Here is a 220,284-nt window from a genome sequence, read left to right on the forward strand (position 1 = left end):
TAAATAACAGAATTGTGCCAAGTATGTAGTGTAATGTTGCGAGACGTGCAACTGGATGGAGACCAGTGACGTGAATTCACCATCAGTTAATTGATGAGAATAAATAAATGATGTTTTTTCTCTTAAGTTCCAGACGCTATTTGTCTAAGTGTTTTGGTTAAACATTTAACAAGAGAGGCGATTGAGAGCCATGCTTTCAGTTCAGGTCATTTCAGACGAGGTGAAGGCTGCATTAAGCTTATCCGAAGTGTTTCAATTACCATGGAAGAAGATGGCATGCTTTTTACTGCTAAATGTGAGTATGGTCTCCATTTGTATTGTGTAGAAACGTCATAAGAAACATTTCTTTTGCAAAATTTTGTTTTTTTGCACTTTGTAAAGAAACGGGTACATGTTATTGATATTCTTGTTTATTTTGCCAAAGGTGTTGGTTCGCAAGGTCAGCTCTATGATGTATCTGTAGTTCTCAGTCAGAAAGGTACGAAAACAAACGGGAATTTATAGCAAACAGATTTTCAGGTGAAATTCCATAATTTTATGATTATCTTACAGGCCAATTTTTTGTAAATTGTATCAACTTGACCCAGCATTACTTATAACTTAGTACCAGTTGTAATTACGCACCACGAATCCCAGGTGTTAAATACTTCACAGTTCAGTACTAATTACAATTATTGCATGGGGAAAATAACCATTGATTCTGCTGTAATCATGTACTTATTCTACCGGCAGGTCTTGTACGAGCTGGCTGTTCTTGTGCTGATCCCGCAAGTAAGCTGGGAAGATGTAAACATGGAGTTGGGTTATTACTTTGGTGCAAGAATGAGAAAAACGTATGTTCTCTCCAACTTATACAATGTGGTTTCCTAAGTGTCATTGTATTTGAGTTTTGTGGTTCTGTTCTGTTTAGAACGTTCTGGTTGTTGTTGATGCTGCTATTGTTGTTGTTGTTGCATATATCGACATTGGCAACAGAACTTTCTAACAGACCCTAACAGAAAATGGAATGAAACGAATTGTGAACGAACGAATTTTATTTATTTATTTATTTATTTTTTTTTTTTTGGGGGGGGGGGGAGGCTAGGGAAAGTCGTACAGCAAGTGATAATATTTGTTCTATTGAACTAGAAACCTTTTTCAGCTATTGCGGGTTTTTATGTTAGCATGAATAGTTTTATAATTATTTCCAGATAACTTAGAGATAATATTAAAACGTGAAGCGTTTTGTCATTGCAGATGAAAGAAATTAACAAGCCCATACCATCAACCAACGCAGAACATGTGATTGTAAAAACAGCAGCAAAACCAAAGGTAACAACGTCTGTAAATCCAAGTCAAAGGAGCCAGTGAGTGGCTCGCACAGTGGTCACCATCGAGTGGCACTTTCTCTATTCTTGTATTAGAATCTCTTGCAGGCTATATATATTTCGTTTATTTTCACCTTAGGAAGCCATGTGTGGTGTATCTGCTGACATCAACGAAGAGGAAGTTCCTTCGCAGCTGGGGAAGAACAAATCGTTGCCGAAATGGATTTCATCTCTTGCACAGGTAGAACCTGCTGTGTTATGGCCAAGTTACGTTACCTGACGCTGTAAATCACTGCTTTATAATGAACTGCTGTGTTATGGCCAAGCTATGTTACCTGACGGTGTAACTCACTGCTTTATAATGCTCATGTTCACCCTTCCGTTTTGCTATAGTCCACTTCACACGATGACGATCGAGGAAAGAGGACAAAAGCTGAAGATTCATCTACCAAACTACGCCAGAAAAGGTACCAAAAAATCTTACCAATGAATGTCTTACATGTCAACGTGATGAAGTGAATAATTCCCATGTATTACAGGTTTAAAACGAAAAAGGGCGCTGAAAGCACGATTTATTGTTTGAGCCCTGAAGAACTGCTTCAAACAGCTCAGGAAATCCTTGAAGAGGTGAGTACATGGCTTGCGTGACATTTAGTTGTGCGTGCGAAATGTTGGGCAACATCCTAATGTCACGCTTACTGGTTTTTTTTTCGTCATGTTCACTTTCTGTAATAGAATCGTTGCTCCTGGAGTGGCGAAGATGTCGACAAACCACAGAAAGCTGATTACAGAAGACAGTCAAAAGATCGTAGTCAGCTGGAGCACAGGGCTAAACAGAGTTTACACATAATGAAGGAGCCTCATAAAGTAGGCTGTAACAGGTACAGGAAAGTAAATGAACAGCGACTTTTTTCCGAATCGTTTAAGTTTAAACTGCTGATACAGAATCGTTTTACTGGCATAGATTATTCTCCACCATAAAAATAATTTGGTTTGCTCCAACTATCCTTCCAAGACGTATGGAGGTGAAAAGAATAAAGAAAGTCGTCTACTTGGGATGTTGTCCCGTTATACCACCTAATTGTCGAAACTAGGGGCAGTCATGGCCCAGTGGTGAGCGTGTCCCCCCCCCCATCATTGTGGCCCGGATTCAATTCCCGAATTCGTTCTTGTTCCGAGAGTTTTTCTTCGGGTTCTCCGGTTTACTTTCCTCCACAAAACCAACACATCTAAATTCCAATTCGATATAGAAACAGTGGACGAAGAGCCACTCGGGGGATATGCCACTGCAAATTGTATTCAAATTCTTTATTCAAATTCATATTTATCTGACATTGAAAGGGGTGTATGGCAAGCAGTAAGGAGTATTCATATTTGAAGCTTGTAAATTTTCTTTTGAGTTAGTTTGCTTACACTTAAACACGTGCGTTTGTTCACTTTTAACTCGATTTGTAATGAAGTTAGGAGTAAGGATTATTTCTAAAATGAGTTAGTACGAATTTCTAAAACAGTTATTTTTTTTTGTATTTCCTGTAGAGAAAACCTCGACTCTCCTGTAAACACTGATGTTCTGAACAAGGAAATGATTGTCAAAGAAAGCTGTCGGGACACTCTGTCGAACCGTCCAGATAAGGGTTCACTGAGTAGAATAATCCCTGAAACTGTTGCCACATTAGAATGTCACTCTAAAGAAACTAGCCCAAGTGTCCATGAACCACTATCACAAATGGAAGAAGAACGTCAAGAGCTAACTAACAACGAAAAACATGGAACAGCAGTGAGAACATCAATACTAGACGAATTTATTTAATAAATACTTTAATTGTACAGATTGCGTAATCAGTAGCACATCATTCAGTTTAAGTCCTCCTACTCTTACAATTTATTGGTCTTTCTGATTAACAAAAGAAGAAAAAAGAAACCGGATGAAGTATTTGATCATAAGTTAATTCCTAAGGCGACGTCACTAAGTTCGAAGCGGCCAGGGTTGGTGATTAAATGTTGTTCGTCTAAAATCCTTCATGTTCTTTTGAAATTGTGTGTCATTTTGCATTTGGTTTGGAAATCTTCTCCTTTATTGTGGCATACACATCCTGTGCGGGCCCCGCTCTCTGCACGTTGTCCCTGATGCGATGAATGTCATTTCCCAGGGGTCTGTACAGTGCTACTACTATGACGTACTTGCCGCTGGGGCTTGGTGCTGCACCCATTCCTAACTGAGTCGTGTCTTTCCAAACCATCTGTGTAAAGTGCTTCACTTTATCGTTCAGCTCTGGATAAGAGAAACTGAAGGACTTCTTCTCACTGTACCATATGGTTGTCGCCTTCAGAGGCGCTCTCGGTAAGTCGTGCCAGATCTGAGCGATATTCTCACCGACCGGCTCGCCTTGGAAGGTGGAAGGATCGCTGGCTACAGATTCCGCTGTCCGTTGTGCATGTTCAGCTAGGGTTGCATTCCACTGAAGAGGTAACACGTGATGCATCGCTCTCAGTTTGTTATGAGCCACGAGGGCTTCTTGGAATACTGCATCTGTGTTGATAGACAAGAGTAACGCAGTTTGTTTTAGTGGTGTTACATCTGGGCTTCATAATTCAAAGAAATTGAGATACTCCCTTACGATTAACCTTTATAACCCCAATTACAGCATACGAGTTTTCAACTACCGTAAACAAATTAAACGTTTAAATCCCACAATTAAGAACTCAAAACCTCGTGATCCTCTAAACCGCCACCTAATACTTACTACTACTGCTGCTGCTCCTGTTACTTGGGGGGATTGTCGTGGCTGTGGTGGTGGTCTTATTGTGAAGAATTCCAGTTCCACTGGTATTTTTGGGCCTATCTTCGTGTTTAAAGACAGCAACAGTTTTATTCTGAGGAGACTGGATGTTTCTGTTGTCATCGTGTCTCTTCTGCTGATCTACTTTTTCCTCGGCGATGTAAATCTCGAGGGTTTTACGTGAAGCGGCTTTTGGTCGGTATCATGCACATGCAGGGGAAAAGAAATTGTAGTATTTGCTTGTGTGTCTCTAAAAATGGAAATGTCTACTGTTTTTACTCGATGAACATCAAGGCATTTTGTGAACTTTTCTCTTCGTTGCGAACATATCAGAATCTTAAGAAGCAGGCACCGAGTACTTAACACACATGGAATTCTCTAAAAAACAATGTCTGGCGTGGCTGCGATTCAACCCTTTACCTGCCCTGATCATTTATTACCAAAGTAGCCCAGGTTGAATGTAAATATTTGGCTCACTGAGCTTAAGATCTCCCCGTCCTACCTTACCAACTCAGTATAGTAGCACCTAGTATCACGCATAAAAAGGAGCATTTAGAAGATGGAATACGGCAATACGTTTTTCATTGCCTTAAAATAGCTTTAAACTATTTAAAACTGGAGGCTCTCTGTGCGTGAATAAAACTCTAATTTTATCTTTACTTGCTGTGTACAGTTTAGTTACAGAACTATCGTTGCATTTGTCTAATTGACGAGAAAAGGGTGTATTTACGCAGCGGCGACTGTTAACTCACCTTCTGCAATTGACTCATCTGATCCGTACGCCGTTTGCTTGTCGTCCACGGACTCGGCCAGTAAGCCTTTATTCTTAAGCTTGTTTAACTCTTTTCCAAAAATGTGCCCACCTGCAAGAATCCAGTTAGCAGTTGCAGGGTGAATTATTTCTGGTTGTAGATAAACAAAAGCTGTAACTGAAAAATTACTCGAAGAATAGAACTTTAGAATGGAATGGAATGAAGAGTAGCAACTGTGTTATCCCATTTATAAATTTAATATGTCAAACTTAGTGAAACCCACCTTGTGATCTGGCATCTTGGATGTCATATTTGTCGTCATCATGTGATTTGTATGGCCGCACAGTATCTAGTATCTCTTCCTTATTCCTCTCTCTGCCCGTTACTTCACTTAACACATCTGTAGCAGGAGCCGTATCGCTTACTTCTTCCTCGTATGCACGTGTTTCATCGGTACCATCTATAAGCACAAAAAATGCATGTTTTTCCGTTATTCAATGGACGTTCTCTGAGGAACATTGACACAAACAGCTTATCAACAGCACATTGTCTTGCAATTGGTCTGAGCAGGTTCATTTAAAATATTCTGGGTACCAGGCAAAAGAAAAGTTAGGATTATCTAAGGATTAACTAAAGCTCATTGTAGGACTATTATCAGAAACCCATAACACTTTATTGGTTTCTGCTATTTAACTACATCCTATCACTGGCAGGCTCGCTGTAGCCCAGTTTGAAATTGGATTTCTCCCTCCCATCTTCCTGACACTCCTAACGCGAATTTTACGTGTAAAATACATAGTGTATGAAAAAAAGAAGTTGAAAAGGAAAGGGGAACGTGCTAAAGACTTGGTAAGAAAGTCTTAACAATACTTTTCAGAATCGCTATCAGTAAAAATCAAGTCGACAAAGTGCATATACCTTCCACAAGCGGTCGTTGAACTTCAACTCTTCCATTACTTCGTCCAAACAGCTGGCTCACAGACTGAGGTTTTTTAGTTAAAACAACACCAGTATTAATCAGAACATCCGAACTCTTCTTTGTCGCGTTTGCAATGAGTACTTGATTTGTGGTAATAGTGTTGTTTGTGCCCACTTCTGCATAGTTACCAAAATAAACGTGAGAAAATCACATTGAATTTCGACGCATTCTAAGATATACAGAAGAAGTACACAAAATTATCCACTGAACTGAACGTTTCACCGTGAAATGCAGCATGTGACTTAACGAGACTTCACCCTTTGCGTTTCATGATCGTTTTGTAAAAACATCTTTATTCCACTGAAGCAATGACCACGACAACAGAGGTACCGAGACATTTGTTTCCTTTGAAAGAAATGAGAAAAGACTCACCTTTTGCTTGAATCAGGACAGGTATAAGCAGCAAGAGACTCACGCGTTTTAAACTAAGATGATTCAAATCCATTGCTTTATCCTCTCAACCGAGGAACCTGAAAATGGGACCTTTCATTATATAGATTTCGTCATACAATTTAACCTAATTTTTTTAACAATGTTTTATGAGTCTCGTGGAACGTATTATAGATTTGATACCGGTATTGGAAGAAAGTGACGAATTATTGCCTTACGGCTTACTGTCGATAAAGAGCTGTTGCTATTAGAAGTCAGTTAATCGGTTGAACAATGTGAAGCTGTTGCTTTTTATTGTACGTTTAGTAAATTGGTGTTTGTTGCTAAACAGTTGAGAAGTAAACAAACAGTATACAAATATTACCTTGTCTTCTTCAGTCATCATATCTCCATTTTATTCTACACTAACTGTTCGATCAAGAATCCAAGTTGCATTACATCATCTCACCCTCTACCGCCATCGAAGGACAGCATGTCAAATGGCATATGAGCAAGTTGGTAGCCAGTAAAGTATCGATTTGGTGACCTCTTGGTTTGGTGTTATTCACGAGAAAGCCAACAGCAGGTAGTGATTCACAGATGAGCGATTATTTAAGTTACTTTATGAGCAACATCAGAAATTACTTAAGATACTATTTAAGCTTACTAGAAGAATTGTCTTACACTATAAATGTCTCACCTGAATTGTTAAGAGAGTTCTGTTTGTTTTTTTAAGCCGTACCTTATGTTCAAATGCGTGCTCGATTAACTCGGTATCGATGTGTTCTTTAAAAGAAAAAGGTATCATGCATTTTCGTCAGCTGGAATTCTCGTGTTTCATTTCGCAAGCAAACACGATTTGTTTTGAAGGGTTGTCGAAAATACCTCCATTACATTATTGTAGTACCACCCAGTTGTGTTAGTTTTCGACAGGCCGTTTGATGTGTAACTCCGCCTTCCTTGTCGCGACACAGGTGGTCTCTGCGTTGAATACTCTTCCCGTCACTGCATTTGCTCAGCTTTTGCCGCGTTTGTTTTTTAAAGGCATTTGAACTGTCTCTTAGAATTATACAGACACGGCAAGCGAGGAAAATACTTATTTCGTTAATATTCAATGCGTCTGGTTTGAGCTAAAACCCACCTGTTGATACAGAGACTCGTTGTTAACTACTGATTTTGTCCGACTAGCAGTTACAATTCAACTTATTCTATATTAGAACGCGAGTTTCATCAAAGAAGTGCTCGTTTCCAGTTCAGTATCGAAAGTTATACCCATCGTTAGAAAAGTCATCTTGCATGATACGAAATCGGAAATGTCTATCACGGTTCACTTGTTAATCGGGCGTGGCCGATTTATAGTTTACCCTTTGGTCGTCCTAGAGCGTAGTCTCCTGGCGCGGCCAAAAAGACGGGGATAGCTTGGGGTTGCTACAAAACCGCTACGGGTGACGCATACCGCAATGGTTTTCATTTTAGTTTTGACAGGAAATCGTTGCAGGCACACTTGGTCGACTTTTGGGTTAATGTGTAATCAGGTTGTGTTTTTTTGCTTCGGCGGAAGGACAGAGAAAAAAGCTTACGGGGCAAAGTACAGTATGGGGCCCAGTTCTCGGCCACTTTTGACGTAAACTTGTATTTCTTACCTCAGAAGAACCGCAGGAACTTGAAATTGCTCCCAGAGCTAGCTACATTATTCAGCTTTTTGGTGTAAAGCTATCGACCGATCAAAAATTAATTTGCCCGAGCAATAATAAAAATAAAAGCTCCATTTGTGGGCCCAGTTCTCGGCCACCTTGGCCCAGTTCTCGGTCACTTTTGACGTAAACTTGTATTTCTTACCTCAGAAGAACCGCAGGAACTTGAAATTTCTCCCAGAGCTAGCTACATTATTCAGCTTTTTGGTGTAAAGCTATCGACCGGTCAAAAATTAATTTGCCCGAGCAATAATAAAAATAAAAGCTCCATTTGTGGGCCCAGTTCTCGGCCACCTTGGCCCAGTTCTCGGCCACTTTTGACGTAAACTTGTATTTCTTACCTCAGAAGAACCGCAGGAACTTGAAATTTCTCCCAGAGCTAGCTACATTATTCAGCTTTTTGGTGTAAAGCTATCGACCGGTCAAAAATTAATTTGCCCGAGCAATAATAAAAATAAAAGCTCCATTTGTGGGCCCAGTTCTCGGCCACCTTGGCCCAGTTCTCGGCCACTAAAAAGCTTGTGCGTAATTATCTGTAAAAAAATGCTCAATTAATTTTCACAGTCATAAAATCACTCTGTAAACCTATTTATACTATATCGATCCCAAATTATTTTTATGATGCTTTGTTTTACTTTAGAAAAGAAGGATTTTAACTTGCCTAGTTGCCTATGTGCAGGTTCTGGCAAAACCGCATTGTGTGACCCGTGCATTTAGATGGTTTATCTTGCAGTGAAAAGGTCTTGAAAGATTTAGGCGTTGTAGAAATAATAGACAAGACAAGAGTCAGCTCAAAACTTAGAGATAAGATTGAACTTTATTTTTAAAACATTTATTTCTTTCATTCTGGCAGCAGCAGATGAAATTATATTAAAAACCAAGCGCTAAGCTGTGATAGCGAACAGGGTGGCCGAGAACTGGCAAATACGCAAACGTCGCAAGAAAAAATTTCGAAGTAAATTAAGACCAAAAAATACAACGGTTCAACGAAAAGTTAACTAAAGCAGAAAGCTGAATTATTCTACGTTTCACATGCCAAAAATTAGCTCGTATGGTGGGGGCTTTTGGATAAAATACGAATTTAACTACATCCATGAATTTTAAGGAGCCGTAAACAAACAAATTTTTCGGGAATGCAAATTCACCTACCTCCGCGTAAACTTGACGTGTGAGCTTTCTATATCGAATTGAACGATCAAACTCAAGATACTTAAAGCACATGAATCAGTCTATCGTTTGAAGGAAATACCTTTTTCTTTTGATTCAGCTGGAGTGTGAAAAAACGCGTTAAACACAAAGTGGCCGAGAACTGGACCTGGCCGAGAACTGGACCCGGCCGAGAACTGGGCCCCAAACTGTACTGATATTCACCATTGTGAAATTGCACTTACTTTGACAAGTTAAAGTTATTTTTGTAAATGAAAAAGGTAACGTCATTGATGTCACGCAGTGTTTTTTTTTAGCAAACTAGATGGTTTGCTGGTTTCTGACTATGAATGGGGGTGTGATCTTGCGGTATATTTTTTGAGCCTGACTCCGCCGTAAAACGTTTTTTTTATTTAGCAAGAACTGTGTCGATTTTCATTTCTGAACAATTGGTCGTCAAGTCGTTAGTCACAAAGAGTAGAATGTTTGTACAGCATGTTTTGGAATTATTTTAGATTTTGTTAGTAAGACGCTTCTGAAGACCTGAGCAAAACATTGGGAATGTACAGTATTAATAGGAACTTGAATGGAATTTTTCACAAGTTGGATAAAGGTATCAACTGAAAAAATGGAATTCAAAATGAGAACTTGGATTTTGTTGTAATTAAATTTTATCGCGGATTGGATGCATAATATCACGGCTTTGAAAGTCTTCAAATAATTAGAAAGGTTCCTTTTGATCTTATTGTTATTTTCATGTATTGATTATTCGAAAGTGGTTTTCGTTGATACGAAAAAAAAACGGGTTTTCACTGAATTGCTTGAAGTATTTTTAGACGTGATAATATTGGCTTAATCAAATTACATTGTGCACGAAATATTTGTTATTCTTTTGTCTTGAAACTTTGAGGAAATTGAAATTTTTGTTTGACAGTAGTGTATGAAAGGCATTTTATAGAACTGAATAAAAAATAAGAAACATTGATAAAGGTTATTTCAAAGATTTATTTTGCCTGATTTTGAAGGGTTTCAGGAGTTTTAAAGAGTGCTGGTAAACGGCTGTATGTTGTTTGTGATTACGGATCTTATTTAGTTTCGAACGCTCTAATTTTTGAAAGGTTAAAACAGGTTAAAACCGGGCGGTTTCATGAGTTTTTTGGGTAGAAAGGTACGGTGGTGGTCAAAAAAAAAAATGTTTAGAAAGGAATGACTGTAGTAGCACGTAAGTCGGAGGTTTGCGTGAGTCACGGGGTATAGTATGCGTGAGCTGGATTTCCGGCGTCATAACGGCATGTTTTGTTTACTGAAAGATACACTCGACGTTTAGTTAGCTTAGTCGGCTTGGGAAACTATTTTAAAAATGAATGTTGTAATAGTTAATTAATAGTAATCTAGAATTAACCCACTCTCGATTGGAGTCTGTTCTGGATTCGCGCTACCTTTTCGCCGCGAAGGAATTTTGTAAAATTTCGCTAGTGGAAAGAGGGTACTGTAAGAACAGTATCAATAACTCAAAAGGAGGAACTTCTTTGTAGCTCTGAATTAAGACGTATGATAAAATTTTAGAATAAGAAACTTTCGATATATGGTTTTCATATTGTTTTTGTCAATTTCCTTTTGTGGCAGATTTTTTGAGAATCAGCTTTTCTTTCGTGTGATGACAGACACAGGACAGAACGAGAGGTGGATGAGAAAGATGCCGAAGATGAATAGGCACCGAAAAACGACAAGAACCGTCAAGGACTTATCTTTAGAGGGCGGGGAGTTTTGGCATACTGTATTTCGAGGACTGGACTGGACTAGTAAAACGCGGACTAGTAAAACGCGGACTTGTAAAACGCGGACTAGTATAACGCGGACTAGTAAAACGCGGACTAGTAAAACGCGGACTCAGGTAAAACGCGGACTTGTAAAAGGCGGACTAGTAAAACGCGGACTAGTAAAACGCGGACTTGTAAAACGAGGACTAGTAAAACGCGGACTTGTAAAACGCGGACTTGTAAAACAAGGGCTTGTTAAGCACGGACTTGTAGAACGCGGACTTGTAAAACAAGCGCTTGTAAATCGGATAAAACTAAACGGTTTAGCGAGCGAAACAATTTGTGTTTGAAGCTCTTGTGTGTTTCTTCGACGGCATATTTCTAGCTTTTTTGAGCACTCTATGGTCTGTTTTAGCGTGGAGATGTTTTTGCAGTATAGCACATGTTCGTTCTGCAAACCCCTACTAAAACAACGGGATTGATGCTATGAGTTGTGTGCATATGTTTCTTTCTTTCCACTACTTGACGTCTGTTGAGTGCAGTCGTTTGTATTGCTCGCACGAGGTAGAACGGGGCCCGTCCAGAAATCAACAGTCAATCGTAAATAAAGGTGACGGGCCTACACGACTCCTACGTTCGTGACATTAGAATATTTGCCGTTAAATGTTTAAATTCGGTCTTTCGACCTTATTTGCTTCTGACTTCTTTCTGAGGGTACTGTTTTAATTTGGGGGCAGTATGTGGTAAATAAAGGTGACGGGCCTACACGACTCCTACGTTCGTGACATTAGAACATTTGCCGTTATATGTTCAAATTCGGTCTTTCGACCTTATTTGCTTCTGACTTCTTTCGGAGGTTACTGTTTTTTTGAGACATTATGTATTGAAGAGAGCCGTAAGATGATTGTGGCCAAGGAATTCGAAGTGTCTAGAGGCGTTTTACAAGTCCGCGTTTTACTAGTCCGCGTTTTACTAGTCCAGTCCAGTGCACAAGTTAAAGACACATCAAGACCACCCCACTGTGAATTGCCATAGCACAGACAAAATTATAGTCAATATCTTATGTGTTTTTAAGAGAATTACATAAGAACCAAGGCATGTCTTGTCTTGCTTTACATTGACATGCAATAATTTGGAAATACTAAGCTCGTAACAGTTTAAGACAGAATCCATCAGGAATTTGAGTAACATTAATTTTAGTTACGCAAAAATTGAGCACCAGAATAATTTAAATCCTTGTGTTCTTTCGTACCTTGTTAAAGGCTTGACATGTGATAACACCAGCATAACACCAACAACAGTTCTCTATCAGTGGGGATTGAAGAAAAAAATGGAAACATCATCACACAGTTGACCCCCATGCAAAAACACTCCAAGATGTCACGGGACTGTTTGGTGTCCGTCTGCCAATTTCTAACTTCAAATTCCAATGTTAAATTCACATTAAATTTTCAATATTTCTTAGTTGTCTAAATTTTACTAATTCTTTTAAAAAAACTATCACCTGCCAAACATCCCCAAAAATCACTCAAAAAATTACAAAATACCGCAATACATAGATACATGGGATGAGCGAAGTTTCCTTGGATTCCTTGAAACACCAACAAGATATTTCCGTTTAAGGTGGCTGATAATGGGTTTCAGTATTTCCCAGTCCTTATACTTTGGTTCAGGACTAAAAGCCTTCATCAATTGCTATTACAGTAATGGTATGAAACAAATGTTCAATCATTCATCAACAAGTTGTGATCATTTTCTCGACAATAGTAGTTCCCCGGTAAACAGTTGTAGTACTGTCCCATCAAAGTGCAATGCCTGGAAAATACCGAAAAGCACACGACCTTCAGGTGAAACCGCACCTTACAGTATTACCAATACACTGCACTTTGCTAAGTCTTAAAACTTTACATTGTCTAGTCGTCTACTTCAATCGTTTATTTGTATTTTGTGAGATACATTTATAAATTGAAACCATCATGTCATTAAGTAATAATGCAATCTCGACAACGTTCTAGATATTATATTATGCACACTAATACAGCTCATGCAAGCCCTGTGACTTACACAAACACAGTCGGACTGAGTGCTACTTAAGTAACTGCTTCGTGGTTTCTGCTGTACTGAACCCTGCCTTTCAAGGCAAAGCGCCCGATTTTAAGCTTCTCAAGCTTCTCAATGTTCTTGTTTTATACTTTAAAGTTGACCGCAGGTATGCTCTTAAACTGAGGTCTTTAGGCGTTTTCCTTTACAAAAATTGGACAAAAACTTGGGACAATCGCCTCTTTACTTGCATTTAAAAGCATGGACCTCTTAACGTATTGAACTGCTTGAAGTCAACCATAATTAGAAACCCGTTGGAGTATAAATGAGAAAAGGTTTGGAAGTCATTTCTCCACAGTGCTCTTCAATAGAGTGGCTGGCCTGAAGGGGTAAAAATGGGAACTGGATTTGGGCAAATTTTCACTGAGAAAATGAGATCTTGGTCACAGGGACTGGGAACCACAGTATATAAATTTCTTTTTATTACATGCTTCTTGCGGTTTGTTTGTACCGCTCAGTATATGTGTCGATGTTTGTTCTAGTCAAATTTCCCGTCAATTGCAACGATTACCGTTCAATGCATGAGATGAAATGCTTATGCAAAATACCAAAACCAAATGTGTTATTTTAGCTCTCATCTTCAAAGAGCTTCGAGTATTTTTTTTATTAACGCGCAACTCAGGCTCCGTAACCGCGCATGCACGATTGTTAGCTTTGTCGCCATTGAAATGTGAACATTTCTCAAATACCTTCCAATCGTTTTGACGGACACCCGCGCATGCAAAAAGCCCATATCGTTTCGTTAAAATTTACTCGAATAACAGGGACACCCCGTCAATTCGAATACTTAGTATGGTTGCTACTTGATCGCTCTGGCGTCCTTATTAACGGTTTTCGACTGTATCTTCCGAATGGTGTTCTATTTGCGGCTTCTTCCGTTAGTAGTGTTTTTCAAGCTCTACAAATTTTGTATTCGTAACATTGAAATAATAACAATAGTTAGGTCATTTGACTTTTGCAAGACGTTTTCTTCTAAATGTTGCATACAGATCATGCTTGAGTCCAGGTCGAAGAATGTTTTGCCTTAAATGGCCCTCGCTAGAAATCGGTGGATCGTAAAGAGCGACCACAAAAGCGTACTCTCCACTGGCGCTTTTTGCTACAGCTAGTCCCATTTTCCTCGTTCCTTTCCACACAATTTGCACAAAATGTCGCGTTTTATCGTTTATTTTTGGATACGAAAAACTGTACGACTGAATTTCGCTGTACCACTTCTCTATCGCCTTTTTTGCTGTACTTTCACCAGTATACAGTGTTTGAGCAACACTCTCTCCTTGGGGTTCTCGAAGGTCGTCCAAAGTAAGAAAATCCTTTGCCGCCAGACTTTGAGCAATCTTCTGAGCCTTTCTTGCTAAGGGAGCTGACCACGACAGCGGTGGTGAGAAATGTCTGGCTCTGAGCTTGTTATGCTCTTCCAACGATTCCCTTGCCACTTCATCTGACATAACATGGGAATAAAGAAAAGGTGCGAGTAAGTACATGTATACCTAGATTTAGTATCACGAGTCGTAATTCTGGGACATCAAGGATTTGTGATATACCTGCACAAACAGGTTTCCGGCAGCTTTTTGTCTGAACCAAATCTTTTTGAGAGCATGTGGTCACGAGACAGATGCGCGCCCTTACGGAGGAACCTTTTCCACAAGTCACTGAGCATGAGGACCAGTCATTCCATTCACTGAACGTACCATCTGAAGATCAAAATTGCAAGTGAATTACACACTAATTACCATAACTGCCAGTATATTCATAAAAAAGAGTTGAAAATCGTGGTCGGCGGCATTCCGCTTTCGAGTGATAAAGAGCAATTTTCAGCAACAAACAGTAAATACGAAATAAAATTCACTGCAAAACAAAACTATCCTTTTGTCTGAGTACGTTAGATTAAAGCAATCGGTTGCAAGTTTTCTTTTATTACCAAGCTAATTCAAGTAATAAGTAAGTAGTATATTTTGCTTATGGAACTAGGACAATCTTTTTTGTTTAAAAAAGCGATATTTTCTGTTACATACGTTCATATTTGCTTCATTTACTTGTGTTGATCTTGTTACTATTGCTGCATAAGCTAACAAATACTGTAAGATATACCATCGAATTTTTAAAGCAGCAAAAAAAAAAAACATTGGCCTGTGCTTTGGTGTATGCTAAAATAAGATATCGAGCCCCTTACCTTTTACACCGGGAATGTCATCATTTTGTTCCTGAGGCGTTGGATGTAATGGATAATAGTAAAGATTCTTCAGTGAAACACTTGTTGGTGTGAATCTTGAGGATCTCGTTGGAACAGATTTTGGGGTCCCAGTTCCTCTCAAATATGATATAATGTTTTCTATTTTTGTAAGGTCTGCTAGGGAGTAAATACTCGATAAAGGATCGTTGCTTTGTTGGTTTCTTCGAAAACCAGTTGACGTTGGCTTTTTATTATGATTTTTGTAGTTATGTGCCTGGCCGTTATGAAGCATCTTTATTTTCTGGCTAAGCTTTGGTTTCTCGATGGCAGCAGACAGTTTTGTGTCAGGCTTCTGTTCCCGAGCGTCTTTTACATTTTGCCGCATTAACTTCTTTCCGTTGGTGCCGCGTGATATAAGCTTGTCTTCAGGGAAAAGAGTTTCTTCACCTGTGTTTTTTGATGTGCCTTTTCCAATTTCGTCGAAAACTTTGGAAACAGTAACTGGCACTCTTTCTGTGCCAGAATCTGAATGCTGAGTAACTTTTGTTTCGCCATTGCCATGTTTGTTGACTCCTTCGACTTTAGAGGATGCGATCGTGATTATTGCATCGTTAACAACTCCATCAGTGGGGACGTGGTTTTCATTTTCATTTTTAAAATTAATTGTTGTCCCTTGCACTGTCCCTTGTACTCTTCCATGCACTGTTTTACTGTTGTCGAGCACTTCCTTTTCATTAGAAGAAATAGTTTGCGTATCTTTAGCCTTATTGAAAATTCTTTCATCCTGACTTTTGTCGATGTTCTTCAGGTCATTTGTTAAACTGTCAGTTTTTTGGTTTACATGTTTATTTCCAGTGTTATGTGTTTTATCGTTTTTCAGTTCCTTCAATTTTTCTTTAGTATTTGCAGGATTAGTTTTGCTGCTGACAATTTCTGGATCAGGACTATTGATACTTTTGGAATTCGACTTCTCCTTGTCGTTGTCTTCAGCCTCATCCGCCATGTCGTTTTGTGCAAACTTGTTGTCTAGTTTGTCAAAAACTGTACCACTACCATCGGAATACACCTCATTATTAATGTCAGTATCTGAATTCTCAGTATCAGATTGATCATTTGTATGAGTGCTTTCGCCACCCTTCCATTCAACATTTCTTCCACGATCAGAGTTTTTGCCTTTTAACATTGAATTGTTGTCTTCACCGTTGGAGTCTAATTCTTCCTCGCGATCTTCCGGGTCTTCATATTTTCTTCCGAGGGTTTCGAAGTCACTGCTCTGGTCATCAAAGTTTCCCAGATTATCAGTATCATCGATATTCTCGTAGTTATCAGTCTTTGCGAAGTTTTCTAGTTCTTTGTATAATTTTGCATCTTGACTTTGAATTCGTTTGTTAAGATTCTTCATGGAAGATACTCGAGGTCTCTGTTCATCATAATCTTGAGTGTCTTTATCATATTCGTTGTACGATCTATCAGTGGTGCCGTCATCAACGCCGTCACTAATACTCTCCCACGATTTTTGCCGTTGACCTATATTATCATTATCAGAGTAGTCGGAATCTTGGAAGTCGTCATATTTGTCTCCCCATTTTGTTGTCTTAGCAAGGCGCGTGTTGCTTTCAGCGTTGATGTGATTCGATATGTCATCTTCATCTTGATTATAGTCTTGGACAGAATGCAAGTTACTGCCATGCCCAAACGGGGTGCTGTCCTCTATTGACGAGTCGTGATGTCTTTTACTGCCTTCATTTCTGTGATGGAAATTAGTTTGGGCTTTTTCTTCAGTTTCATCTTGATTTTCTTTATAGGTGGAGTAACTGTTTTGGCTGAAACTTTCTTTATCTCCTAACACACTGCTGTCCTCAAACGACTTCACGTTAAAGTCGTTAGGATCTTTCATAAGCCAGTCAATTGCTTCTTGATTCCCTTTAAAGTCTGCTTTGGTTTCCACGTTATATTCCGGCATGTCCCGTAAACCATACCCACCATCTTTCTGATTGCTATCGGAAACTGATATCTGGTCGATTCCATTTTTGTACTTTTCGCCTTCATACGGATCGTCTTCTGTATCCAGGGAAACATCTAATGGATGAAAGTCTTCAATTCCATTTTCCTGAAGCATCACTAAAGAGAGAACAAAGATGACTTAAGTTTTCATCAAGTTTTCAAACTTTTAGTATCCCTGAAAGAAAACACCTATTGCATGTTTCATGATTTGTTAGCTAACTCGTTCTGTCCTGAATACGTTTGTTTAAAGAGAAGTTCTAACTGTATTTCTCGATAAACGTACAGCAATAGAAACGGTTATCCGACGGTTTTTTGGACTGCTGAACTAACAGCCGATCAGTTACCGTTACTTACTTCCCTCATCTCTACTGTCTTCAAGCAGTTTTGGTTTCACAAACGCATTCAAGTTGTCAAGGTCATGCGGAGCTACGCGACTGTCAAGGATCACCAGATCTACATGCAACACAACACGCAAGATAAAACAAATATCACGACAAATTAAGACAGAAACGTATTGAAAATTTCCAACCAGTCCCTAATCCAAACACCTGTTTAAAATAAGATAACTATAACATGCATCATGTCTCCACCTTTTTGACGTGCAGTTACCTTGTAATGGTTTTCCCTTATGAATCACTTCTATCTTTTTCCTGCCGATTTTTACACCTGGAGAAATAAAGCTACTAAAGGAAAGAACTTTACTAATAATTGTGATCCCATTCCAGCTATTCGGTATAGTACACTGTATTATAAGGTTTTAAGCTAGGTGTGATATTCAAATGATCCTCACCCTTACTACAGTTTTGTCCGATGAAGTGTAATAACATGACGAAGACTGTTACGCGAGCCATTCCAGACATTCTGCTTTCATGAATTGAAATAAAACAGCCGGAGAGAATGGTGTTAGTGTACTCTGTATGCAGCCAAGCCGTGTAAAATGAAAGTATTAAAGTGCTGACGCACAACATGTAGCAAGCAGGGACGAAATCAAAACATGAAACACACAAGGAAATGTGACGGGGACATGTTGCAGCGAACCGTGCAGCACACACGAGGGGACGTTTTCATTACAACACGTCCTGCTACATTTTCTCGTGTGCCCATGTTGTGATTATTTCTCTGTAGCATGCCCCTTCGGTGCAAAATGAATCAAACCGATAATTCTCAAACTTGGACAGAATGTAGGTCTAGTGTAACTGTTACTAAAAAATACTTTACTGGTTGAACTTAAAAGTTTAACCAGCAAGCAATCGGTGACGATTACGGTTTGACCGTCTTCGTAGCCGTTTTCTTTACAGGAAAGTCTGTTTTAAGGTATTTTTTATATCAACAGTTCCACTAGACCTACATTCTGGTCAAGTTTAAGAATTTTCGATTTGTTACATTTAGTACACCCTAGGCGATATTTCCACACGAAGGGATATGTTGAAGAGACATTAAACACAACATGGGCACAGGCGATATTTGCTGAGGGTACTCCACGATCTCTTAACTACTAATTGGTTATTTATCTTTCAAAATCCAGGGCTTGACTGATCGGTCCATGAACAATAAAAAAGCGCATATGAAGGTCTGTCTTCATTATTCACGTAAACTAGTTTTAGAAGTACATTCAGCGGTGACAAAAAGGTGGCGTCTCATTAAAAAAGTTTTAACATTCTTATTCAGGGTGGACTCAGTGATTGAAACTGAAGTGGTTCAAGATGAAGGATTACCGACTAAGATTACCGACTAGCAATATGCAAATTAAAGAACGGTTTTATTCAAAGGAGTTGTAAATGAAGCCTGGAGACATTACTTGGTTTTTTTTTTAATAGCTTCACCACTGCTCGTTTGTTATTATTATTATCACGGGCATATTTACTAGTATCTCAATCCCGATCTCAATATAGACCCACCCCTTCATACACCCATAATCAGATGCCACGTTTGTTTAGATATACTTCACTAAATATGTCGGTAAACTGTCATATTTTGAAGATAGTAGTCTTCAGCCAAGTTAAATTGGTAGGATTCTAATGTCCGGCGGAATGAACAAACATTTTTACCCAGCATTTTCAAAGATAAAAAGGTTAAATTATCAAACATTGTTCATCGTAAAATATGAACCAGATCGGGCAACGTGTATTTCGATGAAACGTTTTGCATGATAAACAATGTTTGGTCGTTTAGACAAGTACATGGGTTTCTTAATATTTTACTTACCTTTAAGTCTATAAAATAATTTCCTATCCCATATTCGATGGCTTCGTGGAAAAGGTTCTCGCCTGAAATTGATACGCTAATTAATAGTTGACAAACTTCGTCAGCAGCTAAAGGTTCATATTCATTTCTTGTAGATGAAGTTTGTGTTTAAAATAACCAGTGTGAATGTTGCTGTCCCTTCGATTTCCTGCCGCTAAATTCTACAGCGAATATAGCCGATCAGATTTCAAAAGATATGAATTCCATCTACATTTGCTTAATCACCTGACTGTGACGATTCTTTAGCGGGTTATCGATTGATTCAGTTACAACGCATGATTTACTCGGTAAGATGTGAATAAAAGAGACAAGACTGATAGAGATCTGCCAGCTTTGTATCGAATAAGCTTTTCGACTGGTTAGGACGGAACGATACGAAACAAACGTATCACATTTTATTTTACCTGTTTAAGGCCAAATAGAGTATTTTGTGCAAAACGTCTACAGAGAAAAACCATTTTTAATTCCACTTTCTTAAAACTCCTCCTCCACCTTTTTTTTTTTCCCCCTTTTAAAGCGAAAAATGGATCAAACTATCCACAGAATTGAAAACGCCTGGCTGATTTTTAAAGCTCTGTTGGGATTCCTTTATACTTTTTTCAAAATCATTTTAGTTTGCACATAGATAACTATGGTTTGCAACATGGAAATTTCATCCATAAATCAAAGAGACCTTTTCTATATTCTTTGCCGTTTTACAACGTCTGTTGATAGAATTAATGAATCCACTCTTTCGAGGTCAGTCCAGCGTTCTCCAGGTTCTTTACTATGTGTTTACAGTGACTATTTGCCGCGCGGAGCGTTTTTTCGACTTTTTTTGCTTGTTTACAAGCAAAAAGTAGGAGAATAGCGTTTACATGGGCTAAAATCTGAACCGGAAGGGATCGCATTCTTGTTAACTCTCAAGGGACTGTTTTAATTTCTCAAGGGAATAATTTCCGCTGTGGGTGATCAAAGCGCGTGACTTGTAAAGTGTCACTCTATAGTTGTGCGTCAGCACTTCGTTCTTGTAGAAAAAACGTGACTTGTCAATTTACAAACGTTATATAAGAATCAAAAACGTGAGTAGCCCAAATCTTACGTCACATAACCAATTAAGAATGTAAGGGGTTCAGCGCTCGAAGGCAGCGAAGTTTAAAACGATTAAGAACGCAATTTTTACTAGTACAAGTCTTTAGGCGCTAATATTAATTTAACCTAAAACGATTAACAACGCAAATTTGTACTCGTACAAGTCTTTCACACACTAAAACGTTGCTAATAGTTAACCAAAGGGAACTCATTTCGTGATAATTGATTATTTCTGCTGAGTTGCACAATTTAGAATTGCAACATCATCTAGCGAAGCGCACTATTACTAAAAATAGATTTCGCCACATGATTCCCCCCCCCCCCCCCCCCCCCGCGTGAGTCGGAAAAGGCAAAGGCTTTGTATGGAGGGGACGCATCCTTGACAAGAAAAAAAGGGCGAGAAAGGCACAATTTGAGGCCGAGATTCTCGAAAGGCTCGAAAAATGATAGATTCCAAACATTTTTGCTTTAGTAATTGAAAAACAGATTGAAGGTATCCAAAAAATGGCCCAAAATTGAATTTATTAGTCGAAGATCCGGCAATGACACCTTGATTCCCACTGCAAAATTATTCAGGCTGCCGAGAAATTTAAGCGGCGGATAGCGAATTACTATCGAATTATATAATTGCGAAGGATAGCACTTGTATGTTTGCTTCATTTAGGCCCCGGAAAGATCTCGGTTGCAAGAAATTCAGAATTCTTCCCGAATTTGACGGCACTGATCGCCGGCCATCCGATCTGTTTCGACACATGATAGATAGAGGGCAAAAATATTATGCTATTCAAACGCCTTTCTAATGGAATTGACGGCGGGTTTGATTTTAATAAAGCTGTTATTTATCCCCATTACTATTACAGACTGCAGCTACAGCTGCCGAGCTCGATCAGTGTATATTAAATAGTATTTGCCGCGACAATTGTGTAACGAAATTGACCTCTTTAAATATTCGGGTAAAGCAAGGGGACCGATCGGACGAGCGTTTCTTTGTGTAATTTTGTGGTGGCATAAATCTGAGGTTAGCTCTGTTGTGTTGCAAAATGTGCCACTAAGAACAGTGTAAACGTTTTGCATTTCTCATAAAAATAAATGTTTTCTTTCAGCAAATCCCGGCAGCAAATCGGGCCTTTATAATCCATTCAATAACTGAGAGTAAAACATTTTACACATTTATTGAATAATCGCTCTGTTTGACAAACCTTTTGTTTCAAACCACGGTTTGAGCTTTCTACGTTGCACAGGTAAGGCTTTCCGAATTCCGAGCCAATCTGGCCATGTTTTTGTGAAACAATCGCTAAATATGCCTCCAAAGTGGCCGCCAACCATACATTGCTCTTACAGAGAGCGGTTTGTTTGTCCGAATTTTATCTGACTCACACCGGAGGTCAAATTCTGTGACGTCATTAGTGGGCTTCGCTAATTGCAACATCATTAAATGTGTTAAGTGATATTTATAAGTGTTTTTGTAGCCTGTTGTGAAATTACTTCCGGTGGAAACAGTAAAAGTTAAACTTTTCTTCTGTTCAGAAGTTAATACATCGCCATTAGAAAAATAAACAGCAACTGTTTTGCTGGAAATGTAGTCGTTAGAAATGGCATGTGTAGCCGTAAGGTAAAGAATAACGCGAGGAGAAGCGGCTTTTGGTAATATCCAAACGAAAATTTACTTCTCAATGTGGGGTTAAGATTGCGTGACGAGACAAAAGGTAACTCTGTCGTGCGTAACCTAACCTGCGATCAGGCGTTATTTTTCTGCATTAAGCAGAGTAGAAGCCGACTCGAAAGGAAACAACTATTTCGATTAAACATGTTAAAGGCAAACGTCAAAGTTTACCTTTTTTAACCAAGCCAAAGTATATGAGTCGCAAAGCACCCAGCCGTCGCGACTGACAAATACAGCATTTACTCCGCGAAAATAAAAAAAAAAATGCTTGAACTGAAAGACGTTTGAATTCTTCCATGATATGTTCGAACAACAATGCCCAGGACAAAGCTTCTACTCATACTAACTTCATGCAAAAAAAGTCGATATCTCGAAGAGATCTTTGATTGAACTCCATGAGCTTATATTACACGGTGACTTTGGATGTAATGATCAATTGCCGTTCGTTATAAGAAATAAGGTTGCGATTAAATGAAAGCAAGTTTAATTTAGGGTCAGGACTTCGTAACAAATGTAGTTCATTAATGGTCCCGCCCCAGACAGTCGATGCTGATAGCACATAATTTAATATAACTGGAACAAATGGCTTCGATTTTGTGAGCAATACGGCAAAACAGTATCGTTGTTTGAAGACATACAATGCAGACCGACTGTTACGAAGTCTACAGTGATCGAAGAATTTATAGCCTTCAGAACAGGCGGTCTTTTTGCGCGACCCGCAAGATAAATCGCCTGTTCTGCAGGCTAAAGAATTTACTACCCAACCGACGAAACCTCCCTTTTAAGTTCTTCGTCGTAAAGTTCGGAGTTCCATAAAAAATGCCCAGAGAAATCAAAATACTTCATTAATTGTGAAATTTATATCTCAAAGTACTCATTGAGAAGTACATGCTTAAAGTAAGATGCCAACATGGCAATGGTCGCATTTCTTTAAAAAAAGTTTTAAGGAGCCTTGGAAGACTTCGTTCGGATCGCCAGAACTTGGTCAGCCCAATGCATAAGGGATCGACAATCACTGTCTCTTGAAGGTTGAAAAAGCAGGCCAACTACTTTTTTTTAAAATGTGGTAGCCAACTGCTCTTCAAAATTCAGTTATACTGGAGTAAGGTGTTTCTGCTACGGATCTTAATTTCACTACTTTTGTCCATCATCTGTCAATTGATAAAGATTTTCCAGTTATTAAATTCGGTGGACTCGCTCATTACAGAATGTTCATTTTTATTAGCTTTTGATATTATCACACAGCCACTATGCAAAAGTACTTCCTGTCCTGAAAAGGAGGCTGCCTAGTGGAAGTGTCAGCCATCTCAGCGAAGAATACGGCTAACACTTCAGACTAGGAGGCTGCGCAGAGCTCATGATCACAGTATTAGAAGTCATAAATAGGTACGTCATAGTACATGAGCTTAGCCCTCTAAATTCGTCTCCACTTTGGATAGGTTGACTTAGACCTTGTTCATTTACACTCTAAACAACCCATTTATCACTTCCAGCATTACGTAAAAAAAGATAAAAGTCTCGGTGAAAAAGAAATATTTAGCTTTATATTGCTGTTACAAATAAATCAAACGATCTATTTAATGTGTTGCGAAAAGGGAAGACAAACTGATAGGGGACGAATCATTCCCGAGATATCAACTCTTTCGACAGTAATTGTAGTATAACATGTGGAAAACAACCCCGATATAACGAAACCTCGTTATAAGACACATTTTGCCAGTCCATTGACCCTTCATCATCGCAGTTCCACTGTATTCGGCAGAATATGAAAACTAATACAACTTGACGTAACACTAAGTCGTAGTTGTCAATGCACAAATTTTTTTGCGTCATTTTTTGGAATAGCCAGAGATATTATAAAACATTTACAAAATAAAATGCATATCAAGGCTAATAGTAATGCTAATCACTAACACACTTCCAGTTTCTCTCTGAGATTTCACTGGTATTCCAGTGTTTGTCGGCGTTAAACTCTTCTTTGGCGAAAATGAGCCGAAGGCAGTAAACCTCTTTACATAATCTTATCTGTTCTTAGTTATTTTTCACTTTGTGGTTTAGGCAGATGAACGTTAGTTATCTGTTCGTCCCTTGTGTTTCCAGGAGGATCATAAAGCGCTACCACAAATGTATGTTTTCCGTCGGTAGTTTTAGCTTCTCCAATTCCGAGCCGTTTTGAGCTCTTCCATATGAGCTGCGTGAAGTGCTTGGTGGAGCTGTCGATTATTGGATCATCGAAGTTGTAACTCTTGACCTCACTGTACCAGTCAGCGGTTGCCTTCTCGGCTGCGATGTCAAAACTGTGCCACAGTCGAGCAACGTTTATACCTGAATGTTCCTCTTTTAAATCTGACAAGCGGATAGAATTGTCGGCCAGTTTCTTTGCTATTGTTTGCGCCTTGGCAGCCAATCGCTGAGACCACTTCAATGGAGGACTTTTATGCCACATTCTGAATTTGTTGTGCAAACGAAGACCTGCTCTTCCCAGTTGTTCTGAAGAAAAGACAGGAAGCAAAATTAATAGAATGATGGCTAACGTTCATACCAAAGCACGTATTCAACTTTGAAAACAATTAATCGTGTAGCTTCCACAGGCCGAAACAGCAGTGTTGTAACGCCAAATGACACGGCTCCCAATACATGGTCTATTTCAGGATAGCCACCATGTTTGCTTTCTCGGCATAATAAAAATCGGGAAATTTGCGAGTGGGGTAAACAAGCTTAACCCGATAAATTTCAGCTGATTATAATGTCTGATGTCTGATAATTTTTTTATAGCCAGGCTTTGGTTTCTGTATTGTGGTGAAAATGTTCTAAGTTTTAGGCCCTCAACTATGATTTTGGCGCAGATACTACATTTTTTAGGACCAGCCGATTTCTTCGAGAAACGGCTTCATTTCAGTGTTTGCCCCCTGGCAGACAACGTGGCTAACCTGCATTATAATAATTATAATACAAAAACCATCATGGCGGTAAATATGGTGTAATGCCCCCATAAGTGTCATATTGATTTGAGTGACAAAGCAATCCCACACAAGTTTTAACCGGAGGGGGTCACTTTTCCCAAAAAAATTCTGGAAAGAAACTTGTCTAAAAAAATCCTGCACGCGGTTATGCCTATAAAACAATTCGTTCAACGGAAGAAAAATACTGCAGACAATAAGGTCTTTAGAAAAAAAATCCTGCACCGAAAATTTATTTATCCCCTCCGGTTATTTTCTAATGGTCCGCCTCAAAACTACCACATTTTGGTAAGTCTTACCAGGACATGGCTGCATGAAACAAGCTTTGCTCTCAGTCCTATATCCCCTACACTGTGTTCCCTCGCACAACTGAGCTCTGGCTTGAATACCTTGACCACAAGTCACTGAACATGGGGACCAAGAATTCCGCTTTTCTGGGAATTTGAAGAAATGAATAGCATATCCCTTGTAGTAAATCAAACAAACTTCGCAGTGTGTTACCAATTTAAGAAATTTATCATGACCAAACAATTAGGCTAAAAAGCTGTTGCTTAAATGGTCAACATTCTGGGAAAATCACTAAGATACACAAACATATCTCATGTCTTTGTTACGTCATTATTGTTTTTACGAAACGTAAAGACGTAAAGTTCTCCATTAAGTTCTACGTTAACTCGCCACTTGCAACGTTACGAAACGATGTATTGATTGTTTATTCAACGGAACGTTCAAGAAACACTTTGGGGCTAGGGCTTCGACGCCACCCTTACGCATGGCATGTGATAAAAATAACGTATGTGACCTTCTGGATGGTTGTAAACTTTTACGGTTTCATCGATATAAATAACAAGAACATAAATTGTGCTCAGCTGCCGCATAACACTTGAAATATTGCGATGTAACATAAGATTAAAACTCAGTGAAGTGTGCATGTACTGTTTCACTAGGATATAAAAGCGTCTATTCCATATACATGACGGATTTTTCTAAGTGGGGAGTACGGTATGCACTTATCGATGATCAAGACTAAAGTTGGAAGTTGCACAATACTGACTCACCATAACAGAATACTACAATACTAACCATTACTTCCATCAGTAGATGTCCTAACTTGGTCGTGAACTGGGCCAAAACTTAGTCTTGCCCTGTTTTCGGGAGAATCCTCGATAAACTTTGAAGGCCTCAGAAAGCTCTTCAAGGACAACAACTTGTTCTTTTCCACACTCCCTCTCAGCCTTAAACTAGGAGGAAATATTTCCGATGGTGGTGACTGCCCTACTCCGGCAAACGAGACTGGATTTAGTTCGTTGTATTTGGTTGGAGATATGTTTGGACTCCTTTGAAGATCTTTGAAATTGCGACCTTTTGTTGGCGATAGAACCTTATGAGCGTTTTGAAGAATTTGATTTGCTTCACTATGGTCCACATCGTTTTCTTGATTTAACTTGGTATTCGTTTTTCCCAAGATCTGCCAGCTGAGCATTTCGTTGTTTAAGTTTTCGCCATGACCTTCAATCATATTTCCTTTCTTAGCAAATTCCTGCGTTGGAGCTGTCTGGCTTGCCCAAAGATAACGGTTCATTTGTTCGACATCTGTAACCATCTGAGGCTTAGAGTTGCTATTTTCCTTTGTATTTTGAGAAGCTTCACTAACGACTTTGTTGGTGTCTGTATTCATTAACGTGACATTACCTGGTATCTTAAGTACAAGCGATCCGTCATTACTTGTGCCAGCCTTGAAACTAACTGGTTTTCCAGCACCAGAAATTTTGAGTGTAACATAGTTATCCTTTCCAGCACCTTCCTCTTTCGAGTGAATTAGATTATTCAACAATGGTCTGTCGGCGCCGGGAGATTCTTGGACAGTTGGTGACTGGGTTTTAAACATGAGAGATGGTGTAAGTGGATCCCCTTGAAAAACATGTCCCTGGATACGAGGATTTGCTGGTTGTGCTACTTGTTCGGTTCCAAAACCGAGTATATCTTTAGAGGATATCTTCCCTGAAGTTAAAACTTTCCCTTGGGAAGGCAACGTAGGAAATTGACGGTTGATTGCATAAGGTTTTGTTGCCATCGTTGTTGTCTCTTGAGTTTGAAAAGGTGATATCGTTGTTTTCATTCTATCTGTCAACAAACTGTTAATACCCATATTTTTGTTTTCTAGATTCCCTTCCATCAGTTTATTGAGAAATTCCTGCTTTAGATTATCCTCACTCACATGTTCAGAATCATTTTGGTGTTTCAACAAGTCAAGGACGACTTTTTTCCCAATAGAAGAAAAAAGATCCGTCTTTTCTGAAGATAAGTGATGTGGCTCTTCTTGATAGTTATTACCTCCCTGGAACAGTTCTTTATCTAAAGTATCAAGTCCTTGATAGTTATTTTTAGGTATTTCAAACGGATTGCTTCCATAATTAGGGTGATCATATGATGAAACTTTGTCATAACCTGATTCCTGGTTTTTAGGCATTTCAAACGGATTGCTTAAATAAGAAGCGTGATAATCTGATGAATCTTTGTCAAATCCTGATTCCTTGTAGCTGTATTCAGGCAAAGGATTGTCCTTGTACATGTCACTGAGTTTTCCCACATTAGCTGCTTGCGGTTGATCTTGCTCTATCTGGCTAATTTGGCTATAGAAGTCTTTATCCATCCCTCCATTGCGAAGTGTACCTGCAAATGGTTTACAAAGGGAAACTATAAATTATGTTTATGGTTTAGAATATTTTAAACCACTTTGACTATTTGTTATCATTGTAAGGAACAAAGGGAAATATAAGTTAAACTGGTTTGTAAAATTTCCAGCTAAGAAAAAAGCTCAACCTTCTGCTATTTTAGTAATATAGAATAGCAGGACTTAGCGACTAAGCTTTGTCTATCCGTATGGGTTGGGTGAGAGTGGGAGTACAAAATATGTTGTTTTTTTAACATGTGGTACTCGACTCAATTCACGGGTCTTTTCAACTGTTACTTCAGCGTGCATTTTTGTTATCGACACATGCACGTGCAGAAGTAAAGTTGTTGCTTACTCATATCTTCTGTTTTCCCCATTTCATCTCTTGTTACCTTCTCAACGAAGTTCCTACTTTCCCTACTAACATCTGGAGGAGAAGAAATCAACATTACCCACAGGAATGAAATGTTTCCACAGAATAACACACGTTTTGAACAGATGGATCATTAAGAGTTACAAGAGAGCTGTTGTTCCTTGGTATTAAACTACACCTCACAGGCATAATGGGCAGTAAGTACTGACCAAGCTTAGCTTGTTCGGTCAAGATGGCGGGGTATTGGCCTCGTTCTTTTTTTTTTTTTTTTTGCATGTTAATGGACTGAGACGAAGTCGAGGTCCATTAAAATGCAAAAAAAAATCGGGGTCAATACCCCGCCATCTTGACCGAACAAGCTTGGTCAATAAAGGATTTATTATATGTTTTGTTTTAAGAGCACTGAAAAGAAAGCCAGTTGCATGCACAATCAATGTCGCGCGTTTCTTTATCCTGACTGGGCCAACTGAAAGTGACTGAGCGACTGTTAAATTCTTGAATGAATCGAGTCGAAGTAAAACAATGCAACAACAGAACAAAATCACTCTTTTTAGCCCTCAAAAGGGTCTTAAAATGGCTTATATTTGCTAATTGACGTTAAGTTTGAAGTCTTGAAACAGGAACCGAAGCCTCTAACGCTGACGTTGAACAACGATCGGTCGAATATCAATATCAATGATGTACAAAAGTTCAAGCTTTTCCCGTGAAGTGTTAATTCTCAAATGTTCTCAACAATCGCAATTTCAATACTCAGCTCGTGTCAAGGCAGGTTTCCGCCACAAAAGCGCCAAAAGTGCGCAAATACTCTGCAAAACGTCCAATAATCGAAGGCGGCCAAATGGCAGTGTCTGGTTTGCCTTACCGTCTGCTTTCTTATCGTTCTTGAAGAACTTATACAGCCGACAAGTTTACGGAGTTCTTTTTCCTTTAGATATCTCACTGACTTCTGTATCTTTTCCGCCAAACAAAACCGCTACCACGTCTTCAAGTCGCTTTGCATTTAATTTGTATTAGCCGGTTTTTATCGAAAATAAAATTCACGAAACTCGTTAACATTTGTTGTTTGATTTGTTTGTTTTCATTCCCATGAAAAACCTTTTTCTTTGTTAACGGACTCCCTATCGCCAGAAACAGACAGAAAATCTTTGTGCTGTTATAAAATATAGTTTCATAGCGGTAAATTTACGACGACAAGCTTTTTGGAGTAGCCTCAGAAAAAGATTTCTCGCTTGCGGGAACACAACGAGCGATCCTAAGCGGTCAAGATGGCCCCATCTTGACCTCTCGGGAAGGCAATCAGAGCATAAGATTTGTTTCATCTTGAACGCTCACAGAGCCAGTCATATAATAATGTGATTACCCCAACTACAAAACACGGACCCTGGCCAGGCACGAGCTCAGACCACATCATCCTATTTCTGAGACCATTTGGCCCCGCACCTACCAAACTTAAAATAAGTACATCAAAACACAATGAAACATCTCGGCAAATGATCTCAGCTTTCAATGCTCGTCGAGAATTTTAGGGTATTCCTGGTTCTTCCCTGTGACAACATTTTCGGTTCTTTGAAAATCAAGAAGGTAAAAAAATTTAAGAAAGTGGGTTATAAACAATACATTTCTACTACTCTTCCTTGGCTTTTCCAAAAACTTTAAGTAATGTTAATCGAATTTCCTTGCTCACTCACTGTTGCTTCCTGAATTCTGACGGGAAGGATCAAATGGGTCAGCTCCATCAATCTTGGAGGTTATTCCATGCGAAGAGTCATCATGGTTCCCTTCAACTTCTGGTTAAAGATAGTGCAACGAGCTCATGAGTAATGTAAGTGCTTAAAGAAAACTGAACGTTGTCTGTCTACAGTGCTTGGTGATCAATAGCCAAGTCATGAATATACTTGTGAGAAAATTGCTTTTCTGAAGTATTGAAAATGGGGGTCAGGGGGGTAATTAATTGTAAATTGAAAGTATGGAGGGAAACTACAGGTAAAAGAGGAGGTCTTTAAATGGCGCGTATCCACCAACAGAATGGATTTGTTAGCCTACAGTTTTAATGTCTTGATAGACATTTTAGATACACGTGACAGAGGAGTAATTACCTTTGTCGAATTGTGTCACCACATGCTGGTCAATTGGAGACAGCTGTCCAGAATACACCAGGGCACTGTTTGTCAAACGTTGTTCGTCTATAAAAAAACTAACGATTAATCTCAAACGAACATTAGTAGAAACTCAGCCGTGTTTACCCGAAATCTGCAAATCTGATTGGTTCTCCCATTGTTTACTATTTAAATTTGCTCATAGAAAACGAGGGCTCGCAGTCTAATTGTTAATTATTTGTGCAAAGAAAAGCTGGCTAACTTCCTTTTACAACACGGTCGCATAGTAAAAGAACTGTTCCGGGTGAGATGAACGACATCATCATACTCCAGGCCCGTCTTCTTGTAATTTGGAGTGCAAAGCCGGCCATTGCGGGCAAGGTGTAGAGATACTCCAGTTTTTGTAAGTTGCACGATCAGCTGCTGGATAAACGTATACAAATCCTTGAAAAGGAGATAGTTATCATTTTACCTTGAATAGCTGGCAGTTGTTGGAGAAAGTTAACATCACTTTTTCTTGAGCCGCTCGCATCTAAAGACATGATCACATAACAAAAGATGCATATTGATTTGAAAGGCTAGCACTGATATAAAAAAGTTAAAGAATATTTCATGACACTCTGATGTATCGTCACTTACCTGCATTCCTTATCGTTAAAATATCCTCAGGTTTTATTCCAATGAGGGCGGATCGTGCTGTTTTCTCGTCTGAAAGAGCTTTCTTATACTGTTTGCTTCCGGATATCTTTTCCAGAGACCCTACAATAATATTTGGTAATCTGTTTTTAAAGTCGTTCTTATTTCTTGTCGAATAAAGAAGAGTTTGAGTTGTTTGAATTGTTACTCACCCTTAGTCCAGAACAACAATACGCATATAAACAGCTGGGCTCGTTTTATCTGCATCATTTTCTCAGCTTCTTAGTATTTCTTGCCACCAAAAACATGGCTGTAATTTCCTGTTTCAACGGTAAACAAGCATTTAATTCAACAATACAAAGCATAATAAAGTAATTGGAGTGTGTTATTTGTCAAGGTATCAGCTAGGAGCTTGAAATTTAATTTACAAACATGTCACTGTTTAAAATAATAAAGCCACAGTTGTACGCTACATCTGAGTCCGAGAGCGTGGAACATGGGTGTATGACCCGCATTAACTGACCACCGACCTATCTCTGCCCCAGGGTTACAAGGTAACCTAAAAAGAATGGTAGTAACCGGTTCAACTCAGTCAATCTCAAACGTAAATTTAATTTTTGTTCAACAAATTTCGTCCATTGAAGACTACTTTTACACTCGTTTTTGCTACACAATTACAATAAATGCAGTTATTTTATTATGAATGACCACGGAATACCGCTTCCTTGACTTTAAGATTCAAGATTACTAATTTCTACCCGAGGGTCGAGCTTAAAAATAATTGATTAGCCTGGTTCTTCCTTGACGAACTTTTTTATAAGACCCGTAAGTCTTTTCGTATTTCTATTTGGGCAAGTAGCAGATCCAGCAATCTCTTTCACAATGTGATATGCCACAGGTCAGGCCACAATGCAAGTAGTAAATGGCAGTATTAGGTTTCTTGGCAATTCGTCGAAATTTACGCGCAACACAGAAGTTTACATGAAGAACGCTGCACTAAACTTACCGTTTACATTTCAGGTTTATTTCTGGCAGACGGTACATTTATGTTTTTCCCATCCTGAGAAGAATCCATGTTCGCCAAAAAAAAAGTGTAAATTAATAATGAAATGCATCTTAAACAGGTGCTCTACTCATGACATAATTACGTGTCAAGAACAGCACGGTTCGAAGTTTGAATAAAGAGACTCACTGGTGTATCAAGGGTTCACTAATCATCTTGTGTTGATCGTTTTAAGCTTTTGACCTGGAAAGGGGAGAAACGTTGGGAAAAATACTTTTTATTGCAGACAAATAGAAACTGAGCCACAATGAAATGGCTAGCGCAAATCCACAAAAAAGTTTGAAGTTCAAAGTATGCTGGTACATCCAATTGTTGTACTATACAAAAGGTTCGTAAAGGTCTATTTTTTATATTATCTCACTTTACCGCAAGACGTCATTGATATTTACAGTGTCGCGAACAGATGCAAGATACCATTCCAGTGGGGTGGGGCTAACTACGATGCGATTAGGACGGTGAAACTGACATTTCGGATTATATTCAAATACCTAAGGGGAAAACACTCATTTCACTAGAACACTTTTAATGACAAGCTATGACAATTTGTCACGTCTGAGACGAATCAGTGAAATCAATGGTTTGCGCGATAACTTATCTACTGCACTCCAATTTACACATTATTACGATTCGAGGATGTTCATTTTAATTCAGCTAACATAAAGTTGGGCATTTCAAAGACAACTAACTCAAATGAAAAAAGGTTATTTTATTATCCAATCACAAATATATATTTTAAGTTTGCATCAGTGAACTCAAACAAAATTCGTTGATCTGTCATCAGGAGTCATAGGCAACCTATACGTTTACTCTTTCTCTTTATCAAGAAAGAGGAAAAGGAGTTTATTACCATACTCAATAAAAACGTTTCATCAATAAGGTCTGTCAACCAAACGTAGAATTTTGTTGCAGCTGTGTCCTCTTAAATATTGTGGCATAAACGTCCTGTGTCATTGTTCCTTTATTAATAACATTTTCTCTCAAAAATTTCCGATCATTACCAGGTGGTTTATACAAGGCCACCACATACAAATCATTTGTAGCGACATCCTTGGCGCAACCCATGCCGATTTCTTTCGTTCCTTTCCAAACCATTTGGGTAAACGCGTCCGTCTGCGGTGTAACTCGAGGATACGAATAACTATAATTCCGTGATTCGCTGTACCAGATATCAGCTGCTACTGATCCAGCATCGTTGAATGGAACACCAGTTATCTTTGCGACATTTTCTCCACAACCCATGGAAGTCGCCACTTCTGATCGTTCCACGACTCCCCTCATGGCCATATCATATGCCAGTTTTTCTGCTTGAGTGGCAAGTTCATCTGACCAACGAAGATTAGCGGAATGATGTTCTTGGCGATAGTGATTATGAGCTTGAAGGCCCTTCTCAGCAAACGTCTCAAGATCTACAAAAACGGTCAACAATATGTTAAAAAGTAAACAAACTTACCTCGAAAAACGAACAGAAAAAACCCAACAACCCAAGAGACAAAAACTACACAAAGCACACTAAACACGCTACAACCACTTAAGTATTAAGTAGAAAACAGGAGTTTTTACTGCATTTAAACTTTTTAATTAAGCTTGATTAGTTCAAACTGCACAACATTATCGTTCATATGTTTGTACACTACCAACCACATACAAAATTCTTTAGAAAGTCAAAAGTGAGTAAATAGCGCGGAAAAACAAACGTTACCTTCCTTGATGTGCTGTACCGTGCTTGATTCTTGCCTGTCTCTTGGTGATCCGAGCTGTGTTGCAGACTCAAAAAGTACATTGTCTGATGGACCAAGTGGTTTTGTTGGGGAATTTGATTTAGTAATTGGCTCAGACGGCGACATTTCCAAGTCTTTTAATGGGTTAAAGAGTGCATTTGTATGAACATGCACAAGAGGTTCTTCTTGTCCAGCCGCTCTGGTAAAAGCAGACAATTCGCCCAAGCGTGGTTTGCCTTGGACTTTATTGTCTTGCAGAAATGGAGTCTTTTTGTACGACTGAACGTAACTTACGGGCGTTGGGTCATTTCGTATACCTCTTACACTTCCAGTGTTTGTGCTTTGAGCGCGTTGAAGGCTTGGGAGTTGATTTCCAATAACTGAGCCTAAATCTGTTGGATATCCTATTAACTGCTTTCCCTGAAGACCTTTAATACTAGATTGCACCGCCTGTAATAACTTTTTAACTGCTTCTGCGAATGCGGCTGTGTTTTGTGTGGTGGACTGTAGTTTTGCCGCTGGCTTTCTATTCACATGGTAACTGTCTGGTTGTTTTACAGCACTTCCCTTTAAGGAGGGTAAAATCCTTACGCTATACCCAACCCTAGTAGTTGGTTGCACTTTAAAGTTGCTCGGAAAGCTTCGTGTTTCATTACCAACTGTGCCTCTCAAAGGGCCCTCAATACCTCCTATACCCGACACTGGTTGAGCATCGTTAAGTTTTCCCAAAGTGTCCACAATACCTGTATGTTCATTCACCGACTTGGCTTGCCTGTTTTCATCTGTTCCTTCTTCTTCGAGCGGTTCGTCAGACAAGTCTTTCGGAGGAACAATTTCTTCTCCTGTTTTAGGAATTTTCAATAGAACCCATGATTTTCGATTCCCTTGGACGTCAACCACCTTCTTAGTAGGCCAAACAATGTTGGGCGCCATTGAAGACGGCACTTCCTTGGCAAGTTTGGGATCTTGATGTATTTTTTGCAAATAATGTTTCAATTCTTCTTTAGCCATAGACTTGATAAGATCGCTGACGGCTTTTGCCAGTGCAAACGTAAACGACTTCTTGTGATGTTTCTTGGACCTTATAACTGACTCTACCTTATCGAACTGTTTTCTTTGAGCTGGAAGTGCCGTACTTAAACTTGAAACAGTTGGATTATAGCGAAACAAAGGTTTATATGTGGGTTTCGTAACAAGGGGAGCCTTATGTCCAAACAACAGTCTTAATATCGAGATTCCTAGCTGTGTTGGGTTAATAAGTTCAGTATGAATAGTCGACTTTCGTTCGCCAGTCTGACTCTCTTGAGCTGACGATACGTTTAAAAGGCGTAATATGTTACTTCCAAGACCTGATGGCAGCCCAGACGAGGAAACAGAGTTAACTGAATTAGAACTGACAGTCGCGTGTTTTTCATTCGCACTATTGTCGCTGTCAAGAAGCACTTTGGCTAGAGACAAAGCATTAGAATCTTTTACAAAATGGTTTCTTTCGTCCAGTAACAGACCAACTGCAGTTAGGAGAGTGCGCGAAATAGGAGGAGAATGCTCAGGAAGTGATTTATCACGTGCAGATGAAGGCTGTGCTATTGCTGTTCTTTTGTGGGCTCTTTCTGATACACGCAATGCTTTTATTACATGCCTCGTTTTTATTTTCCCAGCTTTTCCTTTTTTGTGGACATGCTTTGCGATTTTGTGCCTTTTACCCTTTGCCGTCATTGTAGATTTTTTCAATCCTTGAATGTCAGAAGACAAAGCCAGCTCTTTAACCAAGACTTCATCTTGTGCCTTTTCATCTTTGTTATCAGCTTGAAATAGCGCCCTTTTTATTTGCACTGTATCTTTATTCTCCATTCCGATCGAAGTTTTCCATGATTCTCGATGCTTAGCTGGTGTCTGTCTAACAGATACCGAGCTCTTTTCCGCCCAGGACACATGGTGTTGGGGGCTCTTCTCCTGGTTTAGTCCTAAATGAAAAAAAACACAAAAAAATTTGTTTCTGGTCTATTTGATTGGTGTTGAAATAGTACATTAATGACTAAATTTCTTTTAGACTTGATTTACTCGCTGACTTGTCTAAGTTATGATTCTATTCAAACTTTATATTATTTTTTCTTGCGGAATCTTACCTAATATCAACACATTATGCGCCAAGGGTATGATAAGCGCAAGGGCCAAAATTTTCACACTCATTTGTTCATCGGACTTGGAAGGCTGCAAGGCAACAATGAAATTATGCTTACCTGTAAAAAATTGTCAATAAACAAGACATTGAAATGAAAACGAACTTTGACAAATCTCAGTTAGAGGCCTAAAGACTATTTTATAACAACGAATTCATCAATTTTGTTTAGGTAAGTCTTCTGATACAAACATTTTGTCATGTTTTATTTTATCTTAATACAGGTCGTACTGTGTAAATTAAGAGTGTAACAACGGAAACATTGCCTTTCGTCTAGACCGTTGCGGTTTCATCCCTACTTCCCTTAAAATGGAATACAAGCACAACTAAGTAAAAGTTAGGTAACCGTCAGAAAAAGTAAACAGCGCATTCGTCACTTTTAAACGGTCTATATATTTGAACTGAGAACTTTATTTGTACTTTAAAAATGGGGTAAAAAGAGGTGATACCATGAAAGCCCATTTCCTTAGTGGAGTTTTGATATTATTTTAAGTTTTGTCTGAGATCAAAACAACAGTATCAGCCAACTAAGCAGATAACCTACCTGTTCCTATTCATAATTATTCATGTTCGTGTCCGTGAATCTTTCCTCGTAATATTTCCAAAATAGACGAAATCAGCAAGTCAAAAGCTAGCGTTTGGTCAAGCCATGTCCTTTGTATTGATCGTTTTTAGCCAAAGCAGACGACTGACCATTTCACGAAAAGTAGGCAAAAATAAACATTGACTCAGTTCTTCCGCTTAAGGAAGAATGAAATAATGCGATTGGCTGGTCGATCCAGATGGTAAGAGTGAGACTGGTGTCGGTTTTGTTTTGACGATCTCTCCTCGCTGCTAATTGATGAGAGAATCAACCTGTCACTGGACTGGACGCTTCACTGGTTCTGTCATCCAAGAATGAAAATTGCAATATGGTCTCTCCTTGTCAAGTGTTATATTTGCTTATCAATTCAAGTGGGGCACGTTTTTTTTTACATTTCCACCAGCCAAACGCGATGGCGCGTGGCATCAGCTCCGTTTTTCCAGTGAAAATCTTCTCCCCTCTTTATCTGGCTCATCTAATCACTAGCTAATTTATTTTTATTAAAAGAAGAGAAACAAGTGACGTAAGAGTTAACATATCTTCGCCTGTGCAACGCTATAATAACAAAAGTATTGTGAAAGTGTAGTGCAAATGATACTGCGATAAAACCAAACGAAGAAGCGTTCTCAATAAGAGATGTCAACAGGACACCCTAAACGCTATAAATAAACATATAAAAATATGGCTTTTGTCGAAACGATTTAATTTAGTGCCCTCCTTCCAATACTGAAGCGTCCCCCTTTCAAATGAGAGTCCCCATTCCAGTGTGTTAATAAGCAGCCCCTATTATATGTTGTCAGATAGGCGTCCATGTTACGTAACCGCTTTTTACCAATGTGCGCCCTTATGCTGTTGCAGTTTCGTCCAGGAATGCAAAAACGTTTGAATTTCGATGTGTACGTGAGCAGAGCATTGAGATAAGTTATTGTTCATCTTACAAAGTCTAAGTTTCTTATTGATACAAAAGACAATGAAACTCTTAACGGATCGAATATCGTAAAATTCCGGTTATAATCCCTGGGCTTATACAACTTCGCAAGGGGTTTTGTGTGGACTTTTAAGCGGAGGGGCTTATTTCCAGGGGTGGGCTTATAAGTTTGGGACAGAAAGAAGGTTTCGAAACGAGCCAGAGGAGTGTTGATCGAACATACGTTTTTAAGTTAAAAATGCCCACCCCAATAAAGCAACTATTCTTGCCCTGTTTAGTACTGTCGTCTGGCAGAGGGGGGCTTATATCCTGGGTTGGGGGGGGGGGGGTATAATCGGATGTGTTTTTTTGTGTCCAGGTAGATGGGCCAATCACCGGAGGGGCTTATAAGCGGGGGGCTTGTAACCGGAATTTTTCTTTAAACTTATAATTGTCCCTCAGATTGCTGAACACTCACTTTGTTGTAACTTTGTTACTGGTCTGTTACCATTCTCTAGGAACTGTCGTTTGAACTAATATGTGTTATTTATGCAGCTCGGAGTTTTTTCGGAGGTGTTATTGAAAAGTTTACAACGGTTGAAGCCACCACAATAAAAAGTTTTCTTTGAGTTTACAAGAGTCTCGCATCAACTTTGCAAAATTGTGGGGTCATTTGATGTTGATCGAAATGATTTCATGCGCGTTTTATCAAAATCCGAAAAACTGTCCGAGTCTCAAGGAGAGGGAAGAGATTTCTTGGCGTTTTGCCACGTTCGCATTTGCTGGAAATCAAGACTAGTGACAACACCAGTTTTAAAACGTACCTGGTGCGATTTTCGAGATAATAACCCATTAACGTTTCTTACAAATAATATTATGGCCAAAGCTTGTAACAGTAAAACGTGCAGTGAATGGTTAACCTTTCTGCGTCGTGATCCAAATGCCCGAGAGTATGCTATTGTCTCATTGCATACACTTCCACTGTTCTGCTGCAAACTTTTCAAGTCTCGACTGCTGCGCCAGTTTAGTCTCGCGAAGGAGTTTAATATTTTTAACATGTATAGGTCATGTTACACAAGAAATTGTCCTTTAAAATTTCAACTCGATGATGGCGACTGAAAAACATTGCAAGTTTTAGACCTGCTGAGCCTTAAGCCCCAAGTAACCTGCACACCATTAAACAACCCAAGGCAGATGGTAGTGACAGATCAACTGCAGAAATTTCTGCAGAAGTCACAGAGCCCCATCCCAGTTCAGAGTCACCATCTGAGAGTCTGAAACGTCCCGTAACGGCCAAACAAGACTACCCAAGAGACTGGACCTTTGAGACTCATTGGTGACTGTTATCTGAAATTGCTTGTTCGTATTGCTGCTGTGGATAAGCAAATTGGTGAACAAGTAATAAGCAAGTGTTTGTCGCACCAACTCCATTGGAAGTTACTCCAGAAGGGCCAAGCGTTGTCACTGTCGCAATTAAGAGAAATTGACCTTTCTATGGAAGAATCTGAGAAACAGGCACGTTCAATCGAAGGAGCAAGTGGTGAGGTTCAAAACACTCTTTCTAGAATAACTCGCGTTCGCGTTCTTCGACAAATAAAACTTGAATGCTTTCTCTAACTAATATAAAGAGTCAAAAAGGAAATTTTGAAAATTTTGACCCGATTTTGTTAACAGTAACCATAAAGCCTGGAGAGATGGGATACAAAGAAGCGTGGGAGAGGCTACATAGTGAATATGGCCAGAATAAACTTGTGATAAACGCTCATGAGGACGAAATCGCACACCTTCCCGTGTTGAGAGGAACCAACTACGCAAAGATACAAGAGCTTTACGAAAACGAAAGCAAAAAGTTCGATGCCTTGCTAATGCTTGGGGAAGCTGACATGCTGCAGGGTTTCGCCATGTCAACCCTAAACAACTCCCACATGTAAAACCGGATCTTGTGCGTACGGATGACAACTGGGAGGAGTGGGGCATGGTAGCATTCATCGACGGCTTGAAGAAGTGCCTGGAAAGACACAAAACAGAAGAGCGACCTGGAAATTTTTGCAAACTGCCTGCCGATCCGTACAAATCTCTAGGGGATCGTGACAAAAACGAGAAGCACTGATTTACAAAGGAAGGCGGAGGAAAGGACTCAGTCAATTCACAAAGAAGCAAAGGAACGCCTGTGTGCATGTATTGCAACAAAGGATTATAAGAGCGACAGTTGTACGACCTTGAGCACCTTGGAGACTCGCAGGAAGTTCTTTTTCGATGAACAATTATGTTACAACTATGGAAAACCTGGCCACCCAGTAGTCAAGTGTCGAAGACATAGTTGCTACAAGTTTAATGGAAGGCATCACACCAGCATCTGTGACAAGGAGAACTCCACGGTACTCTCTGTGAAGAAGAACTGGCATTTACTTTGACACTACTTGGACACAGGTTAACTCCTAACCGTCATGGAACTCGTCAAATGATCACGCTGAACGGGACAAAACAACAGTCCATGCCAGTCTTTCCTATCACCATGGATTCTTTGGATGGGAAAACAAGAGAGAGAATCGAAGTCACTGGAAGCAAAATGCCGGAATTCGCAACCACGAGACCGCCAAACATGAATGATCTGAAACTCAAATATGAACGTGCTCGAGATAGGACGTTCTATGTGAAACTTGGTGACGAATAGAAGATTGATGTCATCTAGGAGACAGCATCTACTGCAAAATCAAGACCAAGGAAATTTACGTGTGTACGTGTAGAAAGGGAAGCCAGGAGAGCCTGTTGCGGAAGGCACAACCTTCGGCTGGGTTATTCATGTGCGCGATGATCACGTCACTGACAAGTGCATATTTGAGAGAGAGATGGAAATAGTTTTCATAGATGCAGATGATGTTAATGAAGATAACTTCATTAATGATAATGATGCTCCGGCTGATCTCCTTGCAGCGGCAGTGAGTAACATGTTTGCTCCTCTGCAGCAGTCGCGGTAATTCAACAAGGAACCATGAACATGAAGGGTCTCCTAGCATCAAAGTCAAGAATTTCCAACCGGAACACATCAATTGCAAGACTAGAGTTGATAAGCAGTCACATGGCAGCAAACCTAGCAAAGAATCTTTGTCAAGCACTGAAGGGATGGCCAATAAGATCAGTTACAATTTGAATGGATAGCATGGTTGCGCTGCACTGGATCTCGAATCCCGGGAAGTCACGGAAAGTCTTCGTCGCTAACAAAGTCAGTAAGATTGCTCAAGTATCAGGAGAAGTCGGCATTCAATGGTAGTACTGCCCTTCTGAGATGAACTTGGCTAATTTAGAAAGCAGAGCCTCCCTTTTATAAGATGGAATGCAGTGAGTGGTATACAGGACCGCAGTGGTTGCTCAACAAAGAAGACTGGCCTGAACAACCAAAATTAACATGCGGTGGAAAGGCTCATGTAGAAGAGCATCCCAAAAAAGAGATCATGCTTTTCTCTGCGGAGAGAAAACCAGATAAGTGGGATAACTTGCTAGAACAGAAACCGTACTAGAACACTCTCAGAATCACCGCATGGCGGGTTCTAAGATTTGTTCAAAACAGCTAAGCCAGAAGGAGAGGAACATGGCCCCTTGAGTACGGAAGAAATCATGAAGGCCAGGGATCACTGGGTGAGAAAAGAGCAGGAGAAGACCCCGAAGGATTTAGAGAAATCAGGGTGGAAACTCGTCAATAAGGGACCATTCATTTTTTAGAAGGGAGGGAGGGCCGGAGGAATCCCAGTGTGTATTCAGTTTAAACTTTTTGGCCCTCCCCTTGTACTAGAGTAAAAAAAGGAAGGCCCTTCCCTAAAGTGCAATATTAAATTTTGCGACCCCCCCCCCCCCACACACACACACACACATGCACCTAACAAAAAAGTCACATCAAACCTCCCATTCTGTCCCAAGCCTGCTATAACATGGAGCTCTGACAGCATATGTACCTACAATATGTTTATGTACTTTGTCTATGTTTCTCTTAAACGTAACTCATATTTTCCAGTTTCCTATACTTCTACCATCATTCTTTGCTTCATCTCACTCTGAGTCATCTTCAGAGTCATTTCCAAATGCAAAAAGTATTTCATCCTCACTGGACCCTGTATCATCTTCTGACTGTGAATCAGAGTCCGAACTACTCATTTGAGATCTGCTTGCATGAACTGCAATGTCAGTCTGAGAAGCATTTCTCAAAATTTGCTGACAAATCTGTTGGCTGGTGATGTAAGGGTTTATCAGAGAATATTGCAAAGTTAACTGAACTTAAGGATGATGTTAACAAGCTCAAAGATGAACTACAAGACTTTGACGGAAGTCTGTTTGATAAAACTGGTAGAAAACTCTGCCCTGGGAAGTCAATCTACATGACTTTCATGTAGCTACAATTGAAAAATTAAACACCATGTCAAGGGAGCTTTCTTCATTTATTACTAGTCTCAGTGAAAGGGATCAAGAGGTAAAGAACACATTCAAGGGTCTACTGGTACATCAAAATCCAGAAAGCATAAGCAAAATGACAGGAAAGCAAGAGGCCGAAGGAAGGGAATCAGATTAGAAAATGGTAGGAAGGCAGTTTTTCAAAAGATAGCACCAGATGTTGGCACAGAAGAGGTTATGGGTCTTACTACTTTGAAGGTAGATAAGGGAGATCTGATCATTGAGGAATTAGAGGGATTAGCAAAGAGAGAGGTAAAGATTTTGTCAGACATCCTGGAAGCAGAGGTTCATTTTATAACAGATGAGGCTAGAAAGTTCATTTTAGATTACTAACCTGTCAGAGAAGATGTTGAAAGTGATCAAGTTCTGATAGTGGAGATGATAGGGATGGCAGTGGCAAAGCCATTTCTATACAGTTATAGTTACAGTTACCAGTTGTGATTTATATATATAGATTACTTCATAGAAAGTGCGCCGACGGATATCAGAGGAAATTGGGAAAACGCGAGTGAGCGAGCGAAATAAAGTTCAAAAAATCTTACACTTTTGCTTTTGTTTATTTTACGAGAACAACCTATTTCGCCGATTTCCAGTTTACCTTGACAACAGCGCAGTTAACGGCGGAGAAAACAAAGCTGCAAATGCACATAGCTTTACAAGCGATTCACTATTCAAAATACTGTAAAAAGAAAATCTGCGACACCCCTAGAACTTTTTAAATCACACTGCGTACATTTACGCTACTACGCACGAGGAATGCCACTACTGGCGAACATGGCGATAAAGTGGCAACACAGCAATAAACAATATTACCACGTATCCAGATTAAAAATGAGTTTACTTAACCAAGACGATCCCAAAAGTGCTGACTAGAAAGTCCGTTTTTCCATATCTTTCCGCTTTCCACGACACTTCGCCTTCGCCCCTCATTTTTCACTGCTTTTTTAGTTAGCGTTTTTTGGCTCATTTCCATGTTCTAAAAGGCAACTAAGGAAAAAGTGAGCCATCTGCCTGGGAGCTGCCGCCGCTCCAACCTCGTGGAAACATGATGGCGATGTTAGCACCCTAGATGCTATTGTTTCACAGTGAAGAAAGACGGAAGTGAGGACGTATCGCCAAGTGAAAAAGAATTCTTTTGCAGGGCAAACTCGCTATATATATGATAAATAACTATATATTCTAGTTTGATGCTTATTGTTTGTTTGATTCTTCCAGTTTATATTGGAGAGTATTTTTAAATTTGAATTTGTACACTACTTGTAACTGGTGTAATTTTATTGTTTATGCAACAGTAGAACTGTTTCATAACAATGTTCTTATTTTGTTGAAAGAACATATTTAATAATCAAAGAAAAATATAAAGAACAATTTTTGTAAGTACTTTATAACATATAAACATGTTTTATTTTGGTCTAAGTTGATATTTATTGAAAATAAAAGATTTTGATCTGGATTAAAATAGAGTGTTTTTCTACGCGACCCCCCTTTTCAAAAACGAAAATAACGATGACCTTCCCCTTTTGCCACAGTAAAAAATTTGTGACCCCCCCCCCCAATATTCCTCCGGCCCTCCCCCCCCTTCTAAAAAATGAATGGTCCCTAATGAGAAGACGAACATCATTGAGTGTGTTGGCAGGATACAGAATTACAGACCTATTTATCTCGAAAAGGACATATTCGTTCAGAAGTTTGTCAGACATGTACACAAACAGATAATGCAGCTAGCAATAAGGGAACTGTGGTGGATACCGAAACTGGGATCCTTGGTTAAGAGAACGATACGTGATTGCAATGTTTGCAAGGTGTTTGCTGCGAAGCCGTTTCAGGGTGCAGCCACCGCCCCACTACCAAGATACCGCACCAAAGTAAGCAGACCCTTTCAGCACACGGGGATTGATTTTGCCTGACTGCTCGTCTACAAAAAGAGCAAGAATGAGGAAAGAAAGGCATACATAGTCATATTAACTTGTGCAGTTCTACGAGCAGTGTACCTTGAAGTAACGAAGTCCCAGACGGCCGAAGAATTCCAAAGGAAACTGAACGTGTTTATCACTCGGAAGACGAGGCCACAACAGATAGTATTCGACAGTGCAGCCGTATTCAAGACGACTGCACATTGGATCCGGAAGATACACAGAAGTGAGCAGTTGCAATATTTCCTTGCTGCTCAAGAAATACAGTGGAAGTTCAACTTAGCCAAGTCGCCATGGTGGGGAGGTATGTACAAGGGACTCCTCAAAGATGTCAAGAAGACCTTGTACAAAACATTGGAGAAAACGAATCTTGCATTTGATCAGCTTGAGGCGGTAATCATGGACATAGAGAGGCACATGAACAATCGTCCACTGACGTACGTTGAAAGTGGAAGTGGGGAGGATCAAATTTTATCACCAAACCTTGTCATGTGGGGTCAAGGTGCGTACATTCTGGAAGACATCGAAGTTGAAGACGAAGAGCTAACCAGATTTCAGAGACGACTTCATAATGCTAAGCAACATGCGTGGACTCGGTGACAAAGGGAATACCTTCATAGCCTCATGGAGAGTCATGGAGTAAAGCGACTTGACACACAACCATCAAAAGTCGGAGAAATAGTGCTCATTCTAGGAGAAGACAAAAACTGAGGACGCTGGAAGAAGGGGAAGATGATTCGAATCGTGAGAGGAGCAGATGGCGTGGCAAGGTGTGATTCTACTACAAAAGGGGAAGCAATTAGAGAGGCCAATACAGTGTGTGCCCTATGGAGATTAGAAGCGTGGAAGACAAGCCAAAACAAGGCACTAACCCAGAGAGAATTGAGCTGATCAGAGAAAGGAGACAAGCAGTTGTGAATGCAGCATCTCGTTTTAAGGACATATTTAGGGACAATGATTGACGCTTAAGGAATTACGGTGTGGTAAAAATTGTCAAACAATTTTTAGGGGAGCGGGACTGGAAATTGCGTGACTGTGTTAAATCGGACGTGACATTGCGAAAGCGTAAGATTGACAGTTGTAATCGGAGAATCTTATAATCGGAGCTTTGAAAGAAAACGTAGCAAGCACCAGGTTTTTGAACAAGGGGAACGAGGTGTAAAAACAATAGGCGAGTGAAGAAATAAACCTGGATTTGTCATGTATAAGCTGAGTAAGTTTAGTGTTCCCCAACATTTCGGTACATATCCCCTCGCCATCTGGGGAGTTCTAAATCTTTTGGCCGGCACTGCTAACATAATCTGTGCTGGGTGCAACTGCAAACACGTGTCTTGTGTGCGACTCCACGCAAACAGAGCACCTTGTTTCATCGTTGTTGATCTTTTCCTGGAAAGAAATCCTTCTCAAGCTGACAGCTTTCTACTCTTGCGGCAGTTACTCTTGCGGCAGTTAGTGGCTGACCTGGTATCTTAAAGAAACTCCAATTTTCTCTTTGTTCAAGTTTACACTGTAGCCATATCTGCTTGAAGTCTGATCTCTCACATGCCATTTTGACACCCGGTGTATAGAAATGTACTCTGACCACAGCCTGGTAACTCTCTCAAACAGATTCCATCATGCCAAGCAGCAAATAAAAGACCTCATGTCATTCACAGCTGTGGATTCCGGTGATGACCTGAATTGCCCTGCCACAAATACTTTTTTCAACCTAAGGCCACAATTAGCGACAAAAGTCATTGAGACAGTTGTTGTAATGAATGCTAAATTTAACATTTTTTCCATTTTTAACTCGGAAAATTCCGCGTTTTGGTGAGAGGGCCGATTTCTCTCCTTCCCTCCTTCCCTCGATTCCTGTAAACATTTTAATTGAATTAATTTATATCAAATTGAATTAATCAATTAATCATGTGAAGCGGGGGGTTGGCTAAAATACAAGCTTTATCTGTGTTACTTTATATAAAGTACACAAAGGCCATATATTTGTTTCTGAAAACCCAATGTTCTTCTTGTGGTATGCATTCTTCCAGGCGTCGACCCAAGCACACGGAATTTTGTGCTGAACGCATGCGCATATATGAAGTACACAAAGACTATATATTTTCACCAAATCTTACTGAGGACTGGTTAAAACTCAACAGAATTGGGGGTTCGATTTATCGCCAGGTTTTTCTGAAAAAATTAGATGGTACTAGAAAAGAGTTCAATTTGAATGAAATATTTATCTATAAGCTGAGCGGTCATCAACAAACGAAAATTAACAAGCGTTTGTATTTATTCTTGGTCATTACCTTTTATTTTAGTGGCGGCTCCTAATGACGCAACGTTAGGAATGAAGTTATTATTCGTCTTTTCTTCGCTATTTAGGCTGGAACTCTTCCTCCATCGGTTCGCTCTGGAATATTATTTGTTTTGTCGGCGTACGTGATCGTCTTTTGAACTGACGAGGGCATTCAAAATCCCGCATGTCTTAAACAATTTCCTCGTAATCTCTTCTACAATAATTATTTCTGCCTGAGACTGTTTCTGTTCCTTTCCTTCTGTTCCTTTCTTTAAGTTTAGTTAATTTTGCAGAATCACTGCTAACGTGACTTTTCAAGAGAAGAAGGGTCAAGAAGGAATCGATCTATTTGACTTGTTGTCGCGACACCAAAAACTGGCCAATCAGAAGCGGTCGTTCCCACGCGCTTCAGACGACGTTCGAATAGTATCCCATGGTGCAATTCTCCGCGCACTTCACGCAATATCGAAGTTATGGCGGATTCCACCGTAAAATAACGCCGCTTTCTCTACGGCATATTTCGTATTTTTTTCCAGTCAAAAGCAAGAAAATTGCATTATTTTGTTGTTTGTCATACTTTCATTGATTTGCAATTGTCCTATGACCGTGGTTTGTTAAAAAACGTCCTTTATTTTTATTATTTTGATTAGCTTTCCTTCACAAAGTGTTCACTGACCCGCGACGAGGTCATAAATATTCACGATTCTTCAGATTATAAGCAGGTTTCTACTAAATATGGGTCTCACGCTAGCATAATGAAGGCCGTATTATTCTACTTGCAAAGAAGTACCCAGAAGTACCCGCATCTTAATGACTTTTTCAGCGATCAAAGATGACTGAAATTTCGATCGAAAACCAGCGCCGCGTGCTGCGAAGCGTGTGTGATGTCTGTTTCAGGCAACAATCGCTGGGCTCTTTCGTGAGCTTTGTCATCATTGCCATTTATATTAATTTACATTCAAAATGACTAATTTCGAAAGTAATTTTATAACTGTACTCTTCAAATAAGTGAAATGCTTACAACTGGTGAAAAATAACCGTAATAATAAGCTCAAATATGTATTCACAGATTATGTAAACAACGCCGAACGAGCCCGCCGACTGCGAAGCGGACAGACTAGAGATCGATAGAGATGTAAGAAGAAATGTAAGAAAACCGATTCAGATAAGCACAGGACTTCTTTATTAACACTCCAGCAACAAATAGTTCATCTATAGCCGAATTTTTTTACTGTCACAGGAACGAAAGCTCTTCGACGTTAGTCCAATTGTTCGATATTAAACACTAACATGTATTTCTCTGTATACTAGCGAAACACAGGTAAATCCCTTCAATGTGACACTAAAATTCTCCTTTGAAACGCAGTGAACGTAGAATAAGTCGTTTTCCTCGAAAGCAGCAGCTTTTGAATCAAAACTAGTCCGGAAACACGCCATGGCGAACGCTTCTTCTCGCTTCGCGAGAGCTGAACAATACTAATTAGGTCACGTACGCAGTGATAATATAAGATGAAACGAAATGCATCATGGGATACTATTCGAACGTCGTCTGCACGCGCTTGGTAAACATTGTAACACGATCTGACAGAAATCGGCTGCATGTAATAGTTTTGTTCAAAAGCGAAAACTTATAATACCACGACTTCTCTGCTAAAGGAAACCACTTCAGAAGAGTTTGATTGGATTGATTGGTAACAGCACATGTTTCGTTTTGATGACATTTAAAGTTCACCCGCTTGATCTGCTCGATCTTTTCGCTGGCAATTTGGCGAATTGCGACAAACTGAAGATTCACTGAATCATCAGGAATCATCCCGTATTCTCTGGCGATTTTGCTGTTGTTCTGAACTGTCTCTACCTCGGCAACAACTTTCAATTCGAAGGTTTAGTTGTTTGAAAACCAGTACCTTTTGGCATGATGATCGATAACTGCTTAATTCTTCAGAAGAATGCGTTGTCATGATATATGTGTTACGTCACTCGTTATCACGTGTTCGTTCAATAAACATGGCATGGTGTCAGAAGTGGTAGATTCAAACACAGTTTAAACTACAAAAACCTAGCTCAAAATGAGTGTATTCAAGCCGCCCTCAACGCTAAGTCTAGAGGGAAATGTTGCAGAAAACTGGCGTAAGTGGAAACAGCGATTTCAACTGTACATGGAAGCTTCAGGATCAATAAAGAAACCCGAGAAACAACGAGTCGCCATATTTCTTCATCTCGTGGGAGAAGAAGCACTTGGGATTTACAACACATTTTCATTATCAACCGATGAGCAAAAGCTCGACGTCCTATTCCAGAAATTTGAGGACTATTGTAATCCGAGGCGGAATATCACATTTGAACGGCACACATTCTTCACCTGTGTCCAGAAACCGACCGAAGGCATCGACCAGTATGTAACCGAGCTGCGCAACAAAGCAAGCACGTGCGAATTTGGCGTACTGTGTGAAAGCTTAATTCGAGATAGAATCGTCTGTGGAATACTTTGCGACACTACGAGAGAAAAGTTATTGCAAGAAAACGATTTAAGTCTTCAGAAAGCCATTGATATGTGCAGAGCGTCGGAGTTTTCCAAACGCCAAACGAAATCGATAACCGAAGAATCAAAGAGTGTAGATTATGTAGATAAGTAAGCTACACCGAGTGGTAAATTCCCGCCAAAGGACGGAAAGGATAAAAATGACCAGTCGAAGACAAAAAATGGAATCCAAAAGGCACGCAAGCGATGTGAAACACTTCATGCACCGAGAAAATGTCCAGCTTATGGAAAAATCTGTCTCAAATGCAAGAATCGAAACCACTTCGCATCTCAGTGTCTCACGAAGAATGTTCATTTAGTGGAAAGCGATCAAGCCGCTCAACCTATTGTCGAAGACGAGCAGTTAGAAGAGTTATTCATCGGTCAAGTCCAGAAAGATGACCATGGGCAAGAATGGAAAGCATCTCTTCAAGTGAACAACAACATGGTAGAGTTTAAATTGGATACTGGAGCACAAGCAAATGTAATTCCATCGGATGTATTCAACTCGCTCAAAGAAACACCGCAGCTGAAGACAACTAAAGCAAAACTCACTGGCTTCAGTGGATCTGTAATACCTGTGCTAGGAGTGGCCAGAATGATTTGTAAGTACAAAGACAAACAGATTGATTCTGATTGCTTTGTTGTTGAAGCTGAAGATCAACCCCCCCTCTACTCGGATTAAGAGCATGTCAGGAACTGAGCTTAATTAAGTTTGTCAGAACTGTCGACACAGCTGATGTCAATACTGAGAGTTCTATCCATGATGAATTTAATGACCTATTTGAAGGCCTTGGAGAGCTTGAAGGGGAACACCATATTGAAATTAATTCAGACGTTAAGCCTGTCATTCACCCCCCCCCCCCCCTAGAAAGGTTCCATTCACCCTTCTACCCAAGCTAAAGCACGAATTAGAACGAATGGAACAGTTGGGTGCCATAGAGAAAGTTGATCAGCCAACAGAATGGGTTAACTCCATTGCTCCATTGTGATAGTGGAAAAGCCAGATGGAAATCTGAGAATATGTCTTTATCCAAAAGAATTGAACTGAGCAGTGAAGAGAGAAAACTGGTGCAAAAGTATTCAGCAAATTAGATGCCAAAGATGGCTTCTGGCATGTTAAGCTAGACCACCCTAGTTCCCTTCTCACAACCTTTAACACACCATTTGGACGTTTCAAGTTTAATCGCTTACCATTTGGCCTGAATTCCTCGAATGAAGTATTTCAGAAGAAAATGCAGTTTGTCTTTGAAGGAATTGAAGGAGCAGAAGTTATCTATGATGATCTTCTTGTATGGGGCAAAGATGAAGAGTGCCACGACAACGCACTCAGAGATGTGCTTGAGAGAGCCCGTGAGAAAGGTGTTAAGCTGAAGAAACGAAAAGTGTGAAATTAAGATTCCCGAAGTTGTGTACATTGGTGACAAGATTACCAAAGATGGAATCAAACCTGATGAATCAAAGATTGAGGCAATCCGTAACTTGCCATCCCCGCAAAACAAGAAGGATGTGGAGCGCCTGCTAGGCATGGTAACTTACCTAAGCAAGTTCATCCCAAACATGAGTGCCTTAACTGAGCCGCTAAGAGCCCTACTCAAGCAAGAGGTACAATGGCACTGGGAGGAGCAGCAAGAAAAAGCTCTTAATGAAATTAAGAAGGTCCTAACCTCAAAACCAGTACTGAGCTACTATGATGTAAACAAGCCTGTGAAGCTTTCAGTAGATGCATCCCAATCAGGACTTGGAGCTATGTTACTTCAAGATAATCAGCCTGTGGCATATGCATCAAAATCCCTGACTGGCTGAATGGCAAAGAAATAGAAGTAGAATCTGATCACATGCCACTTGAAGCAATATTTGCCAAACGAATTGCCAAAGCACCACCCAGAATACAACGCCTATTGCTTCGATTGCAGCACTACCACCTAAACGTGAAGTACGTTCCAGGAAAACTGATGTTCATCGCTGATGCGCTATCCAGAGCCCACCTGGAGACCACTAACACTAATCAATGGATACCTGATGCTGAAACTGAAATGCAAATCCATCTCCTGGTAGCTAACCTCCCAATTTCAGAGCAGAAACTGAAAGAGTTTCAAGAAGCAACAAAGGAAGATCAATCTCTTCAGACAGTTGCACAGCTGACCAAACAAGGATGGCCTGACCACAAGAATAAAGTTCCTGCTGATGCAAAACCATACTGGAGTTTCAAAGAAGAAATTCATGAAGCTGATGGAATTCTCTTCAAAAGTCACAAGATGATTGTTCCTGAACGACTGAGACCCGAAATGCTTAAAAGAATTCACGAAAGCCACCTTGGAATTGAGAAGAGCAAGCGAAGAGCCCGTGACATCCTTTACTGGCCGAACATGAATGCACAGATTACAGATGTGATTGCAAATTGCAGTTCATGCCTAAAGCATAGAAAGAACAATACCAAAGAGCCACTGATACAGCATGAAGTTCCAGATAGGCCCTGGCAAAAGATCGCCTGCGATCTATTCACCCTTGGTGGAAAGGACTATCTTCTGACTGTCGACTATTACTCAAAATGGGTAGAAATTGGCTTGCTGCGCGACAGCACTGTAAGTTCTGAAGTCATCAGCCAACTTAAATCCACCTTTGCACGCTATGGGATACCTGATGAGGTCATTTCCGACAACGGCCCCCAGTTCTCAAGCCGGAAATTTAAACAGTTTGCAGATTCATGGGAATTTAAACACACACACAAGCAAGTGGACAAGTAGAAAAAGCCGTTGGAACAGCCAAATCTGTACTAAAGAAAGCTAATGAAGATGGTACCGACCCATACATTGCCTAACTGGAAAACAGAAATACTCCAATCGCTGGACTGAGCTACTCTCCAGCTCACATTTTCCTTAACAGAAGGCTGAAAACCAAACTTCCAACTGCTACACAGTTGCTGAATGAAAGAATCCCAACTGATGTTAAGTCCCAGCTCTTAGCTCAACAGAAATCACAGAAGCTGTACTTTGACAGAGGAGCAAAGTCACTACCTCCTGTCACAACTGGTGACACTGTTCAAATGAAAGCAAAGAATGGCTGGAAACCTGCTACGGTACAAAACTGGCTCACACCCCTCGATCAGTAATTGTGAACAGCAATGGAACTCTCTACAGACGAAACAGGAGAGACATCATCAAGACACCGGAATTCACAAGTCCGAAAGGTGACAGAGGGAACACGCAGAGCAGAGGAAGTGACAGAACCATCATCAAGACACCTGAAGTAGTCAGAACAAGATATGGTCGTACTATTCGAGCACCAAGACAAGATGACTTTATATACTATTAGTTTTTGTATATTGCATGTTGCTATGCTGAGTTACTGAGTTGTTGTTATCAGCTGAGAACACTTGTTTTTAAATGACTTTTGACATAAGGTCTTGGACAATGAACTGTGGACAATGTTGATATTTTAATAGCATGTTTATTACTCCTCATACATGTATTTGCTTAAAGGGGAGATGTCATGATATATGTGTTACGTCACTCGTAATCACGTGTTCTTTCAATAAACATGGCATGCGTGATTGTTTGAGATGGGATTCTGAACTCAGGTGAATGTTTTGTCACGCTTGTGTACGGTTCTATTAATAAATTCATTCTTTATCAGTAATTTGTTGTTTTTCAATTACATAGTTGTGATTTAACGAATATGTCGATTCGCTGCACGTGGATTGTTTTATATATAGTTTGAAGGAAAAATTGGGTCTCGGCTTATAGCCGAGTGATTTAGGTTTATTTTTTGTCAGAGTCTAACTGGTTCCAAAAACTAAAAGTCTAGGGTCTCGGCTTATAGCCTAATAAATACGGTACATGCATGCTTAGCTACCAGCCGAAATATTGTATTAATGTCAGTTTTCTTAGAATAGACCAAAACTTAATTTTTCTAATGATATTATTATTTTGCCTAACCTTCAAAAAGCAAAAAGGAAAAATAAAAAGAAAGAAAACAATTTGCAACCGATGGGAACTCTATCACTTGGCCTTTCGGCCTGCTCTCGATGAGCATCTAGATGACAATGAAACTAAGTGAAGTGAACTGAATTGTGGAAAGTTTAACAGGATTTGGTTTAGCAAATCTCTATTTGTCAGTTTGTTGTTTTCGATTCTTGTTTCATAATAAATTTTCCGAGTTTAGTGGCTCATAGCCACTTTGAATAGTTATTCCACTTAAAAATCCGTTTTAACTTACGAACCACTTCCCCTCCCCTTTTTCAATAGCGACCTTTAGATCCGACGACGACGGACTTCTGTGACGGCAAGCAGAAATGACATTACTCCTTGAATAACTTCCGGTCGCCGTTGGCGTGACGTTTCCCGGTGTAGCAGCCTTGTCCTGCGACTTGAAGGAGGCCATTGTGCCGTTGCGTCTAAAACCTGAGTAAATTATATAAAATAATACCATATACACTTATGTTGAGCTAAATTTGTTCGAAATGTTGACATTTCCAAGTGGTTGAAATATTAAGGAGGCTCAAAAGTATTTCATATACAGTAAAACACTGCATATAAGAACGTAGGTTTTAGAAACTTGTTAGTGTGATATCCCTTGTGACTTACACGAAGTAAGAGAGGCCCGCAACCCTAATCTTGACAGTGACCAGCGGATTGCGTTTTACGCGTGGAAGTTGAACATTTTTTTCTTCCACTAAGAACGATCGGAATGCGAAAAATGTGTCAATCACGACAGTTTGTCGTAACACCGGAAGAGAAAAATCTGTTCTCCAAGAACGATTGTCACATAAGATCTAGGCTCCTGTCACATGGAAGATTGCAAACATTACAATTTGCAGACTTGTATTACAGGTGTTGCTTTTGAGAAAATTTGCTCTGATTGTATCACACATAAACCACGGCAAAGCGAATGATTCCAACAACGGTTATTCTCGAGAAATTCGTTATAACACTGACAACATAGCGAGTTTATCGACCGAGGAAAATCACATCTCAATTCACACCGCGTGCTCGTCTACACTTCAAAAAACTGTCAATCAAAAAACAACTCTGACTGGTTTGCGGCCAGTTCGAGGCAACTAAGCGTGACGCGTTACTCGGAATAATTGTCTTTTGTCTAGTGATTTATCATTAATTGCGCCACGTTAATAAAAGGCGAGCACAACATAGCGAGTTTACCGACTGAGAAAAATCACATCTCAATTCACACCACGTGCTCGATTACGCTTCCCAAAACGATAAAAACATGCATTCCTTGCTTAATGCGTTACTCGGAATAATTGTCTTTTGTCCATTTTATCATTTATGTGGTAGGTGTTGGGGGGGTTTTTTTTGGGGGTTTATCGACACATCCATCTAAAATTACGCACTCTCGTACCAGTACCTTTTCTAAGTGCGTCAAGGCCCGCACTTTCTAACCTGTGGTTACCACTAGTTGGATGATATATCTAGTGTCTCATACACGAAGCCGCGTCAGAATAAACCACATGCTTTCGGAGTGTACATTGGTGAGTGGCGACAAGGAGAAAAATAAGAGGAAATAATGCCTGGAGGCGAAACAGCAGCAACAACCGCAAAAAGTGGAGAAGCACAAGCGATTCGAGTCGTCACAGAGACAAGAAACCTTCGTACACAGCCATTTGTCATTTCCAATGAACAGCGTCGGTTAAGCATGGGAAGAATGGCTGGAGGGAATCGAGCGAGAATTCCGATACTTCAGAATTACGGAGGCCATCGATAAGAAGGATGCAATAATTATTTACGGCGGGAAAGAGATAGCCCGACTAGAAAAGACTCTACTGGATCCAGAGGTGGGAGATGTGTACTGGAAGTTGTGTACTTAGCTGAATGACCACTTTACTCCAAAGAAGAATAAGCATAACAAAGTTATTAAAAGGTTTGTCTCTGACTTAAAAAGCTTAACGTTGTATAACAACGTTAAAAGCTAAAACAAGACGTTTCGACCCGAAAATCTTCGGTCTTCATCGGTTTTTTAAAGGTCTTAAAAGCCGTAACGGCTTTATTTAACGGTTCACATATTTGGGCGTGCTACGAGGACAAAACGTCAACAAAAGATCGCTGCGCGAGATCTGAATAAGAATAAGCATCATTAGGTCGTAGAGTATGATCGTCCGGGTGAGAGTAGTTCTGAGAAGAACTGTTGTTGGTGACTGACGTTTCGACAACCTGAGTGGAAGTCATATTCAGAGTCAAGTAAAAAGTTGTTGTCAGTCGATGATGTTATAAGTCTGGTCCGTTGATGTTGATTGGTCAGTTCAGCCGTGATGTTATTGGCTGTAAGACTCTTGCAGAGTTTGTCGACAGTAATTGGTCAGTTTCGATCCGTCTGTTGTTAGTCAAATTAAGTCGTTCTGTTCTGTCTATTGTTAGTCAATTTAGTCGTTCTGTTGGCGGTCCGTTTGTCGGTTCTGTTTAAGTCGTGAATAAGTCGTTTGTAAGGTGCCGGTAGCTGTTGACATCTGTTTATGGGCGTTTGTTCTACGTTTGTGTACCAGCTTTCCAGAGTCAGTCGTTGAAAATAGTTAGTACTGTAGGTTAAGCATTTAGCAGAGTCCCAGTCGATTTTGTGGTTAGGCCGCTCTGGTTACGCTACGTTGACGATACTTTTACCGCGGCTTCCTCAAAATCCATGTCATCCTCGTCCATGTAGCGACGTAGAGTTGCCATGACCTCTTTGTGTATATGATCAGATTTGAGACGACGAATCCACTTTAGATAATGCAAATACAAGCCTCGTAACTTTTTTCTATATGAAGGTAATAGAAAATTAGAGGCCTTGGCCACGTTTTTAGACGACCCCTCTTCCTGGTATCTTTCTACTTGTTCATCATAATTTGAACTCAGATCATCTATAACTTCTAGACGCAGCTTTTTGCAAGGTATTTCGTCATTTTCTTCGTCACTTTCAATGCTGGATTCATCATCATCACCATCATCCTCTTCCACATCTTCATCCTCCTCTTCTTGTTCGTCTTCGCTGTGGTCATATTCTTCTTCCTCTGTCCCCACATCATCAAAAACGTCTGGCGAATATTTTATCCATTGAATTCTGATTAGTGTTTACCTCGAAGCGTTTCAAGCAACCTTTCTTCTCGTGGCGATTTCTGGTGTAACTTCGGCTAAATGATTTGTGACAAAATTGACAAAAATAACCCATACGCTAAGCACACTCGTCAAATGAATCGTCCGTCTTAAAATGAGCACGTTGGTTTGTTGCGATCTCACTTATAGATGTGAGTGACTCATTTTGGTTTGAGTTACTCATGCTCATTTGTAAGGGAAATTAACCATAAAGTGGATATAAAATCTACCGAAAAATTGACATGTCGCATTACTTGCATCTCAGCGATGGAAAGAGTAAAGGCAGAAAGCGTATCTTCAACGGCATCCTCACCCGATATCCCCAACTTGGGAAAAGCTGACGACAACAGAGAACACGTGATTGAAAGCATACCAAGCGAAAACCCTGTACTTATTGAAGAAACGGTTCAGACTGATACAACTACTAGAAGAAACACCAAGTTAAAAGCTAGAAAGGCTCAATCAACACTCAAAAGAAAGAAAGAAAAGATCACAAAGAATAAAAGCTTAGGCAGTCTTGCCAAGAACACCACCCTGGCAACCATATTCTCAAGAATTCCATTGGCTACATTGATAGAGATGGCTCACGAAAGATCAAGATGAGGCAATCAGAGAGAAACCGGCATTGTTACCTCAAGATACTTGACTGTATTTATGAGTTAAAAGCCAATCGATTCTACTTTTTAGATCTTGTAATAATGTTTTTTTTGCTAATGATGTCATGTGTAAACAAGCAACCATCCTATCTGTTAAATAAATGCAGTGAAAATTGACCTGTTTGCTCTCAGTTTTTTTATTCATCCTTTCTCTTTTTTGACATATTTCATTATTTTTCCAATTCTTTAAAGCAACAATGATACAATTTGTTTTTATTTTACTTTCTATAAGCGTTCTGGTTTGATTTTGTGCCAATTTCCGCTATTTTCCTCCGAAGAAATGAAGAGAGGCCCTGGGAACGAGGTTGGTGAAATCCAAGATGGCGGCTCTAATGACGTCACATGACATCATATGACTTCACAGGTAACAGCCATTATGGCAACTTGTATAGTGTTGATGGTTTCTGGCCACGACATCACAAATCATATATTTCAGTGTCTTTTACCTGTTCAAACCTATGGGGGGTTCTATCACGTTACATGTCTTGAAACCTGCTATTCCTGTTCGCGTCCAGATTTTTTTTTACCTTTACACATCCCCCTGCATTTCTTCGTGACATTACGCGTTTTGTTTTACATTCCCAACCCCCTTTTTACTATTATTTTATATTCGTTGTGATCGGCCACCATTTTGAATATTAAGTGCGGACCAGGGTTATGCCCCTTACTACTGCTGATAGTGGGATAGATGTTAATATTATGGACGAACACCAGTTTAAGGCATTCACCCACAGAACACATGACAAGCCGATCCTTGCAACAGTGATATCAAGGAAAACCTAACTGCGTTAGGAATGCTGAAGATTCAACCAGATGGCAGCTTCGCTGAGCCCAATGATCTGGCAATATCTGACGAGAGACACAATGCTAACACTGTGAAACAAGCAGAAAGAGAACAGGATATCAAAGATTTTATCGCCAAGTATAGCCACTTATTTCAAGGTATTGGCAAGATAGAAGAAAAGAAGAATAGTGAAGAGATTCTAAGTCGATTCCACATGCAATCCGGAGCAGTGCCATTAGCAGAGAAACACAGGCAGGTACAATACTATCTGCAAGAGCCGCTGAAAAAGTGGTTGGACTTAGGCATTAAAGAAGATATCTTCGAGAAAGTACCTGACGATGAACCAGTTACCTGGTGCTCTCCTTTGGTGGTGCAACTGAAACCAAAGTTTGCAGGATTACCATCAAGCCAGCTGGAGCCACACATGATCAGAGCGAGTGTTGACTAGCGAGTCCCGCACCAGTACATGGAAAGGAGCCGAATTCCAAAAGTACCAATAGTGGAAGATTTCATTCACAAGTTCCATGATTGCACTATCTGGACGAAATTGGACCTCCGACAGGGATACCACCAGCTAGAGTTACACCCAGACTGAAGATCGGTCGCTACTTTCAGCACCCCGTGGGGTAATTTCAGACCTTGGTGCAAAAGCATCGCAAGACGTATTTGATGAGGCAATGTACAGGATTTTTGGGGACATTCCTCAATACCTTAACCAGAGGGACGTCATTGGTGCAAGCAACTGGAAGGAACAAAATGAAACACTGGAGTCAGTATTTCAGAAAGCCGAAGATTATGGAATCACCTTTAACGAGCCTAAGTGTGAATTTGGCCAGAAATAATCACCTTCGTTGGTTACCGATTTGGCCAGGGTGCTTTAAGACCGACACCAGAGAAGGTTCAGGCCATCCATGAGTGTAAACCCCCTCAATCGAAGTCAGAAGTGAGAAGTTACTTGGCATTACTGGGTATCTCTCCAAATTTATACCCCGGTATGCTTCGCTCATGAAACCACTGAGAGAGCTGACACACAAGAAGACTAACTTTCATTGGGAAAGAGATGAAGATGATGCGTTTGAAGAATCGAAAGCCAGCATCTACAGCAAGGATACAATGGCATTCTTCAAGCCCAAGCTACCAATCATGGTGAGAGTCGAAGCTAGTTACAATGAAGGATTGTCAGCTGGCCTTTTTCAGCAATCCAACAGAGGCTGGCAACCAGTGCATTTCATAAGCCGTACTCTAACGGATGTGGAAAAGAGGTATAGCCAAACAGAGAAGTATGCTCTATGTCTGAAATGGGCCAAGGATCGATTTTTCTATCTACCTACTTGGAGCATCCAGGTTTACGATCATCACTGTACACAAATCACTCCTGCCACTGTTTAATAAACCTACGGCAAAGCTTCCACCCCGAATCGAGAAATGGGCGATGGGCATGCAGGATGTGGACTTTGAAATGAAATACGAGCCTGGTAAAGATGAGGCTGACCCTCTAGATTTTTTGTTGAGGTACCCATTGCCAGTTGCTGGAAGAAATGACACTGAGAAGATTTTGAAGGCAACTATTGAAACGGAACATGCAGTGGTGTTGGACAGAATTAGAGAAGAAACACATCAAGACAGAATTTTGCAGAAACTGAGCCAAACGATCAAGAAAGGCAACTGGAGACCATCAAGAAGGATGTGACCTAGCTCCATTTTTTCCAATTAAGGATGAGCTCTATGAAGCACAAGGCCTGATTTTCAGAATGGAAAGGATTGTTTTGCCAATGGAGTTACAGCAGAAAGTCATCAAATCAGCCCACAAGCTAGAACATCTGGGTACAACAAAGACAAAACAAATGATCAGGGCAAAATAATGGTTTCTAGGCATGAACGGAATGATTGATCAAATGCAAAATTGTCACCTGCTAAAATTAATGTTGGAGTGGACATTGGGCTGGGATGTTGGAAACAGGACAGTTACTATAGAACTCACTGTTGATTTAGAATTGGGAGTGTCACTCGTAAGGAGCTGCATTCTTCTGGGCTGTGGCAATGAAACAAAGGGATGTTAGCTTTATGACCTAGCTAAACTATTCTTAAGTCTTTTTCATTCCGGATGTCTTATTCAGTGAACTCAGCCGTAGAATGGAGGAGCCAAGCGAAGAATAAAAGAAGCACGAGACACCATATGTGGAATTTGATTATCTTCCTTAACAAAAGCCTGATAGGCAAGCAGTTGTAAATGAGTTAATGGAGCATGCACCGACAAGATCAGAAGGGAGAGAAGGTCACCTGACTACTATGGAGAATGGGCAATTATCACTGACAAGCACGACAAGCACTGACTCAAATGAACCAAAGGCTGTAAAGAAGCACTAGCCAGTCCAGACAGAGCAAAGTGGATGACTGTGAAGGATTGGTGTAGAAACCTGTTTGAGGCAGTCATGTTTTTGAAGCTCTGGTTCAAATTGACTCAGGTAGAAAAGGAGGAGAAAAAGTATAAAGATATTTGTGATCGAAATTATTTTTACCAGGAAAAAGAACATATTTGGTCCTTTGTATAAAAGACACTCTGGAATAAGGTTGCAAGAAAATTTCTCAGAGATCGACAAAAAACATGAAAAGCTCTTCCAGTTTCGAAAAAGGCAAAGAAGGCAAAACAAAATGCTTACTTAAAGAAGATGAGTTTATTATTAACGGACAAGTATACAGAGGTGAGGAGACAAAAGACTTTTCAAACTGTGGTTTAATCATAAATTGCGGCTTAACATTTAGCCCGTCTTAACATAATTAAATAGGGCAAGGGGTTTTATTGTATAATTTGGGTTACTTATAACTTATTATTAGACATTACTCATTACTTATTAACAGACACTGGATATATACCGTTGAAATTGTTGAGCCGTTCATGGGCATCCTTTGCTTACGGCCACGGTAACATGTGTAAATTAAGCTAAACGGACTCTATGGTAAAACCATATGAGTGCTAGTACAAAACATCCTGATAATTCAGAGAGCGACACTGAAGAATTATATGTGCCTTCAGATCAGGACAACAAAGAGTTCCTAGATGAGACCATTGAATAGCTGGAAGTCCTGGTAGTTCAGTCAGGAAAGGCTAAATTGGACGAGGTAAGGAAAACTAGAATCTGAATGAATTACACAAGGAAACGTCACAGAGTAGTACAATCTCAATCATATGAGACCTTCGTGAGTTGAGATTTGATTAATGGACTTCATCATCTCAGTTCCGAATCTAAGCTGCTGTTGACCACCAGCCCGGCTCCTTTCCCTCTGCCCGAGGCCAGCAGCAAGAGAAAGAACCTTTAGAAGGGCTGTGATTGTTTTCATGTTGAAAAGGGGGCCATCGAGAGAATGGTGAACAGGTGCTTTTCCGGGTTTTACAGCACGTTGTTCGCAATCCCCAAAAAGAAATGGAAACTTCGTTTGGTCATCAATCTGCGATATCAAACTTCCACCTAAGGAAGGAGCTGTTCCACATGGAAACACCTGCAAATCTGCGATTCTCCATTCAGAAAGGAGATTGGGTAATCTCTGTGAATTTGACAGACGCCTATCTGCACGTTCCAATCCACCCATCTTTGAGGAAGTGTCTTTGCTTCTGTTATCAAGGCAAAGTGTTCCAGTTTTGGGTCCTGCCGTTCCAATTTTCAGTAAGCCCAAGAGTCTTAACCTGTGTGGTGGATGCGATGATGGGCCATGTTTGATCTCTGGGCTAACGGGTTCACCATTATCTAGATGACTGGGTCCTGAGGAACCATCAGCTGGACCACCTCAGGACTCCGATGTTAGCACATCTTTCAGAGTTTGATGCAAGAACTATTTGTTTGCTGTGCCCCAGATGCCTCAAAGGCCAAATGCAAGTGCTACTGTACCTCTATTTTATCGGGGACCTCTCCTTTACAGACACAAAGCCTAGCTTGCAAACTCTGCCGGCGCACAGTGTTCTAGCAAAATTAATATAAAGAAATGCTTTGGATCAAACGTGGCCATGGACTACAACAGCCTGATATGCTCCAGTAGGGCAGCAATAAGTAAACATAAAGAAGACCGGAGAAACATTTAAACACGTACATGTAAGTTCTCGTGTTTATTTCAATACAAACATAATGAAACATTTTGTAAAACAAACAGCAGTATAATCCTGCTTCCACTAACCCAGCCTAATCTGACACCTTTAGACCCAAAAAAATACCTGGCATCAAAAATTCCAACCCAAATAAAAATACAGGACTTAATACCTACGGAACACATGTTGCTGAAAAAAGTTTAAATGAATATTTTTTCTGATCCACTGATTGCAACCCGAAACGAAACGTTCGCTCGGAGATATTACCCAAATTTTTTTTAAACCAAAAAAAATATGTGAGAGATCCCTTGACCCAAAAAAATTCTGAGCATGTAAATTTTCAACCCCCCCCCCCCAAAAAAAAACAGACCCCCCTGTCATGTATACTTCAAGTACCCCTCCCCCCTGGGAGATTAACCAACCGAAAAATATAAAAAAAGAAAAACAATTGACAGAAGTTATGCTTGCTTTAAAGAGAAACCACTCAAGTATGTATGATGTGGATATTTGGTCATAAATTATAGTGTTTTGAGTAAAGTAATCAAACAGAGTAGCCAAGAAATATATTTATTTATAGAGAAATAATTTTATATGCAGATGCAACAAATGGAAGTGGGAAAGATAGGCTAATGCATCTGACCCTGACAACAGAATATTGTTCCCATTTTGAGACATTAATCCCGATTTTCTCCAGTGGCCAGAGCAGCAAAAATAGGAACAATACATATAGCAATTTAAGTATTCCAAGGAATCTTTTTGAATATATGTGTGAATGTTGAATAATGAAGGAAAATTATCATCAGGAATGTCAAAAAACTGACATTTGCACGCTTCATACACTTTAACATTACCATCTAAATAGCATTTTAAACCGCGATGAAGGTGATTATAGTTCATAACAGAAGCATACCGCCTATGCTTTTGACTCATAAGTAAAAAACACAAACAGATCAACTCACGTGCTAAGCTGTTGGTAGCTTGAAGATTTCCTTCTCAAAACAGCCACGTGAGTCTTTGCATTTCGTCACTTTGAGAGAAATATGCAATTCGTACCAATTCATGTCTTTATATTTAAATTCATACGTATTAGACTCCAACGGTGAACTGCACCACGACTGTGACTGCACACGTCCACGAACCGAGTAATGGCGCCGAAAACAATCTCGTCTCCAGAGCCTGCGTTTCCCGTTTTCTCTGGGGACGAGGGGCGCTTTCCATTCGACCAAAAATTCTGGTTTGAGTTTCCGAAAAATTCCAGTGGCAAATGGAACAGCATTTTCCAACTTTTCCGGTTGACTGCACGGAAGGCAAAACAAAATTTGCATATGGTCAGGTCGTGCGTCTTATATGGAAATTTCTGCGGTGCATTAAAATGCATATAACTCGGTATTTTTGCAAATAAAAAGCATTCCGAGCACTGAAAATAAACGCCATGAATGACATCGTGGCTACAAACACAGGGACCTTTCAAAAGGCACACTAGAAGCAACGAAAACGTCGCCAACCCAGCCTGCACGCGCGTTATAAATATTTGTACATTTCTTTGCTGCCGCCTGCAAAACAACAACGAAAAACAACCGAGTTCACCAAACTGTTTTATTTGGAGTGTCAAGAATGCTTCCTTAACACATGTACCTGCTTTCAGCTGCAAAAATCGCTAAATTTTCTGCCGAAGGAATTGAACTCAGGCTGAGCGTAAAATGGTAGCTTTTTCCAAAATTTCCGGAAAAGAGGACAACCTCGCAAGGTAGACCCAAATTTTCGAAAACAATTTCCGGGAACTTTCAGTTCCATTTGATTTTGCTTCTGGAATTTCCGGGGTTTTCGGTTGAATGGTTCGCATTTCGGAAAGTCAACACTTTCCGGATTTTCTGGAAACTTTCCGAGCAAATTTCTGTACCATTCGTCCTTGTTCCGAAATTTCCGGAATTTTTGGTCGAATGGAAAGCGCCCGAGATTGCGCCGAAAATTCCCTGAATGATCACGTGATCACGCAGGAGAAAAGCTGGAACCGTAGATTAGGTCCCTGTGGACTGCGGATAGCGGACTGAGATGAAGAAAATAAGCAACGCTGATTTAACAGTAAAGAATTGTGATGTCAATGCCACAGCCTTTCTTCTTACCAGTTTACAGGTTCTTTTAGCTTAGTAGATCCTCTACTGGGATCCAGTGCTTCTGTTTTGTTAAACTGCTCCTTGCTTACACAAGTGAAAGGAAGAGAATCTCTCGGACTTGACTTGAGATTCTAGTGCGATCTCGTTTTTCAACCATAATTAAGCACTAACACTTGTCCAAAATTAGTTGATGAAAACTTTGAAGCCGTTTGGAAGGGAGATCTCAATACAGGTGGACCCCACTATCTCAAACTCGCGAGGGAAGTGAAAAATAGTGCGAGAAAGCGAAGACGTCGAGATGGCCAATGGTAAATAACTAAAAAAGATAACCGAAAAAGGAAATCCAAGGATAACGGATTGAGCTCGGGATAGTAACCTATACAAAATGGCTAGCATCACATATAGACCACGTCACATGTAGCTACTCCAAGGCTAAAGAGTTATGCATCAAAACTTTGTTGAGGGGGCATTATACCTGAATTTGAATGAAATTTTTAGAGGTTTAAAGAAGGGATTGAAGAAAGAAAGAATTCTGGAACACCACCAGACAGTTGACCCCCACGCAAAAGCACTCTAAGTTGTCAGGGGACTGTCTGGTTTCTGTCTACCAACTTTTAACTAAAAAACTCTGATTTTAAAATCACATTAAATCTCCAATATTTCTTCCCCCAGCCTTCCCAAAAGTCACCCAAAAATTTGCAAACACCGTTTAACATAGATACATCGAAAAATGAAAGCGTTTTTGGATTCCTTGAAACGCGAACGAGATTTTCCGAAACCCATGTTAAGCTGTGAAAAAAGACCTTCAGGTCTTATCCCCCCGTTCAAATGAGGACCACCCTTTAGCAAAATTCTACTAATTAATTTAAACAGACTAAAATTTAAGCAGAAGTAATGAACCTAACAAGGGTCATTCCTTTGTCATGCTTCGCAATAGCTAATAATTAATGAGTGAATTCCCTGGCAAATATATTTTGTGAACTAACTGACAAAATTTAAAGTTGACGTTTAGTCCTGGGTATTGGCTTAATTCTTCTTTCAGATAATTGTTAGAATTTCAAGTTCAAGCACATCATATGGTTATCCTCGGGAACAGTAGCATGGCCTTGCAATCGTCTTGCTTTAAATTTACTGCACCCAAAGGCACCACCGACTCTGTTTATTCCTCAGTATTAGTATTTTGTCTGTATAGACTTTTATCAGAGACTGAACCATCAAGAATTCGAAGAAACGTTTTCATTTCAATGGCAAATGGAGATTTCGAAAAACTATCTTTGATATAATCATCGAAATTGCAGATTGGGAAGTAGTTACAGTAGTTTTTGTTGTAGCAGAAATTCGTAAGCCCCTTATAAGTTTCTGGTCGTAGTAATAAACTGTTTTAGACTGACTCACACTAATGAACTGGTTTATTTTAGCGAATAATAAAATAAAAATCTAGCTATCCATCCATACAGCCATTCATTCATCCATCCATCTATCTAATTACCATTTATTTATTTGCTTCATTTATGTATACGTATTTATTGTTTCAAGAATGACGAAAGACGAAAGCGGTACAATGTTACACAAACGATAAAAATGTATTAGTGTGAAGTATTAAATGAAGTAATATAGTTATTATGTAAGGCGATTGGAAAAAAGACATTACCCTACAAAAGCGTGTTAAAGAGCATACTACGCAAAAATTGCATAAAAAAACGATTTCTGAAAGTCTTTTTATAATTGGAACTGATAGTTTTTATCATTTCCTCGGAATTATTCAAATTAAAAGACTTATGATATCATATCGGGTACACAGCGTGGAGACAAACTGGAGATGAAACTGATTGATTGAAATACATGAAACTTTCTGCCATCGATGGTATACTAGTGTTTTGTGATTTGAGTCTTCTAATTTGTATAATTAAATACTAGAATCTGACAAGATATTTTTACAACCTAAAAGCTATCATTCGTCATTGTCAAAAGACTTTCAAACAACTTTCGTTTATTTTCGCATCACATGCATTTTTTTTCCAAGAACAAATCAACACGGAATCCAAGAGAGTAGTTCATTATTTTATAAAAGACAGCAACCAGTTGAAGTTATTTCAGGATGAGAGAAGTTTTCTGTTTTGAAATCTGTTTACAAACCGTTAAAGCTGATTTCCAGTCCGTACTGCGCAGACTCAGCTAGGGTTTGTTTACGTTTTTGTTTTGAAATTCGTTGAAACGTTACACTTCGGTGACAGCATACATGATGGTTTTTTAGTCCGCCATTACAGTTCGTTTCGTTCAAGATTTCCGATGAGCTGAAACGTCGGTTTGAAATAGCGTCAAGGTTCTTTTACTCGTTATTATTTGTTCTGCAAGGATATCTGGCGTTAATAATGAAGAAAAAGGTAAGTTTGTCGGGGAATTTTTAGTTTTGCTTGTAAACATTCCCTTCGTGTGGGCTCACATAAACATTGCAGCCGAGATTGCGCAGTACGGACTGGAATTCATCTTTAAGCTGTGCAAATGGCTTAGCACGATATAATCTAATACAGTTTATCACTGTTTCAGCAATGCCTTGTTCTGCTATCGAGTAACGCCGGATCACTTATGGTCCTCGAAATTTCACAGTAGCCTTTGAAACTTTTATCGTTTGGTATTTATTCGTTCGTCTAACATGGTCATACATAACAACAGAATAGCCCATTTCCGAGTTCTCGCATTGTAGAGGACTGGTGCCGAAACCGACTCATGAGATCGAGGCTAGGTGCATTACATCTCATCAAACATGGAGGCTTCGAGTGAAAAAACAACATGCAGTGAAGATTTCTCGAAATTAAAGGTCGATAAATTGGAAAATTATTTGCGAGAGAGAGGTATACAATTAAGCGATGGTAGCAAAGGAAAACGGAAAGCTGAACGTGGCCATCAGGAAACAACCTGAAGCCAAGAAGACTTTTGAACGAACAAAGATTTTCAGGTGAATAATCTTCTTTACCTACCAAATAATTGTAAAGGTCTCTGAACGTGAACTCTGAAATTTTCGTGAAGCTGTGGGTCCAAGCGCTTTTAGTTTTAGTATTAGGGTCTGACAACTTCCCTTCACTTGTTTGCAATTTGTCCTTCAGTAGCTTTGTGCGGTCTTTGGCAGAATCATCCAGTTTCCTCTGCTTCATTGCCGCTGCTTTCTGGCAAAAATCAAGCAATTCAGCTTTCCGTTTTCCTTTGCCACCATCGCTTAATTGTATACCTCTCTCTCGCAAATAATTTTCCAATTTATCGACCTTTAATTTCGAGAAATCTTCACTGCATGTTGTTTTTTCACTCGAAGCCTCCATGTTTGATGAGATGCAATGCACCTAGCCTCGATCTCATGAGTCGATTTCGGCACCAGTCCTCTACAATGCGAGAACTCGGAAATGGGCTACCGTAGAATTCCGGTTATAAGCCCTGGGCTTATACAACTTCGTAAGGGGTTTTGGGTGGGCTTAAAAGCGGAGGGGCTTATATCCGGGAGGGCTTATAAGCGGAATGAAAAAAACGTTTCAAAACGAGCCACGGGAGTGTTGATGACAATACGTTTTTAAGTTAAAAACACATAATAAAGCAACATTTAGCCCTGTTCAGTACTGTCATCTGGTAGAGGGGGGCTTATATCCGGGGGGGCTTATAACCGGATGTATTTTTTTTGTTTCCAGGATGATGGGCCTATAACCGGGGGGGCTTATAAGCGGGGGGGCTTATAACCGGAATTCTACGGTATTCTGGGAACACCTTTCAGCTGTGATAAATTACAGCAGTCGAGTTTTCAGCCAATCAAAACGTTAGTTATACTAGAGTGAAAAAGAACCAGCATCTAAAGTGATAAGTTATTGCAGACACCTTTCTAAATTGAAAGATCATGTTAATGTAGCATGTGGCTACATCTCATTACATTTACTGAAGTACAATAAGATCTAGAGTAGATATTATTGATAATAGGTACACAAAGAACCAAGGCCAAGATTGGTAACTGTACTGTAATTACTTAGTTAGGGTCCACTCGTTTTATTAATCGATTGAATATTCCTAAATTTTCCTGGTTTTGAGCAATGCCTGGTGACCCTGCTGCTAACTCATTCGGTACAGAAATCGGGCACTCAAACTATGACTATCTTGTTCTTTCCTTGCAGACTTTTCTCCCGACCAGGATTCCAACTGGGTGAATAATTCACGTCTGCTGCTATCAAGTTGAAGCTCTGTGAAGAGAGAATAAATAACAATTAGAGCGCGCAGCTATCGATCCCTTATTAAGCAATTTAAAAAAAAACATCAAGGAAGGAACGAGTGTGGATGTGTTTAAGTTTAGAAGCGAGGGAGTGATCAAGCGAGCGGGCGGGCAGGCGGCCGGGCGGGTGAGCAAGCGAGTGACAGCCAGTGAACGTACGTAAGATATATAACATATCTAGAGGCTCTTACCTGTCCAGGCATAACTTCCGCGTTTACCACCTCTATACCGTCAACAACGGGTAAAGGAAATCCAATGTCACCAATTTCTGAACAAAGAAACGATTTTACTAGATTATTATTACTATGGCGCAACTATAGCACATTATTATTCCTACACATGCCTTCTTGAAAGACAGCTTATTGGACAGTGAATCCGGCCAATAAATTTACGCTTTAATATACATTTCTTACGCCCTTAAGTATAACGGACACCAAGATTTCTCTTCCTCCACTGACACATGCAGCAATATCGTCGTGAACAGTTTCCACTGTCAAACTGGTAGTAAGAAGACTGTGGGGATCGACACTTTTATGAAAGACGAGCTACAATAGCATACCAAAGATTTTCTTACTGTTTAGTTGCTTGACGATAATGTTGTCTGCAAAGGCGTCCAAGACAAACTGAAGAAGTTTCATGTCGATCTGCAAATTTAGGCGACTCATTAATCAGAACCTACTACATGTTAAGCAATTGGCTCATAATTAGAAATGACTGTAGAATTTGCTTTGCTTTGCTTTTGCTTTGCAGTATTCTTGTACGCATACACAATTTTTCAAACCCAACATTTTAACGACAATAACCTAGTTCCCCCCACCCTGTCTGTCAAATGCTAAATATTACGATCAAACCAAACAGGCAAAAGAAACTCGTTCAGTTAAACCTCGACCAAATTTTCATTCCTCTAGAATTCAACTATTGCTCAGTTATTTGTCAATCGAATGTGACATCGGTGAGTATTTAAGACTACTATTATCATTACTATACCGTGATATCTCCAATGGCAGACTTAATCAAACTGACTTTAACCCTGCAAAAATGTATATTATAAATTGAGAAAACGACTACTTTTGATAATGGTTTAAATCGAAATATTAACGTTAGCGATAAACATTATCAAAAAATTAATGAACACACATACTTGACAGTGTCCACGTGTCCTGTAACATTATTTTTTCTCACCGCAACCTTTGCGAGGGCAGAAATGTTCTATGAAAAGAAAATCATACGAGTTAACCTTTTAAACACGCGCGCACTTCTGGTAAAGATTAATCTACACAATTTATATTTTCCGGCTTTCTTACCAGTCCCATTGTAAAGGTGTACACAAATGAGCCATTTTCAAGTTGTACATAGGACTCCACCTGTCCAGTGATTGACAAGGCCACACCTGCTGGGGTTGTTGATACCGTGGGTCGCTTAGTAGAGGACGCTTCCAGCTTCATGGGACGGTTTGGATACATCTGGTAAAGCTAATAAAAAACACTTTTAAATATATTCTTGGCTTCACAGAACAAACTTACAGCAATCATTCTTGTGGTTTTTTAAAAAAATGTAAACGAAAATGAGGGTAAAACTACAATTACTAGACAAGGACACAAGTTATTATTCAAAACTGCAAAGAAATCCAACAAATGTTCTTTCCGAGCGTCGCAAAACTCGTAGGGAATTCTAATTAAAGAACGCATTTTCTGAAAGAAGTTTCAGCCTGCGCCATGGTCAAAGAAGCTGGTAGATGCAAACTTTGGCCTACGTTTTCACGTTTATTTTGTATAAACGCCACTGTCATTTTACGTTATCCTCAAACTATAATCTCCTGCCTTTCGTTAACTGCTCTACAAAATGTGTTGCTGTCATGTTTCTATGATCTTTAGAGATGAAAGTATCCGTTTCCGAGTGTCAAGATTCTGATCAAAAGATCTTTTTTGCATTTGCTACTGTATTTCTGACATGAAGCTATATGAAGTGTTTACTTACCTTTGGTATGATTAGTTTAAACGTGTTGGTGTTTAAAGGATAAGAAAAGTTTGGAGGAAGCTGCAGAGGGAAACAAAGTGCAATTTAAGTTCATTGATAAACAATAGAAAACAACGGCAATTTTACCAGCTTGAAACACCAACCAAAGGCGCTACAGAAATGAACTTCCCAGAAAAGACAAAGCCCGATTGGTTACTCACCGGCAAACGAGACAACAGGTGACAAGTTACACTAACAAATTGGAGAGAGGTATTCTCGTGTGTAATGTTTTGGTTCCCACAGGAGTGAAAATTCAAACTTGTTTCTACTCACTCTTTAGAGGTTTGTCTCATTTTATGCAACTATTTTCAACGCGCCAAGGCCCTATTTCCCCGTAAGGGAAAATGAAATGATGATGATGGTTTTCAACAAGCCATAATTGTCTCAATAAATGTTGTCAAAATGGTAACCATTGTCAGAAAATGCCAGTGAGTGTTGTACAAAGTGTATGAATACAATAGGTTTACCATTGATGGAGTGACAGTTTCGTTGAGTATTCCTGCATCTTGATAAACAAGCCCGGCTGTGTTCAATATGTAGTCGGTTACCCAAACGTACGCCATCTTAACTGAATCTGACTCAGGGGGAAGTGGTGCAGGAGAAAATGGAGCCTCCTTTGGAGACGTCGCAGACTGAAACTCTCCCTTGAAATTAACAATGAATGTAAAAAGGTAAGAAATAACGTTTAGGATAGAGTCGAGATTTCCTGTTAAAAATAATGCTAATTAATTACAAATCATATAATTACATCGCATTGCCATCGCATAGAAACGTTGACCATCAGAATCAAGCTCATTAATAAATATAACCGTGATGTGATTAGTGAAGTTATCCATTATGTAAATATTTAATTGATTCATCTTCTAATAATGTGACTTGCTGGCTCAACTGTTACACATTATGGGATTTATAAAAAAAAAACTCATTGGGAAACCATAAAGCAAGCTTGGCTTCCTGCACAAATTCCACCTCCCATTTATTGTGATGCAGTAGATTTTGTCAATCTGCAGCAAACTTGAGTAGAGCACTCGATTAAACCCTGATAACTCACATGTGAAGAACTTACATTAGACTGACCCGCCATTTTATTGACTAGTGGGAAATACGAGAAATCTGTAAAGGAACACGAATACACAGATTTTCCGTTTATTTCGGGAATTTTCCAGTGGTACGAAACCAAAAGTCGTTCCATTTACATCCCAACCAGAATTTCCGGAAGCTTTTTGTAAATGGTAAACGACCAAATATTTAGTGTTCGCCAGTGTGATAAGCTGACCTGCGAGATTCGTTAAGTACGACCCGATTTTGCTATCACATTTATCGAATTAATGGCGTTCGATTGTAATGTCTCCGTGTACTCTAACTCTCCATGTACCGTTTTAAACTAAACACTTGAGGAGACTAAAGAAAATAATCACTGATCAACGAGGGTGTGTCTTGATGTGTAACCAACTGTGTATGACAGTGTATGGAACTCGGACTTTAATTGCAGATGTACTAACCTTAATGAAGACGTCCGCGTAAGACTCAGTAAAGTTGGGATTTGAAACCAGTGAGTAGTTTATGAGAGCATATTTGTCGATGTCCTTTTTAACTGCAATATAAATGTAAAATAAATTAAAATCTGTGTCGATAGATAAATTGGTCCACTGGGTAAAACTATAGTGAAATCCTGATTTCCCGAGCCTCCAAGGGAAACGAAATTGGCTCAAAAAATCGGTGGTAAAATTGCAGTGTTCGACTAAGTGAAGCAAACCGAAGGAAGGCGACCTTTGGTTCGAGAAACTGGAATTTCCCTGTAATCGTTCATTGAACAATAAGCAGGACCTGAGTGGAAAATTGGACAAGTACAACGTACAGTAAGTAAATGAAAATGCAAAATCAAGCAAGAAAGTCAAGAGAACGCGAGTTGACGAGTACAAATCCATTTCGTCACATGTGGTCCTGAAGAACGGGCTTCCGTGTTCTTCCTTTTAGTGTTAAAGTTAATTGAAACGAGATGTCTATAAACATTTGTTTTCAATAAAACGAGGCTTACCTGGGAAAGTTGAAAGTGCTTTTTCTGCATTATTGTTTATAAGATCTGACGTCTCCTGGCACAGCTGGTGAGATAATGAAAACTTATGAACCACGAAGGCACATGAGTGACAACCCGACAGATCAGTAAGGGCTTTCTTAATCAACTGTACTTTACCTTGTCCTGCAGAGTCTCCTTGACTTTCTTGTCAACGTAGCTATCAAAAAGATTGTAAAGCCAACTGGAAAAAGAGGAAATATTGAATCGTAAATGAAATGAAAAATAAGCATTTAGTTGAATTCGTTTAATCAATATGTGTTTAACAATGAGAGGAATGAAGTACGCAAACGAGATTTTATGCCCCCAAACACAATAACCAGTGCCTAACACAAAAACGTATGATCGAATCTGAACTGTTGTTTTTGTCGTGTGTCCAGGCGATTGGAACAGGTTGAAACTGAGCACACGAGACGTTTCCCGCACCGAGTGGACAAAGAGTTTTCAAATGATTAAAATACCCCGTCTCGTTAGGCTCGTTTTCTCTTCCAAGTATCACCAGTTACTCTTAAGGAAGTTCTTGGATAGTTTGCATGAAAACTGACCGTGATGACGTTTACCCTATTTAAGCTTACTAGAGAACAGCTTCTTTGTTATCCTGTCAAAAACATACGCACTACTATTGGACCAGCTCATCTAATGTTTTCCGGCACATAATGCACGACAGTTTGGAGGAGGTATGCCTAAGCGATGTGAGTTTCAATAAAGGGTATATTAGTTTAGTAAGAGATAACCTTTATGTTTGGAATTATGTGTGTAGCGAACCTCTGTAGCGAAAGCAACACACCATGTTATTGAAAAAGTAGGACTAAAACATTTTCACCTTGCACCGCCATGAAAATGCATGTTTACGTCTCCTATTGAACTGGAACAACTAGCTGCAGCAATGGTTGGGTGACCGGTACTGTCAGCACCTGAGGCGAAGAAATCGGGTTAACAAACTATTATATGTACCTCACTAATTTGTGAGTAGCCTCCTTACAATTCCGCGTACATCGGAAATAAGTAACGCTCCTTCGAGACCATATCCATTAAGAGACAATCATGATACAGTAAGAACAATACAAATGCCGAACAAGCAACAAGAAGGTTTAATTTAATAGTTTATCTTGAGTTCTAACTCAGGAAAAACTACTATGCTACTACTATAGCTTTACTCTTGTTGGCCTCGACTAAATAGCGGGAGGGTATCTAAAGCTGTCAAAAAGGGCGAAACTATGTCGCATGATCGTCACACGGATCTAATAAACACACTTTGTTCAGTCACCCACGTCATTATGATCACATGCCCTCCTGTCGCTGCGTATACCACACGGAAATCATTCATTGTGCAGTTCTTTATTTGCAAGCCTTTCTCGCCTAGGACATAAAAATGCGATATGGGAGAAAAGATTGTTTCAGCTCACTGGAGATGGCTCCCTTATGTGAGTATCCCAAAGTATTGCACTTTAGTTTTTTTAGCTAAGACTCACCGAGTTTCATACTGACTGACAAAGTAAGACCGCTCACGTCCATATCGAAGCTTCCACTGTCACTAATATGCGGCCTAAAAACCAAGAGTAAAGCAATTGTTACTTTGAACGGGGTCTGTCACGGTTTACAATAATACTGCGAGAGGTGTGTTGTATATGCAATCTCAGCGGCAAACTCAGCGCTGATACACCAGATATTCAACCACGCTCAGTTATCCAGTTAAATCAATTCTCAAAACTTATTTGGCTGAAAGAAAGAGAAAGTGATAAGATGATCAAGTTTTGTTGAGGAACGGAAGGGGGGGGGGGGGGGAGTGCAGATATTTAAAATGGCAAACTATCCGCATACGATAAAATAAACTGCAAATAAATCTTGTATCAGTTTTTACATTGTGTTTTAGCGATGTAACTAAATTATGGCAACATGCCGAGTTAGGTGGGCTCAAAACGCCATTATCATATGAGGTTACATCTTGGTAGCAAATAAGATTCTTGTTGAAATGACACCAGACATGTCACTTTAGTCAAATTTGATAACTGTTTAGTTGAAAACAGGATGACGTTTTCTCTTCTATTTCGGAATTGTTTCTACGTTATTTATCGTGGTGTTTTACAGCAGTAGATTACAAAATTGCAGTCAAGCGACATGGCGCAAAGGTCACATCACGGTGAAATATTTTTCCAGATAACAATAGTAAAACAAATTTCCTTCCAATAATGTAATCCTTCTGAAATCTCACCAATGGTCTTCTCGATAGTGCCAGTTTCCGCTCAGGGAGGTAGAAGCGCCAGAGATCTGGAGCTGAAGTCCAACACCTGGAACCGTTTTGAAAGCTGATGTGGGGATTGAAAGAGAATTGAAGTGTACGCTGCAAAATAAAAAAAAGCTTAAATTATGCTCCCATAATACCTGCAATTATCTAATCTGTGTGAAACTAAGAACTATAATAACCTATAATGATCTTACAACACGCGAAGAGGAGAAAACAAAGTGTTGGAACGTTGGACGAAAGAAAACAGGCAGCTGCTTCCTGAGCGTCAAGAGATATTACTGGAAAGTGGTGCATAAACTGCTGATTTTTTTTTCTCATTTTATCCTCAGTGTGAACACATCAATTGCTAGTTATTTGCTTAACAAGAGGATCTCATAACTAAAACGGACGGCCTCACGCTAGGGACAACGAATCGAAAAATGTTCGAGAGCTTACGTTTGACCAGCTATCTTGTACCGTTAACGTACCTTGAAAGTGAGTAGGAGACATGGCCAACTGGTGTATCAGCATCACCAGATATATCAGGGATGCTCTCTGTCTTGATTTTCTCATCAAGAAGTTGGACAGCTATTGAGTCAACTAAAGAAGAAAGGAAGATGAACAAAAAAATAATCCAGGAGTTTGTGGTTCTGGTGTATTACTTGTGTGTCTTAGAACAGGTGTCTTCAGAAAAGATCATAAAGTTAGCGAAATTTTCATTAATATTATAATCTGGAACTCAGTCATTTTCACATTCCCTGTAGAGGATCAGAGGAAAAAGCAGTTGAATGGATATTAAATAGTGATATTAATACGCTCGTATTGATTGTTTTGGATTTTTGTGTGGCTTCCACTGTGGCGATATCTATTTGCTTGCGAGAGTCGAAGGTCTGTCACTGAAGACCTGTCAGGCCTGCCTTTATTAATCACTCCAATAAATGGCTATTCGGTACTGAATCAATTACAACGAATATTAGACTTGCTTTAATACACTAAACTAACCGGCGATCAGACGTTTTAGAAAGTCTAAATAAATATACACGTATATATGACTGGATTTATCAAAACTATCTCCAAAGTTGACGATATAAAATTAAAGTGAATGTCATTTTTTTTTCTCCTATCTACCTTTTAGCGCTGTTGGTCATTTTTTTTTTCTCGGCATGTTTTAAGCCATATCGCAGTGTAACATTTTCACTTTTTCATAAATCCAGATATATATATAAATGCATAAAAATATACGTCTAAATATAAAACATCAAAATTTAATTGCTAAAAAAATCGTCAAGTAGCCTTCTCTCGTGGTCTGCTAAAAAGACTGGGAACTAGATCGCGGAAGTCATTTAGAAACAATAAAGGACAACTAAAAGTAAGTAATTTCTTTTGATAGAAAAATTATACAGTACAAGTACATAGAACTCATAAGCCACCTTTTAACAGTAATTCGCAGTTTCAAACTTGACGCATTCTGACGTCGCTTATGACTCCTTTTCACCTTTCGAAGATTATTTTTTGCCGGATGCTGCTTAAACAATGAACGAAGTTTTGTATAACTAGCACTAATAAACGGCATGCAGTGCATGCAGAGGCGATGACGTTTTCCAATGGGGTCTTAGCTAATGTTCAGGAAAATTAACGTATACTAAATAAAAGTAGCTGACAATTTCTGTGTTGAATGATTGTTCAACAAAAAGTTGCGTTATTTTGTAGTGTGACATTTGATATACGATATTCAATACTTCTCGCGAGCGACACGCAAGGTCAAGCGTTTCCATTGTATTAATAAATGTAGAGATGTGATCAAGTCTGTTCACTGAATTCAATAAAACTCGCAAATACATAATTTGTCTCTTTCGTTCATACTTTGTATCAGTCCTTTCTAATTTTCCAGGAGTATTTTGCTTCGTGTTTTGCAGCGATTTCTTGTTAACTCATTCGGTTCTATTGATCGGTCGATCGCAACAGAATCGAAACAGAAAGTGGTACAAATTCCGCCCACTGCCTCTGGCATAAGGCTTGACTGACGTCGTCGCCTAAAAATGAAGCTCATTTACTGACTTCTTCGAATTATTTCCTTATTTACAAATTCTTTACAACTCATGTGACCTCCAAATGCGACAAAGTTAGTGAAGCGTAAACAACTCGAAAGTGATACGCAGTCTTGTGATACCGAAGTAACGCAACAATATGTCCTCCAACCTGGTGAAAGTTACCAAGATATATACTGTATTTTAAGGCGCAAAGAGAATACCAGATATATTGGAGAAAAAGAAGCAAGAAAAAAGCCCAGCGAGTGACAATGATTGAAATATTTCAGAACAGGATGACAAAATTCAAAATTTTAAGTACTTTCGATATGTGACGGGGAGTCTTCCGGTTTATACTATTTTGTGATCTGCCTCCACAAGCATTTCTCACTTTACAAAGACACGGGACAAAAAATGTCGATGAAACCGAAACGTTTTATCAGTTTAATATTCAAAGTATCGACCGTTTTCCTATTTTTTGGCAGATATCTAAATATTAAATACATGTCGGAAAGAGGCCGGTGGGGAGCGTTGAATAGAGTCGATTATCAGGAAAACAATTACCATTAAACCAACGTGGAGACACTTACCGTATTGCAGACCTTTGTCAGTGATGCGAAGGCGTACTCCAGGGTTTGTAGCTTGCGTAAAGATGAATAACAAAGCGATAAACGCAGTCAATGTCGGAATTATCGACTTGCTCGTCATCTCGGCAGACATCAGCTTTCAGCAGCTTTCAGAACCAAGATCAAGCTAAGTTTAGAATCTGAAATTCTAAGCCGTGGCGTGATAGGCGATGACCTTTTAAGGATCGAAGTCAATTAATATGGAAAGCATCGAAAGTGTCAATGAGTAAACAAATTTCATTGGATACTCAAGACAATTGGTAGCTCCCTAATTTATTAACTGCAACTTCCCGCTAGGGATCAAAACGTAGAAACGTGAGCTGGTAAGCGGACCTCTTTAGAACAACAACAAGCGGGAATTCGAAGGGAACATGAAGTCCATGGCCAATGTACTATTCGTGTCCACTTTAATGGTATTCATTTCTGATTGTTACTCGATGGAAGTCGTGCAAGTCAAAACTCATCCTGGAATCCGTCTGCGTGTGACCAACAACGGACTGCAATACGGTAAGCCTGAATACGCAAATAGAGACTAGTTAAATAAGTGGAGTTTTTTACCAAGCTTTGTTTACGTACACTCTGTGTTTATTTCTTTTAGTTCATTTCTTATGTTTTAAATGTCGTGGATAAAGAACACTGAAAATCGAAGCTGAGGAAAAGAATCATGGGTGTTTTCGATTAATACGTTCCGGTCTGTTAGTGGGTGGTTTATTCAGGCTGCTCAGTATTTATGTCAAGGTTTCCTGTTATAGATTTTCTAAAATATAGGCACGATCGAACTTTATTTCATTATCAGTAAAGCTCAGTCGGTAAAAACCTTCATTAAAATACTTAAGAACAATGCTAGCAATAAAACGATTTGACTGATCTTCATCTTGAGTTCGCGTTCGTAACAAAACCATTTTCCTTCAAGAGGACCGAAAGCTCCTTGGCAAGTAGAACGTGGAAAACCCAACACGGTAGCGCGTTTCGCTAATAAAGTAAACCGCATGTCTAGTGGTACTGCCAAACAGACCAGCAACGGTTGCTTCAATATCCTCGTTTTATTGACGCCATCCCGTCACTGCCTGCGTTCAGTTGCCTTACTTATTTGTGTCGAAGCAAAGGCAAAGAAAATAGAAGACCAACACTGTAATCTTATACCATTCTCTTAAAAGTCCGTGTGGATTTTTTCTTTTTCATGCATTTCCGGAGACAGTTTCCGTGAATAATCCGGGTGGAAAAGCAAAACTGTCAAGAAAAGTTACCTTGATTTAAAATAGCGGATGTAACAGGGTATCGAAACAATTTTTGCGGTTATTAATGTGATGGTTATGGTATTAAAAGGTCATTAAACTCGTGCGCTCCTGAACATTTCGTTCTGGATGGTTCTGGACAAAAGACAAGTACGCGAGGATTGTGCGTGTTTGTCGCACCACGCTTGTAAAAAAACAGCGGGCGACTGTGAAACACGAAGGTGACCTCGGTACAGTATAATTTGCACTATCATTGCATATCATAGTATTACACATTTTTTAATTATGGATAATCCTTAATTGTTTTTACAATGATCCCAATGTCAAGATTGTAGTGTCAAGCATACTCTCCAGTTATGCTGCACACTGGGAGCCAGTTCTTAAAGAAAGGCACTTTCCATCTCACACTTCTGAAATTCTATCTAAGAATTAAAAAGATTACGACACTTATGGCATAATTTTTCAGAATGAAGGTGTTCATTTTTGCAGAACATAAACAAATAGAATTTTTTTTCTTTCTCAGTGGAACTCACCCGGTATCCCTAGAATCAGTAAAAAGGCCAATCTGATTAGGCCGATTATAAACCTCGAGGAAGAAAAGGAAATCAAGAAAATCAAGAAGAAAATCAACTAACTCCATAAAAAAGCCAGTCTCCATCAGGTACTATTGAGTGTCAATTTACAATGCACACAGTTGGAAGGAACAAGAAACAGAAAATTTCTTTCCTAAAGAGCGATGTCAACTGGTCTTTCCCCCTTTCTGGTACGATACCAAAATGATTCTTTTTTTCTGCCATTACTGCCGACTTCTGGCGATGCAAGGAAAGCAATCACTGATCATCTGTCAGATTATTCGAACTCCTGGAGAGCTAGGAAATCACCGGAAATCTACTAAAATAACAATCGGTGGTAAACTGTAAAGGATTTATGACAGATCCGAGGCATAAGCGCATTTACATCAACTGCTTGGGAGGCCTAAAAACAGTTGAAGCGTCTTTCTAAAATCATCAAGTGTCGTATAATTATCTTTATCTGCTGTTTTCATTATAAACAATTAAAAGTACCGTAATGATTCAATTTAGCGCCCTCCTTCAAATAAGCGCCCCCTTACGAATAAGCGCCCCCCTTCGAATGTGTTCTTGTCAATAAGCGCCCCTATTCCAATTAGCGTCCCCGTTCTAATAAGCGTCCCCATTCTTATAAACCGTTATAAGCGCCCCTATTCTAATAAGCGCCTCTATTGTGGATAACTGCCTCTACTGAAGTGATCGACGTCGAAAAGATAAACTTATGAACATTCACCATATCGTGAAGAATATTATTCTACATGACACGAGCGTGGGACAAAGAAAAAAATCTGAGTCCCCGACGGGAATCGAACCCATGGCCTCCCAGAATACCGGTTGGGCGCTCTAACCAACTGAGCTACGTGAGACTCGCTGTGAGCTAGGCCATTTACTAGGTTGATATATGACACGCGTCCTGCATACTGCTAGGATCAGCAATGTCGAAATCATCAAATTTGTAGTAAATAATAAAGATGGTAGATTTTAAGCTCGGTGATAAATAGTGAAGAATATTATTCTACATGACACGAGCGTGGGACAAAAAAAAATCTACCATCTTTATTATTTACTACAAATTTGATGATTTCGACATTGCTGATCCTAGCGGTATGCAGGACGCGTGTCATATATCAACCTAGTAAATGGCCTAGCTCACAGCGAGTCTCACGTAGCTCAGTTGGTTAGAGCGCCCAACCGGTATTCTGGGAGGCCATGGGTTCGATTCCCGTCGGGGACTCAGATTTTTTCTTTGTCCCACGCTCGTGTCATGTAGAATAATATTCTTCACTATTTATCACCGAGCTTAAAATCTACCATCTTTATTATTTACATTCACCATATCGTACGTACATGTATATATTAACTGCAAAAAGTTAAAAAGTAACTAAAATTTCAACAATTTGTTACTGTTACAGTTTCTGTTTTTGTTAGTTATCTTAATATTTCTTAAAGTTTTGTTTCAAACATTTGGTCGTTTCTCAAAAAATTAAATAAGCGCCCTGTTCCGAATAAGCGCCCTGACTCGAATAAGCGCCCTCCCTTGAGGAACCAAAAGTAAATAAGCGCCCCGGGCGCTAAATCGAATCATTACGGTACATTTGCACGTTTGTATGTTCTTTTGTTACAAATCATAAAAACGGCCTCCCAATGGTCCTTAAAGCGGTTCTGGAAATCAGTAAAGGCAAATCATGCGAAACGAGCCACAAAACATTAGATTCTTAGGAATGAAACTTATTAGCTGTTCAGTTTTCCAAGGGACCAGTCATTAATTGTTTGATGTTTCACACTTTTCAAATTTTCCCTTCGTTGTTGTTAACGACTTTCAGTCGAGGATATGGTTTCTATTATAAGTTGAATTAGGTTTATTCATCAACCGCTAGAAACCCTGAATTCGCAAGTTAAAGGGAAATTCTCAATTTGTTTTTAGTTGACGATGTTGGAATTGAAGCATTGGTCAAAAGGCTGAGGAGTGATGACATAAAAGACTTCAGTGGTGCAGATGGAAGCTTTAAATACACCGCGTATAAGTAAGTTATCGTTTATTTCTTACTGAATGCAGATTTCATTTTATTTCCACTGAAGTTGTTGGTGAGATATGGAACCTTGTCATAACCGTGCAATCCTATCTATGGGTTCGCTGAAAGGTAACTCGAGGGAACAAATCCGGTTAAAATGTGAAGACATTGCCCGTTTGAGTTGTGGTGGTTCGGGCCCAAGTAGACCAAAAAGCTTAGGCATAAAACAACAACAACATTTATTCCTACTACCATTTCTCCGACCACATGCTATCTTTTATGCATCCCATAATACACAAGGGATCATGTGACTGACATGTTACTTCTGGTTACAATAGAAACACTACATGAGTAGCGGCTTAAAAAAATTTCAATGCGCGGTGGTCTCTGGATCGAGTGGATTAAAGACATTATGAAAGGACACGGTGCATACTTAACGCTCAAAAGACACTTACAAAGTGCGTCTCTCCACCTTACAATTAAAACGTCCGAATTTAGTTCACAAATTAATCAAAGGAAGATTTTTTCTAAGACAGTGAGCTAAGAAAAAGGCATAATTTACCAACGATTGATTGCTTATTTAGCAGATCTCTAAGCTTGTATTTCAGCCTTTCTAATAGTTGATGTTAATGCATAGGTATTGGTGAACAGGAGGGCAACTTAACAAAATGCTGGGGCTAACCTGCGATGAACTAGCACGCTTTCCAGAGGGAGTAGCACTATTACTACTCGCTTCCTGCTACAGAGTCCGTTGTTACCCACTGACACCAACCAGTTATCCTAAAGACTAGAAAGATTTTGACGTTATTGAGTAAACTTTGTTCCATTGAAAACTGCTAATAGCGATGGGACTGAGGAAACTTGACAACGTCATAGTTCTGTCATACCGGCCAAATGTTATCAACATTTATATCGAAAGTGGCGAGGCATTATTCTTGGTTTTCATGTTACGTCATAAAATTCGGAAATCAAAATTCACTAGATCTGCTAAATTTTCGTTGTCATTAGGCGAAAGAGAAACTAAAAAAATATAATGAAGATGAAGTATTCAACATGACACGAGCATGGGACAAAGAAAAATTCTGAGTCCCCGACGGGAATCGAACCCATGGCCTCCCAGATACCGGTTGGGCGCTCTAACCAACTAGCCAACTGAGCCGCGTCCTGCATACTGCTAGGATCATCAATGTCGAATTCATCAAGTTTGTAGAGCGCCCAACCGGTATCTGGGAGGCCATGGGTTCGATTCCCGTCGGGGACTCAGGATTTTTCTTTGTTTCATGCTCGTGTCATGTTGAATACTTCATCTTCATTATTTATTACCGAACTTAAAATTTACCATCTTTATTATTTACTACAAACTTGATTAATTCGACATTGCTGATCCTAGCAGTATGCAGGACGCGTGTCACTTATCAACCTAGTAAAATGGCCCAGCTCACAACGAGTCTCTCGTAGCTCAGTTGGTTAGAGTGCCCAACCGGTATCTGGGAGGCCATGGGTTCGATTCCCGTCGGGGACTCAGAATTTTTCTTTGTCCCATGCTCGTGTCATGTTGAATACTTCATCTTCATTATTTATTACCGAGCTTAAAAAATTTACCATCTAAAAATATATATTTTTGCAATTTTCCAGATCGATAGTGTCATTCGTTTTTAAAACAGAGCATTTTGAATATTTGAGTTATCCGTCGTATGTGACATCAAGCTGAGTACCGTGACAAGGCTGTTTTGTTTGAAAAAAAGCCTTTCCTTTCCATTTTGTGCAGATTGAACATTTCAGATATAATAAGTGGTGTTTATGTGAAAGTGTACTAGCTCTTAAGCCAAGGATTGCCGCTGCTGTAAACAGAACTGAGTTTCAGATGGTTTCTCTGACATCACGGCGGCCATAACTGTGTCCCTCGGAAGGACACAGTTATGGCGTCTCCATACAAAGCTTTATAAATTTGCGTGGAAAGATTCGGAAATTAACTCGCAAACGGTACACCACACAGACCCGAAACTTGGAGAAGTTGTTTATCTATTTATCATCTATAATATTTGAAATTCATAGCTTCTGTAGTTGACTGGTTTCGAATTTATGTTTTGATTGCGTGACAGTGAAAAACCATTAATTAGAGTTGTTAAAGGCTCCCAGTTAATATGTTCGTGCTTTCAACAAAGCAAAATGAAAGACATTTTAAATACAAATTCTAATGGCGATAAAAGCCCCCGGAGGACAATAATGGCGATTAAAGATAATGCTAGGAAATTTGTCCTTTATTTACTTTGAAAAAGCCTTCGATACAAAAGAGTGGCGCAAGAGAAACAATCTCCAGATGTTGGGGTCTCTAAACACGTGTTAACGCGTATTGGTGTTTTCTCCCCTCATGCTTTAAACGTGTTCAACTATTTTTTCTTTCAGCATCAAGAATACTTATACCAAGAAAGGGTCATCATCGCTTTCCACTGCACCAGGCGAGGGTCTCATTTTCCAAGCCACTGGATTTGACCTTGAGTACACTGGAAAAGTCAAATATGATAAGAAATTCGGCTGGTACGTTCTATGAGCGCCAATATCTAAAGCCTAGAAGGAATATCAGCACCGGTTTATATCCAGCGCTCTAAACTACTTTAGAGCTAATCTCTGTTTTCGGCTTATCGTATGATTTCTAGTGTTGTTAGTGTGCCCTTCATGATTTTATCTATATAGAGATTATTACCCTGTAAAAGCAAAGTTACTGGTAGAAGATCGAGAAGTGCAGATTTGTTATTATTACTATTAAAATGCATGAAAGTAAATAACTGAGAAAGCTGGCTGCTTTCGAGTATTAGTCCTTTTCGTTTGCCAGTAACGTTTCTTGAAGCGTCGGTTTTTCGGTTTCCTCAATAAGCGAAACAAATTCCTGATCACGGTCAAAGACAGTGATTATTGACTCACTGCTTGTTTCACTCACCTGCCGACACAACATAATAGTTTGTTAATAAACTTCATATACGTTTAACTCAGCCTCATATTAGGCTATGTAATGTATGGGTCAGTCATATGTCTTGCTCATGTCTTGTTGCTTTTTCTCGCTTTTTTGTTATAAATGGCTGGCTGAGTTTATTTTTGTCTGTTTGTTTTAGGATTCGTCTCAGAGACACTGTTGACGTTAATTTCAAAGCACACGGAATAGGATTCACCTTGAAAGTGAGAATTGGTAAGCCTTACTCTAATAATAAAATACGACTCGGGGGTGGGGGTGGGGTGAGGAGGGGCGTTGTGCATGTGTAGGTCACTTTCTAGGTCCACAATGCGACATGCGCTTTGCATACTGCTAAGATCAGTAATGTCGAATCGTTAAGTATGGAAACACAAAGATGGTAGGTCATTCTGCAATAACTCTTATCTGAAAAAGATTTTACACTCGAAGCTCTCCTAAGCGGACACCCTCAGGACGCGAAAAAAAAAGTGTCCGCAACTGGAGCTGGCCGCTTACGAGAATGGTTCTCGTAAGTAGCCACTAGAGGTGTAGGGGATAGATGGCCGGTTACGGGAGCTTGCCCAGCTAACATAATGTTAATATGCATGTAAGTAGTTTTTCGAAATGTAACCGGACAGGGAAAACGACAAAACAAACACTGAAATATGGTACTGTAAAATCATTGTGACGAACGGCGATGTGAAGTTGATTAATAAAATCAAGATACAGAGTTAAAACAGGGTTTCAAACAAGGCGGTCGTAAGTAGAGCTGTCCGCTTACGAGAGTGTCCGTTAAGAGAGCTTCGACTGTATTTTTGTTCAAGACTAAAACGATTTTTGGTCAGTTATTAGTCATCATGTTTCTACTTTTGTTTGCATTTATTGAGCTACAAAATTGGTCAAAAAGTTCGGACAACTTAATCAAATTAAGCAGAGCAAACTGGCTTTTATGCAACCAATCACAAGCAAGGCCAACCCTTCCCACTACTCCCTGAGACATGGCTTTGGTGCATGCGTTTCTCCCTCCAGACTTAGTACTAGCTGCATGTTTTGGATTCGATTTCTCATTGGTTTACAGCTGTATTTGCTGTAACTAAAGTTATGATTTAGTCTCCAACGCAGCAGTTATTTAGGTCGTTAAAAACGCTTTGTTCCATTACAATGCGACGGCATTCAGTAGAGAACAACTTGAGCTGCTATAGGTCATATCGACATGGTTTTGAGAGTCGATTGTTGTTTGTTTCAGGTGCTGATTCAGCTGGTCGTCCTACTGTATCTACACTTGAGCAGGATTGTTCCTCAGTGGTGGATTCCGTTGACGTGCATTTTAGCGGTAGCCGAGCAAGGTAACTATTATCAACACCTTAGCTTTTTCAACTTGATGACATTCATGACAACTTTGACAGTTTTTACGATCTTCATACAGGATAACTTTGTTTTTCATTGATTGACTGGAGTGTTGGCTTGTTTTTGTTTAGTATGATCTACAATGCATTCAGTGGGCAAATAGAGAATAAAGTCAAGGATCAACTCAAAAAAATGGTAAACTGCCTACACCTATAACTATCAACACTTGTTATTTACAATGAATTGCTACATCTGCTGCTTGAAAGTTATAGTTATAGTTGGCAACGCGGATTTCTCTTAAGAAACATCTTCATAGTAGCTAAACTAGTCTGGAACGGCATTTGACTTACGTTATTGAGAGTTTCCATTAGAAGAGTTTTTACATTAGAAAATGCCATGAAAATAAATGTGAAAAGGCTATTGTGCTTTGGCTAATCACCAATTGCAATCTGTAATCGTTAATTTAGAGGAACATGGCACGTATAGTGTATGTTCTCTTGTACGTTGTACCTATAAACGAAGTACTGCCCGAGGATGAAGAAAAACAACACTTTCGAGAGAAAAATTAGACAAAAGCATGAGATCAAAAAGAAAGCACATGAGTTGCTTTTCGTAAATTAGTAAGATCAACACAGTAAGTACTCTGACAATTTTCCCTACAAATGACGAGCCAGACAAGATTAAAACATTTGCTTTAATTTGTTAACCAGCGGCAAACATGTTCAGTCAATAGATTTTTATGTCATCTGTTTCATGTCGGCATTAATTCGCCTGTAACAAGCCATCTACCATAAATTGATGATGGTAAATTCATAACAAATGGAGGTTAAAGATAATATCATTATGGATGAAGAAATGTGAAAAGGCGTTATAAGTAAGTTCGCTTTCGTTTTGTTTGTTAACTCACTCATTCATTTTTTTGATGTTGATTATTACTTTTCATAAGATCTGCGAGAAAGCTGACGAGGCAATAAACAGCGATGGAGCAAACTACATGGCAACTTTTCCTGGTAATTATTAATAAAATACTATCATTATTTATTCAAAATATTTCTCTGTTTCTGATTGGCTTTCAATCCCCGGTTAATTCCAGCTAACCGGCTAGCGCCGACCAAATTTGGAAGAAGGTCCAATTATACGACAAAAAATGACGTCAATCGTCCAATACCAAAAATTAATGGATCGCAACCTCGATCCCAAGGATGATTAACCGATCACAACCTCGCTACCAAGGATCGCTGACGTCACGCAACTGAACGGCTTTGCTGTCGAGCAGGTTAAAAGCGCAATAATGGCCACTAGATTTAAGCATTACGAAGAGGTAAAACATTTAAGTTATTTAATAGAAGACAAGGAAAGTCAAAACACGGAAAAAGCAACGAAGGGGACTCGACCGATTTTGAAAGCTTATCTTCAAGAGGAAAAAAAACTAATCCAGCCACAGCGAAGGACGGGCGGTTTTACGAAAATTCTTCGTCGAAGTAAGCAGGAACGATGAAAAAAAAAAAGATCGCTTTGTGTCATCAGATTTAGCTTCAAAAGACACTTCAAGGAAGTGCTAATTAAATATCGACATTATAAAGGACAAGAAATTTAATGAAGGTAACCGAGTTTTTGAAGTTTAAATCAAATTAAGCGAACGTTGTTGTGTATTTGTGTACTTTGCCTACTGTCAAAACCCTATTTTAATAGGGTTTTGGTTCATTTTGTGCATTTGGAGCCCTGGAAATATTTTAAATGAATAATAAAACAATTATTGAATATGGCTTTCGTATGATATGAAGAATTATGCAGATCTCGGAGGGTGTTATCCGCCGAAACCGAAGGCTTCGGCGGATAACACCCTCCTCGATCTGCATAATTCTTCATATCATACTCTGCCTCATCCAATAATTGCTAAATGTCATAACATTCGTCTTGTGAGCCTGAGAAACAGACGTACCCTTATTCAATTTATACAGATGGGATAGCGTCACGGAACCCATGCAGTTGATTTCATTAGTTTTCAATTGTTCTTGACTTGAAAAGAAAATAATTCGTTCGGACCTACACGGAGCACTCAGATGTTAGGTGTTCAGAATGGAATTTTGCAGCTCTAATCTTGCTGACTCTAGCTAAAGATGGAAATGAGTGCAGCAAGAGATTTTTAGAGTCATATTTCCTCTCAAACTGTTGCCTTATATGAGAGCTGTCGTTGGACTACACACAAATCTCGTGATTAGACAAATCAGACTTTCGCTACGCGGTGGTCCGATTTTGTTACGGTCGAACCCTCCTTACGGACACCTGTAAAAATGGACACCTCCCTATAAGTGACAGTTCACCCGGCCCGAAAGTCACGTAACTTCATATAAACTCTGCCTCTGTAATACGAACACCTTCATAATACCGACTCTCTTCCCTGACCCGCGGCTAACGCGACAAATGTTCAAGTGTTTAGGAACTAATTCTCTATTTTTTTATCAACATTTTAATTTTTTTTATGTATTTTTCTCCCTTTCGTAGTTCACAGTGATATTAGTACAGTGGCCCAGATTGACAACTCGCTTGTTGCGAATCCCACGTTTAACTCGAAATACATGGATGTGCCACTCAAGGTAAGCAATTACCGTAAAAACTTTGTTAATTGAGCCCCCATCTTTATAAAGTTCCCCTCCCCCCAGTTGGTAAATCCTGACAAATCATGAGCAAGGAAACAAGGCAACTTTGCGCTTTTAAAGGTATTCAGCCACTACCTTGACTTATTACTGTTTCTATTTTGTGAACATTTGTAACCAACCGCAGCACTCAAACATGAAAAAGTCCACTTTTAATATTTTCTTTTATGTGTACCCTCCAGTTACTGATATATTATTCGAAATAAGCCTGGTATCCCTTTCAGTTAGCTCACCCTGAAGAAAGCAGCAATGCCGAAACTTCGGTAAACCTTTACCACGTAGTAGTGTCCAAAAAAACATTTTTTACTTTGTCCTACGAACGTATCGCTACGCAGTTTTTTTATTAATCTCATCCCTTCAGAATAACCCGTACACTCTTACTAGAAGTAAAAGATCAAACAAGGCATCCCCTCATTGCACTTCTGACCAGCTCATACCGTTACTGCCACAATTTGTCCGTTCAGGACAAGTTCTTCAGTTATGTGTGACTTTTACATGGGCCTTGGTGTCTTAAGCATTCTCTTTTCACTAAATGTTTACAACATCTGGTTATCACTTATGGGGTTGAAGCATATTTTATCAATTGACAAATGCTATTTTTGTTTTTAGGGCGAGTTTAAATCTCGTAAAAACCCTCATCCTACATCTTTGATAGCTCCTCAAACTCTTCCTTCCTTCACTGAGGCTGATAAGATGGTTTACATTTGGGTCACTGATTACGTCTTCAACACAGCGAGCCTTGTTTATCACGAGGAAGGAGTACTGCGAAAAACTATCAGACCCGAGGACGTAAGAACAATGCATAATCACTATCTATAATAATTATTATGCGGTTTATTGGTCGCTGACTTATTTAAATGAACCAACAGAAGTAATTAGTTTGTTAATTAATCAATGTTAGCTGCAAGCTAACAGAAAAAATAGACCAATCGGTCGGTCGGCCAGTCAGTTATGTAAGGGTAGTTGCAAACTGTAGACTTTGATTTCCCAAAGTGCACTGAGGCGAGCACTAAGACGTATTAAAAAAGATAAAAGTCTACCATTATACCACAACAGAATGTTACCAGAATACATGGCTGTTTTAGCTTGCTATCGCTCTTTCTGCAATTGCAGTCCAACTAACAAACGTACTTGCCTAGCTAGCTTTGCAGGAACACATAAAAATAACAGGCTGATGTTGTTAAAACTTATTTTTCACTTGTTTTCAATTTTTTATTTCACTTTTAGTTACCTCAATCTTCAAAGTTCCCATTGAACACGAAGTCATTCAAGTTGTTTCTTTACAAGGTTTGTTTTATCAAAAAAGTATTTTTATTTTAGTCTTCCTTTTATTGCTTGTTTTAATACCTATCTGTAAAAGCTCTAAGTATCATAGCCTAGAATAGTCCTTTTTTTTAGGTAATCATCACGCTAGTTGCTTGTCTCTACCATTAAAGATCCTATACTAACAACAATATTTATTGATTATTAAAACTTTGCTTGCTTTTTAGTTGTACGAAAAGTACCCAGACCGCCCTGTGTTTTTCAAAGGCTACACCACCAAGGCTCCTGTTTTCACTTCACGTCCCAGCGGAACTAACGTGACAGTCACTGGTAATGTGGAAGTTTACGTCACTGCCAAGAATGGCGCTCATGTTTATGCTCTGACAGTGGGCTTGGTAAGCGTTCTTCTACCCAGGATACCACCGGCTACAAGACCCTACATTTCAAACATCTTTGGTTTTTTTCATAATACAAGTGTTCAATTCCTTGAAAATATATTTGTTTGCCAATATCAAAATTCTATTTTTTTGATGTTTTGTTTCATTGACACAACCTAGTACCTAGGATGAACACAAGTGACTCTTTCGTTTTCATCTTACGTTTACCACTCGATGATTTGTTTCTTGTAGGAGGCATACAACTCACGCTTTTATAATAATATATTCAATGTACGATTCTGTACATATTGCTTGGCTTCGACGATAGCAATTACGGTAAACTGCTGAAGTAGCGCTAAACATTATAAAGGGATATGTAACACCATCTTTCCCCCAAAATAACAATGGTAATAACACTAAGAAGAGTCAAATGTGATCTGTAACCATACGAGATAAGTCAAGTGATGAGGGAGACTTCGACCCATGCACACTGGCATATTTATTCTTTTTTGTTTTTCTCACTCATGAGATCTAAAGCGTTGTTCGATGGTGATCATTTCATAGTTAACTTCTATTTCTAGAAAGCTGATGTTGCTGGATCTCTTGGTGTGAAAAGTGGGAACTTGACATTCCATACAAAGTCATTCACGTAAGATATCTCAATTTTTTTTAAAAAAACAAAGATATTCGTAATTTGACAAAAACAAAACAGCACACAACCAGCAATCCCATTTCATATTCACAAAAAAAACGTTTTATACGTTAACAGTAAGTTCATCAATAGGAAGTTACTGACTGTCTCAATTACTCTTAAAATGACAATGACAGTAATAAGAACGATGTTAAAAAAGGTGAAAATGCACCATCCTACCACGACTGATACTTGGATATGAATAACATGACCCTTTTATGAGGTTATACTGTCACTCAATATTTCCTTTGAAGCTAATTACAAGGTTTATAACCCAAATGGCAAAAAGGATAAATGTTAGTGTTGTTTTTCCCATTCTAGGGCACAAGTTCATCTTGTACGTTCTGCCATTGGAGATATCAAGGTATAAATTTCTATGCCGCCTGTTTTGCAGGTAAACTTATTTGCAATCATTATTATTTTTTTACTTATAATTTCTATATTTTCAACAGTTTAATATTGGATTGCTTCAGTGGTTTCTTAATGGCGTCATAGAAGATGGACATTTTGTGAACAAACTAAACGGTAGGTACAACGGATGGTGCTGTTGTTCTAACCATTAGTCTCTGTAAAGGATTTATATCAAGAAGTTTGCATCTCAAAATCACAGCCTGTTCCGTTCTTTAAAACTTATTCACAAACGTTTTAATATTTGTTGTGTTGTGCATAATGGTCCTTTATTACTAAATGCTAAACGTCGTTATAAATGAAATAACAAGTGGGAGGTCATTTGATCTTATAAAAGAGGCTTACAATTTCTGTCCGTGTTATTAGGGTTTGTATCTGTAAATTTTCAGACGTTGGTGGAAAATGACTTTGGAAATTAAATATAGAAAAGTCGTAAAAACAATAAGATATGAACAAGTAGTGGCTAACCCTGTTTCTGGGGAATATTCATTTATTGTTCCACTTCTCACTGGATAAAACGTTCTTTGCAGTCCATTCAGTCTTATCAGAGGAACTCAATCGCATCTACTTATAAAACTAAACCGCAATATACTTAGAATTTAAAAAAATTTGCCTTTCTCTATGAAGTGATTGGAGACAGAGGATTTCCCTTACCAATGCTTCGCAACATATTGTGGGAGGACACAGCCATAAGCACAGGGCAGGTAACCTACAGGCACTTGTTTGCTTTTAAATCATTTTATGGATTGTTGTGGTTTGCTATATATATGATGTGGATACCCTCTTTATCCTTGTTAATTCCACGATCGGCTTTAATATTGCTGCTTTTTATATATGGACGTTTTTGTTAATCCCATCTGTTTTATAAAGGTAAAGAGGAGATGAATAGAGACGTGGCTAATTTTTCATTACGACGCTTAATTACAGTTATTCGGTCTGCATTGCATTAAGCTATTTTATACTTTTGTATTTGCTATTTTGTTTTTTGAACACATGAACTGTCTTCTGAAAAACTCGTACACACTGAAATGTACCTTTTCAATTCTCCTTTACTTCATTTCATTTCTTTTCTCCACGCAGGGTTTCACCCTTATTGAGACGAACCTCAAGTATTTGGCAAGCACTGACGCCGAGTAAGATGAAACTGACAAGACTTGACCTGGACTTAGATTAAGACAGCCTTTTTTAATGAGATTCCATTACATTATGTTTAAACAATCCATTTCAAATGCCGTTTTTCATTTAATTTCGGACGACAACATTAACTCAAAATTGCAGCCTAGTTCAACCTTAACATCTACAAATTAACGGAGCATTCCGCTGTCTAGTTCTCGTTCTCCCCCTCAGCTCACCACAATCTCCTCATTAATGAAGTGACGAAATATAACCCGAAGAAAGACTGGGCTTCTCTCATTTCCATCTTCCGCTAAAAATGACGTCTGGGATTCGGACCAAACATCCCATACTAATGATGTGGCATTACAAAGACCTGAGTGGTTGTTGCTCGGTTATGATTTCTCGGGAGCGATTAACAACCAATCACAAACATCACACGGATCTCTATAGTGCAACGAGTTAACAGTATTACTAGTAGGGGAATAGAAATAAACTTGTGACGGGATAGGGTCTGTGTCAACTTTTTAACAAGTCTATTTGACGCCTGATAATGCTCTATAAAACGAATTTACTGGGCATACCTTTGCGGAAATGCCAACATTGTTAAGAGAAATGACGAAGATTCAAATATATATTTTTTATTTTGTCATTTAACAGATCAGTGTTTTTGTATAATCTTTGAAGTCGATAAATATTTTCGTCATTACTGAATGTTTGTAGGATATCCAGTGATATTTAACAGTGTTAATGTCGGACAGTCGTTATAGACTTTATCTTAAGTGTGATAGACCTTAATTTTTAGTCATTGCAGTTTTTGAATAAAATCACATTTTCTAAAACAACTGGACACAAATATGGAAGTCCAAAGTTTGTTGTTGTTGTAACAAGATGAACAGGTATGGTAATGCATTCTTGCGCTTTTTAACAACAGTTACTGTAAAGTTCCAAAAGAAACGACCCACCGAAAGAAGAGACCTTAAAGGGACAGTGTCCCGTCTGATATGTCGTGTTTTCATACGCTCGCCCGGGAGCTGGCTATGAACTTGCCTTATTATCTTGAAACTGGTAAAATTGATTGTACCAAAATTGATGAAAGCAAAAAAAAAAATAACAACTTAATAGAAAAAGATATGACTAAAGATAAAAAAAAATCCACCAGAAAGGAACGTTTGCTTTCTTGACATCCTGTCACAAAATAATATATAATATAATGTATTGATAAATAAATAATATATTGGCAATATATTGGCAAGTTTTGAATCATTTGTTTATGCCTCATATACAAATTTGAAAAAAGTTCTGTTTCCTTTTGCGCTTTTAAGGAGCAAAATTCTTTTGGTCATACTTGTCGCCCACGTTTTGCGCTTTCCGGAAAGTGTTTAAGTATTTTCTTGAAAAGAAAAAGGATTTGAGCAAAAAGATAATCACCACGTTTATTGAATCAACATAGAGTATCTCTGAGCAAAAAATGAAGTGAATTTTCTAATAAGCATGTGCCACATTTTTCTGATTTTACGCAGTCTCCAGGGAAATTCCCTCTCAATCCTATGCAGAACGCTGCCAAACCTTGCGAGTTTATCTAAAATTAATCTGGGAATAATTTGGTAGGACGGGATAGATTGTTGTGTTGGGAACTTGACGTTACCATGGCAATGGCAATTTGACAGATACCCAAATTTGCAATTTTTGTGATCCTGTTAATGAAAATTAACTTTAATGCAATTACCGTATTTATTCGAATAAACGCCGCGGCGTTTATTATATTTTTCGCGATTCCAGTACGGCGTTTATTCGAGGGCGGCGTTTATTTAAAATTCGATTTATTTCTTGCAAACATCAGCATGATAACTTAACATTTGAACTTTAAAAAACAGTAGTGCTTCTCTTAAAAGTCATTTTCAATATCTTAAAACATTGTTACCATCAAGGAAAATATTTATTTTAGGCTTGCTCAAACTTGATAGTTACTGCATTTGCTTTTTGTGTCTATAATATGAATAATGATGCGGCGTTTATTCGAGGGCGGCGTTTATTAATATTTCTGCTCTAAAATGCGGCGTTTATTCGAGGGCGGCTATTAATCGAATAAATACGGTATTCTCACCTGTTTAGTTAGGTTTTTGCACTGTTTTGTTGATTTTGAGTACTTATATGATCCGGTCTAAATGCGGTTGTCTGACATGTCGCAAAAATTCAATGGTCTTAAAAGGAGGGAGGCAACAAGAAAAAACCCATTCCTCCCCCGAGCTAGCCTGGGCATGGTATGTTATTTTTTTCACTGTTTTGTTTAGTAACAATAAAGGACGACATAGTACGACTTATTTTCTTCGTTTTTAAAAATCATACAGTACAAGTAAAACTCGTAAGCCACATGTGCGCATTGCGGACCTTTTGACAATAATTCGCAGTTCCAAACTTGACGCATTGTGATATGACGTCGCTTATGATTCCTTTTCTTGCCGAATGCTGCTTAAGCAATGACCGAAGTTTTGTATAACAAGCACTGAAGATGAAACTTCTTAAGGTGACAAAGTTTGTGTAGGGTAAACAACTCGAAAGTGATATTGAAGTCACGCAACAATGTCCACCAAACCTGGTGAACGTTACCAAGATATATGCTGTATTTTAAAGCCTCAAGGGAATACCAAATATATTGGACCAAAAGAAGTAAGAAAAAAGCACAGGGAGTGACAGAACAGAATGACAAGATACTTCAGAACAGGATGACAAGATTCAAAATCCAAAGTACTTTCGAAATGTGACGAGGAGTCTTCCGGTTTACACTATTTTGTGATATGTCTCATCACAATTTATTGACCATCAGAAATAAATTTCAGTAAATCAATAACTCTTGTTTGAGCTTTGAACTTTGTCCAGTAATCTACCTCATGTGATCTTTTCACGTGAGTACCCCAGGAAACCCATCATCGACCAAGGCCCCACCGGGCCTTTTGTAAACAGCGTATTCAATGCTTATATTGTCCTTGTTTAGTTTCGACACGAGCAACACTGAAGTCAGTACTGTTTACAAGCAGTTAGTGGTTTATTTTGTTCCCTCCCATCCGACCCTATAGCTCCTAAGAGTTATTTTTAAGTGCTGCCAGCTGCCAGCAGTCACTGTACAGAGGACTTCTCAAACCTTTATCATAATTAATTGGATGTATAAGCTAGCTTAAGCTCAAACTATCCCATAAATGTTTCCTGATCACTACAATTTTAACAATGTAATAATAAGAAATAGTTAAATACCACTTGCAGTAATTCTAGCTAGCAGCATGGCATCTAGCTATCATGCAGATGGATCTAGTTTGTTGTTGGCTCGTCCTCGCTCGAGGGTCTCCGGTCGGTTCCCCCCGCAATCACACACTAATTCCTCGATCTCAGTCCACGCCACTGAGCCCGGCCGGCCGAGGGAACCTCGTCCCCGTTGGAAAATTGTTACTTTACATTTTTTTTTACATTTTACATTGTATCAGGCCGGTCCATGTTTGCTAGATTAAAAATGTACATTGTATAATTATCTGATTGTAGCATTGGATATCATTTGCTTTATTTGTGACCATTTCAATAAAGTTGGGAATGGGGATAAAGTGCTTTTCCTGTCACACATTTGCCCCCATAGACTCGATATTTATGACTCCCTTTATTATGTACTCCTTGGATTTAGGTTAGTGGAGGCCCAACTCCCTCCAATCAGAGAGGAGGCCCAACTCCCTCTTCTCTACCCAGGAATGCTCACTGTCGGCCCTGAGAGGTGGCCCTACTCCCTCCTCTCCATCCGGCCTGTGCTGCACTCTGGGCTGTAGGTTTTGTTAGCTTGACACTCCAGGAGTACAAGGGGCCGACATATGGTGGAGTACTTTGTCACCCACTTCCCCATTTTCAGCCACACTTAGTTGCTGTTGTTGTTGTTTTGTTGTAGCTATGCAATAATCACCTCCTTTGGGCCCTGATATTAATAAGTAGATCTCATTACCTCTAACCCTGGCGAACCATGAACGGCCATTAAATAAAGTACATGACCTCTTGTTAACTTCCCCAGCCTTACCATAAGAGTTATGCGGTGACCAGCTAGGAGAATTTGCTTGTTGACATTCAGGGCTTAAAGGGTTGATACAAGAAAATTACTTCCAAGTGTAACTTCTCCCAACCTTATCAAAAGAAAGGTATTGGACCAGTTAGGAGAATTTGTTTGTTGATATTTTGGCTTTGATTTTATATTTATTCCAAAACATGAGGAAGTTAATTAATACAAGCATTTCTCACTTCACAAAAACACGGGACAAAAAATGTCGATGAAACCGAAACGTTTTATCAGTATAATATTCAGAGTATCGACCGTTTTCTAACTTCCTTGGCAGATATCAATAATCTGCAATAATACATGTAGGAAACAGACCAGTGGGGAGCGTTGGATAGAGTCGATAATCCGGAAAACAATTACCATTAAACTACCGTGGCATGGAGACACTCACCGTATTGCAGACCTTTGTCAGTGATGCGAAGGCGTACTCCAGGGTTTGTAGCTTGCGTAAAAATGAATAACAAAGCGATAAACGCAGTCAATTTCGGAATTATCGACTTTCTCGTCATCTTAGAGATCGGCTTTCAGCAGCTTTCAGAACCAAGATCAAGCTAAAGTTTAGAAACTGAAATTCAAAACCAAACCGTGGCGTGAAAAGGATCGAAGTCAATAATAATATGTGAAGCTTCGAAAGTGTCAATGAGTAAACAAATTTCATTGGATACTTAAGACAATTATTAGTAGCTCCCTATTTAATTAACTGCAACTTTCAGCTAGGGATCAAAACAAAGAAACGTGAGCTGGTGAGCGGACCTCCTTATGGGGAATTCAAAGGGGAACATGAAGTCCACGGCCAATGTACTATTCGTGTCCACTTTAATGGTTTTCATTTCTGATTGTTACTCGATGGAAGTCGTGCAAGGCAAAACTCATCCTGGAATCCGTTTGCGTGTGACCAACAACGGACTGCAATACGGTAAGCCTCGTTAGCATGAACTTAACAAATCGAGCACATTTTCCATGGTCTTCACTCTTATAGACCATAGAAATGACGTCAGAAAATTTTCAAAACTCTTGTGGATCCACGAGCCGTTAGGCGAGTGGTTTTACTGCAAAGCAATGCTGGCAATAAAATGATTTGACTGATCTTATCTTGAGTTCGCTTTCGTAACGAAATCATTTTCCTTCAAGAGGACCGAAAGCTCCTTGGCAAGTAAAACGTGGAAAACCCAACATGGTAGCTCGTTTCGCTAATAAAGTTGAACCACAGGCCTAGTCAGTAGTTCTAGTGGTACTGCCGAACAGGCAAACAACGGTTGCTTCAATATCCTCGTTTTATTGACGCCATCCTGTCACTGCCTGCGTTCAGTTGCCTTACTTATTTGTGTCAACGGAAAATTTCTTGTATTTTCTTTATTCGAAACTCTCGCAAAGGCAAAGAAAATAGAAGACAAACACTGTAATCTTATACCATTCTTTGTGGGTTTTTGCTTTTTCCTGCGTTTCGGGAGACAGTTTCCTTGGTAAAGCAGGGGGAGAAAGCAAAACTGTCAAGAAAAATTATCTTATTCAGGGGATGTATCAGGGTATCGAAACAATTTTTTGCGGTTACGTATGTGATGATTATGGTATTAAAAACGCGTGCGCTCCTGAACATTTCGTTCTGGATGGTTCTGGACAAAAGACAAGTATCGTATTTTCTCTTTAAATCGCCGGGCCCCGAATAAACGCCGGGTCTCCAAGGTAGAGTGGTAAGTAAACCTTTTAGGCATTTATTCGAGGTGTAATATGCTTTAGGTATGATGGCAAGATACATTCATGTCACAAATAATGATTAAAAAGTCTTGTTTGATAAACATTTTGCTCGAATAAACTGTACCATTCAAAAAAACGCCGGATCCACGGAGCCAAGTTTTGAATAAACGCCGGGGGCGTTTAATTGAGAAAATACGGTACGCGAGGATTGTGCGTGTTTGTCGCACCACACCTGTTAAAAAAACAGCGGGCGACTGCCAAACACGAAGGTAACTTCGTTTCATAATTTGCACTATCGTTGCATATGATAGTTTTCTTCGGCTGCAGACACCGTCCACGCTCTTGATCATTTTTTCAAAGTTACGATAAGTGCTTTTACGTATTACACATTTTTCAATTATGGATAATCCTTATTTGTTTTACAATGATCCTAATGTCAAGATTGTAGCTATAGTGTCAAGCATACTTTCCAGTTATGTTGAACATTGGGAGCCAGTCCTTGTTATAGGTTAAAGGCACTTTCCTTTTCACATTTCTGATATTCTGTCAAAGAAATGAAATAATTAACACACTTAGGGAATAAATGAAGGTGTTCATACAGTTGCACAACATAAACTAAAAGAAATTCTTTTCTTTCTCAGTCTAACTCACCCGGTATCCCTAAATAGGGCAATCTAATAAGGCCGACTATTAACCTCGAGGCAGGAAATAAAAAATCAACTAATTCCATAAAAAAGTCAGTCTCCATCAGGAAACAGATTTGGTACGATACCAAAATGATTTTTTCCTGTCATTATAGACTGTCCACATCCCTCTATCGTCTCGTGTTTTTTCGATCGATGAGCGCGCGGTGAGAACGGCGAGAGAACTGGGAAGGATGGAGAGAGAGAGTCTCCCTTCCTTCTTCCTTTCCATCACCCCTAAGGCTCCCCGCGCTTCTCACGTTAATATTAATAGGCGAGACTAAGAGACGACTGGGGACGAGTCAGGGAAATCTAATAAAATAACAATCGGTGGTAAACTGTAAAGGATTTATGACAGATCTAAGGCTTAAGCTTGCGCATTTACATCAACTGCTCGGGAGGCCTAATAACAGTTGTAGCTTCTTTCTAAAATCATAGCAAGTGTCGTATAATTATCTTTCAAAGTATTATTCTGCTGTTTCCATTATAAACAAAAGTACCTTTGCACCCTTAGCTATGTTCTTTTGTTACAAATCATAATCAAAGGTGCTTTGTTAGCCCACTCGTGAATGAGAATACTAAATGTATTGGTGTAGAGCTATGAAATGATTCTGTCTTTTTGTGAGCGGCATGTTAGTATAGAAATTGTTTGAAGGGAGATATGATCACGTTGGTTCCTTGTGTTTACAGCGGACGCGGGTAATCCATTCCTTTTTTTTTTTTTTACGACAATCTATTTTACAATTTTATACGACGTCTTTTTTTTTCTTTCTCCTTTTTTATGAATCTATTAGAGATGCAAATCAAGTACTATACAGTATATTATTAAAAGGCAACAAAATTCGTCAGTTTGGCGAGCTTTTTTTTGATAAATTATTTACGTATCATGACTATCGATTATCGTACAATACGCTTGGAACTATAAAACATTCAGAGACTGCTAAAATTGGACTTTATTCATACAATTGTCCTGAAATCAACCTTTTAATACCCAACACAGTCGCAGTCCACAGTTCGTGCCTGCAAAATCTAAAAATTTCATGAAAACACGGAATATCACTAGTGCTTCGAAGATTTTCATATTTTCTCTAAGATTATTTCTTCTATTTGTCATGTGAAATTCTTAAGAGCTATAAATCGAGCCATTCGAAGAAGCTTTTATACATACAAGCCATTAAACTTTGAACCTACGGTATCGGTCAGCGGGATAAGAACATTACAAAGAAATCTATATGCTAATTTTCACCGCAAATAACACGCAAGTCGAAGTGGTCTAGCGGTTAAGCGTTTGGTCTTCAAAACCATAGTTGATGTTAAGAGTCGCCGGTTCAAACCTCAGAGGGGTGAAACAAAAAGTTAAAAAAAAACCAAGGAAAATTAATTTATAATTTAAAGCATAAATTATTATTCATAAATTAATGTTAACAGCCCATCGACCGACTGACCGAGTGAAAATTTGCATATCACTTTCCATAACCATACTCGTTTCATTACATTCACGAGTAAAAACGGCTTCTCACTGGTCCTCAAAAGCGGTTTGTGGAAATTTGCAAGTATTAACACAGAACAACAAATTATATCAATTTGCGAAACGAGCCACAAAACATTAGATTCTTGAGGAAAAAAACTATATTGACTGTTTTCTAAGGGACCAGTCATTAATTGTTTGATGTTTCATGCTTTTCAAATTTTCCCTTCGTTGTTGTTAACGACTTTCAGTCGAGGAATTGGTTTCTATTATAAGTTGAAATAGGTTTATCGATATTCTTTCTTTAACAGATCGATATCTGGGTTGTGATTAACAAGAATGCTCGCTCTTCACCAACTATCAACCACTAGGATCCCTGAACCCACAAGTTAATTGTAAACTCTGAATTTGTTTTTAGTTGACGATGTTGGAATTGAAGCATTGGTCAAAAGGCTCAGGAGTGATGACATAAAAGACTTCAGCGGTTCAGATGGAAGCTTTAAATATTCCGCGTATAAGTAAGTTATCATTTATTTCTTACTGAATGCAGATTTTCTTCCGAAGTTGTTGATGAGATATGGAACCTTGTCATAAACGTGCAATCCTATCTATGGGGTCGCTGAAAGATAACTTGAGGCTTAAAAAGATTAGCAACTTAAAAAGATTTCAATGCGCGGTGGTCTCTGGATTGATCAGTGGTCTCTGGATCGAGTGGTCCGAGGACGTTATGAAAGGACACGGAGCATACTTAACATTCAAAACTCACTTACAAAGTGCGTCTCTCCACCTTAGAATTAAAACGTCCGAAGTTAGTTTACAAAGTGAATAAATGAAGATTTTTTTCAAAGATAGTTATTTGACAATTGCAATGAGCTAAGAAAAAGGCATAATTTACAAACGATTGGTAGGTTTTTTAGGAGATTTCTTAGCTTGTATTTCCAGCCTTCCTTATAGTTGATGTTAAGGTACTGGTGAACAGGAGAGCAATGTAACAAAATGCTGGGGCTAACCTGCGGTGAACTAGATCTTTCATACCAGTCAAATGTTATAAAAATTTTATCGAACGTGGCGAAGCTTCATTAGAGTTGTAAAAGGCTCACAGTCAATATGTTCGTGTATACAACGTAGCAAAATACAAATTCCAATGGCGATTTTTTAAAGAAATGCCAGAAATGCCTTTATTTACATTGAAAAAGCCTTCGATTCAAAAGAGTGGCGCAAGAGAAACAATCTCCAGCTGTTTGCATCTCTTATAAACGTGTTCAACTATTTTTTCTTTCAGCATCAAAAATACTTATACCAAGAAAGGTTCATCATCGCTTTCTACTGCACCAGGCGAGGGTCTCATTTTTCAAGCCACTGGATTTGGCCTTGCGTACACTGGAAAAATCAAATATGAAAAGAAATTGGGCTGGTACGTTCTATGAGCGGCAATATAGAAGGAATATCAGGCCTAGAAGGAATATCAGCACCGGTTATTTCCAGCGCTCTAAACTATTAAGAGTTAATTCTCTGTTTTTTTGCTTATCGTATAATTTATTAGTGTTGCGTGGCTCAACATTACAGTGACCGCAATTCTGTGTACCCTTCATGATTTTATCTTTATACAGCAAATTTACTGATAGAAGACCGAGAAGAGCAGATTTGTTTTTATGGCTATTAAATGTATTAGAGTTAATTACAGTCAAACCGGATGTTCTATTTATGGGAACTTTGCAGTGCATGCGGCGCATGGTTCTAATATTGATTGACAGTTTGCTCGTCGCAACTTACAACTTTCGTTCCGGTTTTCATTTTTGCCGTATAAAACGAGGTTATACCACCTTTGTTTCAAAGAAACAGAAAATAATTACCCCTTATTCGACTGTTCATCAACAGAATGCGAGGAATAAGCGACAGGCTTAGAGTCATTGCTAAGCTAGGAATTTCGCTTCAATTACAAGTCAAGTTCAGAAGTTTGGCAATTTCAACTAAGCCTGTCGCTAATTTCTCGCAGACTGTCGATAAGCAGTCGATCATAGGGCAATTATTTGATCCTTTTAAAACGGAGGTGGAATTATTATGTGTCATGCGGGAAAAATGAAAACCGGAACTTGACAACTTGCTCAGGCAAATTTGAATTGAAAGTTGCAACTTGGGACGAGCAAACTGTAAATCAATATTGGAACATTGCGCCGCAACATTGCAAAGTTCCCATCAAAAGGACATACGGTCTGACTGTAACGGGTGTGGGAAAATAACTGAGGAAGCTGGCTGCCCTTGAGTATTGGTTCTTTTCGTTTGCCAGTGATGTTACTTGAAGCGTCTGTTTATCAGTTTTCTCAATAAGGGAATAATTTACCTTATTAAATTCTCAACCTTGGATATTGCATTTCTAACTTTCTGACTGGTTCACTGAATCCTGGTTATCAGCTCGTATGCCTATATTTGACCTTATATGGGAAATGAGTGCGGCAAGTGCGACTGCAGGAAGCGACAGTTCCATCAGAAAAATGGTTGAAAACAGCAAATTTGGCGAGCTTTATGAACAAGAAATAATCAGCGATGCCTACAAAAACCACAGAAATGCCATACTATAATTAACTAAGCAAAAAAAAAGGATTGATGCGAAAAGTTTAATTTTAAAATAACACTTGTAAACGCACAACAAGAGCGAGTGAAAAAAGAAGAAAAGCAGCAAATGATTTACGAAAGAATGGCAAACTGACACAGTTTCATTTATTGTACGTCATAAAATTAGGCTCAGCACTTCTGTAAAGTCTGTTACCTTTTAATCTTGGTCTTGTTTTTTTATACTTCAATAAACCTGTTCCACTTTGAGCTCAATTTCGCTTCAAATAATATAGCAGTCCTTGTTGACAGCTGTGGAGCCGTAAATTACAAGTACAATGTAAACACTTGCTTCGTTCTACTTGCAAAAGACGTGTAGTTTCCAGAAAAGCTTTTGTTCGGATCATCCCGTACATCTTAACTGTTGTCACAATTTCCAGGATATATAGACGATTTTGGAGGAGATTATTGGATGAAAAATCTTGGGAAGAAAACTCTCTCGCTCGCTTTGTGTGTTTCATTCAAATCAAGAAGTGAACACCGCGCAACAAATTTTCCCGCCTCCTCATACTATCACTTTGTTTACATCAAACTGAAATGTCCAGTCGATTTAAACTTAAAGAAGAATTTAATAAAAAAATTATTCTTTTCGCCCTTGTTGGATACGAGCCGTTATAGCCAAAGAGGCGCGAAGCGCCGAGTTGGCTATTTACCACCTCGTATCCAACGCGGGCTCATAGAATAATTGTTAATTATCAAGTTCAAAGACAGTGATTATTGACTCACTGCATGTTTCACTCACCTGCCGACACAGCGTAACAGTTTGTAATAAACTCATTGTACGTTTAACTCAGCCTTATATTAGGCTCGTGTAATGTATGGGTCAGTCATATGTCTTGCTCATGTCTTTTTGTTGCCATTTTCCCTTCAGTTTTGTTATAAATGGCTGGCGGTTTTTTTGTCTGTTTGTTTTAGGATTCGTCTCAGAGATACTGTTAACGTTGATTTCAAAGCACATGGAATCGGATTCACGTTGAAAGTGAGAATTGGTAAGCCTTTCACTAACAATTCTTTTAACTTCCTTTTCTATAATTTCCATACTTCGGCTTTTTTCGTCTTTCCTTTTTTAATTGTAGGTTAACAAGTGCCAAATGAAAATATCTAATAATTATACCTAATCGTACCAAAAAGGTACTATTAGGTATTTACCGTACCCAAAATGAAATTTAGCCAAAAATCCGGTGATATTATTTGCTCTGTTGAAGCCATGCTTGCCAGACACGTAGTGCGAAATGTGTTGACCTGCTTGTATGGATACTTTTTTAGTCCTCAACACTTTTATCAAGTCCTCTTCTCACATTTTTTTACTCGTTTGTTTGGAGTTTCATTCCCTAAATTTTTAAAATCCAAATTTAGCGAAAAATTTGGAAACTCCGACTCTATTGTTTCAGTGTGAATGTTTCAGTACTCGTCGGTAAACATCGCACAATTGGCGAGCGCGCTCAAGTTTAGTTTTGGCGGGAAAGTTTTTCTCATTTTACGATCGGTAAGCACCAGCTAATTAAAAATACTCGTTTCTGTTTTATTGGTAAAACCTCTATTCAATTCATCGTACGGAAACACTACTTTAATTCAAAGTGACCGTGATATGGTGGCATATCAGGTCAGTGACTTGATATCGTAGGATATCAGGACAGTAGATCGCGCTTCTGATTGGCTACTTGCGAATTTGGGTACGGTAATTCTCCATAACATTTGACAGTCTCGACTGTTTTTTTTATGTACCTCGTTAGATTCTGTAAATCATTAAAGAAATACGACTCGGGGGAAGGGGCGTTGTGTAGGTCACTTACTAGGTCCATAATGCGATATGCGCTTTGCATTCTAGTCCGGCGGCTTAGCTCCTGAATTGTGCGATTTTTGATACAAGCACCAAACTTTGCGGGATTACAAGCATTCGTATACTAATCAATTCTTGATATAGTTCCAACGCCAAATTCCTATTTTCAACTAGTAAACAGCAATGAAATTTCCAGCGGAGAGGCCGCTCCCCCACGAAGTACTTCTTCTTGTACTTTTATAAACCTTTTATTGTAGATTTTCATTCATAAATACAGATGTGAATGCTTTAAATTAGCCTTAAAATTGTCATTTTTTACCATCTGTTTGATACCAATAATTTACTAGGAAATTATTACATGGGAAAAGAGTTTTCGTTCCCCGCCCTCTGCTCCCTGGCGTCTTTCGTTTTGCGATAGCGTCCAGGTCTCTTGCGATCGGTGAACCGTTCGCTAACAGAAGAAAGATAGGAAAATATAACAGTCTGAATTACAGCATTTCATTCTAAATTTTGTATGTGCGACTTAATATCACTTCCTGACATAATAGTATTTGTCTATAAACCAGGACAAACAAATATTTCACGAAATTTCATTGATTTTAATAAATTACGGTTTCCATGGAAACCGGTGTTTTTCGGGCTTGGCACTATATCTGAAAAAACTTCTGTTGGTGACCACTTTCATTGTGCCAAGTTTCATGCTTGTATCAAAAAGTGCACAATTCAACTAAAATTTCGAGCTAAGCCGCCGGACTATTCTGCATGTTTTAGATTCGATTTCTCATTGGATCACAGCTGTATTTGCGTTGTAAGTGGACAGTTGTGATTCAGTCTCCAACACAGCAGATATTTAGGTCGTTGTTTCATTTCGATGTGACGACAGTCATAGAGAACTGGCATTTAAAGGGACACTCTCACCAGTTTCACTTCAAAAATGCAAAGCCTTAAGACATAGGGAAAATACGAATAGTGGTCCAATTTTTATAGTGGTCATGGACTTAGCTTCATATCTCAACGAGATAGCTAGTTTACAGGCATGCCACTGAGACAGAGGAAACAAATAATTTCAAATGAACATAACAATAACAAGGTTAAAAATCCCAACTGGCAGGAGGCAAACCAGTTGGATATTTACAAAGAGACTTGAAAAACTCAGGCTGATTTTTTCAAGTTTCGTCCTTGTGGGCTGGAAAGCACCTAAAAAATTTTATAGCTCCCTTCTTCCTCAACAACAATTTACTTTATATTTCTATCTTGATGTTCTAGGTGCATTTTATGTACGAGAAGACCTATTCGCCAATTTTAGTACTTTAATTTTTACCGAAAATCATGAAAACCCGGTGACAGTGTCCCTTTAAGCTGATATAGGTCATATCGGCATGGTTTTGAGAGTCGGTTGTTGTTTGTTTCAGGCGCTGATTCAGCTGGTCGTCCCACTGTATCTACACTTAAGCAGGATTGCTCTTCAGAGCTGGATTCCGTTTACGTGCATTTTAGTGGCAGCATAGCAAGGTAACTATTATTAACACCTTAGCTTTTTCAACTTGATGACGTTCTTAAGAACTTTGACAGTTTTCATGATCTACACAAAGGAAAACTTTGTTTTTCATTAATTGATTGGAGTGTTGGCTTGTTCTTGTTTAGTTTTATTTACAATGCATTCAGTGGGATAATAGAAGATAAAGTCAAGGATCAACTCAAAAAAATGGTAAACTGCCTACAACTAGAACTATCAACATTTGTTATTTGCAGTAAATTGCTACCATCTGGTGCTTGAAAGTTATAATTATAGTTGGCAACGCGGATTTCTTTTTGCAAACATCTTCATAATAGCTAATCTATGTCTTAAAGGGTAATTGTAACGTAATTGTTCAAATGACAGGCTCATAAGAGTTTTTATATAAAAAAATACCATGAAAACAAATATAAAAGGACACTTGTGCTTTCGCAAATCACCAATCTGTAATTGTAAGAGTTAATTTAGCGGAACAATGGCACGTCTGGTATATGTTCCCTTGTAAGTTGTAGCTATGAGCGAAGTACTGCCCCAGGATGAAGAAAAAAAAAACGACCTTTAAGAGAAAAATTAGACAAAAGCATGAGATCATAAAGAAAGCACATGAGCTGCTTTTCGTAATTTAGTAAGATCAACACAGTAAGTTTCTGACATTCTTTCTGCATATGACGAACCAGACAAGATTAAAATGTTTGCTTCAATTTGCTTAGCAGCGGCAAGCATGTTCAGTCAATAGATTTTTGACATTTTTATGTCATCTGTTTCATGACGCCATTAATTCGCCTGCAACAAGCCATCCACCATATTAAAATGTCTTGATGATGTATATTCATAACAAATGAAGGATATTTGAAGATAATATGGATGAAGAAATGTGAAAGGGCGTTATAAGTAAGTTCGCTTAATTTCGTTTTGTTTGTTCACTCACTCATTCATTTCATGTTGATAATTACTTTTCATAAGATCTGCGAGAAAGCTGAAGAAGCAATAAACAGCGATGGAGCAAACTACTTAGCAACTTTTCCTGGTAATTAGTAAATGCTAGTGTTATAACATTCGTCTTGTGAGCCTGAATAAACAAACGTACCCTTATTCAATTCATACTGAGGGGATAGTACCTGCATGGAAGCCATATAGTTGATTTCATTAGTTTTCATTTGTTCTTGACTTGAGAAGGAATCAATCACCTCGGACCTGCACGGAGCACTCAGATGCTAGTGTTCAGTATGGAATTTTGCAGCTCTAATGTTGCTGACTCTAGCTGAAGATGGAAATGAGTGCGGCAAGAGACGGGAAGCGACATCTCTTCTCTCAAAATTTCCCTAACGCACTTTTTTTTGCCTTAACGCACTTGCTAAAGCGACGAAAGTTCAATTCTTTAGGAAGTAATCAGTCTCTTTTTTTTTTATAAACGTTTAAAATTTTTAAATGTATTTTTCTTTCATCCGTAGTCCACAGTGATGTTAGCTATGTGGCCCAGATTGACTATTCGCTTGTTGCAAATCCCACTTTTAACTCGAAATACATGGATGTGCCACTCAAGGTAAACAGTTACCGATAAACCTGTGGTAATTAAGCACCCCTGACAAGCTCCCATATCTATAAAGCTCCCATCTCCCTAGGTTGCAAATCATGACAAATTATGAGCAAGGAAACAAGGCAACTGTACGCTTTTAAGGGTATTTAGTCACCACTTTTACTTACTACTGTTGCTATTTTGTGAACATTTGTTACCAACCAGCACTCAAACATGAAAAAGCCCACTTTTAATATTTTCTTTTATATGTACCCTCCAGTTACTGATATATGATTCGAAATAAGCCTGGTATCCCTTCAGTTAGCTCACTCTGAAGAAAGCAGCAATGCCGAAACTTCGGTAAACCTTTTCCACGTAAATTTTTCCAAAAAACAATTTTAACTTTGTCCTGCGAACGTATCGCTACGCAGTTTTTATTAATTTCATCCCTTCAGAATAACCCGTACCCTCTTACTAGAAGTGAACAGGTCAAACAAGGCATCCCCACATTGCACTTCTGTACCAGCTCATACCGTTGCTGCCACAATTTATCCGTTCAGGTCTAGTTCTTCAGTTATGTGTGACTATTACATGGGCCTTAGTGTCTTAAGCAGGCCCTTTTTATTAAATGTTTACGACATCTGGTTATCACTTATGGGGTGGAACACGGCCTGTTAATCATTCACTCGGTAGAAGAGGTTAAGAGTCAATGTGTTATCAACTGATAAATGCTATTTTTATTTTTAGGGCGAGTTTAAATCTCGTAAAAACCCTCATCCTACAACTTTGTTAGCTCCTCAAACTCTTCCTTCCTTCGCTGAGGCTGATAAAATGGTTTACATTTGGGTCACTGATTACGTCTTTAACACAGCGAGCCTTGTTTATCACGACGAAGGAGTACTGCGAAAAACTATCAGACCCGAGGACGTAAGAAAACAAACATTTTGCCTATTTTAATTAATAAAGTTAATTAATAAATGAACTAACAGAACTAATTTATTTATTTTAAAATTCACAACTGCAAGTTAACAGAAAAAAATAGACCAGATAGTCGGTCGGTCGGTGAGTCAGTCTGTTATGTAGTTAGCTGGCTAGTTGCAAACTGTAGCGTGACTTTGATTACCAAAAGGGCACTGAGGTGATCGCGAAGATAAAAGTATACCATTATACAAACAAAATGTTACCAGAATACACAGCTGTCCTGCTTTAGCATGTTTCTTCAATTGCGGTCCAACTAACAAACGTACTTGCCTAGCTAACTGTGTAGTAAGCTAATAACACGCTGATTTTGTTAAAACTTATTTTTCACTTGTTCTCATTTTTTTATTTCACTTTTAGTTACCTCAATCTTCAAAGTTTCCATTGAACACGAAGTCATTCAAGTTGTTTCTGTACAAGGTTTGTTTTATCAAAAAAGTATTTTTATTTTAGTCTTCCTTTTATTGCTTGTTTTAATAACTATTTGTAAAAGCTCTACGTATCATAGCCTAGAATAGTCCCTGTGTTTCTAGGTTATCACGCTCGTTGCTTGTCTCTATCATTAAAGATCCATTAAACTTTGCTTGCTTTTTAGTTGTACGAGAAGTACCCAGACCGCCCTGTGTTTTTCAAAGTCTACACCACCAAGGCTCCTGTTTTCACTTCACGTCCCAGCGGAACTAACGTGACAGTCACTGGTAACGTGGAAGTTTACGTCACTGCCAAGAATGGCGCTCATGTTTATGCTCTGACGGTGGGCTTGGTAAGCGTTCTTCTACCCAGGATACTACCGGCTACAAGATCCTGCATTTCAAACATCCTCAGTTGTTTTTTTTCTTGTATGGATACAAGTGTTCAATTCCTTGAAAAAAAAAATTTGTTTTCCAATATCAAAATGCTATTTTGTGATGTTTTGTTTCATCAACACAACCTACAAAGGATGAACGCAAGTGACTCAAGTGACTCTTTCGTTTTCATCTTACGTTTACCACTCGATGATTTGTTTCTTGTAAGAGGCATACAACTCACGCTTTTATAATAATATATTCAATGTACGATTCTGTACATATTGCTTGGCTTCGACGATAGCAATTACGGTAAACTGCTGACGTAGCGCTAAACATTATATATATCTTATTAACCACGCGCGAGGGCCGTACTGGGCGAATATTGGCCCGAGGTCTTGACAGTACGGATCGAGCGCAGCGAGGTCCGTACAAAAAAGACCGAGGGCCAATATTCGCCCAGTACGGTCCCGAGCAGGCTTGGTTAATAAGAGATTTACTACACAACTGGAAACTTTGTGTAGTGAGAATTGCTACCTAGTAGATGTCGTGGAAAACAATGTGCGGCAAAACTTTTACGCGCGCTAAAGAAGTTATATATATTTCTGTGTAAGCCGGGTAATTTCATTTTCAAAGCAATAAAAACTCGGAAAAAATTTTGCAAAAAACAAATCTTTCAAAAATCTTAGCGCGGGATAATCCGGGACAAAACCCGGTCCGATACTTGGAAAATATCGGCCATCGCGGGAACGGAAATAAAGTAATCTGATTGGCTGATTTAGTTATTGGCCCTCGGACCGCCTTAGTCGTGTAATAAAAAGGGATATGTAACACCATCTTTCCCCCAAAATAACAATGGAAATAAGACCGTGAAGAAGAGTTAAATGTGATCTATAACCATACGAGATAAGTCAAGTGATGAGGGAGACTTCGACCCATGCACACTGGCATTTTTTGTTGTTGTTGTTGTTGTTGTTGTTTTTCTCACTCATTAGAGCTAAAGCGTTGTTTGATGTGTGATCATTTCATAGCTCACTTCTATTTCTAGAGAGCTGATGTTGCTGGATCTTTGGGTGTGAAAAGTGGGAACTTGACATTCCATACAAAGTCATTCACGTAAGATATCTCAATTGTTTTTAAATAATCAAAGATATTCGTAATTTGACAAAAAACAAGCACACAACCTGCAATCCCATTTCATATTCACACTAAGAAAACATTTTATACGTTAACAGTGAGCTCATCAATACGAAGTTACTGACTGTCTCAATTACTTTTAAAATGACAATGACAGTAAGAAGAACGAGGTGAAAAAAGGTGAAAATGTACTATCCTACCACGACCCCACGACTGATACTTGGGTATGAATAACCACTCCTATCCCTTTGAAGCTAATTACAAGTTTTGTAACACATCACAAATGGCAAAAAAGGATAAATGTGAGTGTTGTTTTTCCCATTCTAGGGCACAAGTTCATCTTGTACGATCTGCCATTGGAGATATCAAGGTATAAATTTCTATGCCGCCTGTTTTGCTGGTAAACTAATTTGCAATTATTATTTTTTTTACTTATAAATTCTATATTTTCAACAGTTTAATATTGGGTTGCTTCAGTGGTTTTTTAATGGCGTCATAGAAGATGGGCATTTTGTGAACAAACTAAACGGTAGGTACAACAGATGGCGCTGTTGTTCTAACCATTAGTCTCTGTAAAGGATCTATATCAAGAAGTTTGCATCTCAAAATCACAGCCTGTTCTGTTCTTTAAAACTTATTCACAAACGTTTTTATATTTGTTGTGTTGTACATGAAGGTCCTTTATTACTGTGGTCTTGTGCTAAACGTCGTTATAAATGAAATAACAAGTGGGAGGTCAATTGATCTTAAAAAGAGGAATTTAAAAAGTAAATTTAAAAAGTAAATGTTGGTGGCATGGGAAATGACTTTGGAAATTAAATATAGAAAAGTCGTAACAACAATTAGATATGAACAAATCGCGGCTAACCCTTTTTCTGGGGAATATTCATTTATTGTTCCACTTTTTACTGGATAAACTGAATATCGATAAAACCACTGTCCTATGCAGTCAATTCATTCTATTTCAGGGGAACTCAATCACATCTAACTTATGAAACTAAACTGCAATATACTTAGAATTTAAAAAGTAAAATTTGCCTTTCTCTATGAAGTGATTGGAGACAGAGGATTTCCCTTACCAATGCTTCGCAACATATTGTGGGAGGACACAGCCATAAGCACAGGGCAGGTAACCTACAGGCACTTGTTTGCTTTTAAATCATTTTATGGATTGTTGTGGTTTGCTATATATATAAAGTGGATATCCTCTTTATCCTTGTTAATTCCACGGTCGGCTTTAATATTGCTGCTTTTTATATATGGACGTTTTTGTTAATCCCATCTGTTTTATAAACGTAAAGAGGAGATGAATAGAGACGTGGCTAATTTTTCATTACGACGCTTAATTACAGTTATTCGGTCTGCATTGCATTAAGCTATTTTTAACTTTTGTATTTGCTATTTTGTTTTTTGAACGTAAGCACATGAACTGTCTTCTGAAAAACTCGTACACACTGAAATGTACCTTTTCAATTCTCCTTTACTTCATTTCATTTCTTTTCACCACGCAGGGTTTCACCCTTATTGAGACGAACCTCAAGTATTTGGCAAGCACTGACGCCGAGTAAGATGAAACTGACAAGACTTGACCTGGACTTAGATTAAGACAACCTTTTTTAATGGGATTCCAGTTACATTATGTTTAAACAATCCATCTCAAATGCCGCTTTTTATTTAATTTCGAACGAGAACAATAACTCAAAATTGCAGTCTAGTTCAGCCTTGACACCTACACGTTAACGGAGCCTTTCGCTGTCTAGTTCTCGTTTTCCCCCTTAGCTGACCGCAATCTCCTCATTAATGAAGTGACGAAATATAACCCGAAGAAAGACTGGGCTTCTCTCATTTCCATCTTCCGCTCAAATGACGTCTGGGATTCGGACCCAAACATTCCATACTGATGACGTGGCATTACAAATACCCAAGTGGTTGTTACTCGGTTATGATATCGCGGGAGCGATTGACAACTAATCACAAACACCATACGGATCTCTGTAGTGTTACGAGTTAACAGTATAACTAGTAGTGGATTAGTGCTACACTGACACCAATAAAGCTTTAAAAAAATAATAAAAAAATAACTAGTAGGGGAATAGAAATAAAGTCGTGACGGGACATCAGAGGTCTGTCAACTTTTTAACGAGTCTATTTGACTCCCGATAATGCTCTATAAAACGTATTTACTGGGCATACCGTGCCTTTGCGGAAATTTTTTATTTTGCCATTATCATGTCAGTGTTTTTTTATACAATCTTTGAAGTTGATTAATTTCGTAATTTGTAGGATATCCAGTGATATTTAACAGTGTGATTAAATGTCGGACAGTCGTTATAGACTTTATCTTAAGTGTGATAGACCTTAATTTTAAGTCACTGCATTTTTTGAATAAAATCACATTTTCTAAAACAATTAGACACAAATATGGAAGTCCAAAGTTTGTTGTTGTTGTAACAAGATGAACAGGTATGGTAATGCATTCATGCGCTTTTTAAAAACAGTTACTGTAAAGTTCCGAAAGTAACAACCCACCGAAAGAAGAGATCTTAAGCGCACAGTGTTCCGGCTGATATGTCGTGTTTTCATACGCTCGCCCGGGAGCTGGCTATGAACTTGCTTTATTATCTTGAAACAGGTAAAATTGATTTTACCAAAATTGGTGAAGGCAAAAATAACAACGTAATGGAAAAAGATATGACTACAGATAAAAAATTTCACCAGAAAGGAACGTTTGCTTACTTGACATCCTGTCACAAAATAAAATTTGTAACAATAATATATTGGCGAGTTTTGAATCATTTTTTAATGCCTCATATACAAATGCCTGTTTCCTTTTGCGTTTTTGAGGGGCAAAATTCTTTTGAACATATTTGTCGCCCACGTTTTGCGCAATCAGGTCAGTGTTTAAGTATTTTCTTGAAAAGAAAAAGGATTTGACCAAAAAGATAATTACCACGTTTATTGAATCAACATGTGCAAAAAATAAATATATAAAAATAATTTGGCCGGACGGGATAGATTGTTGTGTAGGGAACTTGACGTTATCATGGTAATGGCATTTTGACACCAAATTTGTAATTTCTGTTAATGAAAATTAGCAATTTTCACTCTTTTAGTTTTTTTGCACTGTTTAATTGATTTTGAGTAACTTTCAGTAATTTTAGGCGGTTTTCTGCCGTTTTGGGAAAATTTTGAAATCCAAGGTGGCGGATCCGATATGGCGTCCGTTATGATATTATGATGTAATTGTCACGTGACGTGTCGTCATCATCCCACGTGACGTACATCAAACTATAGATTATCCTCTTAGTTTCATTGTGATTGCTTAAATATGCGATCGAATCCCTCCGGGTCTGAAAATATCAAAAAAGCCCGGTCTAAATAGGGTTAAGTCGCTAAACGTCAATTGTCTAAGAAGGAGGGAAACAACAAGAAAGAACCCATTCCTCCCCCAAGCTGACCTGGTCATGGTAACTTTTCACTGTCTCGTGAAAGGTCAAAAATCGTTGATATGAGCGAATGTGCACCCTGAGAGAACTCGGGGAGGAGAGCAACTTTTTTTTTATTATAAAAGCGCTTTGCCTCGCCAGGCCTATACTCGGGACAGCACACAGAGTGCCAAGTTTCGCGTTATGCCCAGATTTTAGGTTCCAATGTACAAATTTATAGGAGCTTTATATTAAAGGAACAAAATTTAACTCAGCTAAACCACAGTAATCCCATAAAGTTTATAAACGGAAGAAACTCAAAGGATGAAAAATAACCTAGGAATTCAATATTTAAAAGGCGTCTTAAATAATTACGCAGGGTAAACTTTGATTTTGCGAGCAGGGGAAACATTTACTCACATAAACGCTTGATTAAGAGCTCGAGTCAGGCGTAGATCCAGACCGGTTTCCACCGTTTCACGGAAGTCGGTCAACCCTTTGTCCAAGTGAATGGAAATACCAGGAAATGACACTTTAGGGAGTCAATATCTAAAAGTTCTCCGGGGAAACATAACTCGGACCCCCAATTGCAACAGGCTCAGGCGCCTATGTTATTGGAAAACAGTCACTATTTTCCTGGATGTGCGCCCGAGAGTTGCCTCGGAACTTAGGCCTGAAACATTTAAACGTTTTTAAAATGCTGTCTTACGGTAGGCCCACTATTTTATTCATCATGGGTGAATTCGTTTATTATTGCAATCTTTATTTAAACATTGACATGGTTCACTTTATAAGAACAACCACGGTTTCCTGGAAACAAATGTACAGCTAGACTTCCGACACCTTTAACTCCAACATGTAGAAAATGCTGTAAGTCTATCACTTTCACTTGAGACATGTGTATTAGGTTGGTATTCTGATCATTGTTGCCAATTAGAGCGAAGGCTCCTAGCGCTGCACCATTTGAATGAACACAACATCCAGCTGTCCACATGGAGTTGGGTATAACTATGTTCGGTTGTTTCTCAATACGTTTCGGCGGATCTGATCTCAAGTTTGCTACGGGTTGTCCATTATGAGTTTGAATGCGAACCTCTGAGATGCCTGTAAGCAGGTACAATGTCCCACCTTGTACACTGCACTTGTTTGTAGCATATTTCCTTATCTTCTTCTCATACTTAGCCCACTGACCAGAGTTGAACGCTGCATACTGCGGAACAGCATTCGTGTAAGTGAAAGTGGAACGTAGATGATTTTTGGTAAAAGAGAACGTCTCTGCTGGCAGCAAGTGTCCTTTGTGGATGAAGGGCACGCCGCGGTACATATTCGTGCTTCCTTGGTTACTTTTTGGAATACCTAACAAAATGAAACAAACTATTACGGGAATGAATTTCTTAAACTGTTATTCCTTTAAAAAAATAACTTATTTAGCCTTGCTAGAGGATTAGTATGGAAATTTGTATTTAATAGTTGAGGAGACGTCTCTGGCACCAGAGAACACGTACTCAGTCCTCTACTCCGTCAATAGATGTCACTGGTGTCAAATCGTTGACTAATCACTTAATACTCCGTAACTGACATTTTGCTCTGTTACATACCAGTTATAACCAAGTATATCTCCTTTCACGCGTCAAATTATACCTTTTTCTTGGTGCCATCCGCCCGTCCTTTTCACAGCTCCAAAGTGGCTTGCTTCTGCTTTCGTTACAAAATATGCTGAATAGATCGGGATCCCATAGCTTAGATCAAACATGGTGGCATAAACGTAAGCAGGGTTACCAAGGGATGTCTGGCAGATGTATCTGATGTTGACGTCATTATTTCGGAAACCGATTGGTGGCTGGCCATTAACGAAGAAAGGTAAATAGCATTTGCTAGCAGTTCCAGAGACTACTGACCTACGAGGCCTCAGTTTGTTTTCGAGTTCAAAATTGGTCTTTAAAGTATATCCTGCTATTAAAAGAAACGAAAAGAAACATACGTTGACTGTAGCAAGATGAACATGGATAAATACACCTTTTTAAAACAAATAACTGCATGTCAAATTTCCAGAACTTATTGGTAAATTCCTCACTCAAGCTATTTATTAAGCAATTGTCGTACAAAACTTACTTCACTGGAATGAACTTAATAAATTCATTGTTTACAGAACTGTGTCAAGCCATACAAGAAAGGTCGAGTCTTTGTCACTTTGAATCTTTCTTACTACAAGATTTGGAGATACAAACTGTTGAATCCCTTTTATTCTCTTTAATGAAAACAAATTAACATTTACAAGTAAGCTTTGCTTACGACCTCAGTTTTTTTGAGCTACACGTCTATTCGCATTTTCACACTCTTTGGTCTGTACAACCCATATTACGTAGCTGATATCCACTTGGTAAACGTTAAATCACTATTTTCGACACTATTTGCTCTGAAAGGGTGTGATCAGACGTTTTTAGCTTTAGTTTGAATTCTAAAATAAAGAAAATGATATTTGTTTACCCTAATTTAGCAAAAGTGCTAAAGAGATCGAGCATTGGAAAGTTGTAATGTGAGAAACTGAATCCTGCGGGAAGATATCCAATTCAAACTGAAGAAAGATCAGAGATTTTTTGAGTTTTCGTTGATGGAAAGCGTTAGAGAAGTGGGATGAATATTTATATGTTTTGACTATTTCATTCACATTCATTACAAAGGGAATACATTTTAATTCTGTCAGTTTGTTTGATTTAGCTTATCGTAAGAAATACATCGTGATTATATCATTAAATACGAAATTACTCACTGTTTCTCTCTGCAACAGTTTTGTCTTCTTGTGTTATCTGGGAGTCAGCTAAAATTAATAGTGACAATAACAGCACAGCAAGGTAATTGATCTCGAACCTTGAGTGACAAAAGAAATCATGAAAATGTTCCTTAGTTAAACCTGTTACAACCTGAGCAAACAACAAGTGGGCGAACAAACGGTTACATGCATCAACGGGATGTTTTTAAGGAATAAAGAGACATTCTTTTGGGATGTATTATTAATCACGAAAAGACTAAAATACGCCGATAGTATTGTTGCCAAAACGTCGTTGAAAAGATTATTATAATAACCAGACGGTTCTAAAAAATGCTTTGAAAAGAAACTTATAGTATGTTACAAGCAGTTGATCATCCAAAGAGAGGGAAACGTTTGGTTACTCATGTACTGAAGCATTTCTCTTTACATTGCTTTGATTTTTAATTCGTCTAAACGGTTACTACAAAAATAAATGCCCATGTTATGCTTTTTTTATTATCATTTGTTATGACCTAAAGTTATAAGCGGCGGCTCTGCATATGATATAATGCTATTTATGAAAAGGAGGAATGTAGTACTTGTTTTACATTATTCTTCTGCAATTCCCTGCACAACAAGGCGGAACTATCTTAAATTATCATCTAAAAGATACTTTTTGGCCTGGGTTATAGCAATCTTTGAAAAATGTAATCGCAGTTAAATGAGCGGAAGAACCCGGTAAAAGATTGAATTTCAAAAAATGGCATTGAAGTCTACCGAGTGCTCTCTACTCTAAGACATAGTTCTTGAATAAAAGAGTTCAACGATCTTACCGCAATTGCATTTTTGATGATGAAGATGATGGAGGGTGATGTTGTCCCGAGTAGTTTAACTTTTCTTTATATTATGTAGATTATATATGTTTTGTCCCGTACATTACCAACACCTTAAAAGGCCTGTACAATTACTTCATGGTCCGCCACAAGTTTACTGATTACTACAATAGAAATATGTATTCAGGTTTTGTTTACTTTGACATTCAATGGTATGGGGTTGTTTAACCGTTTAAAAAATGGCTCACTGGAACTGTTTGTCGCAATTTATGAAAATACCCATTTTATTGTACCATTGAAGACCATTGAATAACCAAGTTAAAAAATTCCGAAATTTCCCTCTTACTAAGTAAAAGCAAACTTTAACTTGGAAGTGATAAACAAAAAATATTAGGAATTGGTACATGTTGAGTCAATTTAGATCAGCGGTAACAGTATATCATATTCACTGTACTTTGCATTTGAATAGCACCAACATTCACTCGTGCTTGTCCAGCAGCACTTGTTTATTTCAAATTCTTTATGTTACAAACAACGTCGAAAGACTAGCTACAATACATGGATGATATGAGTTGTTGAACATCTGCTTTGATGAACAATACACGCGTTACATTTCAAAAAGATATTTCCCATGTTAGCATAGGCAAACATTACATTAAAGAAATAACGATTGAACTTGGTATCTGAACGTGCCCAAAACGGCTAATATGATATGCACTTTGACATGTTAATCGAAAAAAAAAAAGGTATTAAAAACAAACAGGTTTATCATGGCAGTGATCTTGATTGATTGCAATCGCCATTTCTTTTGACGGTCACTTCAATAATGTCAATAACGGATACAAAATTAACTACTAACTCATTGCCCATGAGTCTCGGTTCCATGAAAGTTGTAATTTCCATTCAAATGTTCGGAAACATTCGTCTGACCTTCGGGCAACATTTTGAAAATCTTCGGAAAATCTTCGGAAATCTTCGAAAGATCGTAAAAAACATTGTTATTAGTAGGTTTATAAAATAAACAAAATAATATATGGTTGCTTGGAGATATGAAATTAATCTTCTCGTATTCAACTCGATATCTCACGAGTGTGTGCAAGGCTAAGCCAGTGCTAGTTTAGCCAGTCTGTTATTCCTCGCGAAGCGAGGCCGAAGGCCGAGCGTAGCGGGGTGTATATTTTTTTCCCTAGGGTGGGGGGATGAATTTTTTTGTTTTTTTTTTTTTTTTTTTTTTTTTTTTTTTTTTGGGGGAATCCCCCCCCGGGTTGTTTTTTTTTTTTTTTTTTTTTTTTTTTTTTTTTTTTTTTTTTTCCCCCCCCCCCCCCCCCCTACGTACAAGGATATTTTATAGCGTAGTTTGAAACTGTCCAGGACGTACTGAGATCCTTAATGCCGGACGATCAGCAACTGTGGAAAACTGCAACTCGATTATGCTCTTGAAAGCCCGTCTAAATCGCCTGTTTCTTACAGCGTACACAATAGGGTTAACTACAGAAGCTAAACAGACAGTAAGCATCAGTAGCTTTTGTACTACGCCAGGAAGCGTGGTACCAAAAGCAGCTACGACACCTACCACTGCAGTTGGAAACCAACAGATTCCAAACAGGCAAATAACGACGAACAGTGTTTTGGCGATGTTTACGTCTTCACCAACTTCTCTGCGAAGTCCACTGATTTCTTTGCCTTGTCCGATGTGCTTAGGTTCTTGGTTGCTGCTGATTTGCCTTCTGTGCTGTCTCACCGTTCGATAGATTCCAACATAACATCGCATAACGATAATAATATTTGCGTATAATGTGAAATAAGCCACAGTGCGTGATATTCTGCTAGCGCTCTCAGGTTTCTTATCAATAGAGCAGAAAGCATTGTTTGAGTTAAACGCGTACTTTCCCAGGCCATACAGTGGTCGTGATGCGACTATAATAGCGTAACACCAAATCCCGACTACCATGCAGATAACGTTTCTTCTTGTGTAAACGCTTTTGTACCTGGCTCTGTGTCGTATCATGATAAAGCGATTAATACTTATTGTTGTCATGGTTACAAGGGTTGCGTTCAGCAACATACCAAATATGAGCCCCTGTAGCTTACATCCACGCATGCCCAGTTTCCACTCACCCTGCATGAATGTCGCACTGGTCAGCGGTAACACAGCTACACAGAACAGAAAATCCGTTACTGCCAGGTTTACAACAAAAACGTTTGGTATTGTTCTCAGCGATTTATCTTTCCAGACTGCGATGAATACTAACATATTTCCACAAGCTCCAAGTACCATCAATGAGCAAGTGACGAAGATTTCAACGGTAACTTGCAGAGTACTCCGGGATGGAAGAGAAAAAGGCGCTGTTGTTGAATAATTCATTCTTGTTCATAGAGAAGGACTGCTTAAAACAAACAGTTGCCAAAATGTATTAGTGGGATTCACTTGTGACTGTGAAAGTTCACGAAAACGCTCTTGTTGTTTTAATTTACGCCTTCCTACATTTTATTTAAAGTTACATTTCTGTACAGTGTCTTTACAAAAACTCACTGTAGTTTAAAAAAGGATTTAGTACTATGGTTATTAGGAAAATCTTGATTATACGCACAAGCTCGAATTAACCGAACCGTGACTTGCTTTTTCGTCTTAACAAAAAGACTTTTCAAGTCATAATAAGCCGTGATAGAAAAAAAACTACTTAGAAGACACTTTTTTTAAATTTCATCAACAGTTTTGCGATCAAGTGATTTGCAACGCTTACGATGAATATATTGTTCATTTGTAGAGCAATTTAACTTTGTATCATGGAACTTTTCTTTTTAGCTTAAATCATTTACATCCTGTTTTGTTTTTGTTAACAATAAACTGGCAGAAAAGCCCTTAAGGCTCGCACTAACGAGGGAATCAAACGATCTAGCGGCTAACCGAAAACAAGTTATCAAATTGAAATGAAAGTTATCGAATTCGATTTACTAATTACTGAGAAAATGGCGAATCAGTTCCTTTTTTCCTGATAGCAGGTGTAATTCTCATTTCAGCGTTATGAAAGCGAAACTCAACGCACATCACAATACTGACCTTGAACAGAGCACTTTTGTCATCAATTTCAATGCAACCGAGAGTGAACACTATGAAGTGAATCAGTGAAGAGCAATTGCCTCAGAAAGCCGTATCTTTTTTGCACACACGAAACACAACATGTTCTTATTATTTTGGCGCTTGTACAATATGTATATGCCAAGCTGTCTCTTATATGGCATGTCCACTAATAACAAAACAGGAAATTAAAATGGAAAATGTGCTTCTCATTGGCTGACAGAAAGAGTGTTTGCTTTTTATCACTCTCTGTAATATAAAACAGTAAGTTGAAAAACACAGTTCGACAACTTAATCTATTTAATCTGTTGCTCAAAAAAGGAATATTGATATACTGTTGAAATTTGATATGGACATGTGACAACTACTCTTATTTCGTTCAAGTTTGCACAAGAACAGGCCGTATATATGAAGTCAACAAAACCGATAACGGAGATATTGGAAGGTGTTTCATTTTAACTCGCGAGTAGTAGAATCATTTTTATTTTTTCTACATTTTATCATCCAACTAATAAATACAATTTTTAGTCATTATGTTTAAATGTTTTAACAAATGTGTTCATGTTTCCTTGAAGCTACATCAGCAAAGTCGTCTGTCGATTCCTTGATTTTTCTCATTGAAAGGAAGAGTATAAAACAATGGTGTAATCGTTTGCAACAAGCAGTTAAAACAGAACATTTTTTTTTCTGACAAAATTGCGGTGACATTATCAGAGGTAACATCGAGCAACATGTCACCTTTATTTGAATTAATTTTTAAAATTTATCGTAGAATGCTTTATCCAGTACAAATTTTACTTGGCAAGTACCCACATTGGAACACGGTTAGTTCGACCACCAACAGCAAATTTGCTCCAATTAACGATGTAACCTTGCTAAAGGGATTGCTTAATAAGAATATGACTGACTGATGCTCTACAAGTCAAATTCTGATAAAAAGCATTGCATTGAAAATACGTGCATACGGTATTGATGTAATAGTTGATGTTATCAGAAAGCAACGGGGGCGCAAAAAAGCCATTTTCCATTTTAATGTTGTTTTTTTGTTTTTTTTTTTTAATGAAAAGGACATTTTTCTCTGCATACTAGATGCATCTTATCTTTAGCCAAATACTTGCGTAAAACTTCCTTTGAGTTCTGTTCCTAAGAATTCATTCAAAAATTGTTCTCACTAATTTAGACGCCAAAACGAAGGACTAAATGGGCAAAATATGTACAGTGTAATTGAAGACCAAGGCTCGAGCCCAATTGAAAATCAAGACTTTTGTAAATCTGTTATTTTGTGTGAAAAGCCGAGAATCCTATAAACCATTTATAATGCTCCAACTAATTCAAGCAATGAACAAACCAATCTCTTACCTTTTTTTCATCTTTAGCGTCAATTTGTTTTTCCCTTGGATATTGTGAATGATTTAAGCCCTTTTCTGTTTGACGTTTTATCATAAAAACTGTTGAACCCATTGTTTTAGATAGTACGAACACGCGAACACTTGAACCTGCCGGAACGAGTGTGTCACAGCAATCACGTTTTTGGTGCGAAATTTAGCCTTATTCCATATTTATAGGTCCAAAATGTTACAGCTACCCAACCCTAACGCTCAAATATAATTGACAGTTTGTTAACTAAGTAAATAAAACGCAATTTTTTAATCAAGAGATTGGAATCAGCTTAGATCTTCGCTGTCCCTTTTAAAATAATGAACCAATATATATTTTCCCTCCGAGAAGATATAAATAAAGATATATAGCTTTTTAACCAGCTGTATAATTGTCAGTGCGGAATTCATTCCAAGAAAGATGTATTTTTAAGCAACTCATGTACATATTAGTGAAATTAGTAAATATAAAATGATTTTTTTTTTCATTCGCTAAAGTACTAATCCGTTTTAAGTTCGTGTGAGTGAGAATTTAATTAAGGACCCCCTTTAACAGCTTTATAAGCCAGAAGGCTTTCCCAAAGTTTCAATGGTGACACGCAAAATGTGCTCCACTTTTCCTCTCTGCATTCTCAAAAGCTGATATGGAAATTACCATTAGTCTTCAATGATAGCAAGTTTGCGATGGCAGTTAACGGACGTGAGAAACCGTGTCGAATTGAATTTTATTGTGCTCTTGGCTATGACTTGAATTTGCTTTCAAGAGAATGACAAATGACTTCCCAGCGGATTGAATGCGATTACTGGCGATCACGTAGAATTCAGCCTTACAAAAACACGAATACACATTACAATAATGATCGCCGTAACTTAGGAGGCTAAATAAATTAATTTACAAATTTTTACGTCCTTACAATTCACAATCAAATACCACATTAATGCAGAAAACGGCAAAAGTCGGCTTGACTTTTATATTGATAAAGTTTCCAAGAATAAATCCACACAAAAAATGATAAAATTCTCGCTTTCGCAACAAAGCGAACTTACATGGAAAATTCAAAGACGAGATATTTTTTCTTTCACGTGCAGAAACGTGATCTTTAATTTCTATTAAATTATAACGATGAGAGGGCATGGCGACGTTGTTTTGTGTTTCTTCGCATCAGGCAAGCGATGCAGCTTAGTTTGACTCATACTTGCCACTGTACCACTTAAAATTTTCTCTTTCTGGGATAGATTTGCATGTTCTAAATAAAAACCAGATATGACTAAAATGACGCAAATATAATGACACGATGTATAGATCGCCCACAGATACCCATAGACGTTGCAACGACAGCTGGAGTGGAAGTTACGCAGAGCAAATTGTATTCTAGTCAACTTTTTCCATGTTAGAAAAAAATCAGTAACCGGCGCGCTTTTTTTTTTAAAGTAAGTGCTGTGTTCGTGGTCGCATGTTACTTGTGATCGCGTGCGACATAGGGGGAGAAAGATTTTTCAAGATTATACCGTAATTCGCATTCTATTAAAAAGATCTTAACAATAGGCGGAAAGGATCTCTGATAGAATCTCCACTACTTGAATAAAGCCGAGATACTTTTCGCTTGTGTAAAGAACACACGCGGTATAATATAGATGACACAACAGCATTTACAGATTCACAGAAATTTTCAAAACTGCACTAATATGCGATAAATGTCATAAAATCATGAAGGTATAAAGACGCCGGTTTAGGGTCGGTTTACTGTTGCTTATGCGAAATCGAGATTACTATTGCAGATGATCCCTTAATACTGAAAATAAAAAGGTTTAGATCTGTTCATCCTATTCACATAAAATATAACTGAGAACCGAGAATAATTTATAACACTATTTTTCAGCCAAGTCGAAAATTCAATTGAACTGATTCCGGAATCCATAAACAAAGTTCGACCGCGCAGAAAGTGATGGTCGGAAAGATTAATCATGCTCCGTACTAAAATATTTAGTAGCTTAGAATGATAAGAATTCCATTTTGGCATCCGACTTTACCTGTAGCTTGCTATTCCTACGGTTTGTGCTGTTACAATTGTGCGACAAAGCAAATCCGACGGCCACGGATGCTTTCCTTAACGGTTTCCAAACCAAATGGTAAGTAAAATTCTAATAAAACTATTTGTACCATCAGAGGTATTAAATTGCATTAAAAAGCTAGGAAATCAGAAGCTAAAATCATTAAATAACTTGCGGTTTCGTTTTTTAACAGGATAATTTTGACTGCTATAAATTCTCTCCAAAGGAAACTTCGGTTGTAGAAATTTTCCAATGTGCTATTACTAGCAGTTAAACAGTTGTTAAGAACAAGTTCTGGCTAATTTTCGAATGAAATGAAGAGAACGGCCGAGCAAACGCTCGAATGAATGTATAAATGAAACGTTTATTAAAATTCAATAAGAGGAGTTTGGCGGAATCAGATTATAAAAAACAATTTGCTTACCCAAAAGCATTTAATTATGGTCCAAAACGTAAACAAAGACCGCCGTATTAAATACAAAACACTTCGAAGGAAAATAAATAAAGATATTTAAACAAGTATAAATTTTAAATGATATAATGAATCAAGAGCCATTTTTCATTTGGCTTAGTTTGAGGTAAGGTGGTTATTTCTTCTCTTCTATTGCACTACACACTTTACACACACGTACAGTTTCTTACACAAACACTTTTCGTTTAGACTGAATATAATTCGGTGCATGTACTGTGTTCACTTTCAAGGGAATGTGAAATGAACTTGACAGAGTATGTTGAACAAGGCAAGCAATTCCACAAGCAATCGCTATTGATCTTCCGTACAATGGAGACCTACCTAGCCTGCAACGGCAGAATTCTTAAATTTTTAAAACTTCGTTCGAGCAGAAAAGCCCCGACTGTCGAGCCAAAAAGAAGAGTCTACTCGCACTGGCAGGCCACTGTGAAAAGCCCCGGCATGCTCAGTTTAACTACAGTTTTCGTGTGTCATGATACATTTCCTACCTACATGGCCACAAAAGTAATGTTCTTGACTAAATATTTATTCCCAAGAACGAGTGAAATAAAAGTTAACCAAAAGAACTTCGCCGTTAAAAAATTTGAAAAAAATATTCTACTCCCTTTGTTATTGCGTAGTTCTTTAGTTTGCATTCTTGTTCTTAAGATAACGTCTTATTCGATCAATTATGAAAACTACATACACTGTTAGTTTGCTTTAATACTTGTTTAACTAGAAACGTTCTTTCATATGTCGTTGAAAATAACACGTGAGTTGACAGCCTCGTGCAGATATCAACACGTGTTTTAACAGCTTTGATTCGAAAAGTGCTCGTAAAAAAACATCTTGGTAATTAATCAGGAAGTAGCGATAATTCAAGCTCTATTTGCGACATTTTGATAAGCTGGTTTTAAAAGAGGTAAGATCAAAGAAATTTAACACCGTGACCAGTAAAGGCGTCGAGTTTTTATGCACCGTTTTAAATTAAACTTCCCGCAAAAGGACTCGCGCTAATACCGCCTAGTTCAGTTCCAAAGCGTCCTAATCTCTTACTTGAACAAACAGTTTTCATTTTGATACCTTGTTGACGTGGTGATTACATCCTCCTACAAGACCCGGAACAACGTAAGTGTTTTTAAAATAATGCTCAACGAAAACAACTTGAATAGTATAGTGTTGTTTTGTATAAAGTGATGTCAAAAAGTACAGCCTTCATCTGTAACTGCAGATACCAAAAACGTAGTCTAACCATGTTGTGAAACGCTGGGATAATAATTAACTTGAAGTTTACGTATTCAAAGCTTCGTAGATGCTGCTTACACAAAAGATAAACGACATGGTCTTTCATTTTACTGATATTAAACGAAAAGGAAACCTGAAAGTCGTATTTATAAGCATTTACGAAAACGTTCTGTGAAGGGAGGGGGGGGGGGGGGGGGCTAAGTTCGAGCGTAGAGGGGACCAGTTCCTAAAGGGACTGGGGGCATGTTCCTTTAGAGGATTTTAACAGATGAGATCAGTTGTAAACTAAACCATTTCCTGTATACAGCTATTTGTGCACGCGCTGAATAGCAGTGAGCAGTGAGATATAGCGACAACACAAATGTGATTTTTGTACGTTTTCTCTTTTTTAGACATGTGGAAACAAGGTGCTTTTAGCCATATTAATTTTTAGAATTTTTTTAAACTGAAAGCCATGTAACTATAAGGCTGCCGAACAAGCTTAGGTCTAAAAATGAGAGGGAAAATATTTCAAGTGCATGCAAAAATACAAACTTGTTGATTCCAGTGAATTCCAGTGAATACCCAGACCACCATTCGGTCATGTGAAGTAACAGTGTAACGCTTTCATTCGATGGAGTTAATTGGAATGGCTGGATTTCAACTGTTCATAGTTCAGAGTTGATAGTTGATAGTTCACAGTTCATAGTTCATAGGGTGGGAAATGGAGAGTTTGGGACTGGACAACTCTTGGTAAAGCGTGATTTTATTCTCCTGAAATTGCCATCATGTATTTTTTAAAGCCAAACGAGTTATCCCCTTTTCATATTTTTCTGTTTATATTGTTGTGACAAAGACATATCTGTCAACCTTGCTTTAATTTTTTGCTTACTTTCGGCTGAATTATCTTGACGAGGATGTAACGCTCGCTGTACCCTGAACCAATATACGATATCCGCGCTCCTAAAGCTGTGTTTATGTTTAAGATTTTTATGTTCAGGATTAGTTTAAAATATTTAACAATCGTTGCTGTGTGATTAGAATTCTAAAAATTCAAGATATTTTCTCAAAAAGTCGTGGAAAAAACTTTAAAGTAGCTCAGTTTGCCAATTTTCAAAGTTGCAGCGACGGTTCAGTACTTTATACAAAATTCGCCTCTACATGATATGGGTTGAAAGGTAGCTGAATGTAAGTCATGTTAAAGCAGTTTTTCGTGTAGGACTCGCTGAATAGTTTTACTCGTTGTCTTTTTATTTTGACTTGTTTGCGAGATTTTTCTGCAGTTTGTAATTTGCGAAGAGATGCTCATTGTTAATAATTAACTTTAAGTCGAAAAATTCTCGCAACGAAAGAGATTATTTGATAAAAAAATGTAAGTTAAATAAGTCTTTCATCTAGTGTTTTGACACATTGAGCAGTTTGACGTTTTTTATTTCTTGACTCGCCCTTCGGGCTTTATTTACAGTTTCTAATTTGACCTTTTCATGGTCACTTGCGTGCAAGTGGCATACGTATTTACTCACGGACATGCAATCACGTGACAACCAAAATTTTTCTTCTCGCAGGTTTACCAACTTTTCTTAGTTATGGAGCTCCACTCGTGAGCGCCGCTTTGAAGACATTGCCTGGGTTTGTTAAGTAATGTTTCTTCCCTTTTTCATGGGCTTCTATGCCTCAAACGCGAAGAACGTACCAGCTTGGGTGGGAAACGAAAACTTTCTTGCACGTCTACTATTTTAATTAACAATTAAACGATAAGAGAATTTTTAGTTCTAAAGCTTTAGAGTTTAAATTAAACGCCGGTAAAACTAATTTCCTCTTTACGACGAAAGTTTCCGAAATATATCTGTAGAAAAAAAACAACGTTAACTTAAAAATCAAAAAGCACAACCACTCGAAAGAAACTATATCCGTCACTTGAAGTAAGAATGGATTCAAAATGGCAATCTTGGGCTTTTCGCTGCACAGATTTTTTAATCGTAAAAGTACTGTAAAATTTGCATATATTTTTGCCTCACAACTTGATTTAGGCAAGTTAAGTGATTTTCTGGTAACTTTCTATTAATATGAATAATTTCTTTTCCTCCTAAACACAGATCACGCTAGCGACTCAAACCGCCAGTGACGTCAGACGCGCGTGTATCTGTCCTGTAATATAGATCACGGTTTCAAACCAATTACAACGCTCGCAGTATTTTGGTTGTCGTTTGAAAATAAATGCAAATTAAGGCCATTCCGGACGCGGTTATTTTGTAGCCAGACATGCTGAAGGGACTGACTACTTCTAAAAGTATATTAATGGCAACAAATTTGTGACCAGTTTAAATCCATGCATACGTATTAGCACACCTCACGTTTACTGTTGACACAATTATAAATGGCGCTACCTGAGGTCCTTGGTAAACGATTATAAAGGGAGAGCGCAATTATGTACTTCCAGCGGCTAATAAAAGGTGACATTTAGAAAGCTAATGACGAAAGCAGCTGGCGGGTGCAAATGTAATATACGTTTTCGAGCGTGGATATTTATTCAAAGTAAACTTGGTCGTACATTTCAGTGCATTATAACTCAAAAGCCAGACAATAGGAACACCATAAAGAACTTCTCCAAGGCGAGATTTCCCTTCATTATCAGCAGTTAGAGGTAAAAAATATTCATCCCACTAATGTTTTCATTTGATTCTTTTGGTAGTTGTTAGGTGGAATAATAATTTTCGACTTGAAGTACAATCAGGAGATTTATCTATCATTTTTTATAAAGGTTTTCAGTACTGTCTATGAATATTGAATAATAAGCTGGTAGTAAGTTCTCGGTGAAGCCGTTCGCAAAACACCAAAAGACGGAACATTGGCTAACACGAAAACAGAAAGTGATCTACATTGAATCAGAACATTGACGTCTACATAAAATTTATAATAAAAACATTAAACTCCGGTCTTCACATGGTCCTTGCAGGCGATCGCTTGGTTAGGAACGAATTCGAAATTTGGACATTTGCTTTCAGGAAAATAAAATATGATTCTGAGAGAGATTCGGCTCGCAAAAACAGCAATTTCAACGCCAACAAAATCAACTTGTTCCGGAAATCGCAAGCTGGTGTTCTCATAGAAACCAACCTCAACTTTAAAAAATTCTCTTCTTAATAATAGAACATTATAGTTTTACTAAATGCATTTTCTGTCAATTTTAATTAATTTTACAAAAACTTGATGTATTTCAATTTATGCGCACTTTTTTCTGACCTTATATCACTTAATGATAGAAAATTCATTTTTTTTTTCAGTTCAACTAAAAAAATGAACTTTATCTTTCTTATCTTGGGCAAGCACTCTTTAAGTACCCCTGAATAAAAAGGATGCTGGAAACATAGAAATATCTTCTGCCATTAGTTTTTGTATTTTTTTCCCTTTTTTAAATTTTTGCTCATAACTTTAATGAATGACCAGCACGTACACTTCAATCGTCGGCAAAATTAATAGTTGTCATCTCGGGCGCGAAATGATGCGCTGCTGATCTTAATCACAATACATACGCAAAATCTTTATTAATTAGTTAAAAATGTATTATTGTGTCCAAAAACGCTGTTAGTTCATGTGAGACGCGGCAACTTGTGCACTTTGGAAACAAGGAAAGTCAATTCAGTGATGATTTCATTTAGAAGGAAACTAATGGCCCATTTCTTGTAATCCATTATAAATGTGACAATGTGGTACCACTCTCAGTGACATCTATACAAAGTAAATGACCAGCAGTGCATGACGCCTTAGTAAAAAGCACGCATAGATAATATCAAAAGTTTTTCCCTAAACCATCACAAATAATTCATAAGAAAGCGTCATAAAAAACTTTTAGAGCGACATGTCTTGACCAATACATTTGGCTTCCAACTTCCAACTTGAGCAACATTTCACGCGCAGAGATGGCCGAAATCTAACAGCTCGTTGTCTGCTAATTTTGGGGGCAGAGAAAAGAAACAGAAACACGATAAAACAGAAATAAAATAAATTACGTATGTCGGATTCAATTTAACTTTGTGCAGGATTTATCGTCATAATTGTTTCGTTATTTTTATAATATGTTCCTGGCGATGGCGAACGCACAAACGAATGACGTCAGACGGCGCCTTTCAATCTGGCGATCTGCCCAAGTACCCGGATTCGAATTCACCTGAGGGTCCTATTCCCCATATACAAATTAGGTAAAATACTACCGACAGAATGTAGACCGAAAATCGAGGGCACTTGCTCGGGTTCACACTCGTTTGATGTTGTTTTTTTTGTTTCGTTTTGGTGTCATGTGAGTCACAAAATTTCTCTGTTTTTTATTTGCTCCAGCTTATTTTGTGCATTTCCATTTTCACTCGTGGCGTAAGAATCAGTTTGCCGATCATTAGTCTGCGGTAGATCCAGCACATTTCATCGGCTTGTTGCTGTGAATAACAACTTTGTGGGCAATTTGAGGGGCAAAGGCACTTGGAATGATATCTGATAACACTTATCGTATACCACGGGTGAAAAAGAAACCCCAAATAGAAAACTGTGCCATATAGATCATTCAATAACATGCTTCTTAGCCTAAACTTTTTGACAATTAAACTCCAAAACTTAAATCAGCTTGATGATTTTTGTGCATTTCTTTAAATGTTTATTTTTGGGTTAGACATATATACATGTACATACAAACATACTATATTCGTCCCAAAAGGGCTTTTCAGAATAAAGGTTACAAGTTAGCAAGGAAGCAAGAAAAAAATCACAAATCAAATATTAAGAATTTAGAACAGCTTAGCTGTGAAGAAAAAGAATGTTATGTAATAATAAAACAATATTTCAATCATATATGTGTTATAAAAAGTGCGGTTGGCTCAAACACGTGATTTAAAACACAAGCACAACATCTGGAGCTAAGAGTAACATTACAAAAGTCCTGTGCTTGCTCGTCAGTTATAAAACATACAAATAAACTGGATAAAACGTTTCTACAGAGCAAAATAGAACAAGTAGTTTGGGGAAGAAGTACAGGATTACTGCCAAGGATGGAAGTGGATTACAGTTCATCAAATTTGTTTTTGTGAGAGTAATTTTCTCGCGTATTTCTTCCCCTAGTGACACTACGCTTGTCTGCGGCTGCAGCAGCACTGAACATGCTCCTCGTAATTCCCGCAGGCGGACTGAAGACACTGATATTTTTTATCGCTAGATGTATTAGGATCTACTAATGTTTTTTTTTTTTTCTTTTTTTTTTTTTTTTACCAAGAACTTACGGATGAACAACTAACATCGTGGAGCACCGACAGCATAAGTGTGTACTTTTTTCCACGTTAAATAAAGAGATGTATGTATGTATGTATGTCAAGAAATCAAACGTTCCATTCTGGTCATATATTTTTCTTTAAGTTGACTTTTCTTTGCTTATGTCAATTTTTGTTGTTTTTGTCTTTCATTTTCAAGATAATAAAGCAAGTTCATAGGCACTGAGTTAGCGGCCATTAATACCAAAACACGATATCAACCGGGACACTAGTGCCTCTTTAAGTTTCAATTCCACCGTGCCGTACTATTGACAAAGTGTCTTCATATCAATTTTGAAGCTCGTTTCCGCAATATTTGAGTTTAAACGGTGGAAGCATTTTGGGAGAAAAAAATTAACGTTTGTAATGACCAAAGTCTAAGTTTCATTAACCATATGAAGTTTTGATTTACAAGCCATTCGTAGTAAAGCAAAATGAATCCGCCAAAACTAAGCAAATTTTAAGAGATTTTCTTGGGTATTATATAAAAAAGAAAGACAAGCAGTTTACTAGTGAATGGCCAATTTATTTAGAAAAATATACTGTCTCGTGCTATAGAACTTAGGTTCCGGTGCTAGTAAAGTAATGAAAGGCATTATTTAGTTTGACCGCTTCCTGCTTTTTGTTCTCTTTTATCTCCTGAGGAATAAGGTCTTGCCGTTTGGGAAACTGAGCTCGTGTTTTTAATTTCTCTATCGCGTTTTAAAATTGTCGCTTTGCAATGTGCATACCTGGGCACTTTATATTTTAACCAAGGGAAAATAAATTCATACTGCAATTTCAGAATTGATCGTCTCCAAATAAGTGATGATGCCTTACAGTAAAGAAGAGTTAAAAGCAAGAAGGTAATATTTTTAACAAAAAGCTTATACTTATACATTATATGAGGGAAACGTTCTCCGCGCACGTAAATAAGCTGCTTTTCTCTTGATAGTTATTAAATGCAAATTTTGATCAAGGTGGTAATTAAAAAACAAATCAAAACAATATTAAAAACTCCCGTCTGTCAGTCAATGTTGAATTTTGGATTCATTCTTTTTATCGCGTTTCCTAGATTGACCTGAACAATGAAGCACGTATACTGCAACATCAGGTGTTGAACAAAGAAACTTGTGGTTATAGATAATAAAAATCTATGCAATTAATCAGTTTAAGAAACTTGTTTCACAGCCTTGCAGCTGTTTGTTAACTAAAGATGGCTTTGAGGCATTTCAGTGGTTCTGGTCGGCGAAAGCCCTTTTTTCGGTAAATCAAATGGTTTATTGAGTTTCGAATTTAAATCAGTGTCAGCTAGACAAATCTCTTCTTAGGACATACAGTAACAACTGAAACATCAAGCAGTATAAGAATTGGATGTAAAGGTGAGGTGGTGTAGTTATCGTTTTGCATTTGCATAGAAAAAATTAGTTATTTAACGCTCTTTTCTGGAAAGTAAATTTACTGAAATGACATTTCTATTCTTCTCTGTTAAGAAAATCCAAGTAATTATATCGGCTACAAGCAAGGCGATCTCTACTTTCACTTTAGCTTACACTCTTTGAAAATTAAGACGCAAGTGACAGTAAGAGTGAAGGATCTCATTTCAAACTCTTCAGTATATTTTGACCTGCAATTAGTACTCTTAGGAAGCAGGTTTTATTTTTACTAAGTAACAATTTCCAAGTATATATTGGCTTTATTATATTTTATAGCTATTATATTTCAAAGGATTCGCCCTGCCAGAAGAACGTTGCAAAGCACTTAAGCAAAAGTAGGCCTGCATGTAGTCGGATAGTTTTCCTCGATGTTAATTTTTTTTTTCGGCTTTTTTGAACTTCGAAAAAACGACTGCATAATGAGAGCAAAAAAAGAATCGATTGAGTAAACAACAAGAGATGACAGTTTGCCGAAAAAACGTCGACGGATGTGATCAAATACTCAATATGACGTAGCACAATTTAGTGCTTCCTTTTAAACGTATATTTTTAATAAAAAGGATCGAGAAACAATCATTTAAGCTACGAGCGAAGAACCACCGCACAAAGCCAAGCAATTTAACGAGGGAACCTTTTTTGGCTGCTTTATCGACAAGAGTAGGTAATGCTTTGTTATTCATTATTGTTCTGAAGTTCTGAATATTGGCGGGGTATGCCGGAGACTGTTTTGCGCATTTTTTTAATGGTCCAAGCTAATTTTCCACCTGTGAGACAATTCTTTAATGGCTGGTTACTAGTACCAAACATTTCAACCCAAAACTGGCCCAATAAAGCTTGAGAACGATAAATACGTAAACTATAGGAAAAGCTATTTTTGATCTTGACCGCGAACAGATTTGTACAATTTTTCCTAGTTGTCAATCCAAGGATCTAATCTTTACGAACACGCAGTAAACATAACTCCAGCGACGCGAAGAGACAGAAATAAAGTGACAAACGAAGAAATAGGAGTTTCTTTTCTTTTTGTTGTTTCGTTATTATTATTAATGTTTATTTAAAAAAAATGCTGTGATTTATTACAAGAAGATTAAAGCGAGATAGCTTCCTTAATTATTTTTAAACCATAGATTCTTGCTTCTTGGAGCAATACTTGGAACTTCTAGTCTTTTCTTTGAAGAATTTTTATCTTTTTTCATGCTTAAGCATTTGAATATCAAACATTTGTTTACATCAGTGTATATTTTCAAGGATAAAGGAAATATCAAATTTGTCGTCAGCTTCCAGAGTTTCAGCAAGATTAAATCCATATTTGAAAATTAAACATTTTTGGTCCTCCCCTTTTTTGTTTTTAACGGCAAGTTTGTCACGTACGGTGAGGTAAAAATAGCAAATGGCACTGATAAAGCAATCCGAATCTCATTTTCTTTAACATTTAATACATTACAAAGGAAAAGGAAGAAACACAAGTTATATCTCCCGTGGACAAGAAGATTCATAATCCAACAACATAAAAAAAACTCAAAATTTAAGGGAAACCTTCTTTGAATTTGAAATCAGCGAACCATTAAATCAAATCTGAAAATATCAGGGTATTCTTTTTATGCTACAATTCGAAAGGAAACTCGAGAATATGTGTGAATATTATTAGCGCAACGGCGGTTAGCTCAGTGAATCATTGCATCAAATATGAAACCATCAGGATTATTTCTTTTATGCAAATTTTTAATGGATACTATAGCCGTGTTAAAATTGTATAAGCTATTTTGAAAGAAATATATATGTTCGTTTGGTTATTATGATCATATTCGTGTTGTTACCTTTCAGTTTTCTTCATAAATTGATATTCATTTAAACGGATACATCTGGTGTCATGTCAATGTTGAAAAAAAAGAAACAAAAAGATAAGTATTTGGCAAAATACGGCAACTTATTAGCGATGGCAGAACGGAAGCGTGTCCTCATGACTACGTCTTTCATGTCTACAGTGACAATACCTGATTTCGGGAAACGCAAACACACAGGAATCGTGATTTTATATTCTCAGTAAGTATCACAGCAGAAAGTTCGATACGAATTTAGGTTTTACAATAGACGCTTTTATTTATTTTTGTTCATTTCTATCACTTCTGTTGACTTTAATCATTTTATGATCTTAAAAGAAAAAAAACTTCTGACAAGAAATCTATTTACAGAAACGAAAATGAGCAGGTTGTAATTAATACAATTAAAAAAATACATTAGGTTAAATATTGGGAAATTGGAGAATTAAATACCGTTTACTGAAAACCTGCAACTTTAAGAAGAGATTTTCGTTTGTCATATACTGACCAGTGTTAGGCAGTACAGACCTTAAGCATATTTTCTGGAAGACTCGATCGTTTGCAGGATTTGAAATAAGGTTTTTTATAGAACATTATCAGTTCAAACTTCATAATGGGAAGATAAAGTGCGGTCCAATCTTGGGAATAAAAGAAGCCGGGTGGCTCATCAGTACAAGGAACTAGCAGTTGGGCTTAACATTCACCAGGCACTGTGAGGGTAACATTTTCTAAACAGGAATCCCATTGAGAGCATGCACAAATCGTAGTGTCTTTGTATACTTTTTAAGTTTAGTATCCTGTTCAGTGGAATTTGCTAAATATTTAAGGTAAAAAGTCTTCATAGTTCCGCTTTTTGATTTTGCCAAGATTTACGCGGTTTGTTAAATGAATGTCCTCTTTTTTTGCAGAAGATGTCAAACAACTCAACTGCGATTTCACCAACTAACTACACAAGTCACAAAACTTGCAGTCAGGAGATATTGGACAGCGAGTCATACCACTATGATCTTAACGTCTCGATTATCGTCATAAACACGCCATTCGCCATATTTGCAGCCATCAGCAACCTGGTAGTTTTAATCACAATCTGCAAGTCACAGGAACTTCGCGTCCCTGCAAACATTCTACTCTGTAGCCTGGCCTTAACAGATCTTCTAGTTGGCTTGGTTACTCAGCCTCTCTTTGTTGCGTGGCGCGTGATGCTGCATTACCCATCAACCATCTGTCGCTCAGAGGTGTTGCACACTCTGTACGAAGCATTTCTCTACGTATGTACCGGTGGATCTTTTCTCTGCCTGGCATACCTCAGTACCGACCGTTTCATGGCCGTGTCAAAACCTTTACATTACCGCGCTCGCGTAACAACAAGAAAAGCCACTCGCAACATGGCCATAGTGTGGATCGTATGGATCGGTTTTATTGTTCTCCGTTACACGGGTATCGATGAAGAAAGTAATAAAATTGTTACTTCGGTTGTTGCTGGCAGTTTGGTGATTTACCTTCTTGCTATTCAGATAGCCTTGATGATCAGCATCAAACGAAACAGCATCCATTCTTTACACGCAGAGGAAAGCAGCGCCATTACTGCTTACAAAAGAGAGAAGCGGACTGCGGTGACAATTGTGTGCATCTTTTTAGCGCTCTTGGTTTTCCTTCTTCCTGCTGTTATGGTACAAATTGTCTTGGGATTCACCAGCGGTAATCAGAGCAAAACCGAGATGAATTTTGCCATCTCAGCAATTTTGATAAACTCCTCTGCAAACCCACTCATCTACTTTTGGAGAAGCCGAGACATGCGCAAAGCAGCAAGACGACTTTTCATTGGCGCCACACCTGACAATGCATCGGGAGGTGGCAGTGGGTCGTCTGACAGAAACAGTGCTGCTAGTGCAGCTGGAAGGTCCCTGGAGGAAACTGTTTAAACAAACTTTTGGACAAATGTACTTGTGAAAAAAGTTGCTGTTACTCGAAAGCCGGTCTTTTTACCTTTTTACTGTAATTTAATTTGTTGGGTTGTGTATAACTTTGTACATTTAATATATACTCAAATGTAAAAAAATATCGACATATAATATAATGCTATTCTTTTGCACTGAAGGAGATTCATACTCTTGTATACGTAAGAGCCAAAACAATAGAAGGCGTGTAAATATTTCTGATGCAGCACATACTGAAATTAAATTTGCTATAACTTCAATTGTGTAGAAATAGTTTGATGCACTTAAGAAAACACGGTGAAAACTCTGTATAAAGTCACTGTTCAGGTAAGGGTAAAAATAGAATAAGAAAATGCACTATGTATTTATTTTCAAATAATTTGTATTTATTTCGTTTGTGATGATTTCCTCTTTCCTTTTTCCGATCATTGATATTTTGTTGTTGTGTTGTTTCCACTTGGAATTTTTGGCGGCTTAATAAATGGCTTCAAAAAATGTTACTTTTACCGGTGCCCGTGTTAGTAGCATTCAAATGTTAATTTTGTCCTTTATAAAGATGTTAAAGCGTTGTTGTCGAAATATATGGACAGTAAAACAAGAGAAGAATAAAGTTGAAGTGCTTGAGCTAAGATGTTTTATTTAGCCCCATCTTTTTCATTCCACTATACATCTGTTCCAATGTTGCGTGTAGTGTATAAAATCAATGGACAAAATCAAATAGTAATGACGTCAATATTCTTTGTCAGGTCAAGACATTTTCGTAAAAATTCTGCTCGTAAATTAAATTGGTCAGTTTTGCCTGCCGGGCTCGTAAAAATGGCAAATACTACCTGCTTTTAATTCTACTCGGACACAGTAATTCTACTCAGTAAAATACTAAATATTTACTACCCAATCCTCTTATTGCAGTAACAGCTATTCTTTTCTTTTTACTCTTCCAATGCATGTGCAATTATTTTTGTGATGTGCTAATATATATTAATGCCGGCGATTACTATTTGTATTGTCCAAGCACATCGTGACGTTTTGAGCATTTTGGACACGGGTTAGTGACAGGTGTCGTGTAGATGACACAACAATTATTTGTCAGCAGTTCAAAGTTAAGAGCGTCATTAATGACCTTGGACAGCAGAGATACGCACAGAGATACGCGTGCCCAGTGCCCAGTTGGAGATTACGAGATAAGGGGCCACATATGCTGACGCAATATTTGTCACATTTTATGTGATGAGTCGTCTACACGAGCAATTTTTCGTATGTGACAACTTTTTTTGTCACATAAAAGCCAACACGCCAGATTCTCAGCAAATATATTTGTCACATAAAAATTGGCCAATTTTCCTTGTCTAAACGAGCAAATAAAAATTGTCACATAAACGTTACTCGTGTAAACTAGCCTTTACATTACGTTTTGGCATTAAAATCCGGTAGGAACAAAACATGTGATATGCTGCTTTTTCCTGCTGTTTCAAAGTAGTTTCGCATTTGTTGCGAATAAAGGGTGATATTTCTCTGGTGTATATCTATCAACAGTTTCGAGGAATCCGCAAACGTAACAAGTAATATAAGAAACAACGAACATAGTTCCACAAAATACCTTTTACAAACATCGTACTTCTCGTATGCACCTGTCGCTTGCCTGTTGCTATGGGTGAAACACTAAATTAACAAAAGTCAATAGCTTGGGGTAAGGCCTGTAATGAATTTACACAGACTAAAATGAACTTGCTTCTTTTTTGGAAATTTCACCTGTTCACCAACGACTAGTTGGTAAAATTGTTGTTTTAGGAACTGCCTCCAATTTGTTGACCGTAGTTTTTGAAACGTGCGCTAATTAATGAAAATTATGATGAACATGTCTGGTATGTTGGCGAGCTATTGGCTTTAAACAATTGGTTTCACAACCTTGCAGCTGTTAACTAAGATGGCTTTGAGGCATTTCAGTGGTTCTGAGGTCGGCAAAAGCCCTTTTTTCGGCAAATCAAATGGTTTATTGAGTTTCGAATTTAAATCAGTGTCAGCTAAACAAATCTCTTCTTAGGACATACAGTAACAACTGAAACATCAAGCAGTATAAGAATTGGATGTAAAGGTGAGGTGGCGTAGTTATCGTTTTGCATTTGCATAGAAAAGAAATCTTAGTTACTTAACGCTCTTTTCTGGGAAGTAAATTTACTGAAATGACATTTCTATTCTTCTCTGTTAAGAAAATCCAAGTAATTATATCGGCTACAAGCAAGGCGATCTCTACTTTCACTTTAGCTTACACTCTTTCAAAATTAAGACGCAAGTGACAGTAAGAGTGAAGGATCTCATTTCAAACTCTTCAGTATATTTTGACCTGCAATTAGTACTCTTAGGAAGCAGGTTTTATTTTTACTAAGTAACAATTTCCAAGTATATATTGGCTTTATTATATTTTATAGCTATTTTATTTCAAAGGATTCGCCCTGCCAGAAGAACGTTGCAAAGCACTTAAGCAAAAGTAGGCCTGCATGTAGTCGGATAGTTTTCCTTGATGTTAATTTTTTTTTTCGGCTTTTTTGAACTTGGAAAAAACGACTGCATGATGAGAGCAAAAAAAGAATCGATTGAGTAAACAACAAGAGATGACAGTTTGCCGAAAAAACGTCGACGGATGTGCTCAATATGACGTAGCACAATTTAGTGCTTCCTTTTAAACGTATATTTTTAATAAAAAGGATCGAGAAACAATCATTTAAGCTACGAGCGAAGAACCACTGCACAAAGCCAAGCAATTTAACGAGGGAACCTTTTTTGGCTGCTTTATCGACAAGAGTAGGTAATGCTTTGTTATTCATTATTGTTCTGAAGTTCTGAATATTGGCGGGGTATGCCGGAGACTGTTTTGCGCATTTTTTTAATGGTCCAAGCTAATTTTCCACCTGTGAGGCAATTCTTTAATGGCTGGTTACTAGTACCAAACATTTCAACCCAAAACTGGCCCAATAAAGCTTGAGAACGATAAATACGTAAACTATAGGAAAAGCTATTTTTTGATCTTGACCGCGAACAGATTTGTACAATTTTTCCTAGTTGTCAATCCAAGGATCTAATCTTTACAAACACGCAGTAAACATAACTCCAGCGACGCGAAGAGACAGAAATAAAGTGACAAACGAAGAAATAGGAGTTTCTTTTCTTTTTGTTGTTTCGTTATTATTATTAATGTTTATTTAAAAAAATTGCTGTGATTTATTACAAGAAGATTAAAGCGAGATACCTTCCTTAGTTATTTTTAAACCATAGATTCTTGCTTCTTGGAGCAATACTTGGAACTTCTAGTCTTTTCAGCTTTTCTTTGAAGAATTTTTATCTTTTTTCATGCTTAAGCATTTGAATATCAAACATTTGTTTACATCAGTGTATATTTTCAAGGATAAAGGAAATATCAAATTTGTCGTCAGCTTCCAGAGTTTCAGCAAGATTAAATCTATATTTGAAAATTGAACATTTTTGGTCCTCCCCTTTTTTGTTTTTAACGGCAAGTTTGTCACGTACGGTGAGGTAAAAATAGCAAATGGCACTGATAAAGCAATCCGAATCTCATTTTTTTTAACATTTAATACATTACAAAGGAAAAGGAAGAAACAAAAGTTATATCTCCCGTGGACAAGAAGATTTATAATCCAACAACATAAAAAAACTCAAAATTTAAGGGAAACCTTCTTCGAATTTGAAATCAGCGAATCATTAAATCAAATCTGAAAATATCTGGGTATTCTTTTTATGCTACAATTCGAAAGGAAACTCGAGAATATGTGTGAATATTATTAGCGCAACGGCGGTTAGCTCAGTGAATCATTGCATCAAAAAGTGAAACCATCAGGATTATTTCTTTTACGCAAATTTACTTAATGGATACTATAGCCGTGTTAAAATTGTATAAGCTATTTTGAAAGAAATATATATGTTCGTTTGGTTTTTATGATCATATCCGTGTTGTTACCTTTCCGTTTTCTTCATAAATTGATATTCATTCAAACGGATGCATCTGGTGTCATGTCAATGTTGAAAAAAAAGAAACAAAAAGATAAGTATTTGGCAAAATACGGCAACTTATTAGCGATGGCAGAACGGAAGCGTGTCCTCATGGCTATGTCTTTCATGTCTACAGTGACAATACCTTGATTTCGGGAAACGCAAACACACAGGAATCGTGATTATATAAATCGACTTTATATACAAATCTCAGTAAGTATCACAGCAGAAAGCTCGATACGAATTTAGGTTTTACAATAGACGCTTTTATTTATTTATGTTCATTTCTATCACTTTTGTTGACTTTAATCATTTTATGATCTTAAAAGAAAAAAAACTTTGACAAGAAATCTATTTACAGAAAGAAAATGAGCAGGTTGTAATTAATACAATTAAAAAAAGACATTAGGTTAAATATTGGGAAATTGGAGAATTAAATACCGTTTACTGAGAAACCTGCAACTTTAAGAGATATTTCGTTTGTCATATACTGACCGTGTAAGGCAATACAGACCTTAAGCATATTTTCTGGAAGACTCATCACTTGCAAGAAGGTACGGATGGCCAAAAGTGTCGAAGATTGAAACGGATTACGAAACGACGGAACAGTTTTTGAAATATGGTCGGGTGGAACAGTTTTCAAAGATAATCTTGTCTCTTGTAATTGTAATTGTCCGGGAAACGTCTTTCATGTCTACAGTGAAATACCTGATTTCGGGAAACGCAAACACAAGGTTATTTTATATTCTCAGTAAGTATCACAGCAGAAAGTTCGATACGAATTTAGGTTTTACAATAGACGCTTTTATTTATTTTTGTTCATTTCTATCACTTCTGTTGACTTTAATCATTTTATGATCTTAAAAGAAAAAAAACTTCTGACAAGAAATCTATTTACAGAAACGAAAATGAGCAGGTTGTAATTAATACAATTAAAAAAATACATTAGGTTAAATATTGGGAAATTGGAGAATTAAATGCCGTTTACTGAAAACCTGCAACTTTAAGAGATATTTTTCGTTTGTCATATATTGACCAGTGTAAGGCAGTACAGACCTTAAGCATATTTTCTGGTGTACTAGATGATCAGTTTATTGTCGTGTTCTCAGCTGGCTTGAATGATTTGAAATAAGTTTTTTTATTAGAAAAATATCAGTTCAAACTTCATAATGGGAAGATAAAGTACGGTCCAATTTTGGGAATAAAAGAAGTCGGTTGGCTTATCAGTATAAGGAACTAGCAGTTGGGCTTAACATTCACCAGGCACTGCGAGGGTAACATTTTCTAAACTGCCGGAATCCCATTAAGAGCATGCACAAATCGTAGTGTCTTTGTTATACTTTTAAAATAAAAGATAACTAAAATTGTAAAGTTTAGTAGCCTGTTCAGTGGAATTTGCTAAATATTTAAGGTAAAAAGTCTTAATTGTTCCGCGTTTTGATTTTGCTACGATTTACGCGGTTTGTTAAATGAAATGTCCTCTTTTTTTGCAGAAGATGTCAAACAACTCAACTGCGATTTCACCAACTAACTACACAAGTCACAATACTTGCAGTCAGGAGATACTGAACAGCGAGTCATACCACTATGATATTAACGTCTCGATTATCGTCATAAACACGACATTCGCCATATTTGCTACCATCAGCAACCTGGTAGTTTTAATCACAATCTGCAAGTCACAGGAACTTCGCGTCCCTGCAAACATTCTACTCTGTAGCCTGGCCTTAACAGATCTTCTAGTTGGCTTGGTTACTCAGCCTCTCTTTGTTGCGTGGCGCGTGATGCTGCATTACCCATCAACCATCTGTCGCTCAGAGGTGTTGCACACTCTGTACGAAGCATTTCTCTACGTATGTACCGGTGGATCTTTTCTCTGCCTGGCGTACCTCAGTACCGACTGTTTCATGGCCGTGTCAAAACCTTTACATTACCGCGCTCGCGTAACAACAAGAAAAGCCACTCGCAACATGGCCATAGTGTGGATCGTATGGATCGGTTTTATTGTTCTTCGCTACACGGGTATCGATGAAGAAAGTAATAAAATTATAACTTCGGTTGTTGCTGGCAGTTTGGTGATTTACCTTCTTGCTATTCAGATAGCCTTGATGATCAGCATCAAACGAAACAGCATCCATTCCTTGCACGCAGAGGAAAGCAGCGCCATTACTGCTTACAAAAGAGAGAAGCGGACTGCGGTGACAATTGTGTACATCTTTTTAGCGCTCTTGGTTTTCCTTCTTCCTGCTGTTATGGTACAAATTGTCTTGGGATTCACCAGCGGTAATCAGAGCAAAACCGAGATGAATTTTGCCATCTCAGCAATTTTGATAAACTCCTCTGCAAACCCACTCATCTACTTTTGGAGAAGCCGAGACATGCGCAAAGCAGCAAGACGACTTTTCATTGGCGCCACACCTGACAATGCATCGGGAGGTGGCAGTGGTTCATCTGACAGAAACAGTGCTACTAGTGCAGCTGGAAGGTCCCTGGAGGAAACTGTTTAAACAAACTTTGGAACTGATGTACTTGTGAAAAAAGTTGCTGTCACTCGAAAGCCAAACTTTTTGTACTGTAATTTGTTTGCTTGTGTATAGCTTTGTACATTAATGTCAAAAATATCGACATATAATATAGTGCTATTCTCTTGCACTGAAGGAGATTCATACCCTTGTATACGTAAGTGCCAAAACAATAGAAGGCGTGTAAATATTTCTGATGCAGCACATACTGAAATTAAATTTGCTATAGCTTTAATTGTGTAGCCATAGTTTATGCACTTAAGAAATCACGATGAAAAAATCTGTTTAAAGTCACTGTTCAGGTAAGGGTAAAAATAGAATAAGAAAATGCACTATGTATTTTATAGTCAAATAATTTGTATTTATTTCGCTTGGCATGATTTCCTTTTTCCTTTTTTCGATTATGGATATTTTGTTGTTGTGGTGTTTCCACTTGGAACTTTTGGTGGATTGATAAATGTAGGTATTACCTCGTGTACAAATAATCAACGGCTTCGAAAAATGTTACTTTTATCGTTGCCTGTGTTAGTAACATTCAAAGGTTAATTTTGTCCTTTATAAAGATGATAAAGCGTTGTTGTGGAAATATATGGACAGCAAAACAAAAGAAGAATAAAGTTGAAGTGCTTGAGCTAAGATGTTTTATTAAGCCCCATCTTTTTCATTCCACTATACATCTGTTCCAATGTTGCGTGTAGTGTATAAAATCAATGGACAAATCAAATAGAAATGACGTCAATATTATTTGTCAGGTCAAGACATTTTCGTAAAAATTCTGCTCGTAAATTGGTCTGCTTTAAATGCCAGGCTCATAAAAATCGCAAATACTACCTGCTTGTAATTCTACTCGAACATAGTAATTCTAATCAGTAAAATACTGAATATATCTTGCCCAATGCTCGAATTTCAGTACAGCTATTCTTTTCTTTTTACTCTTCCAGTGCATGTGCAATTATTTTTTGACTGATGCCGGCGATTACTATTCGTATTGTCCAAGCATATCAAACGTACACCGGTGTTGTTTTGAGCATTTTACTTGCTTTAAACCGGGTTTGCACGAGCAATTTTTATGTGACTAATATATTTGATTGAGTAGATGACACAACAATTATTTGTCAGCAGTTCACAGTTTAGTGCGCCAGTAATGACCATGGACAGCAGAGATACGCACAGAAATACGCGCCCACAGTGCTCAGTGAGAGATTGGTTACCACATATACAGACGCAATATTTGCCACAATTTATGTGACGAGTCGTCTACACGAGCATTTTTTCGTATGTGACAACTTTCATTTGTCACATAAAAGCTAACACGCAAGCTTCTCAGAAAATATATATGTCACTCAAACATTGGCCAATTTTCCTCGTCTAGTTGCTCGTGTAAACTAGCCTTTGCATTACGTTTTAGCATTAAACTCCGGTAGGAACAAAACATGCGAACCACTTCTGCCGCTGTTTCTAAGTAATTTCACTTTTTTTGCGAATCGAGGGTGATATTTTTCTAGTGTATATCTATCAACTGCTTCGAAGAATCCGCAAAGCCACGAAGGTAGTTCCACAAAATACCTTTCACAAACATCGTACTTCTTGTTTGCACCTGTCGCTAGACTGTTGCTATGGGTGAAACACTAAATTAACGAAAGTCAATAGCTTGGGTAAGGCCTGTAATGAATTTACACAGACGAAATTGATCTTTCTTCTTTGTGGAAACTTCACCAACGGCTGGTTGGCAAAATTGATGTATTTGGAATTGTGTCCAATTTGTTGACCGTAGTATACAGGGCCATATTTTCAAGACGTGCGCTAGTTAATGTATAATTAACAATGAACATGTCTGGTATTAACATGTTAGCAAGCTATTGGTTTAAACACTATTGCCACAAACAAATAGAATAAGTAAGTCAATTCTCAGTGAAAATGATTGTTTATATTTCGCGTAAATAGAAATAGCATATTAAATGATATTTCTATTACATTTTTGAAGATAATTATGTGTAAATGTAAATTTGAGAGGGATATGATCTAGCGACGTATTTATTCACAACACACTGAGGTGCTGTATTGCTTCCGAAACAAAATATATTTAAATTGGTTGGTTTTGAACATCTGTCATTTGCATATTATTATGTTGTTGATTCCGCACATGTCTCATCCGGTCGCCATCAAACACGACGGCCGAATTGTAAGGGTTCGTTTACATGAGAAATTTTAAAGCAAGAAAAAAAAAATTAGAGGCGTAGAGTTTTGAGCGTAACTCACATGGAAGGAATACAGCCAGAAGTTCTTGTGGTGCTTATTTATCTCTCGTTAGTTTACGAAATTATCATTGGCATCAAAAGAAGAGGACAGCAATCAATTGAAAAGATGAGAAAAGTCTCGGTCAGGCTCGGGAAGCCATCACGCAGCAGCAATGATCGGATGACAGGCACAAGATTCCAAACACGAATCACCGACAATTCACATCAAACATACCGACATTTTGTTCAGATGAGAATTTTGGCGCGAGATTAAAGTAAAAGGTGAACAAACGTAATCTGAGCTCTGTAAAAGATGAGAACGAAGGAGTTAACGAAACTAAATGGGAAATATCGACTACGCTTTGGATTGTCGACAACGCTCAACGAAATGAAACCTGCGATGTGGATAACTAATGTTTACAGCATTGCTGTTGCATTTATTTTGACAACACAAGAAACAAATTTGTGTATTGAAATACAGCTGTGGAAGTGTATTAAGGAGACAGTTTTGTATATAATTATATTCTTGTACCTAATTTATCTTTTTTTATGTCAGGCGATGTTCTTCGCTTTCGGCGTAACAATTATGGTAATATTTACTAAGCAACTACAAGTGCTGGCATATTTAAAAACCTTGGTGTAAAATGAAAAAGAACGGCTTCGTTTGTTTTAAAACTCACGATCAATGAAAGGAAAAATGGAATAATCGCCTTATAGAAGTGCATATTGTTTATTTTGATCATGAACAAATTGTTAATTATATGGTGAAACATATGTTTTTTTGTTTTTAAAAAATTAAACGCGTATGCCTTCAACATTGCCCCCATGATGCCTTCAAGTTTAGTTATTGATCTCATCAAACGTTGTTTTTTCAGTCTTTTGTTTTATTTTCATATTTAAGTGCTAAGTCAAACAGGCTAATGTAACGATTCACTTTTACGGAGACAGTTTAAAACTGCAATAAAACATATTTAAAAAGACTTCTTCTCGACCGACTGTAAAATTTTCGTATTTTTCTCGTTTCTGTGTATATTGTAGATTTTATCTTATTATTCCTTTGAGCCAATAATTTCTAAAGCAATGACATAAACATAAGACAGAAGAATTGCGAGCACGTATACGTTTTGGTAAAACAAAGCATGGTTTGCCCACTCACGTTATCAGTCGATTGTTCATTTTCACTGAATTATAAGAAAACCTTTTAGATAGGGAATTCAGGGAAATACTCCATTAAGGAACATGTTAAAGTTTCGGAAATAAGGCTTCCCGAGAATAAGCGAGTCTGAAACGAAGACAAAGTCCTTCGACAATAAACTCTCCAGCCAAATATAAAACCTAACTTTGCTGTCATGACCATCTCTTAGTCCAACTCTTAGCGCGAGCCATTATCAGCATTATGTTTTGTCCCACATCATCCAACCTTGTCAAACTTTGAGTTGCGTCATTCACGTGTGTAGAAAAGTGACTGAGGAAATTCAGGCGATGAGGAAAAAGAAGTGAGAATAAAACCGGAATGTGATATAAGGAAAATCCTGTAATCCATTTTTATTTTCCCTATGATCTTAGCTTGAAAGCAAGGGCCTTTCTCTTTTGATTCTTCATATAAGGCTCATGACGATAGGCCATGGTTCCATATCTGGTTTGAAACGAAATAACGATAAAGGATCAGCTGTAGTACAAAGCATGGACCTTTGTTTGAATGTAAGCCCGACAAAAAGTACCAGCTTAACTCGAAGAAAGTATTTTCCGTGGGGCTATCCTTCCTCAGAATGTTCAACAGTTACATTAAATACCACACACTTGTCCTGAACATTAAAACTGTTTAACCAAAAGAAACAAAAGTGTAGGCAAGTCAGTTATATTCTAAGCACAGCTTTATTATTGCCTTAAGTAGCTGATTTATAGCCAACATACAAACTAACAGCAGTCAACCACGCATTATTTGTCATTATGGCAAGCGTCCTAGATCACGTTTTTATTTTATTTTTTCCATCTTGTCATCGTGATGTTTGTTTTTTCTTGGCGATCAAAATATTAAAATATCCAAAATTTACTGATAGCTAGTTCTTTAATTTCTATCCTTAGTCTACCACAGCAAAAACTACCCTAATACTACGCATATGCCGGTTTGGTCTTTGGTCACTTTTCAGGAGCCAAAAATTCTGTTTCTGTCCCTATACCCACTTGTACAAGGCGCTGTTAATGTTGTTTTTTTTATTGTAATAATTCGCCACAGCCAGGTAAGTGTGACCTTTGCACTCAAATGACGTCATGTCTCGTATCCCGTGTGTTGGAATCTCTTGGTACTGGATGAACTGCGCTCCAGAGGCCTGGTACACAACTGACCGGGTGTTGTGTTTCTGACTGTCACCATAATAATTGGCCACACCCAAGTACGTTTGACCGCTGATCACAAATGGATGCCAAGCACTGGCTCCACGAGTAGGAATGGACTGGAACAGAACAAACTTTTTGCCATCCCATTTGTAAATGAAGGAATCGGTGTTGTATTTACTTTCAGAGTAAGTGTTGGCAAAGGCGAGGAATGTGTGACCATTGATGTTAAAAGACTTCACATCGTGTGCCCCATATGTCTGGAGAGACTGCAGTTTGACAAAGTGTCCTCCTGACCACCTGAACACAGCAGACTGGACAGAGTACTTCTGTTTGGAGTTGTAATTGTCTGCAAAAGCAATGAAAGTGTCATTGTCTATTACAAATGCCTTACATCCCAGGGCACCTTCAGTTGCTATCTCCTGAAACTTGTTAAACTTGCCGCTGCTCCATTTGTAGATGACTGATTTTGTGGAATGACTACTTCCATCATAATAGTTTGCTACTGCCAGATAGTTTTCTCCTTTTATCATAAAGAATGTGAAGTGGCTTGCTGCTTTTGTAGCTATTTTCTGAAAGAGGACAAACCGCAGACCATTCCACTGATAAACTGCAGAGTCAAGTTGGTACGTTCCATCGTATTTATTTGCCACAGCGAGGAAATGTTTATCAGCAATTGAAAAGTATTCAAGGCCAAAAGCACCTCTAGTTTGCAAAGTCTGATACAAGGTAAATTTTCCAGTCTGTTCATCCATCTTGTAGATCATTGAGCCTGTCTTGTATTTGTTAATGTCGCCATGATAGTTGGCAAAAGCAAGAAACAGTTTTCCATTAATGGTGAAATGTTCAACATCTGCAGCTCCTCTGGTTAGAAGATCTTGAACTTTCTCCAGGAAGTGAAAACCAGTTGAGCATCCTAGGGTAAAAGCAAAACAGGGCATGGTAAAAAAAATTCCCGTTAGCACTGACGAAATTTTCTGAGCACCTTGCTTCAAAAGAATCAGCAAATTAGTATTTTCTTTATTGATTTTAATCACTTTAGAACCGTCAGTGATATATGCGAGACTGAAGTGAAGTTTCAAGTATTACAATTATAAAAGAAGAAGAAGAAGAAGAAGAAGGTGAAGAAGAAGAAGAAGAAGAAGAAGAAGAAGAAGAAGAAGAAGAAGAAGAAGAAGAAGAAAAAGAAGATGAAGAACAAGAACAAGAACAAGAACAAGAACAAGAACAAGAAGAAGAAGTAGAACAAGAACAAGAAGAAGCAGAGATAACTTAAAGGTCAAAGGAACAGAAATTTCGAATTTTTATTTTTATTTTTTGGCCCAAATAAACACACATTGGACATTGCATTGCAGGGATATTGCAAGCTAAAAAAGGCTTTCATTAGGCCTCCATAATCGTAGAGTGCTTTGAAAAATTGTCGGAAATAAAAACTTGTTACGTCATAATTGGTGTTTTTGAAGACGACCGTAGGCCAATTTGGAAGACCGCACCTTAGAATTTAAATAAATGTGTTTAGTGACATTTCAAGCAGTTATTTCGTTCTGTTCGGCCGTTTTTCAGTTGATTATTTGTTGGTTGTTGTTGTTCATAGATGCGCATGTTTTTGACCAAATAGCTTAAGCTAAAAAATAGCTTAAAGTCGCGCACGACCCTTTCAATCATTATGTATGTATTTATTTAAAGAGTATGCACGGACTGCGACGACTGAAGCCGACAACAAACGAAATATTCATGAGAATTTTTTTTTAAGTTCTTTGTACAAGTAATTACGCGTTATTGTTCTCACCTTTGTGTCCCGTGCGCTGGAACATAGCGAATTATCATAATTAAATCCACAGCATTGAATATAGCACATGTTGTTGTAAACATTTACTCGGAAGGTCTTCGGAAGCCTCAAAATCTGCAATTTTGTGTCCAAGTTTTCTCCGTCGATATAGAATTTCAGGAGTTGATTCGCAAACAACATAAACTTGGTCTACTTAATTGTGTTCTGACAAGAGCGAATTTTGAAACGTCCTTCTCAAAATGAAGATAGCACGTTTCAAAGTTTAGATTTCACATTTTTACTCTCTTTCAAGCCATTAACTTTTAGCCTGCGTTGCAGACGAACAAAACCCCGGTATAGTGCACTATACCGGGGTTTAGTTCGTCTGCAACGCAGACTATTAACTTCTAACAGTTTTTGAAATAAAAAATTTCGTTCTTGTTAGAATACAAAAGAGGTTATAATTTATCACCAGGTTGTAAAATCATTTAATTCGGTGCGCTGTTCTTGCTGAAAACTTGGACACAAAATTGCATTATCTGCAGTTAAACGTTTTTAAAAGAGCTTTTAACATCACAGCAAACGATCATCTCTCAGTAAAAGGAAAATCACGATGTAATTCCATCATCCCCTTATATCCTTGATAAATTTTAGAGGAATCGATGTTCAAAATGTAGCGAATTAAAGAATTACAAGATAGCACCCCGCCAAGAAATTTGGCAAATGAATTTATTAATGAGGAAGGGTCCTGCGCGACCTTAAAGTTTTGTTTGCTGTCGTTTTGCATATCTTGTGAGACAAAAGTAGAATGCCCGCTGGTATGAAAACAAATCAGGAATCTTTATTGTTCTTCCTCATTAGTATTTCACGTTAATGAGCAGAATTATCTGCACGTGCGTTAACCTGCACGTGCGTTTTGATGCCATTTACTGCAGAACAACAACGTGAAATGACCAAATTCTGCGTGTTTTGGACAACGTCAGCCACGACGACTAATTTACGGTTTTTCTATTTGCGGTTGAACGCTCTCTTTGAATATTCAGCGGGAGCTAGTTCTTAAATTTCCATTACACGTCGTCGTTGACGCTACCGTCACCAATTATGACGTCACAAACTCGTTCCATGACCTCCATTTCAGTGCGCAGTCATTCAAAAACGTTTTCGTGAAGTCTTCGGAAATCTCCGTATTTTTTGCTGTACTTCGCGCTTTAAGACTCGGAAAGCAAAACTTTCTTTTAACTTCACTCAATAATGGATAGTTTTAGTGCTTGGTTGATTAAAATGGTATTTTAAAATTTCTGTTCTTTTGACCCTTAAGGATAATTATGAACTTTGCTTGAAATGCAAGTAGAAGGTTAGAGATATCTAAAAATATTTGATTACTTAAAACAATACTATCTATAAACTATTCTTACCCGAATTACAACAATTTGGTTTTGCTGAAGACGGAGAGGATCCCTGCAATGGATTCGAAAGAGGAACAGGTTTGTACACCACAAGGTCACGAAAATAATTTACATTTGTACCTAAATCAGGATTATGAAGAAGAAAGCCTTTATTTAAATAGGGTTACTCCATCAGCTTTTACAATAAAAACTGTTAGCAAAAGTAAAAAGTCGCTAAAAGCCATACAGTGTACCTAAAATGGAAGTTGAAAAGATTAAAATATATAAGAGTACTAAGATTTAAGCTAAAATTATGTTGCATTTGTATACAATCGAAAGATTTAAAAATTACATATTATTTGGATAAGAGTTATAAATTTGACAACCGGAATAATAAAAAAGACCTTTTCGCGGCTTCTGTCCGTACTTTAGGCAGATGCAATAAGTCAGCCTGCCTTGTTTCTCTTAGCGCTACTGTGCAGTTTTTCTATGAGATCAAAATTGACCTTCCCGCAGCAGTTCCACACCGTGTCACAGTAGTCAAGTACTGGTATAATAAATGACTTGTAGATGATATTTGCAGTGTTTGTGGTGACATCGGACCTTATTCGACTCAACATGCCCAATTTCTTGCCAGCCTTGCCCAAAACATATTTAACATGGGCATTCCACGAGAGGGCATCGTTTAAGACGACACCGAGATGAGATACTTATATTCTGACACACGCTTAATGAGATCTCCCGAGACATAGATAGAGAAGTTGGTTTCAGAGCTCAGTCTAGCTGCTGTTCCAAATAGCACACACTCTGTTTTCGTCTTGTTTAAGAAAAGGCTATTGTCACCTAGCCAGTTCTCGACCACTTCAAGATCACTACTCAGAGCTTTTTCAATTGCATGCACATCCCTACTTGAGTGAAAAAGAACGGTGTCATCAGCGTACATTAATGAGCCACAGATCTTTAAACGTGTAGGGAGATCATTTATAAGTCCCTGGGGTACTCCTGATGTAATGTTACTAATTTGGGACAATTCATTCTCAATGCTGACTTGCTGAGTACGATTTCTTAAATAGTCTTTAAACCAGCTTAGTTCGGTTTCAGCAATTCCAACTGCATTAAGCTTAGAGACGATAATTTCGTGATCCACAGTCAGTCAAAAGCTTTACGTAGGTCAATAAAAACTGCGCCATTAAGGAGTCCTTGGTCCATACCCCGTCGTATCGTATCTGTAAAGGATATTGCTGCTGACTCAGTGGAGTGACTTTTCCGGAAGGGTTTAGTATTTTGTTTTCAGTGAGGAATTGATACAGTTATCGATGCACCGCCCGTCTTGAAAGCAACCAATAATACAGAGATGGGACGATAGTAATCCAACTCACTTCTTTATAGATATTCCTTATAGAACCTAAACTTTTTGTTCATAGCGGACGTACTGCAGAGGAACATAACATGCTTTACTGCTCTCTAAACAGAGATTACTTAATTTATTCATGGCGGTTTCTATTCAAAGTCTCGATTTGTAGACTGCAAAATGCAGGCAAAAAGTATAAATCGTGTTACTGTTACCATCATTGAGAGCTAACTGTCAACATGTTTGTAGGCTAACCAGTCGGTTTTGTTGTCCAGACTTACCGGAGTGGAAGTTATCGGGTCTGCAGTCTGCATTTGTCAAACAGCCGTTTCAAATTATTTACCTACCTGCTTGTCACATGTTCCCGGCATTCCTTTCTGTCCCTTTTCTCCGTGTGATCCTTTCTCTCCAACAGATCCTTTCTCGCCCTCAATAAAGACAAAATAATGTCAATTTAGTGTAGTGATAAACCTTTTTAGAAAATACCATGCATCTGGTTTTAATCCTAGCGAAGATGTGAAAAAGCTTTGATTTACAGTTATCATCCTTTTCTCTTAGTCTTGCTTCTGATCATAGTACTGGAATGTTCTTTTTTTAGTGAGAAATATCCCCTTGGTTCTGGTACTATTAGCCATATTCTAAACGAGCAGGGGACTGGGTACGAAATTTAAAAATTGATTATATTGAATGAACCCTATAATCTGGAAGAGCATCCAAAAATTAGTTTATTTATGCTAAAGGCATAGGTGTGGTTCACTTTTAGAAATCACTCAAATAAGAGAGCTTAGTATGAATTGGATGGTCAGCTGCCCCTCCAATTCATACTAAGCTCTCTTATTTTAATGAGTTTTAAAAGTGAACCATACTATTGCGTTTAAACCAATAACTCTCAAATTTGGTTAGGTTACTAATTTTTGGATGCTCTTTCAGATAACGGATGCAATTTTTCAATTCAATCGATATTGAATATTCGTACCCAGTCCCCTGCTCGTTTCGAACATGGCTAATTACACTAAAATTTCCATCCTTTCCTCTAAGTAATGGTTGTAAGCTAAGGACTAATGAACCTTAGTTTTGCCCCAAAATTACCATCCTTTCTTCCTAGTCATGGTTCCAAGCTATGCGTCTTAATGCATCTTACTTGACAGTTAAACTGCCATCGATTCCTCTTAGTCCTGATTTTAAGCTTGGTGACTTAAATTACCATCCTTTTCACTTAGTCTTACTTCTTTATTAAGAGACAATAGAACTTTATTTTGCGCTAAAAGGCTAGTTCAACTACTATACTTTTCTTTGTCAGTTATAGCTCTAAGCAGGAAGAAAATAGAATCCACTTTTACACTAAAATTTTCATCCTTTCCTCTTTGTCCTGATTCTAAACTAAGGGACAATGGAACTTACTTTTGCACTGTAATTACCATCCTTTCCTCTTGGTCCTGGTTCTCCCTTCTCCCCCTAAACAATGACAAAAGCGTAATTATATTAACATACTTTAGTTAGGGAACACTGGCTGGTAAAAGCGTTTAATTATATGAGTTATATTGTGGTATTAAGTGTTAAAACTTTTGCAAAAGAGAAAAATTGACGATGGTTGATCGAATTACGTTTTTTCTGTCACAAGAATGGAACAAAGGAAATTCCCCAACATACCAGGTTTTTGAAAGAAAAACACGCATCAGTGGAAACCATTGTCAATGAGTAGTTATCTTTTTTAAATTAAATATACTAGTTCAGTGAAGTCAAGAAAAGGATGTCATTATGAATTACGTATGCACGATGTTTTGATCAAAAATTTAAAAAAAAATCAGGCAGACTTTTTCACAAATTCTAGAAAAATCGCTTAAACTTTACAAGAGGTTTCCCATCTTTTGAAAAATTCACTTGATATCATCATCTTGGTGTTCTAAGTGTGTATTTCTTGCATGAGCGAAAGTACTGAGTCATAATATTAACACCGTTTTGATGAAAAATTCAGCCTGATAGTGACACTTTGAGCTTATTAATTTATCTTGGGTAAAACATAAATTCTTTTTGTACTATATAGTCATTTCTAACCTTAATGCCAGCTTTTCCATCCAGTCCACGCATCCCTGTGTCACCTTTCTCTCCCTGAAAAACAACAAAGCAAAATTTGACAACAAATTAAAATTATCACTTTGTCGCCATGGTAACGAAGTGCCTAGGCTTGACTTGTTATCAAAAAGTGGCAGGCATACATCATGAAGTATCTGAAAAGAATCGCTGCCTGTAATCAAAGTACTAAATCAGACAGGTTGTATTTTATTGCTTATTTTTGTGTTGATGTAATAATCATACTGTGATGGGTCAAAAAATTACCAACCTTTGGTCCCATAATTCCATCGCGTCCGTCCCGTCCTATGTTAGAAATCAGAATGGCGATCAATAGAAAACGTCACATTGCAAAACACTTGACAGCAATTCCACTTATATGTCTTTCAAATGTACATGACACGCTTCTTTTTGCGGTGCTTCGAATTCTTTATAAGCAGCACTTAGTCTGAAAGCTTTTTATCGATACAAAAGCAAGATTGCTTCAAAGAGCGAGCAGGAATTGTTTGGCAAATAGTTATACTGTAATTATTTAGTTTTATTATATATTTTAACCACCAGTTTGATTCGTCAATTTGTTGTCACTCTCAAATGTCATTTTTATTTGCGATTTATATCTGTTTTAGTGACACTTAAGTAATAGTAGTTTGCTTTTTTCTTTTCTTTGTCAGAATGAAATGTTTTTTATATCATTTTATAGTCAAAAATCGTCTTATCTGTGGTTTGCATTTCACGCTTGAACTGTATATAAAAATAACTACATCACCGTTTATTCCGTCGCGCCCATCCTTTCCTGTGTTGAAAACAAATCGTAATTCAATTATTGATAAACATTGTTTTTTTTAATATAAGTAGAAAACGGGAAAGTACCAGACTAAAATTGTTGTAAACTCACCAGTTTGTCCATCTTTTCCGTCTTTTCCTAACATGCAAGAAAATCAAAAGAAATGAAATAAAGTCAGTGATATCGTTCGCAAAAACTGCAATTGGAACGCAAAATAAAATTATTTGGAGATATTGACTCACCATCTTTACTACATCCAGCTTGTTGCACGAAGCAATTTGGTTTGGCTGCTGTTCCAGTACTCTGAAAATATAATTTTTGTTATTATGAGGCTAACATTAACTGTAAAAAAATATAAGAAAAATTTGAATGAGAAGAACACCGCTACCCTCTTTTCACAGAACGTGTACCCAAGCCATGAAACATCGTCGTCCAATAAAGTCGACTCTTTATTACCTGGTTTGCAGATTTATTCTGCGATGCTCCGAAGGAACTCAAGAAAAAGGCAAAAGCGAGCAGGAAGAACAAGCGAAACATTTTCACTCTCGCTCCTCTGATACCAACTGGTAAACGAACTAGTCAGCATAAAGTGAAAACAGTTTTTCAGCCTTGTTTACTTAGTTAAAAACACGAAAATTCGACACGGAATACCTTTTGTTCATAATGTTTACATCACTTGTGAGAAACAAAGTACATACTGATATATTGACATTAAGGACTACCTCGTAATACAATGATCAATAAACAACTTCTCTTTACAATGTCAACTCTTGGTCAAGCAGTTAGGTGAAGAGAAAATAAAAAACGATCAGTTATTTTTGATATACCATCAAATTCTCATTACGTCCAACAACGGAAATGTCTAGCACTCAGGAAGGAGAATTAACATTTTCAAACAGTTAATAAGCGAGAACGTAAATAAGAAACAATATAGACTCATGGTAAGCGTATCGATTGACTTGGAATAAAATGTACTTTGATATTCTCACTTTATTGTATTCCGCGACGCCGCTCGCTTGCTTCAGCTAGTTTTTTTTTTTACCTTGTTATGACATCTCGACAGCGTGTACAAAAAAGTTAAAGTGTAATGTATTTGTCCACCTATGCCGATTTCGTGATAGTGTATTTTCAAAACTTGGTGATTGCAGACGACTGATTCAACTGAGTTTTATTATAGTTGTTTAATCAAGGGAATCTACACGTCTTTAAATTTTCAAACAATTTTAAGATGGACTGGACTGTTAAAAGATTGTTTCTTAAAGTCTCTTATTATCACCGAACCCGAACTGTACTCGAGACAACTTGGTAAACAATGAAATTATTCAAATTTGAAGTGACGAATATTCGAAATGTTCTTTTATGTTACTAGTATTTTGTTTATAACTAGCAAGTTTAAAGGTCTCTTTCACTGTTATCAAAGCGTCTAAAGCTGTTTTAATACATGAATATTTCTAAGCTTTTCGTATAAACTTTCACCGCCTTCTATTACGTGGCAAACTTGGTAACGTAGAAATGGCACTATTTGTTTTGCATGGAGAATAAAAACAGTGAATCGGTATAATATTAACTGCTCCAATATTTACTCATTATAATGTAAAAACCTATGACAGTGGCTGTTGTGAATATAGTTCATTAACATGTTTGAGGTGATTCCCTCGGTTAATATATAGATTTAGGCAAGCCTAAAAGCGGAGCTCCCCATTTATTTAATTTTCACTGGAGCTTACAATGTTTTCATTCTAGTGAATAAGCGGCCAAAGTACTAATGTTTATGGCGGTTTATAGGTTCAAGACAAATTTAAATAGCTCACGGTTAAACCGAATGTCAGCAGTACGACAAAAATAATAATCTTAAAGCGGGGCAAAATCATTACTCATGGCACGAAAAATTACTTTAGAGTACAGTAAATTATCTGCTTTCTAGCAATAGAAAATAGTTTCGCGATCCTGTAAAAGTTTCGCAGCAGTTTAGTAGACTCCACAATATGTATTACATTGATATAGGATATATTCAACGTGAATCACTGAGTCTGTCGGATTAGCTCAATCGGTAAGGTGCCAGTCTGCGGGTCGGAAGGTCATGAGTTCAAATCCCAGAGGGTCAAGTTTTTTTTTCTTTTTTTTTTTTCTTTTTTTTTACCCCGTAGCAATAAAATGGTTTGTTTATTCCAGGCGTAACTAATCGATGACATCAATGACATCAATGAAATCAATGAGTAATCAATGAGTAATCGATGGGTAATCAGTTGATTAGTCATTGATTATTGCCGATGATCAATGAGTAATCGATGACTAATCGATAGGCCACAAAATTTTTGGTCATCGATTAGTCATCGATTGCATCGATCAGTCATCGATTGCATCGATTAGTCATTGATTGCATTGATTACTCATCGATATAGTCTCGTGGTTGAGAACCGGAACTTGTAAAAAAATAACACGCTATAACAATCTAACAATATCATGGTAACACGTAAAAAAAGTACAGAAAGTAAAAGTGCTTGCAGCTGTTCCGGCGCGTAATGTAAGTGCTTATGATGGCTGTCTCCCTATACTAAGCCGAAGCAGTTTTACTTTGCTGACAAACATCCACGGACCAAAATCTATAACCGCGTAGTCGATTCTTGTCTTTGTACTTGTTAGTTTTATTTCCAGACTGGTTGGTTTTCCTGTTCAATTGTTTTGTTATTAAATAAAGAGTTGGGTAAAGTGAAATATTGAAATATCATCTGTATTTGTGCTTAGCCCTTCACGTCTTGATATGCCGGAAGGTTATTTGACCTTTTGTGAGGGCGTAATTTCGTCAACAAGAATGCCAGTTACAAAGCAAAATATGACTAACATAGAGAAAAAAAAAATCACAAAAATGGTACAAGAAAGTAAGGAATGTGTCTTTTGTGTGCAGTATGATAGTTGATGAGTAATCGATGGGTCATCGATGAGTAATCAATAACATCAATAGGTAATCAATTACATCAATGAGTAATCGATGTCATCGATGAGTGATCGATAGGCCACAAAATTTTTGGGCTTCGATTACTCATCGATTACTCATTGATCATCGCCAATAATCAATGACTAATCAACTGATTACCCATCGATTACTCATTGATTACCAATTGATGTCATTGATCATCGATTAGTTATGCCTGGTTTATTATATCAACCCGATTTAGCTTTTCGATACTCCTTCATGTACGATGCTGGCTTTACAGATAGACACGAAAGTCATCGATCGATTATGGCTCTCAATGTCCACTTTTTTGGCGGTCGATTACTTTCTACACGTAATTTTCAGCCACATTTTGTTTCATTGCTTCTTGTTTTTCTTTTCAAACCTCTTTAAATTTTAAAGGCCGCCTTTATACGGCCTTCTTCCTTCACTATTTCTACCATCAAACTATGGCGGCCATGTTGCGCGACTCCGTACGCCGTACGCGCCCGCGAACCATGCCGCTATCCATGTTGACCATGAAAACTCATTTCGATAGTGTTCCTTCTTTCATGAGTATGGTGCTCTGCTCTGCGGCCCTGCGGGCCGCTGTAGAGCTCCGCTATAAAATTTGTTTGCCACGTGTAAATAATCTGGACTTCAGAATACAATAGCAACAGTAGTTTATGTAAAGTGACGTTCTTGCTGCTGTTGCGTAAATAACGCCAAGAGAAGTTATATACCATTTCTTTCCCTTTTCAGTTGAGTTCATGTCTATGAACCATTTCAGTTGATGATCATGATGATGATTATTATTATTATTATTATACTATAATAATATAATAATTATAATTATAATAATAATAATTATTATTATTATTATTATTATTATTATTATTATTATTATTCATATTTCGCTATTATATATTATTAATTACTCTGTAAATAGACAACCAAAAATAAGTCGTATTTGTAATGTATGCTCAAACTTAAGTCAGAATGTATTTTTAGCCATTGTAAATATTTTAGAAATAGAGAAATAAAATTATTATTTATTATTATTATTATTATTATAATTATTATTACTATCATTTTTATTATTTTAAGCTACCTAACAAAGAAAATTACGCCAAAAAACTCACAAAAGCCAATTTTTTTTTTCTTAGGCTTAGAATCTAAATGAAAAGCCTCAAACTGGAGGAGAATGTTAGGCACCAATTTTTTCAGATAACTGCCAAAGATAGGCACCTTTTTTTAAAAAAAAACAGAGGTTTTTAGGGTTATAAGATCTCTTTGAAGGAACTGGCTGGTCTTTATAGTCATTTCAATTTTATAACATATCCTAATTTAAAAAACATACCGCTCAAAACGAGCGTTCGAATGAATTGTGGATGAAGAGCCACTCTGTATATGGCACTGGAAATTTCTATCGATTTTATTTTTTCAAACACGAAATAGTGAATTGTTAGTAAATATTTTTGATTGAATATAAAAATTATCGCATAGAATTGTACCCACACTGTATATTAATTATTCCAGACAGGCCTTGTTTTTGCTTCGTGGTTCGACTTGAATAAAAATGCAAATGTTTTATATATAACCAGTACAACAAACATAATCAGACAAGTTTTTGATATTCCTTTCATTTCGAAACCGAATAACTCAGAAACGGAATCCAATTACATCTACATCTACGTCTACATTTATTGAGTTGATAAAATCGTGTACGACATCACATCAACTATAAAAATAGATACAAAATAAAAACAAAATGTACATATGCATAAATTAGATATAAAAATTCTTAGTTACAATTTACTTAACTTGTTTACTGCATGAACGCTTACTTACAGATTATTAACAATATTTGTTTCCTCTGTTTCAGGGGCAAGGCTGTAAACTAGCTATCTCGAAGAGATATGAAGCTAAGTGCATGACCATAATAAACAACATTTACATTACATTACATTAGCTTACATTACACTACATTACATTACATCATTATTGTTAACTTCCAGCATGTTTCATTTGTTATGAATCGAAGCGCCGAGTTACTTAATTTGGTTACGAAGCATGCGCAACGTGCTTGAATGAATCGAAACAATTGGCGGTTACATCTACTTATCGACATTTGAAACACGATTATCTTCTTGCTTCATTTGCTCCTTTTGTAGCAGGCTCAATCACAATTACATTGCTTAATGTCAATGCACATATATACTCACTCATTGACTGCGGCTAAGTTAAACTAACGAGTTTACCAATAAACGACTGCACGCAAGTAACTGTTTCAACAAATTTAAACACCATATTGTATGGTCCAAAGAAGGACCAATATTTTGTGCTATTATGATAGACACGAGGAAAGGAGGGAAGCATTTTCCCCTACTTTTGTCGTGTGGACGCACGATTTTAGGCTACCTCGACTTAACAGCTCACAAACTTAAAACACTATACTAAGCCCTATTAACCTGACTGCACTTGCTAAACCTCTATCTTGCGGGAGGAGGAGGAGGAGGAGGGGAAGGGAAGACGTTTGCTTTCAAAATTCATTCGTTTCATTCGTATTATCCACATGAGCTTTAGGTTTAACTACTGCATAAAATAATTAACACCTTAACCAGACAATAACTGAGGGAAGCAGGCGAGTGAGTCATGTTCCAAGCACAGCTTTATTGTTTAATACTTTACAGTTACTTTACGCAACACTACTATTGTGCACAGCAAACAAGAAATGTAATCTACAAAAGCAAAGTTTATCTCCCACGTTTGGTTTCCATTATTAATTCTATACTGTGGCCAATGTTCTACATCCTCAGTCCAAGACACCATGGCCTGTTCACAAAAATATCGTTCTATTTTCCTTTCACTTCTTATAACAGATTTTTCCCTATTTTCCAACTGATTATTAAAATGACAACACTCGCCCCTTAAAAAACCAAAGTCACAACTGTGTAACCTAAGGCTAAGACTTTAGTTGAAAAGCTTATCTATCGCTATCTATGTGCTGCTTGTTCTTTGATAGTTTTCTAATCCAGATCCGCAGTTTCTGTGTCTATACCCACTTGTACAGGGCGCTGTTGATGTCGTGTTTCCGGTCGTTGTTAACATTGTTTGCCACTGCCAGGTAAGTGTGACCTTTGTACTCAAATGACGTCATGTCATGCGCGCCGAATGTTGGAATCTCTTGGTATTTCACGAATTGCGCTCCAGAGGCCTGGTACACAACTGACTGAGTATTGTATTCCTGAGTGTCGTCATAGTTATTGGACACACCCAAGTACGTTTGACCGCTGATCACAAAGGGATGAAAGGACTTGGCACCACGAGTAGGAATGGACTGGAACAGAACAAACTTGTTGCCATCCCACTTGTAAACGAACGAGTCGATGTTGTGTTTACTTCCAGAGTAACGGTTGGCAAAAGCAAGGAATGCGTGACCATTGATGTTAAAAGACTTCACATCGTATGTTCCATACGTCTGGAGAGACTGCAGTTTGACAAAGTGTCCTCCTGACCACTTGAACACAGTGGACTGGACAGAGTACTTCTGTTTGGAGTTGTAATAGTTTGCAAAAGCAATGAAAGTGTCATTGTTTATTACAAATGCCATACATCTCTGGGCACCTTCAGTTGCTATCTCCTGAAACTTGTTAAACTTGCCGCTGCTCCATTTGTAGATGACTGATTTTACGAAACGGGTGCTACCGTCATAGTAGTTTGCTACTGCTAGATAATGTTCTGCATTTATCCTTAAAAATGCGAACTGGCCTGCTCCCTTTGTAGGCATTTTCTGAAAGACGACAAACTGTCGTCCATTCCACTGATAAACTGCAGAGTCCAGTACGAACGTACCATCGTGATGATTTGCCACAGCAAGGAAATGTTTATCGACGATTGAAAAGTATTCAAGGCCAAAAGCACCTCTAGTTTGCAAGGTCTGATACAAAGTGAATTTTCCAGTTGGCTCGTCCATCTTGTAGATCATGGAGTGTGCTTTGTAATTGTCTGAGTCGCCAATGTAGTTGGCAAAAGCGAGAAACAAACTTCCATTAATGGTAAAATGTTTAACAGCTGAAGCTCCTTTAGTTGGCAAATCTTGAACTTTCTCAAATAAGTGAAAACCGGCAGTGCATCCTTGGGCAAACAAAACAAAAAAATTGTTTAATGAGCTTTTATTGAAGATTTTTAAACATTACTTTGATCAAAATTTGTTTCTCTTTTACTAGCACTAAGCTTCAATCGGAAACAAAAATAACTTGTAGCTCACTGTTTCGGAGTAGTATTACACTTGAATTTCATACCGAATTTTATATAACTACTACATTTAGTTCCACGAGATCTTAGCACGCTCTATTGAGCTTTTCAAAGGAGTTCCCCAGTTATTGTTTATTACTAATTAAAAATTACAATTAAAGTATTTCTAATATAAATGATGGTGTATACATATAATTATATTAAAGCTTTTCCATCTATTTTAACTGTTCCATAGATGTGCTCCTAAGTTGTAAAGACAAAGAATTTTTCATTATTTGGTTTAAAACAATGATCTAAGTACCTCCTACTCGATCCTACACTTTTAAATGTTACACTTAAATCCTTCCACATGGGTTATTTTGCTAGTAAGTCAACATCGACATTGGACGCAGAGGCTAGGAAGAGATAACTAATCACCGAGGATTGTAGCTTTCATAATCTCCATATTTCACCAAACAAAATAATATTGTTGTCATCATAAAGAGTGCGAGTTGTGAAGCTGTCTATTACACAAGGCTTACGGAAAAGTTATAAAGTTCTTGCCAGTTTGATAATAATAAATAATAATGAAATTATTTATATTGCGCTTTACACAAAAGTTCTAAAGCGCTTTACAACTTAAGAAGATAATAAAATAACGAAACTTAAATTACGTAGGAGATAAAATATCGTTTGAAAAGATAAGTTTTTTGAGATGACTTAAAGGTACTGACACTGGAGCTACGATTAATAAAACTATAAAGACAGTGTCATAACTTGGGACACAAACATCAAATGCCCGTTCTCCACAAGTTTTCAGATTTGATGGAGGGAACTTGAAGTTGAAAGCTAAATGAAGACCTTAATCCTTATCGCCTATTTGGAGAATATATATGCATAAGGTTACTAGTATGGACCGAGTTAATTGACCTTATCCAAACATCATTTTCTGCCACGAAAGTTTCCTTTTGCAACTGGCTGGCCTACTACAAAAACAATACATTTATAATGTCCCCAGTGATAAAAACAAATTTCAGCAAATTTACTAAACCAGGGGTCAGCATAATCAGTCCCAATAACACCTTGTTTTTAATAGTTCCAATAGCAATAGTACAGTTAATTTGACAAAATATAACACCTATTTAAAAGCAAACTTTGCAAGACGTGTATTCTGGGTAATTTAATTTTTAAGGAAGCACATTGATTTCCGAGGAAAACTGAAAAATGTTATAGAACTACTGAACTTTTTCTGAAACTTAATGCACAAAATTCTAAAAATACAATTCAGTTACTCAAAACAATTCCTTACCAGTTACGCAACATGTTTGTTTATCTGGAGAAGAGGAGGATCCCTACAATAGATCAAAGAAAAAAATGTCAAAGTCAGCCTGTTACACAGGACATTACACTAACACGTCCACTTTAACCAGCATGTGTAACCAAAGTTAACGTTGACGAAAAAATCAAGAGAGAAATTAAACTTTTTCTGACTTGAGAAGCATTATAGACGCACATCACCGGTTATTACCCTCCTCTATGACCAAAGTTTATTCAAAATGTTTAGAAGGGTCTCTGTTGAATTACCTGCTTGTCACATGTTCCCGGCATTCCTTTCTGTCCCTTTTCTCCGTGTGATCCTTTCTCTCCAACAGATCCTTTCTCGCCCTCAATAAAGTCAAAATAATGCAAGTCAATTTAGTGTAGTGATAAACCTTTTCAACTAAACAGTTATTTCACGTTTGCCATGGACAATTAGCTGCTTTGAAGTGAGCATGCCTGAGATTTAACATTCAAACATAATTTTCATTTCCATTGAGAATTGGTTAAAAAAAGCTAAAATGGTAACTCTCGAAGCACCTTAAGGTGAGGTCAAGGCATGATACAGCAAATACCTTACATCTGGTTGTAATCTCAGCGAAGATGTGAAAAACCTTTGATTTACAGTTATCATCCTTTTCTCTTAGTCTTGCTTCTGATCATAGTACTGGAAAGTTCATTTTTTAGTGAGAAATATCCCCTTGGTTCTGGTACTATTACACTACAATTTCCATCCTTTCCTCTAAGTCATGGTTGTAACCTAAGGACTAATGAACCTTAGTTTTGCCCCAAAATTACCATCCTTTCTTCCTAGTCATGGTTCCAAGCTAAAGGAGAATGCGCCTTACTTGGCAGTTAAACAGCCATCGATTCCTCTTAGTCCTGATTCTAAGCTTAGTGACAATGGAACGTACTTTTTCACTTAAATTACCATCCTTTCTCTTAGTCCTACTTCTAAATTAAGAGACCATAGAACTTTATTTTGCGCTAAAAGGCTAGTTCAACTATTACAATTTTCTTTGTCAGTCATGGTTCTAAGCTAGAAGAAAATAGAATCCACTTTTACACTAAAATTTCCATCATTTCCTCTTAGTCCTGATTCTAAACTAAGGAACAATGGAACTTACTTTTGCACTGTAATTACCATCCTTTCCTCTTGGTCCTGGTTCTCCCTTCTCCCCCTAAACAAAGACAAAAGCGTAATTATATTAACATACTTAAGAACACTGGCTGGTAAAAGCGTTTGAAAAGTCAGTATAAATTAAATGAGTTGGATTGTGATATAAAGTGTTAAACTTTTGCAAAAGAGGAAATTGACGATGTGTGATCGAATTACAAATCAAATTTAATTGCGCGTCGTGCCAATGGAAAAACAAAGTTCCCAATATGTCAATTTGTCGGAAGGGAAAAATAGGCTTTGTCAGCTTTAGCTTGATTTTAATTTTTTAATTTTAAAAATACGAAAAAGGCGTATAAAACACGATAAAGTGGCACTATCACAAGCATGGCTTTTTGAAAAGTCAAAATCAAGAAAACAATTTACATCAATGGCAACCATTAAGTAGTTTCGTTCAAAATTAACACAGTAAAAACCCATGTATAAGAGCCTACATTTTTTGAAGTCCTGCAAAATAGACTCTTGCATTTTGGTATAGTTATTGGCTTATTTAGGTTCCTAATTAATTTCTATGAAGGAGATATAGTTGTTGATTACCAGAAAAATAAATAACCTTGGGTTTCGTCCTTAATATACAGTATTTATTATTTGACAACTGCTTCTTGATAAGCCTACCAAAACTGGTTACAAATTGTGTATAGTGTTTAATTCAAACTCTTTGGTTAAAATGTTTATCATAATTTAACTACGAATGTATAAGAACCTGCTTGATCTTCCTTGGCTAAACAGGTTCTTATATTTTTGGGTATTATTTAAAATGGCAAATTTCTGCCAGGAGCTTCTTAAACCACAAGGTTCCTCAAAGCGGGTTTTTACTGTATACTAATGCAGTGAAGCCATGAAAGGGATGTTATTATGAATTATGCACCCACCATGTTTTGATCCAAGATTGAAAAAGTTGGGTAGACTTTTTTAAATTCTAGATATCTTGAACAATTCACTTAATATCATAATCTTGGTGTTCTTGGTATATTTCTTGTATGAGTGAAGGTAGTCATCATTTTAACACCGTTTTGATCAAAATTCAGCATGATAGTGACCCTTTAAGCTAATTATTTTCTCTTAGGTGAAACAAAAGATAAATTCTTTTTTGTACTATACAATCTATTTCCAACCTTGATGCCAGCGTTTCCATCCAGTCCACGCATCCCTGTGTCGCCTTTTTCTCCCTGAAAAACAACAAAGCAAAAATTGACAACAAATTGAAATTATCACTTAGTCGCCATGGTAACGAAGTGCCTAGGCTTGACTTGCTATTAACAAGTGGCATGCAGACATCATGAAGTATCTGAAAAAGATCGCTGCCTGTAATCAAAGTACTTAATCAGCCAGGTTGTATTTTATTGCCAATTTTCTGTGTTGATGTAATAATCATACTGTGATAGGTCAAGAAGTTACCAACCTTTGGTCCCATTATCCCATCGCGTCCGTCTCGTCCTATGTTAGAAATCAGAATGGCGATCAGTAGAAAACGTCACATTGCAAAACACTTGACAGCAATTCTACTTATATGTCTTACAAGTATATGTTTTATAAGCTGTTCTTCCGAAATTTTTGAAGCAGCCCTTGGTCTAAAAAATTTTTATTGATAATGCAAGATTACTTCCAAGTGCGGATGTTAAATATTTTTGGGCAAAAGTTGTAATCATTTTGTTTTGTTTAATTTATTATAACCACCAGTTTGATTCGTCAATTTGTTGACTCACAAATGTCATTTTTATTTGTGATTATCTGTTTTACTAACACTTTAGTAACACTTTAGTAATAGTTATAGTTGTTTCCTTTTTCTTTGTGAGAATGAAATGTTTAATTTTCAGATAATTATATAGTCAGAAATCGTCCAAGTTGTAGATTGAAGTTTACGCTTCAGCTGTATATAAAAATAACTACATCACCGTTTATTCCGTCGCGCCCATCCTTTCCTGTGTGGAAAACAAATCGTAATTCAATTATCGATAAACATTGCTTTTTTATTATTAGTAGAAACGGGAAAGTAACAGACTAAAATTATTGTAAACTCACCGTTTTGTCCATCTTTTCCGTCTTTTCCTAGCGAAAAATTTAAAATAATAAACTCAGTGATCATATCGTTCGCGAAAGCTGCACTTGCAGAACAAAATGAAATATTTGGGTGATAACGACTCACCATCTTTACCGCATCCAGCTTGTTGCACGCAGCAATTTGGTTTGGTTGCGGTTCCAGTACTCTGAAAATATAATGTGTTTTAGTTAACGAGATTAACCTGAACATTAAACGAAAATGGAAGAAAATTTCGAATGATCGAGAAGAACACTGTTACCCTCCTTTCATAGAAATTCAAAGCGACAATACATCGTCGTCAAATTGCTTAAGTCCACTCTTTATGAGAAAAACACCGATTTTCAAAAATCCGAAGCGAAGAAACTCGGTATATAATGATCACGGTTACCTGGTTTGCAGATTTATTCTGCGATGCTCCAAAGGAACTCAAGAAAAAGGCAAAAGCGAGCAGAAAGAACAAGCGAAACATTTTCACTCTCGCTCCTCTGATACCAACTGGTAAACGAACTAGTCAGCATAAAGTGAAAACAGTTTTTCAGCCTTGTTTACTTAGTTTAGAACACGAAAATTCGGCATGGAATACCTTTTGTTCATAGTGTTTATATCACTTGTGAGAAACAAAGCACATACTGACATGTTGACATCAAGTGATACAACAGCAGCACATTCAACTTCTCCTTACATTATCAACACAATGCTAAGCAGTCAGGTAATGAGAATAAAGAGAATCATCAATAAAGAAATATTGTCTTGATGTACCAGCAAATTCTCAGTAACAACAGTCCTCGGATTGTTTAACAATGAACAAGGAGAATTTATGTTTTGGCCAGTTGGTGACTGTGTCAAGGGGGTCAAAACAATGGTATCACTTTGCTATTTTTGTGGGCTTTGCGTCAATATAACGAAGCGATTATACTTTTACATTGAACGCAAATGAACTGAAATTCTGCATATAAATAATAAAAAGGGGAAAAAATCCGGTACTCGTGGTCTTATAAAAGTTCTGCGTGAGCGCCAAACCAAAATTATACACCAGACAACTTGGCAAACAATAACAGCATTCAAATTTAAATTTACTAATACAAGACTGAACTCACAAATAGCGGAGGAACTCAGTGCCAACAGAAATATGTAGGTAACTGAAACTCAGTTGTCTGCTCGCACCACTCAGGCAGGGAAAATAAAACATGAATATTTCTAAGCCTTTGAAAAAAGCTTCCGCTCTCTGTCAGTAATAATATGCAATAACAATAAACACACTTACAACTTTACTAAAAACATCTGTATAAATTATCTCTGTCTGATCATCATTCACTTAATTTATTATCGGTATTTCTGAAGGGACGCCAGGGAGAATGAAAATAGGCGGCGCTGAGTAAAAATGTAACATTCCTCGACTATCACAAACGCGATACCATGTAACAAAACTTGCTACTGTCTGTTCTTAATCATAACATCTGCTGTGTAAAGTGTCCACGGTGTACAACATCACTGGAAACATCATTTCAGTGGAGCTCGCTGTTCGCTGGGGCTGTAGAAAGCGGCATCGAGAAAAGAAAATGGTATTCGGTGAAATAACGGTTCGTTTGAGCTGCTGAGGAAGGAGCATTGAAAATTTTTGTTTCCGAGTGGGAAAAAAAATACGTGGGATAAACTGTATCATTCCTTCGGTTAAGCTATTAATATACCCAAAATAACAATCTTTCCGGCATTTTGGGCGAAAATAACGAATAAGAACTTCGCGGGCTAAACTGTTTCTCGAAACCTTAATTCAGTTTGAGCTTATATATATTAAAGCGGAAGATAGCGAATTGGTATTGTGAATCACTTTAGCGATCGATATTAAAACTCGCTGATCAGATCGGCCCATTCCGTCAAAAACTGTCCTCAGATCCGTCGTGAGTTTTAACTCTCACTTATTCCGATGCGACCTTCTTCATGAGTTTGTTTGGATAAAAATTTCCCGATATCATTCGTCGGGGAAATTTATCATTAACAACATTCTTGGTAAATTAAGGTCAATTAAACTAATCAGCGAAATAAATAAAATCTTTAGAGCCTTAGTTCCAAATACACAAGATCCGAGATTCAGAAGGAACAGAAAGCGCAGAATTATTTTCTCTCACTCTGTTTGCTTTTTAGAACAAGAATTAACGAGATGAATAATACCTTAAGGTGCGTTTTGTTTCTTGTGCTTCGTGAAGAAATGTTCACAACTGGCTTGCTTGTAAAGTCTTGAATATAACACTTGAACCCTCCAAACGGAAATATGGATAAAAATTGGCCATTTTATCAACGGAACGGCAACACAAACTCGCCCAATTCACAATCTCATTGAAATTCCGACGAGCTTACGGTTATTCCTCGGTAGACAAACAATGGCGAATGCGTGACGGACAAAGTGCCCCTGAGTTACCTTGATGGTCATCTTTCTCCGATAGAGAAATTGTTGTAAGTTTCTGGAAATTAAGACGGATCTGAACAGTGGTAAGCAACAAACTGATTTACTGTAATTTAGATCGATACGTACTCTATATAAGGTGTCTACATACATGTTTAGCTTCGGTAAACAACATAGAATGAGAGATTTAGTGTCGGCTAGACCCAAAAAAAAACTTAGTTAAGAACGGGTGATATGCCTTCAATTTATCGATACTGTTTTCGGCTAAGTGCAGTGAAAAAATATCGTTTCTGAAGGATCCTTTGTCTTCGGGAGTTCTTTTGAGGCGGATACAGCGACAAACCTAAACACCGACAGGTGCTTCGGATACAGTCGAGGCTGAACCTGGAAACGAGGCAAGCCATGCTTGTCAACCTACCAACAGTTGATTGTTACGATAATGGCCTGCCTCGACAGATCGTAAATAAACTGTGATAGTAGTGAGCGGCGTATGCAATTAGCCGTATTTTTGAGCAGCCATCCAGGCCTTGGTGTTGATAGTTTGGAACAGACCTCGGAAATATACAGGTAGGAAAACTGTCTTTTGAGTACTTAGTATTTACAGGACTAACTACTTCTGATTTGCCAGACTTCAGCTAATTTTATAATAACTACTTTTGACTTGCCATTATCGTCACCGTGTAGAACTGACATGACATGCGATGTGCCAGACATCTTGAACTGGCCGAACTGAATGGTCTGAATCACAGTTCTTGCGTGTGAAAGGCAAGCTTGTGCATACTTCAGTAAAGGAGAAAGTGGTACGATATTTTGAAACCAATCACTAAGCGCAGTATAGCGAAAACAAAGCAAATGCGAATTACTTTCGATACTCGCGTTAAAACTGCTCTATAGTTAACCAAGCAGCTTTTGCTCTGCATGAGTAAATATTCACACTTAATTAGTTGAAGGGTGCTGCGCATGTGAATTGAACAAAACTACAGTGTACCATCATTATCTCAAAAAAAAGAATCTTCTAAGGGAACACAAATCGGAAAGTTTGCGATACTGTGTACATCAGATTACACTATTAAAATTGTTCAGGTATTGTTTCATTCTGACCAACTAGACACATTTTCATACCAACCAACCATATACCAACACTGCAACCTCTTCATTACCGATACCGATCTTTATTTCCAAACAACAAGCCAACTATGCAGAAGACAGAGATTCAGAGAACATCTAACCCTATCATACACATATGTTAATTAAAAGTTTCACACAGATCAGTAAAGATTGGCAATTTTTGCCAGTTTCAGATTTCTATACTAAAACGAGAAAATTTAATAAAAATTGGGGGAGCTGGAGGCAAGACATCAAATCAGAAGGTTGGGATGTCTGAGAACAGAACCCAGTGGGTACAGACAGTAGTTCTCAACTCTTACTGCCTTGTAATTCACGTAAAAGGATCCCAAAAATGTTAGGGCCCCAAGCAGCAATACGATGGGATGAAGAAAGAAGATTTAGAGACCAAAAGCAATAAATACAAATGTACTGTAGTTGGCAACCTGAAAACCAAGTTGACCTGCAACACTTACACTATGGTAGTAATGTTATAAGCACATTAAACATTGATGGAACCATTTGTGTTTGGATCTTGTCTGAAACGCATTAGTTACCAGTGACGACCCTTAATGAACATATAATCTGCGTATTGTACAATGATTATCTGGTTGATGCAGCAAAAATCACTGAATGTTTACACATGTAAGTTAACATTATCACTGTAAACCTCCAAACGTAACGATCTCCCAAAAGTTGTGACCCTCTTTTCAAAATAAACAACAAAATTGAGTGTCTGTCAATAAACTAGATTTTAGATTTTAGGAATTTAGTATTTTTATCCTATTGTAATTTTAAATATTTTTACTTGTAAGGGCATTGAGATTTTTAATGTAATGCACTAGAAATAAATTATTATTATTATTATTATAAACTACAATTTAAGTTTTTGCATGTCCTTTATCCTAAACGTAGTCCTGGAACCGTTTTGCAGATCTGGTCTACATCACAGCCGATGTTGGTGCCATTTCATATAGGGTATGGGTAGGGAGGCTTGAGCTTCTTCAACAGCTGTGGTTGTTGGCTGCAATTCTTCAACAGGTGGAACCATTTCTGGATCATACTCTGGTGGTGATGATTCATTGGTCGTTACCAGGTGCCTTTTTGTTTCTCCTCTATACCTTTCCTTGTAAGTCTATTTCATATGATCTGGGTGCGACTTGTTTGATTACTGTGGCTTTCTTCCACAACTTCTCCTTGTCAGTCGGCAATGGTTTTATGGTCAGGTCGACTAACTCTCTGGTCCCTCTGTTGTTGTAGTGTTGTTGGTTTGCTTTTCCTTCTTTCGACTTGTCCTCAGTACCTGCCACAATCTTGGGTTACAGCAGTGTCCCAGCATTTGGCAGGATTGTGTTCCAAACAACCCTTGAACTGGCGAGGTTCCAATGCTGGCTGATGGTTTGTTGCGCCAGTCAAGATTGGTAAGATCTGGGTTGTCCACTTGCCTTCGACTTGGTTTGTCTTGACAGCATTTTCGATCCGCATCATTTGACTGGGGATAATGGTGCCATGCTGTTTGGTGATCAAATTGCCAATCTGATGCAAACTGTTCAAAGTATCTTAATGTAAACTGGGACCCATTGTCACTATAAAGTGTGCCTGGTATGCCGTGACGCGCAAACGGGTTCTTGAATGACTTGATAATGGTGATTGAAGTGGTATTAGCTAGCTGACGTAGCACAAAGTAATCTGACCAGTAGTCTGCAATGATGATTCAGTCTTGGTTATCAAAACTGAAAAGGTCTATAGCTAATAAGACCAAGGGAGATTGGAAGTTTGTGAGGTATGAGAGGCAATCTTTGCTGGTTCACCTGGTAGGTGTTGTACGTGTCACATTTAGAAATGGAATCTTTAATTTCAGCTGACATACCAGGCCAGAATAGAAAATCTCATGCCTTTTGCAAACAACTGCTACACCAATGTGACTTGAATAAACTTTCTTCACCATTAGTGGTCTTAACGCTGCAGGGACGATCACTCGGTTTCCTTTGAAAAGAATACCATCTTGAATGGTAAGTTCTTCTTTAAAGTAAAAGCGGTTTCTGATTTCTGGGGGTACCTATTCTTTCTTAGCAGGCCAGCCAATTTTGACAACATGTTTCAACTTCTGGAGGGATTCATCATGCTCAGTCTTCTCAGAAAGATTTGCAAGACGCTTAGCAAGCTTTAGCAGTGATTGGCAGCAACTCCATATTGTCAATTTATGCTATTGACTCGATTAGAAAATCTTCTTGTCCTTCTGTAAACACATCACAACTGCTCTTCTCTGGGGATGGTTCATTGGGCAAATATGCTCGACTGAGTGTATCCGCTCCCTGGCTTGTACACTAGTTTCAGGTGGTACCTCGGTAATTGAAGCAACATTCGCTATAGTCACTTGGGTGCTTGAAGTAGTATAGTGGTTTCTTAAAGATGTTCTCCAAAGTCTTGTGATCCGTCTGGATGATAACTTCTCTTCCGTAAACACACTGATCAAACCGGGTACATCTATGAACAATACTGAGCAACTCCTTTTCCATTTGTGCGTAATTCTTCTCTGTGTTTGTTAAAGCTGAAAGCTACAGGCTGGCCTTGTTACATTATGACAGCACCAAGGACGAAATCTGAGGCAACACTTACATCTACAACACGTACATCTATGAACAATACTGAGCAACTCCTTTTCGATTATGCGTAATTCTTCTCTGTGTTTGTTAAAGCTGAAAGCTACAGGCTGGTCGTTGTTACATTATGACGAAATCTGAGGCAACACACTGCAAGGTTACTTCTTTGGTGCTGTCAAAGTACCTGAGGACAGGTTCTCTTGAGATCAACTGCTTCACTTGGTTAACTGTAGTTTCCTGCGCATCGTCCTACTGCCATTGCACGTCTCTAACAAAAAGCCGTCTCAATGGTTCTGTCACATCAGACAGGTTTGGGAGAAATTTCCCAAGATATGTGATCATTCCGAGCGGTCTTTGCAACGACTGTTTATCAACAGGATCCTAACAGGAGTAGGCATTTCGAAAACTGCTTTGACGTTATTAAGGTCAGGCCTCAAACCATAAGGTGTTAGTAAATGCCCAATGTACGGGACTTCATGCTTTTCTCGACTGTAGCTCCTTAGACTTCTCTCACACCTACATCAACTTCCATTTGATACTGACCATCCATGCAACCTAAGCCTTCAAACACATCACGATATTCCTTTAAAAACCATTCTTTGCTTAGAACACTACGGATGGGGCTTGTAACTTGTCATTCACGGAGCTGACGGTCTGAGAGTTAGCAATTTCAGACACCATTACCTTGATAAAGTTCAGTTCCTGACATGTTTGTGCACCTAACAATGGCCTAGCTTCCTTGTCAACAACAAAGAAATCCCCAACTTAGCTTACCTCACCTTTTGCCCATCTTAGGGTGCATTTTCCAAGCAGATACATTGTCGATCCATTATACATCGTGAGTGTTGCTGATTTTTGTCTAAATACAAATCTTTGGGATTTTCCAAGATGTTTGAAATTCCTTCAGAATTATAGCTGAAATGTCTCATCGTTAGAGTTGTTTACACGCACAGTTGTAAACAATTGTTCAGGACAGGACTTCATATTTTCAACAGCACTGATATTGTGTGTAATGGCATCAAAAGTATACTCTTTAAACGGACACTGGAACACTGGAACACTGGAACACTGGAACACTGTAAACATCCAAACTAAATCTCCAATCACAGTTGATTGTCGAGTAAAAGGGTAGCTACCCGAATACTATCATCTTTACTAGTAACCAGTTTTGTAGTTGGTCCATTTCTGGTGAAATCTTTTCCAATTTTGCAAGGAAAATCCTTTAGAAAGCTGCAAAAGATCCGGTGGCCGGAACAATTGGCGTTCGGCCATTATTTTTTTGACCGACGTGGGTTCGATTTACGCGAGCCGTCAACAACGAGCCAGTGAATTCACGAAAGAAATATTCCACAAACACTGCAAAAATCCAACTCTTGGCACCACTTCTGACACCATATAATAACAATAACTTCGAAGGACCACGGACAACGGTAGAACTAGTAAAATCCTTTAATCACGACCATGTAGTCGTACTCCTAACCCGCGCTCATCAGCAGTACAATAACTATTAGTAAAGAATTCATGCAAATTGTCACAGAGATATCAGTGGGGAATAACAGATACCATCGACAATACATAACACTGTTCTGATGTCATTTCTTTTCAACAAGTTTTATATCTTGCTTCGTTTCTATAAAAAAGAAAACTATTACAAACCTGTTTTCGGCCAATCGAATGGTTTATTGAGTTTCGAATTTAAAGCAGTGTTGGCTGAACAAAAGTCCTCTTAGTGACAACTGGAACATAAACCAGTATAAGAATGTAAAGATGGGTGGTGTAGTTTTGCACTTGCACAGAAAAGAACTCTAAAGTTATTTAACGCTCTTAGCTGCAAAGGAAATTGACAAAAACGAAATTTCGATTCTTCTTCTATGTTAAGACAATTCGAGTAAATATATCGGTTACAAGCAAGACGATCTTGATTTTGCATTGTAGTCTACACTTTTTTAAAAATTAAGACTTGCGTGAAGGTAAGAGTGAAAAGATCTTATATCAAACTAAAGTATTTTGACCTGCAATTAGTACTCTCGGTAAGCAGTCTTATTTTTACTTATTTAGAAACAATTTCCAAATATCATTTGGCTTTATTGATTTTTATAGCTACTGCTTTTCAAAGAAATCACCCTGCCGGAAAAGCGTTCCACAGACTTGAGCAAACCGGCTCTTGGTGCAGCCGAACAGTTTAAAACGAAAAGTGCTTGTATATTAAGAGCGAGTTGAGTAAACAGTAAGAGATGACAGTTTGTTGAAAAAAGAGATGACAGGTGTAGATGACTTGCTCAATACTGACGTAAAACATTTTAGCGGTTGCTTTTTAACGTATCTTTTTAAAAGGATCGGGAAACTATCATTTAAGCTACGAAAGAAATACCACTGCACAAAGCCTGACAATTTAACAAGGGAACCCATTTTCGTTGCTTTATCGACAAAAATAGGTAATCCTTTGTTCTTCAATATTGTTATTTTTACTCTTTCAATGCAAGTGCGACTATTTTTTGACTAATGCAGATGATTGCTGTCTGTATTATCCAAGCATATCAAACGTACACCGGCCATTTGTGATGTTTTGAGCACTTTACTCGCTTTACGTTTTGACATGAAACCCGGTAGGAACAAAACATGTGATATGCTGCTTTTTCTCTCGAACAAAAATGTCCACTTCTGTCTTTTCTAAGTATTTTCACATTTGTTGCGAATCAAGGGTGATATTTTTCTAGTTGTAGATTCCCAACTGCTTGCCTGCTCGCAAACGGAACCAGCTATATAAGGCGCATCGAACGTAGTTCCACAAAATACCTTTTACAAACATCGTACTTCTCGTTTGCACCTGTCGCTAGACTGTTGCTATGGGTGAAGCACTAAATTAACAAAAGTCAATAGCCTGGAGTAAGGCCTGTAATGAATTTACACAGACTAAATTGAACTTGCTTCTTTTTGGAAATTTAACCAACGACTGGTTGGTGAAATTGTTGTTTTTGAAATTATCTCGTTGACCGTAGTATACAGGGACATATTTTTGGGACGTGCGCTAATTAATGCAAAACTACAATGAACATGTCTGGTATGTTGGCAAGCTATTGGCTTTAAACACTGTTGCAACAGATAAATGAAACAAGTACGTCAATTCTCAGTGAATATGATTGTTTATATATTAAGAATATAACATTTTCGCGTAAATATAAATAGGAAACGAAGAGTCAGACATTAAATTTTTGTTTATATTCATGGATCAAATACCGTATAAACGCAATATTTGTAGGACTAACATATTAAATGATATTTCTATTACATTTTGAAGATAATGTAAATTTGAAAGGGATATAATCTAGCGACGTATTTATTCACACTACAATTAACTACTGTTTTGCTCCCGAAACAAAATATATTTAAATTGGTTGGTTTTAAACATATGTCATTTGCATATTATTATTTATACCATGCCATAGAAAATACAGCCAATCAGAATACAGGAAAGCCGTTGTATATTCGACGGTATTCAACCCAACCTTCCCATCGTGCGCTGCGATTGTATTCTCGACGAGATTTAGTAAGCGTATTTTCTATGGCATGGTAAAAAATAGTTACACAACACTTTCTCGTGGTATACTATGGAATATCCCACTTGTCACTTGTATTTTCTCGGTATACACACGAGCCTTTAGGCGAGTGTACCGAGAAAATACAAGTGACTCGTGGGATATTCCATAGTATACCACTCGAAAGCGTTGCATAACTAGTATGTTGTTGATTCTGCATATGTCTCATCCGGTCGCCATCAAACACGACGGCCGAATCGCAAAGGTTCGTTTACATGAGATATTTTAAAGCAAGAAAAAAAGCGTACAATTTTGAGCGTAACTCACATGGAAGGAATACAGCCAGAAGTTCTTGTGGTGCTTCTTTATCTCTCGTTAGTTTACGAAATTATCATTGGCATCAAAAGAAGAGGACAGCAATCAATTGAAAAGATGAGAAAAGTCTCGGTCAGGCTCGGGAAGCCATCACGCAGCAACAATGATCGAATGACAGGCACAAGATTCCAAACACGAATCACCGACAATTCACATCAAACATACCGACATTTTGTTCAGATGAGAATTTTGGCGCGAGATTAAAGTGAAGGGTGAACAAACGTATCTTAGCTTTGAAAAAGGTGAGAGCGAAGGAATTAACGAAACTAAATGGGAAATATCAACTGCGCTTTGGATGTTCGACAACATTCAACGAAATGAAACCAGCAATGTGGGGGTAAAATAAGGTTACTGCTTTGCTCTTGCATTTCTTTTGATAACAAAAGAAACAGATTTGCGTATTGAAATACAGCTTTGGAAATGAATTAAGGAGACCGTTTTGTATATAATTATATTCTTGTACCTAATTTAGCCTTTTTATGTGGGGCGATGTTCTTCGCTTTCGGCGGCGTAACAATTATGGTAATATTATACTAAGCAACTACAAGTGCTGGCATATTTAAAAACCTTGATGTAAAATGAAAAACAAGAACGGCTTCGTTTGTCTTAAAACTCACGATCAATGAAAGGAAAAATGGAATAATCGCCTTATAGAAATGCATATTGTTTATTTTGATCATGAACAAATTGTTAATTATATGGTGAAACATATGTTGTTGTTTTTTAATTTAAACGTGTATGCCTTCAACATTGCCCCCATGATGCCTACAAGTTAAGTTATTGATCTCATCCAACGTTGTTTTTTCAGTTTTTTATTTTATTTTCGTATTTAAGTGCTGAGTCAAGCAGGCTAATGTAAGCGATTCACTTTTACGGAGACAGTTTAAAACTGCAATATTACATATTTAAAAAGACTTCTTCTCGACCGACTGATAATTAATTTTCGTATTTTTCTCGTGTCTGTGTTTATTGTTGATTTTATCTTATCATTCCTTTGAGTTAATAATTTCAAAAGCAATGACATAGACATAAGACAGAAGAATTGAGAGCACGTATAAAAGTTGTAGTAAAACATCACATGGTTAGCGCACTCACGTAATAAGTCGATTGTTCATTTTCACTGAATTATAAGAAAACCTTTAAGATAGCAAATTCAGGGAAATACTCCATTAAGGAACATGTTAAAATTTCGGAAACAAGGCTTCCCGAGAATAAGCCAGTCTGAAACGAAAAAAAGTCCTTCGACAATAAACTCTTCAGCCAAATATAAAACCTAACTTTGCTGTCATGACCATCTGCGTTGTGGTGCGGTCCAACTCTTAGCGCGAGCCATTATCAGCATTATGTTTGGTCCCACTTCACCCAACTTTGTCAACCTTTGAGTTGCGTAATTCACGTGTGAAGAACTGAAAGTGGCTGAGGAAATTCATGTTATGAGGAAAAAGAAGTGAAAAAAATATATGATATAAGGAAAATCCTGTAATCCATTTATATTTTCTCTATGATCTTAGCTTGAAAGCAAGGACCTTTCTCTTTTGATTCTTCATATAAGTCTCATGACGATAGGCCATGGTTCCATATCTGGTTTGAAACGAAATAACGATAAAGGATCAGCTGTAGTATAAAGCGTGGAACTTTGTTTGAGTGTAACCCGACAATAAGTACCAGCTTAACATAACTTTAACATAACTTTATTATTTCTATAGCGCAAAAATCCATGCATATATGATCTAATGCGCTTTAAAACAAAAATTTACTTATAAAATTATTCATATCTATGTTAATCTATGTTAAAAACACTAAGAACACAAATTATATGCTAATTTAAAAAAATGAGTTTTCAGCTGTGACTTAAAACTTTTCAAATTGTCCAAAGCTCTCAGATCATCTGGGAGGGCGTTCCACAAAGTTGGTGCAGCGGCAAGGAAGGCCCTGTCTCCTGTTGTCTTCTTCATTTTGCATGGCTGATCGAGCAGAAAGTGCTTTGTATTTGAACGAAGCATATAAGTTGACTTTGGCTTAAGTCTTATTAACTGATTAATATATGTGGGGGCACTACCATGTATAGCCTTGAATGTGAATACAACTATTTTAAACATTATACGGTATTTAACAGGTAGCCAATGCAGGTCTTTCATAACCGGAGAAATGTGACCAAAACGCGGGGTATTCGAGATTAGTCTTGCAGCAGCGTTTTGTACTCGTTGCAACATGTTAATGTAACTGGCTGGTAAACCGTACAGCAGACTGTTACAGTAATCTAGACGTCCAATTACTAATGCAAGGACTAATGTTTGTGCACTCTTGAACGTTAGGTATTTTCTGATGCGTCTAATTTTATATAGTGTACCAAAGGATAGACTACATGTTTTCCTAATGTGGACGTTGAAATTCAGCTGTGAGTCAAACCAAACACCAAGATTTCGCGCCTCATTTACAGTAGAAACACTAGTATCACCTACAGCTAGAGTATCTTGGTTGACCTTGTTAAGTTGTTGGCGGGTTCCGATTAGCATGATCTCAGTTTTGTCATCATTAAGTTTCAGTTTGTCAGTGTTCATCCACGCCCTTATGGCGCGAATACACTGTTCCACAGCATATATAGCTTTACTCGAAGAAAGTCTTGTCCGTGGGGTTATCCTTTCTCAGAATGTTCAACAGTTACATTGAATACCACACACTTTTTAAAGAAACAAAAGAGTAGGCAAGTCAGTTATATTTTTAGCACAGCTTTATTATTGCCTTAAGTAGCTAATTTATAGCCAACGTACAAACTAACAAGCAGTCAATCACGCATTAATTGTCATCATGGCAAGCGTCCTTAGATCACCGGTTTTTATCTTATTTTTTCCATCTTGTTTCTTGGCGATCACAATATTAAATTATCCAAAATTTACTGATTGCTAGTTCTTTAATTTCTATCCTTAGTCTACGACAGCACAAGCTACCCTGATATTATGCATATGCCCGTTTGGTCTTTGGTCATTTTTCAAGAGCCAGGACGTCTGTTTCTGTCTCTATACCCACTTGTACAAGGCACTGTTGATGTTGCGTTTCTGACCGTTGTAATAGTTTGCCACAGCCAGGTAAGTGTGACCTTTGTACCCAAATGACGTCATGTCACGTATCCCGTGTGTTGGAATATCCTGGTACTGGATGAACTGCGCTCCAGAGGCCTGGTACACAACTGACCGGGTGTTGTGTTTCTGACTGTCACCATGGTGATTGGCCACACCCAAGTACGTTTGACTGCTGATCACAAAGGGATGACAAGCGATGGCTCCACGAGTAGGAATGGACTGGAACAGAACAAACTTGTTGCCATCCCATTTGTAAACGAAGGAATCGGTGTTGTATTTACTTCCAGAGTAGTGGTTGGCAAAGGCGAGGAATGTGTGACCATTGATGTTAACAGACTTCACATCGTGTGCCCCATACGTCTGAAGAGACTGCAGTTTGACAAAGTGTCCTCCTGACCACTTAAACAGAGCGGACTGGACAGAGTACTTCTGTTTCGCGTTGTCTACAATGGTTTGCAAAAGCACTGTTTATAACAAATGCCGTACATCCCAGGGCACCTTCTGTTGCTATCTCCTGAAACTTGTTAAACTTGCCGCTGCTCCATTTGTAGATGACTGACATTATGGACCGGGTACTTCCATCATGATAGTTTGCTACTGCCAGATAGTTTTCTGTTTTCATCGTAAAGAATGTAAAGTGGCTTCCTCCTTTTGTAGCTATTTTCTGAAAGACGACAAACCTCTGTCCATTCCACTGGTAAACTGCAGAGTCAAGTTGGTACGTACCATCGTAATGATTTGCCACAGCGAGGAAATGTTTATCAGCGATTGAAAAGTATTCAAGGCCAAAAGCTCCTCTAGTTTGCAAAATCTGATACAAGGTAAATTTTCCAGTCTGTTCATCCATCTTGTAGATCATTGAGCCTGTCTTGTATTTATGAATGTCGCCATGATGGTTGGCAAAAGCAAGAAACAGGCTTCCATTAATGGTAAAATGTTCAATATCTCCAGCTCCTCTGGTTGGTAGGTCTTGAACTTTCTCAAAAAAGTGAAAACCTGTGGAGCACGCTGAGGTAAAACAAAAACATATTTGGGGCATGTTAAGTTAGTTTTACCCAATTGATTTAGTTTACACTTTTTCCAACTTTCAGTGTCATTTGTGCAGTTATTTTGCAAGATCTTTGTTTCTCAGTTCTATTGAAGATTCATTTTCGCTAGAAAATTTATTTCGTTTTGCTCATATCAATTGTGAAAAGTGTCAAGGTGAATTCGTAATAATCAGATCTAGCAAGATCTTATGGTTGAAAGTTCTTGCTAGTTAGTTCTTAGTCCTCAACTGGACTAAATTAGCGTTATTTATATCTTCCCTCTTTCTCCCTTCAAATATTGACCCCCAAAGCTGTCTTGACTAAATTGGCGTTACTTTTTCTAATAAAACGTTATTTTTTGTCACAAAGTTACCTTGTTATATTGTTAACACTAATTTATTGCAGAAAGATTAGTATTTTTAAAAAATGTACAACAACTTTTAGTTTGCAAGACATGTTTCGATCGTTCCAACGATCATCTTCAGTTGTGGGATCGTTTACAGTTGAAGCTGAATTTTTTATAAGCAATGGCGTAACATGCGTGATACGCAACATTCGTGATACATTTTAAATTTAACGTGCAGCATTTAAGGTGATTCCACTGAAATAGAAGGAGTATTAAAAAAATTCTGAAACTTGGTCTAGGTTACAATTATGTTATGAGCATTAAAAAAATGAAATAAAAAATGGGGGTCACCGCGCTAGTTTTTGTGTAAAATGGATGGACATTATAGCAAATATACGACCCGCGAGATATATATTAGGAACCCTAGTAATCCAAATGGGGATCGCTATTATTTCCAGAAAAAACATTTTGCATTAAAGAATTAGTCTATTTCAACAAAATAGACTTTGATCTTATGTTAAAAACTATTCTTATTGTACAGGAATTAAGATAAGGAAAGAAATTTAAGATTTTGCTTCGAGCGCACGTTAACGGCACTACCTAAAAACGTGTTTTTTACGGCATTAAAATTAAAATATCTCAATGTAGAATTTTAAACTTTTTTTAAAATCGCGATATATTGTAGACAACCGTATGACATTTAAATTAATGAATTAAAAAATGGGGGTCACCGTGCTCGTTTAAGAGAAAATGAACATTTATTTCCTTACCGAGCTTAGCCTGAAGGGAATCTCGTAGTGTTCTGTGTGCGCGCGCGCTCGTGCGCGCGCTAAATGACGCGAAAACTTATGCGCAGAAAGGATGCGCAATGCAATACCGTGGAATCACCTTAAATGCGCGAGACATGGAACAATGCGCGCGAGTATAAATAAACGGCAAAGAAATTAAACAGTAAAAATAACTTAGTAAATTACAATTATTACACAAAATGAGATAGCTCTCGGGTTCAACAACCCGTTTCATCTTATTATTTTAAGTTACCTTATGTAGGATCCTTTTCTGCAGAAGCTCGAAAGAGATTGCGTAAACTTGTCCACCGTTATTGTACTAACATTGAAATTAAGTTAGTTTTTTCGTCTTTTAAAGTGAGTAGTATGTTCAGTGTGAAGGATCCTGTTCCTCTCGATCTCCGTTCGCGCGTTGTCTACAAATTTTCTTGTGCAGGATGTAATGCCTGTTACATCGGCGGAACTAGCCGTCATCTTTCAACGCGCATTCGTGAGCATCTGAGTAGGGACAGGAACTCACACATTTACCAACATCTGCAGCAGTCTGAGGCATGCCGTAGGCTTGCATCTAAGAACTGCTTTTCTATTGTAGATTCCGCACCCAATAGACTACAGCTAATTTTAAAAGAGGCTGTCCACATCCGCTGGGAAAACCCCACGTTAAATAAGCAGCTCAAACATGCTGACTTAACTCTTTCATTTTAGTATTATGTTATTTTCTTATAAATAAGTGTCGTTTAATTTAATTAAATTTTTTTGCATCATTTTGTGTAATAATTGTAATTTACTTAGTTATTTTTACTGTTTAATTTCTTTGCCGTTTATTTATACTCGCGCGCATTGTTCCATGTCTCGCGCATTTAAATGCTGCACTTTAAATTTAAGATGTATCACGAATGTTGCGTATCACGCATGTTACGCCATTGCTTGTAAAAAAATTCAACTTCTACTGTAAACGATCCCACAACTGAAGATGATCGTTGGAACGATCGAAACATGTCTTGCAAACTAAAAGTTGTTGTACATTTTTTAAAAATAGTAGTTTGTCTGCTTTTATCCAGACCAGAAAGATTAGTCCTATTGAATGGATCCAGTTGTGTTGTCGAAGTTGAATTATTAACTCGCTAATTACAAGTGTGAAATATTCATGTCCTTTTCATACAGTAAACAACCCTTAAAAATCTTCTTTTAGAAGAAAAAAATTATCCACTTGTAGTTTCCTTGTACACCGTTTCTCTTTTCAATTTCGTTTCCATAACATCACTTTTAACCAGAGGATTAAGGATTTTTTGAAAACCGCATCAAAAGAAAATAAATAGCATGCTCCGTCATCATGGAAAATAATAATAATAATAATTAATAATATGGTGTTGTGTAGCACTTTGTGTTAAAGTTCCATAAAATGTTTTTTCGTTAAAAGTGCTTATTGCTTATGAAACTCCGAAAGGTAAAGGAACACGATGGGGCATGCTTTTAGATGTCGAGGTTTGTTGACAGTTAACAGAGGGGGCTGAAGGGGTAAATAGGAACCAGGATTTGGACAAATTTTCACTGGAAAAAAGAAGATTTGGGTTAGGTCACTGGGACTGGGAATCACAAGCAATTATACAATAGAACTAGGACTAGGAACTGGAAAATCGATACAATAAGCAGGCAAAACTTGGGCTAGGAAATGGGATTTTATACCCCCCTCCCCCCAAAGAATACTCAAGAAAAGTCAATTTTTTTTCACCATGAAATAACAAAGGTCAGAGTCATGTAAAGAATTACAAACTAAATAATAATACCAATGATAGACTAGTCTTACCTGTTGTACAACATGCTGCTTTACTGGAGGAGGAGGAAGATCCCTGCAAACCGGATTAATGACAGATCACAACTAAGACATTAAATATATCATTTCCAAGATTGCTTTCATCTGCCTTAACTGAAACTTCTTCAGACTGGGTTAGTACTTGTAGAGGAATTTGGCAGGTGCTAAAAACACGCTTTGAACATTAAATTTCATAGTGGAGTTTTGTTTACCTACCTGCTTGTCACATGTTCCCGGCATTCCTTTCTGTCCCTTTTCTCCGTGTGATCCTTTCTCTCTAACAGATCCTTTCTCGCCCTCAATCAAGAAAAACAATCTAAGTCAACTCATTTTTTGTAATAATGTAACCTTGAAATAAAAAAGAAGAATACGTATGGGTAATCAAATGGTGACGAGTGAAGTTAGGAAATAATTTCACGCGCGTTTTGACAAAACGCAAGTGAAATTATTTCCTAATTTCACGAGTCTGCCATTTGGTTACATTTTAATATCATGGGTGACAAATTACGCTCAAAATCGCCGGTGGATTTTTTTATTTTTTTATTGTATTGTAAATAATCGTAAACTCCAATTAAGCATTGAAAGGTTCAGTTTACGGATACATTTAAGCTAAAGTTTCACAATTTTCAAATTTGTTTTAAAAAGCCATTTACAATTCTTCTTACTGTTTTCAAATGATTGCAATTGACAACTGTCAATTCTTCCTAACATGATTGGCTTTACTGATGAATGAACTGAAAACGGCGCCCGTTTCAAATGCGCTCAAGAATCCGCTCGAGGCCATTTTAAAATTGATTTTTTGTCATCGGAAGTCGTTTTAAACGTTCTGAACTATAAATTGTTTATCAAAATTTATCAAACGGCCAAAGCAAACTGGCGTCGATGAGATAAAAGCGAAAATGTACAAAGTTAAAGCTTTGAAGAGCTGACAAACACATGATTGCGGACAATGTCACGGCTCGTTGTACATAGATGGCAGTGAAGAAGAAGCGCTAGCCTGTCCTTGGTTAATCACCACGTTACAGCTGTGGAAATGGTAGACGTGGCCACTGCTTACCGCTGCATTTGACTGAATAAGGGGCTGAAGGGGAGCTCGACTGGTCGTCTGGTTCAGCTGGATTTCTTTGCCATCAATGATGTTGGATAGCTGCCGCTGTTATCTTCGTTCCCGGAGTCGTAGGCTTCAACGCTTTGTTCTTGTCGATGACCAGTTATTGTTATGCATGATGTCTGATTTTGGAACTCCCTTGGCTTTTAACTTCCTGACCACCGTTTTCGGGACTGAGTGATTGGATAACCTTTTGTCAGGACACATCTCTTGTAGCGGTGAGTTTTCTTTCATGCTTTTCATAATTTTGCTGATAGTGTTTTTACCCATTCGGCTTTTCTTGTACCATACTTCTGTTTTGGTGGGGCTGTCGATGCACGCTAAGTAGAAAGGACCAGATAACTTTACATCTTCGGGCCTCTTGGACAGGTAGTGCTTAAAAAGAGCTTAAAAAGAATTTACAATTCTTCTTACTGTTTTCAAATGATTGCAATTGACAACTGTCAATTCTTTCTAACATGATTGGCTTTACTGATGAATGAACTGAAAACGGCGCCCGTTTCAAATGCGCTCAAGAATCCGCTCGAGGCCATTTTAAAATTGATTTTTTGTCATCGGAAGTCGTTTTAAACGTTCTGAACTATAAATTGTTTATCAAAATTTATCAAACGGCCAAAGCAAACTGGCGTCGATGAGATAAAAGCGAAAATGTACAAAGTTAAAGCTTTGAAGAGCTGACAAACACATGATTGCGGACAATGTCACGGCTCGTTGTACATAGATGGCAGTGAAGAAGAAGCGCTAGCCTGTCCTTGGTTAATCACCACGTTACAGCTGTGGAAATGGTAGACGTGGCCACTGCTTACCGCTGCATTTGACTGAATAAGGGGCTGAAGGGGAGCTCGACTGGTCGTCTGGTTCAGCTGGATTTCTTTGCCATCAATGATGTTGGATAGCTGCCGCTGTTATCTTCGTTCCCGGAGTCGTAGGCTTCAACGCTTTGTTCTTGTCGATGACCAGTTATTGTTATGCATGATGTCTGATTTTGGAACTCCCTTGGCTTTTAACTTCCTGACCACCGTTTTCCGGACTGAGTGATTGGATAACCTTTTGTCAGGACACATCTCTTGTAGCGGTGAGTTTTCTTTCATGCTTTTCATAATTTTGCTGATAGTGTTTTTACCCATTCGGCTTTTCTTGTACCATACTTCTGTTTTGGTGGGGCTGTCGATGCACGCTAAGTAGAAAGGACCAGATAACTTTACATCTTCGGGCCTCTTGGACAGGTAGTGCTTAAAAAGAGCGACAGGGCATCGTGCATCACCAGTTGCGAACATTTTGGGTAGCACTGATCTCGGTTGTACTCTCAAACCTCCCTGCCGTGTTTTGGTCGGGCCTTCTGCGAAGGTTACAAACTCGTTGCCACTGTCGTCCTTGTTCAGCGTGAAATCTTCCACATTCATTGTGTAATGTTCTTGGCAGCCACGTAGACCAAGATGTTGTGACAGAAGCCACCACATCGTGTTAATGAGCGACCTTGGAGATAAATTTCCAAGCTGTCCGCTCTCCCACTACGCTTCTTCTTCCTCTCTCGTAAGGCTTCTTGATTTGTTTGGCAATTTTCCTTTGCCTTCATTCCTAAGCTTGCGTGCTTTTCCCTCAAGAACTTTTCGGGAATTGAAAAATTCTCTGTCCTTCATAATCGAAAAAGAATAACCTTTTTCCTTCAGGTGGCGGTCAAGTGCTGCTTGCATGACTCTTAAGGACCCGGGTTCGTAGTCGGTTCCGTCTTGTTTACGTACGGAGGCAAAAAACCGCTCGAGCAATTTATCTAACTGGTCGGGAGCAACCTTCTCGGGATTTTTCTCAAGCCCATTTTCATCGCACCATTTCTCAAACACCCTCACCCAGTTTACGGTGCTTTTTCGAGTGTTTTCGTTTTCTGCAGCGTCTTTCAAAGCCGATACATCTGCATCCGTAACTTCTTGAAACCGGGACGCCATTTTGAAGAAAATTACAGGAAACGTTGCCATAGTTACACTGTAATTTCACATGTGAAATTATAAATTAACGCTGAAATTTCGCGCCAAAATTAAGGAGTAATTTGTCACCTATGATATTAGTGTAATAATAAAGCCAAATGCATAATAGTCCGGCGGCTTAGCTCGAAATTTTAGTTGAATTGTGCACTTTTTCATACAAGCATAAAACTTGGCACAATGAAAGTGGTCACCAACAGAAGTTTTTTCAGATATAGTGCCAAGCCCGAAAAACACCGGTTTCCATGGAAACCGTAATTTATTAAAATCAATGAAATTTCTTGAAATATTTGTTTGTCCTGGTTTATAGACAAATACTATTATGTCAGGAAGTGATATCAAGTCGCACGTACAAAATTTAGAACGAAATGCTGTAATTTAGACTGTAACATTTTCCTATCTTTCTTCTGTTAGCGAACGGTTCACCTATCGCGAGAGACCTGGACGCTAGCGCAAAACGAAAGACGCCAGGGAGCAGAGGGCGGGGAACGAAAAATCTTTTCCCATGTAATAATTTCCTAGTAAATTATTGGTATCAAACAGATGGTAAAAAATAACAATTGTAAGGCTAATTTAAAGCATTCACATTTGTATTAATGAATAAAAATCTACAATGAAAGGTTTATAAAAGTACAAGAAGAAGTACTTCGTGGGGGAGCGGCCTCTCGGCTGAAAATTTCATTGCTGTTTACTAGCTGAAAATAGGAAATTGGCGTTGGCACTATATCAAGAATTGATTAGCATACGAATGCTTGTAATCCCGCAAAGTTTGGTGGTTGTATCAAAAATCGCACAATTTAGGACCTAAGCCGCCGGACTAAAACTCTTTTGCATTATGAATTCTTTCAAACCGGCAACATGTTTAAAATTTGACATGTATTGATTTACTCTCACTGACAAGAAGTAAAATGCAAAGGAAGAAGTGGACAGAGCAACGACCACAGAGATATTGTAGGAGACAGGAAGAGACTTGGCACGCAGAACTTTAAGCCCCTTTACCAAAGTGGCGCCAACGAGAGAAGAGTTAGAATTGTTAACGAGATAAAAAGGTTTGAACGTAAGAGAAGGTACGTTCACTTGGTGTAGCGCAGTCGGCAAGTACAGTGCGTGAGGTGGGAAGAACATGTGCTTGGAATAGAAGCTTTCCTATGTTAGACAGTGCGGTAAACTACATGTGAGGTCAACATAATTATGATATGCCGGCCCCATCCCGAGTCAGTCTTGTACGTTGGAAAGTTTCTGAAGACAACATGTGTCAGTGTGGATAGCCTTGCACTTTGCGCCACATCCGCACATCCTGCTAGATCCTGTTAAAATTAACAGTTCATTGGAAAAAGAACTTTGCAGATGCAGAACATTGGAAATTCTTGCAGTATGAAGAAGTGACTGAAGCATGAAGACATGCTGGCTGGGATCCAGATTATTGTCACGTTGCTGTCGGTTGCAATGGTCATTTAAGCCGGGAACTGGCAAACGTGGTGCTAGGACGATTTGAATTTACCACGAACGAACAGAACAGATTGATAGCTGCTTTATCTTTAACAGTTTAACAGGCAACAAAGAAAGCTTCGTATTTGATCTGGATGAAGCGCAGCGAAAGAGAATGGCAAGGATGATAACTGATCAGCTCACATTGAACTTTTGATCGCCCAGTTAGTACCATGTTCCAGTTTCTTTAAAAACAACCAAGGGAGGGGCCCCGACAGAAGGCAGTTAAGGAGGCTCGATGTAGTTTTTATAGCCGAAGGGTGGTTGTTTTGAAAATTAAAATTATCTAGGATGATTGATTGACTCTTGGTGTTTATTTTTTGATAGGTTAAAGTTTAGTAGATTGACTAACTGTTGACGAAATTTTAGAAAAATCTGTAAGAGCGTTTTCAAGTAAATCAAGAATGAAATTTTCAGAAAAACACCGTTTTAATATAAAATAGGCGCTTTAAAATTGTTTCGTATTATTTGAGCACAGTTACTTTCACTGAAATATAAATACTTACACCATCAAGACCGATTGTAGGAAATTATTAAAAAATACCAAAAACTTCATTCTTGATTTACTCTAAAACGCTCTTACAGATTTTCCGAAAATTTTGTGTACAGGTAGTCAATCTACTATACTTGATGACTTCTGTGTGGCTGGATCGACGAATGGAACTGCTGACGGTGCAACACTAAAGAGTTTCATTATTTCGGATTGAATTTAAGTGGGTTGATCGAGCGTGCAATTTCTTTTTTTTTTTTCCACAGAGAAAACTTTGAGAAAATATTACAACCTTAAAACATTTTAAAAAATGATAAAATTTCTAAACTTCTGCGTGACTGCCTTGAGGTGAGGGTCCCAGGATAAGAGCGTCGAAAAATTCCTTGGTACTAAAATTACTATCATTTCCTTTTAGACCTGGTTACAAGCTTTGTTACAATGGAAATTAATTACCTTTGGGCAAAAATTACGACACTTTTGTTTATTTACATCGCGGTTCTAACATGAAGGACATTAGAACTTTGCCCTAAAATAACCACCCTTCATCTTAACCCTGGCTTTAAGCTAAGTGACAATAAAACTTAGTTTTATAAACCCGTCTTTCCTCTTAGTCCTGTTTCTTTTTAAAAGGAAAATGTAAACTCCTTTAGCAGTTAAAAAATTAATGTTACTTTCTTCCTTGCCAAAGTTTGACACAATGGAACTTACCGTTTGCACTAAAATTACCATCCTTTCCTTTTAGTCCTGGTTCTCCTTTTTGCCCCTGAAGAGTGATTCAAACGGAAGTGTCTTAGTAAAGTTAACACAGCTGAAGACAGCTAATCATGGTAATTTCCATCTTAACCTTCTGCATAATTGAGCTTTGAAGGGCAGTTGCGCTTGTCGGATGACCCGGTGTTAACTTTCTTATTAGATACGACCGTCATTGTCGGTTCATGATGATGCCAGGAACAAATAAACGAATTGAAGAGTTCCGTCATTTAAAACAGAAGAGCAAGTAGTGTCAAACATTTTGTAGAAAAAAGGGAAAGTCCAGGGAGAGACTCCACTTGATACAAAAGCGACATTAAAACTGATGGTCATCACAAACTTTCCCCGCTAATCTAACTAGACCAACCTTAATGCCAGCATTTTCATCCAGTTCACGCGTCCCAGTTTCACCTTTCTCTCCCTGTTGAATGAAAAAAGAAAATGAACCTTACATATATAAGGTCAGTTACTGTTAACTCTATCCCGTGTTAAATTAATTAAGCTCAACTGTTAACGTTTGTAAGATTGTTACAATCGTCGATCCAATGTAACCAACCTTTGGTCCGCGCGTCCCGTCACGTCCATCACGACCATCTTTTCCTGTGCATTTCAAACAACGATCAACAGGAAATAAAAGCTTGTGTTAGTGAATGTCTCTGTTAAAATTCCCAATGGTTATGTCGTTGCACCAATTCAATACTGTCAGTTACTTGTGGCTAGAGAGTAACGTATAAGCATTTAGACAGTAGAAACGTTGTTCTCTTAAATGTTAGCATGACGACTTCAACGACTTAAATCAATGAGACTGGACTCTGTTAACAAGAAATTGATTTCAACTTAGTCTAATCGCGATAATTATAAAGTATTCATTTTTGTAATAATGCGAATTTTATGAATGTTTTGTTACTGAGCTTTACTGGCACGTCGGCTGTGTAACTAATCACACACGACAGTTGCCACAAAATACTTGTGCGGTTTTAAACAAGTACGCTTTGAACCGTTCAACAGCAGCACGCGAACTGAACTGAATCGCGATTAGGAATTATTCAGCCGGCGCTGCTATTGATATTTTAAAATTCATAGATAAACCTTGTGAATTAATTCGGAGGGCAGGCATTGAAGCAATATGGTGCGATTTTCCATATTTTTACACAGTTAGTTGTTACTATGTCAGAATTCTTAGTACTACCTGCAGTAAAAGAGACATTCTTATCTTTGTTATGTTATTGCAATTTTTAAGTGTTATCCGTGTTTACATTTTGAAGACACAAGTTAGCCAAAACAAATCGTTTTGAATAATTTGCAGTCGTTTGACTGAGTCTCGCTTCACTGAGGTGATAACTTGATGCAAAATATCAACATAGTTACAATAAAAGCGTCTACATCACCGTTCAATCCATCGCGCCCGTCTTTTCCTGAGTAAACATAAAGAATACAATGTTGGAATCCCTGACAGATTATGAGAAAGAAAACGACCCAGGGAAATCAAATGGCTAACTTATCCGAGACTTACCGTTCTGTCCATCTTTTCCGTCTTTGCCTGAAAAATTGAACAAAAAAATTAAGTAACTGAACTAGCACCGTTCGCACAAACAGAAAACGAAGTCAGCAAAATGTTTAAATTCGGTTATTATTTTTATTTTAACAATAAAAGGTTTTCACTTACCATCTTTTCCGCATCCAACTTGTGATGCAAATGCACAGTTGTTTTGATTGACGCCGGTTTCGTTAGTCTGCTATAATTAATATGAAAAGATTTGGTAAATACATTTTACATACATTTTGACTGGAATAAACTTTTAAAAACGTCGATACAGTTTCTAGTTGCAGACAGTTAACGACAAATCAGAAAGAATTAAACTAAAAGACCAACGCGATTTAAAATACTCTATGAAATAAGAACAAACAAAAATATCGGCAGATCATTTAACTTAACCTCGTTAGCAGATTTATTCTGCGATATTGCGAAGGAACTCAAGAAAAAGGCAAGGGCTAGCACGAAGAACAAGCGAAACATTTTCACACTGGCTCTTCTGATGCGAACTGGCAAACAAACCCTTTCCCCAGACCCTTTCAACGTTTGTTTACATTATCTTGGAACGCGAAAATACGAGATGGTAACTTTTGTTCCTTGTGATTACACCAATTAAATACAGACAAAACAAAGCTAGTTCTTAACCGGCGACCACGAATAAATTAAAGAAAACTGACCAAGATCAGAGGTTTAATCAGTGACTACAATTAACTTCAAAAACCTTTCTAGTTTGAGTGAGAGTAATCGGTTCGTGGTGTAAAAAATCATTTCTCTTGCGAAAAATATTCTGAATGATATTTAGTATAGTTATGATTCGAGAGGTGTCATTTAAAGTTTATGATTCTTCTTTTTCACTGAATTATAAGAAAACCTTTTAGATAGGTAATTCAGGGAAATACTAATATGTAGATTTAGCCAAGCCTAAAAGCGGAGCTCCACACTTATTTTCTTGTTCTTAAAATTTTGTGAAAATACTTTCATTGAAAATACTGTTAGTATAGGAGATCGCACAACCTTTTCGTACAATTCGTGATGTTTTGAAAGTTCTCAAAATTAGGCGAGTGCAATTTGAGAATTTTCATAACATAACGAGTACCTATTAATCACGAATTGTACTAGAAGGTCGTGCGATTTTTTAATTTATAGTATACATAACAAAATTACACTTCGGAACAGTAAACTTTCTAACTCCTCGGTCTGGTCTTCGGTGAACTTCGAATTCTGAAACCTTCATAAGTCTTCGGACCGACATCGGAAAATCTTCGGAAGAGTTTGGTTCAACTCTTAAAGTCTTCGAATCAACTTCGGAAATAATCGGAAATCTTCGGGTCAACTTCGGAAATATTGGGAACTGTTCGGGTCAACTTCGGAAATCTTCGGGTCAACTTCGGACATCTTCGAAAGTATTCGGGTCAACTTCGGAAGACTTCAAAAACCTTTGGAAGACTTCTAGTCAACTTCGGAAAGAAAACTAATTGGTACTCCTATTGTTCGAAGGAAGTCTTATCTGCAGGGTTACTTTACACCGATCATGAACATTAAAACAATTAAAAAATGGGTAGGCAATAAGTTGTATTTCAAGCACAGCTTTATTATTACCCGAGTGGCTTATTTTTTTTTCAACATACAAACTAACGTACAATCAATTAACCAATAAGATTTTTTTTGAGATAGAAAGCTAAGGTCACCTCCTCGCATGCATGGCAAGCGTCCTTAGATCAAGTTTTCATCTTATTTTCTTTTCTTCGTTTTTTGTATTTTTCTTGGTGATCACAATATTAAAATATCCCACATTTACTGATAATCAAGGTCTCTGATTTGTATCCTTAGTCTACGACAGCACAAGCTACCCTAATACTACGCACATGCCGGTTTGGTCTTTGGTCATTTTCCAGGAGCCAGAACGTCTGTTCCTGTGCCTATACCCACTTGTACAAGGCGCTGTTGATGTTGTATTTTTGATTGTAATAGTTTGCCCCAGCCAGGTAAGTGTGACCTTTGTACTCAAATGACGTCAAGTCACGTATCCCGTGTGTTTGAATCTCTTGGTACTGGATGAACTGCGCTCCAGAGGCCTGGTACACAACTGACCGGGTGTTGTGTTTCTGACTGTCACCATAATAATTGGCCACACCCAAGTACGTTTGACCGCTGATCACAAAGGGATGAAAGGAATTGGCACCACGAGTAGGAATGGACTGGAACAGGACAAACTTTTTGCCATCCCATTTGTAAATAAACGAATCGGTGTTGTATTTACTTCCAGAGTAATAGTTGGCAAAGGCGAGGAATGTGTGACCATTGATGTTAACAGACTTCACATCGTTTGCCCCATACGTCTGGAGAGACTGCAGTTTGACAAAGTGTCCTCCTGACCACTTGAACACAGTGGACTGAACAGAATACTTCTGTTTGGAGTTGTAATAGTTTGCAAAAGCAATGAAAGTGTCACTGTTTATAACAAATTCCGTACATCCCACGGCACCTTCAGTTGCTATCTCCTGAAACTTGTTAAACTTGCCGCTGCTCCATTTGTAGATGACTGATTTTATGGAGTGACTACTTCCGTCATAATAGTTTGCTACTGCCAGATAGTTTTCTCTTTTCATCGTAAAGAATGTAAAGTGGCTTCCTCGTTTTGTAGGTATTTTCTGAAAGACGACAAACCTCAGTCCATTCCACTGATAAACAGCAGAGTCCAGTTGGTGCGTACCATCGTAATGATTTGCCACAGCGAGGAAATGTTTATCAGCGATTGAAAAGTATTCAAGGCCAAAAGCACCTCTAGTTTGCAAGGTCTGATACAAAGTAAATTTTCCAGTTTGTTCATCCATCTTGTAGATCATTGATCCTGTCTTGTATTTATGAATATCGCCATGGTAGTTGGCAAAAGCAAGAAACAGTTTTCCGTTAATGGTGAAATGTTCAACATCTCTAGCTCCTCTGGTTGGTAGGTCTTGAACTTTCTCAAAATAGTGAAAACCAGTTGAACATCCTAGGGTAAAAGCGAGAAAAAGGGGTATGTAAATAAATTTTATGCAATGCGTTTTGATTTTTAATTTTTGAAGCTGCAATTACTGTAAGCTATCTTAGAACTGTTATCTTAGAACTCTTTCAACTGTTCTGATATCGAGTAAAAAGTGTAAAACTGTTTAACTTTTCACTATAAACCATTCTTATCAGTGCTTTTATTGCTCTTAGTACATCTCCACTGGTCCACTTGAGTAAACTTTTGTTTTCTTTTCCCAAATGTTTTTTGTTCCATACAACTATTTTATAAGATAAGACCACTGATTTATTGCACGCAGTCGGTCGTTTTAAATGGTCAACACGTTTCTTTTTTGTCGAAATGAATTTTGAAGTCATCATAACTGGCTGAAGCCTGAAGTTTGGCGGGGAAACTTAAAAAAAAAACTTAAAAACTCCTTGTTTCCAAGATGGCGCGTTCAGTTGTCGAGTTTCGGGATACTTCAGAAAAGGATTTCGCAGGGTTATAGCTTTCGTTGGAAGCTGAAATTTTGGTAAATAACATATCTTTGTATAAACTTTTTATTTGCGTAAAGAAAATAAATGGCCATTCTGGAGTCAGCAAATTAGCATTTTCTTTATCCATTTCAATGACTTTAGAACTGAGAGAAAATCAGTGATATTATCAAGAAAAGCGAAGTTTCATTAATAATAAACTTATAAAACAAAACAAAAAGAGAACGACAAGAAGAAGAAGAAGAAGAAGAAGAAGAAGAAGAAGAAGAAGAAGTAGTAGTCGAAGAAGAAGAAGAACAAGAAGAAGAAGAAGAAGAAAAGGAAGAAGAAGAAGAAGAAGAAGAAGAAGAAGAAGAAGAGGAAGAAGAAGAAGAAGATGGTGAAGAGACTATACTCAAAGGAAATTATGAACTCTGCATGAAATTTAAGTTTAAATTTTTTATAACGAAGGTCAAAAATATCTAAAAATATTTTATTACTCAAAACAATACCAACTATAAACTACTCTTACCAGAATTACAACAAGCTGGTTTTGCGGAAGACGAAGAGGATCCCTGCAATGGATTAGAAAGAGGAACAGGTTTGTACACCACTAGGCAACGATTTACATTTACACTTAAATCAGGATTATAGAACCTAAACTTGTTGTTCATAGCGGGAAAACACAATAGTTCTAAATGGATACGTACTGCAGAGGAACGCGACATGCTTCATTACTCCATCAGTTTACTCATTTCATTTATGGCGGTTCTATTTCATTAGTAAAGTCTGAATTTGCATACTGCATACTGCTCATTGAGAGCTAACTGTAGACAGGCCAACCAGAGTGTTTGTAGGCTAACCAGTTGGTTTTGTTATTCAGGCTAACCAGAGCGCTATTCAGACTAACCGGAGGTGGAGTTGTGCATTTGACAGCCGTTTCAAATTATTTACCTACCTGCGCGTCACATGTTCCCGGCATTCCTTTCTGTCCCTTTTCTCCGTGTGATCCTTTCTCTCCAGCAGATCCTTTCTCGCCCTCAATCAAGACACAATAATGTAATTCATTTTAGTGTAGTGATAAACCTGAACAGTTCTTTCACGTTTGCCATGAACAATTAGCTGCCTGAAGTGGACTTGCCTGAGTTTTAACATTCAAACATAAGGGAAGTGGCCATAACAAGTGTACTCGACGAGGACCCACCTTGTGTAGGGGTAGGGGGGCTATGCAAGACACCACCTGTCTGACTAGCCAAATGGACAAAATTTTTTAGCCTCAAAATTCAAGTTGAGACTTTTATATTAGGTGTGCATGAAGCTTGCATTGCTGGAGAATTGGTACTGGGAGGTTTGAATCTTTTTCTTATTTTATACTCCTGATAGAGTGGGGCTACACAAACAAGACACCATCTCTTAAGGTGGGGAACGGGGGGTACATGAAGAGACCACCTGTCTTTTTGCACAGTGGTTGGTCCTGTCTGATTACAATAGTTTTGACCATTTCCCAAATTTTCTGTTCCATGGAGATTTGTTACCTCAGCGAACATGTGAAAAAACCTTTGATTTATAGTAATCATCTTTTCCACTTAGTCTTGGTTCTGATCATAGTACGTACTGGAACGTTTTTTTTATTGATAAATATCCCCTTGGTTCTGGTACTATTACACTAAAATTTCCATCCTTTCCTCTAAGTCATGGTTGTCAGTAAGCTAAGGACTAATGGACCTTAGTTTTACTCCAAAATTACCATCCTTTTCTCTTAGTCATGGTTCCAAGTTAAAGGTGAATGCACCTTAGTTTTGAAGTTAAACTGCCATCGATTCCTCTTAGTCCTGATTGTAAGCTTAGTGACAATGGAACTTACTTTTACACTTAAATTACCATCCTTTTCTCTTAGTCCTACTTCTAAATTAAGAGACTATAGAACTTTATTTTGCGGTAAAAGGCTAGTTCAACTATTATACTTTTCTTTGTTAGTCAGTCATGGTTCTAAGCTAGAAGAAAGTAGAATCCACTTTTACCTAAAACTTCCATCATTTTCCCTTATTCCTGATTTTATGCCAAGGGACAATGGAACTTACTTTTGCACTGTAATTCCCATCCTTTCCTCTTGGTCCTGGTTTTCCCTTCTCTCCCTAAACAAAGACAAAAGCGTAATTATATTAACCCACTTTAAGAACACTGGCTGGTAAAAGCGTTTGAAAAGTCAGCATAAATTAAATGAGTTGGATTGTGATAAGTGTTTAACTTTTGCAAAAGAAGAAATTGACGATGTGTGATCGAATTACAAATCAAATTTAATTGCACGTCGTGCCAATGGAAAAACAAAGTTCCCAATATGTCAATTTGTGGGAAGGGAAAAAATAGGCTTTGTCAGCTTTAGCTTGATTTTAATTTTTTAATTTTAAAAATACGAAAAAGGCGTATAAAACGCGATAAAGGGGCACTATCACAAGCATGGCTTTAATTTGAAAAGTCAAAATCAAGAAAACAATTTACAGCAATGGCAACCATTAAGTAGTTTCGTTCAAAATTAACACAGTAAAAACCCATGTATAAGAGCCTACATTTTTTGAAGTCCTGCAAAATAGACTCTTGCATTTTGGTATAGTTATTGGCTTATTTAGGTTTCTAATTAATTTCTATGAAGGAGATATAGTTGTTGATTACCAGAAAAATAAATAACCTTGGGTTTGGTCCTTAATATACAGTATTTATTAATTGACAACTGTTTCTTGATAAGCCTACCAAAACTGGTTACAAATTGTGTATAGTGTTTAATTCAAACTCTTTGGTTAAAATGTTTATCATAATTTAACTACGAATGTATAAGAGCCTGCTTGATCTTCCTTGGCTAAACAGGTTCTTATATTTTGGGGTATTATTTAAAATGGCAAATTTCTGCCAGGAGCTTCTTAAACCACAAGGTTCTTAAAAGCGGGTTTTTACTGTATACTAATGCAGTGAAGGCTTGAAAGGTATGTTATTATGAATTATGCACCCACCATGTTTTGATCCAAGATTGAAAAAGTTGGGTAGACTTTTTTAAATTCTAGATATCTTGAACAATTCACTTAATATCACAATCTTGGTGTTCTTGGTATATTTCTTGTATGAGCGAAGGTAGTCATCATTTTAACACCGTTTTGATCAAAATTCAGCATGAAAGTGACCCTTTAAGCTGATTATTTTCTCTTGAGTGAAACAAAAGATTATTTCCTTTTTGTACTATACAATCTATTTCCAACCTTGATGCCAGCGTTTCCATCCAGTCCACGCATCCCTGTGTCGCCTTTTTCTCCCTGAAAAACAACAAAGCAAAAATTGACAACAAATTGAAATTATCACTTAGTCGCCATGGTAACGAAGTGCCCAGGCTTGACTTGTTATCACCAAGTGGCATGCAGGCATCATGAAGTATCTGAAAAAGATCGCTGCCTGTAATCAAAGTACTAAATCAGACATGTTGTATTTTATGCGGGTTTTTGTGTTGATGTAATAATCATACTGTGATAGGTCAAAAAGTTACTAACCTTCTGTCCCATTATTCCATCGCGTCCGTCCCGTCCTATGTTAGAAATCAGAATGGCGATCAGTAGAAAACGTCACATTGCAAAACACTTGACAGCAATTCTACTTATATGTCTAAAAATTTTTTATTGATAAGAATGCAAGATTACTTCCAAGTGCGGATGTTAAATATTTTTGGGCAAAAGTTATAATCATTTTGTTTTGTTTAATTTCTTATAACCACCAGTTTGATTCGTCAATTTGTTGACTCACAAATGTCATTTTTATTTGTGATTATCTGTTTTACTAACACTTTAGTAACACTTTAGTAATAGTTATAATTGTTTCTTTTTTCTTTGTCAGAATGAAATGTTTAATTTTCAGATAATTATATAGCCAGAAATCGTCCAAATTGTAGATTGAAGTTTACATTTAAGCTGTATATAAAAATAACTACATCACCGTTTATTCCGTCGCGCCCATCCTTTCCTGCGTGGAAAACAAATCGTAATTCAATTTTCGATAAACATTGTTTTTTTATTAGTAGAAACGGGAAAGTAACAGACTAAAATTATTGTAAACTCACCGTTTTGTCCATCTTTTCCGTCTTTTCCTAACGAGAAAAAAAAACTCAGTGATATCTTTCGCGAAAACTGCACTTGGAGAACAAAGTGAAAATATTTGGGTGATAATGACTCACCATCTTTACCGCATCCAGCTTGTTGCACGCAGCAATTTGGTTTGGTTGCTGTTCCAGTACTCTGAAAATATAATTTATGTTATAACGAGATTAACCTGAACTTAAAAAAAATTGAAGAAAATTTCGAATGATCGAGAAGAACACCACTGCCCTGTTTTCATACAAATCCCCAAGCAATGAAATATCTTCGCCCTTATTACCTGGTTTGCAGATTTATTCTGCGATGCTCCGAAGGAACTCAAGAAAAAGGCAAAAGCGAGCAGCAAGAACAACCGAAACATTTTCACTCTCGCTCCTCTGATACCAACTGGTAAACGAACTAGTCAGCATAAAGTGAAAACAGTTTTTCAGCCTTGTTTACTTAGTTTAGAACACGAAAATTCGACATGGAATACCTTTTGTTCATAGTGTTTACATCACTTGTGAGAAACAAAGCACATACTGACATGTTGACATCAAGTGATACAACAGCAGCACATTCAACTTCTCCTTACATTATCAACACAATGCTAAGCGGTCAGGTAATGAGAATAAAGAGAATCATCAAAAACGAAATATTGGCTTGATGTACCAGCAAATTCTCAGTAACAACAGTCCTCGGATTGTTTAACAATGAACAAGGAGAATTTATGTTTTGGCCAGTTGGTGACTGTGTCAAGGGGGTCAAATCAGTGGTTTCACTTTGCTATTTTTGTGGGCTTTGCGTCAATACAATGAAGCGATTATACTTTTTACATTGACCGCAAATGAACTGAAATTCTGCATATAAATAATAAAAAAGGGGAAAAAATCCGGTGCTCGTGGTCTTATAAAAGTTCTGCGTGAGCGCCAAACGAAAATTATACACCAGACAACTTGGCAAACAATAACAGCATTCAAATTTAAATTTACTAATACGAGACTGAACTCACAAATAGCGGAGGAACTCAGTGCCAACAGAAATATGTAGCCAACTGAAACTCAGTTGTCTGCTCGCACCACTCAGGCAGGGAAAATAAAACGTGAATATTTCTAAGCCTTTGAAAAAAGCTTCCGCTCTCTGTCAGTAATAAGATGCAATAACAATAAACATACTTACAACTTTACTGAAAACATCTGTATAAATTATCTCTGTCTGATCATCATTCACTTAATTTATTATCGGTATTTTCTATGATATATCTAAAGGGACGCCAGGGAGAATCAAAATAGGCGGCGCTGAGTAAAAATGTAACATTCCTCGACTATCACAAACGCGATACCATGTAACAAAACTTGCTACTGTCTGTTGTTAATCATAACATCTGCTGTGTAAAGTGTCCACGGTGTACAACATTACTGGAAACATCATTTCAGTGGAGCTCGCTGTTCGCTGGGGCTGTAGAAAGCGGCATCGAGAAAAGAAAATGGTATTCGGCGAAATAACGGTTCGTTTGTGCTACTGAGGAAGGAGCATTGAAAATGTTTGTTTCCGAGTGGAAAAAAAATACGTGAGATAAACTGTATCATTCCTTCGGTTAAGCTATTAATATACCCAAAATAACAATCTTTCCGGCATTTTGAGCGAAAATAACGAATAAGAACATCGCGGGATAAACTGTTTCTCGAAACCTTAATTCAGTTTGAGCTTATATATATTAAAGCGGAAGGTAGTAAATTGGCATTGTGAATCACTTTAGCGATCGATATTAAACTCGCTGATCAGATCGGCCATTCCGTCAAAAAAACTGTCCTCAGATCCGTCGTGAGTTTTAACTCTCACTTATTCCGATGCGATTTTCTTCATGAGTTTGTTTGGATAAAAAATATTCCGATATCATTCGTCGGGGAAATTTATCATTAACAACTTTCTTGGTAAATTAAGGTTAATTAAACTAATCAGCGAAATAAATAAAATCTTTAGAGCCTTAGTTCCAAATACACAAGATCCGAGATTCAGAAGGAACAGAAAGCGCAGAATTATTTTCTCTCACTCTGTTTGCTTTTTATAACAAGAATTAACGAGATGTAATACCTTAAGGTGCGTTTTGTTTCTTGTGCTTCGTGAAGAAATGTTCCAACTGGCTTGCTTGTTAAGTCTTGAATATAACACTTGAACCCTCCAAACGGAAATATGGATAAAAATTGGCCATATTAACACCGGAACGGCAACACAAACTCGCCCAATTCACAATCTCATTGAAATTCCGACGAGCTTACGGTTATTCCTCGGTAGACAAACAATGGTGAATGCGTGACGGACAAAGTGCCCCTGAGTTACCTGGATGGTCATTTTTCTCCGATAGAGAAATTGTTGTAAGTTTCTGGAAATTAAGACGGATCTGAACAGTGGTAAGCAACAAACTGATTTACTGTTATTATGATCGATACGTACTCTATATAAGGTGTCTACATACATGTTTAGCTTCGGTGAACAACATAGAATGAGAGATTTTGTGTCGGCTAGACCCAAAAAAACAACTTAGTTAAGAGCGGGTAATATGCCTTCAATTTATCGATACTGTTTTCGGCTAAGTGCAGTGAAAAATATCGTTTCTGAAGGATCCTTTGTCTTCGGGAGTTCTTTTGAGGCGGATACAGCGACAAACCTAAACACCGACAGGTGCTTCGGATGCAGTCGAGGCTGAACCTGGAAACGAGGCAAGCCATGCTTGTCAACCTACCAACAGTTGATTGTTACGATAATGGCCTGCCTCGACGGATCGTAAATAAACTGTGATAGTAGTGAGCGGCGTATGCAATATAATTAGCCGTATTTTTGAGCAGCCATCCAGGCCTTGGTGTTGATAGTTTGAAACAGACCTCGGAAATATACAGGTAGGAAAACTGTCTATTGAGTACCTAGTATTTACAGGACTAACTACTTCTGATTTGCCAGACTTCCGCTAATTTTATAATAACTACTTTTGATTTGCCATTATCGTCACCGTGTAGAACTGACATGACATGCGATGTGCCAGACATCTTGAACTTGCCGAACTGAATGGTCTGAATCACAGTTCTTGCGTGTGAAAGGCAAGCTTGTGCATACTTCAGTAAAGGAGAAAGTGGTACGATATTTTAAAACTAACTTAGTTGAAGGGTGCTGTCCATGTGAATTGAACAAAACTACAGTGTACTATCATTATCTCAAACTGGAATCTTCCAAAGGAACACAAATCGGAAAGTTTGCGATACTGTGTACATCAGATTACACTATTAAAATTGTTCAGGTATTGTTTCATTCTGACCAACTAGACACATTTTCATACCAACCAACCATATATCAACACTGCAACCTCTTCGTTACCGATACCGATCTTTATTTCCAAACAACAAGCCAACTATGCAGAAGACAGAGATTCAGAGAACATCTAACCCTATCATACACATATGTAAATTAAAAGTTTCACACAGATCACTAAAGATTGGCAATTTTTCCCAGTTTTAGATTTCTATACTGAAACGAGAGAATTTAATAAAAATTGGGGGAGCTGGAGGCAAGACATCAAATCAGAAGGTTGGGATGTCTGAAAACAGAACCCAGTGGGTACAGACAGTAGTTCTCAACTGTTACTGCCTTGTAATTCACGTAAAAGGATCCCAAAAATGTAAGGGCCCCAAGCAGCATTACGATGGGATGAAGAAAGAAGATTTAGAGACCAAAAGCAATAAATACAAATGTACTGTAGTTGGCAACCTGAAAACCAAGTTGACCTGCAACACTTACACTATGGTAGTAATGTTATAAGCACATTAAACATTGATGGAACCATTTGTGTTTGGATCTTGTCTGAAACGCATTAGTTACCAGTGAGGACCCTTAATGAACATATAATCTGCGTATTGTACAATGATCTGGTTGATGCAGCAAAAATCACTGAATGTTAACACACATGTAAGTTAGCATTATCACTGTAAACCTCCAAACGTAACGATCTCCCAGAAGAAACAACAAAATTGAGTGTCTGTCAATAAACTACAATTTAAGTTTTTGCATGTCCTTTATCCTAAACTTAGTGGAACCGTTTTGCAGATCTGGTACACATCACAGCCGATGTTGGTGCCATTTCATATAGGGTATGGGTAGGGAGGCTTGAGCTTCTTTAACAGCTGTGGTTGTTGGCTGCAATTCTTTAACAGGTGGAACCATGTATGGATCATAGTTTGGTGGTGATGATTCTTCGGTCGTTACCAGGTGCCTTTTTGTTTCTCCTGTATACCTTTCCTTGTAAGTCTATTTCATATGATCTGGGAGCGACTTGTTTGATTACTGTGGCTTTGTTCCACAACTTCTCCTTGTCAGTCGACAATGGTTTTATGGTCAGCTCAACTAACTCTCTGGTCCCTCTGTTGTTGTAGTGTGGTTGGTTTGCTTTTCCTTCTTTCAACTTGTCCTCTGTAACTGCCACAATCTTGGGTTGGATCAGTGTCCCAGCATTTGGCAGGATTGTCTTCCAAACAACCTTTGAACTGGCGAGGTTCCAATGCTGGCTGATGGTTTGTTGCGCCAGTCAAGAATGGCAATATATGGGTTGTCCACTTGCCTTCGACTTGGTTTTTCTTGACAGCATTTTCGATCCGCATCATTTGACTGCGGATAATGGTGTCATGATGTTTTTAAATGATCAAATTGCCAATCTGATGCAAACTCTTCAAAGTATCTTAATATAAACTGGGACCCATTGTCACTATAAAGCGTGTCTGGTATGCCGTGACGCGCAAACAGGTTCTTGAGGGACTTGATAATGGTGATTGAAGTGGTATTGGGTAGCTGATGAAGCTCAAAGTAATCTGACCAGTAGTCTGCAATGATGATTCAATCTTGGTTATCAAAACTCAAAAGGTCTATAGCTAATAAGACCGAGAGTGTTTGGAAAGATCGTGAGGTATGAGAGGCTTTCTTCCTACATTTAGAAATGGAATCTTTAATTTCAGCTGACATACCAGGCCAGAATAGAACATCTCGTGCCTTTCGCAAACAACTGCTACACTAATGTGACTTGAATAAACTTTCTCCACCATGAGTGGTCTTAACGCTGCAGGGACAATTACTCGGTTTCCTTTGAAAAGAACACCATCTTGAATGGTAAGTTCTTCTTTAAAGTAAAAGTAGTTTCTGATTTCTGGGGTTTCCTATTCTTTCTTATCAGGCCAGCCAAATTTAACAACATGTTTCAACTTCTGGAGGGATTCATCGTGCTCAGTCTTCTCAGAAAGATTTGCAAGACGCTTAGCTGTGATTGGCAGGAGCTCTATCTTGTCAATTTCTGCTATGGACTAGATTAAATACTCTTTTTGTCTTTCTGCAAACACATCACAATTGCTCTTCTCTGGCGCTGGTTCATTGGGCAAATTTGCTCAACTGAGTGTATCCACCATTAAAAGCTCCCTCCCTGGCTTGTACACTAGTTTCAGGTGGTACCTCTGTAACTGAAGCAACATTCGCTATAGTCACTTGGGAGCTCGAAGTAGTGTAGCGGTTTCTTAAAGATGCTCTCCAAAGGCTTGTGATCCGTCTGGATAATAACTCCTCCTCCGTAAACATACTGATCAAACCGGGTACATCCATGAACAATACTGAGCAACTCCTTTCGATTTATGCATAATAATTTATTCTTCTCAGTGTTTTTTAAAGCTCTTGAGCTGAAAGATACAGGCTGGCCTTCTCACATTATGACAGCACCAAGGCCGAAATCGGAGGCATCACACTTTAAGGTTACTTCTTTGGTGTTGTCAAAGTACCTGAGAACAGGTTCTCTTGTGATCAACTGCTTCACTTGGTTTACTGCAGTTTCCTGGGCATCGTCCTACTGCTATTGCACGTCTCTAACCAAAAGCCGTCTCAACGTTTCTGTCACAACGGACAGGTTTGGAAGAAATTTCCCAAGATATGTGATCATTCCGAGCAGTCTTTGCAACGACTGTTTGTCAACAGGAGCCTAACAGGAGTAGGCATTTCGAAAATTGCTTTGACCTTATAAGGGTCAGGCCTCAAACCATAAGGTGTAAGTAAATGTCCAATGTACGGGACTTCTTGCTTTCTCAACTGTAACGTCTTCAAACTAGTAGTAAGGCTGGGGTCAAACAAATACCACCTCTGAAGAAGTGACTTTTTCACAGCTGGCATTTGTTTATATACAACTCTTTTTTACCAATAAAACCTAAAAAACTACCCTTTCTTCTCGAAGCGCCAAAAGCCGCGAGTGGCGGGATGTCAATTGAACATTGGTGCCTAATCGGTAATGGCTTCGAGCGAGACCCCGTCAGCCGCGAACAAAGCAAGACAGTTTGACGAATGTTCTTTGATTTGTTTATGCGAAAGTGAATGTTATTGTCTTCCAAAACAAAAGTCTGTCAAGGATGTGCAAAAAAATATCTTTCAATTGACGGTAAGACATTAAAAAAATCATCAAGCGTCTGGTCTTTCCGTGATTATAAATGTAAAACTTGCGAGAAAACGTTTACACAATGCCACTCGCTTCGAATACATGAAATGTATCATTGTAAAAAAACGAGAAACACAAAAAACACCAAAAGAAAAATGTTTTAAATGCGATAAAATGCTTAATATAACGACTATTTACAGACACAAAAAAAATGGTTGTCCAAAAGGGAAGACATCAAAGCGGCTGCCTGAATAATTTTATTAGCCGTCATGCTTGGTCAAGTGCGTGGGTGTATCTTGTTTGCATCAAGAAAGTGAAAACCCCCTGACGTGTATATATTGTAATGCTTGGTCAAGCAGGGAAACTTTTAAACCGGCATTAACTCAATCAGCGATTTTTTTGACGTATAATGCCTTTAACGACTTAAAATGCTATTCTCCTTTCAAGCAGGCGTAAAAGTTTGGACAAAATAAAGCAAATCGGACGTGTTTGCCAATTTTTATTCAACAAAAATATAACTCACATGCAAATTTTGAAGTTTCTAGATTGATCGCGAACAGTTTATTCACCACGCGTCATCACTATGATTAAATTAAGATTAAATCCAGTGTTTATTTTCTCAAATCTGATTTCGACTCGGCTGAAAGTAGCTTTTTAATCTCTCCAGTTCTTCCCTCTTTATCTGTCCCCTCAGCTGTTCAATGTCAGGACTTTGCTTTTTACTTTATTTTGGAAGTGTGCCTTTACGAAAGATTTCTTTTTGAAATCTATAACTCTCTCTCTCATTAAGAACGCTCTGAAACTCAGCATCTGTTATTTTGCCGTCAACAAGAGATTTGGAAAGAATTCGGTTGACGGTATCAAACTTTGACATGGCAGAGGCCATGATTTTGCAGTGCTTAATAAGTTTGGGCTCGAGTTTTTTGTAAAAACCGGTTAACACTGCAGCGCTGGTACCGAACGTAGCAGCGACGATGCCAATCGGAACGGCCGCAGGTAAGCCAATCCCTGTCATTGCAGCACCAACCCCTCCTGCCGAAAGGGCACCAGAAACTCCACCAGCAATAAAGCAAGCGTAGTTGATAATCGTCTTGGTTCGCTTGTATTTTTTGCAACCAGCCGATAGTGGTCAACTTCTTCGCTTAAATATTTCAAAACTTTATTCGCTTTTTGCAAGCGGAAGTCATTCTGTTGCGGCAGAACAGGATCCAAAGTTTCAGTTTCCGCGTGTTTTACGCTGTCTTCTTCGCGAACACCATAAGCAGGGGCACTCGAGAGCACATTAGCAGATGACATGGTCGTATACATAAAAGTTATTTTTGTATTTAATTTAATTCAATTCCAGCTCATATGTAAGATTTGAGCCGTTAAAATCGAATGGATTTCCATTCTCATCTCTAATCGAAAGAGTCAGAGATGTCACTTGTGCATCAGCCGCAACGTCACGCAAGACATTGAGTTGTGTGCTTTGATATTTAATTGTTTCGTAAGCCTTTCCTCGGATGTCGAAACGAGCTAAAACAGAAGATGGTTTACCATTAAAAAGATTCTGTTCTCCGTCAACTAAATTGCAATGAATGAAATAAGTTGTCGGAGAATTTAATCTACTTATATAAGTTATAGTTCCCAAATGCGAACTATAATGTTTTCCTAGTAGTAAATTAGACATATTTGGATCGACAACTAATTTCTTGAACTGGGCATCTGTGATTACAAGCTGGCCAAGTGGAGTATTAATATCTGTGGGCAATTCAATACGAAGTTTGGAAAAATTATTTTTCAATTCACTCGCCAACCTTTTGAGAGTGTAATGACCAGTCGGAAAGGGCACATCGACAGGCTTTTTATGATCGTCCAAAAACCTGATGAATCCATTTTCTTTAAGATTAAATCAAGAGTTAGGGATATGGGATGACAGGAGCCTGATATAGCTCGGTTTTGGAATAGGATAATCGAAATTCACAGTATGAGGATTTTTTGTTGTGGTGACAGTGAGCACAACCATGTTTTATAATTATCTTTTAAAAAATAAATCTTTAATATCAAAATGGCCCCGCCTATTCCGAGAGCTGATGACATTTCTAAATCAATTTTTCTTGATTCCAAAGAAAGAGAATTTATGAAGTGGATGAAAACCCCAGAAGCAACTAAAATTTCTGAAGCAGCTAAAGATAACGCATGGAAACCTTTTCTTGCAAAATATCCAAATGCAGACCGAACAAAATTTAAAGCACAGGTTGAATTTACTTACAATCATACAGCAACGGCAGACATTTATTTCAAGGCAGAGCAAGGCCATTTGATAAATGTTTTTGGCTCAGACAGCAAATATTGGAGCCCAGAGATGAAAAAAGCACTGGGGGTGAATCAAATTTCAGGCGGTTTTCCACAACAGCTGACACCAAGTGGCGCAAAAGGCTCATCTTTGCCAATTCCCGCGGTTGGATTTCACGAAGCCGCCCCGAGTTTGAAAAAAATATTTTACAGCAAAATTAACATCTACTTCACACCAGACCAATACTGATTTCACAACGAAATTAAGAGAGATTTTTCAAAAAACAGAACTGAAGCATACATCAGGAAAAGAGTCAAAAAGGTGGCTTTCCGGCCCTAACATTAGCTACTGGCCGCAGCAACTAAACTTTGCGGTCTGGTGCGCGACAACAGGCAGTGGGATCGGTCGAGAGATTTTCGATGAAGAGCACTCAGCTCTCAGCTTGCCGCCGGTTGTGTGTAATTTTTACCTTTTTCGCGTTTATTTTACAATAAGGCGACAATTGTTTCAGATGGGTGGAATTCAGAGCGTAAGCGCCTTGCCTGGCGACCCAACTTTTAGCCAGTTTGACAACAAATACGATGTGGCTTCGTATAAAAGAATATGCGCTGAGTTCGGTGTCGACCCGTCAAGCGATTTTCGTTTCACAAGAGGCGCAAACCACGGACTTGGTGACGTCTATATCTGGATTACAAATATTAGTCCAAAAAATTCAGGAGCAAAATACCCTGATTACGATAAATTTTCGGATGAAGGCGGAACTGCAAGCAAAGGTAACTTGATTCAATACATCTAGCCAGACGACGCTGCATATGCACAGGCAGACTGGTTTTGTGCTAACGGAGGCGCTAGCGCCGCGGAAGGGCTGACTCAGGCAGGTTTGTCGAGAGTAAACCAGTCGATAGAGGCGTTTGTTTATTGTATTCTTGGTTCGCAGGTAAACGTTCGAAGTAGCATACTTGGCACAGGCGGCCGCGCAAAGGAGGCGCAAAGCGAGTTCCTTGTCCTGGTGGAGGACGCTATAAGGCAACCTGATCTGGCAAAGTCCGTTCAAAGATACCAACTTGCAATTGATGAGGCAAAGGTGCGGCTCAACCTCGCCGTCTGTCCAGGTGCTAAATACAGAAAGCGTTGTTGGTTACAACAACCAGCTTAAGCAGGCTGTAAGAGGAATGAAAGTTGGAGTAAATAATGACGTTAATACCTCCACAAAAAAAGCAGCTCTTAAACTGATGGCTGGAGGACCATCAAAGGTAAACCCACCAAACAGCCACCCTTCAAATCCTATGCACAAGAGCGCCTCAGCGAAAAAAAATCCGGCACCTGCCGCAAGCGCTGCTGAAACACCAGCTAGCAACGCGCAAAGCGCTAAAGCGACAAAGGTCGAAGTCAATGATACACACGAAATAAACAAAGCAACTGTCGCTTTTGGTGCGGTTGGAGCTGCAGCTTTGCTCTACACCCTTATGCGTTAACGTATCTTTTTGATGTATTTTTCAACAAGAAAAGCAACCGCAGCAAGGATAAGCAGCCAGGTGTGTTCAGCAAGAAAACCGATGGCTTGACCAGCGGTTTTGAAAAGAAAGCTCACAATCGAGCCAATGAGACCGGGCAGAGATGATGCTACCTTTGAGCCAACATCACTTAGGCCTTTCCCCAACGCTTTGCCGGTAGCCTTCAAAGAGTTTGTAATGGCACCAATTACAGCACCAATCGTAACACCTGCAGCAAGAAAGATTGCTGTTACCGTCACGCCATTTTTTTGAATATTTCTTTGATCCTCTCACGAAGTGGAGGCGCCCTTTCTCTTTCCGCAATTTGCGTTTGCAAACGCGCGAGCTCTTCTGTTCTTTCTGCAACTCTGTCTTCAGCCGCTTGTTTTTCAGATGGTGAGGCATTCTCATCTTCAATAATTTTTTGATCTTCCTCGTTTTGGCGCTTAAGCTCATCTTCTTGCTCACGAAGTTCATCGAAAGTTCTTGTGTCGTTTAGCCTTTCTTGCATTGTGCTTATTTCAGTTTTTTTTTTCAGAAATGCTTGCCCTGAGTTGGCCGACTCGTGTTTGTTCTTTCGCTTTCTGCTTCGCTTGTTTTTCAAGAGCAGCAACTTCTGTTTTTGCGTTTTCAAAATCCTTTTCAAGATGTTTTTTCAGTTGCTTAAGTCTGCGCAATTCTGATTCATTTTCAACATTTGACCCAAGTTGATCCATTTTGGCTTGAGCTCGCTCGATTCTGATTCTCAGATCTTGCGCTTCTTGGGCGGCTTTTTCTTTTTCGAATTCAATTTTTTGTCTCTCTTTAAGTTGTTTTTCGGCTTCTCTTAATATTTTGCGTTCATTTTCTATTTTTTCCTTTTCCTGTAAAATCAAAGTTTCGGCTTTTTTACCCAGTGCATTTTTAACAAAAGTTTTGTTTAAGAAATCGGAACGTAGACCGCTTCCGTCAACTAATACTATCTTTGTTTCATCACCCTTTGGACCTGTAACAACAATTTCCATTGTTTTTTTTTGATTAAAAACGAATTGGCCCAAATTTTCCAAAATTCACTTTTGGGTACCTTTTCTTTATAAAATCTTTTACATTTTGTATTTCTTTTTCTTGATCTTCAGGTGATAAAATGTCACTCGTAATATTAGTAGGAACGTTTCTTATGTCCAATAATGAAATATTTGAGTTTCTTCTTAAATTTCTTAGTCTTTCTTCCATGCTTTCGACATGATGAGGTATCAATGGTGTTTCGTCGTAGGATGTGTCTGGCAGCCCGCTCTGTTCGTGCTGCATCGTTTGCATTTCATGTTGTTCACCCCACTGGTAGGGTGTGGATGCCCTCCCGGGCTTAAATGGTCGGGTTGTGTCGACCTCTTGTTCATCATCATCGTTATCACCGTCATGGTCAAGATCTCGGTCCAAATCAGGGTCCTCGTATCCAAAATCACCACCACCTGTTGCCATCGCTTAATTTATATATATTTTCAAATTAAACTTTTCAATTTAACAATAAAACCAATCGAGAGATGGCTGCTGTTCAAGAAAACCTTCGACCGGGACGCATCGAGAAAACCCTCGGCACACTTAAAGCCGAGCGCGCTGTAAAACGAATCACTTTTGACCGCACTGAAGCCAATCCAGAGGAAACGCCGTATGTTTCAGTGTCAAAGCTGAACGAAAACGAGGTCATTGTGCCTGGCTCGCTGGCGCTGCGCTTCAACATCGACTTGAGCGGAGGCCATGCCAACAACTTTCTGGTTAACAACGTCAGCCGAGCTCTGGTCGACAAGTTTGTTGTAAAGTACGAAGGCACCGTCTAGCAGGACACGGTTGGCTATGACATCTACAAAGTATTTGAGGATTTTTTCCTTTCGCAGGAGGAGCGCGACGACAGGGTGCCAGAGGGCATTCAGAGCAGGGACCTCAACAAAATTCGCTCAAATGCTGGCGATAAGAAAACTTCAAGAGTCGAGGCAGAAAAAAAGCTGAATGAGCTATATGGTAATAAATACCGGATCCGTCTGGAGCACCAGATTCTAACTGACCACGGAGCATTTTATCCACAGGCACTATACAACGATCTTGTGTTCGAACTGAAGCTCGCTGCAGCCGAACATGTTGTCAGTGGCTCAGATCCGACAAAACTGAAATACAAGTTGACAAACATCCAGCTGGAGTACGAGATGATAAGAAGCAAGGATATTGCAGATGAGGCGTTAAGTGCTTATTCGGGCGGCAAAGAGTTTGCTTACGACCACATCCAGCGGGACAAAGTGGTGACTTTTGAGACAGGCTCCGACACACGTCTGAATCTCAGAGTCAACCCGCAGAGGAGGTCCCTGAAAGGTATCTTGCTCCTATTTATTGAGAAATATGATAAAGGTAAAAGGAGCTCGGAAAAGTACATTAACCCGGACCTTACAAAAGTAAGCGTCACTGTCAACGGCTCGCCAAACATGCTGTACAACAACGGCATCGAAGGAATGGACATTTGGGAAGAAGTTAAAAGATTCTTCATGAAAGAAAAAAAAACGCAGCACATGACTCTGCAAAAGTTTTACACAGAAGACAAGTTGGCCTTCTTATTGATCTGCGTTCCATGGCTGACCACTCGATGCACGGAGTGGTCACCGTCCTTTGTGTCCTGGACACCATCTGGACACCGTCCTTTGTGTTTGTGAACACAAAGGACGGTGTCCAGCTTGAGCTAGAGAGGAAAGCAATCGGCTCAGGTAATTTTAACTGCCACATTTACGTAATTAGCGACGCCCAAATAAATATAATTGGCAGGCAGTTAGAATCTGTGCTTTTATAATATATACGAACGAAGTTCTGAAATGGATCCTGCCAATATACCCTTCAACGCTCTCATTGTTGGACAAACGAACTCAGGAAAAACAAGGTACGTGGTCAATCAGCTTTGTGGCCCTTTCCGCGGCAAGTTTGACTATATCGTGCTCAATTGCTCGACTTTCGCCCACAACAAGACTTATTATCGCTTTGCTGAGGAAGATCCATACTTTTATGTTTTCATTTGCGAGCAGCACGAGGTTGAATCTTGGTTAAGGCTTTCAAGATTTCTTTTTGAGGGTACGAACACGCTTATCATCCTCGACGACTGTGCTGCTTCAAAAGATGTAAAGGGAAGAACAGGGGAGTTGGTGAATCTTACTTTCTCTGCTCGCCACGCAGGCTTGAGCATATGGGTGTTAACTCAAAAAATGACAGGCATAACAGCCTCATTCCGCGAAAATGTAGCGGCAATCGTTTTCTTTTACACCGCCTCTGCCAAGACTACGAAGGCAATCTTTGAGGATTACGCTGGCGAACTTACCTATGAGGATTACAAAGAACACATTTCAAACCTGAAAAAAAAATAAGTTTTCGCATCTTGTCATTTCACATCGTCACCCTTACGGCACAGAATTTTTTTATTGAACATATTTTTTAGAGTAATAAATGGCTGACTCGTTCGCAACTTCCCCTTCCGAGAGCGTGAACCACGCTGCAAGTGAACAAGAATTTGCTTCCGTAATGGAACTGCTAGGAGCTGAACCAGAAAGTACAGAAAGCGCTATGGCATCCATTCAAGGCTCTGACATTCCTGCTTTGCGTGAACAGCTTGCAATTCTTGTTTCAACAGGTAAAGCCAAAGAAGCAATCGGTGTGCAGCTGACATACGAGCAGGTGAAGCGCTTGACAGATAAAGAAGTTGAAAAGTACTTGAAGAGATATGAGGCATACGTTGGGAATAAAACAAACGAAAGCTTCATTGACAGCTTTATTTTTCTTGTAACCAAAGTCGTTGGTATGGCCGTAAATATCAAGGACGTCAATGATTATCAGAAGGAACTCAAAAACGACTACATTATCAGTAAAGAGCTGTCCACTTTGGCAGGCGGTCTGGCTTTGAAATGCGGCCGCTTTCTTGCTGTTGCAAATGCTGCGCTCATCACAACAAAGCACATTGATTTAAACGAAGCGACAAAGTTGCAAACCAAAGAAACACCAACTACTGAAGATTTTTCTAAGCAATGCTAAGTAATTACTTAACAATGCTCATTAAATGCTGACCAAAAAAAATTTGCTAAGCATTTTTCATTTAAATATTATTTTTTTCTCATTAAATAATGGCCGAGCTCGAACAACGTGAATCACAAACTCCGATTGCTCAAGAAGTACAGAACAGCCAAAATGGCTTGAGCCATTCGGGCTCACAAGTTACTTCAACAACTCCTGCAACGAAGCCTGCAAAAAATCCAAAGCGAGTAGCTGCTGACAGGCTTACAGCTGAAAAAACAAAACAGGCTCGTGAAGAACAGAAAAAAGCTGCTATCGAGGCCACTGCCATAGTTGCAAAAGAAAAGGAAAATAAATCTGCGTCTGCAAAACGCAGTGTAACTCCGAGCCCAAAGGGCTCGCCCGCTCCTAAGAGCTCGGCACCAGCTCCGCCGGAATCCAGCGGTTTCACCACTAATCAATGGATCTCTTTGCTAAGTGTTGTCGTTACAATTATAACAACTTATGTCAAACGCGAAGACATCAAAAGCTTTTTCAAGAAGAGCCGTGAAGTGCAAAAAAAAAAAAAAAGCGAGAGCAACTTTGTGCAAGAATCTGAGATATCGGGTGCGCTTTCAGCGTTGCCGCTTGCGGATCCATCGAGTGCTCCAAAGCTTCAAGCAGAGCTATCATCAAGAATTCCGCGTACAAAAAGAGGTATTCGTCCGATGGATTAATAAATTTTCAATTGAATACTTATTTATTATTTTATACTGAACCGTCATGTCCGACAACAAGTTCGTGAAACACTCATGGATGCCGCCACTCTTACCGGTCTCGTCGCCGGAATTGGCTGGGTTGCCAAAAAAGTTGTAAAAGAAAACTTTACATCCGACCCAAGCAGCAGTTTTATGAACTATGCAAAGTTCACGGCCGTCATGGCTGGCAGCGTTGTACTTAAACAGTATCTCAAGGACCAGAAAATCTTCCCAACCAATTAAAAAAAATTCGCATAATATAATAACAAAGTTCTACTATGGCAAGCATCGCGATTGTGGCTGGCGGAGCTATCTTGAACGCTGCTGCTTTCATTGGCGGCAATTACCTTGCTCGAGCTTTGGGTGGCGGAGATGACGCCGTTTTAAAAGAAAAAGAAAGACACGACAAAGCTCTCGAGGCTTACCAGGCAGCTTACGCGAAATACTCTCGAGACCGCACGAAGCTTCTCGACTGGATCGAAACCAACAATGAGATCAAACAGCAAGCGAAACAAAACTTCACGAACACTGACTACGCTTTCAAACTCTACAACCAGGCACATCCTGACAAACAAATGATTCCTCCGAAAGAGCCCAAGTTCTCTGATTTTTATCAGCCAAGTGAGCAGCAGAAACAAGGTGAACTGATGTTTGTTGGCGCTGGCGGGCTTGCCCTTGGGTACGCTGCCTTCCGGTTTCTTTAAACTTTTCTTTTTTGCTTGTATACGCATGGATGCAAAGATCTCGAAAGTCTACTATAGCCCCCAGGGCTACTGGAAAGGAATTGCCGCGATAAAAAAATTAGCCGAGGCCGCCAAGGTTTCCGAAGATGCTGCAAAAAAGTGGCTAGTTAAGCAGGCCCTTTGGCAGATCTACCTTCCGGCACCACGATACGTTCCTCGCCCAAAATTCTATGTTTCTACTCCTAACGCGGTCCACCAGGCGGACCTTCTTTTTCTGCCACACGACAAACTGCCGCGAGGGCGAAAAGTTTACAAATACGCGCTGACTGTTGTCGACGTTGCCAGCCGTTACAAAGAGGCCGAGCCTTTGACCTCCAAAGATTCAACTGAGGTTGCAAAAGGTTTTCAGACAATTTACAGGCGAAGTGCACTAAAATGGCCCCAGATGCTGCAAGTTGACCCCCGCGCGAATTCATGGGAGCTGTTACCAAAGAAATGGAAAATCACAAAACCAATATAAGGCGCGGGCGTGTTAATATCCACAGAGATCAAGCTATTGTTGAACGTTTCAACCGCACACTGGCAGGGCGCCTGTTTGGTTTTCAGTACGGCGAAGAGATGAACCTGGCATCTGGCCAGCGGTCGACAGCGTGGGTTAAAAGGCTACCCGAAGTTGTTGCCGCTCTGAACAACGAAGTTACACGGCTGACTGGCAAAAAACCCTCAGAAGTCATTAAAGTAAAAGCCTTTGCTGCCAAGCCGTCGACTCCTTATTTGAGGTCTGTTGGTAAGAGTGAAAAAAAGCTCCCCTCCTCCGTGAATGTAAGATATTTGTACCAGCCGGGTGAGTTAGAAGGTGGCGGAAAACGCGCCACCGATCCAATCTGGTCTTTGAAAGTCTTTTCGCTTGAAAGAGCTGTAATGAAACCGAACGAACCTGTTTTGTATTACTTGCACGATGGCCCCAAGCGTGGCTTTGTGCGCGAGGAGCTGCTTGTCGTACCTCCTGATACCGCCCTTCCACCAGTCAATGCCAGCTTAACGTGATATTCAATCGGTTCGGTATGTATTCCATCTTCAAGCACCCAACGTTTGTCGTAATAGGCGCTCAAACCCAGTTTTTCCTGCTCGTAAGTTACCATTTTTCCTTCCTTCATACGGAAGCCTCTGTTTGTTGCCATGTCTTTATGACCATTCAGAGCAGCCTTAAATCCTTGCCATCTTATTTCGTTTTGCGTCTTGGACACCCCCTTGGTGCTAAACTTCTTTTTTTCACCCTCTGGTTCATCGATAAAATAACATTTTGAGCAAAGCGCAATCATCCGGCTGCCCGTACACTCAAGCTTAAAGAGACCAGGGGTGCGGCCGCTCCACTTGTCCCAAGCCAGCCATTGTTTTTTTTGGGCCTCGAATTCAGGCAACAGCTCAGGTTTTACGACGTCCGCAAGCTTCGAAGCAGAAATGGCCATGTAACAGCTGTCCGTGTCCATCTGAATGAGCTCAAAGTCCATTCTATTCCAAATTACTTATCTAAAAAGTCGTAGTAAAACTTGAGCATGCGCAGCTTTGCCAACTGGTAAACCGCGAGCCCAACTTGAAAAGGCCTGCTGATTGTTATCCGGGGCTTACGGCTTTCTAACTCGTACGCTTGCCCGATTTCATCTAAGTCACTAAAATACGCAATTCGCAGGGCTCTGTCAACCACTTTTTCATTTTTCGTGTATATCACGTTCGTTTGCCTTTCTAGTGCCTCTATCAGCTTCCCGTAAGCACTGTTTCCTAACAGCTTAAACACGTCAGCCAGCAAGGCCTTGCTCTTATCAACATCACCTTTTCTCCGCGCCTCTGTCACTTGTTCTACAAACCAGGGGAAGATCTTTTTCGGTTGGTAGTCAATTGTTCGGTAAACCGCCGTTATTTCTGCCCCGTGGTCCACGTACCAGCGCAGCAGTGGAGCATACAAAAGAATCTTTTTGGCAGATAGCGCCCCAACTAGCTTTTTACCATCTCCACGACTTCTTCCAGTCCGTTTTAAATATTCATGAATTTTTTGTGGAACAGCTTCGCCTGGAACCACTTTGTTGTAACTCGGAATGGCGGCATCTCTTCAAAGTTTTTCCACAATATTTTTGGAATCTCAATGTCAACTTCAGCAAATCCAAACCATTTACGTATGTAAGAAGGATTTTCTCCTTTTAAATTTTGCGAAAGTACGTGGGCCGCAGCTTCTTCTATTCCTAAAAATTCATGAACTTCTTCCTTTCCGCAGGGCATGTCTTCCAACATTGTTGACAGATAGAGGGCATTTGCGTCGTAGCCAACGATGTTTTTGCAAAGATGCGGAGCGCCGAACTGGTGGTCTCTTATCTTAGTGACGTTGGCCACGTGGTACCTTGTAAATACTATGCTTGGCCCTCCAACAACAGCCCCTTTCAGCATCTCATATGCTTTTTTGCACGGGCTGTACATTTCTGCGCCCCTCTCGACCGCTCCCCGGAGCAGGTAATGTAAGCTCACACCAGGAATACTGACGGTATCTTTCAGAATGTCTATACCCTTTTCGGAGTAAAATGCTCGCATCTTTTCGAGAGCTTCCAGGCCAGGAGACACGTCGAGGTTATTGTAATAGCGAAGCCAATCTGCAAAAGTGCCTTTTTCTCGGAACAGCTTCTTGCAGGCTCGCCATTCTGAAAGTTTAAGCACAAAGGAGTTTTTCAATCTTGAATACCAAGCAAGATAATCCGGCAACCCTGGGTAGTCAAGCTTCTCGGGGGAGTCAAACCACTCATAAGGAAACCACGATTTCGTAGCCTCACATTCGTATGCCTTAACCCACTTTTCATAGCTTTTCCCGGCCCAAGGTAGTTGATAATGTCAAGGAAACGGAAGCCCTGAGTGAGCAAGAACATGATTTTGTTACAGTTTTTTGCCACTCTGACTTTGCCAGTTATATCAGCAAGGCGGTCTGCGAAGTTATTTTTGATCAAATTTAGATCGTAACTGCCAGAGTTGAACCCAACGACAGGAACCTGGTTGCACCATTCCTCAATTTTTTGTCGCTGCGCTTTTGGAAGCAGGCCAATGTCTTCTGGCATAAATTCCGCTCTTACTTGAGCATGGATGTTTTTTCCGCGTCTCTCCAGCTCTTCCATAAACTTGCGGACCAGCTCCGCGGGGTCTCTTTCACAGATGTGGATTGGCTCTCTTTCAAGGGTGTCACCGATGCTCACCGAGATTGGCACGTGCGCATTTTCGATCGTAAGCGTTGGCGTCGGCTCCTTCCGCTGATTATTGTCGCCATACGACTCGAAATCGTACAAAATCGCGTGCGGGTAGCTTTTTGTTTGGGCCCGCGGTGTATCAACAAAGCTTTCCCTTACCTCGCACGCCCAAGCCTCGATCACGCGGTAGCCAGCCCGGCGTAGAAATCCTGTGCGTTTCATTGTGGCTAAAAACCTGTCTTCGCGTGTTTGGTTATTGCGGTCAATGATTTTGTTTCGATCTTCTGGGTAACATTTTCGACACCCGTGCCAGTGGCAGCCATGGTATTGAAATACAGTCTTTGTCACAGGGTCGTACCCGTCAACAGGTACGCGAGCAACCCAACGCTCGCCACCATGCCCGCACATCGCGTGGTGTATGTGAATTTTCCGCCGCTTGGCTTCGTTTTCAAGCCACCGAAGCGATTCTTTGGAAGCTTGATGACTTGGATAGAAAGCCTTCTCAAAGGATGTCTGTGGTGCTTCAACCTTTTTGCCCGGGCAATCGATTATTGTTTTTCCTTCGCTGCACCTTTGGGCATGCCGTTGCAAGTTTTGCAATGGGTGCATGCATACGTTTTCGCCAACCTTTCAATATCTTTGACGACGAAAGCGTGCCCTTCGTAAATGCCGATTGTCAGAATGTTCTTCAGCATAGCCGGAGGGTTTCTTCTAAGGTACCATACGACTTCGCCATCTTATATTCGCACAGGCTCATAAACTCGGAAGCCGAGCCAATCAGAGAAAGCGGCACCCTGCTTCAGATGCCTTTCAACTTCATCTAATTCATCACGAGATATTTTTGGCCAGTCGATCGGCACAGTTTCGAGTTTGAAGAAACTCTTTGCGAGACGACGGGCTGCTTCTGTGCTTCTATCAATACGCGCTCCTTGGTGCACAGCAATACAACGCCATAAACACAAATTATCTCTATAGGTATCTAGCGCAACCATCGACCGGCCATGTGCAAGGTTGCGCAGCCAGTCTGGCAGGGGGCCTGTGCCCAACAGCGGTTGACGGTCAAGCACAACCTTTACATCAACATTAAAAAAGCTAACAAACTTCCACTTTGTAGAAGGTCTTTTTATATTGTCAGGGGCCAGACGTTTTGTCTCCTGTTCGCTCAACCATTTTTCTGCTGCAGGCAGCTTATTAATCCAAGATGAGCCGTGGTTAAGTAGTAGACAATGACCGTGTCATAATCAATGTTGCGCAACCGATACGAGTAAACATGCCTGATATAAAACGCTGTGTTTACCTTTCCTCGAATAAAGTTTGGTGTAAGGTCTTTTTCCAGACCTATGGTAAAGCGCCATCGAATAAAACGACGCCCATTCTCCTCCTCCCCCTCGTATCCTTCGGCATCAAGAAGGTTTAGAATCTCATTCTGATAATTTGTTACCACCCGATTTTCGTGAGGTAAAAAAGGATCAAATTCATTTTGAATGTTCTACCTTTTTTGATCCTTTTTTACCTTACGACGAAGTCTCTGAGGGGGTTTTGGGTGATACTTTTGGGAAAGCATCGGTTTTAGTAAACGCTCTTGGACTTCAAGAGGGATGGGCTCATGCAGTATATTACGGACAACTCCACGAATTGGGTCCGTCATTTGAGGCATTCGCTCAATTTGTTGCTTAACAAACTTGTCAAACTGTCTTGCTTTGTTCGCGGCTGACGGGGTCTCGCTCGAAGCCATTACCGAGTAGGCACCAATGTTCAATTGACATTCCGCCGCTCGCGGCTTTTGGTGCTTCGAGAAGAAAGGGTAGTTTTTTAGGTTTAATTGGTAAAAAAGAGTTGTATATAAACAAATGCCAGCTGTGAAAAAGTCATGATCACTACTTCAGAGGTGGTATTTGTTTGACCCCAGCCTTACTACTAAACTTCTCTCACACCTACATCAACTTCCATTTGATACTAACCATCCATGCAATAGATAATCTTTTGTTCTTCAATATGGTTCTTTTTACTCTTTTAATGCAAGTGCGACTTTTTTTTTTTACTACTGCGGGTGATTGCTGTCTGTATTGTCCAAGCATATCAAACGTACACCGGCCATTTGTGATGTTTTCAGCACTTTACTCGATTTGCGTTTTGAAATGAAACCCGGTAGGAACAAAACATGTTATATGTTACTTTTTCCCTGGAACAAAAATGTCCACTTCTGTCTTTTCTAAGGATTTTCACATTTGTTGCGAATCAAGGGTGATATTTTTCTAGCTGTAGATTTGTTAACTGCTTCGAGGAATCCGCAAACGGAATTAGAAGGTATATAGCAAGCAACGAAAGTAGTTCCACAAAATACTTCCTTTTACAACATCGTACTTCTCGTATGCACCTGTCGCTTGCCTGTTGCTATGGGTAAAACACTAAATTAACTAAAGTCAATAGCTTGGGGCAAGGCCTCTAATAAATTGACGCAGACTAAATTGATCTTTCTCCTTTGTGGTTTGTAAAATTGTTGTCACGCTTTGGAACTATCTGCAATTTGTTGACCGTATACGTATATAGTATACAGGGATATATTTTCCAGACGTGCGCAAGTAAATGTACAATTCAGAACAATAAACATGTCTGTTATTAACATGTTAGCAAGCTATTGGTTTTAAACATTGTTGCAACAAATAAATAGAATAAGTATTTCAGTTCTCAGTGAACACGATTATTGATATGAACAATATAAAATTATCGCGTTAATGTAAATAGAGAACGAAAAGTCAGACATTAAATTTTTGGTTTAATTCATGGAGCAAATACGGTATAAACACAATTGTAGTACTAACATATTAAATGATACTTCTATTACATTTTTGAAGATTATGTAAATTTGAGAGGGATATGATCTAGCGACGTATTTATTCACACTACAATTGAGAACTGTATTGCTTCCGAAACAAAATATATTTAAATTGGTTGGTTTTGAACATCTGTCATTTGCATATTATTGTGTTGTTGATTCCGCACATGTCTCATCCGGTCGCCATCAAACACGACGGCCGAATTGCAAGGGTTTGTTTACATGAGTTATTTTAAAGCAAGAAAAAAAAATTAAAAGCGTATAATTTTGAGCGTAACTCACATGGAAGGAATACAGCCAGAAGTTCTTGTGGTGCTTCTTTATCTCTCGTTAGTTTACGAAATTATCATTGGCATTAAAAGAAGAGGACAGCAATCAATTGAAAAGATGAGAAAAGTCTCGGTCAGGCTCGGGAAGCCATCACGCAGCAGCAGTGATCGGATGACAGGCACAAGATTCCAAACACGAATCACCGACAATTCACATCAAACATACCGACATTTTGTTCAGATGAGAATTTTGGCGCGAGATTGAAGTAAAGGGTGAACAAACGTAATCTAAGCTCTGTAAAAGATGAGAACGAAAGAGTTAACGAAACTAAATGGGAAATATCGACTACGCTTTGGATTGTCGACAACGCTCAACGAAATGAAACCTGCGATGTGGATAAAATAATGTTTACAGCATCGCTGTTGCATTTATTTTGATAACACAAGAAACAAATTTGCGTATTGAAATACAGCTGTTTAAGGTGACAGTTTTGTATATAATTATATTCTTGTACCTTATTTAGCTTTTTTATGGCAGGCGATGTCAGCGATGTTCTTCGCTTTCGGCGTAACAATTATGGTAATATCAGAAGTACATAATCTAGATTATGTACTTCTGGTAATATTTACTAAGCAACTACAAGTGCTGGCATATTTAAAAACCTTGGTGTAAAATGAAAAAGAACGGCTTCGTTTGTTTTAAAACTCGCGATCAATGAAAGGAAAAATGGAATAATCGCCTTATAGAAGTGAATATTGTTTATTTTGATTATGAACAAATTGTTAATTATAAGGTGAAACATATGTTTGTTTGTTTTTTAAAATTTAAACGCGTATGCCTTCAACATTGCCTCCATGATGCCTAAGTTAAGTTATTGATCTCATCAAACGTTGTTTTTTCAGTCCTTTGTTTTATTTTCATATTTAAGTGCGGAGTCAAACAGGCTAATGTAACGATTCACTTTTACGGAGACAGTTTAAAACTGCAATAAAACATATTTAAAAAGACTTCTTCTCGACCGACTGATAATTAGTTTTCGTATTTTTCTCGTTTCTGTGTATATTGTAGATTTTATCTTATTATTCCTTTGAGCCAATAATTTCTAAAGCAATGACATAAACATAAGACAGAAGAATTGCGAGCACGTATAAATTTTGGTAAAACAACGCATGGTTAGCCCACTCACGTTATCAGTCGATTGTTCATTTTCACTGAATTATAAGAAAACCTTTTAGATAGGGAATTCAGGGAAATACTCCATTGAGGAACATGTTAAAATTTCGGAAATAAGGCTTCCCGAGAATAAGCGAGTCTGAAACGAAAA

At 38.3% G+C, this 220,284-nt stretch overlaps 15 protein-coding genes, 1 long non-coding RNA gene and 1 pseudogene across 34 annotated transcripts in view; 7 read left to right on the forward strand and 10 right to left on the reverse strand.

Annotated features, from left to right (window-relative positions):
- Positions 1–3,242, forward strand: part of LOC144638827 (uncharacterized) — a 16,036-nt gene extending 12,794 nt beyond the window's left edge. The window contains exons 13-21 of one of the 2 annotated variants that reach the window (XM_078498113.1): positions 128–295; positions 425–478; positions 733–833; positions 1,237–1,311; positions 1,447–1,548; positions 1,701–1,774; positions 1,847–1,934; positions 2,043–2,188; positions 2,844–3,242. In XM_078498113.1, coding sequence (XP_078354239.1) covers positions 128–295; positions 425–478; positions 733–833; positions 1,237–1,311; positions 1,447–1,548; positions 1,701–1,774; positions 1,847–1,934; positions 2,043–2,188; positions 2,844–3,117 — 1,082 coding nt within the window. In that variant the 3' untranslated portion in view covers positions 3,118–3,242. The remainder of the gene's footprint in view (positions 1–127; positions 296–424; positions 479–732; positions 834–1,236; positions 1,312–1,446; positions 1,549–1,700; positions 1,775–1,846; positions 1,935–2,042; positions 2,189–2,843) is intronic. The other variant, XM_078498121.1, reaches the window with a different exon arrangement.
- A 100-nt stretch (positions 3,243–3,342) lies between these two features.
- Positions 3,343–7,333, reverse strand: LOC144639307 (uncharacterized). Of its 3 annotated transcripts, none has more exons than XM_078498626.1 (7): positions 6,888–7,333; positions 6,191–6,288; positions 5,758–5,934; positions 5,123–5,299; positions 4,840–4,950; positions 4,052–4,276; positions 3,343–3,837 (listed from the first exon to the last, which is right to left on the reverse strand). In XM_078498626.1, the coding sequence occupies exons 2-7, from the start codon at positions 6,261–6,263 to the stop codon at positions 3,350–3,352; spliced, it is 1,251 nt and encodes a 416-aa protein (XP_078354752.1). In that variant the 5' UTR covers positions 6,264–6,288; positions 6,888–7,333; the 3' UTR covers positions 3,343–3,349. The 3 variants fall into 3 exon arrangements, with proteins under 3 accessions (XP_078354752.1, XP_078354742.1, XP_078354759.1); XM_078498616.1 differs by lacking the exon at positions 6,888–7,333 and adding an exon at positions 6,573–6,781; XM_078498633.1 differs by lacking the exons at positions 4,052–4,276; positions 6,888–7,333 and adding an exon at positions 6,573–6,775.
- Positions 7,334–13,051: 5,718 nt separating this feature from the next.
- On the reverse strand, positions 13,052–19,517 carry LOC144638749 (uncharacterized). 2 transcript variants are annotated; one of them, XM_078498013.1, is made up of 7 exons: positions 19,267–19,517; positions 17,852–17,922; positions 17,671–17,727; positions 17,416–17,514; positions 15,058–17,178; positions 14,429–14,578; positions 13,052–14,325 (listed from the first exon to the last, which is right to left on the reverse strand). In XM_078498013.1, exons 2-7 carry the CDS (start codon positions 17,919–17,921, stop codon positions 13,832–13,834), a joined length of 2,991 nt encoding a protein of 996 aa, XP_078354139.1. In that variant the 5' UTR covers position 17,922; positions 19,267–19,517; the 3' UTR covers positions 13,052–13,831. The 2 variants fall into 2 exon arrangements, with proteins under 2 accessions (XP_078354139.1, XP_078354130.1); XM_078498004.1 differs by lacking the exon at positions 19,267–19,517 and having other exon boundaries at positions 17,852–18,139.
- Positions 19,518–23,273: 3,756 nt separating this feature from the next.
- On the reverse strand, positions 23,274–31,870 carry LOC144638798 (uncharacterized). Of its 2 annotated transcripts, XM_078498059.1 has the most exons (10): positions 31,785–31,870; positions 30,991–31,098; positions 30,782–30,901; positions 30,615–30,674; positions 30,143–30,229; positions 29,735–29,833; positions 28,029–28,100; positions 26,083–27,672; positions 25,299–25,433; positions 23,274–24,529 (listed from the first exon to the last, which is right to left on the reverse strand). In XM_078498059.1, the coding sequence occupies exons 2-10, from the start codon at positions 31,046–31,048 to the stop codon at positions 24,075–24,077; spliced, it is 2,676 nt and encodes an 891-aa protein (XP_078354185.1). In that variant the 5' UTR covers positions 31,049–31,098; positions 31,785–31,870; the 3' UTR covers positions 23,274–24,074. The 2 variants fall into 2 exon arrangements, with proteins under 2 accessions (XP_078354185.1, XP_078354192.1); XM_078498066.1 differs by lacking the exon at positions 28,029–28,100.
- Positions 31,871–32,539: 669 nt separating this feature from the next.
- LOC144638816 (uncharacterized) lies at positions 32,540–37,244 on the reverse strand. Of its 2 annotated transcripts, none has more exons than XM_078498090.1 (4): positions 36,283–37,244; positions 35,686–35,770; positions 33,541–35,523; positions 32,540–33,247 (listed from the first exon to the last, which is right to left on the reverse strand). In XM_078498090.1, the coding sequence occupies exons 2-4, from the start codon at positions 35,747–35,749 to the stop codon at positions 32,724–32,726; spliced, it is 2,571 nt and encodes an 856-aa protein (XP_078354216.1). In that variant the 5' UTR covers positions 35,750–35,770; positions 36,283–37,244; the 3' UTR covers positions 32,540–32,723. The 2 variants fall into 2 exon arrangements, with proteins under 2 accessions (XP_078354216.1, XP_078354226.1); XM_078498100.1 differs by having other exon boundaries at positions 35,686–35,799.
- Positions 37,245–53,725: 16,481 nt separating this feature from the next.
- Positions 53,726–56,206, forward strand: LOC144639811 (uncharacterized). Its single transcript, XM_078499100.1, has 2 exons — positions 53,726–54,694; positions 55,731–56,206. Exons 1-2 carry the CDS (start codon positions 54,649–54,651, stop codon positions 56,066–56,068), a joined length of 384 nt encoding a protein of 127 aa, XP_078355226.1. The 5' UTR covers positions 53,726–54,648; the 3' UTR covers positions 56,069–56,206.
- Positions 56,207–67,078: 10,872 nt separating this feature from the next.
- LOC144639092 (bactericidal permeability-increasing protein-like) lies at positions 67,079–76,440 on the reverse strand. Its single transcript, XM_078498349.1, has 16 exons — positions 76,272–76,440; positions 74,143–74,254; positions 73,643–73,771; positions 72,903–72,976; positions 72,254–72,344; positions 71,551–71,614; positions 71,395–71,458; positions 70,859–70,950; positions 69,824–70,000; positions 69,318–69,377; positions 68,645–68,812; positions 68,482–68,549; positions 68,328–68,370; positions 67,915–67,984; positions 67,532–67,608; positions 67,079–67,311 (listed from the first exon to the last, which is right to left on the reverse strand). The coding sequence occupies exons 1-16, from the start codon at positions 76,399–76,401 to the stop codon at positions 67,213–67,215; spliced, it is 1,518 nt and encodes a 505-aa protein (XP_078354475.1). The 5' UTR covers positions 76,402–76,440; the 3' UTR covers positions 67,079–67,212.
- Positions 76,441–76,604: 164 nt separating this feature from the next.
- On the forward strand, positions 76,605–111,601 carry LOC144639124 (lipopolysaccharide-binding protein-like). Of its 2 annotated transcripts, XR_013568065.1 has the most exons (17): positions 76,605–76,814; positions 80,036–80,135; positions 82,530–82,661; positions 83,234–83,307; positions 84,317–84,416; positions 84,549–84,612; positions 85,364–85,427; positions 86,923–87,014; positions 87,684–87,863; positions 88,302–88,361; positions 88,565–88,732; positions 89,296–89,363; positions 89,727–89,769; positions 89,858–89,930; positions 90,441–90,517; positions 90,894–91,438; positions 111,305–111,601. XR_013568065.1 is itself a non-coding variant. In XM_078498377.1 (16 exons), the coding sequence occupies exons 1-16, from the start codon at positions 76,679–76,681 to the stop codon at positions 90,948–90,950; spliced, it is 1,488 nt and encodes a 495-aa protein (XP_078354503.1). In that variant the 5' UTR covers positions 76,605–76,678; the 3' UTR covers positions 90,951–91,782. The 2 variants fall into 2 exon arrangements, 1 of the variants encoding a protein (XP_078354503.1); XM_078498377.1 differs by lacking the exon at positions 111,305–111,601 and having other exon boundaries at positions 90,894–91,782.
- On the forward strand, positions 95,738–111,601 carry LOC144639103 (lipopolysaccharide-binding protein-like). Its single transcript, XM_078498358.1, has 16 exons — positions 95,738–95,929; positions 99,278–99,377; positions 100,142–100,273; positions 102,385–102,458; positions 104,662–104,761; positions 104,894–104,957; positions 105,729–105,792; positions 106,217–106,308; positions 107,029–107,208; positions 107,620–107,679; positions 107,855–108,022; positions 109,093–109,160; positions 109,509–109,551; positions 109,638–109,710; positions 110,234–110,310; positions 110,693–111,601. Exons 1-16 carry the CDS (start codon positions 95,773–95,775, stop codon positions 110,747–110,749), a joined length of 1,509 nt encoding a protein of 502 aa, XP_078354484.1. The 5' UTR covers positions 95,738–95,772; the 3' UTR covers positions 110,750–111,601.
- A 1,756-nt stretch (positions 111,602–113,357) lies between these two features.
- Positions 113,358–119,606, reverse strand: LOC144639612 (melatonin receptor type 1A-like). 3 transcript variants are annotated; one of them, XM_078498906.1, is made up of 4 exons: positions 119,250–119,606; positions 115,377–115,474; positions 114,248–114,559; positions 113,358–113,962 (listed from the first exon to the last, which is right to left on the reverse strand). In XM_078498906.1, the coding sequence occupies exons 1-4, from the start codon at positions 119,270–119,272 to the stop codon at positions 113,373–113,375; spliced, it is 1,023 nt and encodes a 340-aa protein (XP_078355032.1). In that variant the 5' UTR covers positions 119,273–119,606; the 3' UTR covers positions 113,358–113,372. The 3 variants fall into 3 exon arrangements, with proteins under 3 accessions (XP_078355032.1, XP_078355039.1, XP_078355045.1); XM_078498913.1 differs by lacking the exon at positions 113,358–113,962 and adding an exon at positions 117,521–118,572 and having other exon boundaries at positions 114,494–117,323; XM_078498919.1 differs by lacking the exon at positions 113,358–113,962 and adding an exon at positions 117,521–118,575 and having other exon boundaries at positions 114,494–117,323.
- Positions 119,607–122,674: 3,068 nt separating this feature from the next.
- LOC144643047 (trace amine-associated receptor 7d-like) lies at positions 122,675–135,476 on the forward strand. 6 transcript variants are annotated; one of them, XM_078502172.1, is made up of 2 exons: positions 122,675–122,773; positions 133,805–135,476. In XM_078502172.1, the coding sequence occupies exons 1-2, from the start codon at positions 122,771–122,773 to the stop codon at positions 134,816–134,818; spliced, it is 1,017 nt and encodes a 338-aa protein (XP_078358298.1). In that variant the 5' UTR covers positions 122,675–122,770; the 3' UTR covers positions 134,819–135,476. The 6 variants fall into 6 exon arrangements, with proteins under 6 accessions (XP_078358298.1, XP_078358303.1, XP_078358299.1 ...); XM_078502177.1 differs by lacking the exon at positions 122,675–122,773 and adding an exon at positions 130,283–130,506; XM_078502173.1 differs by lacking the exon at positions 122,675–122,773 and adding an exon at positions 130,871–131,022.
- Positions 126,959–141,677, forward strand: LOC144643048 (trace amine-associated receptor 7d-like). 4 transcript variants are annotated; one of them, XM_078502181.1, is made up of 2 exons: positions 126,959–127,014; positions 140,329–141,677. In XM_078502181.1, the coding sequence occupies exon 2, from the start codon at positions 140,332–140,334 to the stop codon at positions 141,340–141,342; it is 1,011 nt and encodes a 336-aa protein (XP_078358307.1). In that variant the 5' UTR covers positions 126,959–127,014; positions 140,329–140,331; the 3' UTR covers positions 141,343–141,677. The 4 variants fall into 4 exon arrangements, with proteins under 4 accessions (XP_078358307.1, XP_078358305.1, XP_078358306.1 ...); XM_078502179.1 differs by lacking the exon at positions 126,959–127,014 and adding an exon at positions 136,839–136,925; XM_078502180.1 differs by lacking the exon at positions 126,959–127,014 and adding an exon at positions 137,065–137,129.
- Positions 141,678–145,522: 3,845 nt separating this feature from the next.
- On the reverse strand, positions 145,523–153,825 carry LOC144639061 (uncharacterized). The gene is made up of 10 exons (XM_078498324.1): positions 153,743–153,825; positions 153,529–153,589; positions 153,398–153,424; positions 153,269–153,295; positions 152,774–152,808; positions 152,488–152,541; positions 151,834–151,887; positions 150,780–150,860; positions 149,112–149,154; positions 145,523–146,844 (listed from the first exon to the last, which is right to left on the reverse strand). Exons 1-10 carry the CDS (start codon positions 153,821–153,823, stop codon positions 145,769–145,771), a joined length of 1,539 nt encoding a protein of 512 aa, XP_078354450.1. The 5' UTR covers positions 153,824–153,825; the 3' UTR covers positions 145,523–145,768.
- Positions 147,025–193,272, forward strand: LOC144639852 (uncharacterized). Its single transcript, XR_013568231.1, has 2 exons — positions 147,025–147,168; positions 193,176–193,272. It is a non-coding gene; the product is annotated as an uncharacterized LOC144639852 (long non-coding RNA).
- LOC144639050 (uncharacterized) lies at positions 157,983–165,608 on the reverse strand. Its single transcript, XM_078498315.1, has 10 exons — positions 165,378–165,608; positions 165,095–165,155; positions 164,971–164,997; positions 164,844–164,870; positions 164,351–164,385; positions 164,064–164,117; positions 162,899–162,952; positions 162,039–162,119; positions 161,764–161,806; positions 157,983–160,355 (listed from the first exon to the last, which is right to left on the reverse strand). The coding sequence occupies exons 1-10, from the start codon at positions 165,456–165,458 to the stop codon at positions 159,274–159,276; spliced, it is 1,545 nt and encodes a 514-aa protein (XP_078354441.1). The 5' UTR covers positions 165,459–165,608; the 3' UTR covers positions 157,983–159,273.
- On the reverse strand, positions 177,722–189,912 carry LOC144639041 (uncharacterized; annotated as a pseudogene). Its single transcript, XR_013568056.1, has 10 exons — positions 189,815–189,912; positions 189,545–189,614; positions 189,392–189,418; positions 189,267–189,293; positions 188,435–188,478; positions 188,246–188,299; positions 187,839–187,891; positions 182,280–182,361; positions 182,058–182,100; positions 177,722–179,096 (listed from the first exon to the last, which is right to left on the reverse strand). The product of XR_013568056.1 is annotated as an uncharacterized LOC144639041 (transcript).
- LOC144639844 (uncharacterized) lies at positions 191,141–197,407 on the reverse strand. The gene is made up of 10 exons (XM_078499127.1): positions 197,285–197,407; positions 197,085–197,145; positions 196,971–196,997; positions 196,847–196,873; positions 196,408–196,442; positions 196,123–196,176; positions 194,956–195,009; positions 193,833–193,913; positions 193,407–193,449; positions 191,141–192,407 (listed from the first exon to the last, which is right to left on the reverse strand). The coding sequence occupies exons 1-10, from the start codon at positions 197,363–197,365 to the stop codon at positions 191,332–191,334; spliced, it is 1,539 nt and encodes a 512-aa protein (XP_078355253.1). The 5' UTR covers positions 197,366–197,407; the 3' UTR covers positions 191,141–191,331.
- Between the last annotated feature and the right edge of the window lie 22,877 nt (positions 197,408–220,284).

This window comes from Oculina patagonica, chromosome 2 (genome assembly GCF_052425735.1).
Source record: "Oculina patagonica isolate OP01 chromosome 2, crgOcupat, whole genome shotgun sequence".
NCBI classification, from domain to species: Eukaryota; Metazoa; Cnidaria; class Anthozoa; order Scleractinia; family Oculinidae; genus Oculina; species Oculina patagonica.

What these genes read in the sequence shown, in the direction of transcription:
- LOC144639307 (XM_078498626.1), bottom strand. Translation starts at nt 6,263, where the DNA reads ATGGATTTGAATCATCTTAGTTTAAAACGCGTGAGTCTCTTGCTGCTT. An exon ending in TGTCCTGATTCAAGCAAAAG is followed by an intron (nt 5,935 to 6,190) that starts GTGAGTCTTTTC and finishes GTAACTATGCAG; the next exon opens with AAGTGGGCACAAACAACACT. An exon ending in TCAACGACCGCTTGTGGAAG is followed by an intron (nt 5,300 to 5,757) that starts GTATATGCACTT and finishes TTGTGCTTATAG; the next exon opens with ATGGTACCGATGAAACACGT.
- LOC144638749 (XM_078498004.1), bottom strand. Translation starts at nt 18,029, where the DNA reads ATGTTGTGCGTCAGCACTTTAATACTTTCATTTTACACGGCTTGGCTG. An exon ending in TAAGGGAAAACCATTACAAG is followed by an intron (nt 17,515 to 17,670) that starts GTAACTGCACGT and finishes TGTTGCATGTAG; the next exon opens with ATCTGGTGATCCTTGACAGT. An exon ending in TGACATTCCCGGTGTAAAAG is followed by an intron (nt 14,579 to 15,057) that starts GTAAGGGGCTCG and finishes TTTGATCTTCAG; the next exon opens with ATGGTACGTTCAGTGAATGG.
- LOC144638798 (XM_078498059.1), bottom strand. Translation starts at nt 31,048, where the DNA reads ATGATGCAGATAAAACGAGCCCAGCTGTTTATATGCGTATTGTTGTTC. An exon ending in ATTGTTGTTCTGGACTAAGG is followed by an intron (nt 30,902 to 30,990) that starts GTGAGTAACAAT and finishes ATATTATTGTAG; the next exon opens with GGTCTCTGGAAAAGATATCC. An exon ending in GGGGAAAACAGAAGATATGA is followed by an intron (nt 27,673 to 28,028) that starts GTAAGCAACAAC and finishes AACCATTTGCAG; the next exon opens with GTACACTTCGCAATGGAGGG.
- LOC144638816 (XM_078498090.1), bottom strand. Translation starts at nt 35,749, where the DNA reads ATGAGTGTGAAAATTTTGGCCCTTGCGCTTATCATACCCTTGGCGCAT. An exon ending in GCATAATGTGTTGATATTAG is followed by an intron (nt 35,524 to 35,685) that starts GTAAGATTCCGC and finishes TTTTTCATTTAG; the next exon opens with GACTAAACCAGGAGAAGAGC. An exon ending in GGTACAGCACATCAAGGAAG is followed by an intron (nt 33,248 to 33,540) that starts GTAACGTTTGTT and finishes CCGTTTTTGTAG; the next exon opens with ATCTTGAGACGTTTGCTGAG.
- LOC144639811 (XM_078499100.1), top strand. Translation starts at nt 54,649, where the DNA reads ATGTTATTGGCTGTAAGACTCTTGCAGAGTTTGTCGACAGTAATTG. An exon ending in GAGTTTGTCGACAGTAATTG is followed by an intron (nt 54,695 to 55,730) that starts GTCAGTTTCGAT and finishes CTTGCATCTCAG; the next exon opens with CGATGGAAAGAGTAAAGGCA.
- LOC144639092 (XM_078498349.1), bottom strand. Translation starts at nt 76,401, where the DNA reads ATGTCTGCCGAGATGACGAGCAAGTCGATAATTCCGACATTGACTGCG. An exon ending in GTCTCCTACTCACTTTCAAG is followed by an intron (nt 73,772 to 74,142) that starts GTACGTTAACGG and finishes TTTATTTTGCAG; the next exon opens with CGTACACTTCAATTCTCTTT. An exon ending in CTGCCATTGGAGATATCACG is followed by an intron (nt 67,985 to 68,327) that starts GTATAGTAATGA and finishes CTAAATTTGCAG; the next exon opens with ATCGACATGAAACTTCTTCA.
- LOC144639124 (XM_078498377.1), top strand. Translation starts at nt 76,679, where the DNA reads ATGAAGTCCATGGCCAATGTACTATTCGTGTCCACTTTAATGGTATTC. An exon ending in TTTAAATACACCGCGTATAA is followed by an intron (nt 80,136 to 82,529) that starts GTAAGTTATCGT and finishes TTTTTCTTTCAG; the next exon opens with CATCAAGAATACTTATACCA. An exon ending in AAACTATCAGACCCGAGGAC is followed by an intron (nt 87,864 to 88,301) that starts GTAAGAACAATG and finishes TTTCACTTTTAG; the next exon opens with TTACCTCAATCTTCAAAGTT.
- LOC144639103 (XM_078498358.1), top strand. Translation starts at nt 95,773, where the DNA reads ATGGGGAATTCAAAGGGGAACATGAAGTCCACGGCCAATGTACTATTC. An exon ending in TATGAAAAGAAATTGGGCTG is followed by an intron (nt 100,274 to 102,384) that starts GTACGTTCTATG and finishes TGTTTGTTTTAG; the next exon opens with GATTCGTCTCAGAGATACTG. An exon ending in TCAAGTTGTTTCTGTACAAG is followed by an intron (nt 107,680 to 107,854) that starts GTTTGTTTTATC and finishes CTTGCTTTTTAG; the next exon opens with TTGTACGAGAAGTACCCAGA.
- LOC144639612 (XM_078498906.1), bottom strand. Translation starts at nt 119,272, where the DNA reads ATGACAAAAGTGCTCTGTTCAAG. An exon ending in AACTGTTGCAGAGAGAAACA is followed by an intron (nt 114,560 to 115,376) that starts GTGAGTAATTTC and finishes TTCTTTTAATAG; the next exon opens with CAGGATATACTTTAAAGACC. An exon ending in CGGATGGCACCAAGAAAAAG is followed by an intron (nt 113,963 to 114,247) that starts GTATAATTTGAC and finishes TCATTTTGTTAG; the next exon opens with GTATTCCAAAAAGTAACCAA.
- LOC144643048 (XM_078502181.1), top strand. Translation starts at nt 140,332, where the DNA reads ATGTCAAACAACTCAACTGCGATTTCACCAACTAACTACACAAGTCAC.
- LOC144639061 (XM_078498324.1), bottom strand. Translation starts at nt 153,823, where the DNA reads ATGTTTCGCTTGTTCTTCCTGCTCGCTTTTGCCTTTTTCTTGAGTTCC. An exon ending in CGGAAAAGATGGACAAACTG is followed by an intron (nt 153,296 to 153,397) that starts GTGAGTTTACAA and finishes TTTTCAACACAG; the next exon opens with GAAAGGATGGGCGCGACGGA. An exon ending in ATGGAATTATGGGACCAAAG is followed by an intron (nt 152,542 to 152,773) that starts GTTGGTAATTTT and finishes GTTGTTTTTCAG; the next exon opens with GGAGAGAAAGGTGACACAGG.
- LOC144639050 (XM_078498315.1), bottom strand. Translation starts at nt 165,458, where the DNA reads ATGTTTCGCTTGTTCTTTCTGCTCGCTTTTGCCTTTTTCTTGAGTTCC. An exon ending in CGGAAAAGATGGACAAAACG is followed by an intron (nt 164,871 to 164,970) that starts GTGAGTTTACAA and finishes TTTTCCACACAG; the next exon opens with GAAAGGATGGGCGCGACGGA. An exon ending in ATGGGATAATGGGACCAAAG is followed by an intron (nt 164,118 to 164,350) that starts GTTGGTAACTTC and finishes GTTGTTTTTCAG; the next exon opens with GGAGAAAAAGGCGACACAGG.
- LOC144639844 (XM_078499127.1), bottom strand. Translation starts at nt 197,365, where the DNA reads ATGTTTCGGTTGTTCTTGCTGCTCGCTTTTGCCTTTTTCTTGAGTTCC. An exon ending in ATGGAATAATGGGACAGAAG is followed by an intron (nt 196,177 to 196,407) that starts GTTAGTAACTTT and finishes GTTGTTTTTCAG; the next exon opens with GGAGAAAAAGGCGACACAGG. An exon ending in ACCAGCTTGTTGTAATTCTG is followed by an intron (nt 192,408 to 193,406) that starts GTAAGAGTAGTT and finishes CTTTTACCCTAG; the next exon opens with GATGTTCAACTGGTTTTCAC.